This window comes from Argopecten irradians, chromosome 4 (assembly GCF_041381155.1).
Source record: "Argopecten irradians isolate NY chromosome 4, Ai_NY, whole genome shotgun sequence".
Classification (NCBI taxonomy): domain Eukaryota; kingdom Metazoa; phylum Mollusca; class Bivalvia; order Pectinida; family Pectinidae; genus Argopecten; species Argopecten irradians.
Window position 1 is genome coordinate 23,573,921 of NC_091137.1, and position 246,472 is coordinate 23,820,392.

General features: G+C 36.2%; 10 protein-coding genes across 17 annotated transcripts; 7 read left to right on the forward strand and 3 right to left on the reverse strand.

Annotated features, from left to right (window-relative positions):
* The first annotated feature begins 336 nt into the window (after positions 1-336).
* On the forward strand, positions 337-6,764 carry LOC138321030 (microsomal glutathione S-transferase 1-like). Its single transcript, XM_069264420.1, has 3 exons — positions 337-507; positions 5,511-5,590; positions 5,825-6,764. The coding sequence occupies exons 1-3, from the start codon at positions 385-387 to the stop codon at positions 6,066-6,068; spliced, it is 447 nt and encodes a 148-aa protein (XP_069120521.1). The 5' UTR covers positions 337-384; the 3' UTR covers positions 6,069-6,764.
* A 7,456-nt stretch (positions 6,765-14,220) lies between these two features.
* On the reverse strand, positions 14,221-44,970 carry LOC138321031 (uncharacterized). Its single transcript, XM_069264421.1, has 6 exons — positions 44,775-44,970; positions 23,906-24,957; positions 23,279-23,427; positions 22,632-22,693; positions 19,622-22,181; positions 14,221-19,332 (listed from the first exon to the last, which is right to left on the reverse strand). Exons 1-6 carry the CDS (start codon positions 44,790-44,792, stop codon positions 19,133-19,135), a joined length of 4,041 nt encoding a protein of 1,346 aa, XP_069120522.1. The 5' UTR covers positions 44,793-44,970; the 3' UTR covers positions 14,221-19,132.
* An 8,098-nt stretch (positions 44,971-53,068) lies between these two features.
* Positions 53,069-98,969, reverse strand: LOC138321032 (abnormal spindle-like microcephaly-associated protein homolog). The gene is made up of 23 exons (XM_069264422.1): positions 98,284-98,969; positions 91,625-94,454; positions 90,591-90,683; positions 90,121-90,270; positions 87,296-87,532; positions 86,839-86,906; positions 86,359-86,500; positions 85,727-85,857; positions 84,747-84,922; positions 84,249-84,388; positions 83,301-83,386; positions 81,718-81,823; positions 79,429-79,541; positions 76,730-76,928; positions 76,022-76,296; positions 74,245-74,439; positions 68,259-72,146; positions 67,828-67,977; positions 64,638-64,829; positions 64,122-64,314; positions 63,749-63,903; positions 62,651-62,800; positions 53,069-55,523 (listed from the first exon to the last, which is right to left on the reverse strand). Exons 1-23 carry the CDS (start codon positions 98,854-98,856, stop codon positions 55,248-55,250), a joined length of 10,518 nt encoding a protein of 3,505 aa, XP_069120523.1. The 5' UTR covers positions 98,857-98,969; the 3' UTR covers positions 53,069-55,247.
* An 82-nt stretch (positions 98,970-99,051) lies between these two features.
* Positions 99,052-107,678, forward strand: LOC138321036 (high affinity copper uptake protein 1-like). Its single transcript, XM_069264428.1, has 5 exons — positions 99,052-99,195; positions 100,715-100,787; positions 101,070-101,271; positions 101,698-101,813; positions 101,924-107,678. Exons 1-5 carry the CDS (start codon positions 99,193-99,195, stop codon positions 102,058-102,060), a joined length of 531 nt encoding a protein of 176 aa, XP_069120529.1. The 5' UTR covers positions 99,052-99,192; the 3' UTR covers positions 102,061-107,678.
* A 338-nt stretch (positions 107,679-108,016) lies between these two features.
* Positions 108,017-118,800, reverse strand: LOC138321034 (uncharacterized). Of its 4 annotated transcripts, XM_069264425.1 has the most exons (11): positions 118,660-118,799; positions 116,881-117,161; positions 115,873-116,049; positions 114,610-115,074; positions 114,103-114,234; positions 113,596-113,742; positions 113,108-113,170; positions 112,460-112,546; positions 111,719-111,772; positions 111,455-111,496; positions 108,017-110,297 (listed from the first exon to the last, which is right to left on the reverse strand). In XM_069264425.1, the coding sequence occupies exons 2-11, from the start codon at positions 117,080-117,082 to the stop codon at positions 110,155-110,157; spliced, it is 1,512 nt and encodes a 503-aa protein (XP_069120526.1). In that variant the 5' UTR covers positions 117,083-117,161; positions 118,660-118,799; the 3' UTR covers positions 108,017-110,154. The 4 variants fall into 4 exon arrangements, with proteins under 4 accessions (XP_069120526.1, XP_069120527.1, XP_069120524.1 ...); XM_069264426.1 differs by lacking the exon at positions 111,455-111,496; XM_069264423.1 differs by lacking the exon at positions 108,017-110,297 and having other exon boundaries at positions 110,825-111,496; positions 118,660-118,800.
* Positions 118,801-119,318: 518 nt separating this feature from the next.
* Positions 119,319-121,868, forward strand: LOC138321035 (uncharacterized). Its single transcript, XM_069264427.1, has one exon. It carries the CDS (start codon positions 119,389-119,391, stop codon positions 120,031-120,033), a length of 645 nt encoding a protein of 214 aa, XP_069120528.1. The 5' UTR covers positions 119,319-119,388; the 3' UTR covers positions 120,034-121,868.
* Positions 121,869-126,025: 4,157 nt separating this feature from the next.
* On the forward strand, positions 126,026-142,702 carry LOC138321039 (scavenger receptor cysteine-rich type 1 protein M160-like). Of its 3 annotated transcripts, XM_069264433.1 has the most exons (11): positions 126,032-126,857; positions 126,948-127,158; positions 133,307-133,448; positions 134,149-134,345; positions 134,777-134,918; positions 135,885-136,117; positions 136,888-137,169; positions 137,461-137,599; positions 139,671-139,864; positions 140,405-140,522; positions 140,827-142,702. In XM_069264433.1, exons 1-11 carry the CDS (start codon positions 126,051-126,053, stop codon positions 140,948-140,950), a joined length of 2,589 nt encoding a protein of 862 aa, XP_069120534.1. In that variant the 5' UTR covers positions 126,032-126,050; the 3' UTR covers positions 140,951-142,702. The 3 variants fall into 3 exon arrangements, 2 of the variants coding, with proteins under 2 accessions (XP_069120533.1, XP_069120534.1); XR_011208274.1 differs by lacking the exon at positions 140,827-142,702 and adding an exon at positions 139,366-139,396 and having other exon boundaries at positions 126,026-127,158; XM_069264432.1 differs by having other exon boundaries at positions 126,031-127,158.
* LOC138322005 (mucin-13-like) lies at positions 127,171-129,873 on the forward strand (the record flags this gene model as incomplete). The annotated part of the gene is made up of 1 exon (XM_069266064.1): positions 127,171-129,873. A coding segment is annotated over exon 1 (552 nt), but the record flags the coding sequence as incomplete, so codon positions are not given.
* Positions 129,876-133,300, forward strand: LOC138322006 (hepatitis A virus cellular receptor 1-like). Its single transcript, XM_069266066.1, has one exon. It carries the CDS (start codon positions 129,876-129,878, stop codon positions 130,782-130,784), a length of 909 nt encoding a protein of 302 aa, XP_069122167.1. The 3' UTR covers positions 130,785-133,300.
* Positions 142,703-144,581: 1,879 nt separating the features above from the next.
* On the forward strand, positions 144,582-240,414 carry LOC138321037 (scavenger receptor cysteine-rich domain-containing protein DMBT1-like). 3 transcript variants are annotated; one of them, XM_069264429.1, is made up of 63 exons: positions 144,582-145,211; positions 163,871-164,018; positions 165,920-166,116; positions 168,243-168,387; positions 169,831-170,030; positions 171,046-171,184; positions 171,504-171,712; positions 172,906-173,053; positions 173,535-173,701; positions 177,162-177,324; positions 177,741-177,925; positions 179,245-179,386; positions 180,471-180,652; positions 181,245-181,440; positions 181,860-182,044; positions 182,336-182,474; positions 182,905-183,176; positions 183,715-183,853; positions 186,065-186,294; positions 187,044-187,185; positions 188,283-188,506; positions 188,819-188,957; positions 189,741-189,985; positions 190,445-190,586; positions 194,328-194,539; positions 195,385-195,523; positions 197,094-197,323; positions 199,110-199,251; positions 200,282-200,526; positions 201,718-201,856; positions 202,276-202,520; positions 203,091-203,229; positions 203,643-203,866; positions 204,527-204,665; positions 205,528-205,748; positions 206,023-206,161; positions 208,036-208,256; positions 209,196-209,334; positions 209,852-210,078; positions 210,371-210,509; positions 212,295-212,521; positions 213,322-213,460; positions 214,876-215,099; positions 216,370-216,508; positions 217,108-217,331; positions 219,328-219,466; positions 221,133-221,356; positions 223,871-224,009; positions 224,305-224,495; positions 225,270-225,335; positions 225,802-225,915; positions 226,889-226,971; positions 228,768-228,978; positions 231,234-231,339; positions 232,350-232,471; positions 233,248-233,389; positions 234,641-234,762; positions 235,142-235,274; positions 235,719-235,840; positions 236,776-237,054; positions 237,483-237,599; positions 238,170-238,311; positions 239,556-240,414. In XM_069264429.1, exons 1-63 carry the CDS (start codon positions 144,662-144,664, stop codon positions 239,722-239,724), a joined length of 11,142 nt encoding a protein of 3,713 aa, XP_069120530.1. In that variant the 5' UTR covers positions 144,582-144,661; the 3' UTR covers positions 239,725-240,414. The 3 variants fall into 3 exon arrangements, with proteins under 3 accessions (XP_069120530.1, XP_069120531.1, XP_069120532.1); XM_069264430.1 differs by lacking the exon at positions 225,802-225,915; XM_069264431.1 differs by lacking the exons at positions 203,643-203,866; positions 204,527-204,665.
* Positions 240,415-246,472: the final 6,058 nt, after the last annotated feature.

Sequence of the window (246,472 nt, forward strand, 5' to 3'; positions counted from 1 at the left end):
TTAATGTCTTGTTCACAGCCCACGTGTAAAAAACTATTCTCTATCTTACCATCACTTGTACGTATGGCCTGGGTAAATGAGCACAACTAAACACAGGTAAAATACGAAAATGTTTATATAATTAGGTTGATTTTCTATTGTCTTACTTCATATCTATTCGCCAGAAAATAAAAAAAAATGGAAAGCAAATCAACCGTGTAGCGAAGTTGCTTTCTCAATACACTAGTATATACATGTGTACATATTGGTTTATTGTATGTGGTAATGTGTTCCGTATAATTCATCGTACTCATATGTGACCTTCCCCACGGGAGTGGAGTGCCCATATCCTTAATAACACACACACACACACACGCGGATGTAAACCGGACTGAAATTAACAACATGGCGGTACAACTTACATTTGACAACCCTGTGTTCGCACAGTTCGCATTTTATGGCACTGTATGCGTGTTGAAGACGATGGCAATGAGTATGATTACAATCTACCAACGATTGACAAGACAGGTATGACAACAGTATACTATAAAATACAGGTGATATTTCACTGAAAGGTAAAGTGTCCCAGTCCATTAGCTTGCCCCGGACACGCATACAGATTCTGTAATGGTCCGCAGTTTTTGTATAGTAGCCGTTGTCTTACGTACTTTGGCTGAACTTTGGCTGATAGCTTGTAAATCTTACTACTTGAAAGTATTTTCATATCCGTGGCAATTTTTGAACATGTTCAAAATTTGACTACGGTTCAAATAACCGTAGTATATCCTTAGTAAACCGTATTAGAATGTCATAGACCGTGTTAGTCCCTATCACAACCCTATTAACCCGAACTTATCAAGTATACAATGGTTTTGTTACGTATGAGTGCGGTTCAGCTACGTAAGTGATAACAAGGGTAATGAGACATCTCAATTTTATTGGAAAAAATAGTGTAAAGAGACCATAAGTACATGTATAGATAAATGGCGAGGACAATCTTACATACATGCTACTTGCAAATTGCTATTATATCCTTTCAGTTCTATAGCTCGTCATGTACATGATAACTGGACGATTTAAGTATCTTTCCCTCGTTGAAATTTCAGTGTTGTGATTATCTGAGGGAAATGATTTTTCGAATGCCAATTTGTCAGTGTCCAGTAACAACGTGTTTTACTTTTGTTACCAAAATGGCTCATTCTGTTGACTAACATCAGTATATCCGTGAAGACCCGTCGATATATCGGTGTGGAGTCGTGTCGGAACAGTATTGGACACTGCAAACTGGCTTTTTCCGGGGCCATCCGTAAATTTAAATCCATGGCACCGTCGAGATGATCCGTGAATGTGTGACCGGGGCTATGTGAACACATTCCGTACTTATCCATTATTGGTAAATAGCTCCTGGATATTCAGTCCCTTATTGCTGTCCTGTTCATGATATTCGGTCCCGAATTCTTGTCTTGTCTATGGTATTCAGTCCCTTATTGATGTCTAATCCTGGATATTCGGTGTCTAATTGCTGTCTTGTCCATTAAATTCGGTCCCGAATTCTTGTCTTGTCCATGGTATTAAGTCCCTTATTGATGTCTAATCCTGGATATTCGGTGTCTAATTGCTGTCTTGTCCATTATATTCGGTCCCGAATTCTTTTGTCTTGTCCATGGTATTCAGTCCCTTATTGATGTCTAATCCTGGATATTCGGTGTCTAATTCTTGTCTTGTCCGTGATATATTCGGTGTCTAATTGCTGTCCTGTCCATTATTATTCAGTCCCTTATTGCTGTCTTATCCTAGTTATTAGTTCTCTAATTGTTGTCTTGTCCATGATATTCGGTCCCTAATTGCTGTCTTGTCCATGATATTCGGTCCCTAATTGCTGTCTTGTCCATGATATTCGGTGTCTAATTGCTGTCTTGTCCATGATATTCGGTGTCTAATTGCTGTCTTGTCCATGATATTCGGTGTCTAATTGCTGTCTTGTCCATGATATTCGGTGTCTAATTGCTGTCTTGTCCATGATATTCGGTCCCTAATTGCTATCTTGTCCACGATTTTCAGTCTCTAATTGCTGTCTTGCCCATGGTATTGATATTCGGTCCCTAATTGCTGTCTTGTCCATGATTATTCGTCCTGTCTTATTATATTCGGTGTCTAATTGCTGTCTTGTCCATGATATTCGGTGTCTAATTGCTGTCTTGTCCATGATATTCGGTGTCTAATTGCTGTCTTGTCCATGATATTCGGTGTCTAATTGCTGTCTTGTCCATGATATTCGGTGTCTAATTGCTGTCTTGTCCATGATATTCGTCCATTATGTGCTATCTGTGCCTGTATTCGGTCCTAATTGCTGTCTTGTCCATGATATTAGTCTCTAATTGCTGTCTTGTCCTATGATATTCGGTGTCTAATTGCTGTCTTGTCCATGATATTCGGTGTCTAATTGCTGTCGTATCTATGATATTCGGTCCCTAATTGCTATCTTGTCCACGGTTTTCAGTCTCTAATTGCTGTCTTGTCCTAAAACGAATATACGTGCCCGGCCTACTAATACCTTTCGGCCGAGTACGAATTGGTCCCTATGTGTCGTAGTGGAGCACTGCCTATGAAAATCACTCATGCACAGTTTTCTATACTTTTTTTGTAGGTTTCCAATTATTTCATGCGTATGCATGCATTTACATATTATTTTTGTCCAAAAGAAACATAACTACAATTTTCAATATATACCGTACCACTCACACGACGTCATATTCACAATTTCTGAACTTGCCGTAAACATTCCCTAAATTCAGAAAGACCTTCTTATGTATTACGTAAAAAAAATAATGCCTCAGTGAGAATTTGATAATTTATGTGGTTCGGTTTTACTGCCTAGTAGGTAAACGATATCGAACAAGTACGATAAAATGCAAACAAACGTTTTATAATGGTTTGCATAATCATTACTTTGCTCCATTAGCAGTAATAGGCACCAACTGTAGCTCTAACGACGACACCATTTTCTGTCTAATAGTCTTTCGAGCTACAATATTGCAGCTATCTTGTCCACGATATGCGGTTTCTTATTGCTATCATGTCCATGATATTCGGCCCCTTATTGTTGTTTTGTGCACAATATTCGGCCCCTTATTATTGTCTTGTCCATGATATTCGGTCCCTAATTGCTGTCTTGTCCATAATATTCGGTCCCTAATTCTTGTCTTGTCCATGATATTCGGTCCCTAATTCTTGTCTTGTCCATGATATTCGGTCCCTAATTCTTGTCTTGTCCATGATATTCGGTCCCTAATTGCTGTCTTGTCCATGATATTCGGTCCCTAATTCTTGTCTTGTCCATGATATTCGGTCCCTAATTCTTGTCTTGTCCATGATATTCGGTCCCTAATTGCTGTCTTGTCCATGATATTCGGTCCCTAATTCTGGTCTTGTCCATGATATTCGGTCCCTAATTCTTGTCTTGTCCATGATATTCGGTCCCTGATTATTGCCATGTCGATGGTATTTTGCCCTTATTGTTTTCCCCATGATATTCTGGCCCTACTTGCTGTCTTGTCCATGATATCCGGTCCGTGATTCCTGTCTAGCCCATGATATTCGATCCCTGATTATTGCCTTGACCATGATATTTGGTCCCTTATTGTTGACTTGTCCATGATATTTTGTCCCTAATTGCTATCTTTTCCATGATATTCGGGCACTGATTGCTGTGTAGCCGCCCATGCTATTCTGGCCATATTTGTTATCTTTCCCGTGATATTCGGTCCCTAATTATTGTCTTATCCATGCTATTCCTGGATATTTATTCTGTCCCTGATTGCTTTCTTGTCAATGATATTCAGTCCCTAATTGTTTTCCCATGATCCTGGATATTTATTCGATTCTTGATTTTTGTTTTGCCCATGATATTCAATCCCTTATTGTTGTATTGTCCATGATATTCGGTCCCTGACAGCTGTCTTGTCCATAATATTCAGTTCCTAATCGCTGTCTTTATTTGATAATCAGATCCTGTTCGTTGTCTTGTCACTAATATTCGTCCCAGGCTTGCTAACTTGTCCTGGATATTCTGCCCCTAATTGTTGTCTTATCAATGATATTCGGGCCCTAATTGCTATCTTGTCCATGATAATCCACCCTTATTGCTGTCTTATCAATGATATTCGGGCCCTAATTGCTATCTTGTCCATGATAATCCACCCTTATTGCTGTCTTATCAATGATATTCGGGCCCTAATTGCTATCTTGTCCAAGATAATCCACCCTAATTGCTGTCTTACCAATGATATTCGGGCCCTAATTGCTATCTTGTCCAAGATAATCCACCCTAATTGCTGTCTTATCAATGATATTCGGGCCCTAATTGCTATTGCTATCTTGTCCAAGATAATCCACCCTAATTGCTGTCTTATCAATGATATTCGGGCCCTTATTGCTATCTTGTCCAAGATAATCCACCCTAATTGCTGTCTTATCAATGATATTCGGGCCCTAATTGCTATCTTGTCCAAGATAATCCACCCTAATTGCTGTCTTATCAATGATATTCGGGCCCTAATTGCTATCTTGTCCATGATAATCCACCCTTATTGCTGTCTTATCAATGATATTCGGGCCCTAATTGCTATCTTGTCCATGATAATCCACCCTAATTGCTGTCTTATCAATGATATTCGGGCCCTAATTGCTATCTTGTCCATGATAATCCACCCTAATTGCTGTCTTATCAATGATATTCGGGCCCTAATTGCTATCTTGTCCATGATAATCCACCCTAATTGCTGTCTTATCAATGATATTCGGGCCCTAATTGCTATCTTGTCCATGATAATCCACCCTAATTGCTGCTGTCTTATCAATGATATTCGGGCCCTAATTGCTATCTTGTCCATGATAATCCACCCTAATTGCTGTCTTATCAATGATATTCGGGCCCTAATTGCTATCTTGTCCATGATAATCCACCCTAATTGCTGTCTTATCAATGATATTCGGGCCCTAATTGCTATCTTGTCCATGATAATCCACCCTAATTGCTGTCTTATCAATGATATTCGGGCCCTAATTGCTATCTTGTCCATGATAATCCACCCTAATTGCTGTCTTATCAATGATATCCGGGCCCTAATTGCTATCTTGTCATGGATGTTGGCCCTTGATTGCTGGCCCCTACTGATTGCTATATATTCCTGCTCATTTTGTTCACACATGTAGATATGGCTGACCCCAGCTTCAGGGTGAGCACTGAATACCCATGATTAGAGAAGCTGGGTCGGACTATACTAATTTTGTTCGTTTATTATGCTGTTTTAAGAAGTGACTTGAAAAAGTGCCAAGATGTATATTATGATGCAGATTTGATTACTAACAGTCGAACAGTTTGTTCCGTCTAAACGGGAAAAAAAACCCAGTAGACAATCAGTCACAGATATTTGTAGTTTCCTAGTTAGACGTACTCTATTGTTACTTTGTTTCTCTGAATCTCCACGATCACTTCCTCCTTGGTTGTTGATGCTGTGATTGTTTTACAGGTCGTAGCCAACATGGAGGACAGACTTGTCAAGGGACAGAAGACTGTTTTCAATGATGTCGTTGTAGAACGAACTAGAAGGTAAGTTGTGCAGCGGCTTAGATTCTTTATTGTTGTTATCACGAATCCCTATATTAATGAAACGCACATAAATTTCTGTGAAAAATACCGTCTGTAATTACTCTTAATTAAAGGTCGTAACTTTTTGTCGGTTGACGATGTTAATCTAATTTATAAACTTTATTTTGTTTTGAGTACTCTTTATTACTTGTATTTCAATCCACAGAAATATACTCAGTCTTTAATTCTCTTTAGGTGTCACCAGAATGACATAGAGAACGTTTTCCCTTTCATCCTTGTTGGCGGATTGTACGTACTGACCGGACCCGACCCGTGGTGGGCTGCCTTCCACTTCCGGTTGTTTACCGGATGTCGACTTTTTCACACAATAGCTTATCTATTTGCCATTCCTCAGCCTGCCCGTGCATCCATGTTCGGAATAGGGTGGTTTACTATTATTTCCATGGGGGTATCTGTCTTATTGCGCGGGAGATTCTGAGCAAAGGGATATTTAAATATAATTTGACGATAAAAACAGAGAGACGAAGGAATTAGCGTATAGAAACAGGAGTAGGCAGGGTGATGAAGGGAGTAAATCATTATATGTGAATCTAATAACTACAGCACATCTCATCGACCACTTGGAGCTAGTTTGAGTACACAGGGACGTAAAAGTGTTTATGAATTACAACAATAACAGGAAGTAGTAAGTCGTTTATAGTGTCTAATGTCACAAACACAGATATTTATTGGCATGCTGACAAATCCAATCGTGATACATATTTCCAGATTCATAAAATTATATGAATAAATCGAAACGCTATGAAATATATTCAAATGTACATAATATCCATTCAAATGTCATAATTACAAAAAATATATATATATTGTCTGTTTAGGGTTACATCGGCAAAAAAAGGTCGGTAGGTAGGCATGTTTTTTTTTTTTTTTTTTGTAGTGTCTTTCACTCTAAAATATTGGCCGGATTTGGAACCGGAGTCTGAGATCGAAATCGAGACTTTTAATTTTTTTTTCGTAGAAAAGTGGAAAAAATAATTAGGTTCGGTCGGGTCTAACAGACATATTTTTTGTTTGGCCTAATATGTCTTTTTCTAATCCTAAATATTCCATGTTTTGTATGTACTATGTACATATATCTCGAAATATGAATAAAAAAAATCTGTTAAAACTAAAATGGCTTATTTTTACCAAGATACAATTATTGCACGTTTAAGATTTCATATTGTACATATCTTATGAGATATTTTTGCATTATCTTTAACCCTTTAAAACAGCAATTTAGTTATAATCATGTATTGAATTTTGGGGTACGTGTAATGCATCTGAAATAAACCAGTTCTAATGAAAGTTGGGAGTAGCTGGTCGATTTGAGGTTAGTTTTACTCGCTATACACATCTGCTTGTAGCTACATCAATTCTTCCTTTTATCTTCTTATAGGACGTAGAACAAGTTTTATGAAGTGTTAAATTTTGCTTTCAAAGTGGATAAATGTGAAAATTTCACTTCACTGAATTTTCTCTTTATTTAAATATATTTTTTTCATCGAATGAAGATATGTTATACGTTTTGTAATATAATCAAATATATATCATAATCTAATTATAAAGATAGAATATACCATTTCGTTACATTGCTCTATCTTTCATTTCAAAGTCACTTGTAACCTACATGCGATTTCAAAGAACGATAACTCTGACAGCCTTGGAGGCCTCTGACCTTGTGCTCTACCATTGTGAAATGTTTGCTACCAATTAAATTTCAAATTAAAAATGAAGATGGAAGATACTTCGACATCACATTGATATTACGCGGGTTTAGAATAGAAATAGAAATAAACATAAAATATTGTAAAGTTCTATTTAAACTGACATATTTTAAAGTCTATACTCATGGAAACAAAATTTATGAATTCTGAGTTCTCCTGGGTCGTATTATCTATATTAGAAATTACAACGTACACGTTTCTTTTATTTAAAAAATGGACTGACTTTGGACAATGGGGATTATCTGGATTATAACGTTGCCCATATGTTCTGTTGTGTTCTCGCCTTTGTTATCAGCTATAGAGGTCAACTGTCAATCTATATAGAACTTGGGGGGGGGGGACCCCAGAGATTTTCAAACGAAATTGTCAGAAGACGTAAATAAGCTAGTTTAAACTTATTCATCATTTGGCAATCGATTAGGCAATGTTAATTTTCAACATTGATACGTGTTTATTCAATCGCAACATTTCTGAGAAATTTCCATCAATCTTTTCGCAGTCCATTATTTCCAAGAATTGACGGAAAATTGTCGCAATCGATATTGTGAACCGATTCAACTGACCTCTTCTGCACGTGTTATAATACCTGACAGTTATGTTACCATTGCTCCAAGCAAAACCTGTTGACTGAACAGAACATCTTATTACCTCACCGATTCTCTCATTAAACTCCTTAATTGACTACGTTGCACAGAATCAAACACATGGCTTATTATCATACACATGTATCTGCAAGTAACATAATAGAACAGTTCACGTGTTGTGTGGAATACGATCGATACTGACATTGTGAATTTGCCTGTTAAAGTGATTATATAAACTGTTTATTGTACGGCATAAACACCATTAAGGAGCTGCTCTGGTAAGGTTTCAGTCTCGTTGAAGTCTCGTTTCAACTTTAATCAAAGAGTTTTTGTGATTTTCAAAAACTAATTCTCTCAAGTTGTAGCAAGTTGCCATATAAAAAAGATGTTACAAATTTAGACTTCTATTGCTTGTAGAATTTTTTATACACAAATTTTAATAAATGACCAATTTGGCGGCCATTTTGAAAAGGAACATTTCTTACACTTTGCAGAGAGGTGAAATTTTACACTTTTTGACTTCAATATTTTTACGTAACTCTCCGGTGCAACAACATTTTTAGCTATATCAAGTTATTTTTTGGCTGTAAATTTTGTTAGGTTCACTGAGATGAAAATGATAAGCATTTAAGGTTGGAATCATAGCCTATTAGGTTTAAGTTTTTTTATTTGAGTAAAGATAAAGTGATTTTAGTTTTTCGCAAAAAATGCTGAAAAATCACAAATTTTATATCGGGACAAAAAATCAGGTATACTGACCCCCTATCTTTATAATGTTTTTTTTAAAGAGCAACGTTTTTTCTTTTGAACTGCAAAATTTTAGATAAAGGTAGTTTTCAGAACTTTTTCTTTGAAGCGTTGAATCTGCCAAAAATTGTTATAAACGGGATATTTTCATCTTCAAAATAAAGGGTTAGGGGTAACATATACAACTATTTTGAGCATACATAATGGGTTGACTATGTGGTATTATCATTTTCTTAAAGAAAACATTTTGGGAATATTCATATATATCAGACAACTAATTTGCAAAATATTGCCTTACCTTGTCGTGTGTATGCTCAAAACAGTGAAATTCCGCTAAAATTACAATTTACCCCAAATAGCCATCTTTGATTCATACTAGCTCAAAATCAAGCACACCACCTTATTATTTTTATTACATTTTAACTTTGGTATGAATACCTATTTCCAAAAATCTATATTAAAAAAAGTTACTCATTAGAAAAGTTTTACTTTTCACCAGAGCAGATCCTTAATACATATATATTCTTCTTTCCGTGCTCTGATCAACGTAAAGTAAAAGCCTTTGATCATTATTAAGTGTGGTTTAAAAGTAAAATTGAATGGTTTGATATAATCAAATAATCCCGCGGTTCTATCAGAATAGGCGGGATTTATTTGTCTTCTCGGCACGTGAGAATTAGCACGTGCAGTAAGGCGTAGGTATTACACGTAGTGTCATCGACTGGTCATTCTCTAGAACGAATATACTTACCCGGCCTACTATACTTTCAGCCGGGTACGAATCGGTCCCTATGTGTGTCATAGTGGAGCACTGCCTCCGAAAATCACTCTATACTTTTTCGTAGGTTTCCAATTATTTTATACGTATACATTCATTTACATATTATTTTTGTCCAAAACAAACATAACTACCATTCTTAATATCTACCGTACCGCTCACAAGACGTCAAATTCACAATTTGTGGGACTTGCCGTATAAATTCTCTTCAGACAAATCTTCATATGTATTATGTAAAAAAAATAATGCCTCGATGAGAATTTGAAGACGACACCATTTTCTGTCTAAAAGTCTTTTTAGCTACAATATTGCAGCTAGTCATCTCTAGCCGTGCGGACGAACTTTTAATAATTCACCGGCATTGAAAACAATAGATTCCTCAACTATAAACTCCGTAGTTGGGGGCAAGTTTAATGTGCTATCAAGGAATGTCAGAATGTTATTCTTGAAAATATTTATACTTTAAAATCTGGAAGACTTAGGAAAGAAAGCGTAGCAATGGCCCAAAGAGATATTTCGGCCGACTAGTATGCCAAGTTTCAAAAGACCTGTTGTGTAAAAAGACTCACAAATTTAAAAGCAAAGCTTACGAGGACCAATACAAATTTAACCAAAAAGTTAAAGCGAAAATGGCGGAAGCAAAACATTGTGCACAGAAAGTTGGAGAGAAGGCACGAGCCAAGATTTTAGAAGGCGTGAGGCTGAAGGATGCAGTTAATGAAAAGCTGCATGAGGCTGAAGTGACCAAGGGATTTAGGGAGCGACTTTTCAAAAGTAAAAGTGAACATACTTTGACTATTTCAATCGCTTGAAATCTGTATTTGCAACACACGTACATCGTGCATTACCAGGAAATTTCATGCATATCGCCATTTACATCACTGCCTTATTGCAGAATAATTCGTCATACGCAGTGGCTTGCGTGTACTCGATCAAGTGGGCTCATAAACTTCATGACTATGACGACCCTACCTCGTTCAACTTCGTAGAGAGTTTGGTGGAATTGGCTAAACGTACATCAAATCAACCAGTTCGCAAGTAAAACCCTGTTACCAGGGACTTGTTAATAACTTCGTGAGAAAATTTCAAAGACTCCGTAGATTTCTTAGCAATCAGGGACTTATGTATGTGTTTAGTGTGTTTCGCAGGTATTGAGTCATTTGCGTTGTAATGATGTAAAGTTTTTCCATGATCATTTTTTGCTACAAATTAGGAAAAGTAAAATAGACCAGTACAGATTTTGGAAGGAGGTAGCCATTAGCAAGGGACAGACGTCGGCTTGTCACTCCCAGATGTTTGAAAGGTAATAAGCTTAACAGGCGTAAGCTTTGATTCAGATTTTTTTTTATTCAAGCAGGTTTATCATTCGCGTAATGTTTCTCGTTTAATAAACAAAAACAAACCATGAGCTGCACAGCTGAGCGTGAGGCGATTTTAAAGAGGCTACACGGGCTAGTACGGCAAACATAGGTTTGGTGTTTGAGTTATACTTGAGTTGTGGAAAGAAGAATGACATATAATAACACTTTATACCCCACTCAGAAACTGGATGGACAGTTACCTGTGTCAAGGTAAAAGTGGATGTTTTCGAACCTTCTAATTTAGGCAAATGGAGAGAAACCAGTTAGTCAATGATGCTCAAACAAACGGTAGATCACTCATAAGTAGTTAGCATTGCATCCAACATTTGCTGGACAATTTGCAATGAATCAGAAACGGATTTGCAGCGAAATATACAGTATAGAAGAAAACCATTCCAAACCATATTTGAATGTAAAGTGTGCATACATGTAAAACTGACGACTTTTTTTACAAGTCTGTAGTTTGGATGATTACTGACAAATACTTTGTCTGGTTTGTTGTTGTTTTGTGCATCGAGGCAAGGATTAATGCAACTGCTTCCCAAAAGCCAATTTTGGAAATCAGAAGATACGGTAGAAAGCGGACAATTTGGACATGAAAATGAAGGAGTAGACAGAGGACAAACTTTTCTATTGACCAGTCTGATTCAGGATATCAACACCAGTAAAGATCGTTTCCGATACAAATTTTACCCCGTTGGTTGTAGAGTACTATGGTGGCATATTTCTGTCATCGTGTTATTGTAGGGCGCGTTATACGATAACTCGACATTTACAAGATAATATGTCGAGCAGACGAATTGCAATAGGACTTGTTGAGATATTTGTGTCGGTAATACTAATTTAAGACGACTTATCGAAACAGTCATATTAAAAAGTAAAATTACACTCGTAATAAAATGATTCGATTTTCCAGGATATCGGTCGACTACCAATGATGAAGGTCGACAACTCGACCTAAAATAACACGATGGTAGAAATAGCAGAGAAGCCAATCAGAACAGCAGGATGTATACCTAATGATGACACGAGCATGTTTAAGATGGGAATGCTCAGCGAAATTTTGCAGACGAATCGAAAACCGAAATGGAAGCATTTCACCATAATATAGCATATCATTGTACGGTTTCAAATTAAGCTATGTATGAAATTTGAGAAAATATCCTCCGTATAATAAGAGAAAAAACTTTTGACAAAGTTCCTTTAAAAAAAATGAAAAAAAAAATAATAATGGCTGCTTGTTAGCCATTTTGTTATCAAAAAAATCCAAAAATATAAATGTTATGCACATGAAGTTTGAGAACATCTCTTATTTTTTTCAGGCAACAAAATAGCATCACATTTTTTCAAATTAAAAATCATAATTTTTTTTTCTTTATTTATGAAACAAGTTAACTCTCTTTTGAGTGAAACTTGAGAAAAAATTCATCCAGTAGTTTCTGAGAAATAGTGGAAGCCTTTATAGATGCATCAATCAAATGTTCATGGCTTCATTCTCTGAACGCCAACATTTTGGATTCACCTGTAGGGTAGTTTGTTGTGACAGTGGTTATAGTCTTTTTCCTAAAAGCAGACCCATTGCCAACAGGTAAATTTACCTGTAAAAGTTACCTGTGTTGATACTTATCTAAATGTATATTGATTAATTTCTATTTCAATAAGTGTTCATAATTAATATCAGATACATATATACATAATATGTTCTGTTAATATCTATGAAAATATAACAATAGAATCTATGAATGAAATTAAATTAAATTGACAATGATTTTATTTCAAGAATTTTAAAGATTTCCTTGATATATCTAAAATCTCTGGTATCAATCTCATTAGATTTTTAATAGATTGATACTAAAATCAAGCAAATTCTTTGAAACTTATTTCACATGGAAGTAACTTTCCCATTCAGTAATATCAAGGAAAAAAATCCAAAAAGGAATTATCCTATTTCAACTTAATGTAACACCAATTCGATTAAAAGTTTGAAATAATATAAGCCTTTTGCCTGTTGAAACGTGATACATTTTAACAAGGTCTTCCATATATGTCTGTTAAGTGACCTTATATACATCTATAGTACAATATATTTTGAAAGTTGCATTAGGATGCATCATTTATCATATTTATATAATTTTCCTGCTTTCTTATCATAAGTTGGTATTATAGAACTAAAAGACCAACAACATATGGACTTGAAATAGTTTTGCCAGTATTGCAACATTAACATCTATAATGTGTATTAAAATGAATATGGTTAAAACCCTACGTAACAGTCTTCAATCTCATTTCATTTAGTATTTTTACATTAATAAGTGACTTCTAAAAATATTTTGTATTTAAAATATATATAGAGCATTAAAAGCCAATGATATATTATTACCAATGTTTATAAAACATATGTGTGTTTGTGGCGGCTTCAATAGATTACCAACTTAAACTATAATCAACAGGTCAAAATTTCCGACAATATTAATTTAAACTTTTATGATATTGTTTTTCTCCACTCATTTTCTAGCCAAATACTTGAAGGTGTACGTCTATGCGATAAAAGAAATCATGCGAAACTATGCACGGTCACAAGAAATGAAAGTTGGCTAAGAATGTAGCCCTGGAGAACTCCTATGTCAATACAGAATACTGTTACATTAGAATATACACTGATCAAGAAACCTATTTTTCTGATAAAATTGAGATATGATATGTAAAAAAAATATTTCACCTGGAACTCAAAATGCATTGTTCTTAATAATCCACATGTAGTTCCATACTAATTCTTAGCATTTGCAATATTTGTGATTTTATGTATATTAAAGCACTGATTATCTTTAATTAATAATTTACATTGTATATCATATTTTCCAAAACCCACCTATGATACTGATTGAAATACAGGTAAATCCAGGTGACTTTACAGGTGAAAATAAAGACAGCTTATATGAAACAGTATATAATTGCCTTCCTATTGTTTCCTAAAACAACACCTACCTATTGTTGATAAATATGTTGGCGTTCAGAGAATACCCCATCTGATGTTATATATATAAGGGAGCGTGATGGCCTAGTAATTTAGATGTCTCGACATATGGCTACAAGTCCTCCAACTCTGCGTCGCGAGTTCGAATACAAAATTGGCCAGTTGCCAGGTACTGACCGCTGATCGATGGTTTTTCTCCGGTTGTCCTCCACCAACAAACCTGGCACGTCCTTACATGACCCTGGCTGTTAATACATGCCAAATCTAAAGTTATAATAATCAAATTTGTTCAATACGCTTTGGATCATCTTAACGATAGAGATTTATTAGGTTATAAAGCACCACAGACCACTGACGAATTGCGATTTGAATAAACGTATCATATTATGATAATTAAATAAAATAACACAACTCAAGGCAGAAAGCCATACAGTTACCAAGCATCACTATTGTTGAGAAACATTATATATTTACAATAACATATGAAGTTGTATACACTTTGTATAGATCAGTTTTGCTGAATATCAGCATTAGGCATATATATGGATATGTGAATATCACTGATCAACATTAAAGGTACCCTCAGCGAGTACTACAGTATATTCCACAACTGACTGAATGCACGTATATTGCTGTCCAGTGTCGGAAGAAAAAAGGCATATACGAGTATTTTATTACTTTTTTTTTTCATTTGAAAAATTAGCCTATTAAAACCCAGCTGAACCATGCTGCTGTTGCATGTTTGCTATGCTCGCTAGTGATGCAAAGTGATACAAATTTATTGATAATAAAATGCGACAAAGCCAGAATTACATAATAAATTAAATAATATGTTAAGAAGTATTAATTGGATAGTACAAAATACCAGTCATTCAAAATCTAAATCGTTTTGCACATACTAACAGAAATTTTAGTAGAATTTCTTAAGTATATTTTAAGCATATTTAGTATGATAACAAGGGACTTACAATAATATGTACAATTTGCAATCCTAGATCCAAACAGAAAGTTGCTCCAAAACCTATTTTGACGAATTTTCATTACTATAACTTTCTATACCTAATTTACAAAAAGTAATTACCTTTTATATTTGAATATGCAAATAATGATAAGTCTGTCATATCAGGTAATTTGTATGATGCTGTATAACATAAATTTGGAGATCTTTACTTCGGAGAGATGCATCACGAAAATTTAATCGTTGAAATATAATAAGAAATTGATAAATTACATATTATTCCCCAATAGCAAAATGCGAAATTTGAATTTATTAAGATCTACCTTTTTATTTATAATATGAAATCACAAAAATATTTAGAGCAGAAAAAATAGCTAGCTATGCGGTAACTTACAATGTTCATTTTATACCGTGTAGCCGGGGATTATGGGGTAATTATCGCGAAAATGTTATCTGCAAAATAATAATTGATGGCATAGTCAATCTTATTAAATTTGAGGACGTAGTCAATCTAATTAACTTGATGACTTAGTCAATCTAATTAAATTGATGACTTAATCAATCTAATTAAAATTGATGGCTTAGTCAATCTATTGAACTTGATGACTTAGTCAATCTAATTAACTTGATGACTTAGTCAATCTAATTAAATTGATTACTTAATCAATCTAATTAAAATTGATGGCTTAAAGTCAATGTAATTAAATTGATGGCTTAATCAATCTAATTAAAATTGATGGCTTAGTCAATCTAAGTAAATTGATGGCTTAGTCAATCTAATTAAATTGATGACTTAGTAAATCTAATTTAATTGATGACTTATTCATGTATACTCTTTTAACATGATCGTAAAAAAGAATCGTTAATTTTGATTTTCGCTTAGTATCAAAACCTGTCAAATAACCGACTATACGGTATATTAATGCAATCTTTGACCAGAACAAATATGGTCACTAATATATAATGGCTTCCGTATGGTTTAACACACAACATTTCTAAATGACATCAATGTTTTAAAAGTCAAATGTAAATAATTTACAATAATTACAATTTCTCTGTTTAAGACTCCGTCAAACTAATGTAGTATGCTTAACAACAAAGAAAATTCAAACCAATATCTTGAAACTTTGCCTTAGCAATCTCGAATTTTCGCCAAAGTCTAGTCCACAACATAATTTAAAGTTCTTTGATGATTTTGTTAAATGATATGAGGTCAAAATTGCAAACAGATGTTGAATGACACGCGACATATCCAAAAATGGTTTGAGAACCTATACCATTGCTAATTGATGAACAAAATATTAAAAATATATTGCGTGATATGAGAGTTAGAATTTCAAATTCAAGATAGTTGATAACTTTTAAAAAAGACGATTTGACATGTTATGTACTTTAATGTTAAGCTCATATCAAATGTCAAACTATGATGGAAATATCAGATAGAAGCCACTAGTTCGTTCCATCATACTCGTTTCATTTTCAAATCATTCGGAATACGGAATGTTGTCAACATGTTAAGAGTGAAAAACAAAACGTCAATGAAAAACATTTATAGGACGACGATAATGTTTACTTTAACGGCTTTCACTTATGCAGACAAATCACGATTTTTTAATGTAGAAGAGTTAAATTCTGCTTAAACATAGAAACAATAGCAAACACAAGGCATATCTTAGTTATGGTAATAAATAGCGCATAAAAATAACAATACCGATTAACATTATTACATATCAATAAATATAACAATCCTTTATTCTATCACAGTTCAAATCTCTCTCTCCTTTCAAGAAAACTGAAATGAGAAATAACATTTTCGGCTGCATGTTCCATGTTCCAAATACAATGGTGTTTCTCATATTCTTTCCAAAAAGCTGATGATCTTATAAACCTTTCTTATCACGTATTTCTGTTCTATTAAAACTAGCCATAACAAAATCCATAAGACTTCTTTTTACAACAAAACATATCAAGCGAATACAGTTAATCATAGATTCGAAGTATCCTTTTAGTAACAAGATTCCCTAATTATCTAGCATGATTACAATACTTCTCTTATTTATTTCACATTTGCTAAACATATTTTATCATTTTTATCACAGTAATTTATTTATTTAAACTCATTTTTTCCACAGTTAATATATTTCTTGGAAGTTTTATCTCATACCTAAATATGTAACATTGCAATATACTCATGTCTTCGAGGACTGTACTACACGCCTACCCATGCAGTGTTTTCGCGATAAAATTTGAACAACAAATTCATGAACTAGGCTGGTATTAATGTAAAGGAAACAAACCGATAGATTTACGTTAGAAATCAAAAGTGTTAGTTTCTGCTCCTGCTCAGCTTTACGGGAGTGGGGCGACTGATTCGCCCGTTGTAAGTATATTAATGTGACCAGGTGGGGTGTGTTGCTTTGTGTCTTCGGCGCCATGCTTCAGTGATAAAGCACTATAAGAAGAGCTAGAATTCCACTATACAAGAAGACACAACACAAATATTCCGCAGTCTCCCAAACTATGCATCATGCACTTCATACACGCAACACACCGCACATATGGGAGGTCGTCCTTAGATAACCATGGCTGTTAATAGGACGTTGATTTAATAAAAAAAAGACGAGACAAACAAAGTTAGAAATATCAGGCACTATTTTCTTTGCACTCATTACGTTTGGGTAAAATACAGGATACATGTATATGTAACGATAATATTATCACTTATCATAACTGATAAACTAACACCGCCTTTGTTTAACACATTTCAAAGACTCCATGGAATGTTCTTGTGATGTCGTGAAGCTACGTGGTTTCCTGTTGATTAATTGATAGCACTGGCCATCATTGTTTCATGACTAATAATATACAAATAGTTACATTTGTCGTATTTTAGAAGTCCACATTGGTGAAGATCCCGAGTTCCAGCCGTAGGTGTTTTACTGTAGAGCCGGTTATTTTCGCGGGTGTAAAAAAACTATTTTCACATACTATAAACTAACTTATTTTTGCCCTGACGACTTTTCTGTTTCCATATACCTAACGACACTTTCACGGAGATATAAATTTAAGATTTATTGGTGAAACGCTAAATTGTACTTGTAATTAATTGTTTTTCGGTGGTTTTATTTTCTACCTGAAAATAAATCGCACGCGTAAAAAAGTTGGATTACAGTAATTCGGGAAAATCAATTTTCATAAATTAAAAAATTCTGATGATATCAGTAAAAATTATGCTTTACCATCTACATATGTAATTAAATTTTTGTGAATTAAATCTTCCGAACCTCAATAAAGACCTGATATTACCTGTATGTTCGTAACTTCTACTTACCGTAATGCTTGTACGTTCTTGCATTTAAATATATTGACAAACATTAAGTAAATAATGAATAAAGCCAAAACGTAAAAGCCAAATCTGTCACAAATTATACTTTTATATACCTCCGGTATACTTTTTAGTTTACACATAACCCTCCAACCACTCGTTAATTCTGGGTTAATTTCTTAAAGATGCTCCACCGCCGACAAAGCATAAATGATATTCCTCAGTTGAACAATAATTGGTGTTTGATCGTGTATATATATGTCTAATTAACACAAAAATAATATAAAATAATTCATTTCGCCTTTGGTGCATGCGCAATCAGTACTTCCTTTCATATAGGATATAGTGACACGGATTTTTTTCGGGATGCAATTAATTATTTTTCATATTTTTAACTTGAAGTAAAATTAGAAGCTCAAACTTTGCAATGGTGGTAATGGTGTAAAGTAAGTAATTTTTGTAATTGAAGATAAATACTAAATCGTCTGCTTCTGTTTTTGATAGAGAAAACATGCCATTTGACAGCGGTGGAGCATCTTTAATCAACATTTTTATCATACATTTCACTTTAAAATGAATATGTTTGTCGTAGAGGATCCCACAGATCTACCGTTTAATACGGCCGATACTGATTTCGAATGGGTCATAAACACGAATGTTTAATGCCTTTCTTTTACTAATTATTAAAAACATCATTTGAAATAAACATCCACACCACTGTTGTCAATAACATAAATTAATATTCCACAGAAGGAAATACAAATTGGTGTTTGGCGTTGATATTAGTAATTTAAAGCTGATGTCCAGCTAATACAATATAATCTGTTTGGATCAAAACATGAACAAGTTTATGTTTGTGATTCCACCAATGAGATAACGCATCGTTACATTAAGGAATTGCATTCTTTTACTACACAATCCGTGTAAGACGTTTCTTTTATCCTAATAAAATTCTAACTTGTGCGAAATATCCTTTTAGATACGATCTCCACGCAGCATTATGAATTCACATCACAGTAAAGACAAAATCCAACGCATGACGACATTTTTTACGAATTTAGGAAGAATGGTATGTAGATCATCTTGTTTTTGAGAAGCAAACTTGATGTTGTTTGAATCTCCGGTATTCGTATTAAGAGTTCTCCAAGCCTTGTCGGATCCTTGGGAAACGTTTTGGTCACGTACCACTCCAAGGCATTTGTGTACTTCTGTTGCATGGTTTCGATTTTTGCATGCTGTGAAGGATCATCTGAAATATACACCAAGAAAATAACATTGAAGAGTTATGATGATTATTCACATATCAAATGCATCATAGACTTACATTTCATTGATTCTGAAAACGAAGTTTAAATATCAATGAGACAAAAAATATTTGTACCGTTATTTTTATGAAATCATTGCAACGTTGCGTTAGCCAATCAGAAACGGTGACGTCATTTATTAGCCTTATGAGATGATAACATAATTTTTAAGCCAATGAAAATGTTTGTTTCAAGATTGGAATAGAAAGTTTTGAAAAAATATGAAGAACCTACTGTGATTGAGCAGAAGAATGACTTGTAATGATACGAATTCTTGGATCCCAACTCGCATTTGCAAGAACCTGAACATGATCATGGACAACCGCTCCATAATGTCCTGGACTTTCTTTATGTCCATAGTTGCGGTGTCCTTGTCCATTCTAGATATCCTGGAAAGGAAGCTGTCCAGTTTCTGCATGTTAGAACTCAGCAGAATATTGTAAGTTATATGAGTCGAACGGGGATCTTCTTGGAGTGTCAGCGTCTTACGAGCAGCCGTCATCAACACTAGAAGTTCATGCCAGCGGCTTGTTAGAATGTTGGAGTGAACATTTAGTGGGATCTCGCTATAAAAAGGCAGATGCCGCGTCCACGCTACCAGTTTGTCGACGATTTGGTCGGCAAGTCGATAGAAATTGTCTGTTATATCTGAATCTATCCAATCGTTCTCGTCAAAATTGAATGAATCCGAGATATCCAGCAATGTATTACAGATCACAAGTTCCTGAATTAGCTGAGAGTGACTCTTAGGTGAACACAGTTCCTTGTCAGGCGATGGATTGGAATATTGGCTATCTTGTTTACGACAACCTGTTTTTGATTTGTCCGACTTCTGATTACATCGCAAAGAATCACTATTATGCACGATATCCTCTGAAATTGGACGTTCTCTGAACTGATAACAATCCTCTGCCACGTGACTTTCATCTGTCAAGTGACGTTCATCTGTCACGTGACGTTCATCTGTCACGTGACTTTCATCTGTCACGTGGTGTTCAGTTTCTGGCTCCCGTACTTGGTACGGGTCACATATGGAATGATCGTTATTTGAGCGAGAAGTTTCGATTTCCGAAACTTTATAGCAGTGCCTATCAACGTGGAAACCGTTCTGATCGCCCAACACGTGGGTTTGGATCATAACCGAGTTATCACTTGGTCTTGTTTTATTGAACTCGTGTGCTTTCTGATGATCCAAATGAGTTTTACTATCATTTTTCCAGACAGGGTCGGGTCTCAGATGTTCGGTGTGCTGTTGGTGCCATACTGAGGGAGCTTCAATGTTGTTCTGTGGCGAATCATTGTGAGCAGACTTTACATCGTTCTCAGTCGTATTGCACGGATTAGTATCAGAGTTTTTGCCCGAATGCCGACCAAAGTCAAGTGTTTCGTGGTCTGATGATTGTTGATCACTGTTCTTCCTGCTTAATGATATGGAATGTTGATACTGCAGATAATTTTGAGTAAAGCTGCGCTGACTTTCGTGTAAGAAATTTGTTCTGAGTGTTACCGGTGAACAACTGGAGTCTATGTAATGATGAGACACTATTTCCTTTCGTGGTTGATGCTGCACATATACTTTGGTGTCTGATTCACGTGGATAGTGTCTTTCATTTTTGTAGTCGCGTGTCAAACATTCCTTTGGTCGATAACTTTGCTCTTTTTTGCGGTTCTCCCCAAAGAAATTCGGAGTCTGTTTTTCTATTGCACGTTCAGAAAACTGATTGCTGTACGAATGACACTTATGACGAGAAGTATCATTTGCAGTAACGGTCTGTTGACAATGAGCCGCAGTTGTGGTGTATTCTAACATCCGACAATCTGTGGCATTCTGAGCCGGAGGCTTATATAAACCTTGCTCAGAAACATCCCTATTTTGCATCCGCGGTGAAAATTCTTGCTGGCAATGACGTGATTGATTGACACCGCATTCGTAATTCTCACTTACAAAATCACTGCTTTGTTCTCTTCCAAGTCTTACTTGAGCATTATGATCTCCAACTGTCGATATGTATTCGCAAGCCGTCCCAGATTTCACTGAACGACTGACACTATCATTTATTAATGTTGACAATGTTCGAGTTGGAGAATCATTTGAGTTCACACACTTTTGTAAACCATCAGGCTTATCGAATGTAGCAGCCGGTGCTGTTTCTCTACTATATTGAACATCCTCCCGACTTGAAAACACTTGTGATGCAAATTCCGGATTGCATGGCCTAACTTGACGTTCTGTGATTGGAATAGTGTCCTGTTTCGACTGTAACAAATTTGCCAAGTGATTATTTTTATAGTTGGGGTTTACCGGTCCTTGGGATACAAATGATGACCCACCATGTTGACAGGTATTGTGAAACTGATTCTCGTGTTTTCTGGTCGGGTCATTCGGTAAGTGTTCCTCGTAAGCTACGCTTGACTTGTCATTCTGAGACTCATTTCTTGGAACAAAGCACTGTCCATTGTCAAAACTTTTGTCCGAAAAGTTCCATGCAACCGACGCATCTGAACTGTACATTGAACTAACAGAACAGGAGTCCCATGATGGCTGCGGAGGTGCTGAACGTTTTGTACTTCTAGAGAAGGCACTGTTGTGTCTTATTTGTGATCTGTGGTCTTCTTGCACAAAATGTGGCATCTTTCCTTTGTTGAACGAGACATAAGGCAAAGGTATCCGTTTCCTCTCTGTAATCATCTCCGTTTCTATTTTACCATCATTGCCATCAACTTTGATTTGGGCCACCTGCTCCTTGAAAAGTTTTACCATCTGATCTTTCTTCTTGTGTTTCTTATATTTAACCTAAATTGAAAAGAAAAAAATGTTACTTTTATAGTATACAAATGCATTTGTAAACAAACGCACAGAGATGTTTAATATACCCTTTTGATGTATATGACACATACATGAACCGTGACCATTTTGACGTCACTAATGTTGACATGACATGATCACTGTCGGAATGGCTGCTCCATCTTATAGATTAAATCATCATTATAAACAGTTTTGTTGGTTTAACTTAAACAGTCGAGACCCCAAAATGTTAGTGTAAATATAAGCATTTCAACTATGATATGCCAGAGTTTTGCAGAAAATCAGATAGTGCGCTTCATGAAGATTAATCGCATTCAGTCGAGCCTCCGTAAGGTAAAGATCTCCGGAGATAATGGCGATATCAGATGGAACGGAATCAATTCAATTGGCTTTGTCAAATATTGTTACAATTCTGTGATAAAAAGTTTTTTTTCTCACCTTGTAAAGATTATAAACAGCCCCCGAATTCCGTCCGCCGGGCATTCTGTCTTCGCGAACAGCTGGAATGATTTAAAAACAAACTATGTACATATGTATCTACCGTCAACATAGGTATGGATATTATCAAAGTGATTTCCTACAATCTATAACATGAAAAAGAACACATCTTTCAGGCTTTAATCAAAATTGAAAGGCAATGACAACGAAGCAGGCGAGGATCATTAATATGAATGTGATCGGAATGCATAACAAGACAATTCCAATACTAAACTACTCCCCAAACACATAGGACATTAGAGGAAGAGAAACAAAAATAAAATATATAGTTTTACCACATGTTTATAACAGTGGCTGTAATTAGTGAAAAACCCATCACATGACAGGAAATAAAACGTCGTATTTCCCTCGGGGCGTGTGCCCCTATGGTGATCGCCCGTCTTTCACGAGGAGTTATCTTCCTTTCAGAAAGTACAACAATGACAGACGAAGCGTAAAACGTAATTTTTTACTCATCGCAAATTTAAGTAATATTATCCTTGATATCTACGCAAACTATTTCGATTTTTAGCAGCTAAGCTAAAACAAAAATGTTCATTAGTATTCATAATGTCTATAGTAGATCTGAATAAGACTACTGTATTTACCAGCTAGGACCATGCCCATCTGTAAACACTTCTTGAAGCGACAGAACTGACATCTATTTCTCTGTAGTTTGTTGATAACACAGTTGCCATTCCCAACACAGTTGTATACTCTCTTGTTTTGAACCGTTCGCTTGAAGAACCCTTTACATCTGAAACAAGAAACATGGTAACAGTGCAGTGTTCGTTAGATTAGTGATACTTTTGGACGACTAAAGGAGGAAACATATTTGGAAGGAAATAAGATTTCCTGCGAACGCATCAAACGCCTATATTACACAGTTATATTCGAGTATGGAAATGTACTGATTGTAAAGTTATAAAATGACATCACAATCGATGCCATTCCGCAAGGAAGATTATGGAAAGACAGAATATGTAATGATGCAAGAATATTCTTTGATTAGAAACAGTAGTAGTGAAGGCATTTTAGTACATACCCTTCACACGTGGATTATGGAAAGACAGAATATGTAATGATGCAAGAATATTCTTTGATTAGAAACAGTAGTAGTGAAGGCATTTTAGTACACACCCTTCACACGTGGATTATGGAAAGACAGAATATGTAATGATGCAAGAATATTCTTTGATTAGAAACAGTAGTAGTGAAGGCATTTTAGTACATACCCTTCACATGTGATTATGCCATAATGGAGGCCGGTAGCTCGGTCATTGCAGATTGCACAAACAAGCTGCTCCTCTTGGTCGTCATACGGGCATGCTTGTGCCACCGTTGCCATGGGAACAGGGGCATTCTCTGACGTCAAAGATTCTCCCTTTTTGAGAATACCTTTATATTCAAAATTTCCGTTTGTATAATGTTCTATAAAACTGTAATCTTGAGCCCCGGGTTTTGTTTGTTCTTTTTGATTGTATGCGGAGTTTCTCTGACTCTCACTTTCACGCTTGCTTTGAGATGCTTGCATCCCAGCAAGCTGACTGGGCGTAAGCATTTGTACAAACTGTTCTGCCTTTTTTGGTTCAGAAGAGTTCATCTTTAATATTGGAAACTGGGATATTCCACCAGGACCACAAGCGTTGATGACAGGCAAGGGACCTTTGGGCGTCATAATAAATGCTGGCGGAAACTGAGTTAAAATGACAGGTTTAATATCATTATCCACAGAAGATGTATTGCCACTACTCGGAGACTCCGTTTCTGTATTATTACTAGCACTTCCTGAATACTGAGGAATCATCGAGGTTAGAACAGGTATAAATCCTATGCTTGGGCGTCTTTGACCAGAAGACTCCGTGTCTGATTCAGCATTTGGAGCAGTCTGCCCATGAATCATACCCGGCGGTATACCATAATAAGCAAACTCAAATGATGGTGCTTGTTTCGACTTTGAGCTGTGTTCTTTTCTCACTTCCTTCACATGCGCTGATGTGGTTTTGTTGTCAGTCTTTGGATGAAATTTTAAGACTTTCCTCCGTCGATGCCTTGTGCTACCATAACCACTATCGGCTTCATCACTCGATGAGTATTGACTACCCATATCAATTTCAGATGAACCTCTACTGGACACGACACCATCGGACTCCATTGCACTGTCACTGTTAGCCATCAGGCGTTTGAGTCTGGATTTCTTTAACTTCAGATTCTGAAACAAACTCGCCTTATGGTCCATTCGATCCGAACTCTCTCCGTCAGTGCATGTGGCCACGCCTTGGCTATCCTAAAAATATATAAAATATATACATTAAAATGTTTCACATGTATATATATTGGAAGAAAACAACAAACATTGACGTTTACATTTGGTATAGGAATGAAACAGTGCATTGTGTCTAGAACCTACAAAAATCACAATAGCTCGTCACAGTTTTCGTTCACCACATATACACGCATATACAACCTGCTGTTTCTTCATAAGGTGATTTATCCTTCGATTTGCTTTGATACTGTATGCCATTTTTTTACTTGTGCGGTTTACCTTAGCGAATTTCACCCCCTTAACTCCCTTGACGATTCTCAACAATTTTATTTTGTATGATAAGGATAACAAGATCTAATTGTCACGGGTGCCGTCACATAAAGTTCCCCCAATCTCCACAGAGCCTAATTTGACAAGAGTGACCTCCCCTGAATGATGACGTAACATTGTTTTACCGGTAAATACATTTTATTTCGCATAAGAAAAATGCTTTTTGAAAAGTCACATCATTTAAAGTTAATATATTAGGCAGTAGGCACAGCAATGTCTATAATTGTATTTGCACTTTATACATTTAAAATACGATTCAATATACACGTTGACAAAAATTTTCTTTTATTTTCAAAATGGCAGCCATGGTCATGAGGATCATTCATTTTATATAGTGTTATATCAATGGAAACAATATCATTTATATCAGAAAAATACATCAAAAATAAAAGTGGACCTAAAATGGATCCCTGCTGAACTCCAAGAACATAATTATGGTATTTTTTACCATAAACATTTTGAATCTGATTTAAGCTACATATTGAAACCGATTCCAGGCAAATCGGACCAGTGGTAAAAAATATCTGTAATCAGTTCAATTTCAAACAATGGAAGGCTGTGGTGGCCATCTCGAATGCTGGCCGATAAAAAATAAAACCGGTCAACACATCTACAGGTCACCAGAAGTGACCTCGCATTTCATGGCGATTTGACTTATAGTTTTCGAGAAAAAGGTCGGACAAAGTCGCAGCGGAGGAAGAAGAACCAGAAGAAAATCACTCTGTTCGAAATGTTCACCATCTCAATACGCAAACGTTATACAACGTATCGGGAAAAGTATTTAAAAATAAGGTATGTAATTATGTATGTAATGATACTTCACAAAGTTTGATAAACTGTCAGAAGTGGCTGCCAATTGAAAACTATTTTATATTTAGGAAAGCTGTTCTTGCCGACAAGATTTTAGATGGGGAGACTCAAAGTGGCTTCAGTAACATGTTTACCTATATATTAGGGATGTTAGTCTAAGAAGTACCAGATCTTCAGTTTCAAATAAGTTTTACATTTCAAATGCTAGAAAAAGTTATTTTAAGCGTTCATTTGCCTACTCGTATTGTGTGAGAATATTAGAAATGTCACCAGTGTTGCTGTTTTTATGCATAGATATTTAAAGGATTTGTTTTCACAATTTTAGTGTTGTATCTGGCATATATTTTACCGTATATCATGTTGTCGGAGCAACCATATTTTGCATTTTGATAAAAATGTATTTTAATTCTTATTTATTAAGATTATACATAATGACACAGGGTCATATTGTAAATTATATTTCATCTAAATAAAGATTGTATCATCATTATTTAGGAAGGAAAGTCACGTTTTTTTGTTATGTTTTGTCATTATTTGTTTGGGTTTTTTTGTTTTTGATTTGTATTTATTCATTTATTTTGTGCGGTTTTTTATATAATTATTATGCAATGAAATTGAAGATGATTTTGTCAAATCATTCGAAACATCAGACTCAAATATGCCATCCATACTTCCAATTTTCTAATAAAGATCTATCGGACGTGAATAAGTTAGCTATCGTTCTAACCATCGATAATTTCAAGTTTATACAACAGTCTTGCCTGTTCATAAAACAGTCCCTTGGACTGAGGAGAGTTGGCCTGCACCCAGTATAAACCTTATGTTTGGTCAGCTTATTGTTTCTGGTCTGCTGTTTATATTGTCGTAGAATTACAATAAAGAATTAAATTGAATTCTTATTTTGCTTTGTTTTGCTTATTGTTTTTTTCTTTTCTTTTTTTTCTTTTTCTTTTTTTTACAATTTGACCTGAAATGAAGACTTCATATCGCTTGACTGCGTTTAAAGATTTGATTTCTAGGATGTCTTTTCGTAAATAACATCTGTACATAAATTCCTGATTTTATGCAAAACAAAATTATTATGATTATTTTATCACCATTATTTACAAAGGTAAGCAGTGATTCGGTAAGGTCGGTATAATGTTACCAGAAACAACGCTTTGTATGGCATTTTCACCATATCGTATTCCGTCAACACCGTAGTAGATTCAACCCAAGTGTTGGTCATTCACAGCAGGTCTGGTGAAGATAACAGTTACTATGGAAACGTCAATAACAACAATTGCGTATATTATATACAGTTTCTAGCTCATTCACCAACACACCTTTAAATGTATTTAGGTCATATATTCAAAGCAGCAGTTAGATTTATCAAATAACAAGGACATTTCTCATTTCTGCTGTGTTTGCCTTTGGAATAAATATTATTAATCTTTAAATGCCTAAAGAATCTTGGAAATCATACCAGTATATGAGTTTGGCATATACAAAAATATTTTCTTGTCATTTAATATTGGATAAAAAATTCTTGTCATTTCAATATTAGATTTCTTGTCATTTTAATAATAGAAAATAATCAGATTTCTGTTGGAAATTTTAAGAAATCTGAAATTTGTTGTTTTAAAATTATTTCTTTTTAATCCAAGCAATACTATTTGTCGAGAATATGAACATCTCGAATGTATTATAAACGTACGACTTTCTATAAGATACGCGCAGCGCCCATAACCGATTTTATTTTACAATAGGTTCGCGGTCTGTGTAGTACAGCGATCGTTATCTTTAGCTTGTTCCTGCGCATGAGGCAAAGTTTGTTGATGACGGAGAGACGCTCTCGTCAGAATTTGCTTTCATATGCTTATCTATTGCAATGCATAATCTACATTATGTATATCGTATATATAATGCTATCAAAACTCGCCACATCCAAAGATGTGTTTATGCCGATGATATTTTCAAAAACCTTCGAAGGTTCGGTACAATATGTTATCCTTTCTTTGATAGAACCACATGATTCCAATTGAATATGATAAACGTTGTGAATAGGGTAGGTATGTATAATAATGTATAACTGTCACACGTAGCTACCTAAATGGCAGTAAAACAAAAACAGACGTAATATTGGTTCCGAACCTGTGAAAACGTGACGCACTGTAACGTGTTTTGCTGTGAACGGCTTTCAGGAGAATCACGTGTCTCTGATAAAACGTGAGCATGGAAAACGTGTCAAAGTGGAGAAGCGCACTATACACAAGTTGACCTCAAATACACGACTGGGTCAATGCGTTTGCTCGTTAATCACAATAGCTATCTAGGTCAAAGCTTAGTTGAGGTTACTGCAAATGTTATATACGTACACATGAACTAATGTCAAATTAAACATGTCGGGAGCCATAATGTATACACGGACACACGTATATAAGTGTTGACTGTCCCAAAGGTGCATGGGTACTGAATCGTTATGTCTGAGGCATGCCAAAATATTGTGGAAATTAGATTCTGTTCGAGCAATCAATATATTATACATATCAGTATGCATGTACAGGTTCCTAACCGAGTTCCATGCCACACATTACGAAATAGCTTTAACAGCTTGAAAGTTATTATCAACTACCGGTAGGCTAATATCTAATGTTCTGATAACTGAACTATCATAAAAATGAATGTCAATTATTCTTGCTGATAAGCTTTCATTCTTTAAAAACATACAATGTAAATAATCTATAAACCAAACAAAGGTCGAATATATAATAAATGAGTTTTTCCATAGATATGGCATGGCTATATAAAATAACATCATAGATATTATGATCGAATTTACTTACACTTAAATGATTATAACTAGGTAAAATATTACATTTAAAAATAGACTGATATTTATTTATCATAATTCAATTAAAGTTTGAACTTTTTATAACGATAAATTATATTGTTATCTATTGACCCTATCTTATGTAAAAAAAATCTTATTAGCGGCCATACATCATAATTGTTGTGTCAGAAATAGGTCGAACGTACTGTACTTACTAAAGGCTATTATCGATTAACGTGGTGAGAGTTTGAAGTAAATGAAAATAACCATTTATTTATTGATCGACGGTGTTTTATTTAAATTGTTACGAAAGAGTTATAACCTTACTTACGTAAAAGTGGGTGAACACGTTCAGCATGATGCTGCTTATAAAATATGAATAAATTGTCTTATTTTTTGTTACACGGGCTCAAAAAGCACAGTACTTTAGAAAGTTCCTAAGTGACCCAATAGCTAAAAAACATAATGGAGGAACACTAAAAATAGAACCACTTGAGGTTTTCACGTGTGCCGTCATTCACTGAACCTTGCCCATGAATTTTCTTTCAAGGTTAATAGCACAAATTTTATCACAACACTGTGTATACACATGAAATGTGTACACATGTCTGGGTATACCAGCTATCAGCTTTCAGTCATCTATATTTAAACCATATTCCTATTAAGGACGAAAATTAAAAACATTATAATATACTAACTCTAGCTGTCAGTATTGAATTTAGGACTGAATAATTAAAATAAATTCCAACGGGACGAGAGACGTGGGTTACATTACGGTAAGGGTACAGTGGGGCAGTAGGACATTAGAGTAATGTTAACAAGAGATACATTAGGAAGGTGGTACATTAAATAGGTAGATTAGGTTGGCGGCGCATTAGGATACATTAGGTAAGTACCAAAGAGTAGTGGTACAGTGGGGTAGTGGTATAGTGGGGTAGTGGTATAGTGGTGTAGTGGTACAGTGGGGTAGTGGTACAGTATAGTGGTGTAGTTGGGTAGTGGTGCAGTGGTGTAAAGGTACAGTAGGGTATTTGTACAGTGATGTAGTGGTACAGTGGGGTAGTGGTACAGTGGTGTAGTGGTACAGTGGTGTAGTGGTACAGTGGGGTAGTTGTATAGTCGGGTAGTGGTACAGTGGTGTAGTGATACAGTGGGGTAGTGGTACAGTGGTGTAGTGGTATAGTGGGGTAGTGGTACAGCGGGGTAATGGTATAGTGGGGTAGTGGTACAGTGGTATAGTGGGGTAGTGGTAAAGTGGGGTAGTGGTATAGTGGGGTAGTGGTACAGCGGGGTAGTGGTATAGTGGGGTAGTGGTAAAGTGGGGTAGAAGTACAGTGGGGTAGTGGTATAGTGGGGTAGTGGTACAGCGGGGTAGTGGTATAGTGGTATAGTGGGGTAGTGGTATAGTGGGGTAGTGGTAAAATGGGGTAGTGGTACAGTGGGGTAGTGGTATAGTGGGGTAGTGGTACAGCGGGGAAGTGGTATAGTGGTGTAGTGGTATAGTGGGGTAGTGGTACAGTGGTATAGTGGTATAGTGGGGTAGTGGTACAGTGGGGAAGTGGTATAGTGGGGTAGTGGTACAGTGGGGTAGTGGTACTGTGGGGTAGTGGTATAGTGGGGTAGTGGTACAGTGGGGTAGTGGTATAGTGGTATAGTGGGGTAGTGGTGTAGTGGTATAGTGGGGTAGTGGTACAGTGGGGTAGTGGTATAGTGGGGTAGTGGTACAGTGGGGTAGTGGTATAGTGGGGTAGTGGTACAGTGATGTAGTGGTATAGTGGGGTAGTGGTACAGTGGGGTAGTGGTATAGTGGGGTAGTGGTACAGTGGGGTAGTGGTACAGTGGTATAGTGGGGTAGTGGTACAGTGGGGTAGTGGTATAGTGGGGTAGTGGTACAGTGGGGTAGTGGTACAGTATAGTGGTGTAGTTGGGTAGTGGTACAGTGGTGTAAAGGTACAGTAGGGTATTTGTACAGTGATGTAGTGGTACAGTGGGGTAGTGGTACAGTGGTGTAGTGGTACAGTGGTGTAGTGGTACAGTGGTGTAGTGGTACAGTGGGGTAGTGGTACAGTGGGGTAGTGGTACAGTGGTGTAGTGGTACAGTGGTGTAGTGGTACAGTGGTGTAGTGGTACAGTGGTGTAGTGGTATAGTGGTGTAGTGGTACAGTGGGGTAGTGGTACAGTATAGTGGTGTAGTTGGGTAGTGGTACAGTGGTGTAAAGGTACAGTAGGGTATTTGTACAGTGATGTAGTGGTACAGTGGGGTAGTGGTACGGTGGTGTAGTGGTGCAGTGTTGTAGTGGTACAGTGGTGTAGTGGTACAGTGTGTAGTGGTACAGTGGGGTAGTTGTATAGTGGGGTAGTGGTACAGTGGTGTAGTGGTACAGTGGGGTAGTGGTACAGTGGGGTAGTGGTACAGTGGGGTAGTGGTACAGTGGTGTAGTGGTACAGTGGGGTAGTGGTACAGTGGGGTAGTGGTACAGTGGGGTAGTGGTACAGTGGGGTAGTGGTACAGTGGTGTAGTGGTACAGTGGGGTAGTGGTACAGTGGGGTAGTGGTACAGTGGTGTAGTGGTACAGTGGTGTAGTGGTACAGTGGGGTAGTGGTACAGTGGGGTAGTGGTACAGTGGTGTAGTGGTACAGTGGGGTAGTGGTACAGTGGGGTAGTGGTACAGTGGGGTAGTGGTACAGTGGTGTAGTGGTACAGTGGTGTAGTGGTACAGTGGTGTATTGGTTCAGTTGTGTAGTGGTACAGTGTAGTGGTACAGTGGGGTAGTGGTACAGTGGTGTAGTGGTACAGTGGGGTAGTGGTACAGTGGGGTAGTGGTACAGTGGTGTAGTGGTACAGTGGGGTAGTGGTACAGTGGTGTAGTGGTACAGTGGTGTAGTGGTACAGTGGTGTAGTGGTACAGTGGGGTAGTGGTACAGTGGTGTAGTGGTACAGTGGTGTAGTGGTACAGTGGTGTAGTGGTACAGTGGTGTAGTGGTACAGTGGGGTAGTGGTACAGTGGGGTAGTGGTACAGTGGGGTAGTGGTACAGTGGGGTAGTGGTACAGTGGTGTAGTGGTACAGTGGTGTAGTGGTACAGTGGGGTAGTGGTACAGTGGGGTAGTGGTACAGTGGGGTAGTGGTACAGTGGTGTAGTGGTACAGTGGGGTAGTTGTGCAATGGTGTAGTGGTACAGTGGTGTAGTGGTACAGTGGTGGTAGTGGTACAGTGGTGGGGTAGTGGTACAGTGGGTAGTGGTACAGTGGTGTAGTGGTACAGTGGAGTAGTGGTACAGTGGGGTAGTGATATAGTGGGTTAGTGGTACAGTGGGTAGTGGTACAGTGGGGTAGTGGTACAGTGGTGTAGTGGTACAGTGGTGTAGTGGTACAGTGGTGTAGTGGTACAGTGGGGTAGTGGTACAGTGGTGTAGTGGTACAGTGGGGTAGTGGTACAGTGGTGTAGTGGTACAGTGTAGTGGTAGTGGTGTAGTGGTACAGTGGGGTAGTGGTACAGTAGTAGTGGTACAGTGGATGTAGTGGTTAGTGGGGTAGTGGTACAGTGGTGTAGTGGTACAGTGAGGGTGTAGTGGTACAGTGGGTGTAGTGGTACAGTGGTGTAGTGGTACAGTGGGGTAGTGGTACAGTGGGGTAGTGGTACAGTGATGTAGTGGTACAGTGGGGTAGTGGTACAGTGGGGTAGTGGTACAGTGGGGTAGTGGTACAGTGGGGTAGTGGTACAGTGGTGTAGTGGTACAGTGGTGTAGTGGTACAGTGGGTAGTGTATAGTGGGGTAGTGGTACAGTGGTGTAGTGTACAGTGGGGTAGTGGTACAGTGGTGTAGTGGTATAGTGGTGTAGTGGTACAGTGGGTAGTGTACAGTGTGTAGTGGTACAGTGGGGTTGGTCAGTGGTGTAGTGTACAGTGTGTAGTGGTACAGTGGGTAGTGGTACAGTGGTGTAGTGGTACAGGTGGTAGTGGTAAGTGGTGTAGTGGTACAGTGGGGTAGTGGTACAGTGATGTAGTGGTATAGTGGGGTAGTGGTACAGTGATGTAGTGGTATAGTGGGGTAGTGGTACAGTGGTGTAGTGGTACAGTGGGGTAGTGGTACAGTGGTGTAGTGGTACAGTGGTAGTGGTAAGTGGGTAGTGGTACAGTGGGGTAGTGGTACAGTGGGGTAGTGGTACAGTGGGGTAGTGGTACAGTGGGGTAGTGGTACAGTGGGGTAGTGGTACAGTGGGTGTGGTACAGTGGGGTAGTGGTAAAGTGGGGTAGTGGTACAGTGGGGTAGTGGTACAGTGATGTAGTGGTGTAGTGGGGTAGTGGTACAGTGGGGTAGTGGTACAGTGATGTAGTGGTATAGTGGGGTAGTGGTACAGTGGTGTAGTGGTACAGTGGGGTAGTGGTACAGTGGGGTAGTGGTACAGTGGTGTAGTGGTACAGTGGGGTAGTGGTACAGTGGGGTAGTGGTACAGTGGGGTAGTGGTACAGTGGTGTAGTGGTACAGTGGGGTAGTGGTACAGTGGGTAGTGGTACAAGTGGGTAGTGGTACAGTGGTGGTGTAGTGGTAGTAGTGGTGTAGTGGTACAGTGGTGTAGTGGTACAGTGGGGTAGTGGTACAGTGGTGTAGTGGTACAGTGGTGTAGTGGTACAGTGGGTAGTGGTACAGTGGGTGTAGTGGTACAGTGGTGTAGTGGTACAGTGGGGTAGTGGTACAGTGGTGTGTGGTACGTGGGTAGTGGTACAGTGGGTAGTGGTACAGTGGTGTAGTGGTACAGTGGTGTAGTGGTACAGTGGTGTAGTGGTACAGTGTGTAGTGGTACAGTGGTGTAGTGGTACAGTGGGTGTAGTGGTACAGTGGTGTAGTGGTACAGTGGTGTAGTGGTACAGTGGTGTAGTGGTACAGTGGGGTAGTGGTACAGTGGGTAGTGGTACAGTGGTAGTGTAGTGTACAGTGGTGTAGTGGTACAGTGGGTAGTGGTACAGTGGGGTAGTGAGTACAGTGGGGTAGTGGTACAGTGGTGTAGTGGTACAGTGGGGTAGTGGTACAGTGGTGTAGTGGTACAGTGGGGTAGTGGTACAGTGGTGTAGTGGTACAGTGGGGTAGTGGTACAGTGGGGTAGTGGTACAGTGGGGTAGTGGTACAGTGGTGTAGTGGTACAGTGGTGTAGTGGTATAGTGGGTAGTGGTACAGTGGGTAGTGGTACAGTGGGGTAGTGGTACAGTGGTGTAGTGGTACAGTGGTGTAGTGGTACAGTGGTGTAGTGGTACAGTGGGGTAGTGGTACAGTGGGGTAGTGGTACAGTGGGGTAGTGGTACAGTGGGGTAGTGGTACAGTGTGTAGTGGTACAGTGGGTAGTGGTACAGTGGGGTAGTGGTACAGTGGGTAGTGGTACAGTGGGTGTAGTGGTATAGTGGGTAGTGGTACAGTGGTGTAGTGGTACAGTGGGGTAGTGGTACAGTGGGGTAGTGGTACAGTGTGTAGTGGTAGTGGTAGTGGTGGTGTAGTGGTACAGTGGGGTAGTGGTACAGTGATGTAGTGGTACAGTGGGGTAGTGGTACAGTGATGTAGTGGTACAGTGTGTAGTGGTACAGTGGGGTAGTGGTACAGTGATGTAGTGGTAAGTGGGTAGTGGTACAGTGGGGTAGTGGTACAGTGATGTAGTGGTACAGTGGGTAGTGGTACAGTGTAGTAGTGGGTAGTGGTACAGTGTGTAGTGGTATAGTGGGTAGTGGTACAGTGGTGTAGTGGTACAGTGGGGTAGTGGTACAGTGGGTAGTGGTATAGTGGGGTAGTGGTACAGTGATGTAGTGGTATAGTGGGGTAGTGGTACAGTGATGTAGTGGTACAGTGGGGTAGTGGTACAGTGGGGTAGTGGTACAGTGTGTAGTGGTAGTGGTACAGTGGTAGTGGTAGGTAGTGGTACAGTGGGTAGTGGTACAGTGGTGTAGTGGTACAGTGGGGTAGTGGTACAGTGGGTAGTGGTATAGTGGGGTAGTGGTACAGTGTGTAGTGGTATACAGTGTGGGGTAGTGGTACAGTGTGTAGTGGTACAGTGGTGTAGTGGTACAGTGGGGTAGTGGTACAGTGGTGTAGTGGTATAGTGGTGTAGTGGTACAGTGGGGTAGTGGTACAGTGATGTAGTGGTATAGTGGTGTAGTGGTACAGTGGGGTAGTGTTACAGTGATGTAGTGGTATAGTGGGGTAGTGGTAAGTGGGGTAGTGGTACAGTGGGGTAGTGGTACAGTGTAGTGGTACAGTGGGTAGTGGTACAGTGGGGTAGTGGTACAGTGGGGTAGTGGTACAGTGGGGTAGTGGTACAGTGGGGTAGTGGTACAGTGGGGTAGTGGTACAGTGGGGTAGTGGTACAGTGGGGTAGTGGTACAGTGGGGTAGTGGTACAGTGGGTAGTGGGTAGTGGTGTAGTGGTACAGTGGGGTAGTGGTACAGTGGGTAGTGGTACAGTGATGTAGTGGTATAGTGGGGTAGTGGTACAGTGATGTAGTGGTATAGTGGGGTAGTGGTACAGTGGGGTAGTGGTACAGTGGGGTAGTGGTACAGTGGGGTAGTGGTACAGTGGGGTAGTGGTACAGTGTAGGGGTAGTGGTACAGTGGGTAGTGGTACAGTGGTAGTGGTAGTGGTAGGGGTAGTGGTATAGTGGGGTAGTGGTACAGTGGGTAGTGGTACAGTGGGGTAGTGGTACAGTGGGTAGTGGTACAGTGGGGTAGTGGTATAGTGGGGTAGTGGTACAGTGGTAGTGGTAGTGGGTAGTGGTACAGTGGGGTAGTGGTATAGTGGGGTAGTGGTACAGTGGGGTAGTGGTACAGTGGGGTAGTGGTACAGTGGTACAGTGGGGTAGTGGTACAGTGGGGTAGTGGTACAGTGGGGTAGTGGTACAGTGGGGTAGTGGTACAGTGGTACAGTGGGGTAGTGGTACAGTGGGGTAGTGGTACAGTGGGGTAGTGGTACAGTGGGGTAGTGGTACAGTGGGGTAGTGGTACAGTGGTAGTGGTAGTGGTACAGTGGGGTAGTGGGTAAGTGGGGTAGTGGTACAGTGGGGTAGTGGTACAGTGGGTAGTGGTACAGTGGTACAGTGGGGTAGTGGTACAGTGGGGTAGTGGTACAGTGGGGTAGTGGTACAGTGGGGTAGTGGTACAGTGGGGTGGTACAGTGGGGTAGTGGTACAGTGGGGTAGTGGTACAGTGGGGTAGTGGTATAGTAGTGGGTAGTGGTACAGTGGGGTAGTGGTACAGTGGGGTAGTGGTACAGTGGGGTAGTGGTACAGTGGGGTAGTGGTACAGTGGGGTAGTGGTACAGTGGGGTAGTGGTACAGTGGGGTAGTGGTACAGTGGGGTAGTGGTACAGTGGGGTAGTGGTACAGTGGGGTAGTGGTACAGTGGGGTAGTGGTACAGTGGGGTAGTGGTACAGTGGGGTAGTGGTACAGTGGTACAGTGGGTAGTGGGTAGTGGGGTAGTGGTACAGTGGGGGTAGTGGTACAGTGGGGTAGTGGTACAGTGGGGTAGTGGTACAGTGGGGTAGTGGTAGTGGGGTAGTGGTACAGTGGGGTAGTGGTACAGTGGGTAGTGGTACAGTGGGGTAGTGGTACAGTGGGGTAGTGGTACAGTGGGGTAGTGGTACAGTGGGGTAGTGGTGTAGTGGTACAGTGGGGTAGTGGTACAGTGGGGTAGTGGTACAGTGGGGTAGTGGGTACAGTGGGTAGTGGTACAGTAGTGGTACAGTGGGGTAGTGGTACAGTGGGGTAGTGTACAGTGGGGTAGTGGTACAGTGGGGGTAGTGGTACAGTGGGTAGTGGTACAGTGGTCAGTGGGGTAGTGGTACAGTGGGGTAGTGGTACAGTGGGTAGTGGTACAGTGGGGTAGTGGTACAGTGGGGTAGTGGTACAGTGGGGTAGTGGTACAGTGGGTAGTGGTACAGTGGGGTAGTGGTACAGTGGGGTAGTGGTACAGTGGGGTAGTGGTACAGTGGGGTAGTGGTACAGTGGGGTAGTGGTACAGTGGGGTAGTGGTAGTGTACAGTGGGGTAGTGTACAGTGGGTAGTGGTACAGTGGGGTAGTGGTACAGTGGGGTAGTGGTACAGTGGGGTAGTGGTACAGTGGGGTAGTGGTACAGTGGGGTAGTGGTACAGTGGGGTAGTGGTACAGTGGGGTGGACAGTGGGTATGTACAGTGGGGTAGTGGTACAGTGGGGGGTAGTGGTAAGTGGGGTAGTGGTACAGTGGAGGGTAGTGGTACAGTGGGGTAGTGGTACAGTGGGGTAGTGGTACAGTGGGGTAGTGGTACAGTGGGGTAGTGGTACAGTGGGGTAGTGGTACAGTGGGGGTAGTGGTGTACAGTGGGGTAGTGGTACAGTGGGGTAGTGGTACAGTGGGGTAGTGGTACAGTGGGGTAGTGGTACAGTGGGGTAGTGGTACAGTGGGGTAGTGGTACAGTGGGGTAGTGGGTAGTGGTACAGTGGGGTAGTGGTAAGTACAGTGGGGTAGTGGTACAGTGGGGTAGTGGTACAGTGGGGTAGTGGTACAGTGGGGTAGTGGTACAGTGGGGTAGTGGTACAGTGGGGTAGTGGTACAGTGGGGTAGTGGTACAGTGGGGTAGTGGTACAGTGGGGTAGTGGTACAGTGGGGTAGTAGTAAGTGGTACAGTGGGGTAGTGTATGTAGTGGGGTAGTGGTACAGTGGGGTAGTGTACAGTGGGTAGTGGTACAGTGGGGTAGTGGTACAGTGGGGTAGTGGTACAGTGGGGTAGTGGTACAGTGGGGTAGTGGTACAGTGGGGTAGTGGTACAGTGGGGTAGTGGTACAGTGGGGTAGTGGTACAGTGGGGTAGTGGTACAGTGTAGGGGTGGTATGTACAGTGGGTAGTGGTACAGTGGGGGGTGTAGTGGTACAGTGGGGTAGTGGTAGTGGTACAGTGGGTAGTGGTACAGTGGGGGGTAGTGGTGGTACAGTGGGGTAGTGGTACAGTGGGGTAGTGGTACAGTGGGGTAGTGGTACAGTGGGTAGTGGTACAGTGGGGTAGTGGTACAGTGGGGTAGTGGTACAGTGGGGGTAAGTGGTAGTGGTACAGTGGGGTAGTGGTACAGTGGTACAGTGGGGTAGTGGTACAGTGGGGTAGTGGTACAGTGGGGTAGTGGTACAGTGGGGTAGTGGTACAGTGGGGTAGTGGTACAGTGGGGTAGTGGTACAGTGGGGTAGTGGTACAGTGGGGTAGTGGTACAGTGGGGTAGTGGTACAGTGGGGTAGTGTACAGTGGGGTAGTGGTAGTGGGTAGTGGTACAGTGGGGTAGTGGTACAGTGGGGTAGTGGTACAGTGGGGTAGTGGTACAGTGGGGTAGTGGTACAGTGGGGTAGTGGTACAGTGGGGTAGTGGTACGGTAGTGGTACGTGGTACAGTGGGGTAGTGGTACAGTGGGGTAGTGGTACAGTGGGGTAGGGGGTAGTGGTACAGTGGGGTAGTGGTACAGTGGGTAGTGGTACAGTGGGGTAGTGGTACAGTGGGGTAGTGGTACAGTGGGGTGTAGTGGTACAGTGGGGTAGTGGTACAGTGGGGTAGTGGTACAGTGGGGTAGTGGTACAGTGGGGTAGTGGTACAGTGGGTAGTGGTACAGTGGGTAGTGGTACAGTGGTAGTGTACAGTGGGGTAGTGGTACAGTGGGGTAGTGGTACAGTGGGGTAGTGGTACAGTGGGGTAGTGGTACAGTAGGGGGGTAGTGGTACAGTGGGGTAGTGGTACAGTGGGTAGTGGTACAGTGGGGTAGTGACAGTGGGTAGTAGTGTACAGTGGGGTAGTGGTACAGTGGGGTAGTGGTACAGTGGGGTAGTGTACAGTGGGGTAGTGGTACAGTGGGGTGGTGGTACAGTGGGGTAGTGGTACAGTGGGGTAGTGGTACAGTGGGGTAGTACAGTGGGTAGTGGTACAGTGGGGTAGTGGTACAGTGGGGTAGTGGTAAAGTGGGGTAGTGGTAGTGGCGTAGTGGTACAGTGGGGTAGTGGTACAGTGGGGTAGTGGTACAGTGGGGTAGTGGTACAGTGGGGTAGTGGTACAGTGGGGTAGTGGTACAGTGGGGTAGTGGTACAGTGGGGTAGTGGTACAGTGGGGTAGTGGTACAGTGGGTAGGGTAGTGGTACAGTGGGGTAGTGGTACAGTGGGGTAGTGGTACAGTGGGGTAGTGGTACAGTGGGGTAGTGGTACAGTGGGGTAGTGGTACAGTGGGGTAGTGGTACAGTGGGGTAGTGGTACAGTGGGGTAGTGGTACAGTGGGGTAGTGGTACAGTGGGGTAGTGGTACAGTGGGGTAGTGGTACAGTGGGGTAGTGGTACAGTGGGGTAGTGGTACAGTGGTAGGGGTAGTGGGTAGGGTACAGTGGGGTAGTGGTACAGTGGGGTAGTGGTACAGTGGGGTAGTGGTACAGTGGGGTAGTGGTACAGTGGGGTAGTGGTACAGTGGGGTAGTGGTACAGTGGGGTAGTGGTACAGTGGGTAGGGTAGTGGGGTAGTGTAGTGGGGTAGTGGTACAGTGGGTAGTGGTACAGTGGGGTAGTGGTACAGTGGGTAGTGGGTACAGTGGGGTAGTGGTACAGTGTGGGTAGTGGGGTAGTGGTACAGTGGGGTAGTGTAGTGGTGTAGTGGTACAGTGGGGTAGTGGTACAGTGGGGTAGTGGTACAGTGGGGTAGTGGTACAGTGGGGTAGTGGTACAGTGGGGTAGTGGGTAGTGGTACAGTGGGGTAGTGGTACAGTGGGGTAGTGGTACAGTGGGGTAGTGGTACAGTGGGTAGTGGTACAGTGGGTAGTGGTACAGTGGGGTAGTGGTACAGTGGGGTATGGGTGTGGTACAGTGGGGTAGTGGTACAGTGGGGTAGTGGTACAGTGGGGTAGTGGTACAGTGGGGTAGTGGTACAGTGGGTAGTGGTACAGTGGGGTAGTGGTACAGTGGGGTAGTGGTACAGTGGGGTAGTGGTACAGTGGGGTAGTGGTACAGTGGGTAGTGTACATGGGTAGTGGTACAGTGGGGTAGTGGTACAGTGGGTAGTGGTACAGTGGGTAGTGGGTACAGTGGGGTAGTGGTACAGTGGTACAGTGGGTAGTGGTACAGTGGGGTAGTGGTACAGTGGGGTAGTGGTACAGTGGGGTAGTGGTACAGTGGCGTAGTGGTACAGTGGGGTAGTGGTACAGTGGGGTAGTGGTACAGTGGGGTAGTGGTACAGTGGGGTAGTGGTGTAGTGGTACAGTGGGGTAGTGGTACAGTGGCGTAGTGGTACAGTGGGGTAGTGGTGTAGTGGTACAGTGGGGTAGTGGTGTAGTGGTACAGTGGGGTAGTGGTGTAGTGGGGTAGTGGTACAGTGGGGTAGTGGTACAGTGGGGTAGTGGTACAGTGGGGTAGTGGTACAGTGGGGTAGTACAGTGTAGTGGTGTAGTGGGGTAGTGGTACAGTGGGGTAGTAGTACAGTGGGGTAGTGGTACAGTGGGGTAGTGGTACAGTGGGGTAGTGGTACAGTGGGGTAGTGGTACAGTGGGGTAGTGGGGTAGTGGTATAGTGGTACAGTGGGGTAGTGGTACAGTGGGGTAGTGGTACAGTGGGGTAGTGGTACAGTGGGGTAGTGGTACAGTGGGGTAGTGGTACAGTGGGGTAGTGGTACAGTGGGGTAGTGGTGTAGTGGTACAGTGGGGTAGTGGTACAGTGGGGTAGTGGTACAGTGGGGTAGTGGTACAGTGGGGTAGTGGGGTAGTGGTACAGTGGGGTAGTGGTGTAGTGGTACAGTGGGGTAGTGGTACAGTGGGGTAGTGGTACAGTGGGGTAGTGGTACAGTGGGGTAGTGTACAGTGGGTATGGTACAGTGGGGTAGTGGTACAGTGGGGTAGTGGTACAGTGGGGTATGGTACAGTGGGGTAGTGGTACAGTGGGGTAGTGGTACAGTGGGTAGTGGTACAGTGGGGTAGTGGTACAGTGGGGTAGTGGTACAGTGGGGTAGTGGTACAGTGGGGTAGTGGTACAGTGGGGTAGTGGTACAGTGGGGTAGTGGTACAGTGGGGTAGTGGTACAGTGGGGTAGTGGTACAGTGGGGTAGTGGTACAGTGGGGTAGTGGTACAGTGGGGTAGTGGTACAGTGGGGTAGTGGTACAGTGGGGTAGTGGTACAGTGGGGTAGTGGTACAGTGGGGTAGTGGTACAGTGGGGTAGTGGTACAGTGGGGTAGTGGTACAGTGGGGGTAGTGGTACAGTGGGGTAGTGGTACAGTGGGGTAGTGGTACAGTGGGGTAGTGGTACAGTGGGGTAGTGGTACAGTGGGGTAGTGGTACAGTGGGGTAGTGGTACAGTGGGGTAGTGGTACAGTGGGGTAGTGGTACAGTGGGGTAGTGGTACAGTGGGGTAGTGGTACAGTGGGGTAGTGGTACAGTGGGGTAGTGGGTAGTGGGGTAGTGGTACAGTGGGTAGTGGTACAGTGGGGTAGTGGTACAGTGGGGTAGTGGTACAGTGGGGTAGTGGTACAGTGGGGTAGTGGTACAGTGGGGTAGTAGTACAGTGGGTTAGTGGTACAGTGGGGTAGTGGTATGTACAGTGGGGTAGTGGTACAGTGGGGTAGTGGTACAGTGGGGTAGTGGTACAGTGGGGTAGTGGTACAGTGGGTAGGGGTAGTGGTACAGTGGGGTAGTGGTACAGTGGGGTAGTGGTACAGTGGGTAGTGGTACAGTGGGGTAGTGGTACAGTGGGGTAGTGGTACAGTGGGGTAGTGGTACAGTGGGGTAGTGGTACAGTGGGGTAGTGGTACAGTGGGTATAGTGTACAGTGGGTAGTAGTACAGTGGGGTAGTGGTACAGTGGGGTAGTGGTACAGTGGGGTAGTGGTACAGTGGGGTAGTGGTACAGTGGGGTAGTGGTACAGTGGGGTAGTGGTACAGTGGGGTAGTGGTGTAGTGGTACAGTGGTACAGTGGGGTAGTGGTACAGTGGGGTAGTGGTACAGTGGGGTAGTAGTACAGTGGGGTAGTGGTACAGTGGGGTAGTGGTACAGTGGGGTAGTGGTACAGTGGGGTAGTGGTACAGTGGGGTAGTGGTACAGTGGGGTAGTGGTACAGTGGGGTAGTGGTACAGTGGGGTAGTGGTACAGTGGGGTAGTGGTACAGTGGGGTAGTGGTGTAGTGGTACAGTGGGGTAGTGGTACTGTGGGGTAGTGGTACAGTGGGGTAGTGGTACAGTGGGGTAGTGGTACAGTGGGGTAGTGGTACAGTGGGGTAGTGGTACAGTGGGGTAGTGGTACAGTGGGGTAGTGGTACAGTGGGGTATGTGGTACAGTGGGGTAGTGGTACAGTGGGGTAGTGGTACAGTGGGGTAGTGGTACAGTGGGGTAGTGGTACAGTGGGGTAGTAGGGTAAAGTGGGGTAGTGGTACAGTGGGGTAGTGGTGTAGTGGTACAGTGGGGTAGTGGTACAGTGGGGTAGTGGTACAGTGGGGTAGTGGTACAGTGGGGTAGTGGTACAGTGGGGTAGTGGTACAGTGGGGTAGTGGTACAGTGGGGTAGTGGTACAGTGGGGTAGTGGTACAGTGGGGTAGTGGTACAGTGGGGTAGTGGTACAGTGGGGTAGTGGTACAGTGGGGTAGTAGTACAGTGGGGTAGTGGTACAGTGGGGTAGTGGTACAGTGGGGTAGTAGTACAGTGGGGTAGTGGTACAGTGGGGTAGTGGTACAGTGGGGTAGTGGTACAGTGGGGTAGTGGTACAGTGGGGTAGTGGTACAGTGGGGTAGTAGTACAGTGGGGTAGTGGTACAGTGGGGTAGTAGTACAGTGGGGTAGTGGTACAGTGGGGTAGTGGTACAGTGGGGTAGTAGTACAGTGGGGTAGTAGTACAGTGGGGTAGTAGTACAGTAGGGTAGTTGTACAGTGGTGTAGTGGTATATTGGGGTAGTGGTATAGTGGGGTATTGGTACAGTGGTACAGTGGGGTAGTGGTACAGTGGGGTAGTGGTACAGTGGGGTAGTGGTACAGTGGGGTAGTGGTACAGTGGGGTAGTGGTACAGTGGGGTAGTAGTACAGTGGGGTAGTAGTACAGTGGGGTAGTGGTACAGTGGGGTAGTGGTACAGTGGGGTAGTGGTACAGTGGGGTAGTAGTACAGTGGGGTAGTGTTGTAGTGGGGTAGTGGTACATTTGGGTAGTGGTACAGTGGGGTAGTAGTACAGTGAGGTATTGGTACAGTGGGGTAGTGGTATAGTGGGTTAGTGGTACAGTGGGCCAGTGGTACAGTGGGGTAGTGGTACAGTGTGGTAGTGGTACAGTGGGGTAGTGGTACAGTGGGGTAGTGGTACAGTGGGTTAGTGGTACAGTGGGGTAGTGGTACAGTGGGGTAGTGGTACAGTGGGGTAGTAGTACAGTGGGTTAGTGGTACAGTGGGGTAGTGGTACAGTGGGGTAGTAGTACAGTGGGGTAGTGGTACAGTGGGGTAGTGGTACAGTGGGGTAGTGGTACAGTGGGGTAGTGGTACAGTGGGGTAGTGGTACAGTGGGGTAGTGGTACAGTGGGGTAGTGGTACAGTGGGTTAGTGGTACAGTGGGGTAGTGGTACAGTGGGGTAGTGGTACAGTGGGGTAGTAGTACAGTGGGGTAGTGGTACAGTGGGGTAGTGGTACAGTGGGGTAGTAGTACAGTGGGGTAGTGGTACAGTGGGGTAGTAGTACAGTGGGGTAGTGGTATAGTGGTACAGTGGTGTAGTGGTACAGTGGTGTAGTGGTGTATTGGGGTAGTGGTACAGTGGGGTAGTGGTACAGTGGGGTAGTGGTACAGTGGTGTAGTGGTACAGTGGTGTAGTGGTACAGTGGTGTATTGGTACAGTGGTACAGTGGTGTAGTGGTACAGTGGGGTAGTGGTACAGTGGTGTAGTGGGGTAGTGGTACAGTGGGGTAGTGGTACAGTGGGGTAGTAGTACAGTGGGGTAGTGGTACAGTGGGGTAGTGGTACAGTGGGGTAGTAGTACAGTGGGGTAGTGGTACAGTGGGGTAGTAGTACAGTGGGGTAGTGGTACAGTGGGGTAGTGGTACAGTGGGGTAGTAGTACAGTGGGGTAGTGGTACAGTGGGGTAGTAGTACAGTGGGGTAGTGGTATAGTGGTGTAGTGGTACAGTGGTGTAGTGGTACAGTGGTGTAGTGGTGTAGTGGTGTAGTGGGGTAGTGGTACAGTGGGGTAGTGGTACAGTGGGGTAGTGGTACAGTGGGGTAGTGGTACAGTGGGGTAGTGGTACAGTGGGGTAGTAGTACAGTTGAGTAAGTGGTTGATTGGTTAATGGTTGTTTGGTTAGGTCTTTTCCCTTTACGCCTTATAAACATTTAAGGGCGGCATTCCCTATAGGCATCCCTACCTTTTTATAGTGATAGTTCCCGTTAGCACTATGGGGTGACGTTTCAATTGTGTTGTGATAGTGTTAGAGTGGGGCCGAGTGGTACTGTGTACAATTGTATATTGGGGGTACCTTTGATATTAGTGTATATAGTTGGTATCGTGGCACAGTGGGGTTAGTTTTGGTATGGTGTCATTTCTTATGATAATACAAGGTACTTTTTGGATGCTTAATTGACAAAATTATTTTAACAGTCATGATCATTTGATTTTAATGTTTTTTTATGACTTTTTTTATATGTATATATTTTATATGTATATATTTATATACATATTACCCGCAAGTTATTATATGCACACATTCATTTTGTTTGCAATGAGGTATTTTGAATTCATTTTATTTACAGAACCATTTACAGGAAATACCTTGATTTAACATAAAAATGCTATTTCATTATTTCATTTCTGCTATGTTATACTAATACATGTACTACAGATTCATCATAGTCTACTGTTGATATACACTATAACATTATGTATTATAAGATACAATATTAGAAATGCTTACCCAATTACTCTCCGACATGGCGTTGTTTAATAAACAATATTAATGTTAAACATCCTTGCTGACATTTTAAGGAATAAAACTCCTTTAAATCCACAGTTTAAGTCATCCTTAATCCAAATATCAAAATTGCTAATGTTTTTCCAACTGCATTCATAGTATAGAGCACACCTGTATACGACATCAACACGTGCACATGGGGATTGAGCAGAGGACCTATGTAATCTATATTTGTTAAAAATGTAATATATTTCATGGTATCATAAGTGATCATAAGTCGGTATTTATGCGCCAAGACCCTGTGTTTGTCAGTCTCCTGTTTTCGAAGCGGTGATTAATTGCCCGTATTTATGAAGCTAAATTCTAAACACATTCACGCTTAGCATTATCAGTGTTCTAAATGTTATACTTATGTCCATGTTTTATTAACAAATATATAGATATATTCGATATTGTTATGGACTATATTGTTTATATAGAGAAACGTGACCCAAAATATTTGCAAAACGTGACATTGGCGGATTGATACGTTGAATTGAGTGAAGCGGTTAACAGCTTTCTATTTTTAGAAATACCAGGTGTATTCAGAGCTAAGTTAAAGGGAAATGACTCGTATTTTTTCACCTCTTGTGTATCAAATAACTCGGAATTATTTATATATGTACGTACGAGGTATATTTTTAACTAAGAATATGTAGACATTTTTATGTATTTTTTTCTCTCTCTTAAATTGCATATATAATAAGATGAAAAGTTCATGGGTGCAATGAAGCTACCCAAATGTTAGCTGCAATATTGTAGCTCAAAAGACTTTTAGACAGAAAATGTTGTCGTCTTTAGAGCTACAATTGGTGCCTATTACTGCTAATGGAGCAAAGTAATGGTTTTGCAAACCATTATTTAAAATTTTGCATGCATTTTATCGTACTTGTTTTATATCGGTTACCTACTAGGCAATAAAACTGAACCATATAAAATATCAAATTCTCAGCGAGAAATTTTGTTTTTTTCATATACACATATGAAGACCTTTCCGCAGTGAATTTATACAGCAAGTCTACAAAGCATGAATTTGACGTTTTGTGAGCGGTACGGTAGATATTAAGAATGGTAGTTATGTTTGTTTTCGACAAAAATAATATATAAATGCTTGTATACGCACAAAATAATTGGAAACCTACAAAAAAGTATAGAAAACTGTGCCCGAGTGATTTCCGGAGGCACTGCTCCACTAGGACACATAGGGACCAATTCGTACCCGGCCGAAAGGTATAGTAGGCCGGGTACGTATATTCGTTCTACCCAAATGTTACATATATAGTTTCACTAAAGGAACACCATGATATATTTCGAATCACAATAACGACACATACACTTTTACAGTCAGACGCGGATTTAACATTTACTCGCAGTTGATTCCTGCCCAAAATAATTAAAGTTGGCGTTGTAATTCAAACAAATCTTTCTGTCGTAGAAAAACAATCAAAGTGATATGTGCCGTATTTTTCATATGCACAAATGAAGAAGTGATTACCAAAATAAATTTTAAGAATTGAAATAAAATTAAAAATTTATAAGTGAGAAGTATTCGTCACTGTCTCTTTTCACGACTAAACACCACGGCGAGACGCTTTGGACCAGGAATAAAAACCATTTTTCTCAACAAATACTGGAACGAAACATCGATGTAAAGTTAATTAAATTTCACAACGTTTAGTACTGGCTTTAAGGACGGAAGATTTAGAGGAAATGTTTTAAATTTTCGTTAAAAAATAAGACAGCGAATCTTCAGAAAGTATAGCGGTAACCCTCGCACCAGCAAGCTACATCAAAGGCTGCGTCGGCGGATATCAAAGGAAAATCAGTCGTCGCCCAACGTCACAGTCAGTGCATATGCCCAAAACCCAGCGTGACTTCTCCTTTTCATATACGTCCTTGCTACAATTATTTATAATTATAAATAAAAGCTAGAAATGCCGACAGAGAACGAACAATATTTATCATACTTCCTGTATAGATATAAAAAAAAACCCACCTAGGCTAATGACTTATTATAAGTAGGCAGTGCACAAGCATAATTAACACTGATAGTTTAAAGCGGTTGCTGATACAGTTTAAATGTCGAAATTTACAGTTTGCACTGACTTGGACTCAATAACCATGCTTTCTAGTATTATTATTATCCGTGTATAATGATAGCACAACACGCGCGGCGATTCTATTGTTACGGGAATAGTCGATGGCGTAGCAACGTGGGGTCATGACCCCACTTTTGGTGTGAACATATGAATGAATCGATTCCAATCAGCTGTTCAATCGAATTCGTTGACGATGACGGGAGAGAAAGATATAGGTATATTAATAAAAAAAATGCAACTGCCGCTAGAATTAAAAATATTAATTTACATGAAAAACTGTACATATAAGGAATATGTTTTTATTTTGTTGAGGTTATGAGGGTATTATGATAATGGAGCCCGTGTAATTTTATGTAACCCGGCAAAATTAACCCGGCTTCACCGGGGTTACATAATTTACACGCGCTCCATTATCATTATACCCTCATAACCTCAACAAAATAAAAGTCTATTCCTTAAAAAGCTGGGTCATAAGTGTACTCTTTATTACATCACGTAAAATATTACCCCTGATAGTCCAGGGGTTACTATCACTGATGTTGTATCCACCCCTGATATGTGGCATAGCAATACTGAAGGCTCTGCGTGCGACAACGGATAAAAAGGTAATTAGGCCCTTTGATGAACATCAAAAGAATTGAATATTGAACGGTACATTATGGTTGACTGCATGGCTTTGTAGTTATGAAGTCTCTATCCTAGGGGTGGTTATAACAACAGTGGCCGTAACCCCAGGACTTTCGAGAATGGTAAAATATGAACAACGTTGTCATTTGACTCTAATAGAAAAATAATTGCAGTTTATTATTCCAAAACTTTCCTCAATTACACAGTATAATCACTAGCTGTCCCAATAACTCGATCCATATGACTGATTTCACACCGCGATTGTCAAAAATATCAAACTTCAAGGTCAAACGCCAATTTTTAATGACGTAACAGACAGGAAATCCGAAGAACATAAACTTAGGGCCAACGTTGTAGAAATACATGTATATTTATCATTGGGCGTGTTCACACCTTCGTAAAGTTCGAGCAAATTATTATTTGTTATGTTTTTTTAAAGATGCTAATGAATATAATAGGAAATGTGAATGTTTTTGTCAAATTGCAAAAACAATTAAAGATGCTCCACCGCTGACAAATGGTATTTTTCACTATCAAAAACAGCAGCAGACGATTTAGTATTTTTATTCAGTTACAAAAGTAACTTAATTTACATCATTACCATCATTGAAAAGTTTGATCTTCTAATTTTACTTCAAGTTAAAAATATAAAAAATATTTAATTGCATCCCGAAAAAAATCCGTTGCACTATATCCTATATAGAATGGAGTAATGATTGCGCATGCACCAAAGGCAAAATAAATTATCTTATATAATTTTTTGTGTTAATCAGACATATATATATAGTATATATACACGATTAAACACCAATTATTGTTCAAATGATGAATATCATTTATACTCTGTCGGCCGTGGAGCATCTTTAATCTTTCTAAATCCAATAGTTTGTAGCTGATCGTTAGTCCAAGTTTAAAAAGTCTGGCAGTTAGTCAGACTTTTAGTCTAGTTACTAGTACAACTGTTGTAAACGATCTCTAAGTCTTACCGCTAGACATCTTAAAATATTTGAACTGGATAATTTAATCTAATTAATGATTGCTTATTGTTGTCATTAATTTCCACTTGCATACCGTACATGTGTTGCTAAAAGTATTGTAAAGTTGTAAGTTACTGCACGTCATGTATACCGTATCTGTATTATAAATTTGCGATCTCTTGTAACACATTTTTGTGTATCAGGGCGATCAAATAAACCTAGTTCAATAGTTCGTCCAAATTACGTAAGTCCAGCAATAATTTACGACTAAGCCCGATTATTAATGCAACGTTTAACTGTTCGCCGATTCAGGCGATTCTTAGCTCAGATATCAGTCAACTTTAAGTCCAGCGGTGTATAAGCACACCTGTTGTTTTTCGTCATCAGTCCATTCGGAAGTTCAATTGTCAATTAAACTTATAGTGCACTTAATATGTTTAACCAAAAAGTTGTTATTCTGTCGTCATGGTCGTGCATGCAATAATTTTACACAATTTTGTTTACACCTATTTCTTTCCATATGACATTGAAATACACGCCAAGAAATATAACATAGAAATAAAGGTCTTGGTATTTCTGTTCCCATCGTAATACAACTGCCGGTGGTCCAACCTGCTATAACAGACACCTATCTATGAAGGACCTTTGTCTATAAAGGACACCTGTCTATAAAGGACACCTGTCTATAAATGACATACTGATCAACCCCATAATTACATTACTATACGCAAAGGATATTTTGCTATGTATCTTTGATGTCCTTTAGAGAAAGTTTAACTGCACTTTCTTTTCAATAAAATCAAATATTAATCACACACAACTAGAAAAAAAAACATTAAAAAAATAAATGATAAAGATGAAAATATATTTTGGCAATAAATAGGCTTAGAACTTTAGACAAATTAAGATTAATACAAGTACTCTCAGACTGAAAATACACTTTTCAATGCATATAGACTGTAAAATAATTTCTTTTTAAATCGATAAGACTAAAAAAAGTGTTGGTTTAGTGTATACACGTAATACTGTCCCCACTATCACTATTTTTAGAAATTGGCTAAAACACGCTTTACATGTGATTTTTGTAACTTTTTATTTATAATTAACTTTACTGAAATTAATTATATATGCAAATGTATATTGTAATACAAAATTATCTTATCATCTTATTCAATGATATGGCTTTTTATGGCCTCAATTCATTAATGGAGTAGAAATTTAACCTAGTAAATTGTAATTATGTTGGTGTATGTTATACGAACGTGAGGACAAAAAGAAAGAACCGCCGAGGTATACGTGGGAAGAGGGAACATTGGTAGACAATAAAAGATCGCCATTTTGTACAATGTTTTGTCCAACCTAGATTATAGCTTCTACTGTCATGACAACTCAACTCGTCGGCTATAAAATAGTTATCATGAGGTGTGTATTTTAATTCATTAGTTTGTGAGAGAATTTGGAGTCCCATTTGTATGCTTATTTCAAAACTTTAATTGATTTTTTGTTGTTACAGTATTATGGTTTCTATTTTTTAAATTGAAGCTCGAGCTGTGTTTCTCAAGCAAGATGTATCATTTTTCATATCTTTTTTTTTCATTTTTAAAGGTGAAAACTAATTAATTGAAAATTTAGAACCAATAATTTAAGCGCTAAGTGAAATGGGTAATTAGCAACATGTGCCATCATCATTTAAATTTGATTGTTTTTGTATTGCTATCAAATCACGTAAGCTGTCGAAACTGTCTATTAAACATTTTCATTTTTTATATGAACTATGATTGGGATCGGCTATATAATAATTACGACAGGTAAAAGTTGTGGATGGTTTGCCAAACAAATTATCCCTAGCCCTCCCACCCAGGGTCGCGAGTTCGAATCCAATGCGGGGCAGTTATCAGGTACTGACTGCTGGGCAGTGGTATTTCTCTAGGTACTATTGTTTTCCTGCGCCTCTTAAGCCTAAACCTATAATTACGAAGTAACAAAAACCGATATACTGATAAGGATAGTAGGAATATAAGATTAATAAAACTGTTCCCCGCTACAATTTTCTTCATCAATTTTTGACACATACGTGTAATAAAATATGACAAAATCTCTAAAATGTTAGTACATTCATCGCCTTAAAATTAGTGTTTTACTTACCGTATCGGATAATTTCATTCTCTTTTGGTATCGTCTCATATTTGATACGGATGAAGATAGCAATATGGCCCTACCACGTGTCCACGAGATTCCGATACAGCTGCTGTACCTAACTCCACACACAGTCTAAATCAGAAACCTGTGGCCTACGGAAGCACCAACTCGGGATTCCCATAACGGCACTGGAAAAAATCTAATTATATGACTGTAAAATTACAGTACATTAAAATCTAAATTAATTATTGCTAAATATGGATATAAGTCAATAAAATATTTTCAGTGTTTCGATATTAAAATTTTCTTTTGTTTGATTACCGTATAATATCGCGAATCAAAAACGATTTAACATTTATATTGTCCATTTACCATTCCCTCGTTACAGGATATAATACCACTGGCCAAGAATGATCGATCGACAGCCATGTTTATTTAGGGCCAAACTGTTAAACACAACAGTGGTATAATTTTTAATAGATATTTAACTTATTCAATAACTGAATAAGATAAAAAGAAGACAAAATATAGTTAGTGTTTTTCATTAAGGGCGCGTAAAAAATTGTGAATCGTAAAACAAGGCTTTTAATTTCAGTCAAAATAAATAACAATGATAATTTATATTGTTATACCCTTACAATATATTTTCTATATAAACTCTAATAATTAATTTTCTCTTTGTTTCTGGCTTTCTGATTGGCCTATTCATTTCTTTTCATTCCACGATGAAAAAAAATATCCGAGAATGGCGCGGAAACCCGACGTTATTGTGACGTCACAATAGAAACATTGACGTTGCGTATTGATTTGGAAAAAATAATCCCTTGGAAAAAAATCAATGGAAAACACAATTTGGTTTGCAAACTTTTGTGAAAATCCGCTACGCGGATTCACACAGTTTGCAAACAAAATTTCTTTCATACCCCGATGAAATTAAAAAATAGTGACTTCAATGCTTAAATAATTAATTTTCTCTTTGTTTCTGGCTTTCTGATTGGCCTATTCATTTTTTTCATTCCACGATGAAAAAATATCCGAGAATGGCGCGGAAACCCGACGTTATCGTGACGTCACAATAGAAACATTGACGTTGCGTATTGATTTGGAAAAAATAATACCTTGGAAAAAAATCAATGGAATCGTACGTGTAAACGTATTTCATTTTATAAAGTAGCCTGGAAAATTAATTATAAGCATTGAAGACACTATTTTCTAATTTCATCTGGTTATGAAACAATTTTTTTTTTGCAAACTTTACGCGGATTCACAGAGTTTGGAAACAAAATTTCTTTCATACCGATGAAATTTAAAAAATAGGACTTCAATGCTTAACTAACAACAATGCCAATAAATGCACTGCTTCGTCGTGCGGTCCAAAGAACTGTTAAAATGTGTTGTTGGACCGGAGTGACGTCACAATGGGGTATAACAAAACAGTTATCGGCTGGGTTTTCGGGCAACAGATGATTTGTTGGACCCTCACACAAACTGTTGCCCTCGGGTAACAGTTTGTTTTCGGGTCAATCAAATCATCTGTTGCCCTCAACCCCAGTCAACAACTGTATATTGTTATTCCCCTATACAACAGTTTCTATATAAACTCTATTGACAACAAGAGGCCCAAGGGCCTTAACGGTCATCTGACTACCTTGGCAATAATAATAAAGGAAATTAATTAGATATCGTGTCATTGTAGCTATCTTCGATTTGGGATCAACAAGAGATGTAACAAGACTTTGTTTGGACAATGTCAGGATCATTTTATGCAAGTTGCAGCCAAATTGCACCGGATCCTGAGAAGAAGTCCCTCAAAATGTGTTTTCAAGATGGCGGCTGTGGTGGCCATCCTGGATTTCAGATCAACCCGAAAAATAACAACACTTTGACGGGACCATGTCAGGATAATTTCATGCAAGTCTCAGCCAAATCGCACTGTTAGAACTTCCCTGGCGTACACATTAGAACTTATTGAGATATTTTAACAGTATTTAACTTCAGATATTTACATAAACTTTTACTCATCCTTAAATGTTCATGCCTTTAAATCCATACTTAAAATTGGTCGTTTTCTGGTGACTTTGTTTTGGTAAGTTGTTATTTGTGGATATTTGGTTTTTGTTGGTTTTTTTTTGAAAAATTACTGCTTTGAATACATGTACATTTCAAGCATCAGATTAAATAATGAGGGTTCCTACAGGTTTTGAAATGTCCCATTTAACATGGGTTTTTAACAAATTTGTTTAACTATTCCTTGCAGTCTGGAAAACATGATAAATCGAGTCTAAATCAATAAATAACATAACAAATTATTGATATGAAGAAATGTCTTGTATTGTTTTCACATTATACAATATAATGTTTATGATGGTAACTTTATACATGGTAACAATTAAAGGACATTCAATTTCTTGTAATAATATCATGATTGTAGTAAAATAAAACATGTATGAATTTCTTAATATTTCTTTTTAATTTATCTACATTTTCTGACTATATAAAATACATACATAATTTAAGCCTTTCAAGAGTGGAAACGATCAAACAGGTAAAAGCATGATCAGAGGATTTTTGCCCCACCCCTAAATACAATTTGACAAATAAAACAGTTCTGTTAAAACACTTGAATTGTAAAAAATATAATGCCATACAATGCAATCAAAAGACTTTCAGATATCTTTGGTTTATCTATTATGTATTTGCATATTAAGAGTTATCTGCCCTTGTGGTTAGTTATTGAGTGTGTGAGTCATATATTTGCGTGTGTAATATGGAGAAAATGATGTTAATTACGCTCACAAAATAATGACGACACAATAGATACCCATCCGCAAAGGAGCTAACTCTGTAATATGCAAAGACGGAAATTTTTAACATGCATACATTTAATTTAATTAGGTTTTGTTACTCTTTCACATTGGAAATGACAATAACTTTGGTACACACCAATACTAGTACTCTTTCTATGGTGTATTACATCACTGCTTTATCATTTAACTCTCAGACTGGAAAACCTATGGTTACATATAGAAATCACCACTCTAATTGGAATTTCTTTTTCATAAATACACATTCTATTTTGCATTTACATATCTAACACAACAAATTTTGCCATTCATAAATATTGCAATAACCATAGGTGTTTAGCATACTGGTAAGTCAAAGACCTACTGCAGTTATAGACTACTAAATTTTATGAAAGTTACATGAAGTAGTTTCAAGGTCTTGAAATTGTACCAAATCAAGAGTTATATGTTATTGACATTGGTGCTAAGCATGCAGGTAAGTCAAAGACATGCTACAGACTTATATAAATAGAGGTTATATCATAGTCCTAAATCAATATAGTCTATAGATGTAGTGGGTCTTTGACTTACCAGCAAGCTTAGCACCCTAATTATCACATTAACATACAGTCGAAACTCGTTATCTCAAAATCGCTTGAGTCGAAATTCCGGTTGAGTCGAATTAATTTTCAAGTCCCGTTTTTTGTCCTTAATTCTTTGTGTATGTATTTTAAGATCGGATGACTCGAATTTTGATGACTCGAAACTCCGGTTGTGTCAAAGTCAATTCCTGGTCCCTAGATCAGATATTCAGCGGAAAAAATAGTACAACTAATTATTAACAAACAAATCTATGTTGGTTAAAGTACATACTTTAGTAAATATGGTATATATGGCATTCCTGGTCATAAAAAACTTCCACATAAATAATTTTGTTGTTGAAATCTACTAGTGAAATTTAGCTAATCAATACACAGGAAGATACGGGTATGCATTTTGTACATATGGGGAGAACTTTGATTTAATTTTTTTTTTTTAAACTTTATAAGATTGGATTAATTATCTTATTAGTTGTAGGAATCTTAACTAATGAAAGAGAGACAGTTGAGGAGAGAAATGAAAGAGAGATGAGAATTACAGAGAAAATTATGGTTAAGGAGAGACTGAAAAAAATAATCCTAGTGAGAAGAAAGAAAAACAGGAGAAATGAGTGAGAATTTTAAGATCAGAAAACCTGAATTAAACAAAGATTTGCCTAGAACCTACACATTCAGTAAAACACAATAGCAAATACACGGAAATCCTCAAAAATTGATTCTTATAAGAATAATTTGGATGCACAATCTTAAATAGAACACATTATGTGTAATAAAAAATGCTATGACATAATGATAAAGTTGTAAGTTAATTTTATGCATGTCACACTAGTGCACATGTTTTTTCAACTATCAAAATGAGCCTTGTACAATGTACAAATTTATTCATTTTTTTAAATCAAAAATTGTACAGTACTCACAAGTTCATGTAATATGGGATACAATGCTGATGTTAGAGGAATCACATGTTGTAAAACGTTGTTAAATCCATGGGATGGGGGCGTTTATACAAATTCAACTCCTCCAGAAAAGGGGAGGGACACTTATAGGGGGAGGGGCGCTAATTACTGTGAAAACAGTATATATTGGATGTTAAAATCAGAGGTTTTTTTGTAACTAACAAAAGAAAAAGTGAATTTAACCACTTAAAACTAATAAGCTCAAATAAGTCTGGTGCATCAATAATTGCCATAATTAAGTTTTCTGCAAAATGTCTTCATTTTGGTGAAAGATGGTAATTGTCTAGCACAAACTTGATGGCTTGTAGAGGGTCTTCAATATGTCGCATCTGGTTACGCTGTAAGACCCACGCTGGGTGAATCCGGTGTTGTTTTTTCTGTGAGGCCAATATAGGTAGGGTTGCGTTAAAGCTCTTGGCTGCTGAGATCTTTGCCTGTCTAATCATCCTGGTCTCTGTAATCTTGTGTTTCCTTGCCGTCAGTGTATAAAGACTCTGAAGCTTGCCAACAACTTTTTTGTCTGTTAGTATGACCTAAAACAGAGATTATAATACATTAGCTGAATTAAATCACTGATTTATGCTTAATTGGAGTAGATTAAAACCAAACAAATTTGCATTATAAACAAAATTGAGAAACCACCTGATAAAGATTGCAATTCAAATGTGAGTGAGTTTGAGGCCTATCAAAATGGTAGAAGCGCTTTTAGGTATAATTATCACTGAATTATTTTTTACCAAACTGAATAGATTCTGGGGAAGTGAAATAGCCGATACATTGTGTAGGGATTTGATTTACATTTCAATATGTAAGTAGGAGTTAGTAAAACCAGTTTGCTTTTTTCTGTTACCAATAATTTCAGTTGGAGGTTGATCACTGTCATGTGATGGAAAATTATATAAATGCCGTTAATAACCTTCAGGTGATGAGAAAAATTAAACCTTAGAATAGCTTCCCCTCATACAAGAGAAAAAAACTTTTATGAGGACTTAGTCTGAAACACGAGAATATTATTTTGGGGCTACATCTGCCTATATCTGCTAACGAGGCATTCAGTATTTTTTTCATTCTTCCTAAGGGTTTATAATCTGTCTTCACGCTTTGACAGGTGATAATCTATATGGCCTTATACTGAGGCGGATGTCTACCTGATGAGGTCAGAAACACTAGGGGCAGACGTTATAAGACAGAACTAAACCCAATCAATACTCGCAATAACTAACAAACGTTTTCACATCCTCACGTTTCACTCTCTCCAGGTATGATCCTGGCATTGATGTAAATACATTACATTGCTATTTTAACCTTTGCAAACTTGACAAACACATACACGTCCACACACAAGTAGAGAGAATTAAGACTTCATTATTATTCAAAATCACCATGGACTGACCACAAATCGGATATGTATTTTTTTTTTTTTTAAATAAAACCATTAAAAAAAAAGACTTTTTTTTTTCATTTTGAAACGAACAAAATCAAAAATTTGATCTGCAGTCCCTAATAACATATCATTGTCCATATCTGGGACAGGGATATGGGAATTTTCCCATTCAGATATTCGAACTTAAAACAAAAATATACATGTCTTCCTTTTTCGATTTAAGAATAAAGGACCTACCCCTAAAAGATCCCCTTGTTGTATTCCCTTGCAATGTTTGAAAGACATTTTCAACCTTTGTATTCTTTAATCTGTGCTTACTAACACCATTAGATTGCATTACACATCATAGTCTTAGGGTGATTAACAAACACTTTAGTTTTCAACTACATTTCATATAGTGATATACTAGAAAATCTTTTACCTTTAACCTGAAGGTCGGTCTCAATATCAGCAGGTATAATTCAACCTTAGAATTAAATTGTCTAGAAATCTCACCCTGCAAACTCTGTAAGTGTTCAAAAGAGTTCCCCCCTTATATTCAGTTAATATGATGTTATTTACATAGATATTAATGAAATTATTGATAAGCTTTCTTACATCCTAAATTCAAACAGCTAATTATGATAGCACTTTACATGATATTACAACACCTGCCAAGATGTTAAATTAATTTTTTCGTGAGTGAATAACACATCAGCACATGAGATGCATATGACATACTGATTTCAACTAAAACAGGAGTTCCTGCACCAAATATAATGACATACACCAACAGAGTCTCCTCACATGCTACAACATGTGAACATCCTCACACTCCTTTGCCATCCCACGTGGCCAGCTATGTACCTTTACTATTATTGATCTGCCAGCAGCTCTGACTTTCTCAAAATAAAGCACTTAACAAGCCCTTAAGGGAATCAGAAGTCAAGTTCACAGCCACAGCTAACACGTGAGTTGAAGATCAATGTTAAGGTCTGTTACAGACTAACGCTCCAATGCCAAGGCTAGCTGACACTGATATGCTGCCTACACAATTCTCTTACAGCACATGTATCACTTTAATTGTTTTAGACACTTTCAATCCAATATAGAGTATCTGTTAACAAATTGCTAATTGACAAAGAAATTAATGCGAACAAATTCAGGATTTTTAGCTTTATTCAATATTATTAACCATTCTTAAAGGTTTGAAATAAGTATTTTATTTTCCTTAAAAAACTGTACCGCTCAAGAACAAAAGTGAAATAAATAATTGTAATACATGTAATCCATATTTGCAGCTATATCACAAAAGAAAATGAATTACACATAGAAATTAATTTAGGGTGCATCTGATTCTTGTAATACCATCATTTAAACAGTTTTTGTTGCCAGTTTACCGGTAGTATTAATTCTCCATGATTTCATGTGGAGTGGAAAATATAAAAAAGAAAAGAAAAAAACAACATGTTTTTTTTTTAATCATCAGTTGGCAACGCCATCTAAAACTTTGATCTAATATCAATTACATACTATATAGCTGGATATTTATGTGGGCCAAAATTTACACAATTTCAGCTCAAATGCAAAAATCAAATTTTTGTAATTTTGAATTTTTAAGATTTGGTTTTCAGGGAATAAAATGATTCAATAATATTCTCAATATTTTGCGGATCAATTTTTCACGATCATAGCAATGATCCACAGAATCGTAAAAAATATCTCCATGAAAATAACCAGCTACTGAGTGTGATACATTCTTTTTGAAAATAGGACTTTTATATATGTCATCTCTTAAAATCATAAATCGTCCTATAAAAGTGTAACTTTAACGTTTCATTAAAACTTTCAGTCTAGTAACCAAAAACAACAACCATTGTATTTGGTATTCTTCAAAAACCCTATTATTTTCAGCTTCATAAAACAATATGATTTTCCACCAATCAGAAGCATCCGTAATATTAATTTGGTAACATTTAATTACAAAATGATTATGATGTGTCAATCAATAGGCATCAATCCATACAACATCCATTGATAAAATCCCCCCCCCCCCACCCACAAAAAAAAAACAAAAAAACAAAACCCAATTCTTTGAAAAATGTTGTTCTTCAAAATGCATACCGTACATTGTATATACCAGTAGCAATTTTCAGCGAAATCAGACAATATCTAAATTTTGACTAATTAGAAATCTCTGTAATGTGCAGTAACTTACGATCAGATGCCATATTATATATATAAGTATTAAGATGTAACAAAACTAATCCAAAGACTAATGAAAGAGATGTCCCATGAGTTAGCTATTAGGGTGATTTAGATCCGGAACTTAGCTTTGCTTTGTATGGTAATGTATGTTATGGAGATAAGCCGATAACTGTACAATACGTGGGAGAGAGAACTGTATCGAGGCCGAGATCTGTTCTCTCTCCAACATATTGTACAGTTTGAGGCTAATCTCTTACTTAAAACATAGCAAGTCTTTGTGTTAATAAAGTACACTTTTATTTCTAATATTAGCCATTTTTTTTTGCCTTAGTCTATGAGCTTGGGTAACTACCAATTGCACTCAACCATGACAAATCCGACATAGACAATGGCAACATAGAATTACCTTTGCCTGTGTGATATGTGATGAATAACATTCATGATCGGAATGCATGAAGCATGCTTTTGGGTTGGACAATTATCTGTAAATTCATTTTCACCTTGTCCACCAAAAGTGATGGAGGGATATTACTTTCTCAATTTAAGCGATATATGTATAAAGTCGGCTTTAGCGACTTTTATTGCTAAAAGGACATTTCTTTCTAATGTCTGATGTGGTAAAGAAATGACATATGAAACTAGACTTGCAATTTAGGCGTTTGTTTGAAAGCGCCTTGCTAAAATGAATGCATATAACAGTGATTTTCAGACCAGTTCAAAACAGTCAGTGCCCCCAGAACGTTCATTGAATTCAGAGGATTTACAATTACGACTTTTCTAGGGACAATTTTGGATTTATTTATACCATGTGCAATTTCATTCAACAAGCTAATGGGATTTAAGTGAAATTCTGAAATATTGTTGAAACACGGGTCTAAGAAGTGGACAGGGATATCTCAACCCGAGTGAAAGATTTTGGCCGTCAACCCTCGGCAAGCCTCGGGTTGACCGGCAAAAATCTTTCACTCGGGTTGAGATATCCCTGTCCACTTCACAGACCCATGTAAGATTCTATTAGTCTATAACCCTGAAAATTGACTTCCATATTTGATGATGAAGGAATTATAACAAAAATAATTTCAGTAACTTCACCAGGAAGGCAATAAAGGCACAATAGAATATTGTACATACATGTAATGATTTCTTACACAAAGTACCTTTCAATATAACATACACTGATAGCTGAAGGAAGTGTGGATGCAATTCAAAAGTGTCTCATGTCTAACAGATTCCTGGATTATGCAACATATCCATATCATATGTACGTTTCATAAACAACAAGTTGTTCAATCTAAAACAAACATGAACCTGTAAAAATGTAGTGTCATGTAGTGTATGCAAGCTCACTAAAACATTCACATCAAAGATAAGCCAGTCCAAATGCTATCACTAGATTAACAAATTTGAAGCTGATATCAGGTATTTTCATTTCACTAATGTTGGTTTTCTTTTCCTGTGGTGTTAAATAATACTACAAGCCTTCCACTTTAGGGTAGCTAGTTTGAATCCCACATGGCGCAGTTACCATGTACTGACTGAGTGTAACTTGGATTTTTTCCCCCCTAGATCCTCAAACTTTCCCACCTACCAAAACCTGGCAAGACCTAATAAGCTAGATGAACACTAAAGTCTAAACTAGTTTACTTATTGTCTTTCAGCTCATCCCACCCTGCCACATTATACGACCAAACAGTCCTCCCTTTCCCAAAATGGTTTTACACTAAGTATTATTATACCTCACTGATGAGTCACAGTTGCTGATTGGTCGAGAGACGTCACGTGTGCGGGCGACAAAACATTGTGTATCCCGCTGAACGTCATGTTCAAAAATCATGTTTCCCCCATGTGGAACCCCTTTAACCTTTAGCAGGAGTTGTCATTCGTGTAACGGAACTCTTCGAGGTATTCCGATAACAAACAAAATGGATGGCAGACGACGCTTCCATCTGCCTTTGACCAACGAATTTAGTAATATCTTTATGATAAAAGATACAGATAACACAATTACACTCGATGTAAGGTTTATATGATGTAACATGCTAAAGGGAGTTGATTTAGGCTGAAAGATACTGTAGATCTAACTTATTATTGAACAATAACTGTAACATTAGCCCAACACGGTAACAGTAGCGCGAAAAAACTTTGTTCGGTATTATAAACAATTTATTGCCCTGACAGTAGGGAGACATGACACTTAGTTTATCCACGACAAGTCATATTTCCCTCGGGCTACGCCCTCGGGAAATATGACATGCCTTGGCCATGGGTAAACAATATACAATTATCCACCTATTTTCAGGTGGATACTGTGAGTTATCAACCCGAGTAAGTGATATATCCCGAGGCTGGAGGCCAAGAGTTATATCATTTTCGAGGGTTGATAACTCACCGTATCCACCTGAAAATAGGTCGATAACTGTTTTATTATATGACACTTACATGATATTAACCCGGCTCTTCAAAAAGACTTTAAAATCTACGAAAAAACAAGATGATATTTGCAAACTTTCTGTTTACAAAAGCAATTACATGTAGTATATGGTAAATATCCAAATGCTTCTTGCTAACAGTTTAGACTGGTAGAACTGGAATATTGTATCAACTGCAACCCGTCTGGCATTCTTGAACGTTTTCTATAAATTGAAGTTTGCAGTTGTTACTGTTGATCGCAGTAAACTTGCTGCCTTCCGCATATATGTTGCCGACTATATATAATACTGACGTCACAATAGATTATCCCGACGTCATTGAATAAGGGAAACTCCTGTTACGCTATATTTGGGTACGACTTGACGTCAAAAGTGATTATGACGTCACATTTCAAGGGAGTTTTCCTCGATCTATTTTTGACACAGGTTACTGGACTCGCGAGAGGTATCTGGACTGAGTCCAGTAACCTCGCGTGCTTTTTGCCGCCGATTTCAGGGTTGATATCGCAGTTGATGAATACTTCTGAGAAACGTATTGACCAATCAAAATACAGCAAAAGCACCAGTCATATAATAAAATATTACATGGTATGATGGAGGAAATCACTACATATATATATACGCCCTCGGGAAATATGACATGCCTTGGCTATGGGTAAACAAAGTGTCATGTCTCCCTACTGTCAGGGCAATAAATGTATAGTAGCAGCAGCCATCCTGTATTCAATCTGATTAAAACCATCTGGATATGGCTTGTGTATTATTTGAACAGTACAATGATCAGGGTCATAAGCAGATAGGACATCAAACAAACGTCAATCATTTAACAATGAGCATTGATAGACATGCAAACATTGGTGCTGCTGTGAAAAGATTCTGATTCAACTGAAAGTTTTGAGGTTTTGAGATTTTGAGATTTTCATTGGCTGTGCCAGGCAAAATATTAATTGTGACGTCATGAAAAGAGTAATAAAGTGATGTTAGAATTTCAAGAACAGTGGAACAAAATGACTGCTTCCCCTGGAGTTATGCACCACATTTTGTCGTAGAAATAAAGTTTTTGTATTTATGTGATAAACGTTATCTTAAATTTGTATTAATTTCTAGTAAGATTTTATGAAATGTGTCCCAAAGTTTTAAATTTTGTGTGCATGGCTTGCAAAAATAAAAACTTAAAGACTTGTTTCCCTAACTCCCATATGAAATAAATACTCATTTAAAACTCAATATATCTTGATACCAACCATAGATATAATAAATATAAAAATATACTTACACCCATCCTTTATACATACATTTACAACCTAACTTTTCACCTCTAACGACACCACTTGGACTCTTTAAAATCAAGAACTAGAACAGTCCATTGTGAAATTTAAGGGAGGGGGGAGATGATTGTTGACGACTAATAACCCCCACAGCACAATTTCAGTAATAACTCCATTAATAGGGGACATTGCAGAACCCAATATAGTTTACTCAACTCCCCTTTATGTCAGGCAGGGTTCTGTGTACTAAATTTTATCTAAATCTGTACAGTAGTTTAAGAGGAGTTTGACGGACGTCTACAGATAGACAGACAGACAACCCGATTCCAGTATATTCCGCTCCCCTCTAACTTTGTTGTGGAGGGTATAAAAAGAAAACTTAGACTACTTGCCTGTCTCTTGTCCTCCACCATGCCCAGTATGCCCATCAGTGTACAGGAACAGCTGAAGATGTGGCCCTTCTCACGGTAAACTTGCATTAACTCCAGAAGACATTCTATGGCTCCCTCAACTTCATACACAGCACTACGGGTTTTCTCATACTGAAACAAGAAACAAGTCACATCTCAGCATCAATGAAGTGATTGTATGGACTGGTAACTACTTTTGTCTTATACCATGTCAGGGGGTCATTAACATTGTAAGAAACACCAGCACATTGAAATACTAAAATGTCAGAATAAAATGGGTTACTCTAGTTTCTCTCCCCCACCCACCCACCTTACTCCACTTCATGGTGGAGTCAAACAAAACAACCACTTCATCTAGCTGTTTGGTTGTTCTTATAGATTATGTTTACAAAGGCCAAAACTGCAAACCTGCTGTTGTAGAAGGTGGCTGATATTTTAAACTCTTACAGGTCAATCACAGGAACCTCAACTTCAGAATGAGTTAAAACATTCAGGCAAAGCTAAACCTTGAGGATTCAAACAATCCACTAGCAGTGTTTACTATATACAGTATAACCCCTTTATGTAGAACCTGCATTTCTCGAATACCCCCCATTTGTCAAACTGACTGCATTGTCCTGACTGTGTCCCAATACATTTTATGTAACAAAACCCTGTATAGCTCAAACAGCTATTCGTCGAATAATCCTTATTCCTTGAAAAGAAATATATCACTGTTTCATCAATTACATGGTATTAAACCAGGTGTTTATTAAACAGGTGTTCGGTGATTGAGACATTTTCAAATGGTGATCTTTATGTAATAATTGTTTTTTTTTAAATTGATATTATTGCTATCAAAAATCACCTTCATAAAAATTTAAAATCCTGAAAATCATGATAATCAAAAAGTCATTGACAGGCATTGTTTGTCATCGTTTGAGAACAGACATTTTAACAGTCGATGATAGATTGCGACCAACCTTGGATGAGTTGAATACCCCATATTCCTCGAACTATTGATCTGATCCCCTGCTGTTCGAGTTATAGGGGTTTTACTGTATAATGATAGGAATGGGAAAGATTAGTAGAGAATAATACCTTGGCCAGATTGAGGAGAATGTTGATAGAATATCGTATAATTTCCATGTGAGGCTGACTCCTGTTACAACTCTGTATGAGACGATAAATCACGCCCACGGCATTCACATTGACCATTCTCTGACAACAAGCTGGTGACAGCCGAGTCGAGGTTTCTGAAAAAAAAAAAATCATGTTAAAGATATTTTACAGCTAGAAAATAATACAAAAGAACTTTAAATACTATGTACTCAAAGTTCTGTCTGTTTTTAGCAGAACACAAATCAAAATCAAGTTTTGTCTCAGTTAAAGAACATTCACATAGATACCATGATTTTGATAAGTCAAATTCAATCTCATAATTGTTCCTAAAAAGTACAGAAACTAGATTTACCCAGATGTATCAAGGCCTCTAGAATGTGTGACAACTGTTTGTACTTGAGGAGATAATCGAGAGCCGACTCTGTCCTGTTTCCAAGCTTCTTATCATCTGTAGCTGTTTTTGTTGCCTCCTTTAGGTTATTGCGGATAGTTTCCAGTTTCTTAGATTTGTAAGCCTTTCTTACTTTCCTTCCTCTCCAAATGGACTAAAAAGTAAACAAAATTTGATGTCTATAAGCCTTCATATAAAATCCCACCACTGGCAAAACACTCAGAAAAGCCAGATTTCAGTGGTGCCTGAATACGTACTACAACTGGACAAACATCAACTACAGACAGTACTTTGTATATATATAAAGTACAGCCTGTAGTTGATGTTGTCCAGTCATTCATACCAATAAGCCTCAAACTTGGGACTAAATATTGAGAGTTTGCAGTAGAATGTCAAAACCAATCCTCTGGCCATAGCTTGTAATGTGGATCATTCAAAGCATAAAACAAACAAATGTAATAGGGTAAAATAACTCACCTGCAATTTTATGATGTGCTGTTCCCTGCGGATCACATGACGCCGCCCCAGCCAACCACGTATAACTGCCTGAAGTCTTATCACGGCTTCTTCCCGATGACGGAGATGTTGTCTGGCCTTGGCCTGAACAACCCTAATGGCAGATACGAAACGTGAATATCGCTTACGGGCTAACTTTGCTCTCATCCATCGCTGAAAAAGAAATGCCATCAGGTTTTAGTAGTTTTGTACATCATGGCCCTCTGTTTGTGTTCTGTAAACAGTGTTTGTGTACTCTCTGACTTGTGTAATTAACCATGTATTATGGTGCAAATTTTGACAGGTCAAAGTTGTAGTTATACCTGTATGGTGATGAAGGAGTGGAGACACTGTGTAGTTTTACCTGTATGGTGATGATGGAGTGGAGACCCTGTGTAGTTTTACCTGTATGGTGATGATGGAGTGGACAAGCTGTGTAGTTTTACCTGTATGGTAGTGTTTGTGTACTCTCTGACTTGTGTAATTAACCATGTATTATGGTGCAAATTTTGACAGGTCAAAGTTGTAGTTTTACCTGTATGGTGATGAAAGAGTGGAGACACTGTGTAGTTTTACCTGTATGGTGATGATGGAGTGGAGACCCTGTGTAGTTTTACCTGTATGGTGATGAAGGAGTGGAGACCCTGTGTAGTTTTACCTGTATGGTGATGATGGAGTGGAGACACTGTGTAGTTTTACCTGTATGGTGATGATGATGGAGTGGAGATCCTGTGTAGTTTTACCTGTATGGTGATGATGGAGTGGAGACACTGTGTTAGTTTACCTGTATGGTGATGATGGAGTGGAGACCCTGTGTAGTTTTACCTGTATGGTGATTATGGAGTGGAGATGCTGTGTAGTTTTACCTGTATGGTGATGATGGAGTGGAGACACTGTGTAGTTTTACCTGTATGGTGATGAAAGAGTGGAAACGCAGTGTTAGTTTACCTGTATGGTGATGAAGGAGTGGAGACGCGTGTAGTTTTACCTGTATGGTGATGAAGGAGTGGAGACACTGTGTAGTTTTACCTGTATGGTGATGATGGAGTGGAGACGCGTGTAGTTTTACCTGTATGGTGATGAAGGAGTGGAGACACTGTGTAGTTTTACCTGTATGGTGATGATGGAGTGGAGACACTGTGTTAGTTTACCTGTATGGTGATGATGGGGTGGAGACACTGTGTTAGTTTACCTGTATGGTGATGGAGTGGAGACACTGTGTTAGTTTACCTGTATGGTGATGAAGGAGTGGAGACGCGTGTAGTTTTACCTGTATGGTGATGAAGGAGTGGAGACACTGTGTAGTTTTACCTGTATGGTGATGATGGAGTGGAGACGCTGTGTAGTTTTACCTGTATGGTGATGATGGAGTGGAGACACTGTGTAGTTTTACCTGTATGGTGATGATGGAGTGGAGACACTGTGTTAGTTTACCTGTATGGTGATGATGGGGTGGAGACACTGTGTTAGTTTACCTGTATGGTGATGGAGTGGAGACACTGTGTTAGTTTACCTGTATGGTGATGAAGGAGTGGAGACCCTGTGTAGTTTTACCTGTATGGTGATTATGGAGTGGAGATGCTGTGTAGTTTTACCTGTATGGTGATGATGGAGTGGAGACACTGTGTAGTTTTACCTGTATGGTGATGAAAGAGTGGAAACGCAGTGTTAGTTTACCTGTATGGTGATGATGGAGTGGAGACGCGTGTAGTTTTACCTGTATGGTGATGAAGGAGTGGAGACACTGTGTAGTTTTACCTGTATGGTGATGATGGAGTGGAGACGCGTGTAGTTTTACCTGTATGGTGATGAAGGAGTGGAGACACTGTGTAGTTTTACCTGTATGGTGATGATGGAGTGGAGACACTGTGTTAGTTTACCTGTATGGTGATGATGGAGTGGAGACACTGTGTTAGTTTACCTGTATGGTGATGATGGAGTGGAGACACTGTGTTAGTTTACCTGTATGGTGATGATGGAGTGGAGACGCTGTGTAGTTTTACCTGTATGGTGATGATGGAGTGGAGACACTGTGTAGTTTACCTGTATGGTGATGATGGAGTGGAGACGCTGTGTAGTTTTACCTGTATGGTGATGATGGAGTGGAGACACTGTGTAGTTTTACCTGTATGGTGATGATGGAGTGGAGACACTGTGTTAGTTTACCTGTATGGTGATGATGGAGTGGAGACACTGTGTAGTTTTACCTGTATGGTGATGATGGAGTGGAGACACTGTGTTAGTTTACCTGTATGGTGATGATGGAGTGGAGACACTGTGTTAGTTTACCTGTATGGTGATGATGGAGTGGAGACGCTGTGTAGTTTTACCTGTATGGTGATGATGGAGTGGAGACACTGTGTTAGTTTACCTGTATGGTGATGATGGAGTGGAGACACTGTGTAGTTTTACCTGTATGGTGATGATGGAGTGGAGACACTGTGTAGTTTTACCTGTATGGTGATGATGGAGTGGAGACACTGTGTTAGTTTACCTGTATGGTGATGATGGAGTGGAGACACTGTGTAGTTTTACCTGTATGGTGATGATGGAGTGGAGACACTGTGTAGTTTTACCTGTATGGTGATGATGGAGTGGAGACGCTGTGTAGTTTTACCTGTATGGTGATGATGGAGTGGAGACACTGTGTTAGTTTACCTGTATGGTGATGATGGAGTGGAGACGCTGTGTAGTTTTACCTGTATGGTGATGATGGAGTGGAGACACTGTGTAGTTTTACCTGTATGGTGATGATGGAGTGGACAAGCTGTGTAGTTTTACCTGTATGGTGATGATGGAGTGGAGACGCTGTGTAGTTTTACCTGTATGGTGATGATGGAGTGGAGACACTGTGTAGTGTTACCTGTATGGTGATGATAGTTTACCTGTATGGTGATGATGGAGTGGAGACACTGTGTTAGTTACCTGTATGGTGATGATGGAGTGGAGACACGGTGTAGTTTTACCTGTATGGTGATGAAGGAGTGGAGACGTGGTGTAGTTTTACCTGTATGGTGATGGAAGGAGTGGAGACCCTGTGTAGTTTTACCTGTATGGTGATGATGGAGTGGAGACGCTGTGTAGTTTTACCTGTATGGTGATGATGGAGTGGAGACGCGGTGTAGTTTTACCTGTATGGTGATGATGGAGTGGAGACGCTGTGTTAGTTTACCTGTATGGTGATGATGGAGTGAAGACGCTGTTGGGCGAGCAGCAGAACTCGATGGTTACGGTAACACCGCTGTATCTTTATCACAGAGAGCTGAGCTGAAACAACACTACTGAACTTTTCTAGGTACTGCTCCCTCTTCCTCCTCAATTCCTGTTTAGAATATGACAATGTTAGCACTTCAATGTAGAATGAAAAATTTATAAAAAAGTTATAAATACATTCAAATTTCAAATAAGATTCACTCAGTTATCCTCATTCCAAACCCTACCTTCACAGATAACCAGAGATTGCCAATTTAATATACTATGAGCAAATATAGAATGCAGCATTTCACTAGTTCTATTCTATCCAGACCAACTGTACAAGTACCATAAAGGTTAACATGAGGTAAATTACAGTAACAGTAAATGACAAGTTTTAGTACAACCTACCTTCTCTGCTTGTCTCCTCTTGAAGGATCTGTAGGCTGTCTGTATACAGGTGGCAGCACTGTGCTGTTTCCGGACATGTTGCATCTTCCGTCTGGCCAGGGCTCCCCGCAGTCTACTCTGTAGGTGTATAATACACTGTATCATATGACGATAGATTTTCCTCTGTGCATACATTCTGTATACTGACTGTATAGTCATGGCTGCATTTGATCTCATTTCACGGCGACGGGCTTGGTAACTACGGTAACAACACTGAATCTTTGTGGCAGCCTCATTTCTTTTCTGCATCCAATGACAAAGCTTCTTTCTGAATAGAAACATCTTGATAGTCCTCTGGATGCACTTCAGTGCCTGCTTGCGATGTGCTGTCTCCTTTCGCACAAGGAACGCTCTGTACTGCGATTGTAACACTATGGCAGCGTTTCTCTGCTTCAAGAAGTCCTGCCTCACAAGAAACATTCTTAAAGTCTTCTGAATCACAATGGAAGACTGCACTTTTTGCAAGTGTCTTCTGGCTTGTGCTTTTCTAAAGTTTGTTTGAATTACTTTGGCTGCTTGACACTGATTGAGGAATGTGCTTCTCTGCCGCTTTGTTGCCAAATTGGCTCTGAAACGCCTCTGTATAGCTACAGTAGCATTGTATATACTTCGGTATTGTCTCTGTGCAAGGAATCTTCGCACACAAGCCTGAACATAGATAACAGACTTGCAAGTTGAATGGAATTGTTTTTGAACCAAGTAGGACTTTATGAGAGCTTGAATTGTAATTATAGCACCTAATCTTATTAGGTAATCCCTCCGACAATTCTGCATTTGACGTTTCGCACGGACTAATCTTTGACAATAAATGGCTGCTGCCTTCAGCTGACAGAACTGCTTGTGATTTTGAACCATTCTAACATGCGACTGCAACAAGATGGTTGCCCACTTGGTTTTATTGTACATGACCTGGGCTGTACGTCTCCTCCAGGCTGACTGAAGAATAATGGCTGCTGATCGGAGCTTGTTGTACTGACATTGTTGTTGATGACTAGCAACCATAGCGCGATACCGTGTCTGACAGACAACAGCTGCCCACTGAAGTCGTCTATAGGCTATCCTCTGTAGCATACCACGAACTAACGTCTGGATAAGGATGATATTGGAAAGGTCACTAAGATAAGACCGCCGAGCCAGAAAAGATCTAAAATGTTTCTGAATAACCACAGCAGCATCCTTAATGCCGAGGTATTCTAATCGAACTCGTTTAGTAAAGAGGCAATTTCTGTACCAGGACTGGATGGCAGTCACGGCCTGACGATGTCTACCGTAGGATGATACAGCTAAATGTGTTCGATAACGACTTTGTATTAACACAGCTGCTGCATGCTTCCGACGTAAATCCTGTCGCACCAAATGTCCTCTGAAAACTGCCTGTATTGTCATGGCAGCACCTTTTTGGATAAGGAATTTTCTTCGCATGCTGATGCACTGCCTTCTAGCAACAAATCTCTGCTGAATAACTAAAGCAGCACGTCTAAGCTTAAGAAAACGTCTCCTCTGAAGGAAACGTCTGACAATTGCTTGTGACATGACAACATGAATTCTGTCTCTGTTCAGGTTTTGTACAGCTCTGCGGCATCGGTACCAAGATTGGATAGTAATAGCTGCAGCTCTGTTACACTGATAGTCTGCCTTTATCTGCCTGGTGAACAAGAGGTTCTTGTACCATCGCTGTATACAGATGCTGGCTGTCCTTAGTTTCTGGTACGATAGTGTGGCTCTGTGGGATCGGTACCGACTCTGAATAACTACAGCTGCCTTGTGACACATTGTGATTGTTTTACGTACTTTGTATCCTCTGAATGCTGCTTGCATTGTCATAGCGGCACCTTTTTTCACCAGGAATTCACGGCGAAGATGTTGGCCTAACAAGTGTGAGGTCCACCTCCGTTGGATAACTAGAGCTGCAGCTTTCAGTCGGAGATAACTTTTCCTTTGAAGATAACCTTTAACCTTAGACTGTATCCTTTGTGCTGCTAAATGCTGTGCTGCTAAATCTTGACGAACATGGTGCCCTCTGAAGTGAGCCTGAATGGTCAAAGCAGCACCTCTCTGTATTAGGTATTCTCTCCTCACTCTCCTTCCTTCTAATCTTGCTGTAAACTGTCGCTGAATGACAATGACAGCCTTTCTCTCTTGTAGGAACCTTTTCCTCTGGAGATGTCCCTTAAATGTTGCCTCAATCTTTGTGGCTGCTGAATGTAGAAGTTTGATCTGCTGTCTGACCCTGAAGCCTCTGTAGAAAGCTTGTATTGTCATAGCTGCACCTTTCTGTACCAAAAACTCTCTCCTCACCTTCTCTCCCTCTTTGCTTGCCCGGAACCATCTTTGCAATATTGTTACAGCTGTTCTCACTTTTGTGTATGCTATCATTTCCTGACGACATCTGATGTGAGATTGGATAGTTATAGCTGCAGATCTCTTCTTTAAAAAGTCTGACCTTGCCCTGTGGCCTCTGTAAGCAGATTGTATTTGGACCACTGAAGTCCTGACCTTTTTGAACTCCGACCTCGCTAATCTACCTTGAGTTACTGCCCTTTTCCACCTCTGTAGAACAATGACAGCTGATTTGATCTTCAGATATTTCTTGTGTTCCTGGAAACCCTTGAAGCGACTTTGAATGATGACCGCTGCAGCATGAAGATGTTTGATGATATTTCTGGCCATGTGCCCCCTGAAGTGAGCCTGAATGGTCAAAGCAGCACCTCTCTGTATTAGGTATTCTCTCCTCACTCTCCTTCCTTCTAATCTTGCTGTAAACTGTCGCTGAATGACAATGACAGCCTTTCTCTCTTGTAGGAACCTTTTCCTCTGGAGATGTCCCTTAAATGTTGCCTCAATCTTTGTGGCTGCTGAATGTAGATGTTTGATCTGCTGTCTGACCCTGAAGCCTCTGTAGAAAGCTTGTATTGTCATAGCTGCACCTTTCTGTACCAAAAACTCTCTCCTCACCTTCTCTCCCTCTTTGCTTGCCCGGAACCATCTCTGCAATATTGTTACAGCTGTTCTCGCTTTTGTGTATGCTATCATTTCCTGACGACATCTGATGTGAGATTGGATAGTTATAGCTGCAGATCTCTTCTTTAAAAAGTCTGACCTTGCCCTGTGGCCTCTGTAAGCAGATTGTATTTGGACTACTGAAGTCCTGACCTTTTTGAACTCCGACCTCGCTAATCTACCTTGAGTTACTGCCCTTTTCCACCTCTGTAGAACAATGACAGCTGATTTGATCTTCAGATATTTCCTGTGTTCCTGGAAACCCTTGAAGCGACTTTGAATGATGACCGCTGCAGCATTAAGACATCTGACATGCTCTCTGGCCTGATGTCCTCTAAACCAAGCTTGTATTGTTATAGCAGCACCTTTCTTCACAAGAAATTTCTTTCTTGTTTCTGCTGTTTCTAGTCTGGCACGATAATGTCTCTGTATGCTCACAGCAGCTGAGTGGAGTGTTAAGTACTTCTTTCTTTCTATCCACATTCTAGCTGTCGACTGAATTTCCACCACAGATGCCCGCAGTTGGAGGAACTTTTTCCTTTGCCGCAGACCTTTATATTTGCTCTGAAGGGTGATGGCTGCTGATCTTATCTGTAGAAAGTCTCCCCTGTGTTGTACCATAGAACAATGAGCTCTGTATTGATGCTGAATACAAATCACAGCTTTCCTGATTTTGAGGAATGCAGATTTTTGTATGTACATTCGTGTTTGTGACTGTAAAATAATACACGCATATTGGATTTTCTTGTACTTTTGTCTCTGAATGTGACATCTCCAGGTAGCCTGAATTCTCGTCGCGGCGGCTTGTCTGACAGCCATACGTTTCTCTAACCATTTCCTGATGGTTCCCTGAAATTAGCAAAAGAAAGAATTGTACACATAAAAAATTTAGCATTCCAAACTTGACATATAAATAGTTAATTATATTTTTCAAAGTAAAAATATCAGTTTTGATACATGTACAAGTAGCAGTAAGCCTTCGTCTAGACCTAAGACCCCCTCTCATAAAATTTACAAAAAAGTTATATATAGAATATTCCTTGTTTCTTGATGAATAACAGATATATTTCATCTCTGACAGTATGTGGAAATTTTTTCACATAAAATATTTCTGAAACAGTAAACATGTTGAATTAGTTGTCTGCCAGTGCTTAATATGTATAAAATATCTAACCAACCCCAAAATTTAAAGACACATAGATTTCTATCTATGAATGGATTTTAAAACAGCACCAATATTTCTGAAGTGGGTAAATATCTGAAAAAAACCCATTTACTTTCTCTTAAGGCCAGTTTACACTGTGTGTTTTTCCATGTGTGGTTTGCATGTGTGGTTTGACCACAAATGGTAAAACATGTCTGTTGAATAGATGTCCAATCAGAAGATAGTGTGTAGAGGTTAATTACAACAGCATCAACTTCAGAGGTGTATATTTACTCTATATAAATACATTATGTGTACATTTTTATTTTGCTTAACACCCACTATTTACATCATAATGATGTATATAATATACATGCATATATATAATTGCCATATTTGTACAGTTTTATTTCATTTTATTTTTAAAATAACAAATAAGTAGATCTAAACTTCCATCTAAAGAAACTATTATTTCAAAATCAGGCCAAAAATAAATCAAGAAATGTTTGATGAGATTGATGTTCCCATTTTTATTTCTAATCTTTTAATTTTAGATTTTTTACCATACTGTTTTTGAGTCTATATTAAGATTTAATTACAACGCTCATCATTTCCTTTTGTAACAAATAAATTGATCTTCCATGTTATCTCTTTTATTTTACTCATTAGTAAGGCCTCAGAAATGAGCACATAGTTATGATACATATGTGAGTTTGCATACCATGTCACACTCTTGCCACATGTGGTCAATGCATATCTGATTTGACCACATGTGGGAAAACACACTGTGTAAACTGGCCTTAAATGTTACAGGTTTCACACATCAATTTGACTGTCAGAAGAGGCGAGGTTTTTCATATTAGATACTGTCTGTATTATTTCTTTTCAGGTTTCAATAAAAAATGCATTAAAATGGTAACTATTCTATATTAGATGTGGCTTAGTAAAGGGGAGACAACTACATTGCCCAGTGAAAAGTAGATGCAGCTTTGTTTTTGAGGCTATATACACCAAACTCATTTAAGGTATACAAGGTAACAAAAGTTTTCATGGGAAAATTTGTCAACATAGCCAATATCACCAACAAACAGTTACGCAACATTGGATTTAAACTTAAGGCTCGGTGTCAGATAAGTGGTATCTGAACAATGGGAATAATCCACGTACCACATGACACCCCATAACGTTTGTGTGGGACTATTGTTTCTATTGGTGATGAAATTACATCACTAACGTAATTTCAGCAAGAAGATTACAAATTGTTACGCTCCATCACCTTTGGAGATATTAGTCTTTCACCTTCCTCAGGTGTACAGATCTATGTGATCGGAACCCCTGGAGTATCGAGGATGGTCCTTCACAAACGTTATCAGGTATCATGTGGTACTGAATTATTCCTGTTTACTATTAATGCCATAAACAGCAAAAATGTTTTTGTGTTTCTGAACGTTTAACAAAAATAGTTGCTTTTTAAATCCCATGCATAGTACTTTCAAATATTCAAACACTAAAAGTGATTTACATGTCGCTTTCTTTGAAACTGATGTTCTTAGGTGATAAGCCCAAATAATGACAAATACCGTATTCGACCCAATAAGCATCGAGGGCATTTAAAAATTGAAAAATATGAAAAGAAGCTTATAATTAATAAAACAAAATTATTGCACACCTATACAGTTTTGATAGTTTGGATATTATTCTCGGGCAATTGAAATGAGGCCTCAAAAAGGGGAGGAGCGCCTATAGGGACATTGGCGCTTATTGGGTCAAATATGGTATGTACATCCATTTAATAACCAATACCTGTAATATACATGCTGCATTCGTGAGATGTTCTAGCTCCTTTGCAGCCTTCAGTTTTGCGACAATCTGTCGAGCCAGCCATGACCGTACATACTTCTGTATGACCCTTACACCCTTCTCCTTTCTGACAGCCTGTCTGGCTCTCAGGAAATTCCTAACAGCTTTCTGGATGATCACTGCCGCATCATGCTTCAACTGTATCAACAACACAAAAAATATTCAAACACTTACAGAATTCAGATTGGCAGATATGTTTTTAATGTAAGGTGCTCTTGCAAACATTTTATAAATATCTTAATATTATAATAAGCTTTTAGCACAAAACATTTTTATCTTGACAAATCGTGAGGGCGTGTTGTACTTATTTATCATATAATATTTGCATTTTCTACTGATATTAATGCCATATAGCCATGCTTTTGAAAAATATTACAGTGCATTTAATAGTAATACAACAGGGAGGTCCATCTGTTTTTGAAGGAACAATCACTTTGGCTGATGATGTGATGATGTGATGATGTGATGTGATGATGTGATGTGATGATGTGATGATGTGATGTGATGATGTGATGATGTGATGATGTGATGTGATGATGTGATGATGTGATGATGTGATGATGTGATGATGTGATGTGATGATGTGATGATGTGATGATGTGATGATGTGATGATGTGATGATGTGATGATGTGATGATGTGATGATGTGATGATGTGATGATGTGATGATGTGTGATGTGATGATGTGTGATGTGATGATGTGATGATGTGATGATGTGATGATGTGATGATGTGATGATGTGATGATGTGTGATGTGATGATGTGATGATGTGATGATGTGATGATGTGATGATGTGATGATGTGATGATGTGATGATGTGATGTGATGATGTGATGATGTGATGATGTGATGATGTGATGTGATGATGTGATGATGTGATGATGTGATGATGTGATGATGTGATGATGTGATGATGTGATGATGTGATGATGTGATGATGTGATGATGTGATGATGTGATGATGTGATGATGTGATGATGTGATGATGTGATGATGTGATGATGTGATGATGTGATGATGTGATGATGTGATGATGTGATGATGTGATGATGTGATGATGTGATGATGTGATGATGTGATGATGTGATGATGTGATGATGATGTGATGATGTGATGATGTGATGATGTGATGATGTGATGATGTGATGATGTGATGATGTGATGATGTGATGATGTGATGATGTGATGATGTGATGATGTGATGATGTGATGATGTGATGATGTGATGATGTGATGATGTGATGATGTGATGATGTGATGATGCGATGATGTGATGATGTGATGATGTGATGATGTGACACCAATATTGCAGCAATATATGTCAAGGTTCAACACAATCAGATTGAACACTTGAGCCTTGTTAAAAGATGATGATTTCTGATTCAATCAGCCGTCAAATCTAAGAAGTTGACAGACATGGATGCAGGTAAAAAGAGGTATTTAAAGAAAAGTAAAGAAATTTCTAGCATAAAGTCAAGTCTTTATTTGCACAGAAAACTGTAAATACAATATACAACTTTTAATCTTGTTTAGGTTATGTGACCATAATTGTCATTGAGCCCACGTTAATGTTATGTAACCTGGTTTCTCTAGGATTATGTACTATTTACACATGCTCAATTATCATTATATTCATGATCATTTTATAAAAATCATTTGGAAGCAAACAAGGTGACTTCATAACTAACAATCCTCAACTGAATCAAGAAAGCCTTACCTGTAATTCCTTCTTTGATCTCCTCAGGTAGTGCCGTCGCCATGCCAACTGGATGACCCTGGCTGCCCGAGACTCATGCCTAATGTCCAGTAGGCGGGAACACAAATAACAGATGTAAGTGACCACTACTTTCTCATCAGGGATTGTGTTGGACATGTCCATGGATCGCAACATCAGGGGGATACCACCTAACTCAGATACTTTCTCATACAGAAGCTTGAAGTTGGCCTTCTCATTGGAAAGGAAATTCTCAAACAGCACTGGATCTTCAGCAACTACATGGAAATAAGCATGTTTACATTATGGAAATACCGAAGTGATTAATCAATCACATCAAAATTTAGGTTTTTCACTTGTTAATTTCCATTTTTGCAGATTTATAAGCCATGGGTTTATTTAACAGTGGATAGTCAGTATGTTGATTTGAATTATCAGGCTTCACTGCTACCACAAAAATTGATCTTTTTCTGTCAACTTATTAATGAATTTTGGTTTGAAATCAAATTTAAATCAATTTTGACAAGAAATCAAAGATAAATAATTTCTGTATATATTTCTGTAAACAACTGTAAAATCCGTCATTTCATTTGACATTATAAAGGCACTAGAACTGTCCATAATCCATGAATGCTCCTGCCTCCATATGAAGGGGTGGAGGCATGATTATGATATTCACAAATGTTAGACCTTATATAACTTACTAATTACCTGGGAATGGAGCAGGGCTAAAGACCTCAGATGAGTTGAGATCGAGATTACGGTTACACATTTCTTCCTCTAGGTCTGCCTGGTATGTCATGGTGGTTTTCTTGTTGATAGCATCCCAAGGTAGTAGAGAAGGGTGGTAGTGGTGTACCAAGGCACACATAGCTCGCCCGTCACCAAACGACACAGTGAAGTTCTCAACCTGGAGACGAATAAAAGCAAAACTGGTTACAAAAAGCTTGACTGTCATCAAACGAAATGGTAAACTTTACCGTAAAGTTTTTAATTTATTGTGAAATAAGTAAGTTTATGCAATTTCACATTATAACTGATAAGAAAATCAATAGACCACATTGAAATTACAAGTTAGAGTATCCTTACTTTCAGCCCGCCTTTTTGGCCTTTACATATATATACATAACAACTCTGTACTTTATATCTGATAACATTTCTTGCCAAATCTGTATCTTTATGTGAGAAATGAAACTTTTTTTCTGTTACATCTGTTCATCTGCTTAAAGTTGACATATATTTTGTGTTCTGCTAGGTTGCTTATGAGGCAAAGATACTAATTCCAGATAACTCTAGCTAGTTGATTGTAAAGTAGGGCTGCAACGATACACCAGTACTCCGATACGATACCTATCACTATACATGCCTTTTGATTTGCTTATTTTTGATATGATACGTTAGTTTTCTGTCATTTTGCAATTCCAACAGCTTTTTTTTTTATATCTGGATTTTAAAATGTACATCTAATGCATTAATAAACCATATGTAAAAGCGACAAATTAAAAAAGTGAGCATTTTTTATGTTTGTTGACAGCAAAAACACCAATAACTCAAATTACGAAAAAAAAGAAGATATAAGTGCCTGTAGCCAATGAAACTGTAACAAAGATAGTAAAACTATATATTTGTATAGCTTGACATATCTTTAAAGCAATAAAGAATTTATTTAAATTTACTAAACACGGTTCAAAACTGTTTATAATTATCATGATACAGTGGAACCTCCCAAAACCGAACCTTCTCAAAACCGATCACCTCTAGAAACCGAACATGGATGTCATGTACGGAATGAATTCCTCTTTATTAATAGTATATAAAACTTCCCAAAACCGATCCCTCCCAATTCCGAATACCGGACCGATTTTGAGATCGGAATAGTCAAATATAACTAAATTACACTTCTGAAAACCGGCCTTACCTGAGCGACACCGATAGATTGCTTTGAGGTCTGATCAACCGACCGTGAAATACACACGTACCTGTACCATAGTTGTCGCATGCCATGTCCTGGGGCGTGTATACAGATGTGAAGGCTATAGGTACACGGTAATTATACCCGAGATGGTGGTGTAATTATGTAATCATGCCTATTGTTCAGATATCTAACGAAGGTCTACCATGTGCATACGGTTTGTTTACTGTAGGAAAACAAGCAGAGCTAGTAACAAAGAGAAAGTTTCGTATTCAAATCACACGTTTTTTTTTATTTACATATGTAGTTGTCGGATAACGTAAATTATCTGTATGAAGAAGCCGAAGCTTTGTATTGTTTTAGAAAATGACTATGTCATATAATGACCGGCATCGACTGATCATCGTGTAATTAGACCATATAATTTGATTCTTGACGTAACCGGAAGCGATCGGCCGTATGTAGGTTAGTGCAGACGAGAACATCCCCAAGAACAATCACGCAACTAACTAACTAAACTACGTTTATAAGCGGTAACAAAGTCAAGTTTGCTGTAATCCATTCCTTTTAAACGTATGATTCTCTCTTTTGTGATAACATTCACATTAACAATCAATATCGGTCGGTTTTAACGAACACTAGGCATACATGCGGTGCACTAATGTAAAAAACGACTTCCGATCGATTAAATCCGGATCGTGATTATCGGTAGTAGGTTCACTTCTCCAAACCGAACCCTCTCTAAACCGGCCGAAATTATATGCACCGACCATGATCTGTTTCGGGAGGTTCCACTGTATTATGAACTTATACTCATGACAACTAGGCCAAAAGTACTAATAAAATTAAGTTTAAGTACAAAAAATATCTGTATTCAAAAATTTCTGTAGAAAAATGTATTTGTTTATACTTAAACAATACTTTTGTTATTGTATCATTATCATATGATAATTAAAATTTAATATAAGTCCGGATTTGTCATACCTATCCAACTCCTTTATTACAATTACCAATGCCAAAATGGTGGCCATTACAATTGCAAACTTTAATAACTACCTTCAGACAGTATAGGCCTATTTAACACCAAAAATGTGAGTAAATCATTAACTATTGTGAAAAGTGTTTGCTTTTGATGTGATGCTTATCAGCTGTAGATATAACATTTATTATAAAGCCAGCAGCTTGTTTCCAAATCGGCCTCGGCCGGCCGACTTCAGCTGTAATCAACAGACACACGTGAACAGTGAAACCAACTCTCTACCAGGCTTAATAGGCCCACACTGCTAATCAAAACAGATAGGGTGATGGTCAGGGGGTGTTTACACCACTTTTGGGTCAGAAAATCTAGATATGGCCAAGATTTATTGCTTCAAGACTGCAGAGACTGCATCGTATCGAACTGAAACGACAAGGCTAAATCGTAAAATTGTATGGACATACAAATATCGCAATTCAATGTGTATTGTGATGAATCGTTTTAGCCTTATTGTAAACCCACCTTGATATTATAGAAGGCACACACAGTACGACACCAGCGTAGCAGTAACAACAGGCTTTCACTCTGTAGGTGTAGGTCTTGTTCTGCTGACTCACGTCGCTTCTTACTCAAACCTTCAAAACATAGACAACCAACCAATAAACTTGCTGAATCAATAGTTAAATAACTACAACCAACCCCAGTCAAGAAGTCAGTCAGACCATTAAAAACACTTTTTATAAACGGGACTTTCTGAAATCCTGTGAGAGGCTTCTGTCTATATATTAAAGGGTTTGTGACACAAAAATCTTTTTATAAATTTTCTGATAGTTTGACCCCATCAGTGTTGGCTGACACATGTTTCACAGCACTGTGCAAAGCTGTTTTCTGTTCTAAGGGCAGTAAGGGTAAATTTTTGTAACTGAGAAAACTTTAATGAGCTAGAAGTTCATGTGGCATCCGTTTCACCATTCTCTGCTGTCTGCTGTAGATACTGTAAATTTATAGAGAAAAAATACTCTGAGTCTTCTAGTATTTTGTAAATATATGCAATGGAAAACAATGAAAGTGATATCCCTTATTTGGATTTCGTAAAAAACTCAATTTTGTTTTATTTCCTTGATTTTTATAGCAGCCATAAGCAGCACATTGCACCATACTGGATTTATAATGACAGCCTGTAATTATTTCATGCGACACTGGATAAGATAACTGTAAGTTTAGGTGTTTAGCTATATGAGTGCCTGTCTCATCAGCAGCGGTGAGCCAGTCAGTGAACCAATGACGGCATGCTAGCTGGCAGCCTCCTTATCGCAATAAATTTTTGCATATTGGTCAGCTGCCCAGATGGTCATACCTCCAGCCTGATACATGTATCTCTGTGTGTATTTTCACCATCCATATAGAGTGCGCTATTTTGGTGAACTTAAAGTGGAGCCAATCTAAAGACAACTTAGCATTTTTTGTGTCACAAAACTTTTAAGTATGTAATTATAATCTAAGTTACTAATGTACTATTCTATGCCATGTGCATTGTGTAATAGAAAATTTTGTTTTCATCATTATAAAACTATAAAACTTTTCTGAATTCTATCATTTTTGCAAGTTCAAGATCCAAATTAAGTACTACATACATATCCTGACCCATAATTAAAGTCCATTGAACTAACAAAGTCTGATCCTGTCTGACAGAAGGTAAGGTAGTGGGTCTGTGCATATATAGGTATATAGGTAGACCCACCTTGTGGCTCTGTACATATATAGGTAGGACCCACCTTGTGGCTCTGTACATATATAGGTAGGACCCACCTTGTGGCTCTGTACATATATAGGTAGACCCACCTTGTGGCTCTGTACATATATAGGTAGACCCACCTTGTGGCTCTGTACATATGTAGGTAGACCCACCTTGTGGCTCTGTACATATATAGGTAGGACCCACCTTGTGGCTCTGTACATATATAGGTAGACCCACCTTGTTCCTCTGCACATATGTAGGTAGACCCACCTTGTGGCTCTGTACATATGTAGGTAGACCCACCTTGTGGCTCTGTACATATATAGGTAGGACCCACCTTGTGGCTCTGTACATATATAGGTAGGACCAACCTTGTGGCTCTGTACATATATAGGTAGACCCACCTTGTTCCTCTGTACATATGTAGGTAGACCCACCTTGTGGCTCTGTACATATATAGGTAGACCCACCTTGTGGCTCTGTACATATATAGGTAGGACCAACCTTGTGGCTCTGTACATATATAGGTAGACCCACCTTGTTCCTCTGTACATATGTAGGTAGACCCACCTTGTGGCTCTGTACATATATAGGTAGACCCACCTTGTGGCTCTGTACATATATAGGTAGGACCCACCACATGACTCTGTACATATATAGGTAGAACCCACCTTGTGGCTCTGTACATATATAGGTAGACCCACCTTGTGGCTCTGTACATATATAGGTAGGACCAACCTTGTGGCTCTGTACATATATAGGTAGACCCACCTTGTTCCTCTGTACATATGTAGGTAGACCCACCTTGTGGCTCTGTACATATATAGGTAGACCCACCTTGTGGCTCTGTACATATATAGGTAGGACCCACCATGTGGCTCTGTACATATATAGGTAGGACCCACCACATGACTCTGTACATATATAGGTAGGACCCACCTTGTGGCTCTGTACATATATAGGTAGACCCACCTTGTGGCTCTGTACATATATAGGTAGACCCACCTTGTGGCTCTGTACATATATAGGTAGGACCCACCTTGTGGCTATGTACATATATAGGTAGGACCCACCTTGTTCGTATCTCTGTAGAGCGGCCAGCTGATTCCTGACACGAAGACTTTTCTGTAGGATGCTGATCTCTTCCTTTAGTTGTTCTTTGTTTAACAGCACATCCACCTGTATACAAATCAGATAGTCACTTAAAAATGAATCATCTCTTATGTCAAGACTCACCTAGAAATATGAATTGACAGAGCAAAACTGAAGCAGTAAAATAGGAAATAATATCCCAAAATACTTGAATCAATCATTTTCATCAAAACCTGTCACAACAAAAAGGAAGAAATCTAGAAATGTCCGTAAGACATAAGTGCTGTCGTCTACATATATATATCAAAACAGGAATGGATAGAACAAGACAGAAAATGGGTAAAACTGTCCCCTAAATATTTCATGACAGGGCATATTAGGAAACAACTAGAACACTGACACGTCAGAAAGGGCCCCGCTATGTGTCTGACGTGCTTAAGTGGAAAAGTAGTATTTTGACAACGAATTCTTCCGTGTTAGCTATATGTTGCTAATAAATAATTAATGTCAACATTAATTGGGAAACCGATGATGGTACATTATTATAATTCTTTGGAAAAAGTCTTCCAAGTATTTAACTTGAATCCTGATTCCAAGCTAACATTACATTAAGAGCATACAATTAACTCAAATACCCCTTTTAAACAAGGTAAACCTCATAGTTTGCTGAAGAAACACATAACAAATGTGAAAGGAAGGGAATAAAGGTCTTGCTCAAATATTTTAATCATGTAAAAGTGCATTAAGCAGTCAAAACTTTGGTGAGTTGACTTCTTGTTTAATTCTGAACAACTCTGCTTCATTATAAATGTTGTAGCAAAATGTTCATGAGAAAATAATTTTTTTAAATTTGACCTTGACCTTTGACTTAGTAACCTTGGCCCATGACCTTACCTTTGGACAGTCAACTCCTTGTTTAATTCTGAACAACTTTGCATCATAATGTTATAACAAAATGTTTATCAGTTAAGAGCAACAACATTGTGATTTTTTTAAATGTTAAAATCCAAGATGGCCGATTTTTTAATTTAATTTCAGCCTGAAAAATTACCAAGCAGATCTAGGATGGATGGGGAATCATCATGTAAAATATGGGGAAAATACTCCACTCCCTTCCATCATTAATGTGCAAAAGAAAAAAAACGGACAGACGGACGGACGGACAGACAGACAGACAGACAGACAGACAGACGGACGGACGGACAGACAGACAGACAGACAGACAGACAGACGGACGGACGGACGGACGGACGGACGGACAACCTGATTACTATAGGGCACCCGCATCTCGATGCGGGGCCCTAACTAGATATGTTTCTAAGACATGAATGACTGTGCCATCATATGAATCTGAATGTGACAGTTTGGATGGAACAGACTACATGCTCCAAAACATTGCAAAGAATGTGCAGAACATGAAAACATTGCTCTCACTTTTGCATTTTTTCTTCAGGAGTTGACTGAGAAACAAGAAATGATTTAATACCAGGCATTAAATTATTTGATAATGATTTAGACATTAATATGCGAAATCTAAACCTGGTGTTTCACACATCTGACCGACCTGGTACTGTAGGATGAGTGCCCACAACACGTGAAGTGTCTTCTCACGGTGGCCGTCAACAATGTCCTTTGTGGTTATCTTCTTCTCTGTAAACAGAACCGTGTGGATAGGAATTAGGAAAGATCAGCTTTGTTTCGTGGCTTCTAATTTTTTTGTCATTTTAAAACAAATTCATGAAGATTAATATTCACGACCTCAAAATTCAATGGAAATTCCTATGATGTTGAAGATATTCATTTGCAGGGCTTTTTCTCACTGCTGTGGGAATGGAGCCTTTGGCTTTGAATTTGGGAAAATGGAGTGCAAAAACCAAGATTTGGGAAAATTATGAAATATGAAATAAAGCATAACAATTAAGATTTTTTTTATTTCTAGTGTAGTTTATATACTTATTTTAAGCCAATTCACAAATACATAAAGTCTTAACCAACTAAGTGCATGCTTTATTTTTGTATAGTTTTCAAGAAACTTTGATTTTGGGAAATTTAAGGGTTGAATTGGGGAAAATTTAGAGGTATTGCCATGGGGAATGGGGCCTATTTTCGGCCCCAAATCATGCTGAAAAAAACCCAGATATGTGAAGATGAACTTACGTGAATTTATTTGGATCATGAAATTCACAAAAATTAATCACACATGAAAGAAAGTTGCAAAAAATATCAAAATTTCTTGTACCAATTTGCAAAAAAATGAACAAAAGATGGTTCAAATATACAAGGAATTTACATTGTTAAACTTGAAATACAAAATCATGTTAGCATGCAACAGTAAAATGTATTTGATGCCATAAGTAAACCAGCTAATACTCTATATAAGTTTATGTTTTTACTCAAAATATTACATCAAATTGTATCTTATAAACATTTCATAAAATCAGTGTTACCCAATGGAAAATAAAATTGTTTTGATATATTGTGCTTTGAACATAAGTTTCGATGACAGTCTCACCTTTGCCAAACGTCACACCTTGAGCACTCAGTGCCTTGAATACTACCTCCATGTTGTGAACCTTTTGGAGTCGGCTGATGGCTGGAGCTCGCAGAGACTTAGACAAGTCCCAGCGATTTATCAACAGCTCCAGGACACGCCTGTCAACAAAATGAACAAGTTAAGATAATCCCATTCTTGGTCGGACTAATTACTACTAATTCAAATTACCAATATTTTCTGTAACAACAGAAATTTTCATGATTCCTGAATTTAACAATTTTTGCTTTTCTACTTGAAATTTAGTGTTTTATCAAAACAGTGGGAATGGATATTAAACAGATGACTAATATTACCATCTTTACCAAAACTATTCATGCTTAAATTTTGAAACGTACGCTGATGATGTTTGGTTACTTCCTAAATGTAAGATTAGAAAGTTTCTAATTAGCATTTGTTAAATGACTTAAAATTAAGAAAATGTCACTAGTTCTTGTTCCCGATAGCTTGGGGTCTTACGTTAGCCTGACACCATCACGGAGGTCCGTAGCCAGATTGGAGACAGCGTAGTCAAACTCATCCATGGAGGTCTGTTGATGCGTGACAATGTAACCAAGGTAACCAAGATGTTTTGTGACGTCACCTTCTCCACTGAGGTAGTTCCGTGAAAACTCGATCAGCATTGCTTTCATTGACTGGAACAGATATATGCAAATGGATTTATCGGCTAGTGTATGAAGTGATTTTTTCTGTCATATGATAAAGTTTAATTAATTTCATTTTAGGACTGCTGTTTCAGTCAAGCAGCTTGTTTAACTGGCTATTCATCAACAAAAAAGGCGTATTGAATGATTTTGTGCTTCCATATGGTACAATATGGTGTGCTGTATTTACTTTGATCAGAGAAATATTCCATTGAAAATTCATTGCCTCCCGAGCCAGCATTCATATCTTGTTTAACTATTTTATTACAACAGTAATGAAGCTTACAGTGAGCTTTATAAATTACTTCTTGCATGTTTAATTTCCATTAATATTATACCCTAATACAGGGGTTTTGAGGTACCAAAACAACAGGGTAAAATACAATTTAATGCCTATTAGTCCCACCTTTAATATGGTAATAGCGATGGCACAAAATCAACATAAAATATGATATCAAAATCACCAGAAGGTTGGACAGATCAACTGTTAATGGTACTTTACCCACGTCGTGTAGATATCTTGAAACAGAGGTACCTATTTAGATATGGCTAATTGTTGAGAATATTTTATAAATCCTCAATGATCAGAGATGCAATCTCCCTAAACACACATGTAGTCACCTCACACAGCCGTCTCTTCTAGCTCTCCCCCATGTCTATCATCTGATATAGTAACAGGGAGTTCACCGCTATAGTAAAAAAATTAACAGGAATGGGCAGACAGCTGGCAGTATCATTTGGAGACAATACCCTTTTAAAATTTAAAGCAATTCTAACTGAGAAGTAAATTCTGACCTTAAACTCAGAGTCTTTACAGAAGAGACATGGATCGTGGTTGATGAGTCTGCGAGATTTTGCTTGGTCCAAAAAGAAGATCAACATGAAAAATTTCTTCAACAGGTGTTGGGCAATTGCCTCTGCATAACCTAAGGATGAAAAAAAACCTCTTGTCAAATCATTTTCTTTCTCCCCTCCCCCCTTTTTTCATTTGTTCTTCTAAGAATCTAATGCTTTTTGTATAAATCTAAAATAAGGTGATGCATTTGAATATTTGTTATTTTACTTAAAAACTAGTATTCCTTAACAGATTTAGTACAAATTAACCACCTCACCCACAGGAAAAATAAGAAATTCTTTATCTATAGTTATTAACTCCAGTATCTGGACATTTTTTAGTTTATATATATATATATATATATATATATATATATATAATATCCCCTAGACAGTAAAGTTTGGACATGATATGGAATTAGTGAACACTTAGAAAACTCAAACTTTCATTTTCAGGAGTTTTTCAGAGACTTTCTTAAAATAAAGAACCTTTAAAAGTAAAAATTTATTTGATAATTTGTATTAAAACCAATGTGATAATAGCAATAACAGATTTCAGCCATAAAAGATTGACCAAGTGTTTATATACCTACCATCACGATACAGATGTGGCACTGTAGGGTGACAGTACTGAGCAGCGATGTCAGGATTACTGAGCAGACGGGTGACAATGAATCTGGACATGCCGATAACATCACTGTTGTTCTGCATTGGAATCATTTCCCCATAGACTGTCTGTAACAATTATAAAGCAGGACAAATAATCTTACCAGGCCACAACTTATCAGTATTAGTTCCTATACAATCAAGCACTTAGCACCTAGATATGTAAATCTGTTAAAGGTTTAAAATGATGTCACAGGAGTATGGATATATCTGAGACTCTGGAAATGGCACTGAAACCTCTAACAAACTTGTTTATAAAACATAACATATATGTTCACATATTTCTAAATAATCAAGTACGAGTAGACTTATTAGTAAAATTTCATCTTTTTCATTAAAATGACATGAGATCATGTCAAGAAAGAGAAAACATAGGTAATTGTCAAAGTGAAAAATGTATAAAATACCTCCAAACCAATTCTTAGCCACAGCGGATTGAAGGAAAGTATCATGTCAAGAATGTTTTGTTTCATACCTACAACACAAAATATTTAAATAAATCATTGACTTTAATTGGGACTAATTGAATCATGGTACAAATATTATAAATAGGCTGTTTAACATCCAATCATCATGTAATTATCAGCATTAAAAACTCCACTTTGCATGATTACAAAAAAGCATATGGCAAAGTTGATTTATCAGGGTATTGACTATGAAAAACTTTCCACATCACATTAGTCTTCTGATAATATTCTGTTTTTGCATATTACAGAGTTATCTGTCCTTTTGGGTAGGTGTCAATTATGAAGTCATCCTTTTGTGTTGTTTTTGCTACAAAACAGAATGTGCTTGCAAACACATTACGACACAATCAATACCTACCCAATTGGCATATTATGCAAATACGGAACTGGTACATACCAAGATCAGCATGGACTTTCTTGTCCTTACGGACGACCAATCGGAGACTTTCAATTTCTGCCTCAAGCTTCTGAATCACATGAACAATCTCCTTTGTCTGAAATAGATTACAAGCGCTGCGACGAAGCTGATTAAGTCGTCGCCTGGCAGTGTAAGCCCGTATAGACAGCACCTCCTTACTTGGTGCCAGTTTGACACTTGTGCGACTTGCTTCTACACTCAGGGCACCTGCATCAACTGAAGTAAGAAATTATTTGTGAGTATTACTGAACTAATTAGTAACATAACCAATCAGGATGCACTTCATTCAGCTATTGTTTTTGGTGCTCGGATATAAAAATGCTATGGTGTTTCATATCATATTAAACATGTTTGTATCAAAATTTTTGAGAAGTAAATATCATAATACTGTTCATACCATGATGAATGGCTTCATTGAACACATATGGGGGAACTATTTCACAAACAATGAATGTTTGAGGGCCTGTATCGCTCACCTGGTTTTTTTTTAGTAATTATCACAAAGACTGACAATCATTAGAAAAATTAGCAAAATTGACTCCCAAAGTTTAATTTTGAATCACAACCTTAAAATGATGCTATTGATACCATACAAATATGCTATCCAATACATAGGTTCAGAGACAAAGTAATATATATGAAAATAGTAGCCTAATTGACCTTTTGACCCCGCATCTACTGCCGTCTAAGGCCCCGGGGATCAGCCCTATCATTTGTACAATTTCATATTCCAACCCTGTAAGGATGCTACCATTGCATTATGAGTTCTCTTCCATGCTTAGGTGCAGAGAAGAAGTCGTTTATATGGAAATAGCTAAATTGACCCCTTTTGACCCCACCCTTCAGGCCCCCGGGGGGTCAGCCCCTTCATTTGCAAAATTTTGAATCCAAACCCTTTAAGGATGTAACCATTGCATTATGAGCGTAATCCCATGTTAAGTTGCAGAGAAGAAGTCATTTATATGGAAATTGACCACTTTTGACCACGCCCCTCAGGCCCCCCGGGGGGTCAGTCCTATCATTTGTACAATTTGGAATACCCACCCTATAAGGATGCTACCATTGCATTATGGGTGCTATCCCATGCTTAGTTGCAGACAAGAAGTCATTTATATGGAAATAGCCAAATTGACCCCTTTTGACCCCACCCTTCAGGCCCCCGGGGGGTCAGCCCCATCATTTGTACAATTTTGAATCCCCACCCTATAACGATTCTACCATTGCATTATGAGTGCTGTCTCATGCTTGGTTTCAGAGAAGAAGTCGTTTATATGGAAATAGCCAAATTGACCCCTTTTGACCCCGCCCCTCAGGCCCCCCGGGGGTCAGCCCTATCATTTGTACAATTTTTAATCCCCACCCTATAACGATACTACCATTGCATTATGAGTGCTATCTCATGCTTGGTTTCAGAGAAGTCGTTTATATGGAAATAGCCAAATTGACCCCTTTTGACCCCGCCCCTCAGGCCCCCGGGGGGTCAGCCCCATCATTTGTACAATTTTGAATCCCCACCCTATAAGGATGCTACCATTGCATTATGGGTGCTATCCCATGCTTGGTTTCAGAGAAGAAGTCGTTTATATGGAAATAGCCAAATTGACCCCTTTTGACCCCGCCCCTCAGGCCCCCGGGGGGTCAGCCCCCTTTTTTTTTTTTTACAATTTTGAATCCCCACCCTATAAGGATGCTACCATTGCATTATGGGTGCTATCCCATGCTTAGTTTCAGAGAAGAAGTCGTTTATATGGAAATAGCCAAATTGACCCCTTTTGACCCCGCCCCTCAGGCCCCCGGGGGGTCAGCCCCATCATTTGTACAATTTTGAATCCCCACCCAATAAGGATGCTACCATTGCATTATGGGTGCTATCCCATGCTTGGTTTCAGAGAAGAAGTCGTTTATATGGAAATAGCCAAATTGACCCCTTTTGGCCCCGCCCCTCAGGCCCCTGGGGGGTCAGCCCCATCATTTGTACAATTTTGAATCCCCACCCTATAAGGATGCTACCATTGCATTATGGGTGCTATCCCATGCTTGGTTTCAGAGAAGAAGTTGTTTATATGGAAATAGTCAAATTGACCCCTTTTGGCCCCGCCCCTCAGCCCCCTGGGGGGTCAGCCCCATCATTTGTACAATTTTGAATCCCCACCCTATAAGGATGCTACCATTGCATTATGGGTGCTATCCCATGCTTGGTTTCAGAGAAGAAGTCGTTTATATGGAAATAGTCAAATTGACCCTTTTTGGCCCCGCCCCTCAGCCCCCTGGGGGGTCAGCCTCATCATTTGTACAATTTTTAGTTAGTAGCCCATAAGGATGCTACCAGTCAAATTTTGTTGAAATCCGACCAGCGGTTATGGAGAAGAAGTCGATTGTTGACGGACGACGGACGACGGACGACGGACGACGGACGACGGACGCCGGACGCTGCGGTATCCCATAAGCTCACCTCGGTCCTTCGGACCAGGTGAACTATTTCACAAACAATGAATGTTTGAAATTCATACTGCCACCACATCATATTCTGTCTTTACAAAATACAGACTTACCTCCCTTGTTGGCAGGTATCCATTGTGAAGTCATTCTTTTAGGAGCGAAATTCATGCGGTTTTCTCAATTAAAGTATGATGTTACGCTCACAAAGACATGATGTCACAATCAATATCTACCCTCAAGAGCAGATAACTCTGTAATATACAACAGAATATAAAAGTTGGGACTGAGTGTGAGGGGAAAGGATAGGTGTGGGTAACAAGTTTGCATGCCCCAGAAATAATTTCCTCCACAAGTAGACGACATACCTTTTACTTTCTTATCACTATGCTGATATTCCTCAGCAGGAGTCAACACAAAATTGAGCCAGTGTACAAATCCACGCTCCTGTTTGTCGATCCATCTTTCATCGTAGTACATATTCTTCGAGGCAAAGGGCATTGGGTGTTTTGGCAAAGCTGTTGAAAGATAAGACAATATTTATAGATATCAACCTAAACCTTAATACCTAGACATATTTCTGTCAAAAAAAAGTGGAGGAGTTATATAATACTAATCAAAATAAATATATCATTTGGTTAAAGAATACAGGATTCTGGGAAAAGGGAGAGTTAAAAATTTGATTACTTAACATTTGAATGCAAACATTTATTACAGCTATTGCAGCATTTATCCAATATTATCTGAGATTTGTAATTCAAGTTTTCATTTATGCACTTGGTAAAAATTTTAACAACAGATAAATCAAACTTTGAATTTCAGAAAATTATAGTATTACCTGTTGGGCGTGTTTTTTTCATCAGGATGAGTTTAGTCTGGGCGAGACCCTTCACAGCACTTTTAGTTTTATTGGTAGGTTTCACAGATGTACCTGTTTGAGAAATTTAAAGAAAACAAGACTAAATTTACATTAATATCATTACTAGTCATGATCTACAGATCACAATCTTTATGGCTACTTTTACTTACATACACCAGCTAGCTAGCCACTATCGACTACTACTAATTTTACATTTGAGAATATAAGTCCATAATGAGGAAAATAGCAAAACAGAAATGGCAGGAACATGCGTAGCATAATAAAACAAGAGGCCCAGAGGGCCTGTATCGCTCACCTGGTTTTTTGTTAGTAATTATCACAAGAATCTGACAACCCTAAAGGATGCTACCGTTGCATTATAAGTGCTATACCATGCTTAGTTGCAGAGAAGAAGTCATTTATATGGAAATAGCCAAATTGACCCCTTTTGACCCCGCCCCTCATGCCCCTTGGGGGTCAGCCCTATCATTTGCACAATTTTGAATCCCCACACTATAAGGATGCTACCATTGCATAATGGGTGCTATACCATGCTTAGTTGCAGAGAAGAAGTCATTTATATGGAAATAGCCAAATTGACCCCTTTTGACCCCGCCCCTCAGGCCCCCGGGGGGTCAGCCCCATCATTTGTACAATTTTGAATCCCCACCCTATAAGGATGCTACCATTGCATAATGGGTGCTATCCCATGCTTGGTTTCAGAGAAGAAGTCGTTTATATGGAAATAGCCAAATTGACCCCTTTTGGCCCCGCCCCATCATTTGTACAATTTTCAGTTAGTAGCCCATACGGATGCTACCAGTCAAATTTTATTGAAATCCGACCAGCGATTATGGAGAAGAAGTCAATTGTTGACGGACGCCGGACGACGGACGACGGACGCTGCGGTATCCCATAAGCTCACCTCAGTCCTTTGGACCAGGTGAGCTAATGACAGCAAAGAATAACTGCACCACACGAAACATTTTTAGCTAGCAGTTATAAATATTTACCTGTTTTGGTGTCTCCTTTAGTGGTACATGCCATTTTTGGTTTGGTGGCGGCAGTGGGCTGATATGAGGTTACTTTCCCTGAGACGTCTGTTTGTATAGATGCTGTACACCTTAGCCTTTTATTACTGGCCTCAGTCACAGCTCGGTTCTCGCTGTGGGTTCGCTTCTTCACAAGCTCCTTCTTTCGGTTTGTCAGTGTTGGTTTCTCCACATTAGGATTGACAGGAGACCCTGATATAAAGGCAACATAAGGTTTTCTCTCCTGGGAACCTGTTACAATCTTCTCTGTGCTCTGTTGTTTTTCTTTTTCTGCTCCAATCCCTGCAACAGCAGACTTTAAAGACTTGGGCTTCATAGTGACTGCCTCAATATTTGGATCATTCTGGGATTTTTCTTCTTTCCCCTTTTTTAGTAGTGGAATGTTTTCAACATCCAATGGTGCCTTATCTGGATTGTCTCCGGCAAAATTTTCTGAATTAACTTCCTCCACAGGAGTGGTACATGTAGCTACAGCTTCTGTTGTCAGGCTGTCTGTTTGATTAACAGATTCAATGTCCGGGTCCTCAAGAGGTGGAAACAGACGCTTCCTCCCAATGATGCTCATGTCAAGGACTTTTGGCTTCTCCACTACATGTGTAGACCGTCTTGAATGGTCTGGGTTTGGGCTTGTTGGCAGTTGATGAGGAGTCTTTGTAAAACTACTGGTTTTATTTACACTAACATCAGTAGGTGTCTGTCCTAATGAGTGAGCAGTTGCGCTGTTCTTTAATAAAACCGAGACACATCGCTCAGGATTTTCATCTGGTAAAAGTGTATGTAATCTTGGAGAATCATTTGAATGAACTTTGTCATCAATGTCTTCTAAAATCATTTGTGAGGAGCGTTGTGTGACCTGTAGGAGTGCGTCAGATGGCTGCTGTTTGATGACAGTCAAAGTCGCCCGACGAGTAAACAGCTCTCTTGTTGGTGTATCATCAGGTAGATTACTTGGTGACTGAAAGCTTCCAGAGTCGTGTAATGATGACTCTCCAATCTCTTTTGTAAACAACTTCTTCCCTGAAGTTTGATGTTCGTGAGAAGAGTCATTCAAAGGTTTTTCTTTTGTGACTGTTGAAGAGTTAACAGCAGGAATTGATTCATCAAGGCTATCTTTACTCATTCTGTCATTGTTGTTGTTTGCAAAATCAGAGGATATTTTGTGTTGGAGCTGTACTGCTGCTGTTGGTGTGTCAAAAACAGTAAGGTTACCAGGGGACTCAAATACAGATTTCTGTGACTTGTATGCAGGAGAAACAGCTTCACCTGGTGTAGTTAACCTTTTTCCTGTTGATCTTCTTCTTTCTGCAGTTCTGACAGAATCAACCATGAATTCAGCGTTACTGTTCACTTGTAGTTCAGGTGTGTTTATGGCTTTACGGCTAATACTGGCAGATGATAGCTGTGTAGGAATTGGCGATCCAAGAATTCCACCATCGATGCTATCTTCACTTATTCTGCTGGGCACAGATGGTTTTGTACACAAATTCTCTTTGGTCCCCTTTCTTGCTTTCTTCACCATGGGAACATCATTGGATTTCCTGTCTATTTTTGTAGATTTAATAACCCCTTGCCTCTTCATCATACCACTTTTAGGATTGGATGATAAAGTTTTTGGTGCTACAGCAGTTTTCTTCTTAATGAATGTATCCCGACGCAGCGCTGGAGATTTGTTTGTGTTGAAGTTGGATTTCAGGACAAATGTCTCCCTTTTGTTGTCTAAAGGTTTTGGAGAAAATGCAAAATTTGGGGTTCCCAATGACATTTTAACTGTCTGCAATTGTTTTACCATAATGGAATGAGGAATTGAACTGTTCAAAATAGATTCAGGACTTGGAATGGTATTGGGGTCCTCTTGTTGGAAACTGAGCTCTAATTTCTCCTGTGTGTCGTTCAGCTCCTTCAGAAACTTGTTTGGGCTGATAAAATCTTTCACAGGTTGACCAACAGCACGAGACATTCTCTCTGGAGTTGGAAGTATGGTGGAATGAGCAGGTTGTCTACTCATAGTTGAACCAGCATCAAAAAGACTGGTATCCAGGCCCCGCTGGCTACAGAGAGAATCCTGAAGGAAACTATTTGGCGATAGGGCATCTATTTTCGGCTCTGGATCAAAACTCTGCTTTTCCTTCTCAGGGGTTTTCGCAATTCCAAGGGAAATACGATCAGGTGTGTTAAGGTTACACTGGGGAAGTTTACCTTCTTGGGTTATTGTAACACTGACAGGAGTTTGTCGCTTTTTGGAAAGGACCCTAATTGGAGTATCCAGATTTTTTGACATTCTATCAGGTGTATTCAGCTGATTCGCTTGGTCCTCAGTGTTGATGGTTTGCCTCACCACAATAACATCCTCATCACTGTTATCCAAGTACTTAGCAACTAAAGGTGACAGAGATTCCAATTCCTCCTCATAATCGTCTTTGAGTTTCTTGACAGAAGATTTACCAGGCATTTTCACTACCTTAGGAACCACAAATTCTGCAGACACAGTCGTTTCCTCAGCTGGTTTGATAGGGGTGATGTGGCTCAGTCTGATGTTAGAATCAAGGCATTCACTCTTCTCTTCATTTGGTATCAAGGCTTGCTTTTCTTTTAGATCAAAATCACCCTGTTTCTTAGCTTGTGTCTTTTTGATTGGTGCTTTGTTTTCTCTTCCCTTGGACAGTCTTCTGGTTCCATCGCCACTCCTTCTTGCTCCTTTTGTTGGGCTGTAAGATTTGGCAATGTTGGCAAGGTTGGGTGTCTGTATGATAGCAAATGGTTTCTTTGTAGCTCTGCCTAACAAGCCTTTCCTCTGAAAAAAAAAGGAAAATTATTATGTTATTGAAAAGAGAACACACTATAAAACTTTTTACATCTATAGATGTTAACATTTGTCTTTGTGGGAGTCTGAGTATGCTACATGGTCCTGACTTGTACACCACACATGCAATACTGACAGATCTAATAGAATTTTATAAAGATCCCAATCATTCAAATTAAGAATTTGGCTTTCTACTTATATAAGTATGTATGACACCATTAATAATGATAGTCTATTCACTGACTTGTCAATGCATTTGTTTTGGCTGAGAGAACTTTCTGTCAGCCATCATGATCATTTAATAGATTATATGTACACTTGAAACTTTTGAACAAGGAATTAAATATACAAAACAATGGTGAATTAATTCATGTACCATGTGATACCTGATAATGTTTGTGCGGTACTAGTATCTCCACAGGTGATGGAATGTAAGTCTTTGTTATCTTCCTGCTGAAATGACTTAAGTGCTGGATATCATCTTTCAGCATCATTCCATTACCAAAATACCATGAGAAACAATAGTCCCGCAAACACATGATCAGGTATCATCATGTGGTGAATTAGTCCCAATACATGACATTAATGTCTGATATAGTACTGTAAACATGGACATTTTCCGCAGGTGGTTGATATCGCGATTTCCTTCAGTAAACTATATGTGTGGGGGTTATTTTTGCGATGTAATGACATTTGCGTAAATTATAAAAATCTTCTATTATGGCCCTTTCCAGTAGAAACTGTTCTCATATAGTGTTGTCTGGGGAGGTATAGTCCCCGAGTCGAAGAACTGTCCCCGAAGGGCCACAATAAATTTAGTATGTCACATGATATTCATTATAATGTCATATGGGTTGCATGTTCTTTCCTGGGGGAACATACAGTTACTTTGATACTATAGACTAGTTCCAGTAGTCAGGTATAGTCTTCCGTATTCAATAAGGACATGGAACTGTTGCAAAATAGACCATTGCTGTTATCCAATTGCATTCCTAGTAATTATCATGTGATAGTCTGACCAATTTGACCTGTCCTTTTGTACATACCTGACGTGCAGCAACCCATGAATAATTGGACATGAGAGAGGCTATCAGTCTTTTGTTTTCTGATGGTTTGACGGGGATAGTTTAATTATCAGTCTTTTGTTCAAAAAGGTTCAAGGTATTATCCATATATATCTGTTGTTTGTTTGCTAATGCAAAGTGTTTTCCTACGATCTGTTATTACTGTCAACATGAAATCATTGTATGTCGACGGAGATAAAAGTCTAGATTACAAAAAATAATTGTATCATAAATCGAAACATTTACAAACCAAATTAATAAATCATTCTTTCAACGTTAAATTTGGTTCCTACCTGTCATTAATTTAGTGCTTGATAAAGAAATGCAATAAATCGGAAGGTGTTTCTAATCCGCCTTTGATTTAATTTGTCATGAAGTTTATAAAATATTGTGCTTTGGGGGGAATTTTCGCTATCTAGTGAACTTTGCATAATTATAGTAAATTTTCCACTCATGTAAGTTTCCATGTTAATAGTACCACACTGACTTATTCAAATTAAATTATGAGCATTACTTTCAATATCTTTTGGGTTTATGAAGTCAAAAGCAAACAACGAACCAACATTGACTCATTTTCATAGAAATGAATCTATGGAAACTGTCCTTCATATACCCAGCTAGCCTGATATAATATTGCCCTGACACCAGACTTAAAATTTCTCTCCATTTATTCATTGTATGCAAATCACCTCTAATCATGACAGATTGCTATATTTGGGTAGATTGATTATTAATTTGTTGAAAAGAATAAGATAAGTGGCGCTTCTTGGTGGTCATTCTGAATAGATGACAGGGTTCAATACCAAATGCCACAAATGGTTTCAACGAATTCCACGATCTGATATAGAAGTACACTCTAGCCGGTATCAGGTCGTTTCGGTGACAAGTCATTTTGGTAAAGCTGAAGTCGTTTCGGTACAAAGTACGGTCGTTTCGGGACACGTAGAAATGTCGTTTCGTTACTTTTATGTAGTTTCGGTAGGGTTATTTTATGACGAAATGATGTTATTTCTACCAGAGATTTACAACAAACACATATTTATTTTACAATTATTTTGCCTGTATAAGTGATATAGATGTATACTGCCTTTGGAACAATAAGAAAAATGTAGTTTTTTCAAGATCTGTTCATAATTTTCACTATGAATATACTTGTGTTTAAAAAGCACCCAAGTGTGTCAATTTATGATATTTATATATATATATATATATATACATAAAATAGCAACAAAATACTAGGGCTGTCACGGGTACTAAATTTTGTCCCCGGGTACCCGAATTTTAGTACCCGACCCGTACCCGGGTACTCGACACAGATGTCTTTGAACATGCGCAACCGGAAACCTTCCGGTCATGTGACATAGTCTTCATTTGGACGGTCTCTAGTGTTATCCGATATGACTATAGTATGACCTATTTAAGTGCACATGTCCGTCAAGTAGATTGTTCTCGTATCAAAAGACGGTCATGAGAAATAAAAATTGGAACAATGTTGCATGTGAAAATGTTGTGAAAAGATAAGGTGTCATCCTAGCTTGGTGAGTGAAAATAAAACAAATGAGTCGGATTTTGTTATACTCTTGATATAAGTTCAAGACTTGTTTACATACAACCAGACGAATTTTCCTATTTTGACGGGTACCCGGGTACACATTTTTTGACCCGGTTACACCCTAAACCCGACCCGTAACCGGGTACTCGTAACAGCCCTAATATATACATAAAATATTCACGTAGCAACAAAAAAGCATGTTAAAATATATATGGACTAAATCCCGATCTAAGTAGAAGTACTAGGTAAGAGAATGCAAAATGCTTAAATTTCTTGATTTCAGCGTTTTTAAAAAAGATAGACTGCAATTCATTTTTCTGATAGTCCTATTTATAACTGGAATATTTGCGACATATTTATCATTATATCGCTATAGGTTTATAACAACAAGATTAAAAGGCAGTGTATTTGACACGCACATATGCAATATAAGTATGGCTTTTGCGATACGGTCGCTGTCACCGGATATAATTGACAAGCACCTGACGACAGAGGCCATGCCCCTGCCATATCATTGGCTACTAGACTTTATGTTTACGTGTCAGTCAATTATAATTACCACCTGATTGGCGAGGCGTGTTCCTTATTGGTTACTGAATCTGTGCTCCATGCGATTATGCTTTCAATTTTATACTTAAATAATGTCATTTGAAAGCTTTATTATTTGTACTGATAATGGAAATAAAATGCAAATTTGCATGATTAAAAAACTCTGTTTATAAAGAAATTTACGAGTGTTCTGTACTAGAATTTAGAGAGGAGAATTTGGTTGCCGATTGAAATCGATTACACAGTATGTTACATTAATGCCATTCGTTGATGCAAAGAAAGTCATGAATATGTCATGAAAACACAAATAAATAAAGACATAATCAGTAAAGCCACTAAAAAGTTTGTACCAATTTTTTTATATCTATGTACCGAAAAATCTGGCGTATATACCGAAACGACCGCAAGACTTTTCGATACTCCTGTAATGACTTGTTACCGAAACGTCTAGAATTCCTCTGGCCCTACACCTGACATCTATCTGAATATGTCCTACAAGTCTGATGTCAGGGCCAGAGTATCTGAGTCTCGGGCTAATACCCTTCACAATGACTTCATAAACCTAAAATACTTTGAGAATAAGGCTTTAAGGATTTTATCTAAAATATGGCATTCATTACATATAATTATCTAACTGCTGCAGAAGTAAACACACCACTTTTTTCTTAGGTGCAGGTTTCTCCACGCATCCAAATACAAAAGCTTGAAGCCTGTAGGATCCATCAACTTGAAGAAGAATCATCTCTCTAAAATTACCCTCCTCTTCTGGTGACCATGTTATCGTCAACACCAAGGTGTCCTCTGCTTCCACTGTAAACTTTGTCTTGTCAATGTCGAAATGTTTTTTGAATGGAAATTTCTCCACTTTAACATCTTGTGGATATTCATGGGGATTTTTTATCAACAAACTTCGTCTTTTTGTTATTCCAGGTTTTGCTATCCCAAACCCAATTCTTGGGGGATTTGTAAAATGAGTTAATATTAGAGTTTCTACTTCATCTTCTTCACTTTTTCTACGGGAAGCTGACCGTGTCTTCACCGTTTTCTCAACTGCAATCTCATATTTAGTACCTTTCCCCGTGTTCCCAAAATTATCAAACCATGATTTCCTTCCACTTCGACGAGTTGGGTTGCTCGGTGTTGAAGTTGTGAAGGCGATGGTGCCGAAGTTTTCCGTTTCAGCACCTTGATGAGGAGAGAAAATACCTGTCTGGTTGCTGATATCCATCGTGTAAACGATGGAAACTGTTTCAGCCTATCTTTCTTTCAATGATGGTCACTCCATCATCGATGGAAAAATGTAAACATCGATGACCATCTTCCTTTGAATCCAAATTTCGAGCCGTTCCACGATCGACCAATCAAATTACGTTTTACAAAATTTAATTTACCGGAAGTCAGAAAGTTCTCGTTCTATATTTAGATGTCACATGACAATAAAATGGTTGACAGGAAATCTACAAGATTTTAAGAACTATTGTTAACACTTCATAACTAGTTTTATAATTGTTTCACAGATATCAGCCGTGAAACTTCGCCTAGGGATGAATCTTTTTGCATTGGAATGGTAAGTATTTTAAATACACCGGTTTCGTGTAATGAAAATCATCTTGGTTTTTCATACCATATGCCAGACTGACAGACTTCCACATTTCTGTTTTCTCTTCGTTCCAGCAAAATTATTTTTGAGAAAATCAATGTCAAAATTCTGTTTTAATCAATTTTTCTTTACATATAGTGTATACTCTATGTTTTTTGGAGCACAATAATAGAATGACATGCATGTACTATGAGTTAGGATGAAATGGAGCCTGTCTCTGACTACTGACACAGCAGTGTCTACACTCTACAGACAGACAGTCTGTCTGCCCGTCTGACTCTTGCTGGTAATAGGATTTTAAAACTTACCAAACTGAAAAAAATCCTTGGCTTTTTGGATCTACTCCAAGGGCTCCATGCCTAGAGTAGAGCATCCTCGATACTCCAGGGGTTCCGCTCACTTACAACCACTACACCCATGGTTAGCCTGGACTTTCTCATAGTAAAATTGGAGGCAACAGAGCAGAACTGGTAATTCAGTCTTTTGATGTGCATTAAAAGAGCCGTGTAACGGTACACTGTGATTGGCTGTGTGGCTTTGATGTTGGGTGTCGCTCTCTCTGTAGCCTTAAAAGGAAATCTTTGCAGGCCTGAGATTGGTTCAGCTGTTTTCCGCTGAGCTGCCTCTAATTTTACTGCGAGATAGTCCAGGGGTTTAGAGATTGTACCAGTAAGTGATCGGAACCCCTAGAGTATCAAGGATGAGAGAAGAGATGTCTATAAAGTTCTATTTCACAGGATTTTTATCAGTTATTATTTAACATCACTTTCAATAGATCTTTATGTTTATTATTAAATTGCTTTTAAATGTTTAGTCAAATACTCAAAAATGCAGTCTTCTCTTGAAATTTCTTTTTGATTTACCAAATTACTTCACAAAATCAGTCAAGAAAACCTATTTAAAAAGGAACTATTCATGTACCATATGATACCACATTACATTTGTATGTTACTAGTATCCCCAGTGATGACTGAACGTAATGCTTTGTAATCTTCACACTGAGATGATGTTAGCGTGGGGTGTCATCTTTTAATGCCATTCCATCGCCAATAGAAACAATATTCCTGCACAAATTTTAACAGGTATCACATAGTATATGAATGAGTCACATTCCATTGCAATTGAGTAAAAAAACCATGGGATAAACATTAATTGAATTCAGCAATACAAATAGAGGCACAGTACAAGTACAAGTTTATGGTATATGCTTAAATGTGATTACTACCAGGTAATTGTTTATTTCAACAGATGCTATATACATTCATGTATAGAATGACTGGGTATTTGACATACATTCTGTAGAACCTTTTATTGTAACAAACAATTGGCTTACTTTGTGTAATAATTTTATGAAAGGCTAGTCCAAAATTTGTTCTATTAAGGGTCCCCTTATTTTTTTTCAAATTTTTAAGCAATATTGGCGCTTGTTGAGTCAAATACAGTATATGCATGATTTTAGTAAGCGAACTGTTACTCTTTCTTTCAGAAGGACCATTTCAATTTTGATGTTCCTCTGAAAAACTTCTTTTTCAAGGACTTAAATGTTGAAACTACAGGTGGTAAGTTTCATTTTACCTACCCCCATATTAGGCATTTATTTGTTTATAAAAAACAATGAAATATTGATTGTTCACAATATAATAATAAATTTTGAAGGCATTTAACAGATTGAAAATTCTATCTTTTTGAATGCCGTTTTTTCAATAGGTAATTTTGTTGAATCAAAATAACACAGTAATGCACACATACCATACTTGAGTTGTATTTTATTTAAAGTAATTTATTATATGTATATACAAGAGTTGTTTCCCTTCATCTAATAAAATAGCATTATATTTTAGGTTTGGTTGGGACATGCCTTGTGGTAGGAGCCATGACCTTCCTTTTGGAAGGGGCTAAGATGCTGATGCTGTACTGGTCAGCTCGCATCAAACAGAACCCTTTGACCTATGGACTTACTGATTTTGAAGATGACAATGATCGTGATGATCTGACAGCCTCTTTGATGATTCCTGCAAGTTTAGAGCAAATCAGATCAAGAAGGTATTTTCAGCTTTTTTTATCTCAATAAATCTGAATTTTCTTACATCGTTAATGATTGATGTCATGTTTTAGTTGCATTTCTGATTTAAACATTAATTCTATTTCAATAAAGCTAAAATTCTTGATGCTTATATTTTTTGTGTAGATACAATAATTTCTACATCTAAAAAATCCTTCTAATGTTATTTGATCATAAGTTCTCTGAAAACAATGTAATCTAAAATCAGACTTTAACAGTTATGGAGTCCACAGTGTTGATAACTATATCTACGCGCTTATTTAAATACTTTGATCATAGAGCTTGAATTATTGTAATCTTTCAGGGTTCACCTCTAGTTCAGGGTAATGTTTTTATAATGCTAATTATGTCCCTTTATGATTGTCTCCCTTGATAATAACCTCCCTCGAAATTTATCTCGCTTACAGGGTTAAGTACCACTGCCTAGGTCTGCTGACACACATCATTAACCTCCTCATGGGATACATCATCATGCTGGCTGTAATGACGTATAATGTATGGATCACCATTGGGGTCATTGCTGGTATGTATGACCTTGTTATTCATACATGTGACTTCTATTCACCAATCAAATCATCTGTTAGTAAATGAGATGCAGATTCAATTAACATTGATCTTTTCCATTTGTTTTAGGATCAGGAATAGGTTTCTATATATTCGGTGCCTTAGGAAGCAACATGCAGGCAAAGTATGCAGGACTGACTCCGTCGTTAGAAGAACCATCTAACTTCCAGATAAATCTAGCGGTGCCTGAGGAACAGCATATCTAACTTACATAACACGGGAGTACAGTACATAATATAAATAGAAAGAAGTCTACCCTAAATTCATGAATGGATGGAAATGTACATAGAAAAGCACATCAAAAAATTCTTTAGTGATGGAATTTAGCAGCAACCATTGTTATATTAAAATTCAATTATTTTGTAATCAAAATTAAATTAATAGGTGACCTTGAAAACATCATGCTGTGTAATGGCTTAAATTGAGAAATGTTCATTTGTTTGTTTTAGTGCTATGCCTTATATTTTGGGTAAATTCAAAGTAAGAGAGACATTACATGACAATTTGTTTTGTAAATAGATTACAGCATCATATTCTTTTATTGTTTTGCACTCATTATCTCCATTAAACATACTTTTCATTCCAACATAAAGAGAAATATTCTATTTTATATAGAATTATTAAAATCAAACACCAGAATTAGTTTCAGAATGATAATTAAATCTAGTCTTATTGTAATCAAAATGTATAACATATGTATACCTTTGTTGCCTATATATTCTGCCAATATTATAGTACACAGTAAAATGTGCATCAGGCTCATGGCAGTAATATCACATACATGTTATGTGTATGGATGTGTAAACTTGCAGAATGGTTGAGTTTTTCAGGAAAGTATTGCCAGAGTTTTCTGAATGGCAGTTTTTGATTGTTACATCATCATTTTGTGTGAGAACATCACACAGTTACCTCAGAAAATGATGAATCACAACTTATGTATAATCAACATCTGCTAACTAAAACAGATACCAGCAATACTAACTATGGAGATGAGAGGTACATGTTTTCATTGAAATTTGTTGTATATAACTTTAAAAGTGAAATTTTTATTGTCTTCCTTTAGTTTTACCATTTTTCATCTGTGCTAATCTAGTGCAAGCACATCGTGCTCGTATATAATAATTATAATGTCATCAATATTTCTTGTCTGTTAAAAGTAGAAGAGTGTTCATTTTCAACATTGACCGCCCCAGGACACGAGGTTTAGTTTATCACACATATTGTTTGTACATCAGACAAAAGACATTGTAGATTGAGTTAAGAAATACATAAAAATGTTTGTTTTTTAGTCAGAGGGTTAGGTCAATAACATTGCTGAATAGTCATCAATCACAAAAATGTGGTAAATATACTGGTTTTCTAAAGTTGAAATGGACAAAAGTAAATAAATAAAACAAACACAAAATAAAACAGAAAATATCATATGAAATATTTAAAGGTTGTTGTTTTAACATTATATTTATACATTCAATTTTGATGCTTGATGAAAATGATAATTTTTGTTATTTTTATTTTTGCTTCACTTTTGTTTTTAATGCATTGTAATTAATAATTGTTATTTTATGTAATGATTGCTCTCAAAAATTGCAATGATCACTTGTTTTAAACTTTTCCACTTTACAATTTTCACAATTTAAAATGATTAATTTTATCTAAGTTACCTTTTAAAATCACATGAGATTATTTTAACATACATTCAAACCTTATGTTAAAGTATACTTCTATCCAACACTAGTCTATTACAAGCCAATTTTTCAGATTCACTATTGTGCAATATTCTGTGTTTGCATATTACAGAGTCATCTGCTCTTGCAGGTAGGTATTGATTGTGATGTCATGTGTGTTGCGGAAAAAAACCCCCGAGAAAACAATGTGAATTGTGACGCACAAAATAATGACGTCACAATGGATATGATATCTACTCGCAAGGGAGCTAACTCTGTAATATGCATGGACAGAAGACATTATTATTAGGTTCTGTATAAAGGACACCTGTATATAAAGGACCCCTCTGAATGAATGGCTGATAGTGTAAAACATCTTTTATACTTTGAGGGCTGAAATCATATGAATTCTTTTCCTTAAAGATGCTCCACCGCTGACAAATGGTATTTTTTCTCTATCAAAAACAGGAGCAGCCGAATAAGCATTTTTCTTCATTTATAAATGTTACTTTACACTATTACCCATTATAACCATTGGCTTCTAATTAAGTAAATACTTCTAATTAAGTTTTAGCTTCTAATTTTCCTTTAAGATGAAAATATTTAAAAATAATTAATTGCGTCCTGAACAAATTCCGTGGTACTGTGGTATATGGAATGAAGTACTGATTGTGCATGCACCAAAAGCAAAATTAATTATCTTATTTTTTTGTGTTAATTAGACAGCAATTATTGTTCAAATGATGAGTATCGTTCATGTCCTGTCGGTGTTAGAGCATCTTAAAGAGAGTTGAGACTGTAGCTTCTGGATGATCAAGAATATTTAAGGAAACATTATTATACATTTGTGATATTCAACAAGTGTGCACTGTAATTTTCATCATTGTTTGCTGTTATATTCACCAGTCTGGTGTAATATTCACCTGTCTGGTGTAATATTCATCATTGTTTGCTGTTATATTCACCTGTCTGGTGTAATATTCATCATTGTTTGCTGTTATATTCACCAGTCTGGTGTAATATTCATCATTGTTTGCTGTTATATTCACCAGTCTGGTGTAATATTCATCATTGTTTGCTGTTATATTCACCTGTCTGGTGTAATATTCATCATTGTTTGCTGTTATATTCACCTGTCTGGTGTAATATTCACCTGTCTGGTGTAATATTCATCATTGTTTGCTGTTATATTCACCTGTCTGGTGTAATATTCATCATTGTTTGCTGTAGTATTCACCTGTCTGGTGTAATATTCATCTGTCTGTGCCGTTATTGTCATTTTTAACAGAAATGTTGTGTCTCATCTGTGAAATATAATGTATCACACGTATCTTTTTTAGGTATTTAGTGTTTTTAGTGTTTTAAGTTATACAGTATCAGTTTAAACTTGTTATAGGTAAAAAATATCATTGTGCTGTTCAATTTATAATTTACTAAGTGCCTTTATATTACCGTATGAATGCATCCGGTATGATAAAATCTGTGAGTGATTTTGCCCAATGATGTATATATGAGAAGGATAAGTCACACTGGGTTCGGGGCAAGAACGGCCCAGGAGCTTTTGTGTTTGTGCGCTGGCGGTGACGTTGGGCGACAACTGATTTTCCTTTGATATCTGCCGGCGCAGCCTTTGATGTAGCTTGCGGGTGCGAGGGTTACCGTCTTACTTTCTGAAGCGTGCTGTTATTTCATGAGCTGTCATTTCTTTTTAAACGAAAATTTAAGACATTTCCTCTAAATCTTCCATCCTTAAAGCAAGTGGTAAACGTTGTGAAATTTTATTAACTTTAAATTGGTGTTTCGTTTGATTCAATAAACAAGCATTTGTTGAGAAAAACGGCTTTTATTCCCAGTACATAGACATCTCACATGGTGTTTAGTAGTGTAAAGAGACAGTGACGAATCCTTCTCACTTATAAATCCTTGTTTTGCTAAACAATATTTGCATAGTCCAGTATGATAAATACCTTTAAATATAGTAATTATTCCACTTATCATATCATTCAAATTGAATTTATTTGATAATAGAGATCTCAGTTCTTCTCACAATATAAACCTAAAATGTTATAAACTTTTTCCATAACATTTTTTTTTGTAAAATATGCAATTGTATAGTTGTTGATCTCATTAAGATTTGCTTTTGTCGTCTGTTTATATAACATTGTCAGTAGTGAAGTGGAGGAGAATTATTATTAGTCAATACTAGATGACTTTATATTGATACATGAGTGACGTAATTAGGGTATGATGATAAAAACAGATCTGTGGACTGTCGAATATGACCAAGATTTTATACCCAAGAATTTTCTTTGAAAGTCTTTTGAAGAGGTTATGGATCACATTATATGACAAGATGTTGCCAAAATATGCATGCGAGATATTAGATATAGGAAGTAAAGGTTGTTTTTACATGTTGTTTGTTATAAATGCAAACTTTCAAAAGGTAAAGGTATCTTTGTACTTTTATAAATTTTAAAAAGAGTTTCATTGTTATTTCTTATTTAATTATTGTGTTACTATCATACATTTGTATTTGTATACTATCCACCTTCAAAAGTTAAGAACATTAAAAGTTTTTCCCAATTTAATTGAACCTTAACTAAGATAATATTGTAGTATTATTTATTACTCTACATTTGTCCCCGTTTTGGGGATTATCTTAAACATCATAACATTCAGGATTTTTTGTTGTATAGGTTTGTTAAGAATAGGTGCTATACCGCAAAGTATTTTATCATTAAAAAATGAAGGGACATATAATTTTTCTGCAGGTCTATTAAAACTCACAAACTTCACACTTTTATTACACTTGAACAGTTGGAGCTTTTCATTTATTAGGTCATCATACCCGAAGGGTCAGGATGACCTATTGTCATCATGCACCGTCCGTCATCGTGCGGTGTGCGGCGTGCGTAAACTTTTCATTCAAACGACTTTTTCTCAATTTCCGAAAGGCCCAGGGTAATGATATTTGGCATGTAGCATGCTGGGATGAAGGCTACCAATTTTATTCAAATAAATGACCTTGATCTTCTTTCAAGGTCACAGAGGTCAAAGAGGCTAAAATCTTTAAATGACTTCTTCTCAAGACCCAGAAGGCCCAGGTTACTGATATTTGGCCTGTAGCATGCTGGGATGAAGGGCTACCAAGTTTGTTCAAGTGAATGACCTTGACCTTCATTTAAGGTCACAGGGGTCAAATAGGCTTAAAATCCTTTAAACAACTTCTTGTGAATAACTAAGAGGCCTAGAGACCTGATATTGGGCCTGTAACATGCTTGGATGAAGGGCTATCAAGTTTGTTCAAATGAATGACCTTGATCTTCATTCAAGGTCACAGGGGTCAAAAAAGCTAAAATCTTTAAACATATTCTTGTCAAGAACCAGAAGGCCCAGGGTACTGATATGGGGCATATAGTTTGCTGGGATGAAGGGCTGCCAAGTTTGTTCAATTGAATGACCTTGATCTTCATTCAAGGTCACAGGGGTCAAAGAGGCTGAAATCTTTAAACGACTACGTTGTATTGTGCTAATAGTCAGATGACCGTTAAGGCCCATGGGCCCCCTGTCTTTTAAATACAGATTGGATATACACCAATAGTATAAATCCCTCGATCACACCTTTTATCTTTACTGAGTATTGTTCAAAATTCTGATTTTGTTCTTTAGGTGGTGTACTTAACAATCTATAAATAATTGTTGGTAATGGTTAATTACGAGTTATACATGTTATAGGTTTAGATAAATATGCGAATTTATATCATTATGTATTGCAGTGAATATACACTTGAAGTATGATATTTGTTGCAAGATTTCTTGTTAATTAATAATTGACAGTTTGCCAGCCGTCATTTAAACCACATGTGACTTAACGTTTTGTATTGTGTTTGCTACGATGTTTGCTCCGATGTTGAATAGTTACATGTGTGTTTGCAAACACAAGGCATGGCTTTATTACACCTAGCGATTGTGAGAATTAACATAACTATTTGAAAATTCTTTTCATAAAGTAATAATTCCTGTTGATATTCCATTTTCATTTGTTTGCTAAATTCACCATTCATGTGGATTTTACAATTTTATTTCTCGTTATCTTTATTCACATAAAACTCACTTGAATATGAATTTTTGTTTTCAATACAATACATTGCCAATCTGAATATGATTTTGTTTGTTTATGTATTCAGATTTTGTTTTTGTGTGTTTATATATCGAAATTGATAGTATTTATATTTTTACAACACTACTTAAGAATGTTTAAACTGTTACGTTGAGTAACGATTAACAAACTTCTTGCACATTTGACACAGAAATTTTCCCGTTTCATATGTAATTAGTTTTATATCAAACAGATCGCTATTTCGATCACTAAGTATCAACGGCAAGATATTAAAGATAACAATAGCAAAAACATTGATTCTTTTAATAATTTATAAATGTATCTGAACCGTCTTATCACAATCTAGTATAACTAAAAATGATAAAAATAACAATAACATTATATTGTATTATATTATAATACATTATATTATATTATATTAAACAGTTATAATTCAGCAGTACAACATAGAAAAACAAGCAAAAATAACAAGGAACAAGCCTTTAACATTCACCAAAGGTTTGTTCTAGTAAATGTTGCATGATATAACATAAAAAATGTCTTTTTGACATTTCAAATATATATTTATTAATTACTATTAACCAAACTGTATTATTCACACTTTTCGAAAAACTACCGGCTCAATTAAAATCGACCAAATTCTGCATTAAATAACAGATTTAATTTACAGATTCATGTCTTAAAATAGGAAAATCATGTAACTGCAAGAAGACATCAGATGTTTACGTATTGAATGTAAGTTACCGTAAGATTATGCTGAAGTTGGTTGGCAGAATTTACGTATATATATATATCTAACCTGTAAATTATGCTTATAAAGAAAATGCTTGGCAATGTCAATTATACCGTGTGACAACACAAACAACTATTGAACAATAAACACTGAGTATTGACTTGTATCGCATGAAAGCTAAAATATATAGCAAGATAAACATATAACAAAAACTATAATGTTATAACTGGTCATGGTACAGTAAATAGCCTTTTCACGAAGACACATGTATAGTAGCACCGTGACTATATTTATACCATGTAGCTATTGTTTTATTATATATAATATATAAACACTAGTAAAATTCGATATAAAAGATTCACTGTTAGTGTAGGACACGTGGCATGTCATCTCATTTACGATTCAGATTGTAAGAATTCTTAGACGCATAATCAATTAATCTCGTATATGAAGTTTTCGTCCTCTAGAAAATGTTCAATATCTTAATACAATAAGCATCTACTGGTAAATATATTTCACTACCTGTTTCCTTTATGGTGTTAATTTTTCATGCGTTGTGGATTAATACCATACTAAATAGAAAATGATTTTAAATTACATATATTACGAGATGATTAATTTTGCATTAAAACAAATACAATATTTTTTGCGAAGATTGTAATATTTGTTTCGAGAAATCGGATCCTGGAGAGGTTTCTTAAAAAGAAGTCTTACAGTCGCAATTAAGAGGCCAAGTAAAATATTGGAATACAAGTGATACAGCGGGATATATGGAACATTTACATTTGTACCGAGGCTGTGTAACTTTTCACTGTAAAATATACCAGTTCTTATGACATATAGCCTGCTATATTGACGTTAACGACATATACACCATGGCAATCTGATAACGATTAATTTACATGCATGACTTCAAACATTCGTCCTGATCAGCTAAACGAAATATTACTGTAAACCGAATACTTTCGCGTGCGATTTATTTTCTCGTAATTCGCAACCAATCAGAAATCGCGAAAATGAATTAATTAGAAGTGCCCATATACAATTAAATCGCTGTTATTGCCATAAAAACGCCAAATAAAGTCATGTCGTGAAATGTAGTTGGGCATAAATACGCCAAATAAAGTCATGTCGTGAAATGAAGTTGGGCATAAATACGCAAAGTAAAGTCATGACGTGAAATGTAGTTGGGCATAAAAACTTCAAATTAAGTCATGCCGTAATATGGGCATAAATACGCAAAATTAAGTCATGCCGTGAAATGTAGTTGGGCATGAATACGTAAATTAAAGTCATGACGTGAGATGTAGTTGGGCATAAAAACGGAAAATTAAGTCATGCCGTAATATGGGTATAAATACGCAAAATTAAGTCATGCCGTGATATGTAGTTCGGCATAAATACGCAAAATTAAGTCATCGTGAAATGTAGATGGGCATAAAGACGCAAAATTAAGTCAACGTGAAAATGTAAATGGGTATAAATACGCAAATTTAAGTCGACGCGACCACATGTTATTTTACAGTCTTACATTATCTTGCCAAAGTAATCTATACTTGTTTACTCCGAGGTTAATTTGATGTTTACTGTGTAAACTTACTTATACATATTGGCGAATCCAAACATTAGTTTACTAGCACGTCTGGCATTGATGATATATATAACGTCAGCACAGTCCCGATGACATGCAGAAATTACACAAGATTTTGTCGCATCATTAAAGACATAAAAAAGCAATAAAATAAGGTTACCTCTAAAATATGTTTACAGGAATTTCTGACGACTAAATAAAAACAATTTGACGTTCCTCAATATTTTGTCTACATATGTGGCATATGCGTAGCGAACTGGCGCAAACCCGACAGCACGTGTGTCCGCATGGGTGTAGCCTGGTGTCTCTGGGGTTCATCATACAAATGTTACACTCTGGAATATAATAAATACATAAATAAATATTGCATTATGCACAAACAATAATTCATTCAAATAAGGACAATTACGTGGGCAAACGAGAGATAATACAAAATATTACACGTTACAAGGACATATAGCAATAGATTACACTAAAGTCCTGTAAAAGATAAATACATATACAATAGATTCTATATTCAAATGATTGGCAAAGGATAGATAATACAAATATTACGCATTTAAAAAGAAACAGATTACTAATATTAAATGTTCACTAAAAAGACAAATAAAACAAATATAAATATATTGTACTGTTGCAATATTACGCCCTGAAACGATCGGGAATGTGTCTGGATGCGTATGCGTGTACGTGCAGACATGAACGTTTGCGAATTGGTACGTGTGCGTTTTTATGTACAGGATGGTGATAATAGCGAATGAATGCATGCATTTTATAAAGTTGTCAGAATGACTGCTTTCGTTTGAAATTAGCCTTAATGCTGATGTGTTCTTAAGACAACTAACTTAAATAGTATACAAACCGAAAGTAAAAACATCATCTGAAATTCGAAAAATTATGGGTGTATTGCGTTTTAATTCTATTATAACACTAGACAGAAATAACAAAAAGATTCAAATATCACAAACGACAAGATATAGCGATTCAAAAGTGAAAAGTATTGTAATCCTTTGATCTAATATGTATTCAAAATTCACGGTAAACATGCATAATATTAAGCATGCATACAATGGATAATATGGAAACAAACGCGAATGTACTCATGCTTAGTACATCTCATCAACTTATTTTAATAGCTCACACAGCATATGTACCACATTTACTCAATCGAGATAATAATCTGATAAGTAATGAATATAATCAAATTTCTAAACAAGAATACGCTTTAGGAAAGTTAAAGAAATGAGGAAGAAGGAAGTGATGAATAAAACAAGAGGTATGTTAAAGCTATATCTTTAAATCAAATTAACGCAAATCAAACCTCATCAAGTCAGACTAAAACCAAACAATATCGACAGCAGGGACAAATCATCTAGGACGGAAGATGTACTAATTCTAGCAAATTCGTCAGGAACAAACAGCATTGATATGCCATAGTCAGGTTGAGAGTGTACTGACGGGAGTGTGAATAAGAATGATAAAATGTTTAAACCTGGTTGGATCACGGGAGTTGTGGGTTCTGTTTGATTACACTCTGAAGAACAGAATTTTCAATGCATTTACAAAACAACATTATCTTAGAATCATATCTTTCCTCGCCGATTTGTTTTCATTTCTGTAACTGACAACTATTCATGTGCTTATTTTCGGTTTTGAGGTGTAAGCAAAAAGTAGTTTTGTGATCCTTATTAATTCACCGGAAAAAAAGTGTTACAACCAACTAATTCCTTTCAAAGTACATAAAGAAAATGTCTACCTGGCTCGTCCACTTCTTCATTCACAGGAATTTGAGCCCCTCTACGAGATCTCCCTACAAATAAATCATGAAAACAACACATACTACGTGACACGAAACATTCGTTAAGTCGTTGTGTGTCAACCTTTGTGTTTGGATAATGTTCTTTTGAATTGCAGTTATGAATACATTAATGCTTAGCCAACATAATTTGAAAATCCAATGCTCTAAAATATTTCCCCTTTTGTTCATATTATGTATTTATTTAGCTATTGCCACACTTTCAGTAAGGAATCTCTACAATCTAATCCACTGATATTGGACTTTGATACTCTATCTTGAAATTCGGTCATGTATGAATAGCTTTTTATTTCTCGATGAATTATTTTTAGAATGATATTATGCAGCATTTGCAAAACAATAATCTCTTTAGGTTTAGACTTATGTCTAAATTGGTTAACAGTGGAAGCTACATGCTTATTTTACATCATATTTTAGAAGCTATAAAATACTTTATTTAAAACTAAAATATCATTATGTATTGATCACACACTACACTTAATGTAAATAATAGAGATAACTTATAAAACCTAGATAGTAAAATTCATTTTTTATGAGCACATCATACGATATAACTGAAGCACATTTATAGGTTCTCATGGAATTTATTACATCCGTAATATACAGTCGTTATTACAGAAACGGTGTAATGTGTAGGTGTGCGTACACATGTTAACCATTCTTTATAAAATCAAGTCTTACTATGAAAAGTTAGCAGATACATTCGCTCTTTCAAGGATATCAAACTCTGCCGCAATGCTTGAACATATGTTGACGGTCTTTCTTCGTCTGCAAGAAAAGTGTGAAATAGTCGTTGGATAAGAGAATCGAAGGAAAGGCTAGTGTATATCTACTTATCTCTGGTGAAGTGACCACATTACAGTAATAGAAATTTCACTACTAGATTTGGATTTCTAAATATAACAGATCAAATAGAAGACTCTACAAAAACTTCTGAATCCGGAATAACTCTAATTAATATGCAAATACATACTTCCTTTTCTTTACATATTATAAAAGTATCTTTTTAATGTGAGTAATACCACATGATGTTTTTAAAGCTATTTGCATTCCAATATAATTATTGCTAATAAGACTTGAGTTACGCTTTATAGAAACGAGCCTTTGCTGTTTAAGGTTTTCAATGTGCAGTCTATATGGATCATTTATGCACGTCTGCAACAATGACTATGGAAACATTTTTGTTTTAAATATTTCATGACATCTGTATAATTGTTACAATAACAATTCTATTTCATTACCGGAAATGTTCTTCATTCAGATTCTAAAACATAAAAGTTGATTTTATGACATTGACCTGTATTCGTACCTATTCCGGACAATACAAACCTGTACGAATGGTTGATTCGTTTTCGTTTCCGATGCTGTTTTCCGATAGGACTTTTGCACACCCTAAAACAACGATTATTCTATAACTAAAATATTTCCGTATGTTCTGTTTGTAACGATAGCTATATACTGCGAATCAATTATATTTAACAGGATATCTATTTTCGCGTTACTTAGAAATGTTATCAATAAGAAAATCATATCTCGTATAATTGGTTCCATAAAATTGATTATAGACAACGGCGTATCAATTCAATTGAGATGGTTACTTATAAAAAAAAGTTTGCAAAATCACGTTTTCATCGATGTGTCGAAATTCTTTCCTTGATGTAAAGTACAAAATACTTTGAATAGATGCAGCGTTACTTACTAAGTGATCTTATGCTAAACGTATTAATGCTTAATAAATTAGCCATTTACTAATTATAGATAAGTCTTGACAAGTTAACAACTATATTATCCCGAATGTAAGTATGGAGAACACTTACGTTTTATTACGAATTCCATGATGAATAATACAATCATGACAAAAACAACAACACTCAAGATGAAAGCATCCTCAAAATGGGAATGTACGCCTGGCTCCTTTTTCACGTTGACAACATACATAGCAATGTTTGTCACCAGCAAAATACCTTAAAGCAGTCAAATTAAAAGAAAGTATCGCTGATATATTAATGTCTTCATTCATGATATAAAATGGCACCACATGTTTGCCTTTGGATTGAAAAAAATACAAATTAAGTTGGCATTTTCCACACTCTGTTTCACTTATTAACATAGTATAATGCACAAAATGTAAATATGAATGTTATTCACTTTTATTTTTTCCAGTTATGGTCACCTGCAATAAGAAATACCTTGGGTACGCATGGTCACAAATGACAAATGGTTATTTTTTTTATTATTCACTGTTTTTGTAATATTTATGATAATACAATATATTGTGCGGAAAGTCATTGGCTTGGTTATCTTCATGCTAGAATAGAACGTACCTGTAGCTATTTGAGTGATCAAAAGAGGGGCTCGAAACGTTCGAAAATAAAGGTGAAGAGTACAGAAAATCACTGCAAGCAAACAGGTGGCAAAAGCCATCATAGTGACATCACGACAGGTGAGAAACCAGCCTGTAAATGTGAGGAAATAAAATACAAACTAAACTATACATATAAACGAAGGACAAAGCTGCATATAAAGGACACCAGCTTACTAAAATGTCCTATATATACAGGTGTCCTCTATATAGAAGTTAAGTATATATTACGACTGATGGTTCTGTTATCTATAGCAGGTTTGACTGTAGTTAAGTAACTTAACTTTCACGGATGTCGCGACTTTGACTTAAAAAAGAAATACTTTTAACGAAATCAAGTCCCATGTACACGGTATGAGTGTCTGTGGTGATTGGGGTATGTTTTGGGAGATAGCGGTACACTTCATGCTGTGTCCCATTGTGCTAGCGAGATCTGTCAACGTTATAGCGCTACCTTACAGATACTTACCTGGTATATCTGCGTAAAAGTATGTAATACCACTGCAGCAGGTGAGTGAGTCCTGCTGACGACACTGGGACCACATTCCCATCCGTACGATCACGTTTGAGTAGTGTGTACTGACCACGCTGAACCACAAAGAACTAAAAATCGCAACACTAAACAACACAAACATCAGGAGATGTAGAAGCCAGGTGACCACGTAACGTGCGCGATTTTCCTCTGGTACTGCATCATATACTTGACAAATAATTTTCGGAAGACCAATCCCTATTATAAAAATGAATGTCTTCCCTAAGTTCAACAATTTTCCATCGCACACAATAACAGGAGGAATGCCAAACAGCACTACAGTTATAATCATTACATAAAAAGCACCTGAATCATTTTCCGACACTATCTGGTAGCCACCTGTATTGATACTACCATATAATTTATTTTGATGCAGCAATGTCGCCGACAGTACCAAAGTCCCTGCAAGAAAAATGAATAAAATACGTTTTAATTATTGAATAGCCGTGTAATTAAACCATTCATAAATTAAGCGGCGAATGTATTTTAAAACACTTATTTCGTCTTTTCACATTACAGAATTAGCCCCTTGCGGGTAGGTATCGATTGTTACGTTACTATTTTGTGAGCGTAATTCACGTCGTTTTCTCGGGAAAGTATGACGTTAATCCCGCACACACATGGCGTAACAATCAATACCTACTTACAAGAACAGATAACTCTGTAATATAAACATACATTTAATTTATAGAGTTACAGATGATGACATATGCTTAGATAAATAAACACAACAGAATTACCTATCTATACGTTCGATGGTATGGTCATTAATGTATCGTAACTAAGTTGTTGATGTACTTATTACAGAGAAAACGTAGCACCATACATCCTCGGGGGAGACAGCAGGAGATCGTAACAGAAAACTTCCATACTTTCTTCATGAAATCATTGAAAAGTCATAGAGTTGGCATCGAAACAATTTTCTTCAAGGTACAAGGCCCTCATTAGAGCCTTTTCTAGAATGGACGAAGAGTTTTGACAATAATTGGAGGAATTGCATCAGGGTCACTTCAAAAGGGAGTCCGACCAATGCAGTTTTGAGAGAAGACATCAAACATGTTGAACTTGGAGAGATATCTACACGATATAAACACGTTTGACATATTAAGCAAACATATTATCGTGAATAGAAAAAAAAAATGGAAAAAAATGATAACAAATAAAGATATTATCGAAAATTAACTTTGTTCTTTTACTTACAGTTAACGACCATAACGAAAGACATTGCAACACATCCCATGTTGATACATCTCTCATCAGCGTCGTCATCCCGTGAGCATTGCTTAGCTGTACAAATCACTAGGAGTAGGACTGAAATTCCTAAAGCAACGCCGAGTAAATTCCTCACCACATGAAGAGTGTGTATGGCCTGAGGGTCTGAAGTAAAACACAGAAACAAATGGACATGTATTTTGGTATATTTTACTATTAACCTTTTTTGGATACAATATTTAGCCAATGTCAGTTTTGAAACACTTTTTTTTTCGCTCAAAGTCCATCACAGTAAATTGCTATAAATTATTTTATTCTTAGATATTACCTTTGAAGTCATGGACAAGGAGCAAACAAATCATCATATTATTTTGTCTATATGGCTGGTTATTTACACGGGTAATCATTTTCGCGATTTGAACAAAAATGAGAGTTAAGGCTAAAGCTATGCAGCCAAAAATTTGGAGCACTACATGAATATTATATTATGAATATTGTAAAAATGATAGAATTGAATTTTAGCAGGCTATAATTTTCACGATCTAGCTTTAAAGGTTTATATTTCTCAATATTTCGCGAAAAATATCACCCCCGCGAAAATAGCTAGATATACTTTATATGTTAGAATGTATAGAAAACTTACAAATTTCACCATAAAATGTAATTTACATGAACACTAAATGCACCGAGGACATACAATTCGTGGATGGTCGACGGAGCGATATAATGGAATTATATCAAACTACATTCAAACCTGTAATTTTAAGCTTTTGAGGTGATGAAGTTATTTGTTACGTTACGATACATCAGCATTAAGTCTTACTTAAAACGAAAGTAGTTACTCTGATAACTTAACATTTCCAATCAGCAATGCATGTACACATTCACACATTCATCCGAAAGCTCGCTCTTGCTTTACTTTTTGAGATATATCCCTATAAAATCGATTTCTCTCAATGATGTCTGACAAACCGTCATGTGAATAGCCTTACTCACCCGTCTCCAGTCCGAGGCCTCCGCTGCACGATACACTGTCGTTGTACAGATATTGATGCCATAGCCCCTGGTGTCCGTTATATGTTATATTATCAGAACTATACACTGTATAAGACTTCCAAGTTGGGGACGAAAATCCGGCTATAAGAAGTATAACCCCTACTGTGAATAAGTTTGAACGTATATAATTGAGGACCGACATATTCACAATGTCTGTCAGCTATACATTCCTAGCTTTCAGTTTCGATTTTCGCTCCCAGTGAGTAAGCAGAAGTTGTTTACTGAAAAAGATATGTATAACTCGGTCAGGTGTTCGCTATAACATTACGCAGCTACAGAGCTCCCGGCATGGGTTCAGTATTCAAAAGCAGCTAAATATCATTCCACAACATTATTTTGAATTTGATAACTTGAAGAAAAGTGTAGTAGTTACAACGAAAATAGCACATTGGTTTTATTTTCAAGCTGGTGATGCTGTTTAGCAACCAGTTTGTTATAACATCAGAAATTCACGCATCTAGCTACATAATACATAAATACTTGACATAAATATATTAACATACCCATCCAGAAAATATTTTCTTTTGACTTCGGGTTGTCTAATGACCCACCAGTTTTCCTTCTATTTTGTATGATCCTTATCTTACTTTGCATTTGAATCCTTTCTGCTGTTTCCATTGTTTGTTAAACTGATGAAATGATTTGTAGCATGGCCCACAAGCAGACGATATTTAATAACCATGGCACATATATGCAACATCTCACAAACGTGTGCTACACATATATATATCTCACATTGCACGTAATACTACACACAATATCCATTTATGGCTAATCAGGATTACATTCATGGAAATGGCTGGTACCGTGTCTTTTTCTGTTACTCAACATGTACACTTAACAATGGAGATATGTGTAAATGTTCTGGTAGGAAACCAGTGGCACTTTGGTTTTAACACAAATATAACTTCTTTGAGTGTTTTGATGGTTCTAAATATCGTGTTAACAATAACATGGTTTTGTGATTAAAATACACACAAAAACATAAACAGTACAGACAATATTAATCAATCAACATCGCTGATTATCTTAAATTCATATTACTCTAAAACCAGAGAAGCTAAATAGCTGTTGTAATTATAGAATATCCAATTCAACAGACCTATTTATAATCACAATATAATCGTCTATATAAATGCATTTTCCTACCCCTGGCAATGGAAAGGGAGGTAATATATCACTAGTTACCGTAGTCTGGTGCTCACACGATTATCTTTATTGTCAAATAGGATTACATGACTATGTCAGGGGCTACACATGTGTGTACAATGAGGTGTGGTGATAAATGCAGTATACCCATTTGGAACAGCTAGGAGGAGAGATAATCGTATATTTACCTTGCTGACATGATAAGATTAGCCAACATGACACGAATATCATACCTGTGTTTCTACTAATGGGTCTATTAATAATTACATTATAGAATCAGCATTTTTTATCTTCACGAATAGTATTACTGTATAATTATACACGACTAGTTTAAGGTGATTTCCACTGCGTATTTACTTATATATTGGAAATACCTGGAGAATTGTTACGGCCCAATGATTTCACACACAAAACACTTAATATTATATCGGAGCAGATGTATTTCTACTTTTGGTTTGAGTATAAAAAGGAAGCCAGAATCACAATTATACCTTGTGGTATAAAAAATTGTATTAGGATACATTGTGAAAGTTAGCAATACGACATGAATATCATAATTGTGTACCTTACCTATTGTTTCATTAATTATTACATAATATAAACGGCATGCAGTGGTTTTCATCTTCACCGTGTAGGGCTGTACCTAAAATGTAGCTACGCAGTAAGTGTTCTCTTACAGCGTATTTAGTTATAATGGAATTCCCAACACAGTCACGGCTTGTTATAACTCAGTAATTTCGCACACAAAGCAGTTTTAAATGTTGTATTGAAACAGATGCATTTCTACTTTTGGTTTGCGTATACAAAGTAGGGGAAAAGAGAGTGGAGGATAATTTCACCTTGCTGACATGACAAGTAGATCAGATGTCAAAGTTAGACAGATTTCAGCAATGTAAATATTATAATTGTTTCCATAATATTAATGCCTTTTAATTACCACATAATAGAATTAGGGCTCAGTTTTTATCGTCAATTACAATGTTATAATTACATATATCATAAAATAGTTATTGTTGTACAAGTAACTATATAGTTAGTAAAGCTGACTAATATTAATATCACTGCGTATAATGGAAATCCGAGGACAATTGTTACGGCTGAATAAAACCGCACACAACGCAGTTGATGTATTGGAGCAGACATATGTCTACTTTTGGTTTACATATATGTATCATAACTGATCGACACGTCATAGGAGACTTACCTGTATTTATAAATACTTCACAGATGCAAGTCACGTGGTATTTATAATCGAAAGAGGAAGGAACGCAGTTGACATTTTGATACCAAAACTTAAATATGACTGCTGCAGTAGTAGGAAGTACTGATGTGGATGTGAAGGAGTTTGGATACGATGTTAATGTAGCTGAGGTTCCCCAGGCCAAATTGATGTATTATCTAGATAGTATATGCTACGCTCTCAACCTTGATAAGTCAGAGTCGGGGGTACGGAAGTTGAGAGACCACAGAAAATACAGAAGTCTCACCAGTGATGATATTGATGAACTTTTGATACTCTGCTCAATATTCTCACCAGACGCTTTGCTGGGCAAATGCCTCTTTATGGATGATGAGATGTGTGGAGACAGTTTAAACAAGTTTTACGAACTTAACGCCGTATCGAAAAGACTGTTAGTCACAGAAGAGATCGTCATTGGTGGGCAAACTCGAAAGGTGCTGAAGATCCTTTGCTTCAGAAAAATATGGTTGGAATGCTTTTACATAGAACCTTTGAGTCAATTTAAAGAAAGGCTTGAACGTATTGCTGGTCGTATTTCCGGGCGACAACGCCAAGGTCCAGGGCAACAAAGAAGTATGCAATCGGCCGGTCAAGGCCGACCACGTCCACAGACACCGAGATCGACACCAAGACCGGCCCCTACCCCTGCTAACTCACCGCCTGCTCCTGCCAGCAACAAAGAAAGTGGATGTTTGCTAATGTAAGGAAACCACATATAATCACATGACAGACACAATGGATGATAAACGTGAAAGTACCGTAAAACAATTCTGCACGATTTCAATCCTATTTTACAAATCGAACTTATATTTCCACGCATCATGATGAACTGCAAGATAAAATATTTATACTTCGTTTAAGAGTAAGAGCGAAACAGCGAATATTGATATAATGGTGTTTACTGTTTACAAATGACAATATCGATGTTTAAATGAACGTAATGATAAGTTATTGATTTTTTGGAACATAAGAATTCTATCGGTGTGTAATGTTTACAGCGATGAACTTCAATGACGGTGCAAGATTCCAGCGAAACAATGGTTTCAAAATGGATTATAAATACCCGGTATTGTTATTAAACAAAACATATGCATGTGATTTTAATTTTTCATAATACAGCCAGTTTTTTTTGCAGTCGGACTGTTATCATTTCGAAGAGATAAGAACAAATTGAAGCGGATTTAATATCATTTTATTGTTATATGACCTAGATATTTCATTTATTCGGATATTTTGCATTGTGGTGTTGGTTTATCATAAGGTGTTTGGTGACGTCGTGTTTGTTCCTCTTGAATTGATATTAATTAATATCAATCATTAACTGATTTACAAAATGAATAATACGAGGGTACGCCGTACATATAAAATAGGCTTATAACGGGATTATTATCGCAACCTTATTATCCATTCGTTCATTTCATAATAAAATACAATTAGTTATCAACAACAATAGACATTTTACTCTGATATGACATTGTGTTTATCACCATGATTACAATATAAACAAATCGCAACTTCTGTTGAAAGTTGTAAAATGTAAATGTAAAGCATTCCGTATTTTCCTTTTAGGTGAAATAGCAACTAATTTTCCAGCACGATTTATTTTCGCGGTAGAACGTTTTACCTGTAAATCGCGAAATTATGTCGTCATGAAAATGAAGTTGGGCATAAATACGCAAAATTAAGTCGCCATGAAAATGTAGTTTGGCATAAGTACGCTAGAATTATGTCGCAATGAAAATAAGTTGGGCATAAATACGCAAAATTAAGTCGCCGTGAACAGGTAGTTGGACATAAATACGCAAAATTAAGTCGCCATGGAAATGTAGTTGGGCATAAATACGTTAGAATATGTCGCCATGAAAATGTGTTTGTGCATAAATACGATAAATTAAGTCGCCGTGAATATGCAGTTGGGCATAGATACGCAATATTACGCTGCAATGGAAATAGTTGATTTACAATGACATAAAAGTAATAAAATCAAGAAAATATAGTATAGTATAGTCCATTAAATCGACATAAATCTGGCAAAGAAATGCGATTTGATAGGTGGTAATATAATTTTACATATTGCTTTTTAATCAATGCCGATTATCTTGTACGGAATTCTAATATTTTGTATTTTATGTATAAGTTGCAATGTTATGTGTAGAATTATTTTACATGCTAGTATGCTTTCATGTAAAACTCCCGATAATCACATATACAAATGTACCCATTTTTTCCAGTATGTTTTAAACATTAGATGCTTAACATATAGTGATACAATTAACCTAGGGCATATTTCTCAGGTTGTTTAATTCTATATCAACCTTAACTTAAGACGATATAGATATATTTCAGTCATTAATTAAATAGGAAATGATATATGAGCAGTAAGAAATGTTCGTAAGATAAATTCAGATTTGTAGGTACCAAGATATATCACATTGGTGTTTGACTTTATACTTTATAGTTTTAAGATTGTTAATTAGAAGCAAGTAGCAGATAATTTTCTGGATATTTTATTTGACAAATAAAGGGCATTCACAATGGTCGTATAGTTTACTTATTTTATGCTTACATTTTCCCATTAAAATTATATATACGTGTACATGAACTCGTGTAAATTGATAATATAGGTTTTTTTCAAAATCGATAATTTATACGTGGACGTCTATTGAAACATTTGAAGAGTACGGTATTATGGTATTTATAGTAACAAATTGTTTGCTGCTCTTAACGGCAATGGCAAATGATTCCCATTGTGTCATGTTTATGATAAGAAAATCGATGGAGCATGACTGTTTTCTCTGAATCAATGGCGCCTGACTGTTTTCCCTTACAAGAACACTTTGTAAGACTGGGGTATCAGTAAAATATGTCATTACAACGAAAACATGTGGTTATGTAGAATTATCTGGTACGACAGATTTGTCTGCTGGATACCCTATTGCTGTACATAAGAAAATAATGTCCTTTTTCTTAAACAGTAACAGTCTGAGTCTCAAAAATAATGGCAAATTGCAGAAACTTTCATTGATAAATAAAATATAAGTAACATACGAGTAAGTTTGCTATATTAGGAATTATTCGTGTTTATTGAAATCTTATTATCTTCATATTTGTTTTCTTGATCATATTTCGCGGTTTCATGTTTTGTTGTTTTTGTACATTTTTATGGGTTTTGTTTTTTGGGGCTGGATAAAGGCCCTATGGGCCTTTTCCAACCCTTTTGGGATCGTTGGCATTTGGGAGACAATTTTATCACAAACCTACAATAAATGAAATGTTACGAGGCAAGATATAGTTCTCTTATTATAGTTTTCCTCTTTGTGCTAAATACACATTTTAACCGATTGTCAGGTATGCATCATAAACAATATCATAATAAATTAATATTGAAATGATTTTTCCGTTTTGACCCATTTATACACATCCTATAATTTTGTAACACGTATTAATGTATTTACGCGCTAAGTACAAAATGTACATGTGTAACGTATCACACATGTAGTTACTATGGTCGGATTATCTTATATTACAGTTAGCTGTAATGCCATGTGTTTAATTTTGTTTGTTCTAGAAAGTTGGTCCATATTTACATTTACTACATGAAATATTTTCAAATAATTAGTACATACATGTGCATGAAAGCGGTTTACATGCCGTTATATGAAATATTCAAAGTGTGACTCAGGTTTTGCCACAGGTGCGCTGTAACATTCTCGCAGCATGGCCCTTATTAGTCCGTTAAAACTGACCATAATCAAAGGCTCAAAAGTCTGACTGATCGCCTGTTTATGGTCAACTACCTACTGCTCATGAAAAGCCCGGGATTGTAGTACAAATCTGGCGACAGCGATATTAGGACTTCTGTAGATTTAATTGGGGCCAAAGAGGTCTTGGCAGTTAAAAGAAAACATTTTGCACTCACTTTAATACATGTCAAATACAAACTCATCACTTTAATGATGCTATGTCATTAGTTATGTTCGAGACGTCCTAGAATCAATGTTTGGGTAGCCATCTTTGAAGACTGAAAGTTAATTTTAACACCCAATCACACAGTTTGGATCGATTTCCAGTGAAATTTGGCGATTCTGATTGGTTGTTAAAAACAACTTTTGGTCTTCTGAAACACTGATTCTTGGACGTCTTGAGCATAAATAGGGACATAGCATCTTTAATGTGATTCGTTGGGATGTGACATGTATTAAAGTGATTGCCAAACGTTTTCTTTTAACTGTAAAGGCATATTTGACCCCAAACAAACATGTAGAATTCGCTAGTTTTGTACTACAATCCCCGGCTTTTCAAGAGCAGTAGGTAGCTGACCATAAACAGGCGATCAGTCAGACTTTTGGGCCTGTGATTATGGTCAGTTTTAGCGGACTAGACCCTTCACTGCAAACGGCACCTATACAGCACGGCAGTGCGGATATAGCTATTTAGGTACAGGTCCCTTATAAGGTCTAAAATGCATCATATGCCATAATACGGTCGAAACAAAAACATAGTATGTAAATAAATAAATAAAAATAAAATTACTTCTGTATATCGTTTAATTCCCTTGTTTTATAGTGATTCTCTTTTGGCAATCCTCATTATATTTATATACATATCTAGAAATAGCATCCCACAGTAAAAGTTCAGGGCTTCGTCACACGCGTGAGGAATTCCCATACGTGTAGGAACACGCTGTCGCTGTGTATGGTGAACCCAGATTGCTAGGTCCAAGGTTATGTTAAGACTTAATTTGTCAGGTTTACATAGAGTATACCAATGAATGACAGAGACTAAAAGGCAATGTAAATGTGTATGATAGATAATTATTAAATATATTTGATAATGACTCAATAGGTATAAGTATAGGCCCTTCCGTATACATATTATACCTGTAATTACCCCATTTACCTATAAATGGATGTGATTAATGACCTTCTCAACTTCCGCCACATACGTCTCAGGTCAATGAATCCCTATCTAGGCATAGGTGGATACATACACTGGGAAAAATGGAAGGGGCCATAAATACTCACCTAATTAAAGCACAGAGACCCAAGATAGGAATCCTATAGAACAACAGCCAATTGGTGGCTTTAGAGAGGGGAGGTGATTAAGAAGTCACTACTAAATAGAAGCCTTAGACTTGACTAGAACTAACTGGAACAGACCATTTACACCCCTACCCAGGTACAGAAAGGTACAGAACTTTGGTTTATTGAAGGTTATTTTTCCACTCAGATATGAGAATATTAAATTTTAATGTTAGCATTTCCAGTTTTTTCCATCAAAAAACATTGAAGTTGATACAGTAATACAAATTGATGGATGAGGTATGCCCAAGAACCATTCACACTAGGTATATATATATATATATATATATAATACACAATATACCTCAAAATTAATGATTTACGAATATGTGTTGCATTTAAATTTTAAAATGATTTGTGAGCATATGTATTACTGTAACGAATTTTACCATCAATTTGGTAACATAAATCCACATTAACAGTTACATCGACTGCTCAACTTTAAATAGAAATTATTTAGTTTTAATAACAACATGATTGTCATCGCACCGTTTTCCTAAATTGTCTCTTTAAAAGGCACACCAAAAACATGTCTGTAGTTGAATACATGTAACTAAATTCTTAAAAAATACTGAATAAACTCTAAATTCTGAGATAATTGTGTCAGAAATGGGTGTTCAATTCACATCAATTTTCAATCGGATAGGTGGAAATAGTTTTGAAAAAAACGAATTATTTCTTTCTGCAAAATCCAACAAGCACTTCAGAAGTTCCAAAATAGTTCATAAGTGTTTGATTTCAAAAGCACTTTCTTTTGGTAAAACTAAATTTGGTTCAATAACTTTTGAATGAATTCTATGATTTTTGGTACTGTTGCCTTATACTTAAAGATGCTCCACCCCGACAGGGCATAGACTCATCATTTGAACAATTATTGGTGTTTAACCGTGTATATACATGTCTAATTAACACAAAAAATAATATAAGATAATTAATTTTGCTTCTGGTGCATACGCAATCAGTACTTTATTCCATATAGGACATAGTGCCAGGGAATCTTTTCGGGATGCAATTAATCATTTACAATATTTTTATCTTGAAATAAAATAAGAAGCTCAAACTTTTCAATTGTGGTAATGTTGTAAAGTGATTTTTGAAAAAGAAGAAAAATACTCATTCGTCTGTTCCTGTTTTTTATCAAGAAAAATACCATTTGTCAGCGGTGAAGCATCCTTAACCTACTGTTTTGTTTCGGTTAAAAATTCTACTGCATGAAGCCATCAAATTGAAAAGAAATATAAAGACTGCGTCTTTCTGTGCCAAAAATCGATTAAAAAAAATAAGCACATCTGTAATATGGAAAATGTCATCCAACCATTTCAGTACTTGCAGTACTTTGATTCCACTTGTATCTATCATCCTTGTAGACGTTACAGGAGTCACTATAAAAACCTATTAATTATCATAATAAAAACAACTATTAATTGCTATATTTAGAGGTATTTTAAAACAGAAAGCGAAACTCGTATTGTAATCCACATAGTAATAATACACCTTGGGTTGAGAGATCTGGAGGCATTCTGATGACCTAGACAATAATCACTATGATATTAACTAAAACGTATTCCGGCGGTATCGCTTTAAGTGTTACTTTTTACTCTCGTGAAGGACGTTTCTCCTTAACTGTTGTGTGTTTAAATATGACATTCTTTACATTATGCACATATACAACGTGGCTCATCATGGCCCCGCTCAGACGACATTGTATAGTCCTCCTTTGTCTGAATTTGTTTTCCTCTATAAATTGCAACCAAGACGAATCTAAGGATCCACGTGATGATGCCGACAGTGTCATGAAAAACTGGCTTGATGTGTACGAAAATAAGTTTAAATTGATGGAAACCGAAATTGGAAGCACCTTCAAAACTATTGAAAATATGATTAGACGAGGACTTGGCTTAGAAAGCAATGATGGTGACATCAAGAATGGGAGTAGACGAATGGACAATTTAACGAAGGAGGTTTTGCAGTTGGCGGAGGAAATCCAATACCTGAGGATTAATGCTACTAAGTTGTCGGCAGTCCATAATGACTTCGAGGAACAAAGCCTTTCCAGCTTAGACAACGGGGAGTTAGAACAGCACCAACAGATGTCAGCTTTTTCTGATACTCTAAATGTGGTTTCCATCAAATTAGTATGTTTCAATCAAACATTGTCTAATTTGTCCGATGTATTGAACGGAACACCCATTAGTACAAACATACCTACTACTGTTGTTACAACAAGCAACACCTTACCGAGTACAAAACCGATAACAACGACCACGCCTACTACAACGACCACGACAACAACAACAACAACGCGTACCACAACGACCACGCCCACTACAACGCCAACTACAACGACCACGCCCACTACAACGACAACGCCAACTACAACGACAACGCCCACTACAACGACAACGCCAACTACAACGACCACACCTACAACAACAACCACGCCTACAACAACGCCCACTACAACGACTACGCCTACAACAACGCCCACAACAACGACCACACCTACAACAACGACCACGCCTACAACAACGACCACTACAACGACCACGCCTACAACAACGCCCACAACAACGACCACGCCTACAACAACGACCACGCCTACAACAACGACCACGCCTACAACAACGACCACGCCTACAACAACAACCACGCCCACTACAACAACCACGCCTACTATCACGACCACGCCTACTACAACAGTTATTCCAAGCAGTACCATTATCAGTGATACAACCACAGCAGAAACAGGTAACCCAATGCGGGGTTTTGAAATCCCAACACGACGTGGGTAAAGTACAATTTATCGTCAATTAGTCGTAACCCCGTGAATATGACGTAAGAAAACTTATGCTAAATGATAATGTCACGATCACCGGAAGGTGTGACTAATCGACAATATATTGTACTTTACCCACGTCGTTTTTGGAAATCGCCGTATTAATGATCGGCATAATGAAATGGACCAGAATGTGCCTTCTACATTTTCCCTTTGATGATATTGATATTTTCTTTGATGAATTCTATATAAGATGATTTATAACCTAATTTAGAATTCCAATCCTAAACACTACATATTATTTTTCGATCTGAACTGAAAATATGCCATGCATGAATATTATTCACATAAACAATATGACTAATTTTGATACTCGTAGTGTATATTCACATTATGATATTATATTGTATTCAATTACTTTTAATTACACTAACCATGCATATTAAACGCATGTAAAGACTTATTTGTTCGAAATATTTTCCATAGAATTTCAGTTATATTATCACATTTGATATTCACATCTGATGACGGATGTAATTACAGATTTCAAATATTTTTGAAATTACGTTTTATTGAAGATGAAACAAATACGAAAACTGCTATAATATACAACGAGTAACGTTATAATGACAACACGTTAGAAAACAAATAATATTTAAATATGATGAGTTCCCGTATATTTGTACTTAATCTTCGTTCTCCGGAGACATGTTTTTTACTTATTGTTTATATCATGAGCTCTGTGTTTATACAAAATAGCTGGTTAATAACTAATTACTTATTGCGGGTTTGAAAAAAAATTGTTTGTAAATTCAAAGTACTTTATGTTGTTGGTGGGTTAAAGTCCGATACAATCCAGATGAATGAAAGAAAAGAAGTTAATCTGAAAAAATCAGAATTGAGCGCAACAATGCGGAAACCCATATTTAAATTTCGGTGTGACAAAATCAAACAATTAAAAAATGAGAACAAATAGAATAATGGAATCGTCCTCCTGATTTGATAGTTTAAAGTAAAACAACCTTAAAAGGTCTTAATGCATTTCATCTGAGTTTCCACTTGTATCATTCCTGTACACTTTATACGCGCCCCTGTAAAAATATAAATTGCATCTGAAATGAGCGTGTGTACTCGCTTGTATAATTTCGTGTAAATATGTTTGCTTATATAATAGTGATGCCTATTGCAGTAATTGACCTTTCACGGGTAAATCGCTTACTGTTCTCATATGACAATAATGAAATAATAATATTCAACCGCATTAAAGATTTTTTTTTTAATTTTAATTAATTCTATATAGACTCACTTAAAACAATCATTAAAGCTCTGGGGTTCCTTGTCAGCATCTATCAGTTGAAAACACATTTGAGGTCAAATGTCATTCACGCGTGGACTGTGGCCTCAACAATGCGAAATTAACGGATTTCAGGTATTCATCTTTGTTCATTACAAACATAATTATCACTGCATTTTTAAATAACTAGTTTCGTAATAAGGATATAAACACTACTATTAGACAATGTGTTCGCTCAGACGAAATTCTGTAGTCTTTCTTAGTCTGATTTTGTTTTCCTGTGTCAATTGCAACCAAGATGAATCTAACGATACACGTGATGATGCCGATACTCTTATGAAAAACTGGCTTGATGTGTACGAAATCAAGTTCAAATTAATGGAAACTGCAATTGGAAGCGCCTTCATAATTATTGAAAATATGATTAGACGAAGGCTTGGTTTAGAAAGCGATGAAGCTGACGTCAAGAACGACAGTAGACGAATGGACAATCGATCGAAGGAGGTTTTGCCGTTGGCGGAGGAAGTCCAATAATAGGGTTAATGCTACTAAGTTGTCGGCAGTCCGTGACGACTTCGAGGAACAAAGCCTTTCCAGCTTAGACAACGGGGAGTTAGAACAGCACAAACAGATGTCAGCTTTTTCTGATACTCAAAATGTGGTTTCCATCAAATTAGTATGTTTCAATCAAACATTGTCTAATTTGTTCGATGTATTGAACGGTACACCCAAAAGTACGGTCATACCCTGTAGTGCGGTCACATTAGATAGTACAAACATACATACTACTGTTGATGCAACAAGCAAAACCTAACCGAATACAATACCTATTACAACGACCATGTCCACTACAACGACCACGCCTACTACAAGGACCACACCTACTACAACGATATTACCAACTACAACAATCACACCTACTACAACAACCACTCCTACTTCATCGACCACGCCTACAACGACCACGCCCACTACAACAACCACGACTACTACAACGACCACGTCCACTACAACCACCACGCCCACTACAACGAACATGCCAACAACAACGACCACATCTACTACAACGACCACGCCCACTACAACGAACATCCTACAACAACGACCACATCTACTACAACGACCACATCTACTACAACGACCACGCCCACTACAACGAACATGCCTACAACAACAACCACATCTAATACAACGAACATGCCTACAACAACGACCACATCTACTACAACGACCACGCCCACTACAACGACCACGCCCACTACAACGACCACGCCCACTACAACGAACATGCCTACAACAACGACCACATCTACTACAACGACCACGCCCACTACAACGACCACGCCCACTACAACGACCACGCCCACTACAACGACCACGCCCACTACAACGAACATGCCAACAACAACAACCACATCTACTACCACTACAACGAACATGCCTACAACAACGACCACATCTACTACAACGACCACGCCCACTACAACGACCACGCCTACTACAACGACCACGCCCACTACAACGACCACGCCCACTACAACGAACATGCCTACAACAACAACCATATCTACTACAACGACCACGCCCACTACAACGACCACGCCCACTACAACGAACATGCCTACAACAACGACCACATCTAATACAACGAACATGCCTACAACAACGACTACATCTACTACACCGACCACGCCCACTACAACGAACATGCCTACAACAACGACCACATCTACTACATCGAACATGCCTACAACAACGACCACATCTACTACATCGAACATGCCTACAACAACGACCACATCTACTACAACGACCACGTCCACTATAACGACCACGCCCACTACAACGAACATGCTTACAACAACGACCACATCTACTACAACGACCACGCCCACTACAACGAACATGCCTACAACAACGACCACATCTACTACAACGACCACGTCCACTACAACGACCACGCCCACTACATCGAACATGTCTACAACAACGACCACATCTACTACAGCGACCACGCCCACTACAACGAACATGCCTACAACAACGACCACATCTAATACAACGACCACTCCTATTACATCGACCACGCCTACAACGACCACTCCCACTATAAGGACCATGCCTACAACAACGACCACGCCTTCAACAACGACCACACCCACTATAACAACTACGCCCATTACAACGACCACTCACAGTTCAACGGTCATACCAAGTACTACCATAACAAGTAATATGACCAGAGCAAAAACAGGTATCATAGTAAATGATATTTATTATGGAACAGTGGATAATGTTAATTAATGCATTTAAATACGTGGGCAATATGAAAAAGACCAGAAATCGCTTTCTTCTAATTGTTTTGCATATTGTGTAAATGTTATCATTAATTAATTTGATATAAAAACAATTTCATATTGATATTGATTAATTAATGGGGCCGACGAGTGCTAACATATTATTACAGGCCCTCCACCTCTGGGTTGCAAGTTCGAATTCCATATGGGGTACTGACCGCTGGTTGGTGGTTTTTCCGGCATTCCTTCACTAACAACCCTGGCAATTCCTCAAATGATTTGGGCTGTTGTCATTAAACTTACAAAATTTAAAAGATTAATTTTATCAACGATATGATTTGATTTCTAAATAATCTAGAACTCCGTTGTTGTGCATCATAAATTGGTCGCGATGCGGTAGATTAGCCTTTGGCTTAGCATGTTATCCTTGAATTTACAAATAAAGAAATAAAGCAGATTCTTTGTCAGTCTGAATTTTATATTAATAAAGATTAATAAAGATGAGTTCCCGCATATTTGTTCTTAATTTTCGTTCTCCGGAATAATATTTTATTTTTTAATTTGCAGCATGGATATGTTAATTTTTGTTAACACCCCATTTATAAATGATCGTATAGTATGAATACAAAGTACCTGATTAATAATTTGAAAGATACATATTTGTTTGTAAATTCGAGGTACTTGATGGGTTTTGTTATTAACGCAAAGGAGAAGGTACGTTAAGACTCGAATATGGCCTCAAAATTAATTATCCAGTAAAGAACAAATTATTTTGCCATATAACAGCTGAATACATTTGCTTACACATTAGATCTCGAAAATATCCCGCATGTGCCAATTATGTTTACTATGACGTCATCAACATGCAGTTTCCCGCCATTTTTCACAAAAATCCTTAAAAAATTATACTTTTTGAGTGGTTTTCTCTAAAAATGAATGTGGCCGCCTTCGTGGAGCAGAAAGAGATTTTCACACGTTGTGTATCGTGTATTTACACATATCCATGCAAAATATATAGTTGTTCCAAGGTGCCGGCCAAATCCATTTCAAGCCTTTTCTAACCTAAAGATGATGAATTTCAAGCAAAATTTGGTGAGAAGAGGAAAATCATCAATTTGATGACGTCAAAGGTGGGACACATCGTGTACATGGTTATAAAAATATGTTTTGATGAATGGCAAGTATGAGAGTATTTATTGATATGATATTGATGGGGATCAGAGTTAATATTTTTCGGCCTGAAAAATTAAGGCCAAATACTGGTCCTATCATATCTACTCCTTTTGCACAATCCAGAGAGAAATAAAACAAAAAAGAAAGTTAATTTGCGAAATATTTAGAATTATTCTCAGTACGGAAGACAAAACACCAGATTCCCTACAGTTAGTATTCATACAATTAATTATTTTGAAATTAACATGATAAACTTTATCTTTGAAGCGTATTAACTATGACAAACATGTGGATTTATTAAGATGGTATTTATAATTAAGGGCCTGGGAATTTGAAGTGTCAATTATCAGGAAGAAAATAATACAGTTTACATTTTGTACAAATACATTATCACACATCACACGTGTTCCGGTCACAAAACTCTACACACTTGACATAGTGCTTAGCACTTAAAACTTGAATTGCCTTCTCGACTATAGTCTCTTTTCTATATATTCGCATGATGCAAACAATAAAAATTATATTTTTATATAATTGTTAACTCTAAACCGATTTATTTTCGCGTCGACTTAATTTCGTATTTTCACACATAGCGGTGTTTTTCACAATTTAATTTCGTGATCAAGACCTATTTAGTTATACATATAACCGTATTTAAAACATTTTAAGGGCGAATTATTTTCGCCATTTGTCTTTGCCGACGAAAAACGTGAAACTTAATTACACGCAAAAATACGTGGAACCACAGTATAAACTAAATTTGCTTATCTATCAATTATTACAACTTATGTAAGCATTAAAGTTATCAGCTAAATATCCTTTGTAAAAGAATGTCAAAACTCAAAGATAGTTCCGTTTTTGCCCTTTGTATGGTTTAGTATCGCCACAACTTATGAACACATTTGTTCATTGTTATTCTGAAAGCTAGTATATAGACTTCTTTGAAAAAGAAACCTCTACGGATTCCCTTTGATAGGAAATATATGCAAATGGTGCCGTTGTTAACTTCCAATACACCATAATTAACAGGTATATGCAAATTGTAGCAAACTTATCATGAGCTTTGTTTTTAGTTTGATTATGTATAATTTGTTTCTAAATAATTTATCCTTGGATCCAACTTATTGCACACAAACTAATTTCTGCTTATTATTTTCATCTCTAAATACCTTGATTTAAACGTTCGGTTAGAAGGAGGGACTAGTGAACTTTGTTTTTAGTTCAATGATATATAACTTATTTCTGAGTAAATGTGTCATCAGTTGTAACTAATTCATCGCACAAAAGCTAAATACAACAGTATACTTAGTATTTTTATTTCTAAATACTCCTGACCCTTGACCTTTTAACATGCAGGAGACGTCCGATTGGTGGGAGGTCCGTCTAGGTCGGAGGGCAGGCTAGAGATCTACTACCATGGACAATGGAGTGCTGTTTGTGACGACGATTGGTTTTCCGAAACTAACACCGTGGTCGTATGTAATCAGCTAGGCTACAGGTATATCATATGTTATCATGTCAATTAACGTATACTGTAAATGTGTCAAATTTCACGAGGAGAAAACTTTGCTATTTTCTCTTATATAGTTGTTCGAGGGAAGAAATTTTCGCATCTTTCTATTGTATTTGCGGGACTTTTATGTACAAGTAGAAATAAACTTGACAATGATATAGCGAAAAGAAATCCTTTCTAAAAATATCAACAATGCAATAGGCTTATTACCATATATATGAGTGTTACCATGTCAAATTGGTAATGGTTTGACGCCATGACAATCAGGTTACAGATATAATATAAGCGCATTGATTTCATGTAAAAAAATAGTACCAAACTGATTTGGATTTTAAACATATTTTCCACAACAGATTTAATTATAAAGATTAATTTAAATAGATGTGTTTATGTTATGTGAATATAACATAAAAAATCTAGGTGTACTCTCACCATGAAATGCTTTGTAGTTTATCAAGAGTATAATCCGATGTTTGTGTTATATCTCCATATCAAAATAAATTTCGAGTTAGTCCTTAAATACATGATCGGAAAGTCCATTATATTAAGTATAAATGTAGAAGAGAAATTTCAATACAAATCGTCGTCCAAATAAGTATTTTTTATTTTTACTCTACTTGCGGTATATGTAGAAATGTGATTAGTTGTGCTATGTTACGATCTTTCCAATTATTGATCCTCGAAGGGGAGGACGGCATCCATCCAGTTACTACGGCGACAGTGACGTTTCTTACTGGATAGACGATGTGATATGTATTGGGACAGAGGAACGTCTCAGTGACTGCAGGTTTAGCGAGAGGGACTATGAAACGTGTTCTGACAGAGCAAACGGACAGGTGGGAGTACGATGTGATACGGACACCGGGCAGTCCGGCATGGAAGGTAGTTTTCTAGTATGTCAAGATAAGTTATGTAAATTCATCTATGCATAGTATAACGAGTGTGTTGAAGAACGTTTCAGATGATTTCATTTAAGTTCGTCTTCGGGTACAATAGTATATACCATATACTATTTTTTTTTTAAAGTTTAATGAAGTATACGTCCACTTTACACTCACAGCTTGTATCAATACATTTCCTATGGCTCAACAGTTGATAAATTGATAAATTATAAAATTTTGAAAACAATTATTTTCTGGATGGACACTATTACACATACATGTAATTATTTAATGAATTAATAAAATAAACAAAGGTATTTTTGGCATGAAATAACTAAAGAATCACACTAAAAAGTAATAATTTTAGTTAGTAAGATCATACCACACAAGTTCCTTTGAATACACTTATGAAGTGTCGGTTATGTTGTGTAGGGGAGATACGACTGTTGGGCGGACCGACTGACCTAGAGGGACGATTGGAGATATATCATGATGGGCAGTGGGGCGTGGTGTGTGACAACAACTGGAACTATACTACTGGTGGGGAAGTCGTTTGTCGTCAGCTCGGCTTCGGGTATGTAGAACTGACTGATCAAAAGTTTCAGTATGTATATTTAAGGAATCCCTTAACTTAAAATTCTCCATGGGAAAACATTACAGATTTTAAGGAAGTCTCCTTGAATTAAGATTTTTTCCTTAACTTTTGTAATGCTTTGCTATGAAGAAATTTATGAAATTTTCGTGAAATTGGGCTCTGATTGATAGATGATTAATGTTGAAGAAAAATCTGAACAGTACATCAGCCGTAATATATCTTATATGGATGTAGAGGCCGACAACCCCTGCATCCATTACCTAACTATGAAACTCATATTTATGTGTTTGCTATTTCACTTTAAATAGTTTTAATCTGTCATATGGCTGATTGCATACAAATCCTTTCTTTTAGTTTATAATTTCTAATTTTATAAATATCGTAAATACATGACTAAGCAGAACAGTTAAGTATTTTTTTATATGTTTATTTATCGTTTGGAGAAAGACCTCATGGCCTGTGAGGTGACCAATATAATTTTAGTCCATTTCCCATCATCAGTAAAAGTTGATTATTTTATTAATATACCACCCGGTCACTTTCCATTATGTCATTGCGAAAGTGAGGCTACCAGTGTAGCATTTGTAAAACCATAACAAATATCGACATTAGATGGTTTTGACCGGAAACATGGTAACAATGTTAATGGTCCATTGCCTTTCCGATACAACAAATAATAAAATGTTCCTAAGAAACAATAATAAATTAAGAAAAGTTGTATCGATAGCCTAAGCTGAGGTTAAAGCCCACAGAAATAAAGTTTACCAGTGTAATATATGTTAACAGTGAAGATTCATCTCGTTATTTTGCCGTCTGAAGCAGTGATAGCCAAATAACGCGCGGTAATTAGGACGGCAGTGGGATCTTATGAATAATGACATAAATGGCGTCGTCTTGATTGTATACGTTAGAAACTAGAAATACGTGAGACCTTTATGTCGACAGAGGCGTAATATGGCCCGATTCAGATACCTGGTATGGCACAAGTTACAGCAAGTATTGGATAACCGACGTTGTTTGTGACGGAACGGAGAAGAGCTTGACCGATTGTAAATATAGTGAGAGTTACAGCCAACCCTGTTCAATCCGGAGTAACTGGCAGGTGTCAATCAAGTGTACAAAGAAAGAAATGACAACCACAACAATGAGCACACCTACTTCTCCAGAACCATCTAAAGGTAATGCAAAAAATCACTTTATTGATGAAGTGAATGATATCATATATTTTATTCCTCCTTGGTAGGTTAAGATATAAAGCATTTTAATACCATATTAGTTAGAAATTACTTGTTACGATAGCCCTAATAGACACAGAAAATGACAAATTTTTAACGAAATTGAAAAAGGACTTTTACCTTGTTTTGCTAAGATACTTATTTCGATTTGTCGAACCATCACGACGAGATAGTTGGTATCCATCCTCTTTTTACTAACTCGAGTTTTTGTACCGTGATATTAAATTCCATGATTTCAGAAATATGCCATCAAATACATGTACATAATAGAACCACGTGGCCTTATAGAATGAAGCAGAATATAAACGATGCAATGGATAAATCGGGAAAATTGAAATGATTTCAATGGGAGCTCTGCATGGCGATAACAAATTGAGAAACTATAATGCTGAATTTCACATCTAGACACTTTCGTGTTTAACAACTGGTCTCATATCGTCAGCAATATCCTTGGCATATAAGCACGCCTGACATTATGTCACAAGTATTTATCAAATATTTCCCTATTCACCTAGAAAATCAGCCAAAAAGCTTTCACGTAGTCTTCATCGACGTGCATCCCTATAGCTTCTTATTTCGAAGTAATTAGATTGAATGAACATGTATCATAATCATAAGTATTATATTTCCAGGTCGATATGTATTCTAGAATAAAACAATAATTTAGTCAACAATTTAAAAACATGTATAACAAAATTTGCATTTTTATGCAGCTCTACTACCTCTTGAAAACGTGCGACTGTTACGGTTACCAATAGACACGGTCACGTTGACCTGGGACATTCCTAGTGATGACATGTTGGCCGTGCATGTATATTACACAACCGTAACGGACACCTCCATGGAAAAATGGCAACAAGAACAGTTATCAGGGAACGTAAGGACAGCAATGATCACAGGACTACTTCCGTCATATTCCTACGCCTTCCGGGTTCAAGCGATATACCATCAGGGTGGCAGTGAGCTGTCCGACGTATTGGAAGTCTCTAATATAAGTAATTATAATGCATACATACATGTTTATTCTTTTCATAACAAAGTATGAAAGATATTTAGAAATTATTAAGTATCTTAGTAAAACAATGTTTATCTTTTACACCAAAACAATTTGATATGCTGTAGTAAACTATATCTTTCATCTTTCGTGACCACTATTGCAGTCAACTTTGAAAAATATGAATATAGCTTAGACTGCAGCATGCATCTTGAATACAGGACTTCCAATGCCCTGATAGTGTTTATTCCTTCTATGCATATTACAAAGTTACATACTTGTTTCTGTTAAGGAAACATCCGTCTGACGAATGGTGCCACTCCTAACGAAGGACTAATTGAAGCCTTCCACGACAGTACTTGGGGACACGTTTGTGACAGTCACTGGGACGTTCGGGACGCAGTGGTCGTCTGCAGGCAAATAGGCTTAAGGTAGGTCCCAGTTAGAGGAGTAAGGCACTATCCCTCCCATACTTCACAGAGTCATCCCGTGGTTGCTAGAGAAACGATAAGTCTATCTTACTCAGTGAGATTGAAGACAGCTCACACTTGCTGTACAATTGCGTCATTAATATAATTTTGATGTATAACGACGGTTCTGTGATAATGACGCGGTAAACACGTTTCAAAAGGATATATGTGTGTATCAAGTGGACAGAGATATCTCATTCGTCGTGTCTAATACCTTGATATTCCAAGTTCTAAGCTTAAAGTGTTCCTAAGTAGAGGCATACTATATACTGTACATCTCAATTATAGCCATGCAATGCATGCCACGGTATATCCAAGTAATATGCGTAAGGTTTGTGATCCAAGTAATATGCGTAAGGTTTGTGATAAGTATAGACACCGTCGTCGGAATGTTTAAAATTCATTTCAGTTTAAAATGAAAGGCTTCAGTTTTCTCCTTTATTACTATGTGTTAAGATTTCAGTTGTCCCTTCTCAATGATGAAAATAGTAAGTTATGAAGTAATATACATGTATTTAATAGGTATTTATATCATAGTGTTTCATTGACATCTCGCAAAACCGTTTTCACATCCCGAAATGGACAGCTTTGCAATGGAAACAGGTGCTGCATATCATTTAAAAGAAATTACAAATGCTTTGATAAGTGATATCAGAATTTCAACCGCAATTAAAATGAAAGGCCGATATGGTTTTGAAACACCTGTCACCTTGTATATAGTGCACTACTGCAGCAAACAGCGGGGGCGGGAGTTTAGCGTCTGGAATTATCAAGTTCGGTAACCTACTGTAAAGTGGTTTCATATTTCAAAGATCGCCATTCGGTGCTCGCTCTAACTGTGTTGGTATTGAGTCTATAAAAAATGTATATATTAAACTATAATGGAAATATTCTTGGTTGTAATTCTCATTCGGCTAATCAGCTTTTACATATCTTTTCTTCGACTTTGTTACGGGCTGTAACTAAACTAATTACGACCACTTGTATTAATGTAAGTGAACGTATCATTTATGTTCCCAATTTGATTTATTGTTGTTTGAAGATCATACTAATGAATGCGTGAAATGTATGAATAAAGCTCTTTGACACGAATTGCAGTGATTAAAAGTCAAGAACAATATGAACAACATTTTAGGTCAGATGAGACGAAGTCTCATGTAACCTATTCCTCTGACCTATTCTAATCGCCTTTTGTCCGACGTCGTGCGTTTCGTGGCACTGGGATCTCAGATTTTCCCCTGGTCAGGTGGTCAAAGTTTCTATAGTTTATACAGGAAAAACACATTTATGAGCATAAAGAAGTTTTTAGAAAATGAGTCAAAATTGGTAAGAATTTTTAGCCTTAGATAGCAGTTTAACATTATATGCATATAGATCCTGGCTGATCCCCAGGGGCCAGAGGGGCGGGGCCAAAAGAGTCAAAATGGCTAAAATTTCAAAAATCGTCTTCTCCACTCGCAGATGTAGTAGAATCAAATACTCTTTATATATTGGAAGGACTTAAGGATGAGTTCCACTGTCGCAAGGAGACACAACACGGGTATACTGCAGTCTCCCAAAAACCGAAGACATTCACACGCGCATCAAATTACATATGTGAAAGACCGTCCATAAAATACCTCAGTTATTAACAGGATGTGATGTCTATTATACCAAAACTATATACGGCTATAGGTTGTACTACGGTCGTGGCCTAGTCTAATGAGTGTTATTTTTGCTTTTTTTAGCATGGCGTATCAAGAAAAAGAAAGGAGATATGTTAGTAGCAATTTATATTTTGATTTCGCGGGACATTGATGTAGTGGCGAAAAAAACCCCAAACACAGATATTGAGGAATTGATGAAATATATATATACTCTAACAGCCAAATTACGAAATTTCTAAACCAATGAAATATACTTTTTCCAGTTTGTAATTGTAAATCCAGACAACATTGACCTGTACAAATAACCGGCTATACGATATGCTGTGGTATCAATGGTAATACCTAAAGGTGAAACTATTCAATCTGCTGTTTTTGTTTCCATGTAGCGGAGGAGAACCACTCATTGGATCCTACTTCGGGAAAGGGCTGAGTCACAAAGTGTTGGTGAACGTCTCCTGTACGGGCAAAGAAGAGGAATTCGAAAAGTGTCCGTTTGCTGTCGTGGATATGACGACATGTGGAAATAGCGAGAGTGCCGGTGTTAGATGTAACCCGTTCGTCCCAGAAATATCGTCCAAAGGTGAGGGTACACCTTCAGAAATTCAAAATAGTTTACTCAACAGGTAAACTATCGAGGTGATCTTGAAATACAGATAGATGACGAATGTATATTTTACCGTCATGATATTTAAAAAATATATATATAAACGTCTATGTGTCAGTCTAAACATTCCCATAGTCAATATGCGCTGTATGCTTACTTGATATGAAGGGTATAGGTATATGTCCAGTTAATTGTTCCAAAGATATTTGAACATTTAGTTTTTATATATTGTTTAATTACACGCGAAATACTTATTTACTTAAATATTTGTAGATTTTATTTCGTCTCCTCAACCAGAACATGTTTTTAGATTTTAATGATGTTTATAATGTTTCCAATCATCAATAACATTTGTGCATGATATCATTGATGATACTTTGCAGGTAGTTCCAAATGTAAACATCTTGTTTATCTTTCGTTCTTTGCATGTGTTCACCGATTTATTTATATGTATATATGATACCAATATCTAGATAATCTCCAGAATTATTTAGTGATTTGTTACATTTAAAACAGATGAGACGGATAAGGAGATGATTTGTAATCTAGCTGATGTGAAGAGATGTTCAGAAATTGTCGCCCACATTAATGATGTGGTTACCGGAAATACTAAAGCGGATGTACACTCCTGCGAGTATGTACTTGTACCAATCGATAATGTTGTGTTTAAAATATACAAGTATCAAAGTTTCCTTTCTCGGTCAAGGCCTTTTTTCTTAAATGATCTCAGATTAAAATTGAAACTAAATGAAATAAATAAGGTTTACAAATTGTTCATTTAAGCTTCCTTTTCTTAAAGTATTCAATAAGGAAATTGTCCACTACAAATTTCTTTAATTTGAAGCAGCTTTGCATTGAATCAAAATATGAATTTGTCAAGATACGTGTTTGTAGTATATGGTTTTATAAAAGTGATTATTCAATGTGTTTATTTACAGACACACATACCCCACGTTTGCCAGCTGTCTCCACGACCTTTCCCCCGGATGTAAAAGCACAGATAACTTTGGCCCTTTGAAGGCGATGCATCAACGTTTTCGCAAAAAATGTCTAGAAATTTGAAAAAAATCTACATAAATCCTTATGAATAAAAAAACCCAGCTGTGGCAATGAAATACCAAATGCTGTATGATAGGTTTCGTGAACAAATGAAGTACTTTGTTCTAAAATGTCTTTAATGTGTTATTTTATTAATCTTTTCTCGATTGAATATTCATAAAGGGCAACATAAAAAATGTTTTGCTTTTGCACTGCAAAATATGTAAATAAATCTTTGCTTTGCCTTTGGTGTAAAAAGCTTTGATTTCCTGTTTTTATTTAGTTGACATTCCCCAGAAATAAATTAGTAATCATTACCGTATTCTAATTATTTCTGTTTTAAAGAGTTCTAGTCCAAAGCAGGGGTAGTATGCAGTACTAAATTCATGGAATCAATATGGCAAAGATATGTCATTCTTTCTTGTGATTTTCAGAAAACAATAGTAAGTTTCCACATACCCTCGCATTGACCTTGCAGACATATTCGTTGAACCAGATTTTGTGGCGCCCAGGGTAAACGTTGTGTGTACGTAAGCTTATTTACAACTCATATGTTAGTGTAGTTATGAGGTATATCAATGGACAGAAATCGTACAGGAAAAAAAGAGAAGCTATTAGAGAGTTATTATCTAAGAAGACATTTGTATCGGGCATATCTTATAATATGTTATTTTTTGTAAGTGCATATTAAAAACCAACAAAAAATCTCTAATATTTCTTAAATAACTTCAGATGCGGTTTGAAATTGTGATGAACATATATGATATATACAACTTTGAAATAAAAGGGAAGTAACTACGTATACCTATTGGCTTAACTGAATTCACAAATGGAGTTTTATCTCAATAACAAGCTTAAATTTACACCTTTTCACATTGACCATCATACAGTTATTACATGTTGGTAATCCTTCCCCTGAACATAATGATGTAGAATTAAATGGTTTTACTATTGAAGCCTCGCTGTTGGTCTCCACATACTTTGCTAATGATTTTCCCGGTACAGGGTCGTTCCTAAGGAAAGTAAACCGAGTGGGCGTCCTCTGAACGGAGCTAATTGGAGGCTAGACCTAGTATATAAATAAACACAAAACTTTCTCACGGATTCACCAAGCAGTGAAAGGCTTCAGACTGGAGCAAGAATGGTGTTTTAATAAGGTTTCATTTGATAATGTATCTTATGTAATTAATTTTAAAGCATTTTTGAACGTCAAGTGCATTTGAATCGTTACAAGAAGGATATAAAATAAATGTGCATGCTTTTGCTGTCATTTAACAGATATAACGTAAATATCGATCTTTATTGTGGAATAGTTGCATAGTAACATTCTTTAATATTACACTTCAACTCATGATAAGGACAATTAAACTATCACAATTGAGTAGAAAGTGTAATATGTTCCTAGCCTGGACAAGGAAGACGACTTATAATATGATATATGATATCAGCTGTACCACTCAGAGAGGCGTTTCTTAAGTGTGACTAAGTGACATTGAGTACTTCAAATCAACAAATGGAAATCAAAGAAACTCAAATCAAATTATCGTATGCCTTTAAGCTTTATGCTGCATGGTTACATTTTGTTTTATTCTCCATACGAAAATACTACAAAGGGTGTTAAACCTTTTATTGAAGCATTACTCAAATCTACATCAATGTTACTTCTGCAGAGCTTGCTTTAGGATGATGAATTTACATGTGCATTTCCATCGTCTAAATGATAAACTGTCGATTTGTTACAGCAGTTATGTTGTTAACATTTCATCAAAATATTAATGAGTTTATACTCGATTAGAGGATAAAATAGCCATTTTACATTTGTCATAGTAACAGTATGCACAATAAGTGAATTTTAATCTAAAATAGCATTTTGCTTATTCTATAATGTACTTGGGTTATGAAACAAATTATTTCTACGGTTGTGTAGATGTTTTTGATATGATTGCTCAATATAAACAGAATTTTCATCATAACACGATACTCACCTTTTATACTGTTTTGTTATGAAATATAAATCAAAGGTCCCGTTTTCTCAAAATGTGACGTAATTCTTGCATATAAATGACGTTAAAATTAATACTTGTTCAATTGGGAAGATTACATATTGAAAAGACTTATCACGTATATGACTAACTAGACACTTCTTTTGTATTTGCATATTGCAGTTATCAGTCCTTGCGGTTAGGAATTAATTGAGACATGTGTTTGCAAACGTAAAGTCGAAAACGTCAATGATGTCCACAGAATAATTACGTCACACTGGCTACCTACCTGCAAGTGAGCTAACTCTATAATATGCAATGCCTGAAAAGCTTTGCGGGAGGCGTTGATACTAATGTCAATCATGTAAAGTTTACCTCCACGTTTCGTGCCTGACTGATTCAAAGGTTATATATCCTGCGACATTTAGGCTGTATTTTGGCCATTTTAATGTGACAAAATGACAATTGAGAACAGGGGATAAACGTGTCAATTTATGAATTCAAGTTTAACCAGATGGCTCTCATGTGTCGTATTTGTTGGCATATCGCTTAGAAAATGAATAAATTTAAACACCCTTACAGTGAGGGTAATATGTAGAATGTCATCAGTGCAAAATGAAGCTAACAAATCTGGCTACATGTCAACTTCGTCTGGAAATCCGCTATTTTATGAAAGATTAGGGGTTTTGAAAATATGTTAATACGTAAAATAAGATAATTTATATGGTTATAGAAAAATAATGTAATAACGCATAAACGCTGATGCGTAAGACATAAGCGGATGAAAGTGTTTTTAAAATTCGTTCTGTGGTAATTAGTTATCAACCACATGCCGCATGATGGTTAATGTCAGTCTCCAGATTGAGCAAATACGACTGGTATACACAATGTAGTGACGTTCAAAACATAACCATTTCATCACTAAAATGAAAAATTTACCAGATAATTTACCGTGAGTATCTAATATACAAGCCATGTGGATTTCTGATATCATGCAAGTGGTATTCAGTTTTATTATATGAAATCTACCGACGCACCCTAACACTAAGAGTCTACAGCCCTGGATTAAATGTACAACAGCCATATGAAGCTTGTTAACCTGTCGAGGAGGTTGATAGATGCGGGGGTGGAGGCCGGAGGGTGAGGGGAGGGCGTTTCTGTTGTTCAAACAAGGAATGGAATATGCTATAAAACATCTCCGACAATTAATGTAATTATTAAAAAAATAGTCAGTATATGGTTTGTATTTTGTGTCATATGTTTCGACGTCTGATATGCAAAAATTAATGGTTATTTATGAGGATGAAGCCGAAATCGAGATAGAAAGTTCGCCAACATGAAATCTGCCGATTTATTGATACTTACTGTAGTTACTCCCACATATGTAACGTATAGCAAGGAATCAATATATTAATATATTAATTAGCAGAACAAATCTATAAATACACCTGTTTTGAATATCAGAACCAAAACATCTTTTTTTTATAAATATACAACCCAAATACTTTCTGATAAGCTTTGTTGAAACTTGTAACCCCCTGTGTGTCTGTGAGGACAGGCATTGTCAGCATTGTGTATTAATATATCAGGTGGCTGTATGGAGTGTTTATAAGGAGGGCTTTCCTGGCCTGTGTCAGCGTACTTAGGTCTAGTTTAAAGCGTCCCGTCGACTGCTTCCAGCTTCATACCGTTATCAAACGGTCTCGGAGGAGGGAGAGCGTAGTACATTAGCAGCTGCCTGCACCTTACGGCAATGGCAGGGCTATGTTTTGGTGTTTTACGGTGGGTTGTTTTAGTGACATGTATATGGGGTGCAATCTCGAAACCTAGAAGCATTGCTAATGAAAAGCCACAGAAAGATGCGGTCACAGCAAACTGGTTTAGAATGTTTAATGCTAAATTCAGGCTTTTGGAACGAAAGATAGATTTGGATTTTAAGATCTTAGGCCAAACTCTTAGAGAAGAATTAAAGGGAAGAATAGGTGGCGGAAATATACCCCGTCCACCGATACCGAATACTGATGGAATTGAGGAGGCGATATCTCAGCTAAAGTTTGAAATTCAAACTCTTCAAATGGATATGAAGCAAATGGCATCGAATCAACTAAGGTTTGAAGCGAACTTTATGTCAGCTTTGGAAAATAGTACCGCTACATTACAGAACAAATTCAACGATGTATCCGAGGTTCTGACGGCCGTGTCGGACAACGTTGACAGTTTGAACAATTCCATTGTGGCCTTGACTGAGACAATCGACAACCTTTCCATGGAACCCAAGGTCACCACACCAGCACCAACACCAAGTAAGTTCTCCTCCTCAAAATTGTCATATCTATATAAAAATGGACCACGTGATGAAATGGTCATGCTGTGAAACTCCTTGATCTATATCTCTTTTATCAACCTTGAACTTCGAAGCACTTAAGAATGCCGTCAACTATAAGCATGTGGAAGAGCGATCATGTTTCACGTTCTATTCTTTATATTGCATCCACTTATGTTAATTGATCATAGATGTCTATAACGTTAGCGTTTGATACCAGACACCAAACATTGATACCATCAAAATTATCTTAACAACGACTTTTTTTTACAGGTCGATGTGAGAGTGTTATTTTCCTAAACCTTTGATTGTTTCTTGTTCTTTTGCGCAATATTTCTTTTATAGTATTCACGACTGTTGTTTTATATAGTGCATTCAGCAGATAAAGCTACATACAATGTATCAAATGTCTATGCATGTCGATATGTATTGCACGGTACTGCATGGATAACAATAATATGCTTATACTCAACATAAATAGCTTAAATAAACGATGTATAAGTTCAACACTTACAGGTATTTAAGTGTTATGTAGGCACTTTTGCTCTCTTTATTGACACAAATGTGAATGACAAATTGAAAACCATTCAAAACATCTGTTTCAACAAGTTAAGTAACATTTCATAAACTATCAAATCGACAGATTGCAATAGCATAAGTCAGTCATTTTTGTCTTTAACATGACTAAAATGTAAATTAAGTTAATAATAAAAAGTGAAAATTGCTCACAATGTCTGTACCACAGATACCGTATTTAGCACAAAATTTGCCTCCAAAATCTTTTTTGAATGCAACCTAAAACACCTTGAATCCTTTCCAATACTTTATAACTTTGACGAAAGAATTGATATTTTTCGATCCCAATAATTTACATAACAACGGACGTGTATGTCCTACGTGTGTGGTTCAGTGTTTAAATAACATTACCACCACAAAAGGACTTCTATAACTGACAACCCCATTCTATAGTGTGTCTTTCAGATAATCTTACTGCAGTATTTTTAGTTGAAGAATAGAATGATATGTCGATATGTGAGGTCATTATCTTCATGGCCAGTGTGAAAGGTCACTCCATTGGGCAGTTTATTTATAAAAAGATGTGTAATGTACGTATCGCGAGAGAGGTATCAAAGCTATATTAACAGTAAGAGAAAAGTGAATAACATGGAAGCGGGATACCTTATCTAGCGAAAACAGTTGGTATATATGAAAAACACGAAAAGATGTGTAAAGCAACAGGGAGTCTTCATGAAGTGTCTGGTTAAGTAGTGACCGGTAGAAAAAGGCTTATATATCAAACGATGTACGTACATTGTATGTATCGGTGAAAACGGCCATCGCACGGAAAATTTTAATGTTTAAACATTTTATCTGATCTAAATAATTAGAGATATGCTTTAAGTATCTCGGTGTAACACATTTTATATATGTAGTAATATCAAGGGGAAATGTTTATCGATCAAAGCGATCTTTGGTTAAATTTCTGAATTGCGAAACTTCAAAAAATAAAGATTAAACACTACAATTATGACGTCAAAGGGCAGGGGAATAATGTTACGGATCTGTGTCAGCGAACTCGTTCAGTACAAAGATGTCACGGGTACTAGTTGCCGCAGTTGAAATACAATTAGTTCTGGAAGGTAGTGAATGTCACTTACAAGTTTTAGAGAAAATAAAAAAGGAATTCACTCACGCATGAAGAGCCTGGTTTAACATTATTGCATCAATAATGACACCCAAGCAGTCGTTACCATGGTGCAGCTTTAAATTATTTATATAGTTGCTTTACAGACATGGTGGCATTGATGAATAAAGTATTGGATCTATAACACTGTGCTATTCTGTTTGTGTGCATATATGAAGTGTTATTTGAAAAGGAATTGTTATTCAATTCTAAAAGATATTGCATGTTTGGAATACTTTTGCATGTCAACATGTGATACTTATGTGCATTTCTTTATTCAATACCGTTGAATATCACCATATGTATATGATCAAAGGTTTTTTATTTAAAATATTCGTGTATGAAATTCTTAATGATTTCGTATACTATTTACTAAAATAAATTTATTAACAATTTGATTTTAGCAACAGGTTTTTGAGAATATACGATGATTTTATCTTGACACTCTACGTCTTTGTAGATTTATGTTTTATCGTTGATTCTACTTTCTTCCTTTAAGCTTATCTAGATATGTCGTCTTAAGGGTTTGTGGCTGCTGAACCATGCTTACTATCTTATTTAAAATGAAGAAATACTGTGAACCGGCTACTTAATTTCGCGATTTCCATTTCAAAACAAATTTGCGAAGATTAACATTAGCTGATTTTGAAAACTGACTGTAAATTCCTATTAGAATCAATGGGGTGTATGTTATTGTTCGCGGAGATAGCATTTCGCGAATTTACCTAGATTGCAAAATTAGCGAAAGTAGATTGCAAGCGAAAGAAAGTTGGTTTACAGTACCATACAAACCATATTAAACAGCATATTCATATTTGCAGCATTACTGTGAGATAACGTATATTAATGTTAATAATGGGATCGGCTTTCATATACTGTATCTGTACATTATGATTAACAAACCCACGGAAATTTTCTCTGAAATACATTTGGTATAATCGTTTTAAGTGTTGACTCAGATTGCACTTAGTAGCTTAGTACTTTAACATGCCATCAGGATTAAAATAAGGTTTATAGTCATATCGTGTTTATCATCTCCGCTTTCTCATTTAAATCCACATCCCTTATTTATGTTTGAAATATTACAGATTCTAGGGTATACTAATGTACTTAAAAGTCATCTTAAAATCCTTCGAAATTGAGATTAGGAAATCCTGTTTCACCTCATCATTATATTAATCAATATCCGAATTGGTCTATGAATCCATCCCAAATATGAATTACATCAAATTCAATTTATCCGATGATTCCTATTATAAGAAGGTACTTGCTGCACAGCTGCAGAACCGTGTGATATCCGGATAAGCGAATCCTGTATATGATAAATTTCATAGAAAAAAGCCATGTATTACAAACACCACCGACATTTATATGACCTCATCCCATCTATGTGTCGTAGTCCAGTTAGATCACTGGAATGGGGATTTTTATACTCTTATTGGTGCAAAATAAGTGATTATAAATCTTAAATATCTTATGTGTCTGAAATATGCAAGTAGGTAAAGGGAGGAATCATTTTCTCTTGATTTAAAAACTGACGTTAAAATGGGATGAGCCTGATCATCGTTTGAACAACTGGACCCAAATACTTAAAATAACAATTATCAACTGAAGATAATCCTCAGGTTTACAATGATGGGAGGATTAGAGAATTTCGTCATGAAGGTTCCGTTACGTTGTAGTTGTAACATTTCGCGGAAGTGGAATGGAATTTATTCGCGGGCAATTATTTTCGGGATTTTACTATACAACCTTTTTGTGTTGTAAAACTAAGCATCTGGAAAAATGTCGCTGGTATTCCCGAATATGGGTGAATCCGCAAACTAAGCGAAATTGAAACCCCGCAAATATTAGTCATCCCGGTATTTGTCGCTCAGTACACCCTGATCAATTGATTTCCTTAACGTCGTAGTCTTTACCTTTCCAATACTTTTGTAAATTTTCACTGAGAGCGACCTAAATAACATATGTGTTTGTATGCATTATTTTTTATTATTATTTTAAATTTTGCCCTGTGACTTATCGCGGCAATACAATACGCTACTTCTGCATAGTGTCATATCAAGTATATAAAAACACACTGTATATAATGTGCTGGATGCTGATCGGATGCTATGAGCCCTTCTGTGGTATGCTTCAGCTGGATAACGCTATAATTTGACCATATGTGAACTAGCAACAGGGGAAAAACACACACGATACCACCATAGTATCTAAAAAAGCATATCAGTACCATTCATATGTATAAACGATCTTAGCTCTTTACAACACGTTAAGGAAAACAAAACAAAACTAAACCAATTCATTTTAGTTGCTGCTGGATTTCGGTGATTTCTGTAGATATTCCGACATTACACTCATCTGTCTAGCACAACATTGTTTATATATAAATCAATAAATACCCTATCATGATATCAAAAGCAGGTTTGAGTGATGCTTTTAGATTTGGTTGGTACAATTCCCAAACGTACGCCTTGCATAGTGTTAAACGATATGATATGTCGATTTGTATCATACGAATTCTCCTATCGAGTTTTAGAGACTTGCTGAGTGACATTTTACTATTACAATTTCAGTATTAGATCCAGCTAGAAAAGGTTTCAATTGTTTGTTCACCAAATCAGTAGCAACACTGTCTGAAAGCTGAGTAATAAGATATAGATAATGCAACAGCTATTACTTGTTTTTCTCTAGTGCTTTGGAAAAATATATACTTTCGCTCCTATCACATGTCATTTCATGGTAAGAAGAACGTTGCATTGAAAACTGATATTTTGATAAAACTCTTTTTATTATTTTTCTTTCGCTCAATACTAGGATAAGGCTCCAATCAAGAATATTTCTGTTGTGATATATAGCTATTTGTTGTGCTCTTCTTAAGTAACTGTTTTTCCGAATGAGCCATTTAAAACATTGCAAGTCTTTTAGTTGTTTAATGTGTGTGTATTTTCCTGAAGATAGGTGATTGTCTATACAGTTACGGATTGTTGAATACTTTAACAGTTTTCAACCTTTGTAATCTTAAGTAAGTTCAGACATACTGCAGTGATTTATTATATTAGTTTAGAACCCACACCAGTATCTAAAAAATATTCCGAATAATTGTGCTGTTCATTCGTCTTTTTGTATAGGCATTGATCTGTACGCTCGATTCAAGACCTATATAAAAAGACGACAGAACGACAGGATTACTCGGCACAAATGTGCCATTTATTACAAATTCTCATGAATGCATATTTATTATCATTTTTTAATTTTGTTAGTATACATCGGTAACAATCGATTTGGAATAAAATTGTTCAATCCACTAAAGGCAAGACATTTGACATTATTTAGTCCCTTGTTTGTCACAGTATCAAAGTGTTTATCCATTTGACATATTTTGCTGACGCCAAGCGAGCGCCCCCTTCCGGTGACCTATTTAAGTTCTACTTGACATACTTGACAGAAGATTTCACGTCCATTTACCGGATTACTGGTACTCAAGATAACACATTTTCTCACAAAGCATCGTGGCTAAGAATATAACTGTAATGACACATCATAATATGGTAATATAAGTATTCGGTAAATTCAGTTTTGCAAACGTTATATGTAAAAAGAACCACTTTGAAATTTAGAAGTTACTTGATACAAGAACACGTAGTTATATGCTAATTTAAAGCTTTAATACATCTCAACACATACTTTTATTATGTACAAACTTTCCTAGGTACATTGGGATTACACACGTGCTGCCCTCATCGTAGATTGATAGATAATATCTCCTTTCTAAGTTAAACAAATCCATGTATTGTCAAGACAAAAATAGATTCAACACAACATAAATATGAGGAAACCATTACCGATGAAATATTCATAAACTTCGTTAGGAATTAACAAAGAAGTTTTCTGAAAATATGCAACGTGGATTAGAACCAGACACTCCGGTAGAGTGAGGGTTGTCTTCTTAACCTATATCACTCCCACACCAATGTTTAGATATAACGTTTGTCACTCTTAATATCTTGTAACCGATAACTTGTCATCTTTGGAAATCATTTTTTGCTACGTTGTTATTGAAAACAGATGATATTTTCGCATATTAGCGGTTTTCAATGTTCAGAATATGGTTTATACATATATAACCATATATCAATATGTCGTGGATCGAATGGAAGCACATGTTGGACTCGATCGAAAAATAAAATGTGCTAGCACATATTTTAACGCAATCGGACCAAATGCTCGCGATCAAAGCCATGTCCTATCACAGAAAAAAGAACACTATGCAAGTGTTCTAACATATTGCAGCTACTATCAAATAACTTATGATTAATAGTTATCAAATTCTAACGACAAGGAGGTAATAAAAATCGTAGTTCGAACATTAAAGATAAGTTTTTTTAAGTTGTACAAAATTTTCGCTCTGTATTTATTAACGATGTAGGTCCATACTTTTTATTTATACTTTTGTATTTCGTTCTGTAATAACGGATTCACACACATGCCAAAACATATAAACTAAATAGTTCTGTAAAACATATGTTATACGCTGTATAGAATCTCAGTCAGAAAACGTTCTTTATATTTATAAAATGATAAAAAAAACTTCCTTTTTCAATCTATGCATGTTCAGATATGCAGGATAAGCACACTGAATGATATTTGTTTGTCTTTTGATAACCGGAGCGAATTAAAAGAAATGATATATCCGGTTTCTATGGGAATTCCTATCTTTGCTATAACTTTGCCTACCACACACCATTGGTTTTTCCGCTATTGCGAAAGTTTTCCGAGAGCTGACGTCCTAAATATTAGAATTTAGGTATTGCGCTAATATTGCGAAATATAGAGTCAGCCCAGACTCTTTTGTAATACCACATATAGACCATGCCAACAGACTTCCAGCATGCTTACCTTGTTATCATGGGTTTCGATCGATTCGTAATATTCCGTAAGGATGTGTAGATATACATTTGTACATATATTCTATTTAAAAAAGTGAAACCACATACCAAACACTCCAAGTATTATATAACAATGATAATATAAAGTAACGCCATAATATAAAAACTAGGCCATTTGTAATTAGTATTACCATATATACGAAAACTCGTTGCCAATTACTTACTCAAAATATACGATTTAACCCTTCATTGTAATAATTTTAAAGCGTTTTTATAATTCAAATATAAAAATCGAATAAAAATGGAGCAAAACAGACTTCTGCTAAATTCACCAAATCTTCTGTCTACTTACTCCAGTGTGTCATTATGGAATAAACATTGTCAAAAGTGTCTCTAGTCGAAACTGATTTTCAATTTTGAAGAAGCAGTTGCAACCATTGTTCATCATATTCCTTTTGCTGATAAATAGTGACTTTTAGCGTATACCAATTCTCTAGGGTTTCAGGAAGTAGTATTACGATAGTAGATGTGAAGAAACTCCATCCCTAAACGAACACTTTAGTTAAGCAATTTGCTATGAACTCATGTCGTAGTAATTAGCATAGTTGAGATGAACGGTGATAATTTACATGTACTTTTTACCACGGTACTTCGATAATACAAAACTACGAAACGGGACTCTTATATATATATATCTATGTCTATAAAGGATGAAATGAATATTTTTTGTGAACAGACATCTGTCCTATATCTATGCATATAGGTCACTTAACAAAGTGAAGTCCAAGAACGTGTCTGAACAGTCTGACTGACCCCGTGTTTTGGTCATATAAGGTCACAGATACTTGTGTCTTGGTAAAGTGTTTAGTCCCTAAAGTACTTCATATCCGTTGAAGTATCAGACACCAACACATTTAGCTACATGTAAGTACGTTAAATACAGTTCAAGGTTATAGTTATTGTACTTTGAATTATATTAGCGTCAGCAGAAAGTGCCAGTCACTTCTGTAAATAAGTGCAACTAGGTAACAAATACATTCTTCGGAACTCCTAAAAATAATTATTGTGCAATTATTGTTTTTTCGTTATTTATATCTTTTTCGGGGTGTGGGAGGGGGAGGGGGAAGGGGGAGGGGTTGGGGGAGGGGGTGGGGGGAAGGGTTGGGGGAGGGGGGTGTTGAGAGGGTCGCTAGTTTCCAAAATATTCTTTATAGTTCTATTGTCAATTACCAGTTCTTGTTTGGGATTTTATATTTGAGTTTGGATCACTGTATGTGTAATAAGTATAGTCCATGTGACTGAGATAATTCGTTCCTTTTTTCCAGTGATATTCCCTGATTCAAAGATATACATATGAACTGTTTTTTGTTGTTGTTGTTTTTTGTTCTGTTTTTGTTTTAAGGACATTGAATTCGGATATGATTTGGTTATATTGCCCGTGTTTATGCTATGGCAATAGAGATCAAGGTAGTTTTTTGAATTTCCACATTGATCCAAGTGTTCTTTCATTTTTTATATGATCATCGTTTATCATCACTATGTGGGGTACAAGTGTTCTTTCATTTTTTATATGATCATCGTTTATCATCACTATGTGGGGTACACCCTTACATTTTTTATATGATCATCGTTTATCATCACTATGTGAGGTACACCCTTACATTTTTTATATGATCATCGTTTATCATCACTATGTGAGGTACACCCTTACATTTTTTATATGATCATCGTTTATCATCACTATGTGGGGTACACCCTTACATTTTTTATATGATCATCGTTTATCATCACTATGTGGGGTACACCCTTACATTTTTATATGATCATCGTTTATCATCACTATGTGAGGTACACCCTTACATTTTTTATATGATCATCGTTTATCATCACTATGTGAGGTACACCCTTACATTTTTTATATGATCATCGTTTATCATCACTATGTGAGGTACACCCTTACATTTTTTTATATGATCATCGTTTATCATCACTATGTGAGGTACACCCTTACATTTTTTATATGATCATCGTTTATCATCACTATGTGAGGTACACCCTTACATTTTTTTATATGATCATCGTTTATCATCACTATGTGAGGTACACCCTTACATTTTTTATATGATCATCGTTTATCATCACTATGTGAGGTACACCCTTACATTTTTTATATGATCATCGTTTATCATCACTATGTGAGGTACACCCTTACATTTTTTATATGATCATCGTTTATCATCACTATGTGAGGTACACCCTTACATTTTTTATATGATCATCGTTTATCATCACTTATGTGAGGTACACCCTTACATTTTTATATGATCATCGTTTATCTATACTATTGAGGTACACCCTTACATTTTTTATATGATCATCGTTTATCATCACTATGTGAGGTACACCCTTACATTTTTTATATGATCATCGTTTATCATCACTATGTGAGGTACACCCTTACATTTTTTTATATGATCATCGTTTATCATCACTATGTGAGGTACACCCTTACATTTTTTTTATATGATATCATCACGACACCTTTATTTTCATCACTATGTGAGGTACACCCTTACATTTTTTTATATGATCATCGTTTTTATCATCACTATGTGAGGTACACCCTTACATTTTTATATGATCATCGTTTATCATCACTATGTGGGGTACACCCTTACATTTTTTATATGATCATCGTTTATCATCACTATATGAGGTACACCCTTACATTTTTTATATGATCATCGTTTATCATCACTATGTGAGGTACACCCTTACATTTTTTATATGATCATCGTTTATCATCACTATGTGAGGTACACCCTTACATTTTTTATATGATCATCGTTTATCATCACTATGTGAGGTACACCCTTACATTTTTTATATGATCATCGTTTATCATCACTATGTGGAGTACACCCTTACATTTTTTATATGATCATCGTTTATCATCACTATGTGAGGTACACCCTTACATTTTTTATATGATCATCGTTTATCATCACTATGTGAGGTACACCCTTACATTTTTTATATGATCATCGTTTATCATCACTATGTGGGGTACACCCTTACATTTTTTATATGATCATCGTTTATCATCACTATGTGGGGTACACCCTTACATTTTTTATATGATCATCGTTTATCATCACTATGTGAGGTACACCCTTACATTTTTTATATGATCATCGTTTATCATCACTATGTGGGGTACACCCTTACATTTTTATATGATCATCGTTTATCATCACTATGTGAGGTACACCCTTACATTTTTATATGATCATCGTTTATCATCACTATGTGAGGTACACCCTTACATTTTTATATGATCATCGTTTATCATCACTATGTGATGTACACCCTTACATTTTTATATGATCATCGTTTATCATCACTATGTGAGGTACACCCTTACATTTTTTATATGATCATCGTTTATCATCACTATGTGAGGTACACCCTTACATTTTTTATATGATCATCGTTTATCATCACTATGTGAGGTACACCCTTACATTTTTATATGATCATCGTTTATCATCACTATGTGAGGTACACCCTTACATTTTTTATATGATCATCGTTTATCATCACTATGTGAGGTACACCCTTACATTTTTTTATATGATCATCGTTTTTATCATCACTATGTGAGGTACACCCTTACATTTTTTATATGATCATCGTTTATCATCACTATGTGAGGTAAACCCTTATTTTTTACATTTTTTATATGATCATCGTTTATCATCACTATATGTGAGGTACACCCTTACACATTTTTTATATGATCATCGTTTATCATCACTATGTGAGGTACACCCTTATCGTTTATCATCACTATTTTTTATATGATCATCGTTTATCATCACACCCTATGTGAGGTACACCCTTACACATTTTTTATATGATCATCGTTTATCATCACTATGTGGGGTACACCCTTACATTTTTTATATGATCATCGTTTATCATCACTATGTGAGGTACACCCTTACATTTTTTATATGATCATCGTTTATCATCACTATGTGGGGTACACCCTTACATTTTTTATATGATCATCGTTTATCATCACTATGTGGGGTACACCCTTACATTTTTTATATGATCATCGTTTATCATCACTATGTGAGGTACACCCTTACATTTTTTATATGATCATCGTTTATCATCACTATGTGGGGTACACCCTTACATTTTTTATATGATCATCGTTTATCATCACTATGTGAGGTACACCCTTACATTTTTTTATATGATCATCGTTTATCATCACTATGTGAGGTACACCCTTACATTTTTTATATGATCATCGTTTATCATCACTATGTGAGGTACACCCTTACATTTTTTATATGATCATCGTTTATCATCACTATGTGAGGTACACCCTTACATTTTTTATATGATCATCGTTTATCATCACTATGTGAGGTACACCCTTACATTTTTTATATGATCATCGTTTATCATCACTATGTGAGGTACACCCTTACATTTTTTTTATATGATCATCGTTTATCATCACTATGTGAGGTACACCCTTACATTTTTATATGATCATCGTTTATCATCACTATGTGAGGTACACCCTTACATTTTTTATATGATCATCGTTTATCATCACTATGTGAGGTACACCCTTACATTTTTTATATGATCATCGTTTATCATCACTATGTGAGGTACACCCTTACATTTTTTATATGATCATCGTTTATCATCACTATGTGAGGTACACCCTTACATTTTTTATATGATCATCGTTTATCATCACTATGTGAGGTACACCCTTACATTTTTTATATGATCATCGTTTATCATCACTATGTGAGTACACCCTTACATTTTTTATATGATCATCGTTTATCATCACTATGTGAGGTACACCCTTACATTTTTTATATGATCATCGTTTATCATCACTATGTGAGGTACACCCTTACATTTTTTATATGATCATCGTTTATCATCACTATGTGGAGTACACCCTTACATTTTTTATATGACATCGTTTATCATCACTATGTGGGGTACACCCTTACATTTTTTATATGACATCGTTTATCATCACTATGTGGAGTACACCCTTACATTTTTTATATGACATCGTTTATCATCACTATGTGGAGTACACCCTTACATTTTTTATATGATCATCGTTTATCATCACTATGTGAGGTACACCCTTACATTTTTTATATGACATCGTTTATCATCACTATGTGAGGTACAGTGATACACCCTTACTCGAGGTTTTCGTATTTATTTACGCCTGGATGTAAGAAAAGGAAAACTCACGAGAAAAACCATTTATCATCTCCGACGTTAATGTAAACATGTTCTAGAGAAAAGTGTTCGATGTTCATGTGGTTTTTTTGTAATGTTTACATTGTAACCAAAACATTACGGGGTGGGCGACTTTTTTTTCTATTATTCGAGTAATTTAGTAAACGATGTATTTTCTGTGTTAGGGTAGACTTCACCATCGACGGGTTTATATTTTATATATGGTATTGATTTATTTTAGTGTCAGATTCTAGCAGCTAATGTTTTATAACTCTCGATTTTAATTTTAATTAACAAATAACATGTCAAGTACTTTCTAGTCTTATATCCTTATTTTAAACATCAAAATAATAACATTTATCATCAAAAGACTACTTTAAAAGATTAAAGAAATCTTTTCAAACAACTGACGTTTGTCATATTTAGTACATATTTCGACATAGATTTGTAAAGTTGCAGTAACGACAGTTGTCTGATAAACGATCTAATGTGATTGATGTTCCTTTAAAAGGGCGAAGCTTAGACATTAAATTTGTGTATGTAAATGTATTGTAATCACAATTTTAAATCATTAATCTAAACAGCGTTAAAGCATATCCATTAAAAACCGGTTGTATATTCGACCTCTTTGTCCTTATTGAATTCATTTTGAATCTAAATTACTATTTTGTTATAATTTTGATATTCCTCTTCATTAATTAATAGGTATAGCAACACATGATACAGACAGTTATAAATTACAAAAACAGATTCATACCATGCTTCGTAGTCTAATATATGAAGTGTCAAAATATTCTGTAGGAAAATCTGTTACAAGTTGTATGATTTTTTTGTTGTTGTTGAAAATTTACAACAGACAATAACATTTCCATGTCAACTTCATCACAGGTAGTAACATATAGTTCATATTCATGCTTCATTTTAATATTATAATATACACTAAAACCTGAAATACTAAGAGATTATAGGTTTATTTTCAAGCAAGGACTTATTGATATTATAATATATAAAATATAGAAAAATGCATGAATAGTATACAATGGACTATTTTCTAAGGCCATTGATATGACCTTCTGATTGGTCGATATTTTTCTTTCATAACTCTTATGACGAAAAATCTGACGAAATGACATATAAAAAAAACAAAAAAATATTTTATCGTGGTCATTGGTGTATTATATTGATCAATGGAATCGTTTATTAAATCTCAAAATACAATTAGAAACATTGCTGTTTCTATTTTTTTATTTTTTTAACTACATGTACATACCATAATATATCCACATATTCTCTAGACAATATCTCTATCCAAAGCAACTATGGTAAATCGTAAATGTTACGTTATTATGACAAACAATTATGGAGAAAATTTTATGAAAGGATTTGTGCAGTCAAAAATGATAATTTATTTGATCGTGGAAATGGCTTTATTAGCACGTAGAAACCTCTCCGTATCGCGCGAGACCGGAATAACCCGTAAGCCGTCGATTTCGAGGTCAATTTTTCTGACCGCCCGATTGTGCATATTTTCTAGCCCTAAACCGGAACTGACGTTAGTCGGTGACTTATAACTGTACTATTACTGATCATGATGTGGTATCATTTATATCGACGGTCACAGAAAAAAACTGATCAACTATCTTTATGGTTACTTTAGAGTGAATTTAATCGTACAATAACTTTGGCTCGAATGTAAATAACTAAAAGAGTGAAATTCGATGTTTCAAATACTAAAGTGTATGCTCTAATTGGAGGTATCGGCGTGTAATTATGAAAGAAAAATCCACGCAGAAAGTTTCGGATTTTTTGTCGGGGAGTTCAGCAACGATTAAGTTTTAATAAGATAACATTTTGTCTGTATCTTTGATACATTGTGAATTGCAAAGTTTGTAACTGTAAATTGAAATTTTACATAATAATTAAAGAACTCCATGATTAAAGCATCAAGGATATGATGCTTGACGTAAACACACCGATGATTGATCATTACAAACATTGTGTTGTGTGTTGCTAACCGAATTTATTGAGATACATTTATTACAATACCGTCATACGTTCCAAAACGTGGAAGAAAGAATTTATTTAACTATTAAGATATTGTGCAAAAGAAACAAACTTTTTTCAGACCGTGCGGTCGCTGTCAAATTTTAATCGATATACGAATAGATACAACGATATAAATATATAATTAGCCATGTCTGGTTTGATGGTTATGTAATACCTGGACCAGGATGTTGTTTACCTGTACACAGCGCCATTCATCAACTCACCTGTAATAAGTTGATGAAGGCCAAAGGCCGAGTGCAATATAATTTTTGTTGATTACCATCACCGAGGGGTAAATATTATGAACTAGAGCACAGTAACCATGGAATATTTGTTTTATTACATAATCACCAGTTTTTCAGTTGAATATTTTTTTATAAAACGAATACGACAATCACTTAACAAAATCACCAACACCTTACCGTACGGGAAAAACCTTAATATCCTATTGAAGATTGACGTATAGCCCACGTACGTCACGTTGTAACTCCGGTTTGGATGTCTTATTGTCTGTTTTCACATTATTAGACCTGCTTGCAGCCTTTTGATCTAATACATTCATCGTGTTCGTCCTTTACTCGGTACAGTAAACGTCTGCATGACGTGCTTGATTCGAGATCTATAAATCCAGCGCGAAATTGAGCGTGAACCTTTGTAACGTCATGATAACGTAACTCACTGTTACTCGCAGTTCCTCGGAAGTTTTCTACAAAACTGAACAACAACAGCGAGGTGTTCCTAAAGCCGTGCAATATAACATTTCGAACCGTGCAATATAACGTTTCCATGGAAGCGTGCAATATAACTTCGAACCGTGCAATATAACAAGGTTTTATTGAACGGTCGGTGTAATAGTTGAAAATATTATATTTCTTCATATAAAGATTGGTGTAAACAAATTATGTAATAAAATGTGTCCATAGAAGCGTTCAATATAACTTCGAACCGTGCAATATAACAAGGTTTTATAGAACGGTCGGGATAATTGTTGAAAATATTATATTTCCTCATATATAGATTGATGTAAACAAATCTTGTAATAAATATGTATATATATTATCTAAATCTCAGTCCAGACTGATCCGAACATCATTTTGATATTGCTATCAAATTTGACTGATTATCTAATCTAAAGTTAGATATATGCTTGTTTGAATGTTTGAAATGGTGTAAATGGAATGATTTGAAACTGAATTTACTCGAAATACTCAAATTGTAGATCTTACGTATACGTATATATGCTGTATACATGTATAGTACAAGGATTACCTTTTGTAGCCGCGGACTACTCTGACATCACAAGACCACGTGACCGCCTAGCTCATTATCTCTGAACCGTAGTCCACACTACCCGTAACTAACCGATAGCGCTAAAAGCTTGGTGATTTGTTGGATGGGACTTGGTTTTTCATTCATCGAAAGCAATATCCTGACGTATTATAAAAAAGAAAAGTTGTTGGCTGCACAAATCCTTTAAGTCAATGTAGATTTTTGTGATAAAGCATCAATTTCCGATTAAGCAATACTCCAAATGGACGCTGTGGATGTCTGCTATTCCACTTACAAGTTAATTACGTCCCAGTAAACTGTAGAGGTTAAATCGGTATGTAAACACACTCGCTTCCTCACTAGTGTTTAACACTCTCAGCGGCGATAAAGAGCAAATCGTCTGCTGTTTCCCCCTGTTTTAAGCGATACGATCTACTACCAGTAAGAAAAACACGTGTTTAGGACATAGCCACCACGCAGCTATAACGACTTTTAAATGTTCCATCGATTCAGTGGTATTGTTGCTTTAAACAGAGACGTTTATGTGATAATCTTGTTTCGCGAAATTCTGTTTCCGCGGTATCAGTGGTACTTTATAGGCTATAGCCTTATTTAAATGCTAAACCATTTCACAGTTATCTTATATATTTTATTTAAGGGTGATATTATTATCTAATTTTATCGTGTTTTTTTGCGATGATGGGATACTGTTAAATACTGTTAAAAGATATCATTTCGGTATTACCGCATTCTGATTGTTATAGTATGACATTCTAGATGCACATATTGAATTATCATTGATAGATTGTTATCCGTAATTAGATAAAGAGCTTACTAAAGGATAACTGTGCCTTCTATAAAATTATAACCTTTTAGTTTCTACATCTAGTTGTCACATATGCCGCAATATACAACTATACAGTGAGATATCTTTGCCTAGCTAAAACATCAATCATCAAAATCTTAAATATGGCCATCAGTAACAATATAATGTATTATATTCACTTAGCTGTAATAACATTCTCATTATGGAAGTGAATAGACTGGTTTGCTCTTTGGTAGTAAAATATAATTGGATAGGGGTGTGCTTGTTCTGTATTTCTGGGACAAGGTTTCATTGACATGTCCGTAAAACAGTCAAGAGTTCCACTACAAAGGGCTACGACACGAACATACTGCAGTCTCCCAAAAGCACACACTCATTACATACCCACGACAAGAACATACTGCAGTCTACCAAAACACACACTCATTACATACCCACAACTCGAACGTACTGCAGTCTCCCAATAGCACGCACTCATTACATTCCCACGACAAGAACATACTGCAGTCTCCCAAAACACACACTCATTACATACCCACAACAAGAATATACTGGAGTCTCCCAAAACACACACACACCTCACTTTCGCAACATAATGCATACACGGGTGCCCGTGCTTATATGACCACGGCCGTTACACTTGGTATACATTTTTACAGTTGTTCAAGAATTCTAAATTTAGTCAAATCCTCAAAGAGAAAGTATTGCTGAAAAAAATCCCAATGCTCTTCTGTTATTTGTAAAACTTTACATAGTTCATGTATATATCCCTTTGAAGAAAACGATTTAAATACTCTATACAGATAGAATAAAATCGTCGTTGGATGTACCAGACGAACATGCAATCTCATCCAAAATGCTGACAATATAGATAAATGGCCATGATAGGAAAAAGTTCTGTGTAGTTGCGAGTTTCCTAATGTGTAAAACGTATAACAAGACAGCTAAATATACAATAAGACAACTAGCTTAGCTGGCGTGGGTCCAAGTACACTCTCTCATAGTTTATCAGTCTGAATGCAAAAACAACCGGTTCAAACTAGTGTAAATATTTCATTAGTATCCTTTCATTAACATATTACCGCTATTTTGATATATTCACCTGATTTTTCCGGTTGAGAATTAACTGTGCATGCATGCATACCTATGTATTCTTAACCTAATTTCCTGAATTGGTGATGTTTTCTTCTAATGATTCACGTAACTATATGTAATTATTCGTATTCAAACGTTTGTCTATTCATTATAATTATGTCATTATTCTTGCATGCTATGTGCTGCCAATGTTGTAATTATTCTGTTTACATCACATGAACTTTTTTGTATTTTTAGTTAAAATCAACTTTGAAGCATATGGAAAATAAAAACGTCTTGCGTTCACACGAAATAATACCGCAAGCGAACGCAATATTTTTTTACATTAACATGTCCGCTGTAGCCATAGCATTAAGGTGATGATAAGCGTTATATGTTTTCTTTATGGGCAACTGACCATCGCTAGTTAAAATATTAAAATTGCTAATGAGCATCTGCAATAGTTTTGCCTCTGTGTTATGTTTGAGTATAAGTTTCAAACTGAAGGGGCGGTAATTCTCATAAAGACTAAGGGTATGATGGCTAGTCAATTTGATATTATCTAATATCAATATTGCCTTCTCCACTTCTCAACACATCATACACTAATCTTACTTCCATTTGTTCTCTTTCTCACCATCTATTTCTTTTGGAAATGATATGTTTTAACAGCTGTTGATATCGTATCATCTCAATTTTTATCCACCTTATACATTCATATCAAACGGTAGCCTCATGTGCCATTCAAAATGATATCGGCATTAAAGTTTAATTGGTATGGTACTATTTCATGATATGAGTAGCTGTTTTGATATCTTAAATCGGTTGTGATTTTAAAAGCTAAACACAAAAAACAACCTAGTTTTTGTATTACCGAACTGATTTCGGAAACATTTTTTTTTTTACATTTTAAAATTATATTGTGAGGTGTATAACCTTTTTAACAAATAGTGTTTGTTGATAATCTAAATGGTTTACGTGTCGTATGTTTAATTATCTCTGCCTTTTCGTTTTAGTCGGATAAAGAAGTGCGGTAAAATATTTTGTAATAATCTTTTGGAAGTTTAAAGTCTTCAATAAAAAGATTAATAAAAATGGTAGAAATTAGATAAGCATATTATTATAAAATCATTTACATGACTTGAAATATATAAATTCAATTATATGATGGAGATATAAGATAGTACGTTGTGTAACGATTCCGACTTTTAACCTGATAGATATTTATCGTGATGACAAGGCACACAATAGTATCATTTAATTTACCTTCATTCATATTTTCTTTATGTCAAGTCAGGTAGGATTCATCAGCTTTAAGGTTGATGACTCTCCAAAATTAAGAACATTTTTTAAATTTTGATAATTAGATATCGTTTTTATTTCATTTTTTGAAATCCATATGGAATATAAACCCTATTATACTGATAGTAGAATGAGTTCATTTGTAAGGGACTATTAGCATCTAAAATTTCCTCAACATCATTTTAACAAAATTAATTACATGATAATCTTTTTGAAAAACTATCACCAATGGACCATGTTTTTTCCAGCTTTGCCTGGAACACTACGTCTTGTGGACGGGGTATCAAGGATGATAGGCCTTTTGGAGATGTATTACGATGGAGAATGGGGATCTGTGTGTGGGAAAGACTTCAGCATGAACGAGGCCATTGTGGCGTGTAGACAGATGGGTTACAGGTAAGATACATCAGTATACAGGACAAAGACTTCAGTATGAACGAGGTCATTGTGGCATGTAGACAGATGGGCTACAGGTAAGATACATCAGTATACAGGACAAAGACTTCAGTAGAACGAGGCCATTGTGGCATTTAGACAAATGGGTTACAGGTAAGATACATCAGTATACAGGACAAAGACTTCAGCATGAACAAGGCCATTGTGGCATGTAGACAGATGGGCTACAGGTTAGATACATCAGTATACGGGACAAAGACGTCAGCATGAACAAGGCCATTGTGGCATGTAGACAGATGGGCTACAGGTAAGATACATCAGTATATGTGACAAAGACTTCAGTATGAACGAGGCCATTGTAGCATGTAGACAGATGAGCTACAGGTAAGATACATCAGTATACGTGACAAAAACATCAGCATGAACGAGGTCATTGTGGCATGTAGACAGATGGGCTACAGGTAAGATATTCCAGTATATGTGATAAAGACATCAGTATGAACGAGGTCATTGTGGCATGTAGGCAGATGGGCTACAGGTAAGATACTTCAGTATACAGGACAAAGACTTCAGTATGAACGAGGTCATTGTGACATGTAGACAGATGGGCTACAGGTAAGATATTTCAGTATATGTGATAAAGACATCAGTATGAACGAGGTCATTGTGGCATGTAGGCAGATGGGCTACAGGTAAGATACATCAGTATACAGGAAAAAGACTTCGGTATGAATGAGGTCATTGTGGCATGTAGACAGATGAGCTACAGGTAAGATACTTCAGTATACAGGAAAAAGACTTTAGTATGAATTTGGTCATTGTGGCGTGTAGACAAATAGGTTACAGGTAAGATACATCAGTATACAGGACAAAGATTTCAGTAGAACGAGGCCATTTTGACATGTAGACAGATGGGCTACAGGTAAGATACATCAGTATACGTGACAAAGAGTTCAGTATGAACGAGGTCATTGTGGCATGTAGACAGATGGGCTACAGGTAAGATACATCAGTATACAGGACAAAGATTTCAGCATGAACGAGGTCATTGTGGCATGTAGACAGATGGGCTATAGGTAAGACAATCAGTATATAGGACAAAGACTTCAGTATGAACGAGTCAATAATTCCCTATGATCAAATAGGTCATTGGTGAGGTTGATGATCAATGTGTATGAAAATGCCCTTTAATCACATGGGGATAATTGTGGTGAAATATATCAGTAAGAAACGACTTCAGTATGAACGAGTCAACAATGGTATGCGATAGAATGGTGTAAATGTGAGGTAGATCAGAGTATGGGAAACAGCTTAGTCTTGACGAAGCTTTTTGGCCCTGTGATGGACACTAGGCAAGATAGATACTTGCGCACATGCGCTGGAAAAATTTCAATACAAACTGTGGCGGCTAAAGTGTTATATAGACAGATGTATTACAGGTAGGCCTAAGATATACAGTTAAAACATATGTTTTTTATCTGTCAAAGTAGCATACCATATGATTGCCATGTTTATATGGACTTAAGAGCTACTTTTCAACCACGTTTCACTCCATCGATATAAAATACTATTTCTGTGCGTAGTACCAAGTAAACGTTATGAAGTTTCAATTTGACCTATCAAAACAGGCAACGAGCATTGACCGCATGAAATGTTAGTCAATGAAAACGTATCATGAGTTGGGGTTTTGGTGTGGACGGAATGATCGTCAATGGTTGTAATTCTTATTCGATTGAAATTACATATATATGCTATTGTCAAATATATAAAGATACGGTTGAAATTTATATATCATGCATGACTGAGATAAGGTTTTCCTATCTCCTATTACCTAATATTTGGTATTCTCTTTTTAAAAAACTGACCGATTTGAGCTATATTTGTTATCTTATTTTTTCCAGATATGGTGAATATGCATTTGGTGTTCAAGTGGGTACGGGGCCAGTCTGGGGTCCATTCGAATGTTCTGAGGCTAGGACAGAGAATGATCTACTAGACTGTGACCACGATATGGGAGAGGTCGAGTGTAACCATGGACAGGACGTCTGGTTAACATGCGTACCAGACTCAGGAACGACAACTCCAAGTGCTGCGGAGGGTAATTATTATACACTTCTTATCGTAAAGACGGTTATGTTTATTGATTTCCATTTTATTGATATTCATCATCTGATTTACGGTTGACTCGTGTTCATCATTGTGATTTCCATTTCACTGATGTTCATCATTTTGATTTCCATTTATTGATGTTCATCATTGTGATTTAAACATTGATCGCCATCATTTTTTTTGGTTATAGTGTAACAATTTATTAATTTTCCCATTAATGACTCTTTTTAAAGAAAAAAAAAAGAAGGAGAACAAACAAAAAATGTTGATCGTCCTAATTATGCATGGTTGATTTTATTGTTTGATATTTTATTGTAAAATAATACAAATAGGATATCATATCGTAATACTATAAACGTGCAATGGCATACTATTTAAGGTATATGATAATACTACATAAACAATACTGTATAGCGCTTTAATTCGCATATTTTTAATTATTGTTCATTCGTGCGTCAGTGAATTTTTGAATTATTTTCTGGTGTTGCATTTTGAGGATTTCAGTGACAACGCGAATAAAGCGAAATTTAACCCCTCCATACAGTACAATAATAATATAAACATATACTGAACCAATACTATGCATTTATGGCCCCGGTGACAGTGTAATATTGAGGTTTCTTTCATACCTACACGTGTAATACTGGCTGGTATAGGGCAATACATTCATGTCGCCTGAGGCTGTATTGCATGGCTACCCATGCGATAAAGCTTCGTGACGTCACGGCGTCAACAAAATTTTTTTTCGCAAATATGACTGGTTTTACTATAAAAGATGCAAACAAAGGAATTGGTGTTGAAAGTATCACGTAATTTTTCTTGTATGGAAAATTGACTTCCAGTCGTGGATTTTTTCGAATTTATTTCAAAATGGCGGGATATTATAGTAGTAAAATCGCAATAAAACGTCGAGGTACGAAAGAAAATACTCTTTCATAAGTGGATATGAAGGATAGGGATATTCTACCCTCAGGATCACAAAATGTTGCAAATCTCTCTGCAAGCCTCGGGTTTTACTACATTTTGTGACCCTCGGGTAGATTATCCCTACCTTCATACCTACATATGAAAGAGTCTTATATTATTAACCCGAAGTTGTAATATTTCCCGAGGACTTGCCCGAGAGAAATAATACGTCTGAGGGTAAATGAACCTTCTTATTACACTGCCACATGGGACATAAATTGTTTATTATACCGAAGTACCGAAAATTCGCGATTCGCTATTCTGGATTAAATATTCCTTAAACTTGCGATGAGTGAAAAGTGGCGTTTTACTCATCGTCTGTCATTGTTGTACAATCGGAAGGTAAAATAACTCTGTGTGAAAGATGGGCGGTCACTACAGGGGCACGCGCCCCAGGGAAATACGATGTTTTATTTCCCCGAGGGAAATACGACGTATTTGTGTTATGTGTTTCAACTTATCACAGACACTGTTATAAACATGAGGTATAATGATATAAGACTCTTTTATTTGTGAATATGAAAGATAGGGATAATCTACCCGAGGGTCACAAAATGTTTGTATATTTTGCGATCCCGAGGGTAGAATATCCCTATCCTTCATATCCACGTATGAAAGAGTATTTTTATCTCATACCTCAGCGTTTTATTGCAATTTTACTACTCTGATTTTCCGCTATTTTGAAACAAATTTAAACAAAAAACCGCGACTGCAAGTCAATTCTCCAAATTCGAAAAATGTGTGATATTTTCAACCCGTTTCCTGCTGTTTGTATCTTTTAAGTAAATACAGCCTAGTTTGTAGAAAAAAGTTATTTTGTTGTCGCTGTGACGTCATGAGGCTTTATTGCATGGGTAGGTATGCAATACAGCCTCATGCGACACGAGTGTATTTCCCTAGACCAGCCAATATTACACTTGTAGGTACGAGAGAATATGATATATGATATCACTATGACATGTACTGAAAAATTATCATGATATATGATAATACTTTAATGTATAATAATACAATTAATTAAAATATATATCACTGCTATAATATTATATGATGATACTATATTATCAAATGCTAATATTATAATATATAATATACTATGATATATGATAATGCAGTAGTATAATATTGCTATGATATGTGCACTTGAAGGGGATGTTCGATTGATCAATACCAAAGACGGCAATAGCTGGGCTGGCCGAGTAGAGATATACCATGATGGTCAATGGGGTACTGTTTGTGACGACCGATTTGACATTGCTGATGCTCGTGTTGTGTGTAGACAGTTAGGTTACAGGTAAGTCACATTAAGTTAGTATAGAAAGGTAGGTTAAAGGTAAGTCACATGTAGGTTGTATTGACAGTTAGATTTGGTAAGTCACATGTAGTTAGTGCAGACAGGTAGGTTACAGGTAAGTCATATGTAGGTAGTATAGACAGGTAGGTTACAGGTAAGTCACATGTAGGTAGTAAAGACAGGTAGGTTACAGGTAAGTCACATGTAGGTAGTAAAGACAGGTAGGTTACAGGTAAGTCACATGTAGGTAGTATAGACAGGTAGGTTACAGGTAAGTCAAATATAGGTAGTAAAGACAGGTAGGTTACAGATAAGTCACATGTAGGTAGTATAGACAGGTAGGTTACAGGTAAGTCACATGTAGGTAGTAAAGACAGGTAGGTTACAGGTAAGTCACATGTAGGTAGTATAGACAGGTAGGTTACAGGTAAGTCACATGTAGGTAGTATAGACAGGTAGGTTACAGGTAAGTCACATGTAGTTAGTATAGACAGGTAGGTTACAGGTAAGTCACATGTAGGTAGTAAAGACAGGTAGGTTACAGGTAAGTCACATGTAGGTAGTAAAGACAGGTAGGTTACAGGTAAGTCACATGTAGGTAGTATAGACAGGTAGGTTACAGGTAAGTCAAATGTAGGTAGTAAAGACAGGTAGGTTACAGATAAGTCACATGTAGGTAGTATAGACAGGTAGGTTACAGGTAAGTCACATGTAGGTAGTAAAGACAGGTAGGTTACAGGTAAGTCACATGTAGTTAGTATAGACAGGTAGGTTACAGGTAAGTCACATGTAGTTAGTATAGACAGGTAGGTTACAGGTAAGTCACATGTAGGTTGTAAAGACAGGTAGGTTACAGGTAAGTCACATGTGAGTAGTATAGACAGGTAGGTTACAGGTAAGTCACATGTAGGTAGTATAGACAGGTAGGTTACAGGTAAGTCACATGTAGAAAGTATAGACAGAAAGGTTACATGTAAGTCACATGTGGGTAAAATAAATGGTTAGGTTACAGGTAAGTCACATATGGGTAAAATAAATGGTATGTATTTCTGTTATTGTCAAAGATTCATTGATATACATGTATATGCATAATGAGAAAACACTAGTACACCTTCACTAATATTATGATCCGGGACGTGGTTTCATGCCCTCAAATTTAACATTTACTTATTTACGGAGATCATTTATGTGGCTGCAGCTTAACAGTTCTATCAACATAGATTGATTACGCCAATAAAAACGTCTGATTTAATTACCAATACCAAGGTGAATTAGTCTGATTCTAAATAACAGAGGTAGATTTAATACTACTGTAAAAAGTATTGAAGACAGCATATTCTATTGGTCACATCCATGTATATGTTTTTCATTTATCATTTATAATTATCATTTATCATTTTCCTTTTTACAATTTTCATTTATCCGATAATTTGATTTATCAAGCGGTGCAGCTAGAGCGCGGCCAGAAGCGTTTTACGGACAGGGTAGTGATCCTACCTGGATGGACGATGTCAATTGTAGCGGGGAGGAATCCCGTCTGGATCAATGTAATTTCGCTGGATGGGGCACGGAGGATTGTTCTCACGGGGAGGACGTCGGTGTAGAATGTATCAGTGTCGAGACCACACCAGCCGGTATGGAAGGTAAGATTTTTTTTCTCTAAGCTGTGTTATGAATAATATTTTGTAATATGTGTCGTAATGTTGATACTGTTCAATCAAGAAGGATTTATAATATGATAGCTTTAATAGAACAAAACTTTTAAGAAGTAGTAGAGTTGCATTGCATATTGTTTAATTTTACAATGTGTGATAAAATCTCAAAATGAATTTCGGCTGTATTGCTGCTAAACGTCATAGTGGTTATATTTAATATACAGTAAATGATTACATAGTGTTAAAAAGTAGTCAAGCAATGACATACATCTTCATTTCAGAGTTTTACCGTATTAGTAAATTCGTAGATATATAATATTAGAGACAAGAACTGTTGATAACGCATACATTATTTAATGTTAGTAAAGTTTTATCTATGACTTTGAATAATGTCCCAACAGAAGAGTTTCAATAAATTACAAACGAAATAACAGTTCAACAATTTGCACAGTTATGGCAACTGTTACATTAATCAAGTTAAAAATATCAGTTTGTTTTTAATACCTTCTATACATTTTTTATTAGTTGAAAATCGTTTGAATTTTGAAAAAAATATAGGATTAAGTTTTACAATTTAAATATATTACAAAATAATATAATATCTTATCATTTTGAGGATAAGTTTCCGCAACAAAGGCACCACATCTCCTACATGATAATCGGTGTTGCGTGATGTGTAAATATTGAACATATTAGCTTCTTAATTCGATTTCAAGAGAAAAATTATATTTTAAAGGACACCGAATTGGTCACCCATTGCAAATAGCACTTGTTTTCATTGTGTTAATTAATTGACAAAATTTAGATGAGATGCTATTTAAACCGTTATTAGTATTATTCTCATTATCGATGATTTCAATGTACAGTATGTCATTCGTTTTTAATTAAATATTCAATTCACATTTAACTCGGAAACATCAATGGAATTATATTCCCTGGAATTTCGTTTTATTTCTTTATTTTCCCCCACACTTTATATCATGCTTTATTTCGTTTGTGACAGGATCACTCCGACTAGCAGACGGTAACTCCCCGTTTGAGGGCCGGGTTGAAATATACCATGACGGTAGATGGGGCACAGTATGTGATGATGGCTGGGACAACAATGATGCCAGAGTCGTCTGCCGACAGTTAGGATATCTGTATGTATACTTTGTACTTATAATATCAAATGATCGTGGTTCGTGTTACGAGTTTTTAAAATAATTAGTAAGTAAAAATGACGTATCAGCCAAGTTGTTAGTATTTTTATATTCGGAGTTAGACATTATTTACGAAGCAAAAACCCAAAAGTTTGCGCACAATGTACATTTAATGGCATGCGGATTATTCCACACATCAATTTTTACTACTTATTTACTTATATACCATAAAAGAAAAAAGTGTGCGGTTTGTAAAGCTAGCAAATAAGGATAATAAAATAATGAATAGATAAAATTTGAAAAATGTCGATGGTGTTAGTGGTGGAACGTACACACGAGAAGCACAACACGGGCAGGGCCAGGAACCAACATGGATGGATGACGTAGAATGTATTGGAACAGAATCGAGACTGGACAGATGTTCATTCCCAGGCTGGGGAGTTGAGAACTGTGGACACAGTGAAGACGCTGGGGTTATTTGTGAACCTCCTTATTCAACAATGGAACCCCCGACCACAACACCAGGAGGTATATATATCAAATGGATTCTATTGGGACTAATTCATGTATACCGTGATATCTGAGAGCATTGGGCGGTACTTTTATCACCAGCGGTAATGGAACTCTTCCTAATCTTCCCGCTAAAATGACGTGTGCGCGGGAGATTACCTTTTAACGTCATTCCATCAACAAGAAAAACAACAGTCCCGCACAAATATTATCGGGTATCACGTGGTACGTGAATTATTCCCTTTCAGAGTTAGGGGACACGTTGATTAATGTCTCCATGGCAAACGTTTAGAAACAGCTCATTCATGTCATTTGAAAAAATATGAAATTGGATGTACTCTTGAAAACTAGTAAACATAACCTTCAATTGCTATCATGATTTTTTACTCTGATGATTATGTTAGGACTAACCTGCATAGGTGTTTTATGTTATGAAGATATAACACAAAAATCTGTGTGTACTCTTAAGAACTGCGAAGCGGTTTATGATAAGATCATATAATCAATTTTTGTGTGTGTTTGTTATGTCTCAATAACATTAATAATCTATTCAAATTAATGATAATGATTTTGCAATTAAAATTCAATTTAGTAAAGAAAGTATCTTCATTATTCAAAATGAATTTTAGGACCCTTTTGTCTATGATATCATTACGCCGATATCTCAGTCAGATAGAAACGACGTTACAAACGGCGACGCCATTTTTTGCCTTTATGGGCTGATAAAGTAATTTTTAAGCCAATGAAAATGCTCGTTACTAGCAAAATTGAATTATATGTATCTAAAACATTATACTTATATTCCATCTTTGCAGAGTTAAATACCTTTGGGGAAGGAATCAATTGTGACAATTTTTTGTAAACAAAATTTACTTTATTTTGTCTGAAAGAATATTAAGTGACACTCGCAAACACATTGTTTCACATCGATACTTACTCATAAGGACAGATAACTCTTTGATATGCAAAGACGGAACTGTGTAAATAAGTACATATATGTCTCGAAGCTTTATTTTTTTCGGAAGTATACACTCCTGATATGATTTATTCTTAGCTAATGATATTGTATTTGATTCAAGGCGGTGTACTTTTTATTTGTTCCAGACAATTTGCATTGCCCGTTTTTGTACTGGAGATATTATTGATTTATTTTTGGCATTGTTCTAAACATTGTACTTTTATGTTTTATAAAATTTGCTGTTTTGCTTTAGGTGACGTCACGAGGGTACGTTTGATTGGAGGAAGCAATGACGGTGAAGGTCGCGTGGAAGTGTACCGTGAAAATGAGTGGGGTACCATTTGTGATGATTATTGGGACAACAGTGACGCTACAGTCATTTGCAGGATGCTGGGATATTCGTAAGTGTTTTCCTCTCGTCACAAATATATCTTATTTCATTTTCCATTGATTAAAAGAATTTAAAATAGGTTAAGGAACATTTATATTTGGTCTGTACTTTGGTGTGAAATAGAAAATGTTGTTTACTATATCTCTAGGCATTGAAGGATAATATAATAAACCCCGGGGATTTTGGTTGTTAGAAGAACGAGTAATCATTGCATTTATACCTAAACTTTATCTGACGATGCTTAAGTTTTAATTAAAGTTTAATCCATTTTGATCATTATACTTGTTAAGCATGTTGGTTGCCTAAAAAGGTAGTATGACATTCGCTCACGGAAGCAGGTAATTTAATTACGTGAATTTGAATTATGAATCAAGACACAAGATTCTATCCAATCTCAATCCTATTTAATCAGTGTTGCAGGCTTCCAGCCAGCGCACAAGTCTACTGTACATGTATATTACAAAACAAATAATATTCACCTTTGTTTTCAGATCGGGCGTAGGCAAACGTGAAGCCTATTTTGGATCAGGGACCGGACAGATATGGTTGGATAACGTAAACTGTACTGGGACGGAAAGAGATATCAGCTTATGTCAACACAGAGGCTGGGGTGTGGAGGACTGTAGCCATAGCGAGGATGCTGGGGTTATATGCTCAGGTTCGTTAGGCCACACAACTTACTCTCCATTAAACAATTATCGGTTGTTAAGTTCTTTGAATTAAGTCACACATGGAATTACGCTGAATTTTGTTGTCTAAATCTCATCTTATATATTTTGTTATACATTTACGCTGTATTCCATATACTCGGTTATAGCGAAAACGGGCCAAATCGATAGGGTAACATCGAAATGTTGATTGAGTACGTCACAATCATGACTAATCGACACTACTCGGCAACTTCCGCCGGTGTCCGTATCTGGTCATCTGGTCGTCTGCGGAGATTGAAACAGACGAATCTAGACAAAATTGTTTTTTTTTAACAAATGAATCTTCGTTCTGTTTAATTTGAAATAGAGTTTTGTTTAATTTAAAACAGAATATCATTTATAGTTAACAATGTACTGTATTCGTTTTTTGTGTTATTCAAAAAAAGAAAAAAATTCTATCATACATATTTCATGAATATTGGATGAGTTTTTTGTATGTAACTGAAATGTCGAAGGTATAATAAACCCTGTATTTTCGGTTAAGTGAATTATAAATCATTTAATATTGGTAGACAAAATTTAGTGCTTTAGTTCAATATAACACATATTGACATCAGTCAACAAATGTCATGTTGACCTCAGTCAAAAAATGTGTATCTTTAAATAGTGACATTCCCAAATCTGTCTACAAATATTAGCCATCTTAATTGATAACCTTAAATATCGCGAAAAACTAACCATAAAATAGTTATGATATATTATCATATGATTATATGCTGAAAACAGATCACGAAAATATCAAACCGCTAGAATTTAATCCTTTTGTTTTGTTTAAAGTTGCATTTTTACCAGCATGAATAACAGGCATTACAATATTTAAAAGGATTTAAGGAAGAGGACTTGGATCCCACATTATCTCACCTGATTTAGATAGAACAACCTTTTCTCCTTTGATATGTAAAATAAGTTTAACTTTAAAACCAGCATTTTAGAATTAAAGGGAGGGAAAGAAGACTGTCTTTCTAAATATAATATAGCTACAAAATTTTTTGAAAGAGGATAATAACAATCTATTAAGATGTCGCTCTATATCGTGTTTATGACCAAAAGACAAAATTCCCATAAAACCCCATCTCTTTTGTCAAATAGGCATATCTGAAAAGCAATAGCTCAAAACCAAGCACACATGGTCATATGATTTTCTTCTATTCTCTCCGAAAGTATAAATCCCTATTTCCAGAAATAGATGTATATGAAGAACAAAATAATTTTCAAAAATAAAATAACTTCTTAGAGGTATGCATCATAACAATATTATCTCAGCGATACTAATCGCTTACCTTGAGTGAACCTTCTTCATAAGTGGCGAAAGTGTATTATTTCCATTTTGTCAATTATTATGAACCTAGTACAGATGTACAAAAACAACAACTCAATATATACACCGCCGTCGATAATTAAGCACCACCTTATTTTTCACGTGTAGGTAAAACTAAAAGTTGAAGGAAACGAGAACGACATGGTTTTCGTAATATTTTTCTTTTAAAATAAATCAATAGATACATAATTATTTTAATTTCATTAAATTTAATTAGCATAATGTTAATTTAGCATATTATTCCGGTATTAGAAAAAAGTACGACAAAACAGCAAAAAACGGGAACTGGAAAAGTAATGTCGCCATACGCAAACGGGAAGTTCTCTACATCCAAAAGTGTGTCAGAAATGTTAACTGACATCATTAGTTTATGTCCATCCAGTGTCCTTTAATATCTGGTGTATCCTCCGTTCACGTTCAGCGTTTCCGCGACACGTCTCCTCATGCTGTGTACCAGGCGTCGTTTCCGGATCATCGGGATTCTTCGCCACTGTTCGTGCAGTGCTGCCGCTAATTCTTAGAGTGTTTCTACTGGGGGATCCTTAGCCCTAACTTGACGCCCCAACTGATCCCATAAATGCTCTATAGTGTTGAGATCGGGGCTCTTCGCGGGCCATGAAAGAGTGGCAATAGCGTTGTTGTTCAGGAAGTCGATTACAGCGCGTGCGCGATGCGGCCTCGCGTTGTCGTCTATGAATATAGGGCGAGTTGCTAGTGCGTGATTATAGAAAGAAGGCACTAATGCGCCATTGAGGGCGACATTGTGGTATTGCTGGCCATTTAATGCCCCTTGCACAGTGATGAGGTCCATCTTACAATCGTACGACACGCAACCCCATATCATTACAGAGCCACCACCGAAGTCAACAGTTGCTTGGATGTTTCCTTGATGATAAGCAGTCCGGCGCTCATACCACACACGCGCGCGGCCGTCCGTTACGTGTAACATGAACCGACTTTCGTCCGACCAATGCACGCGGCGCCAAGTTCGTAAATACCAATTTTGTCGGGTGAAACACCAAACTCGTCTTGCTCGCATGTGCCGTCGAGATAACAAGGGTCTTTTGATCGGGCGGTACGCACGAATGCCACGCTCATGAAGTCTCCTACGCACTGTGCTAAGCGACACTCTGTACCTCAGTCCCCACTGGCGACGGAGAATTCCAGTATGGGAGTGCGGATTTCGGCGGGCATGAAAAACCAGGGCCCTATCGTCCCTTGCAGTTGTTTTCCTGGGACGTCCAGATCGCGGTCTGTCCTTGGTGTCGCCTGTTTTGCTAAATTTCGCTACCAGACGTATCACAACAGAATGAGAAACATTCATTGCCACATGAATCGCCCTAGATGACATTCCTGCAGTTTTCATACCGATAATCTGCCACCTTTCCGCTACCGTAAGCATACGTCTTGCCATGCTTATGACAAAAGTTCGAAACACGACATTAGTATCATGTAAAATGACGTCCCGTGTCCGGTTATACCTTAGAGTCAAACATGACTTTCGTGAATGTGACCCCACCTGTATTTGACACACACGCACGGTGTCGCTCATGCGCATACAAGAACAAAGGTGCACTGAGTACACTCACAAATCATACACCAACCAGGTAAACCTTCATATGATGGCTTTTTAAGCGAAGTGGAAAAAATATAGCAAATTTAATTTGCTGGTGCTTAATTTTCGACGCTGTGCATAGTTTTAAATGTTTCGCAGTGAGCTTCCAAGTAATGATATAGATAAAATAAGAAAGGGAAAATGATGACAATTTGGCTCAATTCGATTCCAAAATGGCCGCCACATGGTTTTAAAAATAATTTTTTTTTTAAATCAAATTTGCATGTGGCAACTTGCTACATATATTGATAATTTTATTTGAAATATGAAAACGTTTTGTTCGATAATAAATAAAATTAATCTTTGACACGACTGAAACTTAACTTTAAAAATGGACCATCTTTTGTTGTTTTCTTTAACCCAACTCCCCGTCTCAATATTACAGTTATTTCTTTGATAATGAACCCATTCAACATACTCCTATTTCGTTTTATAGTTTTCCTTTTAAAGTTTATTTTACATTTGATGAATACAGGAAGTGGTGGCGGCGGTGGGAATGTTTCGAACATTCGACTGGTTAATGGTAATGCCAACGCTGGGCGTGTGGAGGTATATCACGATGGACGCTGGGGTACGGTCTGTGACGATGGTTGGGACACCAATGACGCAAATGTAGTATGCCGAATGTTAGGGCTAAGGTAATTACGAAATGGAATGAATGACGATTTCCCGTTTGAATCCCCGGTGTGATTTTCTTAAGCTATCACCCTTTCTGCTTTTAAAGGTCATGTAATTATTTAGAATGTTATCGTTTTATTAGAGACACCATTTACTTTTTAAACGAAAGTTTTGAGCTTACTTGGATTTCCAGTAGGGTGCCTGACAAAGGTCGATGTAGATATATTTTGTTTTTGGTAATATTTCTTTTTACCTTCACAACCTGTAAGAAATGACTGGTGAAGAAATGATATACCCGGAAATATAAACATCACGAAATGTACATGGTCTACAAAGGCAGATCATGATGTATACACAAAATATCATTCTTCAATACGTTAGCCTATCAAAATAACAGAATGCACATGTAGTAACCAACATCTTGTTCATCCTACAGCTTACCAGGAGTTGCGCACAGAGAAGCTCATTTTGGTGAAGGTCAAGAACCGACATGGATGGATGACGTCAACTGTGTAGGGTCCGAGAGTTCACTGTTCGACTGTCCGTTTAGTGGATGGGGTGTAGAGAATTGTGGCCACAGCGAGGACGCGGGAGTGACATGTGGCAGCGGCGGAACCGACTGTAAGTTATCTGACTTTAACGCTTGAGTAACATAAATGGCATGCGAGGATGGTTGTAAGTATTTGATTGAGAAACAGTAACATGATTTATATATTGGGACATGCATGTTAAGGATGTTAAGCCGTGGTAACAGGCGGGACATATGGGGTTACATATGGGTACACGACTATACGATCACAGGATCAACATGATTGACATTTCAAGGTTTAGGAAAAATGAGTTTTTGATAATGATTGTACGGCTACGATAACGTAGGGATATTTATGATATCTTTGTTGATTGTTGTTTTGTTTTTTTCGTGGACCGTTGGTAATGGTTTATTTTGCAAGGCGCAAAACAAATGGTTAGATTGAATGGTACTTGTTTCTTGAATGTGAATATATTGCATTTGATTGTAATATAAACAATAAACAAAATATTGGCACATTGCACAGAAATAAAATCAAAGCTAATTTGTACTGGTATTCCAGACACTGAAGTAATTGCCAGTAGCTGGTTATCCAACAAAGAACTCCACAATTTGAATGGTGTTCACTTCACACTCTCTGCTATGGTATCCATATCCGTTATGTAACATTGGAATATAACTATAATATTAAATATTCATGGTGGGCGTACCGTTCCTTTGGTGATTGGAGTCCAACTTTGTCCAAGTATCAAAACCGCGTTTACAAAAGTAACTATTGACTAACTTTAAAAAAATATATAAAAATACAAGTACCCATTCTTCCCTGTGATATCCAAAATGAGTGTTGCTGCAACTTTGCCCAAGTATCAAAACCGCGTTTACAGAAGTAACAATTGACCTACTTGACAGATAAACAAAGATATAAAAATACAAGTACCCATGAAAGCCTTTCAATGACGCAGTCTCCCCTGGAGGGTATCAATATTATACACACTTTGTTATACATGTGAAGCATCATACTAATTGGCGGTAATTCCACAACGATAGGGGCGCTGTACGCCACATAAATTTTCGCAAATATCCCGGCAAAATGACAACCTCTCTACCATTAAATGTCATGATATATATACATCATATATATTTTGATCAATCCTCCTCCAGAGGGAGAAAACATATATTGTTTACACAGTACACTTGTCTCTTTAACAAATTTTCGGCCTCTTTGCCATCTTCAAAGATAATCGGAAAAAGGCCAAAAATGTAAAAGAGACAATTGTTCTGTCTGTATGATATATACTATTCGAATCACACACTCACAAATATAACAAAAGAAAAAAAATACAAATAGACACAATGTTTTATGATAATAGCAAGTAAATCAATTATCAAAATATCTTTGTCTTGATTTTAGCACAATATATTCGCCTTGTGAATGGACCAACCCCAGATTCAGGAAGAGTCGAAGTTTATCATGAAGGTCGTTGGGGTACAGTGTGTGATGACTTATGGCATGATGTTGATGCGCAGGTTGTTTGCAGGATGTTAGGCTATAGGTGAGTGTATTAAATATAAAACATGGAAAGATTCCATGATGATTAATTGTCCCAGAATATGTATAAAACGTGATATTAAGAGATCATCTATCAATATCAGGACACGTAAATAGTTTGAGATCAGTTAAGATATTCATGTAACAACCTCCATATTACCGAGTCTTTTAAAAACACATGGTTTTCATAAAAATCAATATCACTTCAATAAATGATATTGTTGAATTCCACAAAAGTTTTAGAAAAATTCTAATTGATAATGAATGTAGAATAAAAAAGTGCTATGCAATTTTACGGTGTCAATCAAACCCTTTTATTCAGCTAATCAAAGAACATTAATTCGGTATTAGACATGGTTAACGCTCCTAAACTGTCAATTGCAATGTTTGCAATGCATTATAGAAAGACCGTTTGGCACAGGACGCAAGCATGATAATCTCCACATCAGAACAATTTCACGTCTCATATTCAGTTATGTTGACTCGTCGTTTACAGCCAACGGATATAAGAGATAAGCTATCGAGTACATCTTTGATAGAATTGGTATTACATTTATCTATAATTGCAGTTGTAGTTCCGATGGTAACCATACTACATAAGCAAAAATTATAAAAATGTAGAAAAGTCAATTTTGGACATTTTTTTTATATAAAAACCATACTATAGAGCGCATCATTGAAAAAACAACCTAAATATATCTCCTAAAGATGCATCTGAGGTACTCACATATTTCGAATAAAACGTCTTCAAGATTGCGCTCCTCTGTTTTTAGACAAAAACTATCGAAAATAGACACACAATGACAAATTCACTCGAATCAAATTGATGCATATTTCGGATAGTTACCATGGCAAGTTAAAGCTGCAAAATTAGAAAGCTTTAACAACTAAATTAGGGATGTGACTAAATATATTAAATGCAATTTAAAAAAAAAAAAAATTTAAATATTTTTTTTTGCACTTAGGATAACCAAAATGGATGCCAAACGCGACTAAAACCAAATATAGTCCTTTGATGAAATTGATTTTACCCTTTTGTATATAATGTATATTCAAAATATATCACAAATATTTTATTTATTTTCTAGTGGAAATGTTGGCCGGGCCTTCCGTGAAGCCCACTTTGGAGAAGGCTCCGAACCCACGTGGATGGACGACGTAGAGTGCACTGGGTCCGAAACCAGTTTATTTGACTGTCCATTTAGAGGATGGGGCTCTGAGAATTGTGGTCATAGCGAAGATGCTGGCGTGTCATGTACTGATAGAGACGGTGAGATATATGTGAAAATAATGGTCAATAATAAATGTTTTGCTTCTATATACTGGCATTCTGATTGAAATTACAAAGCAATATGAAATATTTGACGAAATCAAGTGACGAACACCCAAGATCAATAACGTTATCTGTGGTTGGTTTCCAGTTCCAGTTCTGTTCGACATTATTTGGAAAATACACTTGGTGAAAATTAAGCCTGGTTTGGTGATTTGTTGGTCACACGTTAATGTATATGGAAAACAAACCACCTCATCTGCAGAACACCAATGATTCCATTAATCACGCTCTCTGAACAACGTTGTTTACTTATTTGCATTGACATGGTCAAATATCACAATGGAGCTAGTTACACGTGCTTCTCATCGTATTGTATTGCACCCTCCAATGAAATGTACGGTTAGATGTTCTTCGGTTAGTGTTTAATATTAATCAATAATATAATAATGAAATGATAATTAATTAAAAAAACAACTCCAATACTCATCTGCAAATCATAAATATATTATGCATAATATGAGATACAAACACAAATTTCTATATGAAAATCATATATCTATTAATACACACACATGTCTATATGAAATAGTCACTACCACATCGACGACGTCCACTACAACCCCAGGAGGAGACGGGACGGAAGGCGCTATCAGACTGGCCGGTCGGGACAGTACTGACAGAGCTGGACGCGTAGAAATCTTCCATGACGGACGCTGGGGTACTGTTTGTGATGATAGTTGGGACAGAAATGACGCCAACGTCGTATGCAGGCAGTTAGGACATGGGTAAGTGGTTATATGGACATATTGTTAGGGTTTTTAGGGGAATTTCTATGGAACAATGTTGCATTTCTTTAAAATTATGAATGGGTAAGGTTGTTCCAGAAAACAACTACAAATGTTCTTATTTTTTCAACAACTAAATTTTAGCAAAAACATTAACGTAATTATCGATTCATAGAGATTGGTATTCTAACGACATACAGAAATTTTTCATATTTAACACAAACATTTCATTTCATTTCAAAATATTTTATTGGTAATACCATAACTATAAACATGCTTATAATACATATCATAAATATCATAAAGTACAATGTAAAAACAATTGGATTAGATAACAGAAAACATGAAAAGCACCAACATATAATTACTGCTAAAATATATGCAGATTAACAATAACACTGATGATTTGGTTATCATAGGGAAGGAAAAGCGGTACAACAGGCAAGGTACGGCGAAGGAACAGGACAGATATGGATGGACGATGTTGCATGTAGTGGATCTGAAACGAGGCTTGCCGATTGTCCATTTTCTGGCTGGGGTGTAGAAAACTGTGGTCATAGCGAAGATGCTGGAGTGGTGTGCGAAGAAGTTCAGGACCCAATGTGTGAGTTACCTCCCTCGCAATACGAATTAAACAATTAATGATTTTAAAAACATTTTAATATTTTAAGAGTAAAAGACGCCTTACTCCATTCAGTCGCCGTTGTCATAGGGTCATCAAAATGAACAGACTAAAATATGTAGTTGCAATGAGGTTCTACACGACATTGTAAAATAAAATCCTGAATGTGTAATTATGATTTGTATATCTAAAGTTACTTGCATTTTTCAATGGCTAATTCAGTCTTGCTTATAATGGTACTTGTGGTATGTCGTATATTCTTGGCTTCTGCAGTTGAAGGCATCCGACTTGTAAATGGTAATATAAGTGGCGAAGGACGTGTTGAAATCAACAGGAACGGGACGTGGGGCACAATTTGTGATGATGACTTTGACAACAAAGCCGCCCAAGTGGTGTGTCGTATGTTGGGATGGTGAGTTTCTATGTAATTTTCCAATGCTTGGCCGACGTTTGTATACAGGCAACATATGAAGCTCCTGTACTTGTTTACATTTCTGTTGTTTGTACTCACTTTAAAGATAATTATCCTCCAGTTTAGACTGATATGCTATCCAATGCCCATCTTGAGTCAAGGGCATTACAGATACGTTCAGATTCACGTGTACGATAAAAACATGTTCAGAAATAAGTCCTACATTTTGACCACACTGTTTACCATCAAAAGTATATAAAAATGTCATCAATATTAACAGAAATGAAAGAGCAAAAGGCAATGATTGCTAATGTGCTTACAATTCAAATATGAATAAATAACTAAGTTTAATTTGACAGACATTTTTTCTCAAATGAAAAGTACTTAAATTTTGCACTATACCTTAACAAAAAAAATAATATGTCAATAGGTCAGGCGGTATATATTTTGACCAAGCTACATTCGGCGAAGGATCCGGACCAATATGGATGGATGATATAAGATGTAGCGGCACAGAGCAGACCATTTTTGAGTGCCGATTCCGGGGTTTCGGAGACACGAATTGCGGACACGATGAAGATGCTGGTGTAAGATGTGAGGGTTCCTTTAACGCTACAATGTCACCACCGATACCAGATATCACTACACCAGTAACATACCCAAATTACACGACCACGCCTAATAATGATAGAACCGAAGACGGTAAGTAAATAAACATTTCATTTGTGTACATGTTTATTTAGACAAAATCTTTTTTCTATTGCGTCTTTGTATATTGTGCTACCTCTCATGCGGGTAGATATCCATGGTTACGTCATTATTTTGTAAACGAAATTCAGATCTTTTTCTCTGAAAAGTATGAGGTTACGCTCGTCAAGACAATAACTAGTCGTAGTGACGATTTTTGTAGGAAAATAAATGGGAGAATGGCTTTTCAATCTTATGGATTCAATCACTTATGGTTTTTATTGGTCTAACATCAACACCTTTAAAGCAGGGACATCGAAATTAATAAATAGAAATAGAAACGTTAAGCTAGCGCACATTATGAAGATTATCTATAAAATGTGGCATCTCTGTAGACCATACATTTCATAAAAAGACAAGTTCAAATAACGATGTAAGTATTACGTACGACAATTTATAACAAGTATGATTATATGCTCATTAATTTAACATCAATTTAATTAATGTTGATTTATATTTACTATTTAACACTAATGCTGTTTTGTATTCATAGGCGCTTTGAGATTGGTAAATGGTGGAAATATGTATGAGGGCCGTGTTGAAATCTACCATGACGGAAGGTGGGGCACGGTTTGTGACGATTCGTGGGAAGACAGTGATGCTCGTGTTGTCTGTAGGCAGATGGGATACCGGTAAGCTTACACTTTATACATTGGAGCCACATCGCGACTTCGAATTGTCCATTCCTTTAGTCAAACTTTTTTATTGGGATGCAATATTGACATAGAACAAACTGGTTCCCTTTACAAATATACATATATGGCATCATTCTCCAAGTGAACCGGGAAAGTTCTTATAATTATATATCTAGTTTTTGATAAATTCGATTTAATTAGGGATTTAATCAGAATGGAAATCCCTATTGTTTTTGTTCTGTTTTTTCTTATTATTAGGGATTTCCATTCAGGATAGAAATCCCTATTGTTATTGTTCTTATTATTTCCACGAAACCTTCTTAACACTTTTTCTCAAGAACGGAACAAGGTACGACGCTCAAATTTGGACACGTTATGTAGGTACATGAGTGCTTGAAACGTACGTTCGATTTTGTACGATAAAGGTCAAGGTCAAGGTCACAGACGTAAAAAACTACTTTTTTTCGAACGAACTTTAAACGCTCATAACTTCATAACTATACGCTGTACATCATTCGTGTTTAGTTATTCAGGTAGATCGCGATATTGAACGTTTTTTTTTCTCATTACATGCTATCAGAGATTATGTCTAGGTCATGAGTTCGCTAGAGGGTCAAATGAGGTCAAACAAAGGTCAAATATGAACTTTACCGTAGAAAAGCTCTGAAGGGCGCATATGAAAGACCATGTTCTCAGGTACATAAAATGACCAATTTCAAAGTCATTTGATTCAAAATGGCGGAGATATAGGACATCAAAAAGTCGAAATTTTAGTTTATATTTGTCCCTGCGCGAGACGTTTTAGCGCCTTTAAACCTGAATGTACAGTCCGCATTTTTCGTACCTGTGTTGTAGGAACTTTTGTCTTCAAAAGCTATGATTTTTAATGGGGCTATATAGAAAAAGAGCGAAAATATAGCTCTCCAATTATGTCAATTTGTTCCATTTCCTTATTTTTTTCCGTAATTTCTGAGCTCGTAGCGCCTTTATCATTTATTCTAAGGTGTTGAATTTTTGTAAATATAGACATTTGCACATTCTCTGTACAGAGTTTTAATTTCAAAGTAATGGATTTGAAAATGGCGGAAATATAGCCCTCTGAATATGGCATTTTGTTCACTTTTTAACGTAAATTTTACCGTAATTTTACCGTAATTTATGAAAGAGAAATGTTTTGAATTTGATGTTAGAGAGCATGATCTCAGACACAGAAAATGACTAATTTCAAGGTCATGTGATTCAAAATGAAAACAGAAAGCATTTTTAATATCGAAATTCATAATTAGGCAGCCAATCAGCGGCCGGGTTAAAATCATATCCTGGGCTCAATCTTGTATACACAGGGGCCGCTTCGAAGGTCTTTTTTTCATTTAGTTTTGAATACTTTTCGGGATGTTTTAAGTTCTACATGTACACGTATATATGAACAATGTACACGTGTTTGCGTAAATACACGTACATGTGTAGCTACACCGCATACATGGGAGGCCGTCCTTACGTGACCCTAGCTGTTAATAGGACGTACATTTGAACAAACAAACAACAAAAGTAATGTACAAACCCAATAACTGGCAGGTTTAAAAACCTTTTATGTGTGTGGCAGAGCTGTCACTTGTGACACCGGATGTTCAAACACAACCGGTGCTATTTTGAGAAACTACCCGGCCGTTTTGAGATCACAGAACCAAATAAATTCCCATAGAGGACCGTGTTAACGTTTGCTACTATTCAAGTTAAATGAAGTTATCAAAATTCTTTACAAATTTTAGATCTACATGTATTGCCCGACCTACACATAAACCATTAACTGGTGTACCATGAATATATCCAATCAGCAGGCTCCTATATATTAACCTCTCTATGAAATCTTCTGCCCAAAAGGGATTCCCCTAAAACTGTTTTTCAGTTGGACTAGACTACTTTCGTAAGAAACGCTGTCTGAATAATATTGAGTGAGATCGCCCGTTCGTTCAAGCAATCGTCTCTTCGCTAATATTACTTATATCATTACATAGGTGGAAATCCCATGTTTTGATCAAATTTACTTTACATTTCATTGATGCTTTACATTTTAATTTTGGAAATACTGTTAATGTAGTTTTCACCAATTTGGTCAAAGTCAACTAGTTAAATATTTATGTAAAAAATTATAAAGGGTTTTTCAAATATGGTTGTTGTTGGAAATATATTGGTATCTTTCCGATGAAGTGGTGGGGACGCTAGAAGAGAAGCGGCATTCGGTGAAGGCTCTGAGCCAACCTGGCTGGATGATGTCGGCTGCAATGGTAACGAGGCCCGACTTTCTGAGTGTTCATCGAGAGGTTGGGGAGTAGAAAACTGCGGTCACAGTGAAGATGCGGGTGTCGTGTGTCTACCTCCTTTGTCGACATCTACCTCACGACCAACCACCTCAACTACAGAAGGAACTGGGCCACAAGGTAATTCTATCTACTGTGGTATTCGGGCCCGGTACCATAAAACCATTCTCAGACAGATTTTTTACTCGAGTGTATGATTTTACGTAGACTTGAGTAAACGTGTTTAAAAAAGTTTTTTTGATGGTGCCTGGCCCTGGGTTATATTGAAGTCTTTGAATGCTAGAGCGCTTTTCATTGTCTGGAAATTTATTGTGACATCGTGACTTTACGTCAGCAAACAATGGCGTGACGTCAAGATTCGATGACTCTGTGATAAAATGGCGACCTTCACAGAAGTTTTACAACACATCTTGACACTGAGCTTCTTCAAAATTTAGGTTGTTGTAGTTAGGCCAAGGCTCACAAAATGATTTGTGATGTAATGATGATAAAGTTATGTGTCTGTTCTCAACATTTAACGTATTTTACTTCGTAGTAGAGATTGCATTGTGTCTAGGTTTAATGTTCATGTTTTATCAGTTCACTTTACTATGTGTACCAGTTGATGCTTATTGTCTCTTCTTAAAATGTTCATTTTAGATCGGTTTAATATTATGTTGTATAACATAGAGTAACGTGTTTTATATTTAATGTTCATATCATATCAATTCATTTTCATTTGAAGCAGTTGTTTCACTCAGTCCATTTTTGACTGTGTATTACATTTCTTACAATTTACATGCTCCTTTTTCTAAATTTAGGTGAAGGTTAATAATACATTTTGGTTGCCAAGGTGAGTATTAATAATACATTTCGGTTGTGTGTACCAGAGGGTGACTTGCGCCTTATGGATGGTCCATCGGCACTTGAAGGACGAGTTGAGGTTTATCACGATGGACAATGGGGAACTGTCTGTGACGATGGATGGACAATGAATAACACCAAGGTTGTTTGTAGACAGTTAGGGCACAGGTACACTCATATGGCTTTTTATATCGTATAACTATATACCATAATCCACTTGATGTAGTACTTTGTATTTGCCTATTACTAGAACGAATATACGTACCCGGCCTACTATACCTTTCGGCCGGGTACGAATTGGTCCCTATGTGTCGTAGTGGAGCACTGCCTCCGAAAATCACTCGGGCATAGTTTTTCATACTTTTTTGTAGGTTTCCGATTATTTTATGCGTATACATGCATTTACATATTATTTTTGTCCAAAACAAACATAACTACCATTCTTAATATCTACCGTACAGCTCACAAGACGTCAAATTCACAATTTGTGGACTCGCCGTATAAATTCCCCTCAGAAAGATCTTCATATGTAATATGTAAAAAAAAATGATGCCTTGATGAGAATTTGATATTTTATGTGGTTCAGTTTTATTGCCTAGTAGGTAAGCGATACCAAACAAGTACGATAAAATGCAAACAAATGATTAATAATGGTTTGCATAATCATTAATTTGCTCCATTAGCGGTAATAGGCACCAATTGTAGCTCTAAAGACGACACCATTTTCAGTCTATAAGTCTTTTGAGCTACAATATTTCAGCTAAGTTATCACCTCATGCAGAGAACACAACGTGAGTTTTGCACAAAAATCATTGACATTACAATTGATACTTACTTACAAAGGAGGTAACTCTGCAGTATGAAATCACATAATACGCATTTCCGCTTATAGAGTATAAACTCCACAATCGTTGGAATCAGATCAACATCAATTATAGCCACATTGAATGTAAAAAGGAAAATCATATATTTGAAGTGTTTTATAAAAGCGGGTCGGAATTCATAAATGAGAGCAATGGATAGTTGGAATTAAGTAAATGTATAACATACAATAAGATACGGGTTTTACATACACGTTTTCCGTATAACACTGAATCCTTATAGACTCAATTATTCGTATCCTTCAGATACACGAAAATACTGTTATGGAAAATAGAAAAAAATGTTTTTTTTTTTTAGATCCAATCATTTAGCTAATTTAAGACATATATTGGACTTTAAATCAATATAAATTCATTTTCTACATATTTCAAACGCTTTTGCAGTGCTGTAAGTTATGAAAAGGAGGGTCCATACGGTCCAGGGGAAGAACCAACATGGATGGATAATGTTGTTTGTACCGGAAATGAGGAGAGGCTTGTGGATTGTAGTTTTGGAGGATGGCGGAACGAGAACTGTGGACATAGTGAAGATGTGGGAGTTACGTGTACAGCGGGGTCACCAGAGGTCACTACACCAGTCATTACATCCTCAACAGGACTTTCAGATGGTAACATCTGTCTTTGATTGAAATCTTTCATTTCATTGTGCAATTAGTTGTCTATATAACAAATCTGTTATATCAGAGGGGATGAAGAAGTGATATTTAATATGGGTAATTCGATCTTCGTGATAACGTTTTCCGTGGAATATAAAGGAATGGATGAATATATCTATTCTGCTTTTAACATAAAGCGAATGTTTGATTGATTTTCCACGTTCAATGTAACATCATTATTACTTTGAAACAATATAGTCTATTAATATGGTATCCTGGTGATATAAAAATACGTATATACACAAAACTGTTAAATGCTTGTAGGATCAATCAGACTGGTAGATGGAAGCAGCCAGTATGAAGGACGCGTAGAAATCTACCATGATGGCCGCTGGGGAACCGTCTGTGACGATTATTGGGAATCTTACGAAGCAGAAGTTGTGTGTAGGCAGCTTGGATACAGGTAATTTCGGCCTACTTATTATGACAGACAATAATTAGGTCATATTCAATTAATAATATCAGCAACTAAAGCATTTTCTGGAATTTATATGTTCAAAGTTAATTTTAAGCGCAATTATATTTTTAGTTATCATATTAAATTTCAATTAAAATTAAGTGAAAGGGAGTCTCCCTTCTATTTTTGTCTCCCGTGTTAATTGTTTTCTTGTAAAAAATACGGCTGTTAGTTGGCTGTGTGATTATCTATTGCGTTTATTAAAATGAACGGATGTGGATGTATGGTTTGTAATGAAGAGAAAGAGAGAGATGTAAGCTTGTTTATAAATAAAATTACGAAATATTGAAATTGTTTGAAAGTCCTTCTACGAAAGGAATATATTGTTATTTACATGTAATTTTGAATAACATATTTTTTTTGGTAAAAAAATATATTCTCAAGCAACATATCCACTGAAGGTAGGACGTAAGAAGTGTGGTCTGCTTAAGATGATTGCATCTGATCTTCCAACGTATATTGATAGCCCTGTATTATGTTGTGACAATGAATTAGTACTGTCGAATAAATAATGGACACAAATGTCATTACTAGCTATATATATACTTAATCCAACCAAATAAACTAAAATGCTCTTATTGATTAACTATTTTAGACATTGACGATGATTTACATCTATATCCTAAATGTGCCTTTAATGTTCTATGCCTGGTGACAATCGTCATAACATGTCCTAAATAGCACTTAAAAGTACTGCATTCAAAACCAAAGCTTTGTATCTTTTGACAGCGGGGGTACTCACAAAAAAGAATCCTTTTTTGGAGGGGGTAATGATCCGACATGGATGGACGACTTGGCTTGTACTGGCCGTGAAGCTCGACTAGCAGATTGTGATTTCCCTGGATGGGGGGTAGAAAACTGTGGTCATAGCGAAGATGCTGGTGTAATATGCTTACCCCTACCGGTCACTACACCGGTCACTACACCGGTCACTACACCACCTCCGACCACCACAACGATACCAACACTTCAAGGTGATTCTCTAGCATATATATCATTCAAAACCTCTGACATTGAGGATAAACTATTTTAGTTCGTGGATAAAACGATAATATGTTGTTTTCTTTCTAAATGCTTGTCAGAACACGATTAAATTAGAAATCAGAAATTAGATTTACTCTAGGATGTATGAAAAACAAAAAAACGGGAACACGCATCACCTATTACACCCATTATGGGACAAATTACCAACCGCAAAATAGAAAAAAGTTTATACCGAAATATATGATTATCACCCTACGGCAACAAATATAGCTGAATCGTTTGTGTCACTGGCTATTCTAGTTTTCTTTTTTATGTTAGAATTTAGTTTCATTATCTTTTTAATAGGTACGGATTTACGATTTCAGTAAAGTGTTTGAACTACGTATAATATTTTTAATTCATGTATTGTAAAACGAAGAAGACTTTCTCAACTTTATCGCTTTAACCAGATGGAGCCGTGCGTCTTGTTAACGGGCCCAATGACATGGAGGGGCGTGTTGAAATATACCATGACGGTGTCTGGGGAACTGTGTGTGATGATGAATGGGATATCTTGAACGCTGAAGTGGTGTGCAGACAGTTGGGATATAGGTTTGTATCCTTTTGGTATACTGTGAAATCATTAATTTTCGTGGGGGTTTAATTTTCGTGGATTTCGTTTTTTGACCAAAATCAACGAATTTACATCCCCACGAAAATATATATATCTATACCAATGTCATGTAAGTTTATGCGTTCATACATTGTAGGATGATTATTACCTCACTACATAAGGTCTATTTCGGGGACAAGCATGACAACGAAATTGTAAAATTTTAGAATCCACGAAAATTGAGCCCAACGAAAATAAATGATTTCACAGTAATGGTTTGTGTACTTTTAAGATATAAATATGTAGCCTTTTGGGATTAAAATTGTAATCTTTTGGGATTAAGGTTTGTACCAATTTTGTGTATAGGTTTGTATTAATTTAGGAAAAAACGTTTGTATCCTTTTGGGATATAGATTTGTGCCCTTTTGGGATAAAGGTTTGTACCCATTTGGTGTGTAGGTTTGTACCCATTTGGGTTTAGATTTGTACCGTTTTGGGATATAAGTTTGTTTCCCTTTGGGATAGAGGTTTTCACTATTTTGGGATATAGGTTTGTACCCTTTTGGGATATAGGTTTGTACCCTTTTGGAATATAGTTTTGTACCCTTTTGGGATACAGTTTTGTACCCTTTTGGGACATAGGTTTGTACTATTTTGAGATATAGGTTTGTACCCTTTTTGGATGTAGTTTTGTACCCTTTTGAGGTATAGATTGGTACCCTTTTGGGATATAGTTTTGTACTCTTTTGAGGTATAGATTGGTACCCTTTTGGGATATAGTTTTGTACCCTTTTGAGGTATAGATTGGTACCCTTTTGGGATATAGTTTTGTACCCTTTTGAGGTATAGGTTTGTACCCTTTTGGGATATAGATTTGTACCCTTTTGAGGTATAGGTTTGTACCCTTTTGGGATATAGATTTGTACTGTTTTTGGATATAGGTTTGTACCCTTTTGGGATAAAGGTTTGTACTATTTTCGAATATATGTTTGTACTATTTCCGGATATAGGTTTGTACTATTTTCGGATATATGTTTGTACTATTTTGGGATATAGGTTTGTACTATTTTGGGATATAGGTTTGTACCTTTTTAGGATATAGGTCTGTACCCTTTTGGGATATAGATTTGTTCTTTTTTGGGATATAGATTTGTACCCTTTTGGGATATAGGTTTTTACCCTTTTGGGATATAGGTTTGTACCCTTTTGAGGTATAGGTTTGTACTATTTTAAGATATAGGTTTGTACTATTTGGGGATAAAGATTTGTACCCGTTTTTGATAGAGGTTTGTACTATTTTTGGATATAGGTTTGTACTATTTTGGGATATAGGTTTGAACTATTTTCGGATATAGGTTTGTACCCTTTTAGGACATAGGTCTGTACCCTTTTGAGGTATAGGTTTGTACTATTTTGAGATATAGGTTTGTACTATTTGGGGATAAAGATTTGTACCCTTTTTGGATATAGGTTTGAACTATTTTCGGATATAGGTTTGTACCCTTTAAGGACATAGGTCTGTACCCTTTTGGGATATAGATTTGTACAATTTTTGGATATAGATTTGTACCCTTCTGGGATAAAGGTTTGTACCTTTTTATGATATTTGTTTGTACTATTTTGGGATATATGTTTGTACTTTTTTGGGATATAGGTTTGTACTATTTTTTGATATAGGTTAGTACCCTTTTGGGATATAGGTTTGCACCCTTTTGGGATATAGGTTTGTACTATTTTGAGATATAGGTTTGTACTATTTTTGGATATAGGTTTGTACCAATTTGGGATTTAGGTTTGTACCCTTTTGGGATATAGGTTAGTACCTATTTGGGATATAAGTTTGTACTAGTTATAGTTAAAAAAACTTTTGTTATTTAGGTTGGTACCCATTAAGGATATAGGTTTGGATCCTTTTGGTATATAGGTTTCTACCCCTTTGGGATATAGGTTTCTACCCCTTTGGGATACAGGTTTGGATCCCTTTGGGATAAAGGTTTGGATCCCTTTGGGATATAGGTTGGTACCCATTCGTTATTTAGGTTGGTACCCATTTAGGATATAGATTTGTACCCAATTAGGATATAGGTTTGCATTTTTACACGAAAATAATGATAGTGACGCATATTCAACGTTATTATTTTTTTACGAAATTACTGTCACACTTTAGTCAATCAAAGGATGTAATTTAAACTTTACCTCTTATTCAATCATCTTGAGAAAAAACATTTATCAAAGAAACGAATCTTTATGCATTATCCCATAGATAATGTTTTGAAGGCAATTCGTGACATTGTCATTTTAACATGTGGATTTAAATGAATATGAAAAGAATATCTTATTTCTTCACTTAGAAAGGAGAAATTAGCAATAGGCAGCTCAATTCAACCAAAAATCAATTTAATATACAAAATATATACAAATATATTAAAATATCTAAAATAATTGATTGTGGTACCATAACAATACAGAAATATGAAGCATTAAATTAATCAAGCCTAGAAATCATTTAAATTATAGCTCATTATGGGTTCCCCGGTACTATCAATTACTTTGCATTGACAATAATGTTATTAAATTTACAGAATATATAATAATGATAATAGAAAATGCTGATCAAGGTTTCTGTGTAATTCCAACTGTTCTAAAATCAGAATGATTATTTAGTTATTTAACAAAATTGATAAATTGTTACTTTCTTACGTTGGAACTACGGTTTTTATTCCCGTTGAAAACAAGCGTTCTGACGTCCATCGATTCTTCGAATTTAAACTCCATAAAAGAAGCGGAACAACATCAAGAAACAATGCATTTTAAGAATCTATGAATAATTCCTTTCTTTTGATTCCCATTCTAAGTTTTATTAATTGATCCCGAACTTTCCAGCAGCGTCACTTTTTAGTTAGAGTGAATGAAATGTCAGTCGGTCCCGCAAAACAGTGACGCCACTTTCACCGTAATGACGTTATGTTTACGATATTGAAGCTCTCTCATAGCAGTGTCGTCATTTTCTTAGATCATGAGCATACGTATGTATTGTAAAGTAATTATTTTATTGGTAATTATTGGCTTTTTTGGATCGGTAATATTACACACTGTTAAGAATTACTGGAACCGCCTGCAAGGAGACGATAGGCATATCTTTACTTACAATGAACTCGATCGTGGTCAAATAGAATGTAACTTTTCATCGGATATTAGATATGAATGTGTTTTTGACAGTTTATCAGCATGAACATGTGTTAAGAACATATGTACAACATAAAAAAACAAGCAGTCGCACTTGCTATTCCACGATCGTTAAATGTAATCTTGGTTACCTCAGATCATGTACACAAATTATGCATCATGTAAAATAGTCGCTATGTATGCCATGTCCACATTACCTCTCTGTTTTACTTCATAAACACAGCAAGTTGAGTTCAAGTGTAATATACTGACAGAAAAAAATACCAGTAAATTATTACGCAAGTATTAGAGACCTTTTGATATGCACATTATGACTTTTCAAGTGTCTGTTCGTATTATTTTTGTGGAAAAAAACTAATTATATATTATAAAAAAATCGGTTAGCTTGTTACTATTATTGTTGTATTCGTGATTTGTGCAGGGAAACACAGAATTCACCTAAGAAGCTACTGTTATCATATATAATGGAAACATCGGTAATCTTGTAATAATATTAATAATAACACTTCGATAGGACAAGTCAATGAAATAACAATGCCATGGTTTGTTTTCAGCGCTGTTAATTATGTTACAAAAGCATATTACGGTGAAGGCGTAGAGCCTACATGGATGGATGCTGTTAATTGTAATGGAGATGAAAGCAGGCTGGCGGACTGTCCGTTTAATGGCTGGCAGAATGAAGACTGTGGACATAATGAAGACGTAGGTGTGAAATGTGAAGGACAAACTACAATGGCGCCGACCGTTTCCACTCCTACCGCCGAAGGTAAACATTAATGTGGCGAACGATCAATGACATACAAGTATTTATTAGTGTATATAGACATACAAACGCTGATTCAGTTGTGTTTGTAAACGTCAAGTTACTGGTTCGATACATGTGAAATTTACTGTTTTTTTTTATTTATTAAAAAAATATTGTTTGATCGAAGTCCGGCCGGCTCGGTCATTCTGTAACTGTGACGGGTGTTGGATAAAAGAGGTTCCCCAATAAGTAACTGTTGTTGATAATATTTAAGAAACTTCAGTTAGGTAATTTTCAAGTTTTGAAAAGACACAAGCTTTTTTGAAAATTTGAAAATTAGCTAACGAGAGTTTTACATAACTTAAGCTATGTGTTTATACCAAGGTGACCATTTTCTCGTCTTTATTCAGGGAAACTTATAACCATACAATGTGTACTGACAGCTTTCCGCCATAAAATATAGTGCCTTTAATAGAGAACCTATATTCTATTGTTTAATACTTTGAATAAGCAACTACCAGTTATACAGTAAATACAATGCTATCTAAAACAAAATGCGAAATGAAAAGTAACCTGTAGTTGAAATCCAATCGAAGTCAAGAGATCTACGAATTGACCAATCAGAGGTACCGTAGGTATTTACACACTGGAGTGTATAAATCATAAATGATAACCAACTGCTATAGAATGTATCACTCGGTTTTTTCTATCGTGAAACATGCATAGTTATGGGATAAATACATTACATCGGTGGAACACGACCTTCCAGTTATCTTTTAATTGCCCTTTCTAACTTTTTAATAAAAAAAAAATCATTTGAGTGAAACTTAGAGTTAAATATCCTTGGTCGTTTTACATCGTTTAAGGATCTGTACGACTGGTGAATGGCGGAGATATGTATGAAGGCCGAGTGGAAATTTATCACGAAGGCCAATGGGGAACGGTTTGTGACGACTCATGGGGCGTTGAAGACGCTAGGGTCGTATGTAGACAACTTGGATACAGGTAGGTAGCGTTTGATATACAATAATGTGTTATCTTTTACGCTGAAACCGGAAGGGACTATAGTGTTTGTGTGTGTGTGTGTGTGTGTGTGTGTGTGTGTGTGTCTGTCTGTCTGTCTGTCTGTATAGTGTTTGTGTGTGTGTGTGTGTGTGTGTGTGTGTGTGTGTGTCTGTCTGTCTGTCTGTCTGTCCTCTAGTGCGTCTGTCTGTTTATCTGTCCGGATTTCGTTCTAGACGATAACCCGAGAAAAAAAATTCAACGGATTTTGATCAATCATCACACAATAGTAGCATGTAGGAAAATATAGCATTGGATTGAATTTGGGGTTAATAGGTCAACTACAAAGGTCACTGTTACAAAAATTAGATTGTTAAAAAAATCGTTGCCAGACGACGATCAGTTGAGAAAAATTCATCAGATTTTGATGAAACTTCACAAAATGGTACCATATGAGAAAATACAGCTTGAAATTGAATTCAGGGTCAAAATGTCAACTACAAAGGTCACTGTTACTAAAAATAAAGTTTCTTTTAGTTTCCAGATGATATGTTTAGAACAAATCAACAGAATTTGTTCAAACTTTCACAAATTTTCATTTCAGGACGATAACTTGAGACATAAGTTGTTCAAATTCATGTTATGATAGTATAATTTAGCAATAATAACTGGCCATGGATTAGAAAAATGTTATTGACGGCAGGGTACGTGTGTTTCTTGCAACACTTACTGTAATCTTGTTTTTGTCAAACTATACTTCGATACAAAGCAGTCTCGCACAAAATAAATGATAATGTTTGATGTTCGGGAACGTAATTTTATCGGTGCATATATCTGAAGAATCGAGCTTGTGTTCACACATAATAATATATTGTTCCCACTGATTCAGGATGATGTCGTCTCACAATCGCATATTTATTTGGCCTCAATTTTGATTGTGTTTCATCATTATTCATATTTTGTTATTGTGGCCCCTGACATCTTCCATACTACAATGAAGTTTTTCTTCTATTGATGTTCTGCTCTTAAAGATGCTCCACTGACGACAAATAGTGCTTTCCTCTATCAAAAACAGGAGCAGATAAATTAATGTTCAGTTACAAAAATTACGTATTTTACACCATTACCCCGATCGAAATGTTCTTATTATTTCTTATTTAATTCCAGATAAAAATATTGAAAATAATTAATTGTGTTCCGAAAATATTCCAAGACACTATGCCCTTTATGGAATTAAGTATTGATTGACAATATAAATTATTTGGCATGCATTTTTGTGTTAATTAGGCACATATAAACACGATCATACATCAATCTTTTTTTTTCAAATAATGGGTATTGTTTATGCTATGTTGGCGGTGGAGCATCTTTACACCACAAAGAAAACCCCACAAGCACAATAACAACATAATGGTAAAAATGTAACTACATATAAGTAATTGCCGTGTCTATTTACTGTATTCACTTTTAAAATAGGATTGTAGTCGTATTATGTGAGCATGGTTAAATAACAGCAACAATAATATTCTATATACACCACGTATGAACCACGTCACATTATATTGTTTTATAGCGGGGGAAATTATAAAAGAGACGCGTATTTCGGTGCCGGGTCAGAACCAACCTGGATGGATGACGTAGTGTGTTCTGGGGACGAATCTCGACTGATGGACTGTAGTTTCCCAGGATGGGGGACAGAGAACTGTGGTCATAGCGAGGATGCTGGTGTTGTTTGTGATCCACCTGCCTCTACTTCTACCACTACCACGACACCTGCTCCTACTACAGACATATCAACCCAAGGTAAGGTATATTACAACTACCACGACACCTGCTCCTACTACAGACAAATCAACTCAAGGTAAGGTATATCACAACTACCACGACACCTGCTCCTACTACAGACAAATCAACTCAAGGTAAGGTATATCACAACTACCACGACACCTGCTCCTACTACAGACAAATCAACTCAAGGTAAGGTATGTAACAACTACCACGACACCTGCTCCTACTACAGACAAATCAACTCAAAGTAAGGTATATCACAACTACCACAACACCTGCTCCTACTACAAAAAAATCAACTCAAGGTAAGGTATGTAACAACTACCACGACACCTGCTCCTACTACAGACAAATCAACTCAAGGTAAGGTATGTAACAACTACCACGACACCTGCTCCTACTACAGACAAATCAACTCAAAGTAAGGTATATCACAACTACCACGACACCTGCACCTACTACAGACAAATCAACTCAAGGTAAGGTATATCACAACTACCACGACACCTGCTCCTACTACAGACAAATCAACCCAAGGTAAGGTATGTAACAACTACCAGACACCTGCTCCTACTACAGACAAATCAACCCAAGGTAAAGGATATCACAACTACCAGACACCTGCTCCTACTACAGACAAATCAACTCAAGGTAAGGTATATCACAACTACCACGACACCTGCTCCTACTACAGACAAATCAACTCAAGGTAAGGTATATCACAACTACCACGACACCTGCTCCTACTACAGACAAATCAACCCAAGGTAAGGTATATCACAACTACCACGACATCTGCTCCTACTACAGACAAATCAACTCAAGGTAAAGGATATCACAACTACCAGACACCTGCTCCTAATACAGACAAATCAACCCAAGGTAAGGTCTGTAACAACTACCAGACACCTACTCCTACTACAGAAAAATCAACTCAAGGTAAGGTATATCACAACTACCACGACACCTGCTCCTACTACAGACAAATCAACCCAAGGTAAGGTCTGTAACAACTACCAGACACCTACTCCTACTACAGAAAAATCAACTCAGGGTAAGGCATATCCCAACTACCACGACACCTGCTCCTACTACAGACAAATCAACCCAAGGTAAGGTATGTAACAACTACCAGACACCTGGTCCTACTACAGACAAATCAACTCAAGGTAAGGTATATCACAACTACTACGACACCTGCTCCTACTACAGACAAATCAACTCAAGGTAAGGTATGTAACAACTACCAGACACCTGCTCCTACTACAGACAAATCAACCCAACGTAAGGTATGTTACAACTACCACGACACCTGTTCCTGCTATAACAACTGGATTCAAGCACACCTTAAAAAGTCTTACAATTATATTCAAAACATGATCGGATAGTGCAAACTATTTACAAAAGAGGATCGAATAGTGCACACTATTTAGAAAAGAGATAATATTAGATATACCACTTTTGTCTTAAAATCACACCCATGTATTTACATACGGATTACACAATATAATTTGTGTATGTAAGTTGTTCCAAAAACTGTTATTTTTTCATGTTGTGTTCTCGATTATAATTATCCCAACGTTATTTCTCGTTTAACACAACAAAACTATATAAATATTAGCGTTTAGAAGATTTTTCTCAGGAAAATGACTTTTATAATTGAGAAAGAAATACGTATTTGGAAAAGATATCACTGCCAAAATGTTTAAGTATATATACTTTAAGTATAAATATTACATTACTGTATTATATCTTAAATCACATTAAGTATTTATAAAATTCATATTGATTCTGCAAACAGATGGAGCCGTGCGCCTGGTTGGAGGTCCGTCACACATGATTGGACGTGTAGAGATCTACCATGACGGTGTCTGGGGAACTGTATGTGATGATGAATGGGATATGAGCAACACTCAGGTGGTGTGCAGACAGTTGGGATTGGAGTGAGTCATATACAGTCTGTAATTCAGAGGTCGTGATTAAAAACACTTCATCTGAATGTATTAATTTGATATACATATTCGGTATTTGTTTATTACGGAGTTGGCTGCCCTTACGGATAGGTATTAATTGTGTTGTCACGTGTTTCTGAGAGTAACGTCATTCTTTTCAGAGAAAGCAACGCGAGTTTCTCTCAAAAAATTATGACATCACATACCTACCTACAATGAAGGGAAATCTGTACTATGTAAAGGCCGAGTAAGGTATTACTAGTAATAGAACTAACCTGATTAAATATGTTGTGAAACAGCACGATTACATCATAGGTCCATTTAAAATTGCCGATATTTCACAGCACTAGGAACATTTTCCCAATGATCGAAAGTCCCTAGGCAATACTTATAAGTTATGTTTGGACGAAATCGAACTAAGCGTTCTACCTCGATGTTTGGATCACTATTCCTAATGTATGACAGTTACTTTATTAGCTTATGTAAGCATATGTTAGCTTCCGTGAAATCCGTTCGGAGATTCACATGACCTGACCATAGATTATAGTGTCTGTTATCAATATTGTTATCACATGGCGTATGATTTTAGATGAAAACACCTGACATCTCTTACATTATCTACTAAACGTTTTATGATGCACGAGATATACTTTGTGAATCTTGAACGTCTTTCACATAATACACGTTTAACAGCCATTTCAATTAATATAGTATGTTTTAAGCCCACATCTATTGATGATTGGCTATTCAAATCGCGTTTCATTCGTGTTTCGTCCGTCCGTTAGCTATTATTGTTGCCAATATCACTCAAAACGTTTTCCCGATGATTTCTCTATTTAATATTAAGAGGACAAAAATACCCTTTTTTCCGTAGATCACCTCATGGTGGGTGCTAAAATGTCTTTTGGATCTCTTGTATACATACTAATAGATATCACATCACAAACCAAAATTGACTGTGTGTGTGGTGCTTTTCAACTTGATTTCGTGTCAAGTATAATATAAAGCTTTTATTTTACAGTGCGTTAAGTTTTGCACCCGAGTCATACTATGGAGGCGGAAGCGAGCCAACTTGGATGGATAATGTCCAATGTAGAGGGGATGAGGAGCGACTGGCTGATTGTGAGTTCCCTGGGTGGCAGAATGAAAATTGTGGCCATAAGGAAGATGTCGGTGTAACATGTATTCCCAGAGGAGGTACTACAGATAATCCCCCAACGGACACAACCACCTTCGCATCGCCCAGTTCTACCGGCCTAGTTGACGGTAATGTCACATTCATTCCATCCATTTTTATTCGAAAAAATTGAATGATTCAATTTTGCCTGCAACTTTTTCATTAAACAAGAATTTTCATTGGATTAAAAATTACATTTCATAAAATTAACCCATAACATGTAAATTAAGGTCAAAATTTATAACGTCGCATTTGATTAGTAGATGCGTCAGCGTCATCATTTCTAAGAAAAAAAGAGTTGACCAAACGAAGTGTTATTATAGGTAAAATGATTAAATTATATGAAGGAATAGAAATATGGACTTGAAGATTCAAAACCAAAACATTTAAATGTCTGTAATCGATAAGTTTAGGACATTATCGCAATCATTGAGAAAGATAAATAAATGAAAATAGAAAATAAATCGAGACCTCAGCAGCTGTTTTTACAAGACAGTCTGTGGTGGTATTTATATAGAAATAGTGGAAGACTCCCAATTTGAGAAGACCCAACTGTTATTGAATTTTAAAAATATTGTTTGCTAAAATTTTAAAAAATATGCAAATTTTAGAGTGAATTTAGTTCCCCTAAAATATGACATACCTTTGACATTTGCCGATGAATTGCTATAACTTATTTATAGATAATTAGAAAACCATATAACAAATCAAAGAACAGCAAAAATGATATTCATTGACATTGTATTCGTTTAATTGACGTAAAAAGTAAAGTTGATCCTTTCAAGATACCTGCTGAAATCGGTTAATTTCTAGTTATAATGGTTATAACTATTAGTTCTAAATATGATAAAAATAAAGCAATCAATTTTCTAATTTTACTTATCTCTTATTCTTATGATAAAAAATATCTCATTAAAGGTTACAGTCTATTCCTTGTAAGCATTATACCATCACTGGGACAGTTAAAGTATGTTATTATCTGTACCTAGTAGACTCTTTTTATAATTGATACACTTACCATTTAGTGTATAACATAGGCATTGCATATGAGGATTACTTTAATTTGTTAACGTAATAAGTTGCTAATAAGTTAACTAATGAAAATTTTACATATAATTTGATCAATAATCATTAATCATTTAGTTGTTAAATATAGTAATAATGTAAACGTATTGTTCACTAACACTTTCGCAGTACTTGATTTAAATTTCCGTTTCAAGCTATACTCGCTGCGATTGTTATGCAATGATATCTTAAATATTTTTTGAAAACAATTTCAGGATCAATCAGATTAATAAATGGCAATTCTAGCTATGAAGGACGTGTGGAAATTTATCATGATGGTCGCTGGGGAACAATATGTGATGATTTGTGGGGAGGCGCAGAAGCACAAGTCGTGTGCAGACAACTTGGATATAGGTTGGTGTTTTGTGATAATACGCTACAAATTCTCATTTGTATATCTCTTCACCCCACTGCATGAAGGCATGAAGGGAAATGTTCTTACCTATTTTCTGGGGTATTAAATTTATTGCATTATCTATAAAATGAAGAAATCTCAATTTTTAACTTCTCTTGTTGAAGTATAAAATCAAACAATTGGCACAAGGGTTTTATTTTCAGTTGTTATGTGCACGCGTAACACTTTGTAATACAATGTTTATATAATATCTCAAATCTATGGCATATCTTATAATATGTTGAATATGAAATTCAGCATTTTACTTTGTCTCAGATTGGTATGTATGTGTCACAGAATTTAGTCCTGGAATTTCTGTCGATCAATATACAATTGTTTTTAGTCATATGATAAATGATAATGATATTTTTTTAAATAGTGGAGGAACTGCTTTGCGTGAAGCACACTTTGGTGCTGGAGCAGAGCCAACCTGGATGGATGATGTTGAATGCACTGGATTAGAAATTCATTTGCGGCAATGTAATTTCCCTGGATGGGGGGTTGAGAATTGCGGCCACAGTGAAGACGCTGGTGTACGATGTATGCCACCGTCTTCGCCTCTACCTCCTACCGAATCTACCTCTACTAGCGCTCCGTATTCATCTACGTCAGCAACTCCACAAGGTAGTAGACAATGGAATAAATTGATCTAGTTTAGTGAGTACAGTCGGATGACAATAACGCATTTGTTATATCAACGTTTATACGTATGCTATATATGACGATGTCATACATACAAGAATTATATCTCAGTGCCAATCACTCATTGGTTCGTTAAGGCGAAATTTTATACCAGTAAATTATCTTAAAAAACTATTATAACAGCTTTACCATTTAGTTCTTTTCGCCCCATGTTTTAATTCTTCAGCCACGCTTGAAGGATTGAAGATCAGTCAAGAACGATTTCGGAATATAGCGTAAAACCTGCCTGAGCGGCCACCTGGTGACATTGTAATACGCCCACTTTTCAAGGGTCCCGAATGACCAAATTCAACACAGCATGTGTATAGAGATAACCTTACTATAAATACTATTTTTTTCTGTCCTATGGTGTTTTCATGGACAGGTTTTACATTATTTTGTCCCGTAATCAATACCATAACATTAAAATCGTACATTTGTATGAGTCATGAGTGGAATACTATGAAAAGAAATAATGGTCTAAATGTGTGTTCGTATTAACTTATATTATAGGAGCCGTGCGACTGGTAAATGGCGGAAATCAATACGAGGGACGTATAGAGATCTACAATGCCGGTCAGTGGGGAACAGTTTGTGACGATTCATGGGACGATTCAGATGCCAGGGTGGTTTGTCGACAGCTCGGATACAGGTTTAATGATATATATTTTCATTATTTCAATTCCTATCATAAGTTTGATATTATCAATATCATTATATATATAGAGACCGGCATGAGCCGAGAAAGCGCTAGGGAGGAAAAAACTGTTTATAGTTGTGTTTTCTTTTTATGTATATGTATATATATATTTATAACTGTGACACATTTTATGAAATAATTGCAAAAAAAAAAAAAAAAAAAAAGGAAATAGGTTAAGCATCTGGCAACGTCTTTTTTAGTTCCCTTCAAAACGTTGTTATGTTGATATCATAACCAAGGGCAACCAAGTCATGATTTATAAAATATCGGAATGTTTCTGTCATTGACAATGGGAAGATATTTTGGTACCCGTACACGTCCTTCGTGTTATTGATAACATCTTTTTCGTTTTATTTCAATTCCAGCGGAGGTTCTTTCACAAGAGAGGCATCATTCGGTGCTGGGTCAGAACCGACGTGGATGGACGACGTGGCATGTACTGGGACCGAATCTAGATTGATGGATTGTAGTTTCCCAGGTTGGAGGACAGAAAATTGTGGTCACAGTGAGGATGCTGGTGTTATATGTGATCCACCGTCCTCTTCCACAAGTTCTCCACCATATTCTACGACACCATCTACACGTCAGGGTATTAAGAATCAAACTTTATCATCCAAAGTATATTATCAGACAACTTTAGAACAGCAAGATATGGAATAAATGCACTTTATCATTTTGTAATTCCGTCTTTGCATATTACAGAGTTAGCTCCATTGCGGGTAGGTATTGACTGTTACGTGATTATTTTGTGAGCACAATTTATGTCGTTTTCTCCGAAAATTATGACGTTACGCTTGCAAACACATGACGTCACAATCATTACCTACCCGCAAGGGCAAATAACTCTGTAATATGCAAATACAGAATAGATGAAGTATGAATAAATGATGAAATAGCAAAAATGTATCATTGATTGTCATATGCTAGCTTATATATTTATAATATGCTAGAACATCCATTGTATGTTAATCACCTGAATGCATGTCAAAATAGGTTATACATGTACGTTGCTAGTAGGGTTAAATAATAAAATAAAACAAACATAACAAAATCCAGAAAAAATAGGTTCTTTTTGTGCAACGTACACAGTATTTGCATGTAATCGCAACCAAACCGTTAAAAACAAAATACCGACATTATGCTATTATTTTTATGATTTAAAACTTAAAAAAACTACTAGTTACATATCACCTATTGTGCATACACATTTCATGAGTCACGTCATACATCTTTTTCATTTGAACCTTAGGATCTGTACGACTGGTAAATGGCGGGAATCAATACGAGGGACGTATAGAGATCTATAATGCCGGTCAGTGGGGAACAGTTTGTGACGATTCATGGGACGATTCAGATGCCAGTGTGGTTTGTCGACAGCTCGGATACAGGTAATTTTCCATTTACCTTTCAGATTACGATTACGAGGGAACTTTTTTTCCTAATATTCTGTATTTGCATATTTCAGAGTTATCCGCCCTTGACGGTAGGTATTGATTGTGATGCCCTGTGATTGCTAGCGTCACGAGAGAACCTAGTCATTGTCCTCACAAACAATGAATACCTACCCGTAAGCGAGGTAAAGGTGTAACATGAATAGTCGGAATATTATAATATATTGTTATTCAAGATCCTGAACTACCAAGAGAACATAAACGATGAACAAGAATTTGTGTTCAATTGTAAATATATGTATAATCAACGCAAAAATAATTTATATTGTTTTGGTGCATGCTCAATCAGTACCTCTTTCCATAAAAGACATAGTGCCACAAATTTTATTCGGGATGCAATTAATTATTTTAATATTTTTATCTTGAACTAAAATGTGAAGTTCAAACTGGTGGTAATGGTATAAAGCTAGGCACTTTTATAACTGAAAAAAACTAAATCTTCTGCCCTTGTTTTTTGATAGAGAAAACAAACCATTTGTCAGTGGTGGAGCATCTTTAAACAAGTAGTAATTCAGACAAATTGTAGCGCAAATGCAAACAAACTTTATATCATGATTCTTTAAACTTATTGGTAAATAAGCGGAATTGTGTGATTCAATACTGAAAATACCCTTTTACGAACTAAAGTTTTACATGAGTCAGAGTCTTACAGACAGCGCGAAAAGCGCTAAAATACCAGTAAGACCCCCAAGTCTTAATTTAGGAAAAAATCGAATGTTTCTGTCGTGGCAACGGGAAGATATGAAACCCATCCCTTCGTGTTATTGATAACATATTTTTCGTTTCATTTCATTACCAGCGGAGGTTCTTTCACACGGGAAGCATCCTTTGGTGCCGGGTCAGAACCAACCTGGATGGATGACGTGGCATGTTCTGGGGACGAATCTCGACTAATGGACTGTAGTTTCCCGGGATGGGGGACAGAAAATTGTGGTCACAGTGAGGATGCTGGTGTGATATGTGATCCACCGTCCTCTTCCACAAGTGCTCCGTATCCTTCTAGTACATCAACACCTCAGGGTAAACAGTGATACATTTGTCTCTATCTTCCAAATTATACTGTCTGATAAGTTAACATCACGATATATATTAGCCGTCTAAAGGTAAGAGCAATGATAGTAAAAGGAGACCTTGTACTTTAAAAAACAACTTATATATCAATATGATTAATAACATTTATTATAAGACCTTTTTTTAATAAAATCATGTGTAAACATATTGTTAGTCCAATCAGAAGAATCGAAGGCTATTGAAGGTAACCCACGTGGTAAACGCTTATTCTTTCCTTTCACAGGATCCGTACGACTGGTAAATGGCGGAAATCAATATGAGGGACGTATAGAGATCTATAATGCCGGTCAGTGGGGAACAGTTTGTGACGATTCATGGGACGATTCAGATGCCAGTGTGGTTTGTCGACAGCTTGGGTACAGGTCAGTGATCACCAATATATTTACTTTTCATGTCAAGTCATCTTGTTAACCGGAACTCGTGTAATTTAAATACGAATTCTTAATATATTGTTGATAATTAACAAACATACAAACACTAGTTCTTGTACTAAATTTGATTTAACGTAACTTTCATGTTATGAACGGTAAACGACTTTTCCAGAACTTCAAAATAATAAGAGTTGACATCTGTTTAACTTTTATAATTAAATTTTGTTTGTTTTTATACTTAATTCGATTTTGTGATTGGAAGATTCTTTTCTTCTTACTACTGTAAAGAATAAATCCGGCGCGAAACCCAACGTTATCATGACGTCAATATAGAGACGTCGACGTTATGTATTGATTTAGAAAAAAGCAATTCATTGGAAAATCAATATAATCGTACGTTTAAACGTATTTTCATGTCATCATGTAGTCTGACACATTAGTTATTAGCGTTTTTGATGTCACTGTTTTAAGATAGCAGCGGGTTATGAAATTAAGTATTTTTGCAAACTTTTGTGAGAATCCGCTATATGGAAATTTTGTGACTATTCATGGGGATTATATGACTCTTTCATATGTACATATGTAGGATAGAACTATTCCACCCGAGGGTACAGAATTTTGGGTCAGAACCGAGGCTTGCCGAGGTTTCTAACCCAAAATTCTGTACCCGAGGGTGGAATAGTTCTATCCTACAAAATTAACATATGAAAGAGTTATTTTCTCACATTGCTTGTCGTGTTACTTGCGCGAAAGGTGAGGCAGCCATTTTGTGACAAAATCTTAACTTCTTAAATAATTGATCGATTTTAAAAATAAGAACGCCATTCGAAAGAGCTCATAAAAGTTTGGTTTATATTAATAAATATAAACAAGAAATCTTAGGTAAAACGGTTTGAAATGCAAATTAAACAAATGAAATGGTAAATAATTCCGGCAAATCAATCGAAATAGAAGGAAAATGACGTCAACTTTGGCTGATATGACGTCATCTGATTGTTCGGCAATTGTGACGTCACAGCTATGTAAGATAGATTTATCTTACATAGCTGTCTTTCATGGGACAACTCTATCTTACATGTGAGAAACAATTTTCTTTCATACCCCGATGAAGTTAGAAAATATTGACATCAATGCTTGAATGTGATATTAACGTATAAGTAGTAAATTCTGGCATGAGCGATGATCTAAATTAGTTTAAATTAAAACAAATGTTAATTATTATTTTTCACTGCTATTGCTAACACAACATGTCTGTGAACGAAAAATACATGTAATATTTTTTGCTTTTATCAAAGGGATGTTTTCTCATTGTGTTGAATATTCGATATATCTATAGGTAATTATATCTAATTCTTTAAAGCTAGTACGGAAATTAAAAAAATCTAACGTATTCTTCATTAATCATTATATTTCATGAATTGTCTTGCAGATATAATCTCAACCACAGAAAAGTTAAAACAAATCATACCCATCATACCAACCTACTGTTAAACATAATACGGCCAGCTCCTTCATGTCATCAATTCAATGCCTGCGTCACACTAGGACTAATGCTGCAATGTAGACATAAATTGTTGACGGAACACTAAGTTAATCACCAACTTTGTATCGATAACCAATCATGATTATCTTGATATCCCTATTTTCATAACCACCAACAATGAGCAATATAACTAGTCAATTGATAACAATGCTTATTTTGTTTTAGTAGGGCTATTTTAACCAAGCGTACATAGATAAAAAACGAGACGATCTAGATATATCGATTGAGGAACCACTGATGACGTGCGACTCAAATACTGGAATTTATTTCATGAGTTAATTACAATGTATAGTGGTTTTATATCATTTTTATATCATTTTAGCGGAGGTTCTTTCACAAGAGAAGCATCATTTGGTGCCGGGTCAGAACCAACCTGGATGGATGACGTAGAGTGTTCTGGGGACGAATCCCGACTGATGGACTGTAGTTTCCCAGGATGGGGGACAGAGAACTGTGGTCATAGCGAGGATGCTGGTGTTATATGTAATCCACCCGCCTCTTCCACAAGTGCTCCGTATCCTTCTAGTACATCAACACCTCAGGGTAAACAGTGATACATTTTTGTTAATTATCTGTATTACTCTAAATTTTATGACAAGACATCAAACAAATGCAACGTGTTATGGAAATTCCTTGTTATTACAAGACTAACGTGATGCTATCCAAATTGGTACACTTTTAACATATTTGATGCAGAATTTTCACTTTACAAGCTAAACTGACAATAGATGTCTTGAACAAAAACAATTAGGGTGCTTAATAGTAACTGTGACATTTTTCATATATCATATTTTCTCCTACTGCTTAATATCTAAACATGAAAATAATGAAATTGTGAAAAAATTCGGGAAGCGACGCCGTGCAACAACCCTAGAAACACCGTGTATTTTAAAACAAGGAAAACAATAGCGGAATGTGACTCAACTAAATTAAAAATTGTTTGAACTTTCCTCAAATGAATTCAAACATTTTAATCATTTCTAGACACTTATCAATCAAATCGAATTTAGGAGGTGTACCATTTTGGGTACCCAACCTGCTGATACACAGGGTTTGACCAGTCATGCTTACTACTCTCTGTTTATAAATATATATACACTGCTGACAAGTAAACAATTAATATAATTAAAACTGAAGGAATCTATTTGTGGGATATTAAAAGAAAAATCTAGATACAAGCACACGTTAGAAAGTTTTAACAATTATCTTCAAAAAATGTACCAATTTGGGTAGCGTCATACTAAATTAAAAACAAAAATCGTGACATTCTGGGTTTTTTTTCACTGATAAAACAAAACAATGTATCACTGTAGGTTAGACTGGATGTGCGTTGTAAAGGATAAAACAACAGTTTTCGAAACTGAAAATAGTTTTTGAAAAATACCACATTTTATTGAAACTCAGCAAACTAAGTAAATCTCGTGACATAAATCCTGTTAGCAGATCAAAAATAAAGTTGCTTCTACCATTTCTGATGTTCAGGATCCGTGCGGCTTGTAAATGGCGACAATGAATACGAGGGGCGAATAGAGATCTACAATGAGGGCCGCTGGGGAACAGTTTGTGATGACTTGTGGGAGGATGATGATGCACGAGTTGTCTGTAGACAACTGGGTTACAGGTTAGTGGAAAGTGGAGATAAACATATAATTCTAAAGTGTTGAATATGACGTAATATCGAAATGTGTCGTATTTCCCTTCGTATTCCAAACACGTATGCCCAGATGATATAAAATGTAGCGTTCTATTCGAGGTATATTGCACAAGAAACGATCTCGAACTAATATAGCTAATATGAATTTACATTGACACAACTTAAGCTAGTCAGTATGTGTTTGAGATTTAAGAACACACAGATCAAAATTTTAAAGACGTCTTGAAGGTGAACATGTTAGATGAGCTCTTTGTTCTAACATCATGTAAATGATTATGATAAATAATTTTATCATGCATATTAATGACATGTTTTAACAATTTGTTATAACGTCAAAATGTTTTGCACATATAAATAAAAAAAATAGGCTCATTTGATGTATGCACGATGTTGTTTTGGTTATCGACGTAAATAAAATATTATATTTCATTTTTCTTTGATGTTTTAAGCACATATATTTTCAATGAATATATATTTTAAAAAGCGGAGGCAAATTTACGCGAGAAGCATCCTTTGGTGCTGGGTCAGAACCAACATGGATGGACGACGTGACCTGTTCTGGGACCGAATCAAGATTGATGGACTGTAGCTTCCCAGGATGGGGGAAGGAGAATTGTGGTCACAGCGAGGACGCTGGTGTAATATGTAGCCCACCATTACCCAATACTACAAGCTCGCCAATCAACGACACAGTGACATCCACACCTCAGGGTAACTATGGTTACTTTTGAATTTCACATATGTTCTACCCTCGGCAACTTTAACTCCACTACGCTCCTTTTATTAGACCGTAGACTGATTCACGTGGGTAACCGACGATGCGATGTTCATGTTTTATTGTTTTCAAATAAAGGTAAACGTTTTCAGCATTGCTAATCAGGGAATACAAGAATGAGGAAAATAAGAAAGATATAATACGGATCATAAACGAACGGACTATAGCAAGCACAAACAAAACTGGCATTGACAATTTTTTGACTGAAACCATTTTGATACCCCCTAGGATCCGTCCGACTGGTAAATGGTGCGAACCAATATGAGGGACGTATAGAAATCTACAATGACGGCCAATGGGGTACAGTTTGCGATGACTCATGGGACGACTCGGATGCTGGAGTCGTGTGTCGACAGCTTGGATACAGGTCGGTGGATGTGCATGCCTGAAGAGTAGGCTTTTGAAGACTACAATCATTTATAACACATGACTGTTAGTTCAGCATTTCTATATTTCAGAGTTTTGTGTCCTTGTAGATAGGTATTGATCGGAACATCATGTAGTATTGAGCGTACAGTCATGATTATCAGCGAAAACAATGAAATTTGAGTGCTTACAATGTAATGATGTCATAGTAGTTCCTTAACCTCATGGGAGATAACTTTGTTATATTCAAAAACAGAAAAGATAACGTACATATATCAAAGAATGTCCGATACGTCACCATGTAATGCAGTTTATGAACGTATGAATAATCATATACCAAATAATTATCACATATTTTAAGCTTACATGATATTGTCTTCTGATTACTTTAATCATGAACACAAATGCAGGAATATCAATCGATCAAAATAAAAAGAAAAGTGTTTAAATAAAGTGGTAAATCGCTTTCTACCACAATAGGGGGTGTTATTCAACTCTCAGGACATTGATTAAAAACTGCAGCTATTGATTAACAATTTGTTTATACCACGGGTGGTATAAACTCTGTACGCATTCTGATTGGCTGACACGGTGAACTTTGACCTAACTACTTCTTTCCCAGTGTCACGTCATCATTGTCAACGTCATCAATTATCAAATGACGTCATTATATGTTTTGATGGCCGCTTGACGTCCAAAACTGCTGTTGGAAAGCGTATGCGCCGTACGCGTGGTCATTGTGTCAAAATACGTGACGTTTTCATACATGTTAAATTGACCTTTAGTACTAATTAATGTGTATGAAACACACTTGATCTTGACGGTAATGACTTCATGATTATCTGGCGGGAAATAGACGATGCCGTGTCGTGCGAATGCTTTTACATGTATACATGTAGTATGACATTGAGTTTTATTTTCTGGAAGCAATTTTGAAGATTTGAACTCTGTAAGACGTTAAATGAGTATTTTTTGACCCTAAAGATGTTCCCAATTAGAAGAATCCGATATCGACGGATACTTTATCAAACGATGACTTTTGAATACTAATTAGAGTCTTTTTGCTGATGAAAATACTACTACACCTTATTTGCATATTTCGGTAAATACACGTTACCGTATCCCTGCCGTATTTCTATCGGCTAAAACCGAATATTATTGTGGTAGAAACAGGTCACACTACTCGTGGTTGTTAAATATTGAATTTATTCCACACTCGTAAGATATTTTTTAAAAGTTACAAAAGACACTCGCTTAAGCTCGTGCCTTTTGTAACTTTAAAAAAATAACTCACTCGTGTGGAATAAATTCAATATTCAACAAATACTCATTGTGTAACCTCTATTTTACACATGCAATTATTTAACATATAAACAAAGGCTGTTGATTATATGATAAGAACTGCACACATCGAAGGTGTGTTAGGGGAGCCACGACTATCCTTATATAAGACCTACTACTTAACATACACAACAATATATAACTTGTCAAAACTTGCCCTTGTTTAATCCGAATCCATATACATACGTATATTCCAACGTATTATATATTATTATGTATTTCATTTCTTTCTGAAATTATAGTAATTAAAACTGTAAAATCCGAAAACTGGCTATGCTGATCTATTTGTGACATTCCGCTTTAAAAATAACCCATTTTGAAAAAAATCAAAGTGGTTTTAATAAAGTTCAGAGTCAACGAAGTTAATTTGAAAGTGTGTTGAACCTACACCATATTTAATGCACTTTTATTAGCCAATACTTTTAAAAACATTTGATTTATACAGCGGAGGTTCTTTCACAAGAGAAGCATCATTTGGTGCCGGGTCAGAACCAACCTGGATGGATGACGTAGAGTGTTCTGGGGACGAATCCCGATTGATGGACTGTAGTTTCCCAGGATGGGGGAAAGAGAACTGTGGTCATAGCGAGGATGCTGGTGTTATATGTAGCCCACCATTAGCCAATACTACAAGCTCGCCAATCAACGACACAGTGACATCAACACTTCCGGGTAATATGTCTTGTGATCTTATATATATATATCTATGTAAAATAAAAACAAAACAACGGCACATTCTTTGAACGTTTTCGTCGTAACAGGACGATTCTTCAAGATGTTTTATTCGCAATCAATATATAGGAATCCTTTGAACATGTGGATTCTGTAAATTCTGTTAAATAGCCTATAACATCACACTTATAATCGTTATGTTTCAAAGTTTGTTTCGTGGTTTTAAATTTGTATGCTTATTATGGTGCCTATATATGCGTTTAGAGGTACATCATTGCTCTTTTCGATGGAGTTATCAGTAAACAGGGTATATTCGGAGTTGGCTTTGACTTACTGGAACATAAAAATTCTTTATCTCATTCAGTACGAAAATGCATTGAAATCAATTGGCACTTGGAGTAAAAAGTTAATTACAAATTCTGAATTAAGATCAATTATCAGAGTTTTTACTTCATTTGCTATTTCATATGATTAATCCCAGCTATTTGCCTCATTTACAACAAATACAGATGTACGCGTTTTGTAATCCGTTTTTCAAAATAATATGACCAGAGAAATAACAATGAGTAATGTAAATAGCAGAACATAACATATTTGTCGCTCAACTATAGCACTGATTATTTCCTGATATTGTTCCGTCGATGTAGAAGAGGTGTTTTTGTTGTGAAATAAGGAAATGATTAATAAGACGTATACCAATTAGTAACATTTACTAATTACTTTATTTTCTTGAAAAAAAAGACAGAACAAGATAGAGAAGGTTTACTTTTTGTAATTTCCAAACCTTTTGATATTCATAGGAGCAGTCCGACTTGTCAATGGCAAAAAGCCAACAGAAGGACGTGTGGAAATCTACTATGACGGTCGTTGGGGAACGGTCTGTGACGACGAATGGGGTACCATGGATGCTAGAGTAGTATGTCGTCAACTTGGATACAGGTAAGGCTATTAATTCTATGTTATTCAAAACAATGTGTGTGTAGGTAATGTTGACACTGAGAAGTATGTATCTTTAAATCAATTTGTATTCTGTCGTAAAAAAATATCAAAACTAATTAGACAGGTATTTGAAACAACCCGAGGAACAGCTTTCTGACTAATCATAAGTCTTCGGGAAACTGCTTACTATATATAGTAGTAACAATAAATATGATCTTCCCAAAATGCTAAGAAGATTATCGCACACCAATGTTCATTAGTTAGGATTGAGGTGTTATATCAAAATGGAATAACTCTTCTGAAGATTCATTTTAAAAGGAATAAAGAACTAAAGTGTTCAGGGTGATGAGTACTTAGTCTCAGGTAACGTTCAGCTGTTTATCTTATGGTAACTAGGTTTGCCTTTAAGGAACTAAGTACAGATACTGTATGAAGTATAAAGTACATAGGCTTATAACAACCCTATATAATTTGCAAATATATCTTCTATTTTAAAAACATGTTTTTAACCTTTTTGAAAGTTATTACAGAAAAATCTGTACAAGACAATCATATATAAATGGAATACAAATGCACACTTTGTATCATCATCTTTTTCATCAATTTGTACTCAACAATTTCCTGCAAAGATTGACTTCATATTAACCGTATTTTACATGTATTATACTTGTAATATGTAAAGATATACGTTTTGAAGTTAAAGGATTTTATCATAGGATTTTATCATATTAAAATATAATTGTGACATTCTATTTTTTCTTCAGTAGTCTAGTTAAAACCATAATGTTTAATGAATACAGCTGTGAAAATCAATCTAATGGACAGACAAACATATATGACGCCTTATAAATGTTAGTCAGAGCACAGACGTTATGCAATGCAAAATTCCTTTTTTATGTCTTATGTATGTTTATATAGAACGATACCTTCATATATCATTTTACAATTACTAATAATACTGTACAAATATGAAATAAAATTGTAGACAACAATTCGGCTTCATGGTCTTGTCGTATGTACTCATTTCACTGCACAGAAAATATTAATATAATGACTTTTGGCAGTATCATTTTCAGCTCTTGTCAATTTGTACTTTTCAAACATAAACCTATTCATTGAAAGTAATATAATTCTCAAAATGTTGGTATTTTTTGAAGATTAAGAACATATAAAAAGCTCTTCTTGATTCACGAGTATGAAAAATATATTACTTTAAGAAAACGAGATTTATGATATAAAATATAATATTTTGAAAGGCGTAACTCAGACACGTGTATATTGTTTTCATTTCTCTTTTATGCCAATATGATAATTATATAATCATATGTCATGATAAAAGATATTTTTGACATCAAATGCTTGAAGGTTCTAGCAGAATACTATTTGATAATGACAAAATGTTAAATTGCTTTCAGCGGAGGTTCATATACGCGAGAGGCATCCTTCGGTGCTGGGTCAGAACCAACATGGATGGACGATGTATCATGTTCTGGGGACGAATCTAGATTGATGGACTGTAGTTTCCCAGGATGGGGGAATGAAAATTGTGGTCATGGCGAGGATGCTGGTGTAATATGTGATTCACAATCAACCTCCACAAGTTATCCACCCAATTCTACTACGACTTCAACACCTGACGGTAATAAGATGTTTACATATATATCATATGCATAAAAGTTATGCTATTCTTTTTAAAAAATGCACTTCATTTTTAGCAAAGATAATCATCCATCTGCACCTCAATACATGTAAAAAAATTAAAAAAAAATATTTTGTGTTGTTGATAAAAAAAAACCCGGAAAAAATATGCTTTACGGTTCTTTTCTTGAACCATCGTAAACTAACGCAAATGTGCTCGTATATTATTATTGCTACAAATTATTTTCTCAAAAGTGACATTATGAGATCAGACCGCATGGCGTTATTCGCTTCATCGGGGGAAATTCAGTCTGAATTTAAACGCTTGTGTATCTTTATTCCTTATTATGTATAATGAGGCGTGCCATGTTCCTATTAGGGATATTAACAATAAGCGGTATACGTATACGGATACATGTGTACGTATTGAAAGGGGAGCGACCATTATTCATGAACATAAACATTCCATATTTTCTATTTTGCGTCTATTGTATTCATATGATATATACCACATTGTAATTCTTTCCCCTTCTGATCTCATAATATTAATCAATCATTGTACAATGAAACAAACTATAACGTTAACCGTGTAATCCTACACTGTACTTCTTACCAAGGTTTCACACAGAAAACACTGTGACACAGGTACAATACGTGCGTATTCGATTGGGCGAGCAGCCTTCCAGAGATCGTAATATGTTTATTGACACGCTAAAGAGTATTGTACTTCTTGCATGCAAATTTTGATAGTATGCGTTTATTATAAATTCAATATTCAAAACACGAAAATAGAAAATATTTTAAGAATAATGGTCGCTTCCCTTCCAATACGTACATATCCGTATGCGTATACGTATACCGCTTATTGTAAGTATCTCTAATATTAAGATATCTAACAACCATTGGATCCTACGATTGTGTTTTATTGTGTTTGTGCTTTACCTACATGTATAACGTACATCTTCTTTCATCAATTTTGAATTTGAAATTTTCTCTTAGACATGTTAATAACGAGCACGGTTTCAAAGAGTTCATGGTTACGTGAAGTAGTTTTTTTCATTCCACATCGAGCCTCCTAAAAGCTGTCTGTACTATTATATATCAACTATTTTTATAACGAAATAATTTTGTTGGTCTCCAGAAGTTCACTATAACTTTATTTGACATCTTCTGTCTGTTTATTTTTATTCTCGATTGCTCTATCATTTCTTTTAGGAATAGAAAATTCAAATAGTACTTTATTGTTTTGCTCTTATGGGTTCGTTATCTAGGATCCGTGCGACTTGTGAATGGCAAGGATGAGTACGAGGGGCGTATAGAGATCTACCATAACGGCCGCTGGGGAACAGTTTGTGATGACCTGTGGGAGGATGTTGAGGCACGAGTCGTCTGTAGACAACTGGGCTACAGGTAAGTTTTGATGCATGTATTTCCTTTGTGACTTTCTTATCAGTTTTCCATTTATATATACCATGATTGTGTTAATTCAAGGACTTTTACGTTCTTTTAATACTTACAGATATGCTAAAAAACCATTGAAAATGCCTTTGTAATAATTTGTTTGAATGATCGGTAGTCTGTATTTAAACCTATTGTGGTATTGATACATATAGTATATATAATAGTAAGTATAAGTATTCTACATTTCAGTTTGTTTGTGTCTTTGTCCTAGAGTTCAGTATGTGTTGGAATGGATGGATAATCAACAAAGAGTTAAATTGTGTTTCACAGAGTCTGTAGATAATTTCGCTAAATCATTAGTTTGTCTACAATATACTTTTTGTAAAGGGACAGTTGCTTCAAATAGAGTCAGGATCTCAAAACTCTATATTAGCAGAAGTCTGTAGAAATTATTCTTAATTTAGACATTGGCATGTAAGGTGGTACTGTCATGTCCATCAAACATTTGTTGTGGATGTTAAGATACAGATCACAGTATTTGTGAACGTGGTTGGTGTTTTCTATCTTAAACACTTATAAATTTTATTTGATGTCCCATAATTTTAAAGCGGCGGTACATTTACGCGAGAAGCATCCTTCGGTGCCGGATCAGAACCAACATGGATGGACGATGTGTCATGTTCTGGGGACGAATCTAGATTGATGGACTGTAGTTTCCCAGGATGGGGGAATGAGAACTGTGGTCATAGTGAAGATGCTGGTGTAATATGCTCTCCTCCATCTTCTAGTACAAGCTCACCTATTAACGATACAGACACAGCCATACCTCAGGGTAATATGTCTTGTGATCTTATATACATATCTATAAAGTAAAAAAAAACACGGCACATTCTTTGAACGTTTTCGTCGTAACAGGACGGCTCTTCAAAATGTTTTATTCGAAATCTATAAACAGGAATGCTTTGAACATGTGGATTCTGTAAATTCTGGAAAATAGTCTCAAACATCACATAATACTTATAATCGTTATGTTTTAAAGTCTATTTCCGGGTTTTAATTTTTTAGGTCTTCTGAGACGAAGCCAGGTGACCTATTCTAATCGCCTTTTGTCGTGCGTCGTCTGTCGTGTGTTCGTAAACAATTTACATTTTCGATTTCTTCTCAAAAACCGCTTAAACAATTTCAATGAAATTTTGCACAAACCTTCTTATAATGCCAATCAAAATTGTGAATCATATGACCCCCACCCCCCCCCGGGGGGGGGGGGGGGGGGGGGGGTGTGGGAGGGGCCAAAAGTGGTAGAATTGACTAAAATTTCAAAAATCTTCTTCTCCACTCAAAGATGTGATAGAATTAAATACTCTTCATAGATGGAAAGGTATCAAGCTCATCTAAATGTGAATTATATGACCCTATGGTCTCAGGTTTCCCCCTTGGGAGGGGGTTAAATTTACTATAGTTTATATAGTGAGACCAAATTTTGAGTATTATTTGGTTATTTATAATAGAAAATTTGTCAAATGTTGTCATAACTATCCCTATGAGATGTCAATTGAATCCTATTAACATTTTTTTCATGACTGACCCCCAGGGGCCTTAGGGGCAGGGCCCAAGCTAAAACTTCAAAAAATTTCTTCTGAAATTCTGGAACTGGTAGAATCAAATACTCTTCTTAGATTGAAAGGTTTTACGGTCCTTTGCAAAAAATTGTGAATTTTATGGCCCTGGGATCTCAGATTTTCCCCTGGGGAGGGGGTCAAATTTACTATAGTTTTATAGGAAAAACAAATTTATGAACATTATTTGCTTTGTTTTCATAGGAAATTAGTCAAACTGGGTTAGAATTATTTGTCTGAGAAAGCATTTTAACATCATATCCATATTGGTCCTTGCTGACCCCCAGGGACCAGAGGGGCGGGGTCAAAATGGGTCAAAATGGCTAAAATTTCAAAATCTTCTTCTGAATTCACAGTTTTGATAGAAACAAATAATCTTCATAGATTGAAAAGTGAAATTTATAAAATCACTGACACACTGACTGACCTCTAGTTTGGTTTTGTTGTTTAACGTTGGCAAAGCAAATTGGAATGTTAAGCATAAGGTTTGGTAATATAATACACCAACTATCAAAATGAAAAACAAAAAAAATAACAAATCTAATACGAAGGTTTAGCTTTAAAGTTTATTCTAATTCGTAAATACTTTTTTCATATTTGAACCAACTTTGCAATGCTCTTTCTGACCGATATCGCATCAGGTGGCCGTCAAGGCCTCTTGGGCCTCTTGTTTATGCTTATTATGGTGGCTATATATGCGTTTAGAGGTACATCATTAATCTTTTGAATAGAGTTATCAGTAAACAGGTTACATTCGGAGTTGGCTTTGACTTACTGGAACATAAAAATTCTTTATTTCATTCAGTACGGAAATAAAATGAAATTAATTGGCGGAAAAAGTTAATTACAAAATCTGAGTTTTTACTTCATTTGCTATTTCATATGATTAATCCCAGCTATTTGTCTCATTTGCAACAAATACAGGTGTATGCATTTTGTACTCCGTTTTTCAAAATAATATGACCAGAGAAAAAAACCCAATGAGTAATGTTAATAACAGAACATTACAACATTTGTCGCTCAACTATGGCACTAATTATTTCCTGATATTCTTCCGTCAATGTAGAAGAGGTATTTTAGTTGTGAAATAAGGAAATGATTAAAACGTATATCAATTAGTAACATTAACACAACACTTTCTTTTTTAATAAAGACAAAACGATTTAGAGAAGGTTTACAATTTGTAATTTCCAAACCTTTTGATATTCATAGGATCAGTCCGACTTGTCAATGGCAAAAAGCCAACAGAAGGACGTGTGGAAATCTACTATGACGGTCGTTGGGGAACGGTCTGTGACGACGAATGGGGTACCATGGATGCTAGAGTAGTATGTCGTCAACTTGGATACAGGTAAGGCTATTAATTCTATGTTATTCAAAACAATGTGTGTGTAGGTAATGTTGACACTGAGAAGTATATATCTTTAAATCAATTTGTATTCTTTCGTAAAAAAATATCAAAACTAATTAGACAGGTATTTGAAACAACCCCTGTATCAATAAATAATATCTTCCCAAAATGATAAGAAGATTTTCGCACACCATTGTTTATTAGTTAGGACTTAGGTGTTATATCGAAATGAAATAACTCTTCTGAAGATTCATTTAAAAAGGAATAAAGAACTAAAGTGTTCAGGGTGATGAGTACTTAGTCTCAGGTAACGTTCAGCTGTTTATTTTATGGTAACCAGGTTTGCTTGTAAGGAACTAAGTACAAATACTGCATGAAGTATGAAGTACATTCGCTTAGAACAACCCTTAGACTAGCATTTTGTTTATTTGAAGTTATTTTGTTTCATGCACCAAGAAAAATATTTACAAATAAAATTTGCTCGACGTTGATATAATTTCATAAAACATTCTGATGACATTAATCGCAATATAGTTTTTTTCAGTATTGGAGATCAGTTTACGAGTTTTGGAAATTCTATTTAGTAATATGTTTCAATTTCACAAAAGGATTAGGCATCAGACATTGCTTATGATTGTATGGGTCTTCTCTCTACAAAATAATACAGTGGTAAGAGCTACAAACTCTCAATAGCATTCACACAAAAACACAAATAGTCTTAGAAACGAAGGAAGATAACTCAAATGTGATTACTATTTTAAATACAGTATATAATCATTTTTATCAAATGTAAATCATTAACATAATACCTTGAAATAATTTGATTTAAATATTAAATTCTCGGCAATTTAATTTAATTCGCATAATGGTATATAGATATATACTTTATATAATCATCATTATTTTCATCCATTTGTCATCAATAATTTCCTTCAAAGATTGATTGCTTATTAACCGCATTTTACATGTATTATAGTTGTAAACTGTAAATATATAAGTTTTGAAGTTAAAAGTTTTTATCATTGGATTTTATCACATTCAAGTTATATGTGCGATGATTTTGACATGCTATTTTTTCTGCAGTAGTCTACATAAAACCATAATGTTTTATGAATACAGCTGTGAAATCATTCCAATGGACAGACAAACATATATGACGCCTTATAAATGTTAGTTTGAACACAGATGTTATCCACTGTAAAATTCCTGTTTTTATGCCTTATGTATGTTTAGATGGAACGATACCTTTATAGATATTTTTTTTACAATTACTAATACTGTACAAATTTGAAACGAAATTGTAGACAACAATTTGGCTTCATGGTCTGGCCTTATGTATTCATTTCACTGCACTGAAGATATTAATATAATGATTTTTGTATCGCCAAAAATCATTTTAAGCTCTTTTTGCAGTTTTAAAAACTAAACCGATGCATTTAAAGTACTGTAATTTTCAAAATGTTGGTAACCTTTGATGATGAATAACACATTAAAAGCTCTTCTTAATTCCTGAGTATGAAAAATATGGCATAAATAACCTGATATTACAAATATTTCGAAGTTGAAGGGACATAACTCAGACAAGTCTGATTTTTGACATCAAACACTTGTATATTCTAGCACAATGCTATATGATAATAATGACAAAATGTTAAATTGCTTTCAGCGGAGGTTCATATAAGCGAGAAGCATTCTTTGGTGCCGGATCAGAACCAACATGGATGGACGATGTATCATGTTCTGGGGACGAATCTAGATTGATGGACTGTAGTTTCCCAGGATGGGGGAATGAAAATTGTGGTCATGGTGAAGATGCTGGTGTAATATGTGATTCTCAATCAAGCTCCACAAGTTACCCACCCAATTCTACTACGACTTCAACACCTGACGGTAATAAGATGTTTACATATATATCATATGCATAAATATATGTATGTTATATGCTTAAACTGTATAAAATATTCATTTATTGAACTTTATTTTTTGAAGATAAACACCTGTTTACCAATATAATCTTCCACATGAACCTCAATACATAAGATTTGTTTTTGGATCTGTTTTTAAAAAGTTAAAATATTTTGCATTGTTTATAAAAAAACGAAAAAAAAAATCTGTTTAACGGTTCTTTTCTTGAACCATTATCTCAAAAACGTAAATGTTCTCGTATATTATTATCTCTATAAATTATTTTCTGAAAAGAGACATTATGAGATCAGACCGTATGGCGTTATCCGCTTCATCGCGGGAAACTCGCCATAAAATTCAGTCCGAATAATATTAAATTAGATAGTAGTATAAAAAATACACTGGTGTCTCTTTATTCCTTATTATGTATAATAAGGCGTGTTATGTTTCTATTAGGATATCTAACAGCCATTGGACTATCACGGTGCTGTTTTATTGTGTTTGTGCTTTACCTGCATGTATAACGAACATGTGTCTCATTAATTTTCAATTTGAGTTTTTCACTCAGACGTGTTTCTAACGAGCACTGTTACAAAGAACTCATGGTTATGTAAAGTAGTTTTTTTATCCCCCGCTTTCTCCGAAACGGGGGTTTGTTCGTCTGTCTGTCTATATGTCTGTCCGTCTGTCTGTCACACTTCGTTTCCGTGCAATAAGTGTAACAAATGTGAACCGATTTTCTTCAAACTTAGTAACACGAATAAATGCCTTAAGGACTCGGCCAAGTTCGATCGTGACTTTTAACGGACCTTTTTTAGCGGAATTATGGTCCTTTGCTTAAATAAAAAGGTCAGTTTCTGCCACTTCCGTACAATTACTGTAATAAATATTTACCGATTTTCTTCAAACTTGGTAACAAGGTTGAATGTCTTAAAGATGCTCCACCGCTGACAAGTAGTATTTTTTCACTATCACCAACAGGAGCAGATGATTTTGTATTTTTCTTCAGTAACAAAAGTTACTTACTTTACACCATTACCATCATTGAAAAGTTTAAGCTTCTAATTTTACTCCAAACTTAAAGATATGAAAGATAATTAATTGCATCCCGAAAAAAATCCGTGTCACTATATCCTATATGGAATGAAGTACTGATTGCGCATGCACCAAAGTCAAAATAAATTATTTCATATTATTTTTTGTTTTAATTAGACATATATATACACGATTAAACACCAATTATTGTTCAAATGATGAATATCATCAATGCTCTGTCGGCGGTGGAGCATCTTTAAGTGCCTGGCTAGGTTCGATCACCTCTTTCAGCGGATGTTATTTATCAGAGTTATGGCCCTTTAATTTACTACAAATGTCGTTTGCCGCAGTTTCATCAAACTTTGTAACAAAATTAAATGTCTTACGGGCTCGGCCAAATTCGATCGCCATTTACGAGGGACCTTATTTAGCAGAGTTGTGACGATTTGATTTAACAAAAAAGTCATTTTCTGCCATTTTCCCTGCAATAACTCTAATAAATATAAACCGATTTTCTTCAAAATTAATAACAAGGTCAAATGCCTTAAAGATGCTCCATCGCTGACAAATGGTATTTTTTCACTATAAAAACAGGAGCAGGCGATTTATTTTTTTTCTCCAGTTACAAAAGTTACTTACTTTACACCATTCTACCATTGAAAAGTTTGAGCTCCTAATTTTACTTCAAATTAAAAATATGAAAAATAATTAATTGCATCCCGAACAAAATCCGTGACACTATATCCTATATGGAATGAAGTACTTACTGAGTGCGCATGCACCAAAGGCGAAATAAATTATTTTATATTATTTTTTGTGTTAATTAGGCATATATATATACACGATTAAACACCAATGATTATTCAAATGATTAACATCATTTATGCTCTGTTGGCGGTGGAGCATCTTTAAGGGCTTGACCAAGTTCGATTGCATTATGTAGTGGAGTTATGGCCCTTTGGTGTATCAAAAACGTCAATTTCTGCCATTCTCTGTGCAATATTTGTAACAAATGGAAACCGATTTTCTTAAAAGTTAGTATCGAAATTAAATGCTTTAAGAGCTCAGCCAAGTTAAATAGTCACTTTCAGCGGACATTATTTTACACACCTTACTTCCGAATAAGACTTTATTTATAAGTTTATTTTTTCATGATTCAACCAAAGTTAAACCTAACCTCAATAATGTTTACCTACAATATGCCATGAAAGTGGGGGATTGAAATTCCACGAATTTGCTTGTTTCATTCCACATCAAGGCTCCTAAAAGCTGTTTGTAGTATATATGTTTATAACAACTATGGTTATAACAAAAAAAGAATTGATGGTCTCCAGAAGTTCGCTATAACTTTATTTGACATCTTCTGTCGGTTTATTTTTATTCTCGATTACTTCATCATTTGTTTTAGGAATAGAAAATTTAAATAGTACTTTATCGTTTTGCTCTTATGTGTTCGTTCTCTAGGATCCGTGCGACTTGTGAATGGCAAGGATGAGTACGAGGGGCGTATAGAGATCTACTATGACGGCCGCTGGGGAACAGTTTGTGATGATTTGTGGGAGGATGTGGATGCAAGAGTAGTCTGTAGGCAACTGGGTTACAGGTAAGTATTGATGCATGTTTTATATTTTTTCATTGATATATACCATAATTTTGTTGATTTAAGGAATTTCATGTTAATTTTTATACCTACACACTTTTTCAAAAACAATTAACAATTTCTTTGTAATAAACTGTTTGGATAATCGGTAGTCTGTATTTTAACCTATTTTGGTAATTATTCATGTAATATATGTTACTATCATGTCATTCAACAATTTACTGAGGATGTTAAGATACAGATTACAGTATTTGTGAAAGTGGTTGATGCTTTTTCTAACGTCCAATAATTTTTATAGCGGTGGTACATTTACGCGAGAAGCTTCCTTCGGTGCTGGATCAGAACCAACCTGGATGGACGATGTGTCATGTTCCGGGACCGAATCTCGGCTGATGGACTGTAGTTTCCCAGGTTGGGGGACAGAGAACTGTGGTCATAGCGAGGATGCTGGCGTCGTGTGTCAGCCACCTAACATATCCAACACAACAGGTAATTGAATTAGCTTTTAATTTCTAAATTGATAAAGGTGGAAATAGAAGTATGATATGTTGTGATTTCTGTTAGAAATTCACACCACATCAAGAAATATGACTAATTATACACACATCAACAAAGTTGGAGGGTATACTTGGATCAGTCTTTCCGTCCGTTCGTGGATAAACTCCTTAACTACTGAATCAATTTCAATGAAATTTGGCTGTATGTTGGAGGTCGTGTATTGGAGATTATTTGTAGGTATGCATGTTTTGAGAAAATTTTGGATTCAGTATTAACTAGGTCAGTCTACTCGGATTTAAAAAAAAGTAATAATCGATTTATTGAGCACTTGGAGTAGGGTATAGTATCAAATATGATTATCGTATAGCAGGTAATTTTCGCGGGTCAAATTTTCGTATTTTTGACCAAAAATGGAAAATCAAATTCATCATAATTTCGCGATTTGGCCTCAATGGTTGATGTAATTTAACTTATTCTTAGTCCATTTTGTATTCCAATTATTACGTTGATCTCTTACAAAAAAAAAGCAAAAATATCATGCCCGCGAAAATAACCTGTTATTCGTAATCATTGTTTGTTTGGATCAATGCAGGGTATTGCGAGATACACATGTGTTATATTGTGCAATTGTTATAGTCATTGTATCAAGAACTCAGATAGTTTTTACTGACTCTTTTTACCAACTAAATATATTGAAAGGTGGAATAAATGACTGTAAAGATATAGTTTTAAAATTAAACACAAGCTTCTGGTATTTGTTTAAAGAGCCGGCAGCGACAGCAGAACCGGAACCAGAGCCTGAATGGACTACATCAATGCCGGAGCCATCAAGTAAGGCTCTATCGACACATACTAAAATAATGACTGCTATACTGTATACGATTTTTTTTTTCAAATTCATGGCCGAATTAAGAGATTCAGAGAGTTAGTTGTGGACTATTAGTAACCTTAACAGCTTCGTCACGATAGCTCCTCGCTTTCTTGTCCGTAGAAAGAAATGTCTATATGCCAGTACTTATGCGTTTGCCCAACGTTGATATTTATATCAGTATGACAATGCGCGTGCTATCGAGCTGAGAACATTAAGCTTTCTTTGCATATACAGAGTAAGCTCCCTTGTGGGTAGGTATCGATGGTTACGTCATTATTTTGTGAGCGTAATTCACGTCGTTTTCTCCGAAAAGTATGCCTTGACACTCGCAAACACATAACGTCACAATCGATATCTACCTTCAAGGGCAGATAATTCTGTAATATGCATATACAGAATACTGAGATGACTTTGTTTTTGTCACAGCTTGTGATGATGAGACAGACTACCCATGTTTGTCTGCTGACCAATGTGTTCCCATAGATGCATTATGTAACGGACAAAACGATTGTAGAGATGGATCGGATGAGAATCCATGTAGTGAGTGCTTGTGTTGTGTAAATGTTCTAGGCTTGTAATATTGTATTCCCTGTTTGCATATTACAGAGATATCTCCCTTACGGGTTGGTATCGATTCTTACGTCATTATTTGGTGAGAGCAATTAACGTCGTTTTCTCCGAAAAGTATGATGTTAAGCTCGCAAACACATGACGTCAATCCATACCTACCTGCAAGGGCAGATAACTCTTTAATATTCAAATACAGAATAGAGTATGGAGCGTGAATAAATCAATAAGACTATGGAAAACAACGATATTGACACGAAGCGAAAAAAGTAAACGTTTGTAAATAACCATTTTTTGTTATAACATTATCGATATTAATTTCAGATAATATCTTAATGTTTTATATGTCTAAAACGATTAATTCCATTATCCAGTTTTCAGGAAACAAAGATATTTTTGTGTTATAGTTAGTATCACATATTGACATACAGAGGTGATAAGTAAACTTGGGGGGATTTCATGTCTTTTTTAATGAAATTGAACATATTTCTTTAGTAAAAGCATGAACACCTACCAGTATTGGTTTAACGTTATTTTCACCGTGAAGCAATATGCAGTGTATGTATTTGATGCATTTTTAAAGATGCAATTAAACTTCGATCTATACCTTTATCATGAATTTAGAGAGGATTTATTTAAGTGATATTATTTTAGGAAACGTTAGAATATATTATAGTTATTCTATTAGGAAATATACTATATACTTCACGAATTTGTAAGCCATTCACAATCGACAAATTGTAGATCTCGAAATAGGATAGAAGAATCGACATTATAGTTTCCATCAATCCAGATACTATAGAGTCACCGATTTAGAAAAAAAATCTTATTTTCCTATATGTCTTCACTATCCGACCCCTTCGCCTAGAATAAGGCTAGGTGGGTTCATTGTAATCATAAAGTCTTACTTCACTATAAACTAATAATGAACCATTGTGTTTTGTAGATAACTTTCAAAACATGACAGTATCAGTTGGGTCATCTGTTGACTTCACCTGTGCATCAAACTCCTCCCTCGAAAATGTGGCGGTAAGAAAAATAGATACGGTAATCAATTTCATTCAAAGATACTTTCTGCAAAATGCTGTTATTTATTACTTTATTACTTAAAGTGTACAAAAAGTGTATTTCGTTGAACCATAAAAACAAACAAAATTCAGTTTTAGGTCACCTGAGACGTATTTCCAAGTCACTTGTTTTGATAAGGGAATAGAATGTCATTTTTTATGAATCTACATGAGATTAAATTATGAATTTTAGTTTTAACACGAGACAAACTAGAGTATTGAAATGGCTAACATCTAATCTCCCATAGATTCATGCAAAATGACATTCTATCCCTTTTGAAAATTATTTAGAATGCAGTGATGCTATCATGTTGTATTTTAGCTTAACATTTATCACAAGTCGTGATCTAAAACAGGAATTTGAGATCGCCACGTTTCTTTGCCATTAGCCAATCAGAGCCAATCCTGTGATTAGTTGTACGTTTATTTCACTTCTACTATGTTTCAATTACATAATATTTTAAAATTTTCGTTTCGTTCACACTGTCATTGAGGTAGGCCTTCGTTGCGATCGGCATATGACAATATGAAAACCGTGTACTCTAACCGTTTACCGGTTTCAACGTCGCCACAACAAATTCATTTTCTATGAATCTAACGCGGATTAGATCATGAATAAAACAATCAAAACAGACGCTATATCAACATTATTTCATTTTGTTTGGTTTTGGCAATCGTCGTCCATCCGTAACTAATTTTACATTTTCGACTTGGACAAAACCACCGAACAACAAAATTAGTTGATGTTTTGCAAAAACTTTTTATAAACAAAGTTTAGTCAAAATTGTTAATTATGTGGTGCCCAATTACAAGGCGCCTATGGGACGAGACTTAACAAGTTCAAAAAACCAAAACAAAAATCTTCTGCTTGACTCCTAGATATGATAGAATCAAATACTCTGCAAAGATGTAAGCATCTTAAGGTTCTTCAAAGTTCAATGGTTTTTAGAGGTAAAGAAATTTGTGCAAACTATCACTTGATGAAAAAAAAATTTTGGTTGTTGCAAACCTGGGTATTAGAAGATCAGGCTCCGACTTCTCGCATCGGGGTATTATAATTAATGATATAATGAATTATGGTTGATAAATTTTGCATGCAAAAGTATTCACTACACTCTAGTCAGATGTTAGATTCGACACCGATATTGTTACTCTTTGTAAATGTAGTTGAAATTAAGCTATATCAAAGAATATTCATAATGATTTCTTAATAGCTTTGATACAGCAATTGTTAAAAGTCGATACTTGTAAACATGTCTTCATTTTAAACTGGTCGCGTCATAGTTGTGATTTTTACATTCTTTTAAATCATGAAAAATGACCCGTTCTCGGTAGAGTTCAGACAAACGTTACCTAGTTACGGTAGTCATATGACGTGCTCGGCAACGACGTCACAATGTCGGCTAACATCGGCTTGTTTGACCAACCTGGCGATGGTCAATATCTATTTGATTTTTATCTGAATCATTATTACTCATCTTAACTTCGATTTAGTCCTGTCTCTGCATGATTTACAACAGGATGATTTTTACATTCTTTTAAATCATGAAAAAATGAGACATAAGACAAATACAGCTATTTTCATAGCTGTTGTAAACTTACATTCTACGTCATTTTACTCAATTTGGAAAACCACATAACCAATCAATTATATATCACCTTTTTATTTTACAAACCCTATATAAACAGAAGGTTATTATACTGAACCAATGAAGTGTTTTGCTTATTTCTATTCTAATTAAAACTTTTTTTGTTTAGGTAACTTGGCTTTATAGACCGTTTAACAGCTCCGAGACAACCATCATAGCGGTGAACACTTTTATCATTGCTAGCGGGGACTATAGCGTGAACAAGATAAACAACAGACTTAATATGTTACGTATTGGAAACGCCACAAAACAAGATGTAGGGCAATACGAATGTAAAACGGAGATACAACAGATTGCACTACACTCCTTGAACGTAATTGGTATGTATAGGAGATTTCAGAAAAGATGGCGATGACGTCACACAAAGGTACATCCGGGCGCTCAAAGGTACAACTCTGTATATCTGTACACATTAACATGGTGGGAACACAGCCGCTTCGATTTTTGTTTACATTTTATTGTAATAAATAGTACGACCATCCGAGAATTGTTACTTTATCTTAATTTCAAAAGGTGTAAATAAAAATATGTAACAATAATATACAGATATAAATATATGGTATTCATATATTTTACGATGTTTATACTCCATTTTCGGCCGCCACGAGGAAAAACACGGTCGCCATTATGTGTAAACATTGACAGAATATTGCAAATATCAGCTTGAAATTACAAATTAAATTCCAAGTTCCGCAAATATTGAAATTTTAATAAGCGATCACTGTTTTCTTAGTCTTACTTTGTAAAACACCTTAAGATGTGTGATTGTCACCAAATTAAAGTTTGCTTTCGTAGATCACCCCAAGCGCACGGCAGCCATTACGTACAGTACTGCCGAGATCTCGAATTTCGCCCTTTTTTAGAGTCACAAAATTACGTATTCTAGATAATTTGTTCGTCAGAAATTTTGGATTTTAGCTCATGACATACAAATGAGTCAGTTTTTAGTTACTTTTTATCGTATTTTTAAACAAACTTTTAGTATTTTAGGATTTTCGAAGCCGTGCGCAATGTGTCCTGGTCGGCATTTACAGTATTACGATCTGCATTCATAAATCTAAATGTAGTCTATCTAACATGCATTCAAATTATTTTAAAGTAATATCACTTCAATTTGAGACTTCACTAGCAGTCCATGGAATAAAAGCGACTGACATTAAAAAATAAACTCTACAGCATTAAAACTGAACGATTTCACCATTTTAATTTTCGAGATCTCGGCAGCCATACGTTTACGTAAACATGTACATTGCGTAGATCTGCATATAAGTGTAACACAGTGGTTTATAGCATTCCTTTAAAGCAAGATATACACGGAAAAGAACGAAATATATATGTTTTACGAGTACTTATTGAGATATGTGTTGGTAATTACGTATTTATATTATTAAATTCCCAACTATGGGCTGTGTCCTGAGGTGATCTACCAGCAAAGGCTCCATGCACGAGCGGCCGTGGTCTGGCAATGTGGTTCACATTTCGTTATATTTAATAGTATTGTGAACAAGTTTTTCATGTATAACAGAAACGTTACACAATAAAATCAATGATCTATTCATAACTTTTTCACAACAAGGATTTCTACCTGTGAAGAAAAAACGGGTACTGTGACGGCCCGACACCGCTTGGCAAGCTGGCTTCAACACTCTATCTACACAAATTGATATATTCAGCAATAAACAATTGTAAATACAAAAATATAAATGTCTGTAACCTCTGAAACAATAAGAAACAATTTTAAAATCGGAATTTGCAAGTATGAATGTGCATACTTTTGTCAAAGTATCGATTGTGTAGCAGCGATGTACGTATCTGTTATTGTTTTTATTAGTCGCCATACTGTGTTTGTACCTTTGAGGACCCGGATGTAAACTTTCTGTGACGTCACGCCATCTTTTCTGAAATCTCCTATTGCTATACTACATGAAGAGTGTTGTGTGTATCATAAAGATCACAATGGGACAAAGGAAAAACGGTCATTATAACCGGAAGATTTTATACACAAGTTGAATTATGTTCAAATAGGTCATTTAGAACCCTAGAAAAAGTGGCATAATCAAGTACGCGGTCTTTATACAGAGATGTTGGCTAAGAAAGGTTTCACTGTACCAAAATATAATCATTTCTATATTGATGAATTTTTATTGTTGAATTTCATAGCACGGACATTTTACCTATTAAATGAAAACCTTCATATAGACCACAGCTTAACCCTGGTATCTGTAATATAGAGATGGATTGCTATTTGAACGATACTATTGGTCCAATATTGATTATAAAGCATGTATACATGCAAAATCTATTTCATAGGTTTTCAATGATAGATATGTCGGAAAAAGAGTTTAGAAAAAACAAAAACAAAATAGAAAAAGGTTGTTTTAATATAACATTATTCATTGAAAATGTGCAAAAGTTCATTTGAGGTTATCAAAATACGAAAACAAACAAGGCCAAACGGAATATAGATGATCATTTCTGTGGTAACGTTAATATCTAAGAAGATTAAAAACAGTCATAAATAATCACTTTCATTGAGACAAACCTTTTTTCTTTCTTTCTTTTTTAAATATTCTAGATAATAATGGAACGACGTGTGACATCAACGCTATGCTACAGTGCATAGACCCGCTCTCCAATATGGGCAGTCTTGACTCCCCACAAGACGCTGTTCGAATATGCAGGTGAGCAAACTTTATCGAACTATTAGCAATTGTTGTCAAACTCCCTCATATTCTTTATTTTCTCATCAAATTCCAAGTATTAGTTGAGTTTAGAAAATATTTGCATGATATATGTGAATGATGTTTTTTTTAATAAACTTTTTTGATTAAATCAAATTGCCAGATTTTTGTTTGCATACTGCCACGGCTTGAGGTTTGAACTACACCAGGGAAGAGCTTGTTGATTTGGAATTGATACTTTAAACGTACTTATCTAAGCGATGACTTTAGTTTTGAAGTTTACATTTTTGTACAACAGCGCTAATTCTTATAAACGAGTATATCTTTTTAAAGAGCTTGTTAATAATACACTAATGAGATTACACGATAAGGATAGATATGGAATTTATTCTACACAAGAGATTTATTTTTCAAAGTTACAAAACAACACAAGCTTTAGCGAGTGTCTTTTGTAATTTAAAAACAAAACAAATAAATTTCATATTTAACAACCCCGAGTTGGTTGACCTATTTCTATACGAATAAAGTGTAGTGGTATCTCCATCAGCAAAACGGCACTAATTAATATTCAAAAGTCATAAATTTATAAAAATCCATTGATATCAAATTCCTCTTTTTTGGAATACATGTACTATAACATTGTATTCATTTAATGTCCTGTTTTTATAGTTTCTTCAAGAATTAATATTAACAAACTGTATAAAAGAAAGCATACAACATGGTGCTGTCTACTCTCCGCAAAATACCAATAAAATTATTGTATTGAAGTCCGCTTTAGAGTCGTTAAATCAACCACAATCATCAATATATCCTATTCCATTAACACGTGTTAAGGTTTTCTATAACTATTTGTTAATCAAAAGCTGCTATGTTTATTTGATTATCTGAGAGTGGAATAACACCCACCTATCGTCTTAAAAGTATGTAACAAATTGCTCATGTATCGAACACTAGGCTATTCTTTTCTTAATCTTAATAAACTGTTTACTCATTCTTTCATTTAACAATAGCACCATCTACCCCGAGATGATGGCCTGTATTGACAACATACCACCCGCATGTTTAGGGGAATCAAGCTTTGCTCAGATACAAATGGCAAGACAGCAACTCGACACTATGTGTGGAATGATTGGTAAATAAAGACTTTTAATACTCCAGATTAATCAGGCGTGTTATGTGGAAGTCGTGAGATTATAGAGTGTTAATTAGACATGGCGTTGTGAATTAACTTTCATATTTTGTAAATTAAGTATTGGTCGGTAATATTTCATTTAATCTTGTTTACTGATATGGTTTTCATTTTTACGATTTGGATATTTTACCATGCAACATCGTAGTGATAACGTTTCCAAAACAACAAAATCGATTGATATTTTCAAATATTCAAGAAGTTGACGTAGGTATTTTTACATATAATTTTTACATGTTACAATCTAATTAAAAGTAGACTTGTAATTGCATTCCACTACGGTGGTATGCGATACGCTCCAATACAAGATCTAACACTTCCCCGTTCGGGGTCACCTCAGCATGGACCTTATGGTGAGCCAATTAACGTGTCGCTTATAAAGTTCGGCATGGTCGAATATCCCGGAATTATAAACGGCTACCCGTACGTTCTGAAATGAAACGGTTCTAGGCTAGGGTTCATGAGCGGAATTACAAGTTTAATTTCAATATAAGATTGGATACCGGTATGTTAAAATTGTATAATGTCGTATTTTAACACAAGATACTGTATTAAATGGTACATTTTGTTCATGTCTACAAAGATGAATCTGATAAAACAATTGCAAACTTTAAAATATGAATTGGTTGGGTACCATCATAAAGTAATTGACTTTACCTCAAAAATGAAAATAACAATGTCGACATAATGAATTTGAAAACAATACATGGACATTGCAGGTGGTGGTGGCGAAGGGGAAAGCACTGGAGGCGATGAGGAAAACACGCCCTGTGATACTGGAGTAGTTATGAGTTGTATGGCACCTGTTGCTGCTTTGGGTAATACGGGAGGAAATCTAGAGGAAGTTATGAAGGCCTGTAGGTAAGTTATAACTGTTACCTCAGCACTGTTCACTTAGTAACAGAAATAGAGATACACTCTTTAAACCTCTATCCTTCTATCATAAAGGGGAACCAATTGTATCCCAGCGTTTTTGAAGCTATTTTGCCATTATTAGCCAGATGGACGATATCCTATTAGGAGAAATAAAGAAAATTTTCAACATAAATGTATATCGCTATAGAGTCGTGACATTCATCGAACCTTACAGTCGATTAAATAGAACAGTAGAGGTCCATCGATCATTCTGACCTGAGTTTTAGTGTGATAATAATACAAATTGAATAGTACACAAAGGTATCGTGTGTAAATATGTATGAGAGAAAAAAACGATAAATGTAAGAACGGATGGTGAATGAGAGCCCTCCTACGCGAGGGCGAAATACGTAAATGATAAATGATTTATTGAATTGGGAAAAGGTAGATGTTCATATCTGGAACATCCGAACACTAGCCGGAAATAGCTATTTCCGCAAATAGTCCAAGGTCAAATCTGGCTTAACTTATTTTATGGAAATTCCACGGCAATGACCAACTATCTTAACGCCATATCTAGAAAATACGTTTGCAAAAAAAGCATGTTGCAACACAAGGGGAAGCTATGCATTTATGTGCATGGAATAGGGATTTCGTTTTAAAGCTCCAGTAGTCATATAACATAGACAAATGTATTATCAGAGCGATTAATCATTAGTTCCAGAAAATTCAAACTTATCTAAAATCATAAACCAAAAAAAAAATATATGATAGAAAGTGCTGTGTATGGATATTATCCCAAGCTGATTTATTTGATAATGATGCCATATATATCATATATAGTAAAAATGGATTATCTGAGAGGGTATTTGTATTTACATATCATACTGCATCCTCGTTACTCCAGGGGTTCCGATCACTTACAAGCTCTACACCCCTGGACTCATACTCATAGTAAAACTCTGAAGGCAGCTCAGAGAAAACATCTGAACCAATCACAGGCCAGCTAAAATTTCCTTTGGAGACTGCAGACAGAGCGTCATCCAACATCAAAGCCATACAGTCAACTACAGTGTACCATTATACGGCTCTTTTGGTGTGCAGCAAAAGACTAAATTACCTGTTCTGTTGCCTCCAGTTTTACAATGAGATATTCCAGGGGTGTAGAGATCTTAAGTGATCGGAACCCCTGGACCATCGAAGATGATTATACTTTTGTACGTATCTTACTCCAATTGCCTCTGTTTCAACTTGCAGTACCGTCTTCCCAGAGTTTGTATCTTGTATGGCCAATTTACCACCGTCTTGTTCATCTGATCCATTGTATGCACAAGCTGAAATGCTAAAAGAATCACTTAAATCTGCTTGTGGAATGATCGGTAAGTTGATATTCAAATTATCTAGTCAATTCTCTTTTCTTCACGTAGCAATGAAGTTTTATTATTACGTAATAGTAACATTGTTGTCGGTATAGGGTATCAATCTTATTCTGCATGACTTTGAATGAGAACTAACCAATAATTACATCTAAACTCGTCCTTCTTGAAGCTACTAGTATTCTACATGAACTTTTTAATTCAAACGTAATACATCACATCCATGTACCCTTACACGCTCTGTGTGGCAAGCGATGAAAATAATAATAACGCGACACACATGCAATACTGTAAATCAACATGAGCCAATGTCACACTCAGACGTTTCAAAAGCAAATAGATTGAACATATCAAACGCTAATTATGCAAACAAATATTGTAGGTGGTGGTACCGGCGGAGATGGCACGAACAATGGGGATAATAGCACGTTGTGTGATACTGGAGTTTTATTAAACTGCCTGGAGCCGGTTACGAGCGTAGCCGGAAATACTAATGACCCCGCACATATATGCAGGTAAGTTAAAATAGGTCTAAGCTGTGTAAAAATAGAAACATTTAATCAACATGTGGTGAAAGAGTCACAGTCTGCTATCAAAACAAAGGAATATGCTAGTATCGGTCTGTTTACATACTAGTAACTCCATCATGGTACTATAATGAAGGTTCGGTAATCATGAGTTCACAAAAGTTCCTTGTGGTATCTGATATTTTCTATTCCTGTGAAAGACATAATAGCCACATGTCTATGTTTCTTCAAGACGACAGCAACGAGTTATTTGTTTCCTTTGTTTGCTTTGGACAACCCGTGACATGTAGGAAATGTTTCTCTCATCATCTCGATACAACGATGTCACATTACTGTAAGATCAGAATCATTTAATGATAAACAGTAGTTACCGACTAGAATTTACATATTCATTACAGACTGTGTTACAAACGTATTGAAATAAATTTGCAGCACAGTTTTCCCTGCATTCGTAGCCTGTATAGGAAACCTATCTTCGACCTGCACATCGAATCCGCTCTTTTCACAAATAGAGGCTGTGAAGCAACAACTGGAAACTGCTTGTGGAATGCTAGGTGAGTAGCGATTTAAATGACAGTGAAGCTATCATAATAATGATACAAGGCGTATAAAAGACATTACCAAATATATGATTGCATGTGTTTTTTTTGTTTTTTTTTTGTATATTTCAATTTAAAGATTAGTGAAAGCATATGAAAAGGTTATTTGAATACTTTATAGTTAGCAAGGCGAAAAAGGTAACTCGCGGCTACACAAATGAATTAACTACTTTTGAAGAATGACAATGGAAATCACTTTACAACTAAAAATAACTTACGATTCCCAGCATGTCTATGCTATGCATATATGCTGATCCTCTGGAAGTACTTGGAAACTTTCATCTTGAGTCTTGTTTTGCAAAGCTTACTAATATAAAAACGATCCAGGTATATCGTATTCTCATTTTATTGTCAAAAATATTTAGCTTGGTGAAGAAGAAGTTTTGTCCCGATTACATTTACTTATACCTTGAGAAATAATATTTACAAATGTAAGTTTAAACCTAAAATTTCAATGCTTAGAAATAACATAGATCATCATTGCAAGACAAGAGGAAAAATATCGATTTCTGATAGTACGTAGATTTCTTTTTACATTCATATCTGTGATAGAAGGTTCCTGTATCTGAAATTTACATTGGAGTCTCGGCGGAAATCCAGTAGACCTGTTCGATTGATTTTATTGATTTTAGGAAAAATTTACGTAGAGCAAACATACAACTATTAGCATTCATTATACGTAGACCGAGCTAACTCAATGTATTTGCGGTTCTTAATTTTGAAACGAATTGTTTTGAATATCAATGGTGATGACTTACAGACAGAAGTTTATTATGTAAATTATAGCATTTTGTGGACATTTAGGATGTTATTATTTTACATGGTTATCATGCACATGGAAACTTGTTTCACAACGCGTAATGTGAGGGAAAATCTGCCTAATCTTACAGTAACAACGCCTCCGCCTTGTGGCACGGAAGATATTGAAAACGGTGAACCACTTCTGTGGCCAATGACTGCCGTATCAGGATCGAGCACAAATTCAGTATCAGAATGTATAGCAGCCGTGTGTCGGCCACCCATGTTCGGGACCATCACTGAGGCAGCTGTAACCGCTAGAATTTCGGAAGAAGAAGATAACGGATTCTACTGTAATTCTTATGACAAAGGAGCGATAGTTGCTGTTTTAGAGTCTCCAGGAAAAACCGTCCATAGGTGTATGTGTCCAGGTAAGGCCAATAACTCGGGATAATGTTTTATATTTATCATTATATTTCTGAGGGATCGATGGTTTTGTTATAAATAAAATTGCAATTCAAAATTAGGAAATCATCGAATTGGCGTCCACTTGAAATACGATCACTTAATAAATCTACATTTTGTAATTGTTTGCGAGTATTTATATGCATTGTCTTAACAAAATAGTATATTGAAAACAAGACAAAATTTATATCAATCACTATTAAATCCTAGACTGTTAATGCATAATGCTGTCAAGAAATATCGTATATTTTGTAGTGGAAAGAGACGATAAGTATACGCCCTGCCATCAGAGATGCCCGCTCTCTTATAACACGCGATTTTAATCTTTTCCCTTTTCGATGTTTTGTACAATTAATGCTTCAATATATTCTGTCTGTTTCATTCTTCCCGATAGGTATCAATTGCGGCCAGAGTTCGACTATGTGTTCCACTTCGGGAGAATGTATCGTTAATGAAAGTGTATGCGATGGCCATCCTGACTGTAGTGACAATTCGGACGAGGACAATTGTGGTAAGTTATAACTCAGCTGATCTCTTGTAAAGGCATAGCCTGACTGTACACAGCAGAATTTCAGAAATGGTTGGAGTATACTGAAATCAAATCTGGATAAAATCAAAAATGTAAACGATTGTTATATTTTTATTTTCTGGCAGTTATTAAATCTAATATTAATACAGAGTATGCAAATAATGTGATTTCATCATTCAATTATCTTGTTCAATATATAGATTGTGTTAAAATGTGTCGTACACTAAAATCTATGATTTGTAATGTGATGGTAATTAGACGAGTATTTCAACAATAAGATGCTTGATTGGATGCTACATCATGTGAGCCTTATTAATTATACACATATATTTCACAATTTAAAACATTTAAAATATTTTTACTTAATCGTATCGTATGTATAGAATCATAATGCTGCATTGCTGCAAGCCCTAACTCCTTGTCATAAAGTGAAATCCTAATGTATCAACGATTTATTATTATTCAGCGTGGAAACATCCATTGCCACTTAAATAAAGACCGCTATTGACAATACATGTCACCAATACAGTATGATTTTTTTTTTCATTTTAGATGAATTGGTGATCAAAACGGAACGAGATGGGAATGGAATCGTAATGATGAAGTATAGGTCCCTCACAACACTTGTGTGTGATCAGGACGCAGCATTTACCGAACGAGAAGCTGGAATCATTTGTAAAGCGATGGGATTCAGGTTAGCGCTAAAAACTTTCTCATTATTTCTTTTTATTTTAATTTTTACAACGAATTTTCGAGAAAAAAAACAACATTTATCTAAATTTTATAACAATATAAAAATGTATCAACACATAAGAATATTAGATTTCAAAAAACCCGTTAATTTCAGAAACGCTTTTCTCTACAGCCGAAATAATTTCAACGTTTTGATGATCATACGTCTTTATTCCTCTATCCGTTAACACATATCTGAGTTGCCCATGTCTATACAACTATAACATAAATAACCATATCTAAATGTTATGTAGTTTCGTTGATTTTGAAAATACCAATCCAACTTTTGATACACTTTGAAAGAACACTGCAACAAGTCGTCTTATAGGTATTCCCGTGTTCCCAACAAAAGCTAAAGCATAATGGTAATAATTCAAACATAATATCCCGTGCAAACATCATTTTAGCGGGAAGATTACAAATGGCAACATTCCATACCACTAGAGATACTAGTACCACATAAACGTTTTCGGGTATAACGTGGTATATGAATTGATTAAAAAAGGAATGCTTGTATTAGTCAGAGCTGTATAGTGAAAAGTATCTTTTTTTATTTTCTATTCGATAAAGAATCAAATTTTAGACATTGTATCTAATCACAACTACACGAAGCTTGATGCAGTCATTTTCAAAAAAAAAAAAAAAAAAAAAAAAATGCTGGAATTTATAATTGTTATTAATCCGAAGTATTTTTTTTTTCATTTTACTCATCTTTTAATCAATTACACAATACGATATGAAAAGAAAACCTACTATTTGGGACAGACCTTCACGATTCACGGTTTATTCAATCATCTTAACTTATATTGAAATATAGATCTTTAAATATATATCGAATGATTTAAAATGTTAATCTTCTGATTTATTCTACTATCGAAATAAAACTAAATCAACTTCACAAGCCAGATTCGGTGCTTGATTATTAAAAATATTAAATTTTAGTCAATTAATTTTCCTCTGGTGAATGTATTTTGCCAACACCAGTAACTCTCACTAAGTTGAGATGTTGTAATCTGTATACTTTTTATCTATATAAAGGTAGAATCCAATGATATCTGCTTTATTTGAATTCAATTATATTTCTTGTCCACACGCGTCTATTATTTTCCTCTTTGATATAATGAAATTTATTATTTAATCATACCACTAGAATTTCGATATGACAAGGTTTCGATGTATAGACATTTTATACAATTTTCATTGCAGGGGTGGTAACCGATCTTCTTCTGGAAGGAAAGTCCTCGATACACAAGCATGGCTCAGCCTTACATGCAGTGAAACTGCCACGACGATGTCTGAATGTGAACAGGAATGGCTTGTGTCGCGATACGCATGTGCCAGTATGATGCCGGCATCGGTTAATTGTTACACTTAAAGAGTATGAATGAAAATAGTTAAATGTGTACGAGTATGTTCGTCCCATTCTTTGTGCATATAGTTATTTACTTTTAAAACCATATAGTATACAAATGTGTGAAAAAAGGTGTACATGTAAAGGTGATCTATAAGCAATATTTCATATTGTAAATATGACTTCTTTATATGTCTTGTTAGTTCGGTTATTGAATATCATTGCAATACGTATTCATAACAATGATGATTAATCTTAAAATCATTATGGTTATCATTTAAATACTGTTTTTAATTATTCTTGTTTGAGTAATAAAACAGCACTGTGGTGTATTAACGATAACTTGCGTAAGTAAGGTTATTATGTATTTTTCAACATATGTATCGCCATAAAGTTATGCTACATATTTTTTGTCAGAATTCTTCACTAATTACAATTATTTCTGGTTTACAATATACAACAGTTTACATGTACATAAATAGAACTAATTCTGGTACTATTTTTATTATACGTCAACACAACGTGCTCGTTATATTGTCTACTTTTAATTTCTAAAAGCAGAAAAATTGAGGAAAAACATATTTGTATTATTTTGAAACGGGGTAAACGCATGATATATCTTACATTCATAACTCTTAAAGTAAATTTCTTTACAAATGTATTTCTGTTCTAAGGTGTTTCAACTGTCTTAAATAAACTTTATTTTTCCATAAAGTATTTGTTATTGTTAAATATTAATGCATGTATACAGCGAAAGGTTACAAATGGAGTGCTAGATATGGTTTACTTTCCATATTTATTCTTGTCATTTACGACAGAGATGTAAAGAAGTATCTGTATTTTTTAAACTTTCGAGAAAACATTTTCAACAACAGCACCGACTATGTACTACAGTGATTACAACTGAATATTGATGTGAATATAGAAAGATTAAAATGAAAAATGATGATACTGCTAATCATAATAATGGATATTATTTGCATTCGAAACCACATTGAGTCAAAGACCGTTCTCACAAATTGCCGTACAAATGAAATGTAGGGTATCCAGTATAGACAATACAACTCAATTAGTATGTGATGTTTTTGCATACACGGTAGAGATCTCACAGAATAGTAAATCGTATCACAGAATAAACATAGAAAATAAATCTATATACAGGTATGGTCACTCAAACATAAAAACTGATGTTGTATATAAGAGACTATATTAAGATAATTAACACATGGATGTGTCTGTAGGTTTCCGTTGATACTACACAAGCCTGTAATGTAATTTGACCTAATCAATAACGCGCTAATGTTATAGGTATATGCTACTGTTCTTGGAGTCAGTTGTGTCGTAAAATTCCAGAAATCTTAATATGATATGATTAATTATTCATTTAATAATAAGTTATTTTTCTGCATTTCTTCCAAAAAATAAAATAAATGTATTTTCACTAAAATGGGAAAAAAGGTTATAATTCTACACCTAAATGCTTATCAAATTCACCTTAGTGAACCTATGAAAGATGTACAGCAAAAATTAAGTTGATATACATATAAAACTACAAATGTTGTCGCACCGGCGAATTCAGTGAAAATATTTGAAGTAAAAAACGATGAAATTTTACCTCCCTACAAAGTGAAAGAATTGCACTTTTTTAAAAAAAAACAATGGTCGCCAAATTGACCATTGCTTACCATAGGTGTGTAACAAATTCTACAAGCAATATAAATCTATTTTTACATATTTATTATACGACAACTTGCTATACAAATCAAGACAAATAAGTTTTTGAAAATCACAAAAACTATTTGACTAATGTTGAAACGATACTTCAACGAGACTGAAATCTCACAAGAGCAGACCCTTAAAATTGTAGACACAGTGGGTGAAATGGAGACGTTCGTCTATCCCGTAATCAACCACCTTGAAGTTGTTAAATACGTATAAATTATATGGCTCAAAAGCATCAGAATGAAATTAAAACACTTCTAGGTTTAAGAATGTAATGTCGTTTATAATGTGTAAACTGTTAACCATTGGTACGTTTACCGTATAGCCTGGTATTTTGTAGACTGTCAATTTAAGGAATGTGAACCGTATAGCAAGTTCCTTTTGTCGACTGTCAATCAATGGGATGTTTACCGTATATCTTGGTAATTTTGCATACTGTCAATCAATGGAATGTTTACCGTAAAGCAAGTTCCTTTTGTAGACTGTCAATCAATGGAATGTTTACCGTATAGCAAGTTCTTTTTGTAGACTGTCAATCAATGGGATGTTTACCGTATAGCAAGTTCGTTTTGTAGACTGTCAGTCAATGGGATATTTGCCGTATAGCAAGTTCCTTTTGCAGACCGTCAATCAATGGGATGTTTACCGCGTAGCCTGGTAATTTTGTAGACTGTCAATCAATGGGATATTTACCGTATAGCCTGGTAATTTTGTAGACTGTCAATCAATGGGATGTTTACCGTATAGCCTGGTAATTTTGTAGACTGTCAATCAATTGGATGTTTACCGTATAGCAAGTTCCTTTTGTAGACTGTCAATCAATGGGATGTTTGCCGTATAGCAAGTTCCTTTTGTAGACTGTCAATCAATGGGATGTTTACCGTATAGCCTGGTAATTTTGTAGACTGTCAATCAATGGGATGTTTACCGTATAGCAAGTTCCTTTTGTAGACTGTCAATCAATGGGATGTTTTACGTATAGCAAATTCCTTTTGTAGACTCAGTCAATGGGATGTTTGCCGTATAGCCTGGTAATTTTGTAGACTGTCAGTCAATGGGATGTTTACCGTATAGGCAGTCCCTTTTGTAGACTGTCAATCAATGGGATGTTTGCCGTATAGCAAGTTCCTTTTGTAGACTGTCAATCAATGGGATGTTTACCGTATAGCAAGTTCCTTTTGTAGACTGTCAATCAATGGGATGTTTACCGTATAGCTTGGTAATTTTGTAGCCTGTCAATCAATGGATGTTTACCGTTTAGGCAGTTCCTTTTGTAGCCTGTCAGTCAATGGGATGTTTACCGCGTAGCCTGGTAATTTTGTAGACTGTCAATCAATGGGATGTTTACCGTATAGCAAGTTCCTTTTGTAGACTGTCAATCAATGGGACGTTTACTGTATAGCCTGATAATTTTGTAGACTGTCAGTCAATGGATGTTTACCGTATACCCAGTTCCTTTTGTAGACTGTCAGTCAATGGGATGTTTACCGTATAGCCTGGTAATTTTGTAGACTGTCAGTCAATGGATGTTTACCGCATAGCCAGTTCCTTTTGTAGACTGTCAGTCAACGGGATGTTTGCCGTATAGCCAGTTCCTATCACGGGTCTTAATTTTCGCGATTTGAACTACAAACGATGAAATTAGATTGTTAACTGGCAATCTCAACCATTGTCATTATTTTGCGGATCAAATTTTGATGACCCACTGAATAGCGAAATTATCATCCCCGCGAAAATAACCGGCTGTACGATATTCACAAACATACAAACACAAACAAACATAACACACACAAACACACTCAAACACAACATACCCAAACACACACAAACACATACAAACACAACACACACAAAACACACACAAACACAACATACCCAAACACACACATACTCGTGCAACATACATGTTGAGGTATGTTGTTTTTAACTTGCATTGCGAGGTATGTGTTTTCCGCTTCTAAAATGTAGTAGCCTGTGGTGTGAAATAGAAGGTAATGGGATGTGGTTGATGTTTATCGTTTTCACAATATATAAAATTAACGCGGTGCTCCGCAAATGTCACCAACACTATACATAGTTTTAGAGGTATTTACAACAATCTGCAGTTCTACAGAGGTACTTCCTTATAAGGAATTATCACATACTCGTACACAAAATTAGTACATCTTACCGAGAATAAATCAAATTATTGCGTACAAATAATTGCAATTAAACCAGTATCGTAGTCTGTATTTTAATCTAGTTATCAGAAACTATGATTTTTTTCTATAGAGATGCCATGAATATTCCACTTTGGTTTCGAATAAAATCAACATTGACCAGTATGGTAAACCACGAACTTTGGTTAAATATATACATGCCAAAACAATTTCCAACGTTTGAACACATCTGCCAGACCGAAGTTTTTAGAGCGAGCTCGAGAGGTAGACAATGCCGCTGAAACATTATGGACAAATTTGCAGTGAATATTAGCGTGGTATGAATACTTCTCACAAGTTTGGAGTATATACTACCGAGGTATGAACCCTTTTGATGAGTTTACTATGTATGCTACCGAGGTATGAACACATCTGACGAGTTTACAATGTATACTACCGAGGTATGAACACTTCTGATAGTTTACAATGTATGCTACCGAGGTATGAACACTTCTGACAGTTTAAAATGTATACTACCGAGGTATGAACACTTCTGACAAGTTTACAATGTATACTACCGAGGTATGAACACTTCTGACAAGTTCACAATGTATACTACCGAGGTATGAACACTTCTGACAAGTTTACAATGTATACTACCGAGGTATGAACACTTCTGACAAGTTTTTACAATGTATACTACCGAGGTATGAACACCTCTGACAAGTTTACGATGTACAACTTACCGAGGTATGTATACTACCGAGGTTATGAACACTTCTGACACGTTTACAATGTATACTACCGAGGTATGAACACTTCTGACAAGTTTACAATGTATACTACCGAGGTCGATGGAACACTTCTGACAGTTTACAATGTATACTACCGAGAGATGAACACTTCTGATAGTTAACAAGGTACAACTACCGAGTTGTATGAACACTTCTGACAAGTTTTACAATGTATACTACCGAGGTATGAACACTTCTAGATAGTTAACAAGATACAACTACTGAGGGTATGAACACTTCTGACAAGTTTACAATGTAAACTACCGAGGTATGAACACTTCTGAACACTTCTGATAGTTAACAAGGTACAACTACCGAGGTATGAACACTTCTGACAAGTTTACAATGTATACTACCGAGGTATGAACACTTCTGATAGTTAACAAGGTACAACTACTGAGGTATGAACATAGACACTTCTGACAAGTTTACAATGTAACCTTCCGAGGTATGAACACCTCAGACAAGTTTACAATGTTTACTACCGAGGTAAGAACACTAGTACTTCTGACAAGTTTACAATGTATACTACCGGGGTATGAACACTTCTGACAAGTTTACAATGTATACTACCGAGGTATGAACACTTCTGACAAGTTTACAATGTATACTACCGAGGTATGAATACTTCTGACAAGTTTACAATGCTATCCTACCGAGGTAAGATGAACATTATTTATTACTCTGCGCAAGTATCTTGTATGTAGGTAATCAGGTGGAAAACAGTTTTGCTAGAGGCCGTTGTCCAAATGATCACTTCACGATATTTTCGGGAAAAATATAGATGTATGGCATATGACTATAGATCTGTGAAATAATTCACATAGTTCACTCCTGTGTCACCTGGGCGCCCCCCCCCGCCCCACCCGCTCACACGCGGATAGATTCTACATCTCAAATTTAAATCGGTGTGGGAGAGACGAGAGAGCTTCCGGGGGCTGGGTCACCAATATGGCTTCTTTGCATTGGACCAATGGCCCAATAGGGTCTCTAGACGGCCCAACCCAACCCCCCCACCCTCACCCCCCCCACCGCACACAACCCACCCCCGCCCCCCCCCCCCCCAACCCCCCCAACCCCTACATCTTGACTTATAATATGCGCTCCTCCCCCCCCCCCACCCCCACCAAAATCTGTATCCGCCCCCTGTTATATGCAAGACTGTAAAGAAAAAATTACATTATATCTCAAGATTTTATTTACTGAAACAAAAAATGGCATCGTATAATTTTCAGTGCGGAACTTAAAACTGCAATAGTCGCATGAAGGAGTTCACTGATACTGAACTAGTAGTTCCGTGCATAATTCATGTGAAATGGGAATTACAAATTCTTGTGACAATAAAGCTATGCATTGCATTCAAAGCTTATTTTTGTCGATATATTCATTTCCATAAACAGTTGCTCAGAATCAAATACAATACAGCATTGAAGTTAAACCTGTTGTATAACCTATGAAGAATATAAGCCTACTTGAGACCTTTCATGTGTAGAGATGTGTGGTTAAAAAACATGTACTGGTATATAATGAACTGTTTCATATCTTTCAAAAACAGAAAAAGAAAAAGAAGTTTATGATTTCATCGAGGCAAAAAAGAGGTTTTTTCACCCATTAAGCCATCTTCTCGATGGTGTATAATATAACATAGACTATTGCTACTCGAAAATAACGAACTAAACCTTTCCAGAAATCACTTTTTTTAAACTTGCTAAGTTGTACCATTTTTGATAACCTGAATGTTCACATTATAAGATTGACAGCTTTGTTTTCAGCCTCATTACATCTAAATCAAACGTGAGCAGCCTCCATCGTGAGTATTTCTTATTAATAAATCCTGGAATTATGGAAACCTCTAGGAAAAGAATGACAGTATCGAGTTAAGACGATGCATCTATATAGCTCTGAGAAGATGAGGGGGTGTTTTCTCGCTTTGTTCCAGGCATCTACTTCTTGTGATTGGATTCATGATTTTATTTGGAGGCGAAGAAACCACTTAGAGAATTGAAAGAAACAACTTACTCTGTTCTAATACATCATCGCATGTTCTACTATGTCCAGTTACTGGAGGAGGTTGTCTTCAAGATATTGTTATCCTTACAAAACCTGACTTACTTTTAT

What these genes read in the sequence shown, in the direction of transcription:
- LOC138321030 (XM_069264420.1), top strand. Translation starts at nt 385, where the DNA reads ATGGCGGTACAACTTACATTTGACAACCCTGTGTTCGCACAGTTCGCA. An exon ending in ACCAACGATTGACAAGACAG is followed by an intron (nt 508 to 5,510) that starts GTATGACAACAG and finishes ATTGTTTTACAG; the next exon opens with GTCGTAGCCAACATGGAGGA. An exon ending in GTTGTAGAACGAACTAGAAG is followed by an intron (nt 5,591 to 5,824) that starts GTAAGTTGTGCA and finishes AATTCTCTTTAG; the next exon opens with GTGTCACCAGAATGACATAG.
- LOC138321031 (XM_069264421.1), bottom strand. An exon ending in GGCATAATCACATGTGAAGG is followed by an intron (nt 23,428 to 23,905) that starts GTATGTACTAAA and finishes TTCTTGTTTCAG; the next exon opens with ATGTAAAGGGTTCTTCAAGC. An exon ending in GATGGGCATGGTCCTAGCTG is followed by an intron (nt 22,694 to 23,278) that starts GTAAATACAGTA and finishes AAATCATTCCAG; the next exon opens with CTGTTCGCGAAGACAGAATG.
- LOC138321032 (XM_069264422.1), bottom strand. Translation starts at nt 98,856, where the DNA reads ATGGATATCAGCAACCAGACAGGTATTTTCTCTCCTCATCAAGGTGCT. An exon ending in GTGCCTTCTATAATATCAAG is followed by an intron (nt 76,929 to 79,428) that starts GTGGGTTTACAA and finishes ATTCGTCTCCAG; the next exon opens with GTTGAGAACTTCACTGTGTC. An exon ending in GATCAAAGAAGGAATTACAG is followed by an intron (nt 74,440 to 76,021) that starts GTAAGGCTTTCT and finishes TTGTTGATACAG; the next exon opens with TTGAAGCATGATGCGGCAGT.
- LOC138321036 (XM_069264428.1), top strand. An exon ending in AAATGTTGAAACTACAGGTG is followed by an intron (nt 100,788 to 101,069) that starts GTAAGTTTCATT and finishes ATTATATTTTAG; the next exon opens with GTTTGGTTGGGACATGCCTT. An exon ending in GAGCAAATCAGATCAAGAAG is followed by an intron (nt 101,272 to 101,697) that starts GTATTTTCAGCT and finishes TCTCGCTTACAG; the next exon opens with GGTTAAGTACCACTGCCTAG.
- LOC138321034 (XM_069264423.1), bottom strand. Translation starts at nt 117,082, where the DNA reads ATGTCGGTCCTCAATTATATACGTTCAAACTTATTCACAGTAGGGGTT. An exon ending in CGAATCAACCATTCGTACAG is followed by an intron (nt 112,547 to 113,107) that starts GTTTGTATTGTC and finishes CTTTTCTTGCAG; the next exon opens with ACGAAGAAAGACCGTCAACA. An exon ending in GTATCTGCTAACTTTTCATA is followed by an intron (nt 111,773 to 112,459) that starts GTAAGACTTGAT and finishes ATTTATTTGTAG; the next exon opens with GGAGATCTCGTAGAGGGGCT.
- LOC138321035 (XM_069264427.1), top strand. Translation starts at nt 119,389, where the DNA reads ATGACTGCTGCAGTAGTAGGAAGTACTGATGTGGATGTGAAGGAGTTT.
- LOC138321039 (XM_069264432.1), top strand. Translation starts at nt 126,051, where the DNA reads ATGACATTCTTTACATTATGCACATATACAACGTGGCTCATCATGGCC. An exon ending in TTCTCCAGAACCATCTAAAG is followed by an intron (nt 136,118 to 136,887) that starts GTAATGCAAAAA and finishes ATTTTTATGCAG; the next exon opens with CTCTACTACCTCTTGAAAAC. An exon ending in ATTGGAAGTCTCTAATATAA is followed by an intron (nt 137,170 to 137,460) that starts GTAATTATAATG and finishes GTTTCTGTTAAG; the next exon opens with GAAACATCCGTCTGACGAAT.
- LOC138322006 (XM_069266066.1), top strand. Translation starts at nt 129,876, where the DNA reads ATGCCAACAACAACAACCACATCTACTACCACTACAACGAACATGCCT.
- LOC138321037 (XM_069264429.1), top strand. Translation starts at nt 144,662, where the DNA reads ATGGCAGGGCTATGTTTTGGTGTTTTACGGTGGGTTGTTTTAGTGACA. An exon ending in TGCAGACAGTTGGGATTGGA is followed by an intron (nt 199,252 to 200,281) that starts GTGAGTCATATA and finishes TTTATTTTACAG; the next exon opens with TGCGTTAAGTTTTGCACCCG. An exon ending in TAGTACATCAACACCTCAGG is followed by an intron (nt 208,257 to 209,195) that starts GTAAACAGTGAT and finishes TCTGATGTTCAG; the next exon opens with GATCCGTGCGGCTTGTAAAT.